Source organism: Leptodactylus fuscus, chromosome 4 (genome assembly GCF_031893055.1).
Source record: "Leptodactylus fuscus isolate aLepFus1 chromosome 4, aLepFus1.hap2, whole genome shotgun sequence".
Lineage (NCBI taxonomy): Eukaryota > Metazoa > Chordata > Amphibia > Anura > Leptodactylidae > Leptodactylus > Leptodactylus fuscus.
This window is the reverse complement of record NC_134268.1, coordinates 84,746,755-85,035,112: the sequence shown is the minus strand read 5'-3', so window position 1 is coordinate 85,035,112 and position 288,358 is coordinate 84,746,755. Positions and strand designations below refer to the sequence as shown.

The following is a 288,358-nucleotide window of genomic DNA, read 5'->3' as shown; positions in this document are numbered from 1 at the left end:
TTATATATGTAAATAAAAATTTTGCAGAGTTTAAGATTTTCTCTAACTTTCTTAGCGGTGACACCCATTTGTCTAGATATAGTGTCAACGGATATGACCATGAATGCAAGAACTTTCTATGGTCGGACACATCAGAAAACAAGGCATAATTACCTTATTGTGACTGGGTTATCTTCTTATGTATGTAGTTTCCCAGCCTGATAACCCAGGCACAATGAAGAAATCAAGTCTGGGTTTTTGATATGTCCTCGACTATAGAAAAATCCTGCATTAATTGTTGTATTCATAGATTCGTATCCATAAATCCTACAATTATAGTCACGTTTACATTTGCAAAAACCTTTAATGTTTTATTATCTGCAAATATGGTTATAATCATGGGAAACCCCTTTAAGCATAACTGGTTGCCGGTGTCCATCAGCCCCTGCACATAACAGTGTTGCCAGTCTTGTGTGCAGAGTGCATGCAGGGGGCATGAAAAGCAGGAAGTCTGTAAGATGAGAATGTGACCAATGAGTGATGTAGGGTATGTTATTTCGGCTCCTGCAGATGCCAGCAACATGCAGCCATTTTGTTGATATAAACTTTATATTTGCAAGCCAATTCATTTCCCCTTCACCACCATCACTGAAGGGTATGGTGCCTTTAGATAGAGACAACTATACCTGATAGGGCAACTTTAAACAAAGTACTTACCGTACTTTCTTTTCTTCTAGACAAGCATCACAACTATAAAACTAATACTCAGATAACCTTAAAATGTCATTTTTTTTTCCCCAAATGTTTGACAATAAAAAGGCATTTTATCAGTGCATTAGTAGTTAACTCATGTTTGGTTCTCCATATCTTTCCATTAATGGATAATCTGTCTTACTTTTATGCACCTGATCTCAACAGTAGATTTGTGAATATGTAACTCTTCATTTAATCTAACTGACAATCGTATAACATTTTATGAAATAGAAGTCTCAGTTTTACTACAGTCAGAGACTATATTTTAAGTCATTTTGCAAATCCGTCTGTTCAAACAATTTGTTGAACTTGAGCTTTTCCCATTTACCTTGAATCTTGATATCTCCTACACAATTATCTCTTGTCAAGTGTCACAAAGACATATTACTTTTTAAAAAATTTACAAAGATATTTTGGAATGAAATGAATACATTTCTTACTGTGTGCTTCTAAAATGCAGGCTTTTATGTAAGTCTTAACTCCTTCCAAGGGGGGGAGCACTGCATTCTTTAGCTTTCAACAGTCTTTTTTATCTTAGACATACTGTACTCCTCTTGGCCATGACTTACCAAAAAGCACAGAAAAAAAAAACTACATATGGTACAGAAAAGTATGGAATGGTTGTAATATTCATGTTTTCTCTTGTTGCCATCCAATCTAACTACATTATGTGATCAGAAGTATTCAGACACCCCCAAAAACATACATTTTTTTATATTAGGTGCATTGTGCTGCCACCTACTGCCAGGTACTCCATATCAGCGACCTCAGTAGACATTAGACATCGTGAGAGAGCAGAATGGGGCTCTCCGCCGAACTCACAGACTTCGAACGTGGTCAGGTGATTGGGTGCCACACATCACACAGGTCAATGCCAAACAACGCCTCGCTTGGTGTAAGGAGCGTAAACATTGGACGATTGAACAGTGGAAAAAACGTTGTGTGGAGTGACGAATCACGGTACACAATGTGGTGATCCGATGGCAGGTTGTGGGTATGGCAAATGACCGGTGAACGTCATCTGCCAGCTTGTGTAGTGCCAACAGTAAAATTCGGAGGCGGTGGTGTTATGGTGTGGTCATGTTTTTCATGGAGGGGGGTTTGCACCCCTTATTGTTTTGCATGGCACAGCACAGGCCTACATTGATGTTTCAAACACCTTTTTGCTTCCCACTGTTGAAGAGCAAGTCGGGGGTGGCGATTGCATCTTTCAACACGATAGAGCACCTGTTCATACTACACGGCCTGTGGCGGAGTGGTTACACAACAATAACATCTCTGTAATGGACTGGCCTGCACAGTCCTGACTTGAATCCTATAGAACACCTTTGGGATGTTTTGGAACGCCGACTTCATGCCAGGCCTCACTGACCTACATCGATACCACTCCTCAGTGCAGCACTCCGTGAAGAATGGGCTGCCATTCCTCAAGAAACCTTCCAGCACCTGAATGAACGTATGCCTGCGAGAGTGGAAGATGTCATCAAGGCTAAGGGTGGGCCAACACCATATTGAATTCCAGCATTACCGATGGAGGGAGCCACGAACTTGTAAGTCATTTTCAGCCAGGTGTCCGGATACTTTTGATCACATAGTGTATATTAGACTCCATATTATATATATTATTCTCATTTAAAGGGATTCTACCACTAAACTAACATTTTTTCTAATGACCACGTCGGAATAGCCTTAAGAAAGGCTATTCGTCTCCCACCTTTAGACGTGGTCTCCGGCCCACCGTTCCGTAGAAATGCCGGTTTTAACCGGTATGCAAATGAGCTCTCTGCAGCAATGAGGGCGGGCCCCAGCGCTGAAACGCCAATGAGCACGTCCCCATTGCTGCCCGACAGCTGTTTCCAGCGCTGCATCCTTCTTGAGCAGCAACTCCGCCTCTTCTGTCTTCTTATGCGGTCCAACTTCCGACGCCTGCGCAGTAGGCTCCTGTATTGAACTACAAGAACTCTTGCTCTTGTAGTTCAATACAGGAGTATTCAGTGGCCATCCAAAAATGGCCGCCGGCCGCTCCTGTATTGAACTGCAAGAGCGGCCACCAAAAAATACAGGAGCCTACTGCGCAGGCATGGGAAGTTGGACCGCATCAGAACACAGAAGAGACGGAGTTGATGCTTAAGAAGGAGGCGGCGCTGGAAACAGCTCTCGTGCAGCAATGGGGACGCGCTCATTAGCGTTTCAGCGCTGGGGCCCGCCCTCATTGCTGCGGAGAGCTCATTTGCATACCGGTTAAAACCAGTATTTCTACGGAGCGGCTGGTCGGAGACCACGTATAAAGGTAGTAGACAAATAGCCTTTCTTAAGGCTATTCCGACGTGGTCATTAGAAAAAATGTTAGTTTAGTGGTAGAATCCCTTTAATGTCCCAGGAATTTACTCAGGCACCTGCTGACCCACTATAGCTCCCAATTATTCATGTACTAACCTTCCAGACACTTTGGAATCAGGACAGGGAGTCATTAGCATGTAATCTTAAATGCACACAACACAAATGAAGGAGTGCTTTAGGCCATACTAGAGCTGGCTGCTCGGGAGGGCATTTTCATGTCAGGCAAGTTAGAATACAGGACTCAGAGTAAGCCATATTGTAAATCTTCAGAAGAAAGGCACGTGACACAATGTATAATATCTTGGCTCATGGAATGGTCTAGGACTTGAAAATGCTGCTGCCAACTTAAAGGGGTTGTCCCATTTCAAGGATCCTTTATACTGTTAACTTATGTAAATTGAGGAGTTTTCCTAAATATATTGCTTTAACAATGCTGCTTTGTTTTCCTGCTATTTGAAATTATTCCTGCCATTGTTATCACATAGTTTCCATGGTGCCAGACCTGAGTGATAAGACAGGACAGATGACATAACTCACTTTTCTCTGGGAATGCTGAGTACTCTCACTGTTATTTACAGCTCTATTAGCAGGACAATCAAGTCTGCTAATTGCAATTTGCTGATAAAGCTATGTCTGTTATCTCTCTAAGCAAACACAATAACACTGAGTCCTTCTCTAGGTGCATGCGCATATTATTTGATTTGCATTTATATTAGATTTCTAGTAGTCATAATAGGTATTGTGATACTTCATAGTATCCTATTCAGAAACCTGGAGGGGGGTGATTTGACTGTTTGATAAGGAACAGAGGAAGTGATAAGAAGACATGGGAAAAGCCATTTTAAGAAGACCAGTCACCAAGCAACAAATGCTAATAAATGACATACATCATTTATCCACTCATTCAAAAGATATGGTCCCTGGAAAGATATATGTAAATTAGCTCGTTCTTCTAATAGACAGTTCAAATGAACCTTCTTTTCCTATTTGAAAATAACAGTTATTTCACACTTGGAGAACACTTGGGAAAAGTCATTTTTAACTAATCATATCCTTGCATAGGCTTTAGAAATGATATTCCACACCTACCTTTAGTATGTAGATTGCCTCAGTGGTTTATGAATAAGTCCGTTTTTATTCATATGCTAATGAGCTTCTAGCCAGCATAGGAAGTTCCCAGCAGCACTCATCTCTGCTATTATCTCCTATATGTGTGTGCAAACAGGAAGCTGAGTCATCAGCAGCAGCCTGTGCATAGGAAACAATAGCAAAGGGGGTGCACGATGCATCGTGCACCAGTCTAATTAGAATATGAATAAAAACGGACTTATTCAGAAACCACTGAGGCAATCTACATACTAAAGGTAAGTGTGGAATAGCATTTCTAAAGCCTATGCAAAGATGTGATTAGTTAAAAATGACTTTTCCCAATGATAGAGTCCCTTTAAGTTACATATTACCTTCCACGGGCTATAACTTTTAAACAGGTAGATGGATTTAAAAAAATGTTCAGGGGGACTGTTCTAGATAAAATAACTTTATTATTGTAACATCTTTGCCCTTTTGGCCCTCTGTGTCATCCTCTGGTCGCACGCTTCAGCACAGGAGAAATATTCATTTTTGATCCTTTGGATTTGTTGCTGTGTGTCAGTCTAGCCAGTGCTTTAGTTCTTTTGGAGTTAACTTTGAAGATTTTGATTGAAATTCCTCCTGTCCAATCAAGTCTAAGGCTGATTCCTTTATATATTTTTCCAGCCCACTGCCTAATGCTTGCTATTGCCTTTCTGTGCGTGCTGGCTCTATACAGTTTGCTGTTTATGTTCCTAATCCATGGCTTTTTCTTGTGACCACTCTCTTGGATTCTGATTCTGTACTTTGCTGCTCAACTGGTTCTTACCCCTTTGGCTCGCCTGACCACCTGTTTGTTGTTGTTTGTCTTGTTTGTGTTCTGTTCTCACTTGCATTATTGGAAGGGACTGTCACCCAGTTGTCCTCTACCGTCTAGGGTAGTTGAAGCAAATAGGCAGGGAATAGGGGTGGGTTTGGTATTAGGACTCTCTGTCTCTATCCTTCCCCATCCTTCCAGGCTCCAGCAGCAGTTACTGGGGAATTGCTCATCTAGCAATTCCCTAACAATTACATTGCACATAGGAGACAACTTTTTGATATAGCATTAAAACATAATACCTAACTACTCTCTTGTAACCACCACCAGAAGCATGCTAGAAAACAAACCATGAGCTCCTGTGAAGATGCATACAGCAAATATATTCTGAAATAGATATTTGCAACTTAGAGGTAACTGATAACTTTTATTTCATTTCTGGATCATTTTCATTTGCACATATCTTCAGCAGCTATTTTTCCACATCCTTTGAGCATAGGGCTTGTAGCTAATATGGATGTTACAGACTTGTGAGGTGGTCAGTCTTCTGGAGATAATTAACTCCTTGCTATTAATCCATTTCATGCTTTTTAAAATATATCCAGTGTATGAAACAGCAACTCATTATGTGAACTTTACATAAAATCTCCATAATTTATCATGGACATTGGCAATCAAATGATGTATGGCACTTAACATTATGTAGTTGGTGACAGGTCCATTTTAATTAGAAGTTTCAAGAAGCTTTACACTTTACTTTGCAACTTGTGGTTTCTGTCCATTCCTATCCTATCTATTCGTACCCATCTGCTGCCAGCCCAGTCATCTCACTACTGATTCCTGTATGCTTCTAATCAATCATCTGTTCTGTAAGCTTTACCATTCTAAGTTTTGTAAGCATTTGCAAGACGGACAATTCTGTGGCCCTTTACCCTATCACAGACCCCCACACAAAGATGGCAAAGTGAATAAGTAGACACATAATAGTAACTTTAAATTTTAAGGTTATCAGTCATAGAAACTGAATAGCCCCTTTAAGTTTACTTTAACTGGTTATATACTGCTTTGTGGTTACAGTGCAAGGCACTTACCGTGGCTATTGCAGTAACATATAAATAAAAGACTTGTCAGTTTGAGCTTCTTGAAGCTGCACCCAATGTTCAAAATGCATAATAAAGAAAAGTCACATGAAATCTCACACATGGATATATTTAAATGTGTATGTATATGTATATATATATATATATATATATATAGAGAGAGAGAGAGAGAGAGAGAGAGAGAGAGAGAGTTAGCTTGGTAGAAGCAGTGTTGCAGACCCAAACAGTCAAGACAGGGACACAAAATATGCAGCAAACTGGTTTATTTACAAAAAAAAAATAAAAAAAATAAAATAAAAACAAATAAACCTTGACTTCAGGCCTAAAAATACAAAACAAAACACAGCTTTAACTTCTGGCAAACAATAAATCAAATCTCTGCTCATCTGAGCGTTAACTACACAGTAACAAAAATAATACCTCACTATACATGTGGCTTACTGTCAGCCACACGAACAAAAACAAGTCAGTCCATCATTGGTCTCACCAGACTCAAAATGTCAGGGCAGTCACCACCTCCTCTCACACCCAGGGTCTGTCCTGGTCTGCAGGATCAGCAGCCTTTTATGGCTCAGTAATGAGCCCAGGATCTACACCTGGGCTGAGGTGTACTCCTGATCCACCCTGGACCGCACATAAGTGGGGAACCTGGGGATAATATAGCGTGATTCTAGTACTGTGCCTATCATCTTCTCATTGTATATAGATTATATATATATATATATATATATATATATATATATATATATATATATATATATAATTAAACACAGGACCTTCAGAATGGACTGGTTACCACATAAGTCAAGCACACGGAAGCATAGGTTCCAGTTCACATCTTCCGTTTTATTGAAAACAGTCAGACAGTCCAACTTAAAACTTACATCAGCAGCAATGAACAACATACAGTAGGTAACATAAACCGTCCTCAATGTCAGGGCACATAAACAGTTCAAAAGAGCTCCACACCCTTTCAATTGGTTGGGTTTGAGTCTGTCCTCCACACAGTGCAATGTGTATAATAGCTGAACAGGTTCTGTATCCAAAGACCTCAGTCTGTTCTCTGGCATCATTTACCTCCTCAATTGCTGTACACCTGAAGCACCAGGTTCACATTAGAAACACCAGGACTGGAGTATAGGAGTGGACCTAAAGCAACTCCCAAATCCCAGTCCTACACTCTAGTCACCTACCTCAATGACATTAGCCACCTCTGCCATCCGCAATTTTACCCTCTACATGTTTACAATATTTATAACAAAAAAAAACCCATACAAACTAGAAGAAAATATTTTTTAAAAAATGTAAACCAGCACTGTGTAATGCAGCGAGTGCATGTGTAATACCCAAACAGCCTACTTGAGATGATACTTCAAAATTGCAATACAGTCTTCTGGAGTGAAGGTTATCTCTCAGTCCAATATACAATATAAGGGAATTAAAAAAGAAAAAGGGTTGTATATGGAGAGCCATCTTCTCTTTCATTTTTGCATCACAAGCATTTAACATTATTGCTTTATGACATTGTAGCGTCATAAGGTATTATATCCAATAGAGGGCATATTATGGGCACATTTTAGAGATCAATGACGCTGTTAGTTTAGGTTAATGGGCACGCAATTAGGCCAGAAAGTATGGCTATAACACAGGCAAAAATGAGACAGCGTTGTGCTAATGTGAAACCAGCCTTAAAGAAATAATTGGAACTATCGTTTATACTTTAATTTTTTTATACTGCAAAGTTATAAATAAAAGCTTTAAAATATGAAACAAAGAACTTTCTGAAAGATAGAAAATTAGTGCAGTGGAATGAGGCAGGAATTAAATGCTAGAACAATGTCATAATCCGACATGCCAGCCAGTGTTATCAACTTGTGTGCTCCTGGAAGGTTTATGAAATATGTATTTATTCTAAATCCTTTATAAACTTGTCATAAAAAAAGAAACGGTATTATTTACTGCCCTATTCATGCTTCGGAGAGCCATTACAATAAATATTACAGGGCTGTAAATTAATATTGTTTCCCACAATGCAATATGGAAACAGCCAGGAGTCTATAAAGAATACTTTATGATATTCAGAATGAAAACATAATGAAAATCCAGAGTCTTTCCCCATAGCCATTACTGCGGCACATGAGCTCTTTGTGAGAGAAGACGCAGTGAAGTGGTCGGTGTTAAGGGGGTTTTTCAATGACCCAGTGTGCAGATAATTTTCTTGGTTACTATAATAAAATGTAAAAATTATATTCCCTCTAAATACAGATCTACATTCAGCTCTCCAGTAAATATATATATCACTATATTGTTTATTTTCTTTCCCTTTCATTTTTTAGAATTACATCTCCTTTCAGCAGCTAACAAAAAGGAAAGCACCGCCTGACTCTGGATAATGGTGAAGAATAACTGAGAGGTAATGTAGAATAATGATGCTAACAATAGTCTAAAAAGGTCAAGCCCTTCATAAAATAATACATTTCTCAGATTATAGTACTACAGTAACTTTAAATGGGTTATTCTAATTTTAAAAATGTATGTCCTATCCAAAGTACCCCTTGCAGGTCATCTTGTTCCCCCATGAAGGTGTGAGCTGCAGTACTCATACACATTAGTATTGTAATACAGTATATGGTATGGATGATCAGAACGCCTAGGAATAGTCTCCTGCAAGGGTCTAAAATATAAATTAAAAAAAGTTAAAAGTTATTTAAAAAATATAAAATTTCTTATCACCCCCTTTTTTATTAGTCACATATAAAAATAGCATACATACATTAGGTACCATGCGTAAAAAAAATGCTGAAACTATAAACACTTAAACAGGTAAAAAAAAAAAAAAATCAAAACAGTCAAACCGGCTGCTGAATAAAATATGAGATGACCATACACTTACCAAGGCCCGGCTCAAGTGACGTCTCTTCCTTAATTGAAGATGGCCAACATTAGCAGGGAGTGTGCCGGAGTCCAGAAGAGGTAAGTAATAGAGATGAGCGAACACTGTTCGGATCAGCCGTTCCGAACAGCACACTCCCATAGAAATGAATGGAAGCACCTGGCACGTACACTTTGCCGGCGGCCGGTCACCGTGCCAGGTGCTTCCATTCATTTCTATGGGAGCGTGCTGTTCGGAACGGCTGATCCGAACAGTGTTCGCTCATCTCTAGTAAGTAAGTGTTTTTTATGCTTGTATAGGCAAGGCAACACATACATACATGTAACAGTAGTCAATGTTGTTCAAATGAGCCCCCAGCCTCCATGCCCAATTATCTTCTGGCTGCAACTTGCCTGAGACAACGTTTCAGTGAGGTTGCAGCTATAAGTAATGGTGTGTAAAGCTTGGGAGGGGCTCATTTTAGTGAGAGATCATTTATTGGAAAACCTCTTTATCCCCCTCCCGCTCTGGTCCATACTATTAAGTTGTTCTTATTGTATAGATAGCGCTTAGTGCCGTAATAGTATGATGCTGTAATGCCGTAGGGACACTACCCCCAGCACTTGGCTATGTTAAACAGCTGACTTATGTTAACCGTGGAACCGCACACTCTTAAAAATTTCTTGGTGGTGCTAAGCAAATAAAGAGTTCTGCTCCCCTTTTAATGCCCCTTCTTTATATGCCCCCAGTTTAGTGTTCCCTTCCATTTCTGCCCCCAGTTTAATGTCCCCCCTCCATCTGCCCCAATTTAATGTTTCCCTTTCATCTCTGCCCCCCAGTTTCATGCCCCCTTTGTCTGCCACCAGTTTAATATCCTCCTCAATCTGTATCCCCCCCTTCATTCTCCCCTAGTTTCATGTGCTCCCATTCAATATGCCATCAGTTTTACATAAAAACACAGATACTCACCTTCCTTCGCTGCCCCGCTGCTCTGTGTGCAGCCTCAGTCATGGAGCTGTAGGAGCAATATGAGTGATGTTATCACATTGCATCTAAAGCAATGGACTGCTGTGAAGCAGGAGCTGTCTGCCAATAGCTCCTCCTTCACTCCCCAATGCTGGGACATACCTCCTGCCAACCAAGATGGTGGGAGGTATACAGATGCATTGGTCAGGAGTCCAGCCCCTGACTATCCCGATCAGGCCCCTGACCAATGCATATAATGAGAATGGGGCTCGGAGCCCACCAGGGTATTCACTGGTTCCCCAGTGGGCCAGTCTGACCCTGGTTATTGTTCACTCCTGCTACCTAGCTGTTAATAATCTAGGCAAACGAAGATCATCTGACCAAAACATTGCAGCATAATTTTGATCTACAGCTTGGTCATACTTTGTCCTGGTACTTTACATGGCGTGTAATTTTTTTGTGCAAAAACTTCCTGTTATGATGTCACAAATTAAAGGATTACTTCTTTTCAGCTCAAGCTAAAATGTGTGTGCAGCTACATTACTACTTTCATGTTAAACAGCTGAGGCCTTGGTCTCATGACATCCTGGAGTCTGGGGGCAAGATAAATAAGATTAGCGATCTGAGGGGTTGCCATGGCAGCCAGGAGGATGAGCAATAACCTCCTGACTGCCGCTCCCTGTTAGGCTGAGTTCACACAGGGAGCGTAATGGTGGATTTTGGCACTGAGAGTGACGCGGGGAGGTGTGTGACTCTTGGGCCAAAACCCGCCTGCCATGACTGTCACAGCTTTCCCCCTCCAGAGTAGGCTTAAATGAATGGGGCGACTCCGGAGGTTGCTGCCACCAGGTGGACGCTGCGTCTGAAGAAAGAGCAGTCTCCATAGACCACTATTGTAAGGGGGCGGATTGTGACATGGATTACGCACCATAATCCGCCCTCTGTGCCCATGTGAACTAGCCCTTACACTTAGAGAACCTATATGCAGTGCACTGGGAATCAGAGATTTCAGGTTCATGTCCCCTTGTGAGAGAGTTTAGAAAATAAATAAAAAGTTTAAAATAAATAAAAAATAAACAAATACTATGTTCAAAAACCCCACTTTTACACTTAAAAAACGTGTGTATAAGCCCCCCACTATCAAAAAATAGCATTATTTATCCAGTACAGTAAATGCCAGAAAAAAATACATACCACAATGAGCAGTATTACGTATTTTGGTAACCTTGCTTTCTCTAAAAATTAGCCCTAAAAAGTGATCAAAAAGTTATACATACTAATAAAAAGTGAAACTTGCCCTTACATATCTTAGAACACAGTCACCCATGGAACATTGTTCATTTTCAAAATGTAACGTTTTATTCATAAAATAGGTAAAACATAAAAGTGCAATATAAACATGATACTTCTATAATCATAAAGACCCATTGGACAAAACTGCCATGTCATTTTTAATGCAGAGTGAATGCCAAAAACAAAATGCAAAAAATTATGATAGAATTGTGGGGTTGGTCTCACATGGACTAGCAAAAAATGTCAATAAAAGCAAATCAAAACATTATACTTACCCCTAAATGGTGTCAAATGAAAGTCCAATTTGACATGTAAAGAATAAGCCCTCACATAGCTATGTTGTCAGAAAATAAAAAAGTTATGAATTTTGGAAGGCACGGAAGTAAAATTTGAAAAAAGTCGCCAAGCATTAACATACAAACTACCATGTGTCCTCATAGGGTTCAAAACTATGGATATTTTTCAATATTTCAGTCCAAACTGTAAAACACAAGTTATTTTAATATAAGACTTTAAAATGTTTTTATATTATTATGTACTTTAAGTCTGTACTGTAAGTCAAAATATCAAAAGGAAATACCACTGTGTTTTGACCTAGAATGCATCTGCATTATATCTATATATAATGCCCGGAATAGAATTTTTATAAAATAACAGAAAAGAGCGGATCTAGTAACAGTCAGAATCATGTTTTTTAGGTTATGGTGCCCTTGTCCTTCTTGACATATTAAACAGGAGCAATTGTGTTACTCTAAGGGTCTTTATTACTGTATTTCCATGTAATCTTCCGTTATAAGTTAAAGTACATGCTGGGGTGGATGATCTACTCCTCTGCCTTAGTGAATTAGGTTTCCTTGGCCTTTACAGTAATTTAGAAATTAGTAAAGTCACTTCCAAGGCAAAAAGTATTAAAGATGAACAAATTTACTCTAAATAATTGTTTGGCTAAAATGTCAGTGAATGAATAATTCTACTCCAAATCCTACAGTAGCTGGGGGAATAAATTAGATAAAATCATTCAAGGACATGGTAATACAATTAACAAAGCATGCAACAATATGCACAATTTCTATTTATTTTTCCACGCATTAACCCTGGTTGAGTTGTCTGTTTTATGCCTCATGGTGTATTGGGAGACATATCAATTTTCTGTCATAAGATGTGTAGTAAGGTATTGCCAGGACCATTTGTAGCCTTGAGTCACACACATTAGTTTATTAAATCTATAAATTCATGCACAGCAGGTGCAATGGGTTTAGTTATGTTTTAATTCAATAAAGGTAGCTTAGCTCACTACAGTTGTTGAACATAGCTCATTGATATAAAGTTCGCTAGCAAATCATTGGATATTTCCTAAAACCTTCCCGGGAAGTCAAATCCACGGACTTAAAATGATAATTACGTTTCGTTAACAATTAGCATAATTTGTTGTTTTACAGTAGAAAAGAGAGCCGTAAAAATAACCGCTAAATAATAGCTAAAAGCTTTAAATTAAGTTCTAAGTACAACTTCTCATTGCATCACAATAGAAACCACAGCTGCTATACAAAGCAATGAAATCATGTTGACGCCTAATCGCCAGTCTGACCTCAAGAAATCCACTGGTATTGTAGTTAGATTGGTGGTCTCACAAGAATACCCTGGAATATAAAGATTGAGAGTCTTCAGTAGTTGATACCTTTTTAATGGCTAACAAAAAAGATGACAGGTTGCAAGCATATTTATACACAAAAAGGGCACAGGAATAAAGTGTTCAGTGCAATAGGTGATGGAAAGCAATGGTTCATATGTCCTATTAGGGTCCCAATGAAATGCTTATATATATTTTTTAAATTTGAGATATACTGCACTATTTCATAGCATGTTGCTGTTATGTACTGGGATTTATACTACTGTACATTTAATCCCTGACTAAACGCAGATGGGAGCACAAATCACCTCAAGCATTGAGCAAATCTTACTTCTCACCACTCAAATGAAAGTAGCACATTAGCCAGGATCTATGGCTCATTATACATAGGTGCCAAGAGCACAGCCAGCAAATCTTACACCTTTGCAAAGCTAATTTTCAGTATTAGCAGTCCTCTATAAACAAAGCTATTCATCAATGATAGCAATCCAAAGAAGTAAAAGAGAAGAAAGAAAAAAAATCTCTAACAATTGAATTGTATACACAGGTTCAGTTTAAGCATAGTTTCAAGTTGGGACTTGGTCTGTCTATAAGCTGCATCCAGAAAGCAAAGACATTGTAATAATAATAATAATAATAATAATAATAATAATAATAATAACGGAAGTGAAACTGCATCATGGCGGCTTCCATAGCTGTATACAAATCAGTCATTGAGTGTTGTCTATATAATAATTGGGAAGGCAGGGATGGTAAGAAACTACCTCTGCCTTATTTCTGGGATGTTCTCTACAAGGACGTACCGTTAAGTCATTGTAGAGATAGGATGTATATAATCAATGGGTGGTCAGCATCTGGTTTTTTGATACACTCCCTTTAAGACAATAAAAAAAACTTTTGTTTTCAACTTTTACGTATTTTCCAGTTATGGCATTGCAAAATGTTTAATGGTTGCATATTCTATACAGTGTATAGCATTAGGCAAATCAACTCTGGTTCTGCAGCAGGCTCGTCCTTGCTAGTCGGGAGAGCTGGCAGCTTGTTGTTACGCAGGAGCTGACTTTTTCTCATAGGAATGCATTGACCAGCGTTGATTGGCCAAATGCAATACAGCATTCAGACAATCAACGCTGGTTCTGCCGGAGGCTCATCTGTGAGGAGGCGGAGTCTAAGATCAGACCACAATGGAGACTGCTGTGGTCCGATAGACTCCGCCTCCTCACAAACGAGCCTCCAGTAGAACCAGCGTTGATTGGCCAAATGTTGTACACTGGCCAATCTACGCTGGTCAATGCATTCCTATGAGAAAAAGTAAGCTCCCACATAAACGCAATCTGCCAGCTCTCCCGACTAGCAATGACAATGTATAGCATTCGGCCAATCAATGCTGGTTCTGCAGGACGAGTAAGGGCCAATTCACATTAGCGCTTGCCTCCTGTCCGGAAGGAGTCCGCAGGAGGAACCCCCCAAATGGAATATCAGTGCAACTGCAAGCGCTGTGCAGTTAAAGCGCAGGGACCCGTTATAGTTTAACTGCACAGCGCTCCTCCTAAACACTCTCCTCCTGCTATTCGTGGACTTGGTGACTCTCCTTTAGTCGAATAGTGGTTTCCCCTGAAACGAGCATTTCTTCCCATAGACTGTAATGGAATTACATCGATCGAGTAGTCGAATATTGAGGCTTTACTCGAAACGAATATCGAATCTCGAATATTTCACTACTCGCTCATCTCTAATGATTTTCATTCCACTTCACAATTATCTACTACTTTGTGTTGATCTATCATTAAAATCTCAATAAAATACATTCAAGTTTGATGTTGTAAAGTGACAATGTGAAAAAGTTTTTAGGGATATGAAAACCTTTGCAAAGCATTGTAGTTAATGTTTGTTAACCTACCCTAGATTTAGAGTTGCTTTTTTTTAGATGAAATTCTGATCTATAGATATTTTAGAATGACCCATATGACAGAATCATAAATGTGTGTAAAACGAAGAACAGGATTCATAATTTTAGATCATTCAAAGATTGACCGTATTGATAAATATGCCCCCAATGTCTTACAAATGTCCCATAAATTCCCCACATTGTGACTTAATGTTTTTGTATTTACTTTGACAAATGCAGCAAAGTTTAATTTGACTTTTTTTTCTGCCTGTATGATAACTTGCTCCTGCACAATATTTCATCACTCAAAACAACAAAAATCATTAAACATCCACTGAAATGACTGAGTTAATGATAAACTTGGCTGAAGCTCTACATGAAGTTGTGCAGATGAGATGAGCGAGTAGTATTTGATCAAGTAGGTATTCGATCCAATAGCCAAATATTGAGGTCTACTCAAATCGAATTTCGAATTTTCGAATATTTCACTACTCCCTCATCTCTACTGTATACGTTTTTTAATGCCTACGTTGTCCTAGGGGAGGGGAGGTAGGAGGGGAATTGAATTTTTACTGCATTTACCACGTGGTATTCGACCGAATACGAGTATTTCGAATACCGTAGTTTTCAATCAAATACCTACTCAATCGAATACTACTCGCTCATCTCTAGTGTCTATTTGTGCAGTCTCACTTATGAAAGGAAATGCATATTTTCCTTTACCAGTCATTTGAATTGAAGAATTAAATTATATCTGACATTTCTGAAGATCATTTGATATTGGGGTCACATTTACATGCTCTGCATTTCTTCTCTACCACTTTCTTATATCTTGATTTGTCCTTACAGTCTTTAATTCAGCAAAAAGTATAAAAAATCAAATAAGATGACTCAGAAATTTCTTAAGAAGTGAAACCTGACTGGTAGACATAGATATTTGCATCATACTACCAAATTGACACTGCAGTGTTATTTACAGGTGATTTAGTTATTATCTTAACCAGGGATGTAAGACCTAGGACAGGGGTCAGCAACCTTCAGCACTACAGCTGCTGTGAAACTACAACTCCCAACATGCTCCATTCACTTCCATGGAAGTTCCAAGAACAGCAGAGCAAGTATGCATGCTGGGAGTTGTAGTTTTACAACAGCTGGAGTGCCAAAGGTTGCCTACCCGTGATCTAGGATTTGCTGGGGGAAAGAGGTCGGCACATCCAGGATCTAGATCTGCAACACCCACAGTAACAAACAGATATTGCAGCAAAATCTACAAATGAACAATCGCCAGGTGGTGTCTTGCAGTAGGGAGGCATTTCAATAAGCAGTTTAGTCTAATTATCTTACAAAAGTATACAGTGCTCCTACCTTACATACTATCAAAGACAGTGGCATAACTAAAGTCTTGTGGGCCCTGTTGCAGTCTTTTGTCCAGGCCCCCTACCTCATCCCTACAGCAAATTCTTGATAGTGATGGTTATGGGAACTAAGGAGTTTAATCAACCTTAGTGTGGTTAGGGTAATCTGGGGGTCTCCTTGGCTTATAGGCCAAATAGAAGCTGCAATATCAATAGTCATGCCAGTGTTTATGGGCCCCCTAAGGCTCCTGGGCCCTGGTGCAAATGCCCTCTGCACCCCCTCAAGTTTCACCCCTGATCAGAGAGTAAAGCATATAACGTGAAAATCTTGATGGAGTGGATGAGGAGTAGTATGGTCAAAACAGAAGGAATATACCAGCAATCCTATTAGGATTATGTCCCTTCTCTATGTTCCTTATATTTCTTATTAGGATATAGAAATGGAGCTAAAAACTTGAGCAAAGGTAAAAGTGTAATTTCATTCAAAGGCTATACAGGCTGCTATATAGTTTAGTGCTGCCCACAAGTAAACATCTTCCCCTGCTATCTAAAAATTATCATTTTTATTTCGTAAAACATCTCATACACATTTAAAGCAAATGCTTCTCCTTAAACATAAAGTTCTCATTACTTTTTGATTTATTTTCCACGATTACAAATTAATGTTATAAGAATATTATGTCATTTAAAAGGCAATTACAATACTATAAACTGTATAGGTTAGTTAAAAAAAAAGTCAAACTAGGGAGAACAAGGAGAAAGGTGAGATGTTTCAAAAAGTTATAATGAATTTTCACATTTCTTTGGGAGCAAGACCCTAGAGTAATGGCACAAAACATACATGAACATTCCCATCATTTCAGTGCCCTTCACATAATTAGAGGTCAAATGATGCTCTGATACATAAGCTGCCCGGCTCGAGATGGATCATACAGCAGACTATTGAAGATTATTATTTCAAGGAATTGAAGCTCCTTAGCAACACACAATTCAGGACTATTGTCCTTGGCGGTACAGATATTAGCCAATCATTCTTTCCTGCTGTCACAGTAGTTCATCTTTCTTAAAAGATTTTGACCTGTCTTAGCTATATCACTGCACAGAATGAATGTATAACATGTGGGACTTGTGCTTCATACTTGGCAATTTAAATTTCTCATAAAATATAAATCTGAAACCTCTTACTGCAATGAAGTAAGACCTGCTATGGTGACAAAACATCTAAAGACAAGGTCTTTGAAAGTGCCTGCATGAGAAATGCCTACATCCTTCTGTCTTTATAGACTTAACTAAAATGTAACCTTTTTGCTTCCATCATAATAACAAATGATATGCTACGACACAACTATAAAGGGTCCGACTTCTGAAAACTGGAGTCATCAGTGCAAATGTTATTTTGCGTGACCAAACATCACCAGGTCGCCCAGTGACTCCTCACTCATGATAATAATATTAATAATACATTTTATTTATATAATGTAGCGCCAACATATTCCGCAACACTTTACAAATTGCATGATTAAAGATAAAATGAGACATTACAGAGTAATAAATCAATTCAGAGAATAGGAGCGAGGGCCCTGCTCGCAAGAGCTAACAATCTACGAGGTAACAGGGGCATGAAGAGAGGGAGGGGGCATTCCTCATCGTTCTCACAGAGCTATCGGTGCCGGTACCATAGCTCTTCATTGTCAGAAGGGCGTTTCTGACAGTCAGTCAGGAACGCCCTTCCTCACAGCAGCATCTATAGCGTTTTACTGTGAGAGGGGGCATTCCTTACCACCCGGCGATGACGCTGAGCAGTGAGGAACGGCCCCCCAGTACTTGTCTATGGACAAGTACCATGAAGAAAGGAAGGGGGCGTTCCTCACCGCTCTCACAATACAGCACAATAGGAGCTACTGTGAGGAAGGGCGTTCCTGACTGACTGTTAGATACACCCTTCACCTGGGGCACAGAACGGGAAAGCCGATAGTGCGCTGAGTTCAGCGCGCTGTCGGCTTTCTAGCAGTGTGTTAAACCGCATGTGCCCCAAATGGTGAAAGGTCCTCTTTAAATGCAGATTCAATATGTATGGCATATTCACAATTTATGCCATATATGCCTGATAAATGTCGCCTGTTCATTCTCTTCTACTGCGAAAAAGCATCCATCATTAGTAACAGAACCCAATCTTCCTAATAGGTGGTCCCAGAGCACTCATCAGGCGTTTACGACATAAACTATGAATATGCTATAAGAGTTGAGAGTGTCAATGTCACTTAAAAAAACAAGCAAGAAATTCTGGATGCCCCCATAGATTCCTAAAGATTTGTCCACCTGGTTGGCCATTGATGAAATGTTCCATTCTTCTAACTGAGGAACACTTTAAATCATTTTAATCAAGCAGTAATTTTTTGTAACTAAACAAGAGAAATGTAATCCATAAATCTCTTAATGAACAGCATTTGTTGGAGACGGTGACATTTAATAAATGCCATTGAAGAATGCTGTACATACACTTAGCGTCACATAAAAGCTGTATAACCTTTGCAACCATTTTGTTTAAATCTCTCAATAAATTTTGCTTTAATAAAAAAAATGTGTTCCAATGACTAAATCCTTTACTATTTTGAGCATACAGATCCTAAGCAGACATATGGTAGTAGAAATCCTTCATCCATACTCCCTTCCTTCTCATACACTTTTTGATTGCCTACTACAAGTACAGTATGTTGCTAAACAGTAGATTGTAGATGGAATGGATTGTGACTTCTATTAATATGAAGATGTATAGGAGCAATAGATACAACTAAACTTTCAAAGAACCCTTTAGTTTCTGGCAGTATTTGTGTCATCAATACATTTTGGAATACACTTTATTAATAGAGATGAGCGAATACTGTTCATTCGAATAGATATTCAATCGAATATCAGGCCGTTCGAGGTATTCGATTCCAATCGAATACCATGAAGCAAACGCACTAAAAATTCATAGCACAGGCTATAATACAGTGACTTGGGCATGTTAGATGCCCCCAGACATGCTTCCCCTGCTGTCCCAGTTGCATTTTAGAGGTGTTGGCATCATTTCTTGGGGTGTCATAGTGGACTTGGTGACTCTCCTGAGTCGAAGAGTGGGATCCCCTGAAACAAGCATTTTTTTCCCCATAGACTATAATGGGGTTCGATATTTGTTTGAATAGTCGAATATTGAGGGGCTATTAGAAACGAATATTGAATATTTTACTCTTCGCTCATCTCCATTTATTAACAAATTTTGTCTCCTTTCTGTGAAATCCTGTGTTCGTTTATTCTTTCTTTTATCTTTTCTATGGAAAGCTGTACACTGCTTTCACTAGGTGGAAGGGGGCTGACTCTAATCCCAACTATGATTTCAACTGGTGATCTTGGAGTCATCGGAAAGATGACAATCTCTTCTGTCAAATTATACTTCTCTAAGTTCTATAATAGTAGCAAAATAACTAGTATCAAACTGAGTCTGGATCTAGGGTGCTGTCAGTATCTGAGTTATTTATAAAATGGTTGAGTGTTTTTGATGTTGTTCACCTGGGGATTTGAGTCGGTGTCCTGGGGTTCTCTGGTCAATTCTCTTTGCCTCTGAGCTGTTGGGATAGTGGTCGGGTATTTGCCTCAGTGTCTACTTGAGCTTGTTTTATGTCTCAGTAGATGCGAGCTTCAGGTGTGTGTAATTGTCGTCAACCTATCAGGTGTTTCCGGGGTCTGTAAAATGCTGACGGCTGGCTTCAGTCCTCGCTGGTTTTTGTGGTTACCACCTAGGATTTTTGGTCCAGAAGGAGAGGTCAGTGGGAGTTGTACGGTTTCTGGAGCTGAATTGGAAGTGGTTTGAGTTTTGTTCTGTGTGAGAGTCTGTTTTACCCTTTAACATTCCTACGCTACCCCTGTCCTGCATTTCTGGCTGCCGGTTTGTTTTGCTCCTGTCCTGTGATACCCCTTCCTCACTACTCCACTCCTCCTCTTCTCAATTCCTGTTGTGTGTTTAGTGGTTGTGTTGCACCTGTTAGTTCTCCAGCATGTCCCATCCTAGTTAGTAGTGTTTGCAGCTGCACTTATCCTATCGCTAGAGGTGACCCCTCTAGTTTCCCAGTCCCTAGCCCCTTTCAGCTCTCATCCTACCTGTCTGTTAGGTCTTCGCATTTAGAGATCGAGTAGTTGTTGGGGCCAAGTTTAGCTCAGGAACAGCTGACCAACACCCTCAGGCAGGGCCTAGTCAGCCGTCGTAGCGCTAGGGACAACTCACCTACTCCGTTTCCCTAGTAGTGCTAGAACCATTCAGTACCATGGTTGGCATTGACACAACCGTGACAGGTCCGCCAATGAAATTGTTTCTATGGGCCATTAAACCTGCAGATTAGGTGTACCAAGACAGGGTGGCCATAGGTAATAACATGTCAGGAGCCATAAAGCAGAAAGCTCCACTGTATAGCAGCCCAGTGCCTTCACTGCAGCTCAATATGTGCTGAGATTCATTGAAGATGCCCAACTAATATACAGTGGACAGAGCTATCGGGTGTTTATGGCCTATCATGTGAAGTGCCTTTCGATACATTTATTTAGTGGTAAGAAGCTGGCTGCATCCTCTTAAAGAGAACCTTTCACCACTTTTGGGCACATGCAGTGTTATATACTGCCGGAAAGCTGACAGTGCGCTGAGTTCAGCACACTGTCGGCTTTCCCGATCTGTGCCCGGTGTGAAGAGCTTACGGTCCGGTACCGTAGCTCTTCTATGGTCAGAAGGGCGTTTCTGACCATTAGCCAGGAACGTCCTTCTGCCTCGCGGCGCCTATCGCGCTGTGCTGTGGAGCGGGGAGGAACGCCCCCTCCCTCTGCTCACACAGCTCGTCCATAGACGAGTATTATCAGGAGAGGGAGGGGGCGTTCCTCCCCGTTCACACAGCACAGCGCGATAGGCGCCGCGAGGCAGAAGGACGTTCCTGGCTAATGGTCAGAAACGCCCTTCTGACCATAGAAGAGCTACGGTACCGGACCGTAAGCTCTTCACACCGGGCACAGATCGGGAAAGCCGACAGTGCGCTGAATTCAGCGCACTGTCAGCTTTCCGGCAGTATATAACACTGCATGTGCCCGGATATGGTGAAAGGTCCTCTTTAAGTTACAACAGTGGCACAAAGGAATAGAGAAATAATAAGTGGCGAAATCACAAACCTGGCTATTGTTACCTTTCTAAGTATCATATAGTGCTGGATTTAAGTATGTAGCTGTGTATGACACTATATCATGGTTTTTGCAAAATTGTACTTTTACTTTGGTTTCCCATTCTATGGTCCCCTGATGAACCCCAAAAAACATATTTAGGGGAAATGCTTTGGGACGTTATATGGTATATCTTGTCTTCTGTTTTTTTGGGGTTTTTTTATTGTGGTGGCTGACTGTATTTGGGGGTGTAATATAGGAATCCTGAACTTGTATGTGATAAGGGGGAGAATAGGATGAGAGTTAGGCTGAGGACCCACATTGTGGAAACAGTTTTTTTTGTTGTTGTTGCAGGACAGATTGTGCAGAGATAAGAGCAGAGATAAGAGCTTCTTATATATTTCACATTCCTTTTGTAGACATTCTAGGCTTTTCTGTCAAAAAAACAGCAGCAAAATCTGAAACAAAAAAAGCTGTGTTTCCGCAACGTGGGGCTTCAGCCTAAGTCACCCTGTAGATTCTGTATTGTACTTTGCCCAAACACATTAAAACCCTTAATGGAACATACCCATCCTGCTGGCATCACAAGTCTGTCTTTGTGATTATTATATGGACCTTGTTTAGGTTTAGTTTTATTAACTAATATTATTATTATTATTATTTTAGATTTGATGAAAAACTGTGCAAAGAGAAAGTTTGCCAACTATTTGGGCCAGTGCTTACTTTATATTTTTGGCTCTCTGACTGTGAAATAGTTTTGGTAAGTCTTAGGGTGCATTCACACAGAGTTTTGTGGCACTGTTTTTGCCACAATAATTCGTCTAAAGAATACACGCTGAAAATAAGACTCCCATTGACTTCAATAAGATTTTTTTACACAAGTAAAAAAGTGTCAAAAAATGTGTTGCGCCAAAAAAAGACACGTTTTTTACTCATGTAAAAATACTCTCATTGAAGTCAATGGGAGTCTTATTTTCAGCGTGTATTCTTTACACGAGCCATTGTGGCAAAAACAGCGCCACAAAACTCCATGTGAATGCACCCTTACTGAACTCAGTTCAACACTGGGTGAGGTAGCGAAAGAATAGAAGTTTGCTTTTTTTCTTTTCTTTCTTCAGTATGATTAATATAAGGCAAAAAAAAAAACTCAGTGACCTAAAGACAATTAGAAATGTCACAAAAGATTCATTTCAGGGAGAAATGCCTCTCAGTATAGAATATTTTTTTTTTTTTTTTTTATTTTATAACCTTTGTGAAAGTTAAAAAACAGAAGCCAAACAATATCAAGTATTCTCTGCAGAGAGGGAGTACAAGCATATTTTACTGGATCTATTTGCATTTACCTTCCCTTGATGAAAATTAGATGTCAACAGCATTGATTTTGGTATATGCAGACTCGGAACGCAAGCTAAAGCAATACTTTCACCAACAAGAACAACTTGTTTACTTGCTTAAAGTGACACAAAGTTTTGAGCAGTTTACAGTGTTTTTCAGTGGTTATTCACTGAAAATTATAAAGAGGTTATCGAGTGGAAAAGAAGAACGGTGTTGGCATGGGCAACAACCAATCATGATTATAATGAAAAAGATTAGAGATGAGCGAGTAGTGAAATATTCAATATTTGTTTCAAGTAGACCCTCAATATTGAACTATTCGACCGAATATCGAATCCCGTGAGGGCCAGTACACACGGAGTTAACGCGCTCGCATTCTGGCACGTATACACGTGTCAGAATGTGAGCGCTCAAAACAGATCACATTCATTTCAATGGGTCGTTACGGGCGTATAACGCGTGTAATTTTGTGCGCGTTATACGCCCATAACGACCCATTGAAATGAATGTGATCTGTTTTGAGTGCTCACATTCTGACACGTGTATACGTGCCAGAATGCGAGCGCGTTAACTCCGTGTGAACTGGCCCTTATAGTGTATGGGGAAAAAAGGATTGTTTCAGGGGAAACCACTATTCGACAATGACACCCCAGGAATGCAACTGGGACAACAGGGAAAGCATGCCTGTTTGCATCTAACACGCCCAAGTCCCAGTATTACCCCACTATCACTGCCTATCAACTAGACACTTTCCACACTCAATAGAACCTACTATGGAAAGTGGAAAGATACTTGGAAACATTCTTCCCTCTACATTAATATGAACAGAAACACAAATCTAAACCTAAAGAAACATTAACATGCGCTCATCACAATCCCTGACTTGATAGCTGCATAAAGCAGGATGCAGGCTACAACGCTGACGAGGCCCGAGCACCAGGAACAGGTGTTACAAGGGCTAGCGGATAATGCTTCCAGCGGCTTTTCCACCATCCAGTCAGCCACTACCTCCAGTCGTGTTTATACCCAAGAGTCTTCCCCTCTTTCCTCCCAACATGCCCAATTTTCCCAGCAGAGTCATTCCACCCTTGCTCCCTCCCAGGAGCTACCAGAATAATTTCTGTGTCCTGATGCTCAAACACTGGAGCATCTGCTCAATATACCTGTCCCATACAGGTGTCAAGCAGGGGGTCTGTTTGCCGATGAAGTAGAGCTGAATGTGTGTGCTAAGCACACACATTCAGCACTGCTTCATCACGCCAATACAATGCATTAGCCAGTGCTGATTGGCCAGAGTACGGAATTCGGCCAATCAGCGCTGGCTCTGCTGGAGGAGGCGGAGTCTAAGGTCGGACCTGAATGGAGACTGGTGTGGAGCGATCTTAGACTCCGCCTCCTCCAGCAGAGCCAGCGCTGATTGGCCGAATTCCGTACTCTGGCCAATCAGCGCTGGCCAATGCATTCTATTAGCCCGATGAAGTAGAGCTGAATGTGTGTGCTTACATCAGAGCCGAGGGTGCGCTTGAACCCTTGTGCAGCCTCAGCTCTGCTACATCAGAGCCGAGGGTGCGCTTGAACCCTTGTGCACACTCTGCTTCATCAAGCTAATAGAGTGCATTGGCCAGCGCTGATTGGCCAGAGTACGGAATTCGGCCAATCAGCGCTGGCCAATGCATCCCTATGGGAAAAAGTTTATCTCACAAAAATCATAATTACACACCCGATAGAGCCCCAAAAAGTTATTTTTAATAACATTCCCCCCTAAATAAAGGTTATCCCTAGCTATCCCTGCCTGTACAGCTATCCCTGTCTCATAGTCACAAAGTTCACATTCTCATATGACCCGGATTTGAAATCCACTATTCGTCTAAAATGGAGGTCACCTGATTTCGGCAGCCAATGACTTTTTCCAATTTTTTTCAATGCCCCCGGTGTCGTAGTTCCTGTCCCACCTCCCCTGCGCTGTTATTGGTGCAAAAAAGGCGCCAGGGAAGGTGGGAGGGGAATCGAATTTTGGCGCACTTTACCACGCGGTGTTCGATTCGATTCGAACATGGCGAACACCCTGATATCCGATCGAACATGTGTTCGATAGAACACTGTTCGCTCATCTCTAATAGTAAACACTACAAAAATACATATACCCCAGGTTATTGCATAGCGGGAGCACTTAGAGACTTGTAAGTGCAAGGTTTTTCAATTCTAAGTGGTACTCATTATTATTGTGCTATTACCCAAAAAAACAAGGAAGCCAGCATGCTTCATCCACTTCATCACTTTCATTTGCATTAATTCTGCTGTCAGAAAATCATTATGCACCAAGGTGCTTATTATCAAGTGGAATATGTCAAATAGTAAGCCCCAAACAAGTAAGGAAATGCACTTAATGTCTTTATCGAAGTGTCCATAACCTGCTCCAAACAAATGAACAAGAAGGTCTTAAAATAACTTGCAAAATTAAATTATAGCTTGTTCAATAATTAATACATAACACAAAATGACTGCCTCCGCTTGTGTGTCCAGAGAACATCGCTGACCTTTTCTTCACTGACAGTTTTCCAACTGCAATTGTTTCATTTTAATGATATAGCAGTATAATTTATTCATTAATTCTTGACCATGACAATAGAACAATATAAAAGGGCGTATTTATATACAGTATTTTGCTTTTGTAGATTTTTTTTGGCATAATTTATATAAAATTGGCCAAAAGGCAACTGTCTTCCAAAACCATGGAACCATGGAGCATTATGTAAGAGTACCCGAATAAATAAGTGAAAAGTGATTTCCCACCTAGCAGATATATGCTGCCTACTTCTTTTCCAGTTCTTATATTTGGATAGCTAGTTAACTGTTTATTACTTTAATACTTTAACATAAAAAGTGCAGTTTATTACGTAAGTGATCAAACAATTCCATGTCAAAGATCCTTTGTGGAACTAAGGCCCGTTTCACACAGGCAGGTTCGATCTATAAGATACAGACCAGATGTCGGCCATATTTCCTGGACACTGAGCCAGGACTTGGACTACCAACATCATAGTGGCTCTACTGTCCAGTACTATGCAGACTGAAACTTAAGCAGAGAGTTAAAGTTAAGTTAGGGTTTTGACAAATAGGAATATAATCTGTATAATCCTGCCAATCTAATACCTTACTTGTTTTCTCCCTCACTTTATGAATAAAGTCTAAGGGTGGGGTATCGTGTTCTCAGGGCCCCCGATCCCCCAGCTTTCAAAGTTTCTAGTAGGTGTCCAGCGCCCAGAATATAACTCACTAAGCCATTGTATCAAGAAGCAAATCCCCCCCCAGTCTCTCAGATGTTGTAATTGAGAGGAAGGATAATACAACCAGGGATTAGTGACAGCTAGGCCACCATCCACCTTGCGGCACAGTAGGATTCATTCATCTATAATTGTAACCTGAATGGAGTGGGTAAATCTGGTGCTCAGCCGTGTACACACAGATGGGCTTTAAGCAACTTCCTAATATGAAGCAGGTAACTGGCAGGAGTAAAAGAAAGCAAGTACAGTAAGATACCCATAATCCAACACTGTTCAATTTCACAGAGTCTAATGCTACCACAAGGTATTGACCACAGCCTGCTGCAAGGCAGGACAGGCTTGGCTGCTCAGGACCAAGATTGCAACTATGGAACAATCTGTAAGATAGCTGGTGCAGTTTGCAGTCTAAGGACCCAAATGGGAAACCTACGAATGACACAGAGAGAAATACACCAAGTGAGCTCAAAAGTAGGAGTACAGAATATTGAAAATGACAGCAGAGGAATACCAGAGTCAAGGCCAGGAGGTCACGGATAAAACCAAATCAGCAAAAGAATAAATAACCAGGAGAGAAAGACAAAAGCACTAAGGAGGGAATCAGCAAGAAACAGGGTAAGTTCTGAAACCACAGTTCCAGAAAAGAAACATAATACAGGTAGAGAAGGAGTGGCAGAACTAGAGTTAAATACCGTGCCTCAGGCCTCCAGGTTTGCCTACAATGTATGCCATTAGGCTTCATACTGACGGCATAAAATTTTTTACTACATAAATAATTTATATTGTAGGGGAATATGATCACTAGGGTCAATATTTGCAGATGTCTCAATTTTGTTGAGATTTCAGCAGGTTGAAGTGGTTAAACCTTCCCCAAGGAGGAGCAATTTTGATCGCAAGGTACTTCAGCAGGAAGTCAACCTCAAAACCACCTCAGGTTCCAATCCAAAAAGCAGGTAGCCACACCTGAAAGCCGGTGCACAGCTCCAGGATCCAGCTGCGCACTCTGCTCCGGCTTAGGCCCAATGAATGGGCCTAGTCCAGAGGAGGGAGTTTCTTCAGGCCGAATTGCGAGGCGACTCGGCCTGAAGAATGAACATCTCGCTTCTTTTTTCCGGGAGCCGGAAGAAACAGCTCCTGGAAAAAAAGACCCGGGCGGCTCCCATTGATTTCAATGGGAGCCATCTTTTTTGTCAGGGTTTTGACGCGGATACAGCCTCAAAACCCTGACCAAAAAACTCTGTGTGAACTTACCCTAAGTAAAAGGGATAAAGTTGCAATATCCAAAGCAGTTACTACGAAGTGTAAAGTGTTGTGGTGTACAGGTCAGTTTACACATACGGGTGGAGGTCTCACCCTATGGTCATTTGTCCTTCCTAAAGCTGATAGACAGATCTCCAATAATCTGATATTGTAGCCTCAGAAAACTCCTGTAGTATTTTGTGTGGATTCATGGTACACTATTTTGCAGTATATAGTGGATTATTTATTATACTGTATTATTTACTTACCAATTTACCAACACACATAGTAGTGACATAATTATAGCTGTTGACCATTAGATAATTTTTTTGCAATGATACATTGTATCTAATAAATGTATAGATTTTGTAAGCAGACTGAAAAAAGCTTCTTAAGGCTTCGAGCAACAACAAAATGGTTAGAACTTTTACTACAAAGGTGAAAACCGTATATATGTACTATTCCAAGTGTACACAAGCTTCTACTTCTAGAGGTCATATGCCTCAGTGTATGAAAACCTTTGTGGGACCCTACAAGAGGCCTTTCATGTCTCATTTTCTCTCATATACACGGAGCAGAATGAAAATGGTAGTGTTGCTATAACAACTTGTCAAGTGGGAGTAAACGGCACCGTGTTGCTACAGCAACACAATTTATAGTACCTCAAAGCAAAACAAGACCATTTGCAAGTAACTAGGACAAACAACATGTTAAGTTGCCCTAGCACTGCCCTTCAACAAATCCTAACCATAAGGAACAAAAATACTTCTCTAATACTGAAACCATTGCATATAAAATCAAATTATCTAGCTAAGAGTGACTTGTTTTTGTGATAGAATTGCAAAATGAAGAATATGTCCTTGAAAAACAGATAGAAATGATGACAATATATTGCAAAGGTTCAGCAGCGAGCCGAGTGATGTGATAGTAAAGGGGTAACAGCGGGAAATCGCTGACACCCGAACACCCCTTTCCTCCTTGCAGGTCACTTAAAGAGGACCTTTCATGTCCTCAGTCACATACGGTTTTATATACCGCTAGAAAGCTGACAGTGCGCTGAACTCAGTGCACTGTTGGCTTTCCCGTTATGTGTCCCGGATCAAGAGATATCGGTGCCATTACCAATATCTGCCCATTGTCAGAAGGGCGTTCCTGACATTCTTGCTGGGCTGTGAGGCACACCCCTCCTGACAGTACTGTATGCTCAATGGGGGCGTTCCTTACTGCCCAGCAATGATGCTAAGCTGTGAAGAATGCCCTGCAGTACTAGTCTATGGATGAATACAGTTGGGGGCCTTCCACACAGCTTAGTGCCTTCACTGGGTGGTAAAGAATGCCCCCACTTACTGTATAGGGTTGAACAAGTATTGTCAGGAGGGGTGTGCCTCACAGCCCGACTAGATTGTCAGGAACACCCTTCTGACAGTAGGCTGAGATCGATGCTATTATAACGGCACAGATATCTCCATCACGGGGGCACATACCAGGAAAGACAACAGTGCGCTGAATTCAGCACACTTTCGGCTTTCTAGCGACACATAAAACCACATGTGCCTGAGGACATGAAAGGTCCTCTTTGAGGTCTTCCACAGAAAGGACATATTTGGAAACTCGCTTTGCGCAGTGGTTTCCTTCTTTACTGCAGCCGATGTTGTAGTACAGCAGGTCTTCACAGGAATATACTCCGTGGGGGTGACAGAGTAACCATGAAGACCTCCAGCAATGAACAACATGCTTCTGCTGTCACAGGAATACATCTAAGCTGCCACTCTCCAAATGAATGCTGATTTGAATGCCACAAGTTCTCCACAGGCTGCATCTTCCTTGCCTAGCCTCACCAGTTTCCCATATTGACCAGCAGTCTCCTCATACCAAAGTGCAGTAACGGGACTTTAAATAAAGAGCTATTTCCCATATTGGGAAGATTGGTCAATACCTGACATAAATCAAATCCCAAAGTAGTAACTAACAATTTCACCCAAGATGCAACTCATTGGTGCTACTTCATTCCACCTCAGATATCATTGTGCAATCCAGCTTCTGTAAAGTACCAGAACACTTACCGAGAAGGGACCTGCACCAGTTAAAGTAACACGAGCATGAGCAAAAAGTATTCAGACCTCTTTTAATTTTTTCACTCTTTGTTTCATTGCAGCCATTTGCTAAAATCAAAACAGTTCATGTTATTTCTCATTAATGTACACTCAGCATCCCACCTTGACAAAAAAAAAACAAAACAGAAATGTAGATATTTTTGCCAATTTATTTAAAAAACTGAAATATCACATGGTCATAAGTATTCGTATCCTTTTGCTCAGTATTGAGTATTTACACTCTTTTGAGCTAGTACAGCCATGAGTCTTCTTGGGAATGATGTAACAAATTTTTCACATCTGGATTTGGGGATCCTCTGCCATTCGTCCTTGCAGATCCAGAGCACTCAGGAAGAGGTTTTTTTTCCAGGATATCTCTGTACTTGGCTGCATTCATCTTTCCTTCAATTACAACCAGTTGTCCTGTCCCTGCAGCTGAAAAACACCCCCATAGCATGATGCTGTCACCACCATGTTTCAATGTTGGGATTGTTTTGGGCAGGTGATGAGCAGTGCCTGGTTTTCTCCACACATACCGCTTAGAATTAACTCCAAAAATGTCACTCTTCACACCAGAAAATCTTATAAGATAAGATAATTCTTTAATAGTCCTACAGTGGGGAAATTTCAGTATGTCACAGCAGCATAGTAATACAGATACAAGATAATACACAGTAATATATTATGGAAGCAGACACACATAAGCTGAGAAGAGAAGATATACTAGGAGTCCATAGCAGCTAAGGAACAGAAGAAGAAAGAAGGAAGACTTCATAATCATAGTCATTAGTTTTCTGTGTGGAGTGATCTTCGCTTGGTCTGATGTAGATTATGTAGCCTGATCGCGGTTGGAAGGAAGGACTTGCGATAGCACTCCTTCTCACACTTGGGGTGAAGCAGACGGTCCCTTACAGTGCTGCCAAGTCCCATCAAGGTCCCATACATGGGATGGGAGTTATTCTCCAGCATGGAGCTCACCACAGACAGTATCCTTCTGTCACCCACCACCTGTACTGGGTCCAAGCACAGAGCTGGCCCTTCTGATCAGCCTGTCAAGTCTATTTCTGTCCCTGGTTGATATACTGCTCCCCCAGCAGGCCACACCAAAAGATGGCTGAAGCAACCACAGAGTTGAAAAAGGCCCTAAGAAGTGGCCTCTGGACTCCGAAGGCCCTCAGCCTCCTGAGCAGGTAGAGCCTGCTGTGACCCTTTCTGTGCAGCGCCTCCAGGTGATCAGCCCAGTCTAATTTATTATTGAGGTGCACACCCAGATACTTATTTCTCATAGTCTGGCAGTACTTCATGTGTTTTTTGGCAAACTCTATGTGGGCTTTCATACTGTATGTCTTGCACTGAGGAGAGGCTTCTTTTGGGCCACTGTACCATAAAGTCCCAACTGGTGGAGGGCTGCAGTGAAGGTTGACTTTGTGGAACTTTCTCCCATCTCCCTACTGCATCTCTGGAGCTCAGTTACAATGTTCTTTGGGTTCCTCTTTACCTCTCTCACCAGGGCTCTTCTCCCATGATTGCTCAGTTTGTCTGGATGGCCAGATCTAAGAAGAGTTCTGGTCTTCCCAAACTTCTTCCATTTAAGGATTATAAATCACTGACGGGCAATTTACTCTCTATATTTGCTCATATCACCGAAAGAGTAAAATAAAACATAACCTTTATATTATTATATTTTTAATTATTATTATTTTATTTTAATTATCTATTATTAAAGGTTATGTTTTATTTTACTCTTTCGGTGATATGATCATTTAAGGATTATGGAGGCCCCTGTGGTTTTAGGAACTTTAAGGGCTGCAGAAATTCTTGTGTAACCTTGGCCAGATCTGTGCCTTGCCACAATTCTGTCTCTGAGCTCCTTGGGAAATTCCTTTGTTGTCATGATTCTCATTTGCTCTGACATGCACTGTGAGGTGTGAGATCTTATATAGACAGGTGTGTGCCTTTTCTAATCAAGTCCAATCAGTTTAAACTCAGCTAGGCTCCAAATGAAGGAGTAGAACCATCTCAAGGAGGAGCAGAAGGAAATGGACAGCATGTGTGTTAAATATGAGTGTCCCAACAAAGGGTCTGAATACTTATGACCATGTGATATTTCAGTATTTGCAAAAATATCTACATTCTGGGGGGGATCTTTCAAGATGGGGTGCTGAGTGTACATTAATGAGAAATAAAATAAACTTTTTTTATTTTAGCAAATGGCTGCTAAACAAAGAATGAAACAAAGAATGAACAATTTAAAGGAATCTGAATACTTTCCATATCCACTGTATATAACACAACATACAACACAGTGCAAGTACACCATAGTACATGATAAAACAACCATTAAACCACACTATAACAAGTTGTGACGTACAAAGTACACTAACATTACAGGGGCAGGATGACTGTTCAAGGTGTGCTTAGTCTCTTAGTACATACTGTGGCGGACTATGTGGCATCATTATGTCCCAGATGTGCTCATAGAAAGTAATCTGCAATTAATGTACTGTGAATAAATAAATAAAGAAAAGTAAATGAAAATATGAATAATCTATTAGAAATGCAGAAACACCTAAGTCAAATCTTCTGCACGTATTTACCAAAATGTCAGTTTTCTATTATTTAAAAATGAGTGTAATCCCAGAATGCCTAATCCATTTCCTATCCATCTAAATGATGCCAAGCTAGCGGATACTGTAGACACTCTAAACACCCAGATCTTTGAGAGAAGAAGGACAACATATAAACAGTGAGGTTACTGCAGTCTTGATATACTGTGCTTTGGAGTGATTCACATCTAAACTGGTGTAGATTTGAACTATAATTTATGCTTGTTCTTGCATAAATTATAGCAACTTTGTCAGTCCAAAGGAGAGCCCCTTCCAACCAATTTTAGAAAAGTGTGCGTGGGGGGGGGGGGGTTCACAAAAGATTTGATAAAATCTCCCTAGAATCTTGATTCTTGGTCTTCAGCATTTCACAAAAATATCTGTGGCTACACAGAAATATATGTACGATACAAAAATAGCACAGAACATAGGCTAAGTTCACATCACTTTCATTTACAGTTTTTCTCATCTCAGTACCTACCTTCCTGCCTCCTCTCTAGTTAGGCCAGCAGCATGTTCCATGCTTGTTCTAATTTGCAGTTGTCTCTGGATTTACATTCACACATAACATAGGCAATTATCATGAAACGATTCTAGTCCTTACCAGAAAATATAGCTGGCCAGGAACAGGGGCTGAGCCATCAGCCTGACCACTGCAGCGAGATAGCAGAAGTGGTCTGAAAACTAGGCATCAATCTGTAAATACTGAAGAGAGCAATATCTAAAGGAACAAGATAGATAAAGCAATGTATAGGGCAAGACATTTCAGTTAGCTTAAGCTACAGGTTTAACTATGATCCTGTAGATGGAAGTACACATTAAAGAACCAGTTTCAACCTGAAGTTTCAGGTTTGACCAGAACACTAAACTCTTGATATTTGTCACCCATGAAACACCATTATACTATAGTTTCTTCAAACCTCAGGGACTTATTCCAGCATCTAACTGACATTGCAAGCTCCGGGGTCATACACATTACAAAGTTTCTTATATCCCTCTGAAATATTCATTTAACAAAACATTAAACAATATCAGTGGTGTAACTAGGAATGTTGGGGCCCTGTGGTGAACTTCTGAAGTCAGTGTCATTTGTTGTATTAAGTGAGATACTTTAATATCGCAAGTGGGTTTTGGTTAGTTAAGGAGTGATATGACAAGCCATTTTTAATCAAGAAAACCTCTGTGACATCTCAAGTGGGATTCACTCTAGTATGATATTGTGACACTACATATGAGTTTCCATCAAGTTAATTGCTGTGACATCACACAGTGTAGTTTCAGCAATTTATCATTTAAAGTACAGTGACAAGCAAAAGAAAAACAATGCTTTGAACTTTTGACTTTCAGGCTCCATATCTGACCATCCACTACAGCTTTGAACAGGAAACTACCATCATGTTATAGACAATCATCTTAGCTATTTTATACATAAATTTGATTTGCAACTATTTAGCATATGATTAGTTATGCAGATTCATGTCATGTTACTGCATTGTCACTGCTTTGTTAATAAAAATCTAAGTTTTTATTATTTTGTAAATCCACCTTTGGCTTTTAACACTACCTGATCATTCTGGGCATGGTCTTGATCAGGTTTAAGCATATCTCAACTGAAATCTGATCCCAGAAATGTATCTCTTCTACACGTTCCCAATGTTTTGTGTGCTGGTCAATTCACTTGGGTACAACTACAGCTTTTTCTTCATCTCTACCCACAACTGTTCAATTGGTTTGAGGTCTGCGGACTGCAGAGACCAATCCCCAACATCTACTTCATTGTCATTGAACCATTTGTTGCCAGTCTCAACATATGATTTGGCTCATTGTCCTGCTGATACACTATGTTGTCATTTTCATTTCTATAGCACTCGAATGTTCGAAGTAACTTGTATTGTATGATATATTTAGATCAGCATTGAGACCACCATTGATCCTGATCATGGATCCAACACCTTTATCTCATCGCTCCAAATCACCAGTTTCCAATTTTCTACTGTCCACTTTTCCACTTATGAAGATATTGAAGTCAAGGCTTCTTCCTTTTTTCAGATCACCATTCCAGACTTGTGTAGCATGCATTGCATGGTGCTTGCATGGACCTCTGTGATCTCACTATTACACAGCATCTGAGACACCTCCACCAGATCTGATAGACCTTGTGATGACCTGACTTGTTGACTCTGATATATTGCCTGGACTTCCACCTCTTGACTTTTTAGTAGATGGACTTCAGTTTGTTTAATTCCAACTGTCATGGCACTCACATGATGCAGTTTGGCAATTTTCTTAGCCAAGAGACTGCTATCAATGAGTGAGATGTCACTGTTTCTCTTTTTTTGGAAAATCTACTTCATGATGATTTTTTTTTTTATTATTTGAACTAGTGAACTTTTGATAGGGAATCAATTTATTAACACACTGAGCTATTAGGGAATGTGAGAACGGGTAGTAATTTGTAGTATACAAGAAGAAAAAGATTTTTCCACCACCAGGAGCAAATCGGTAACAATGCAGTTACTTGACAAGAATTTGCATAACTAATCATACGCTAAATAGTTGCTAGTCAAATTTATGTATGAGGTAGCCAAGATGATTGTCTATAAAATGACAGTAGACTCACATTTTCACATATCACCCTGAAGAAAAAGACTAGAATTGTGGGATGAATTATTAAGTACTTTTCTTTCTGACCATGTCAGGTTGCTGATCACTGGGGGATAACTTTGACTTATGTTTGTAGTAGCCTTAGACACTAAAGAATAAAAGGTCTCAATATTAGAGATGAGTGAACACTAAAATGTTCGAGGTTCGAAATTCGATTCGAACAGCCGCTCACTGTTCGAGTGTTCGAACGGGTTTCGAACCCCATTATAGTCTATGGGGAACATATACTCGTTAAGGGGGAAACCCAAATCCGTGTCTGGAGGGTCACCAAGTCCACTATGACACCCCAGGAAATGATACCAACACCCTGGAATGACACTGGGACAGCAGGGGAAGCATGTCTGGGGGCATATAAGTCACTTTATTTCATGGAAATCCCTGTCAGCTTGCGATTTTCGCAAGCTAACTTTTCCCCATAGGAATGCATTGGACAGCGCTGATTGGCCAGAGTACGGAATTCGACCAATCAGCGCTGGCTCTGCTGGAGGAGGCGGAGTCTAAGATCGCTCCACACCAGTCTCCATTCAGGTCCGACCTTAGACTCCGCCTCCTCCAGCAGAGCCAGCGCTGATTGGCCGAAGGCTGGCCAATGCATTCCTATGGGAATGCAGAGACTTAGCAGTGCTGAGCCAGTTCTGCTCAACTACACCGTGTGCCGGTCAGCCCATCTGATATAGCAGAGCCGAGTGTGCACACTCGGCTCTGCTACATCTGATGTAGCAGAGCCGAGGGTGCACTGGAACCCCTGTGCAAACTCAGCTCACGCTAATAGAATGCATTGGCCAGCGCTGATTGGCCAATGCATTCTATTAGCCCGATGAAGTAGAGCTGAATGTGTGTGCTTAGCTCAACTACTCCACCGGCGTAGTTGAGCTAAGCACACACATTCAGCTCTACTTCATCGGGCTAATAGAATGCATTGGCCAGCGCTGTTTGGCCAGAGTATAGAATTCGACCAATCAGCGCTGGCTCTGCTGGAGGAGGCGGAGTCTAAGATCGCTCCACTCCAGTCTCCATTCACGTCCGACCTTAGACTCCACCTCCTCCAGCAGAGCAAGCGCTGATTGGCCGAAGGCTGGCCAATGCATTCCTATGGGAATGCAGAGACTTAGCAGTGCTGAGCCAGTTCTGCTCAACTACACCGTGTGCTGGTCAGCCCATCAGATGTAGCAGAGTGGATGGAGACTGGTGTGGAGCGATCTTAGACTCCGCCTCCTCCAGCAGAGCCAGCGCTGATTGGTCGAATTCCATATTCTGGCCAATCAGCGCTGTCCAATGCATTCCTATGGGAAAAAGTTTATGTCACAAAAATCACAATTACACACCCGATAGAGCCCCAAAAAGTTATTTTTAATAACATTCCTACCTAAATAAAGGTTATCCCTAGCTATCCCTGCCTGTACAGCTATCCCTGTCTCTTAGTCACAAAGTTCACATTCTCATATGACCCGGATTTGAAATCCACTATTCGTCTAAAATGGAGGTCACCTGATTTCGGCAGCCAATTACTTTTTCCGATTTTTTTCGATGCCTCCGGTGTCGTAGTTCCTGTCCCACCTCCCCTGCACTGTTATTGGTGCAAAAAAAGCGCCAGGGAAGGTGGGAGGGGAATCGAATTTTTTTGGAGTTTGCCACGTGATGTTCAATTCGAATCGAACACATCGAACAGCCTGATATCCGATCGAACATGTGTTCGATACAACACTGTTCGCTCATCTCTACTCAATATAGCTCTCTATGTGGTGTAAGGGTTAAAAAGTGTATTTGGATTTCAAAGATGAGTGTGTTGGTGTTAGGGTATATGAACATTGTTCTTCTGGCATTATTTGTTTAGTAGTGCTTACATTAGTTCCAGACTCCTGAAGGGAAAAATGTAAGTTTTGTAACAAAGTTATTAAGGTCTAATAATAATGTAAATTTATCAAATTTGTCTGTAGGCCAGAAAGACTAGTCTTTTGTTAAAATGTTTGTTCCAACTGAAGATAATATATAGGTTGATAAATTATTTTATTTTTACTGTAGTTGCACCTTGTAGCGTTTGGGATTGCGTCTCTGTTTGGTGACATCTATTTCTTGCACCTCTCTCTTTTTGCTTTTGTTTTTGTGGCTTTTCTTTAAGCGTTTCAAGGTTGAAAGAACTGGGTGATCTTGGTTGAGGATACATTGACTTTTAGGGGCTATAAGGCTGTAACGGGAGTGTGGAGATCTCTTAAATATGATATGTGACTTTGAATATGAGTTCCAAGGTTAAGGCCGGGTTCACATGGGGTTTTTTGGTCCGGAACCTGAGGTGGAGGCCACCTCAGGTTCTGGACCAAAAACGGGTAACCACGACTGAATGCTGGTGCAGTGCACCATCATCCAATCGCGCACTCTGCTCAGGATTAGGCCCAATGAATGGGCCTAGTCGGGAGGAGGGAGTGTCTTCAGGCCGATTCGCCTCGAGGAAGAATGAGCATGTCAGTTCTTTTTTCCCGAAATATGGCCTCAAAATCCTGACCTAAAAACCCAGTGTAAACTCGGTCTAATGCTAAAAAAAGACTCTCTGGCAGCAGGAAAACTGACAGGTCTACTTCAGGCAGGATGTTATAGAGCAGGAGAAGTTGAGCAGATTGATATATGGTTTTATGGAAATAGATTTAGCATAACTTTGTGATTTGTTCATGTATAGCTATCCCGTTTCTAACCTGAGAAGCTGCAGAAGCCATCCTATCAGTGATTGACAGCCTCCATGAATGACTGTGCATACACAGACAGCTGTCAGTCACTGACCTTTCTCTTGACTTCCCAGCATAGAAAGAGCAGGGACACACATGAATAAATTACAAGATATACTGAATATATTCCATCAGAACCATATATCAATCTGCTCAGCTTCTGCTCTATAACATGCTGCCTGCAGATTAGACTACATTTTCCATCTGACAGATCCCCCTTAAATGGAATGTGTCATCAGAAAATTGCCTACTTTTTACACCAAGTTTTTATTAAATTTGTTTTTAAATAATTTTTATGCTTTCTCAGATCCACTATTAATGTACTTTTCCAGTAGTGTAATGTTATGTATTTTCCATTAATTTCCTGCCTATGCTAGATGCGTTTTATCCAAGCATGAATAGAAGCTTTTTTTATATTTATGGTTTAAATGTAAAATATTGCAGCCGGGATTGGTAATTAGTATTCCACATCCTTATGTTTACATAAAAGCAGAAAATATTATGGCGTCTGAAATAATTAGTAATCTTTACCAAAAAAGCATAAAACAATATTAAACAATTACCAAGCTAAATCATGCAAAAGCTAACAGAAAATTAATTGGTTGTAACCATGGGAGCACTCAACCAAATGGAGTAAAAACATTTTATATTAAAATACTGTATCAGAAGCAATTATATCACAAAGACCACTGAAATGAAGAGCTGCATACTCTGACCTACAGGTCATTGGTTTTTTGGGGGAGGCGGGGGTTGTTTATTATAGATTTTACATGTATATCTATAATTTATTTCAGAGATCATTCCACTTGGATGACCTCCACCAATTCTAACACTTTCTGGCCTCCGATAAGTGTTGCTCAATTGAGTCAAGCATATTTAGATTTTTTTTATTTTTTTTTGTCCTTGTCATTTCGGAGCAATTGGGACCGCCCATCTGATAGTAGGGCGTATAATTAGTATATTGGGTGCTGAAACTAACGGCGCATATTGCTCAGGAACATTGGAGGCTAGAAAAGGAATTCCAAGTGCACTAGAATCAGTGAACCAACTCTTACTGAAGGATGGAAAGAGTTGGTAGAGGTGGGGAAAGATGCCTCTCAAACCAATAATAAGGAAATGTAAGTGTAAGGAGAAGGATAACCTCTTTAGTTAAGCAACCCTAGGTGGGGTTGCCATGTGTAGAGTTCCATTCCAGTCATATAACCGCATTGGAGTATGATATTTGGATTATGTTGGGGAAGTCAATGTGGTGACTCCATTCAATCTGTGACACCCAGGGAAGCAGCTACTGCATCAGGAGAGCTAGGATGCTGGTCATCGGTCTGGCAAGGAAGCATCGCCTGTGAGGACTGGAGTGGTGGCTACTGGTTCATGTGTGACTGAGGTTACTGGTTAACGTGTGCTTATTCGCTGTGTACTCATTACTTTTTAACTGATAACAAAGAAATGAAAGTTTCTATATTAAAGAACTTGTGGTGGTTTACAACCTGACTAAGGTCAACAGGATTCCAGAAACTGAAAAGAGTGTAGTTGGAGTTGCGTCCACCGCTGCAGTGAATGACTGCAGTGAATGCCTGGGTTACCACTGTCTGTGAGACCTGCCAAACTGCAATTCATAACATGACCACTTGGTGGCTATTCATGGATACATATGGAAAGACAATTCATGAAAGACAATTCAAAATAATATTAAAAACAAAAACTGGTGACAGTAAGGAAAAGTAAAGAAGAGGCAAGATATGGAAGGACACATCTACACATAAATGTAGTGAAGCTTCAACATGTTTATGTTTTTCTATTAAGCCAATTTTGGATTATAAATTAAGATAAAATAACATAATCCCTTAATAGTCCTGCGATGGGGAAATTCAGTGTGTTACAGCAGCATGATAATACAGTAATAGTACAAGAAAAACACATACAAGCTCCGAATAAAAGATAAAAAGATACTAGGAGTCATAACAAAAAGAAAAAAAACCTTCAAAATCATTTAGTTGTCTGTACGGAGTGATCTCCGCTTAGGGCGCTTTCACACCTGCACTCATTCTCTAGTTTGTGCAATCCGGCCAATTTTCGTCCTCTGCCCAGCGAAACTGGACAGGAGACGGAAACCCAGTGGTCAGTTTTCAAGGTGATCGCCCGTGTGCATCTTCTGCCTGTCCGCGGGGTAATGGAAATCGTCTGGATTGCACAAACTGGATAACAAGCACAGGTGTGAAAGCGCACTTAGTCGATTGAGTTGATTGTACAGCCTGACCTGAGGAAGGACTAAACTATTGTCTTTTCCCCGCAAAAAATAAGCCCTAGTCACCCCTTTTTCTCAGCTTTTCATTACGCCGGATACCCTTTCCAACTGTATAGTATGATGAAGGAAAAAAACATCGAAAACATTTTTAAAAATAGCTAAGGTTTGTTCAACTTGGAATATTTCATGAGTAACTCCTACAACATAGAGACCAGCCAGAGTAAAGTTAACCCTTTGAAGATGTGCATATCGTTTGTACTTAATACATAGTGATTCAGTGATAATAACTCAGGACCCTTAGACTTTGCTCACATGTATAGGATTCTGTTAAGATATAGGGATGGGTGTTTCAGTGATTTTTTTTTTTTAGTTTTATTTTTCAGTGTAGAGTCGTAGCTCTGGTTATTGTTGGTTAATGTGAAAATTATTTCAGACTGAAAATCTTTACAAAGAGATTGTTGGTCTGCAAGAGTCACAGAAAAATATTCCAGCAGCCTCAAATACAAATGATAGCAGAGCATGACGGCATCATTTCAGAGTTTTCCATAGCCTGAAAAAAACACTTAGGATGATGACTCAAACCTTTACAAATATAAGAGTGCTTTTTCTATATATCATTCTCATGCAGTCCTCATACTCTTCCTTAGGTCATCAGGTTTGCACAGTTTAGTCAATACTGCACTTACCATGTCTCATCCAAACAATGAGTATTGAGGATTAAGGTCACTCAAGCAATGGGGTGTAGCTGGGTGGAAGTTAGAGGCAGTTATCTAGATCAGACAGTGAAGCCCTGGAAAGAAAAGAAACTTCCCTAAAGTCCTTCTCAGCTAACTTGCATAAAATAAACCCTGATCACCATGAAAATGGAGCAGTAATGCAGAATAAGAAAGGCATCTTTGGAAAGTCTAGAAGCCACCATACAAGGAATTGTCATTACTGTGATCTGATTTCCCTGTTGACAGACCCCCTTTAAAGTGGTTCATCCACTTTTACACATACAACTTATTTTTTTTCCTTACATAAAACAAGAACCAGATTTCATTCCCATTTTACACTGAACAAAAAGTGAACCTAGATTGTTTCTACTCTTTCATTACAGTAAAGCAGAAACTGGCCTCAGTGTAGCCAGTGTTGTACAGATAACACACAGAAAACATAATTTTATCCCTTGACAATTCAATAGCAAAGTTTAGAACAGTAAATGATTTGACTGATTCTGTAATACTAGAGATATATAGATGAAAAAAAGTAATTATACTTCATACCTGCATAAAAAACCCGGGGGCAAGTATAAAAATATGTTAAAGAAAAGCTAGTGCTAGTGCTGGAGGCTAGCTAGAAAATTAAATAAAATTGATGATCCTTTAGCCCATAACCATTTGCACAGAGAATTAGTATCTAGAGATGAGCGAACAGTAAAATGTTCGAGATTCGATATTCGTTTCGAGTAGCCCCTCAACATTCGACTACTCGAATCGAATATCGAACTCTATTATAGTCTATGGGGAGAAAATGCTCTTTTCAGGGGTAGGCAACGTTCGATCAAATTATACTTACCAAGTCCACGAGTGAGGGTCGGGCTGGATCATCCGAGAAGTCTTCTCCGTGCAGCGTCCCTGCAGCATCTTCCGGCTCTGAATTCACTCTGCTAGGCATCGGGCCTGGGCAGAGCTGACTGCGCATGCCCGCACTACAAGCGGACATGCGCAGTTGGCTCTGCCCAGGCCCGATGCCTGGCAGAGTAAATGAAGAGCCGGAAGATGCTGCAGGGAAGCTGCACGGAGAAGACTTCTAAAGGTAGGAGAAGAACCAGCGTTGATTGCCTGACTGTATAGCATTCGGCCAATCAATGCTGGTTCTGCATCGAACTTTTACATTCGAACAGCGAGTGATATTCGATCGAGTATGAGTATTTTGAATACCATAGTATTCGATCGAATACCTACTCGATCGAGTACTACTCGCTCATCTCTATCAGTATCATTTTTCCTAAATTGTGTTGGACTGGCAACATTGCTATGCAGGCTTCCAACACTGCAATGGAATACCTTTAAATGGTGATAGCTTTCATCTTTGATATGGTAAAAATATTTTTACATATAATATGTGAGCAAAAGTATTGGGACAGTCTTATTGCCACAGGCAGGGGAATAATGATGGCAGGCGCAGGGGTGCTTGGTCTTTGACCAGCTGGAGATGGTCAGGGCACCACAGCACCATGATAGTGATCAAGGAAAGCCTGGTTAAATTGTTAAATTACCACTATACCTCTCACTAATAGAAAGGGGCCCAGCATTATGTGATGTCTGTACATGCCACTGGGCCCCTTTCAAATAGTAGCCTGCATAGGGGAGGTGACTAAATACAGTCCTATGAAAAAGTTTGGGCACCCCTATTAATCTTAATCATTTTTAGTTCTAAATATTTTGGTATTTGCAACAGCCATTTCAGTTTGATATCTCTAATAACTGATGGACACAGTAATATTTCAGGATTGAAATGAGGTTTATTGTACTAACAGAAAATGCGCAATATGCATTAAACCAAAATTTGACCGGTGCAAAAGTATGGGCACCTCAACAGAAAAGTGACATTAATATTTAGTACATCCTCCTTTTGCAAAGATAACAGCCTCTAGTCGCTTCCTGTAGCTTTTAATCAGTTCCTGGATCCTGGATAAAGGTATTTTGGACAAACAATTCAAGTTCAGTTAAGTTAGATGGTCGCCGAGCATGGACAGCCCGCTTCAAATCATCCCACAGATGTTCAATGATATTCAGGTCTGGGGACTGGGATGGCCATTCCAGAACATTGTAATTGTTCCTCTGCATGAATGCCTGAGGATTTGGAGCGGTGTTTTGGATCATTGTCTTGCTGAAATATCCATCCCCGGCGTAACTTCAACTTCGTCACTGATTCTTGAACATTATTCTCAAGAATCTGCTGATACTGAGTGGAATCCATGCGACCCTCAACTTTAACAAGATTCCCGATGCCGGCATTGGCCACACAGCCCCAAAGCATGATGGAACCTCCACCAAATTTTACAGTGGGTAGCATGTGTTTTTCTTGGAATGCTGTTTCTTTTTGGACGCCATGCATAACGCCTTTTTTTATAACCAAACAACTCAATTTTTGTTTCCAAAATGAAGCTGCCTTGTCCAAATGTGCTTTTTCATACCTCAGGCAACTCTATTTGTGGCGTACGTGCAGAAACGGCTTCTTTCTCATTACTCTCCCATACAGCTTCTATTTGTGCAAAGTGCGCTGTATAGTTGACCGATGCACAGTGACACCATCTGCAGCAAGATGATGCTGCAGCTCTTTGGAGGTGGTCTGTGGATTGTCCTTGACTGTTCTCACCATTCTTCTTCTCTGCCTTTCTGATATTTTTCTTGGCCTGCCACTTCTGGGCTTAACAAGAACTGTCCCTGTGGTCTTCCATTTCCTTACTATGTTCCTCACAGTGGAAACTGACAGGTTAAATCTCTGAGACAACTTTTGTATCCTTCCCCTGAACAACTATGTTGAACAATCTTTGTTTTCAGATCATTTGAGAGCGGGCTGTCCATGTTCGGCGACCATCAAACTTAACTGAACTTGAATTGTTTTGTAGAAAGAAATGGTCCAAAATACCTTCATCCAGGATCCAGGAACTGATTAAAAGCTACAGGAAGCGACTAGAGGCTGTTATCTTTGCAAAAGGAGGATGTACTAAATATTAATGTCACTTTTCTGTTGAGGTGCCCATATTTTTGCACCGGTCAAATTTTGGTTTAATGCATATTGCGCATTTTCTGTTAGTACAATAAACCTCATTTCAATCCTGAAATATTACTGTGTCCATCAGTTATTAGATATATCAAACTGAAATGGCTGTTGCAAACACCAAAATATTTAGAACTAAAAATGATTAAGATTAATAGGGGTGCCCAAACTTTTTCATAGGACTGTATAATAAAAATTTATCTCACCTCTCCTGGGATTCTGAAGGTCCCTAGTATCTTCACCTCGCCCTCTCTCTGTAGGTGTCCCCCAGGGCTCCGTCCTAGGACCCCTCCTGTTCTCCATCTACACCCTTGGCCTGGGCCAACTCATTGAATCTCATGGCTTTCAGTACCACTGCTATGCCGATGACACCCAAATCTACATCTCTGGACCAGACATTACCTCCCTGCTGGCCAGAATTCCAGATTATTTAGCGGCCGTAGCCTCCTTCCTCTCCTCCCGCTTTCTCAAACTCAACATGGAGAAAACAGAGTTTATCATCTTCAGCCCATCCTGTATGGCCCCACCACCTGACCCATCTATCAAAGTTAATGGAACCACAATTACCCCTGTCCCACAGGCCCGATGCCTTGGGGTAACCCTGGACTCTGAACTATCCTTCAAGCCACATATTCAAGCCCTCAACACCTCCTGCCACCTCTAGCTCAAGAACATCCACCGAATTCACCCCTTCCTCACCCAGGAAACTACCAAGATGCTCGTCCAGGCCCTCATAATCTCCCGCCTAGACTACTGCAACACCCTTCTCCATGGACTCCCAGCTAACACCCTCGCCCCCCTCCAGTCCACCCTAAACTGCGCTGCTCGCTTAATCCACCTCACCCCCCGATCTTCATCAGCTGCTCCCCTCTGCCAGTCCCTCCACTGGCTACCTATAGCCCAGCGAATTGAGTTCAAGCTACTAACGCTAACATACAAAGCCATCCACAACCTGTCCCCTCCGTATATCTCTGACCTCATCTCTCGCTACCTGCCCACACGTAACCTCAGATCCTCCAATGACCTCCTACTCCGCTCTGCTCTCATCCGCTCCTCACACAACCGTCTCCAAGGTTTCTCTCGTGCATCCCCCATACTCTGGAACTCCTTACCACGACACATAAGACTGACCCCCACAATCACAGGATTCAAGAAGGCGCTGAAGACTCATCTATTCAGGAAGGCCTACAACCTCCAATAACACTGTCACCGCACCACCATCTGTACAGTCTCCCCCTCTCCTTCTGTCTCTACCCCCTTCCCTCATAGATTGTTAGCCCTCGCGGGCAGGGCCCTCTACCTCACTGTGCCAGTCAGTCATTGTTATATTATATCTACCTGTATATTCTGTGTACTGTATGTAACCCCCAAATGTAAAGCACCATGGAATTAATGGTGCTATATAAATAAATAATAATAATAATATCTTCTTCTTCAAGACTCTTCCGGTCTGTGATTGAGGTAACGTGCCCCAGTGGTCCATGCTGTGGTCTGTGATTGGGCCTCAGCGGTTACGTGAGGTGCACCAGTATAATGACATCAGCATGTGACCTCTGAGGCCAAACCACAAGCCCCAGCGGTACATGTAACATCAGTCTCAGGCAGAAGAGGACCAAAGAGGATGCTGGAGTGAGCCAGATGGAGCAAGGATGCCCAGGAGAGGTGAAGCTGATGGAGGTTCTCCAGACTACTTTGTCCATTTTGCTGGTGAGCCAGAAAAGCTGTTCACTGGGTGACCCCATGAATTGGGAAACCCGAGTAAGTTCATGTCTGTTAATATGGTATATGAAAATGGATTTGTAACAAAACAATCCATTAATAACCATTCAGTTTAGGCAAAGAAAAGAAATCCAATACCAATTGACATGTAGTGATTGATTACTGTAGTCCGTGATTAGTTATGTCATGAAGACTATACTTGACTGTAGTGTTGAAGTAAATAGGAAACCAGAAACGGGACAGTTAAGTATAGTACCTTTCCTTGTTTTAAGATATGCACTGATATCAGAATTATTTCTAGGAACAGAAAAATAGAATATTTCCTTAAAGCAGCGAAGGACTGTGGTTGTGATTCATGGAAAAAAAAAATCTAGGAACAGGAAGAGATACAGTACAAGCTATATATATATATATATATATATATATATATATATATATATATATATACATAGATAACTAATAACCTTGGTATATTTTAATAAAATTACTTTTTAGTCTTTATAAGACTATACTGATCTTAGCCTTTATGCTGGATTGTCTATGTATTACATTAAGAATTTTGTAATTTAGATTGAATTGAAGTTTCATCTTTAATGGAAGATTTTTACAATTGATAAAAATATGTTCTTTATCTGTTTTCGTTCAGGTTTGATGTCCTATTGTCAGAATTATTCTCTACTCGGTTCACTGGAATTCTTCAAATATGCAAGTAATGCAGCTCAACAATTAATAGGATTCCACTTTAGCTAGCTCTCAATGCATAAATTTAAAAATAGGAAAAACATTTAGTTCAACAATTTTGTTTGCTATGAAAACTACAATGAAGAATGTATAATTGCTGAGGGTTGACATTTTTTTTTTTTTTTTTTTTTTCTCTTTCCTATTCATAAATTAAAGTGGTATTTTTCCCTCATTTAGATTAGAAATTTGTGCAGGTTGAGTCGGGGTATACTTACTTACATGCACAGTTCTTTGATCAAGGAACAATAATAATTATTGTATGGGGAATGTGAAGGTCTTCTAGAAATGCATTTAAAGATAAAATATAATTCCATGGAATCCAAACTATTGATATTCATAATCATTTCTACACCACTGATATGCTGTTGTAGGGGTTGTATGTGGCATGGCAATCCATATTTGTATCAAAATGTGATCTTGCTGTAAAGAAAATCAACTAATCCTTTGATGTATGGCGGACATGGCTGTGCCTGCAAAAACATGTGTTTCATATGTGGTTGTTTAATGTCAGGATATAAGTGTGTAGATCAGGGTTGCTCACACTTTTTCAGCATGTGAGCTACTTTTTAAACAGACCAAGTCAAAAGATCTACTACCCACTTCTTGTGGGCGGGGCCGGGGTGGGCCTTTGGGCGGACTGGGGGTGGGCCTGTGTGTGGGGTGGGCATGTGTGTGGGGCCGGGCATGTGGGCAGGGCGGGCAGAGCGTGAGTGCAGGAGACAGCGGCATTCTGTGGCCGCCCAGGGATCCCCGGTGTCTGCTTGTTCACAGCGCAGGTTGAGAGTTATCTCTGGAGTCGACTCTTAGCCTGCACTGTGAACAAGCAGACATTGGGGATGCCTGCCTGCATCCCGCGATCGACCCATACGTCCTTTGCGATCGACCGGTAGATCGCGATCGACGTATTGGGCACCCCTGGTGTAGATATAGGGGGTGCAGCAATAGCAGTTGCTACCAAATCCTGTACCCAGAGGGGTCCTCATAGTCCCCTTGCCTCGTAGAATATACTACTATTCTAAATGGGACATGGTAGCTAAGGGGCCCAGTTACAGATTTTGCACTGGGGATCAGGAGTTATATTAGGATCTGTCAATGTTTATGATGGGGTGGTACTTTGTGGTGACCACAAGTGAAAAAAAAAAAAAGTGCTCTGGCAGTTTCTTGAGCCAAAACTTAGAAATAGATAAAGTAGATGCAGTAGACATGAAAAATGCTAATTCTTCCTCCATATGCATATATGGAAAAATAATTCACTACCAACCAATTCTTTAGATGGTTTTTATGTTAATAACATGAGGAGCAGTATAAGCACACAATGAGGTCCCCATATTATCTGCACCTCCCACTCCTCTCAGGTATCATCTTTGTAGTTGGGCCTGTACGTCATTAAAGATGACCAACATCACCGAGGACAGCAGCGGAGGGGTGGACAAAAAAATGGAAACACTTGACTTTTTGGCATCATAATGTTTGAACATGTTCAAATCAATCAAAACTTGACATACTTTAATTATATTTTTTTAATTCTGTTATTTGATTTTTTTTTTTTGAAACTACCTTTTTTTTTTACTGAAATTTAAGGAAATTGGTTATAACCTTCTAGAAATGGTAGACCTCTCAGACTTTCAAAGAGGCCAAATTTTTGGTGCTCGAATGGCAGGCGCTAGTGTAACAGAAAGTGCCCGAATGTTTGGCATTTCAAGAGGTAATGTCTCAAAAGTAATGACTGCTTTTGAAAGAGAAGGGAAAACGTCCTCAGCCAAGTACAGGTCTGATCGAAAGTGGAAGTTGTCTGAGAGAGACCGTCGGACTCTAATGCGAATTGTTAGAGCGTATCGCAAGACCACAGCTCCTGAAATCACTGCAGAGCTCAATAGACACGTACAGAACCCAGTTTCCACAAAACCTGTTCGAAGGGAGCTTCACAAATCTGGATTCCACGGAAGAGCTGCAATTAGAAAACCTATGCTCTCAAAGAGAAATGTTTCAAAGTGTTTAGAGTGGTGTAGAAACCACCAGAAATGGTCCCTCGAGCAGTGGCAAAATGTGATTTTTCTCTGACGACTCATTGTTTACCCTTTTTCCGACCTCTGGCCATATTTACGTTTGTAGACAGCCAAAAGAATCATTTCATCCAGACTGACTTCTCCCATCCGTCAAACATGTCGGGGGTTCAGTAATGATCTGGGGTGCTATTTCTTGGAAATCCGCTAGGCCAATGATTTCCCTTCATGGAAGAATTAACAGCCATCACTATTTAGGACTTTTAGCCGAACAAATTCATCCTATGGTTCAAGAACTGTTTCCAGAGGGGGATGCCATCTTTCAAGATGATAATGCACCAATCCATAGAGCAAGAATTGTTAAAGAATGGCAAAAGGAACATTCTAATGAAGTTCTGCATCTCATCTGGCCACCACAATCACCAGACCTCAACATTATTGAGCATTTATGGTCGATTTTAGAGATTCAAGTAAGAAGTCGATTTCTACCACCACCGTCTCTAAAAGAATGGGAGGGTGCTTTAATTGAAGAATGGGCTAAAATTCCTTTGGAGACAAATTATTTTGATAATTTTTCAAGGTGTTTTCATTTTTTGTCCATCCTCTGTATATATACAGTCACGGCCAAAAAAAATGCACCACCAGTGGATTTTGTCAAATGTACAGTATGTGATGCGTATAAATTGAGTCCCTGCTGATGATATGTCTACCTACTACAAAATCGACTGAAAAATGTCATGTGACATGTACAAAATTACCAAATATTCGGATAGAAAGGATTGAAATGGAAAAAGACAAGAAATCATTTTCGCTACAATCATTACATTTTGTGAAATGGTGCGGGTTTTTGGCTGCCACTGTATTATATAACTTATACAATACTTCAATCTCCTGTCCCAATCTGGCCACCAGTCACTATAATGAAACCCTCAAAAATGCATTGGATGAGGTTGCTCCCCCCTCCACTCGTAAAGTCCCACATAGGAAGCAGCAGCCCTGCACACGCCACAGACACGATTTCTTCAGCGGTGCTCTAGGTGTGCCGAACGTCTCTGGAGAAAATCACGCTCACCTGCAGATTTCCTCCACTTCAAGTTTATGCTTAAAACATATAGCTCTGCCCTTTACCTCGCCAAACAAGACTATTTCACCGCCCTCATCTCTTCTCTCTCCAGCAACCCTAAAAGGCTTTTTGAAACCTTTCACTCCTTACTCACACCCAAGGTGCAGACGCCATTCACAGTCCTTAGTGCTGATGACCTGGCCATGTATTTCCATGATAAAATTGATAAGATCCGTCAGGAAATTACTGCCCAAGCCCCAGGTGGCATTGACTCCCACACCTACGATAGTACTGATCCCCTCACCAGCCGCACTTTAGACTGTCCATTCTCATCTTTTGAACCTGTCACAGAAGAGGAAGTCTCCCAGCTACTTTCTTCATCTCGCCCCACAACCTGCAGTAGTGACCCCTTCCCCTCACACCTTCTCCAATCTCTGTCCCCTGCTGTCACTACTTACCTTACTAAAATATTTAACCTCTCTCTCTCTTCTGGAATCTTCCCATCCTCCTTCAAGCATGCTGTTATAATCCCGCTACTGAAAAAACCCTCCCTGGACCCATCCTGTGCTGCTAACTATCGACCCGTCTCTAACCTCCCCTTCATCTCTAAACTTTTGGAACGCCTGGTTTATTCTCGGTTAATCCGTTATCTCTCTGCTAACTCTCTGCTTGACCCCTTACAATCTGGTTTCCGCGCTCTGCACTCTACTGAAACAGCTCTCACAAAAGTCTCTAATGATCTACTAAAGGCTAAATCCAATGGTGACTTCTCTCTTCTTATTCTTCTGGACCTCTCTGCAGCTTTTGACACTGTTGACCATCAACTTCTCCTCACTATGCTCCGCTCAGTCGGCCTCAATGACACTGCGCTCTCCTGGTTCTCCTCTTATCTCTCAGACCGCACTTTCAGTGTATCATTTGCGGGCTCTGTTTCCTCCCCTCTTTCCCTTGCTGTTGGGGTTCCTCAGGGCTCGGTCCTCGGCCCCCTGCTCTTTTCTCTCTACACAGCCCCCATTGGACAAACAATCGCCAGATTTGGCTTCAGGTACCATCTTTATGCTGATGACACCCAATTATACACATCTTCCCGTGACATCACCCCTGCACTCATACAGAACACCAGTGACTGTCTCTCTGCTGTCTCTAATATCATGTCCTCGCTATATCTGAAACTAAATCTCTCTAAGACTGAACTACTACTGTTTCCACCATCTAACAGATCTGTCCCTGATATATCCATTGCAGTCTCAGGCCTTACTATAACTCCTAGGCAGCATGCCCGCTGCCTTGGGGTCATATTTGACGCAGACCTTTCCTTCACCCCTCATATTGAATCACTCGCACGTTCATGTCACCTCCACCTCAAAAACATCTCCAGAATACGCCCTTTCCTTACCAGAGACACACTAAAGACACTTATTGTCTCTCTGATTCATTCTCGCCTTGACTACTGTAATTCCTTACTAATCGGTCTTCCCCTCACTAAACTCTCTCCTCTACAATCTATTCTGAATGCAACGGCCAGGCTCATCTATCAGGCTAGACGCTACAGCGATGCCTCCGGTCTGTGCCAGTCACTACATTGGCTGCCTATTCATTATAGAATAAAATATAAAGTTATTACTCTCATCCACAAGGCTCTCCATAATGCCGCACCTCCCTACATTTCTTCCCTCATCTCTGTCTACCGCCCAACCCGTGCTCTCCGCTCACTCAATGATCTAACACTTACATCCTCTATTATCAGAACCTCCCACGCTCGTATACAAGACTTCTCCCGAGCTGCACCACTTCTCTGGAATGCTCTACCCCGGACAATCAGATTAACTCCCAACTTCTACAGTTTCAAACGCAAACTGAAGACGCATCTTTTCAGACAAGCCTATCACAATTCCTAATGCACAAAATTGTCTGAACACTGTATAAGCAATGCCGCCCCTGCTACCTCTTGTGTCACCCCCTCTACCTCATAGATTGTAAGCTCTTTTGAGCAGGGCCCTCAGTCCCATTGTGTGAAATGACGTTCTTTGTTATGTATGTCTGTATCTGAACCCTATAAATTGTACAGCGCTGCGGAATATGTTGGCGCTATATAAATAAAATGTATTATTATTATTATTATTATAATACTTTCTTCTGTTCTGTTCAGTTTTACCTTTCCGATCTGATCATAACTTTTTGACCTGAACATGATTTACGGTTTCCAAATGTGAAAATAAAATAATGAAAAAAAAAAGCAAAGGAAAAACTAGCAATGTTATTATTTTACCATCAGCTAGCCTAACAAAATGTTCTCTCCAAAACCATATGGTAAGGGCATGCATGACTGGAGCAGAATTACACAGAGCCTAGTAGTTGGCTGCTATCTCACACTGCACACTAGCACAAGATTAAGCAGCCAAGGATTACAAATGTGTTGTGTATTTATGTGTGAGATTGTTTATTTCTTTTTGTGTATGAAACAATAGGCCGCAGTAATACAAAATCAATTTCAATTTTGTCATGCGTGATATTGCAATTGAGTGAAGCAACTGAAAACATCCATAAAAATTGTTCCAAAGTTGTCTTTCATTGTGATTCTTTAGTAGTCCAGAGCCAAAAATCCAAGGACTTGAAGCATTAAAGGGGTTGTGAAGGACTTGGAAAACATGATTGCTTTCCTCTTCTCAGGAAGTGACCTCATGTCTATGGGTCACATGGCAATGCCACAGCTCCATTTCATTAAAATGAATGGAACATGGCCATGAGACCAATAGACATAATGTCTCTTCCTGAGAAGAAGAAAACAGCCATGTTTTCGAGGTTCTGCACAACCCCTTTAATTTGTAAAAGTGACTGGATGATTGTGATTTGATCTTTGCCAAAGTTATTCGTGGCTGGGTTTCCAAGGATCGGTGACATGTTAGCACTCTGCATTTGCTTGCATACTGTCTTTCTTAGCAGATTTAGCTTACTTACCACTGTATTCTGTTTATGCTTCTATCTCTTTAAATATTAGTGTTTGCAGCTGCTAAACTTCCACCTGCCTATCCCTATCAATGGTGTCCATCAAGTCTCTGTATGTAACCACAATTGTAGCGGACTGCTTGCAATTGTTCTGGTCCCCAGACAGACCAGAACAACAGACAGGCCAATGCAAGTGTAATCTTAGTGTTATCAGGGATCCTGTGATTGCCTGAAAACATTGCAGAGAGAAAAATTGAGCACGTTGGCTCAGTGGTTAGCCTTGCAACACTGAAGTCCTAGGTTCGAATATGATCAATGACAACATCTGCAAGGAGTTTGTATCTTCTCACCGTATTCATGTGGGTTTCCTCCAGGTGCACCAGTTCTCTCCCACACTCCAAAGACCTACTGATAAAGAATTTAGATTGTGAGCCCTATATTGATAAATTATGTAAAGCGCTGCAGAATAGGATGGCGCTATATAAGTAAGCAAAATAAATAATAAATTACCTTATTTACTATCCAAACACAGTCTCCCTGTATCCTCTCTGTGAATGATGCAACAGTGACTTGTATGACCAGTCCTCCATTCAGCTCTATGTGGCATCTGGGACTGCAATCTTCGGCACCCCATAGAAGTGATGTGGACTGAAGCAATATTCACAGGAAGGATTCAGGGGAACTTTTGGACCCCTGTTTTTCAAATTGATACACACATGGAAAAAATTGTTGGTACCCCTCGTTTAATGAAAATAAAACCCACAATGGTCACAGAAATAACTTGAATCTGACAAAAATAACAATAACCAAACTACACGTTGACAAGCCACAATGCCTCTAGGAGAAAGTCCTATGGAAGAATGAGACAGAAATTTAACTTTTTGGCAAGGCACATCAGCTCTATGTTTACAGACTCAAAAATTAAGCATATCTTGAAAAGAACACTGTCCCTACTGTGAAACATGGAGGAGGCTCTGTTATGTTCTGGGGCTACTTTGCTGCATCTGGCACAGGTTGTCTTGAATCTGTGCAGGGTACAATGAAATCTCAAAACTATCAAGGGATTGTAGAGAGAAATGCGCTGCCCAGTGTCAGAAAGCTTAGTCTCAGTCACAGATCATGGGTCTTGCAACAGGATAATGATCCAAAACACACAGCTAAAAACACCCAAGAATGGCTAAGAGGAAAACATTGGACTATTGTGAAGTGGCTTTTGATGACCCCTGACCTAATACCTGTTGAGCATCTTTGGAAGGAGCTAAAATATGCCGTCTGGAAAAGGCACCCTTCAAATCAGAGACAACTGGGGCAGTTTGCTCATGAGGAGTGAGCTAAAATACCTATTGGGAGTTGCAGAAGTCTCATTGGCAGTTAGGGGGCGTTCACACTACCATTGATGTCCAACAGCAGTGTCCGTAGCTACTGTCCATTCAAGATTTTAGCAACAGATACTAGCTGTGCCCATTACAATTTCCATTCATTTCAATGGGATTTTATCTATTGTCCTTAAAGGGGTTGGCCACCCTTAAGCTGAAAAAACCACAGTGCCCCAGGCAACTCAGAAAGATGGTTATAGGACAAATGTGCGGTAAAAATGAAATTTATCTTACCTGTTCCCCATTAAAATGAGATTTTGCAGTGTGAGCTCAGCCGGCCTGTGTGGGCGGGACATCAATAAACTGAAAGTAAAACTCCTGACCTACATTCCAGGCTGAGGCGCATCACAGCGCTGCCCACACATAGGATGTGATCACACAGCTTCTTTCACCTCAGCACCTCCAGCTAGCAGAATGCGCTCACAATAGCTGTCACTGTCACAACACTGGGCTGAATCCTAGGGGTCCTGCACAACTAATAGCCGCTGAGGGCCGCTATGATTCATCCAATATGAATGGAGCCCCAAAACACCTTCTTTAGCGCTAAATTCAAATGGACTAATCAATAAAATGCCACTGGACACCATCGATTACAATAGGGTTGTGACTAAATCCTATACTCAGTAAGGACCTGGTCCTTATCACGTATAGTATTAGCCGCCTCAGTGTCATCTATTTCACATTACTGGTCAGGACCTTTTCCCCCTAGTGGTCAGGATCTGAACTGAAGTAGTATTTAGCCAGCTCACAGTAAAATGGCTAAATCTCCTACTCCAGAAGGACCAGGTCCTCACCAGTGACTGTATATATATATATATATATATATATATATACACACACACACAGCCAGGTCCTCACCAGTCCAAATTCCAGAGAAAAGTTCAAATTCTTATGACCCCCCCCTTGCAAAATTCCCACAGGGGAGGGGATAACTTATTGCAGATAGCCCCTGTAAGTCTACCCCTGCACTGCTAGCAGTTATTTCACCAATAGCTATATATTTCCTGTGCACCCCCAGACAAGCATTCTACATCTCTCTAGTGCACCCCCATAGTGTTAATAAGCACTCCACAGCTCAGAACGCTCCAAACAAGTTTCACACAGCTCCCCATGTGTCTTTTATGGCCGAAGCCCAACGTTTGCCTCTCATGGAAACCTAAGGCTTAGTTCACACGTAAATTACGTGTGGCTTATTTTGGCACCGGAAAAAAACGCTTCCTAATTAGGACCTTGGCCTGTTTTTGTGGAGCTTTTTTTTGTAAAAACTGCTTCCAACAAGGCCAGGCGGTTTTCCCATCCCTTAAAAGAGAACGGGCCGCAAAAACTGTGTTGCATTCTTACCGCGCGGTTTTTTGTAGAAAAAAAAACGTGACGCATTTGTATGCAAAAAAACGCGCGGTAAAAAAAAAGCCTGAAGAAAGATCATGTAGCTTCTTTTTTCGTCTAGGGTAAAAAAACGCTAGTGAAAAAAAAAAGCCTCTACATAGACTATCATTGTATGGAGGCGGATTATGACATGGATTCCGCTGTCAAAATCCGCCTCCATGTCCCCGTGTGAACTAGCCCTAACACAGATATGAAAGATTCCTCCATTCTTCATGAGCCTCTTGTGCATCGCCAAGCCCCCCCCCCCTTCCTGAATGTATCTTCAGTGCAAGGAGCACAACCACCCCCCAGCTCTCCATGTGCCTCTCTACTATGCACCCCACATCTCTCCTCCATAATACACCATGCACCCCACATCTCTCTCCCCACAGTACACACTACACCCCACATTATACAATCTCTCCACCTCCACCATGCACCGGACAACTCTTACCCCATAGTACACCATGCACTCAAGATCTTTACCCCCCCACAGTACACTACACAATGCACCCCAAATCTGCCCCCCACAGTACACCCCATATCTCTCCCCATTAGACAATGCACCCCACATCTCTCCACCTCCACACTACAACATGCAGCTTACAACTCTTACCCCATAGTACACCATGCACCTGAGATCTGCCCCTCCCCCCCACAGAGCACACCATGCACCTACATCTCTCAGCCCCACTACACAATGCAGCCCAGATCTCTCCCCCAGATTTGTCCTCCCCTCCACACCATGCACCCTACATCTCACCCACACTACACAATAAACCCCACATCTTTCACATCCCCACAGTACACCAGGCACCTCACATCTCTGCATGTTCCTCCACTACAATGGTAAAGGCTAAATACTAGACACCGTAGGGACCTTCTGATGTCACAAGGTCACATGACCGGATAGGCGTGTCTTTAATTGTAAGCAGGACCTTCCACTGTATCCTGTGTAGTGGAGCAACATGGAGAGCTGCTGTGAGGTGCAGGGTGTAGTGAGGGGGAAGATATAGTAGGTGGCCTGCTGGGAGTAGTGTGGGGGAGAGATGGTGGGGTGCAGGGGGGGGAGTGATGGTGGGGTGCAGGAGGGGGGAGAGATGGTGGGGTGCAGGGGGGGGGAGAGATGGTGGGGTGCAGGGTGTAGTGAGGGGGAAGATACAGAAGGTGGACTGCAGGGTGTAGTGTGGGGAAGAGATGGTGGGGTGCAGGGTGGGGGAGAGATGGTGGGGTGCAGGGGGGGGAGTGATGGTGGGGTGCAGGAGGGGGGAGAGATGGTGGGGTGCAGGGGGGGGGAGAGATGGTGGGGTGCAGGGTGTAGTGAGGGGGAAGATACAGAAGGTGGACTGCAGGGTGTAGTGTGGGGAAGAGATGGTGGGGTGCAGGGTGGGGGAGAGATGGTGGGGTGCAGGGGGGGGGAGAGATGGTGGGGTGCAGGGGGGGGAGAGATGGTGGGGTGTAGTGTGGGGGGAGAGATGGTGGGGTGCAGGGTGTAGTGTGGGGGGAGAGATGGTGGGGTGCAGGGTGTAGTGTGGGGGGAGAGATGGTGGGGTGCAGGGTGTAGTGTGGGGGGAGAGATGGTGGGGTGCAGGGTGTAGTGTGGGGGGGGAGATGGTGGGGTGCAGGGTGTAGTGTGGGGGGGAGAGATGGTGGGGTGCAGGGTGTAGTGTGGGGGGGAGATGGTGGGGTGCAGGGTGTAGTGTGGGGGGGAGAGATGGTGGGGTGCAGGGTGTAGTGTGGGGGGGAGAGATGGTGGGGTGCAGGGTGTAGTGTGGGGGGAGAGATGGTGGGGTGCAGGGTGTAGTGTGGGGGGAGAGATGGTGGGGTGCAGGGTGTAGTGTGGGGGGGGGAGAGATGGTGGGGTGCAGGGTGTAGTGAGGGGGAAGATACAGAAGGTGGACTGCAGGGTGTAGTGTGGGGGAGAGATGGTGGGGTGCAGGGTGGGGGAGAGATGGTGGGGTGCAGGGTGGGGGAGAGATGGTGGGGTGCAGGGTGGGGGAGAGATGGTGGGGTGCAGGGGGGGGAGAGATGGTGGGGTGCAGGGTGTAGTGTGGGGGGAGAGATGGTGGGGTGCAGGGTGTAGTGTGGGGGGGAGAGATGGTGGGGTGCAGGGGGGGAGAGATGGTGGGGTGCAGGGTGTGGTGGGGAGAGATGGTGGGGTGCAGGGGGGGAGAGATGGTGGGGTGCAGGGGGGGAGAGATGGTGGGGTGCAAGGGGGGGAGAGATGGTGGGGTGCAGGGGGGGAGAGATGGTGGGGTGCAGGGTGTAGTGTGGGGGGGGAGATGGTGGGGTGCCGGGTGTAGTGTGGGGGGGAGAGATGGTGGGGTGTAGTGTGGAGGGGAGAGATGGTGGGGTGCAGGGTGTAGTGTGGGGGAGAGAGATGGTGGGGTGCAGGGTGTAGTGTGGAGGGGAGAGATGGTGGGGTGCAGGGTGTAGTGTGGGGGGAGAGATGGTGGGGTGCAGGGTGTAGTGTGGGGGGGAGAGATGGTGGGGTGCAGGGTGTAGTGTGGGGGGGAGAGATGGTGGGGTGCAGGGTGTAGTGTGGGGGGGAGAGATGGTGGGGTGCAGGGTGTAGTGTGGGGGGGAGAGATGGTGGGGTGCAGGGTGTAGTGTGGGGGGGAGAGATGGTGGGGTGCAGGGTGTAGTGTGGGGGGGGGAGAGATGGTGGGGTGCAGGGTGAATTGGAGGGGGATTTAGAGCTGTGTTACAGTAGGGGATGACAAGCTATGGTTGATGCTTGGTGGATTTAGGGTAAGTTCACACAGGTTTTTTTTGGTCAGGATTTTGAGGCCGTATCCACCTCAAAATCCTGACCAAAATGACAGCTACCATTGAAACGAATAGGAGCCGTTTGTTCCCGCTCCCGGAGAATAGATCGGACCGGCTCATTCTTCAGGCCGAGTCACCTCGCAACATCCGCCTGAAAACACTCCCTCCTCCCGACTAGGCCCATTCATTTGGACCTAATCCGGAGCAGAGTGCGCTGCACCGACATCCAGTCGCGGCTACCCGTATTTTGTACCGAAACCTGAGGCAGCCTCTGCCTCAGGTTCCGGTCCAAAATACTCCATGTGAACCCGGCCTAAGGTTTGCATAAGAGGCACAAAGAAACTCCTCCATTGGCGGTGCTGAGGTAATTGACAATGTGCTTTAGGTTAAAGCCCCACATAGGGGGCCACAGCCAAAAAGTCCTGCAGGAAAAACCTCTATGGAAACATACTGCGATCTTCCCACAGCGCCTTTCACATAAAACGCGCAGTTTTCCTCTGCGGACTTTCCACTTTCGATATACTTCTAGGGAGTCTGCCAGCGTTTCCATAGATATAGTTTCCATGTGCTGCAACGTCCATAAACTCCCCAGGTATTTTCTGATATTTGTGGATGGGATTCGCTAGACTCCACTTTGCAGGGACTGTAAACGCTGCGGTTTTTGCTGTGGTGTTTCTGCTACGTTGGGCTTCAGCCTTAATAGACACATGGGGAGCTGGGGGAAACTTGTTTGGGGGGCTCTGAGCTGTGGAGTGCTTAACACTATGGGGGTGCACTAGAGAGATGTAGAATGCTTGTGAGGGGGTGCACAGGAAATATAGGGCTATTGGTGAAATGCTAGCATTGGGGGGGGTAGGCTTATAGGAGCTATCTGGTCACCACAAGGTAACCCCTCCCCATGGGCATCATGCACAGGGGTGGTAAGAGTTTGGGTGTTTTGCACACCAGTCTTAATGGAATGGCTGCTCTTTAAGGTTCATGGGGGATAGTAACAGTGTGGGGGCAAACTGGAGGGACATGGAGGACAGTGCGGTGCTTGTTAGTAATGTGGGGTACACTGGAGGGACATGGGGGATAGTGAGGTGCTTGTTAGTAATGTGGGGTACACTGGAGGGACATGGGGGATAGTGCGGTGCTTGTTAGTAATGTGGGGTACACTGGAGGGACATGGAGGACAGTGCGGTGCTTGTTAGTAATGTGGGGTACACTGGAGGGACATGGAGGACAGTGCGGTGCTTGTTAGTAATGTGGGGTACACTGGAGGGACATGGAGGACAGTGCGATGCTTGTTAGTAATGTGGGGTACACTGGAGGGACATGGGGGATAGTGTGGTGCTTGTTAGTAATGTGGGGTACACTGGAGGGACATGGGGGGGATAGTAGGATGATCGTTAGTGATGTGGGGTACGCTGGAGGGACATGGGGGATAGTGTGGTGCTTGTTAGTCATGTGGGGGTACACTGGAGGGACTTGGGGGGATAGTAGGATGATCGTTAGTGATGTGGGGTACGCTGGAGGGACATGGGGATAGTGGGGTGATTGTTAGTAATGTGGGGGTACACTGGAGGGACATGGGGGATAGTGAGGTACTTGTTAGTAATGTGGGGTACGCTGGAGGGACATGGGGGATAGTGTGGTGCTTGTTAGTAATGTGGGGGTACACTGGAGGGACATGGAGGACAGTGCGATGCTTGTTAGTAATGTGGGGTACACTGGAGGGACATGGGGGATAGTGTGGTGCTTGTTAGTAATGTGGGGTACACTGGAGGGACATGGGGGGGATAGTAGGATGATCGTTAGTGATGTGGGGTACGCTGGAGGGACATGGGGGATAGTGTGGTGCTTGTTAGTCATGTGGGGGTACACTGGAGGGACTTGGGGGGGATAGTAGGATGATCGTTAGTGATGTGGGGTACGCTGGAGGGACATGGGGATAGTGGGGTGATTGTTAGTAATGTGGGGGTACACTGGAGGGACATGGGGGATAGTGAGGTACTTGTTAGTAATGTGGGGTACGCTGGAGGGACATGGGGGATAGTGTGGTGCTTGTTAGTAATGTGGGGGTACACTGGAGGGACTTGGGGGGATAGTAGGATGATCGTTAGTGATGTGGGGTACGCTGGAGGGACATGGGGATAGTGGGGTGATTGTTAGTAATGTGGGGGTACACTGGAGGGACATGGGGGATAGTGAGGTACTTGTTAGTAATGTGGGGTACACTGGAGGGACATGGGGGATAGTGTGGTGCTTGTTAGTAATGTGGGGTACACTGGAGGGGCATGGGGGATAATGCGGTACTTGTTAGTAATGTGGGGTACACTGGAGGGACATGGGGGATAGTGGGGTGCTTGTTAGTAATGTGGGGTACACTGGAGGGACATGGGGGATAGTAAGGTGCTTGTTAGTAATGTGGGGTACACTGGAGGGGCATGGGGGATAGTGGGGTGCTTGTTAGTAATGTGGGGTACACTGGAGGGACATGGGGGATAGTAAGGTGCTTGTTAGTAATGTGGGGTACACTGGAGGGGCATGGGGGATAGTGGGATATACCTGGATGTAGTTATAGCTGCACTCATTAGTATCGGGTCTCCATTATACAATACTGTGAAGACCCAGTGGCTATGATGGCCGCCATCTTTAAAGGTCCAGCATGTACTATTATGGATGTCGGGAAGGGGTACAATTATTTAAAGGGATCCTATCATTCAAACGCATTTTTTTAATGACTAACACGGAATAGCCTTAAAGGGATCATTTAAACACTTTTTTTTCTAGCTGACACGTCAGAATAGCCTTAAGAAAGGCTATTCATCTCCTACCTTTATCCGTCGTCTCCGGCCCGCCATTCGGCAGAAATACAGGTTTTTACAGGTATGCAAATGAATTCTTTCGCAGCAGCGCTCAGACAGCACTGGGGGCGTCCCCAATGTTGCCAGAGAACTCTCTCTAGCAACGCCTCCATCTTCAGCAGCAACCGCCTCTTCTGCGTCTTCTCTTGGGTCACACTCCGGCGCCTGCAAAGTTGATTCTGCCATTGGGACGCAGGCAAGAGCAGAGTGCACAGACCGGCTGGCAGCTATTATTTTGGAGGCCACTACACACGCATATGCAGTAGGTTCCTGTTCTCCATACAACTACAGGAGCGTACTGTGCATGCGCGCGTAGTGGCCTCCAAAATAATGGCCGCCAGCCAGCCTGTACGCTCGGCTCTTGCCTGCGTCCCAAAGGCAGAGCAGACTGCGCAGGCGCCGGAGTGTGACCCCAGCCGGAAGAAGACGTAGAAGAGGTCGTTGCTGTTGAAGATGGAGGTGTCGCTGGAGAGAGTTCTCTGGCAGCATTGGGGACGCCCCCAGTGCTGCGAAAGAACTCATTTGCACACCAGTAAAAACCTGGTATTTCTACCAAACTGCGGGCCGGAGACGACGGATAAAGGTAGGAGACGAATAGCCTTTCTTAAAGCTATTCCGACGTGTCAACTAGAAAAAAAAGTGTTTAAATGATAGGATCCTTTTAAGAAAGGCTATTCGTCTCCTATGTTTCGTTGTCTTCAACCGCCGTTTGCCTGAAATCCTGGTTTTTGAGTTCTCTTGCAGTACTGGGGGGCGGGCCCCAGCGCTCAGATAGCACTGGGGGTGGCCATAATGCTGTGAGAGAACTCTCTGCAGTGCTGCCTCCATCTTCATCAGCAACGGCCTCTTCATCTTCTTCTTTCGGTGTGCGGTGGGTCAAAATTCAACGCGTGCACAAGTCTGCTCTGCCAGTGGGCCTTGGGCAGAGCCAACTTCACATGCCGGTGGCCCTTTTTTTGTGGCTGCTTACCCGAGCAGGCACAGTAAGAACTCCATAGAACTACAAGAGTGTACTGCGCCTGCTCGCGTAAGCGGCCACAAAAAAAGGCCGCTGGCAAAGCCGACTTGCGCATGCGTTGAATTTTGACCCACCACGCACCGGAAGAAGATGAAGAGGCCGTTGCTGACGAAGATGGAGGCAACACTGGAGAGCTCTCTCGCAGTATTGGGGATGCCCCCAGTGCTGTTTGAGCGCTGGGGCCCGCCCCCAGTGCTGTGAGAGAACTAATTTGCATACAGACAAAAAAACGGGATTTCAGGTGAACGGCGGCGCGAAGAAGACAAGGAAACGTAGAAGAAGAATAGCTTTTCTTAAGGCTATTCCGACGTGTTGGTCATAAAAAAATGCATTTGAATGATAGGATCCCTTTAAAAAGTGACCTCTGAGTTTGTTCATGTTTTGCTGTTATTTTGTTGTTTTTACTTTATGTATTGTTTTGCCCCCAAAATAAAATTTAATAAAAATAAGCGTAAATAGTGTTTTCTGAGTGTCATAACTTTAATAGTAAGCCATAACTTAGTAGCCAATTAGCCATAACGTGTGAGCTTTTGCGCAAAATCACAGCCACAACATCACGCGGCACTTTACTCCGTGTGAACTCACGGGTTACTAATATGAGAGGTGCCTGGAGGCAGTAATTAAGTAACTCCACTATGGAGATCCTTAAGGCTGAGGCCCCACGTTGTGGAAACGCAGCTTTTTTTTGTTGCAGTTTTTTGAGCCAAAGCCAAGAATGGCTACAAGAGGAATGGGAAATATATAGGAAGTTCTTATACTTCTACCTTTTGCACAATCCACTCCTGGCTTTGGCTCAAAATACTGCAGCAAATAAAGCTGCGTTTCCGCAACGTGGGGCCTTAGCCTAAAGAAGTATTCTAGGAATATGCTGTAGAGCTCCACTTCTACTCAGGTAGAATCTGTATGTCACACGGCCATGTTGCAGTTCATTCTAATTGAAATGAATGTGGATGAGCTGCAATGCTCAGCACGGCCTCTATACAGTGTATGGCGCTGTGCTTAGTAAGTAGAGAAGAGACCGCAGCAATCAATATCATAGTCCCAATAATCCCTTTAATTAATACCTTCATGTAACTCTAGGCTGAGGCCACACAAAATAGGACTGATCTAAGGGCGGCTCCACACTTGCGCCCGGTCTCTGCTTTGTGAGTTTCCGTCTTGTGCCCGAGAAACCCTGATGGAAACCCGGAATTCAGTGTCCGCTGGTGAGCATCTTCTGATCTCCACGATGAAAACATTTTTTATTTTTTAAACAGACAAAATGTCCTGCATGTCCGACTTTGTGTTCAGTTAAAAAAAAAAAACGTTTAGCCACGCAGACCAGAAGACGCACACGGGCGGACACTTTGCAAACCCATTCAAATGAAAAGTGACTGCCAGTTTTCGTCTCCTGTCCAGTTTCTCAGGCAGAGGACGGAAACCTGCAAAACGGAGAGCGGGCACAGGTGTGAACCCGTCCTAACATACATTCAGCACAGTTTACTATACAATTGTATAGTGAATACTGAATATTACCGGAAAACAGCGGCTTCACTCACAAACTGCTGCCGATATTACAAGCCATGCGGCTTCTGGGTAATACAGCAGTTATCTACTACATATAAGCAGTATACAGTGCTCATATTATAAGCCTATATTCACACCACACTGAATAATGGCCATGTCATCAGATGGCAGTCTTACATTCAATGAGGGGATTCACATATCCGGGTCGCGGACCGTCAAACAATACAACATGTTCTCTTTCCTCACAGATCTCTTCATACACTGACTATATACCATCTTATACCATCTGACACCTCCTAAGTACAGTATATGATACATGGATACAGTGTGAGACATAAGAAAAGGTTCTTACGGAGTATAGTAAATAGCCAGTTAAGTGTGAGACAGTGAAATACTATCACTGGAAAGGACTGCATCGGTATGAAACCTTGTAAGTATATGATACATAGAAAAGGTCCTTACGGAGTATAGTAAATAGCCAGTTCAGTGTGAGACGGCTAAATACTATCACTGGAAAGGACCTCACCAGTATGAAACCTTGTAAGTATATTATACATAGAAAAGGTCCTTACGGAGTATAGTAAATAGCCAGTTCAGTGTGAGACGGCTAAATACTATCACTGGAAAGGACCTCACCAGTATGAAACCTTGTAAGTATCTGATACATGGAAAAGGTCCTTACAGAGTATAGTAAATAGCCAGTTCACTGTGAGACGGCTAAATACTATCACTGGAAAGGACCTCACTGGTATGAAACCTTGTAAGTATATGAAAGATGGAAAAGGTCCTTACGGAGTATAGTAAATAGCCAGTTCAGTGTGAGACGGCTAAATACTATCACTAGAAAGGACCCCACCAGTATGAAACCTTGTAAGTACATGAAAGGTGGAAAAGGTCCTTACGGAGTATAGTAAATAGCCAGTTCACTGTGAGACGGCTAAATACTATCACTGGAAAGGACCTCACCAGTACGAAACCTTGTAAGTACATGAAAGGTGGAAAAGGTCCTTACGGAGTATAGTAAATAGCCAGTTCAGTGTGAGACGGCTAAATACTATCACTGGAAAGGACCTCACTGGTATGAAACCTTGTAAGTATATGAAAGGTGGAAAAGGTCCTTACGGAGTATAGTAAATAGCCAGTTCAGTGTGAGACGGCTAAATACTATCACTGGAAAGGACCTCACTGGTATGAAACCTTGTAAGTACATGAAAGATGGAAAAGGTCCTTACGGAGTATAGTAAATAGCCAGTTCAGTGTGAGACGGCTAAATACTATCACTGGAAAGGACCTCACCGGTATGAAACCTTGTAAGTACATGAAACATAGAAAAGGTCCTTACGGAGTATAGTAAATAGCCAGTTCAGTGTGAGACGGCTAAATACTATCACTGGAAAGGACCCCACCAGTATGAAACCTTGTAAGTATAGGATACATGGAAAAGGTCCTTGCGGAGTATAGTAAATAGCCAGTTCAGTGTGAGACGGCTAAATACTATCACTAGAAAGGACCTCACCGGTATGAAACCTTGTAAGTATATGAAAGATGGAAAAGGTCCTTACGGATTATAGTAAATAGCCAGTTCAGTGTGAGACGGCTAAATACTATCACTGGAAAGGACCTCACCAGTATGAAACCTTGTAAGTACATGAAAGATGGAAAAGGTCCTTACGGAGTATAGTAAATAGCCAGTTCAGTGTGAGACGGCTAAATACTATCACAGGGAAGGACCTCACCGGTATGAAACCTTGTAAGTACATGAAACATAGAAAAGGTCCTTATGGAGTATAGTAAATAGCCAGTTCAGTGTGAGACGGCTAAATACTATCACTGGAAAGGACCTCACCGGTATGAAACCTTGTAAGTATAGGATACATAGAAAAGGTCCTTACGGAGTATAGTAAATAGTCAGTTCAGTGTGAGACGGCTAAATACTATCACTGGAAAGGACCTCACCGGTATGAAACCTTGTAAGTACATGAAACATAGAAAAGGTCCTTATGGAGTATAGTAAATAGCCAGTTCAGTGTGAGACGGCTAAATACTATCACTGGAAAGGACCTCACCGGTATGAAACCTTGTAAGTATAGGATACATAGAAAAGGTCCTTACGGAGTATAGTAAATAGTCAGTTCAGTGTGAGACGGCTAAATACTATCACTGGAAAGGACCTCACCGGTATGAAACCTTGTAAGTACATGAAAGATGGAAAAGGTCCTTATGGAGTATAGTAAATAGCCAGTTCAGTGTGAGATGGCTAAATACTATATCAGTTAAGGACCCGACCACTAGGGGGCAAAAAGGTCCTTACCAGTAATGGGAAATAGACAACTCACTCTGAGCCGGCTAAATACTAGACACTGTAAGGACCAGGTCCCTCTGGAGTACGGTATTTAGCCAATTCACTGTGAGCTGGCTAAATACTATATCAGTTAAGGACCTGACCACTAGGGGGCAAAAAGGTCCTTACCAGTAATGGGAAATAGACAGCTCACACTGAGCTGGCTAAATACTAGACGCCGTAAGGACCAGGTCCTTACGGCGTCTAGTATTTAGTCACAACCCCACTACAATGGGATACAACTTTTATACAGTACATGTTCAAGGACCTTCTTGCAATCACAGACACGCCTACCCAGTAACAAGACTAGAGAGTCATGTGACTGTGACGTCATAAGGTCCTTGCTGAGTAGTGAAAGACCAGGCAGAAGAGCAGAGCAGGCACAGACACCTGACATGGTCAAGCTGGGTCACATGTCCCTCCATGTCACGAGCTCAGTGGTCAGAGGAGGAGTGTCAGAGAGCAGGCGGAGCCAGGTAAGCGGGGGGCGTGGCTTCAAAAATAAAGAGACAGAAGCATAATTGAAAATGAATGTCTATGAGAAAGTTTATTATTTATCTTTGGGCTACACATTACAGACTGTTAGTTATAAAGTGGCCAACCTCTTTAAGCTTCCCATACAATTAGTCCAGCGCATAAGATTAATGAAACATCTTTTGGAGAGATTGGCTGGTCTTCTAATGTGTATGGCATTACACCCACAAGGAATCAACTGTTTTCTCTGCGCTGCTGATTCTTCTCTCTGGCACGATGCTGCCATTTCTGCTGGAGGGTTACTGTGTGGGAAGTGATTGATATTTTCACAGTTGCTTCCACCATTTTCGACCAATCTGTGAGCTCAAGTGCCATCCGATTGCAGAGCATCACATTTCATATGAACCGGCACTAGCTGTACCAATCTAGCCACTTGCTATTATCTAGCCACCTGGGGTACATCAGTGTCCATATAGGGATGTGAGTAGGGAGTGATCAAAAAGCACATAGTAGATCAAGCGATATATTCATGTTAACCAATGCAATCCTACCCAACCAAGACACCGTCAAGGTATCCCAATGGCATGGGTTGTCATAAAACTGAGGAGAGAAATGACAGAATAGCCTTATAAATGGTGGTCACTGATAGGGTCATATGGATGCCCAAATAGAGTAATCTCGACTGATTCCACTAAAAGTCAACGTTCAGTTTCAAGAGTTTGCCCACCTGTGTAGGTTGAGTAAGAGCTTTAGATTATACAGTATTGAGCTCTAAGACAGATATTGGAGAGCTTTGATATCAGATAGAACAAGTTGGAAAACAAAGTTAAAGGGAACCTCAACAATAAATTGAGCACATTTATGTTTGTTCCTTCCCACTATAAAACCTTTAACATTATGGCTGCTACTAGTGGCTCCATTACCAACATTAGTAAAGCAGAGAACAGTAGGCATCCATGCCTGGTCCCTCTAGCTATGGGAATAGTAAAATGTGGTGCAAAGCCCCATCTTCTTAGAATGTACCTCCATAGCATTGCATAGGGGCCTTCCCAGTTTAATGTCACCCTCCATCTGCCCCCCAGTTTAATGTCCCCCCTTCATCTGCCTTCAGTTTAATTGCTCCCTACATCTGCCCCCAGTTCCATCCTTTTGCTCACACATACTCTCTTCTCTCGTCTTTATCTTCCATCAGTCTCCATTCCCGGCAGCTTGCTCTTTCTGTGTAACACCTACCACACTGTCCTGTACAATCAAGAATAGCTCCGCCCACTAAAGGGTACATCCTAGTGAGCTAAAGGACCTTTGATGACGTCATCAAAGGTCCTTTAGCTGACTTGCCATTCATCATCTACCTTTACCTGCACTATATGTGGGCCGGTCAGAGGCAGTTAGAGGGCTGGATGTGGCCCGTGGGCCGTTCAATGCCCAGGTCTGTTCTAAATTATACAAGATAGTGACCCTAACCAATTAGTATCTCCCTAACCAGGACATTGGAATGGGAAACTTCTTTGTGAACTGATTTATCTGAGGAGGTGCTAGTAACTGTTATAAATAACAGAGATACAAGGAGCAGCAAGTAAAATAAAGCCAAACATAAGCTGAGCAAGGGAACAGTGAGTATTTTGCACTCCTGTGGATGTATTTGCAGATAATTTTTGGAACCTGGATAACCCCTTTAATGCACGGTTTTCAACAAAACCTAAAGCATACTCTGAGAATAATAGCCAAGCCACAATAAGTGACTCCTGTGGTGTAGACCAGGGCCCCACCTCTAATGAGGCAAGGTGAGGCGACAGTATTTTGGAGGGGGCTGCAGCTGGGCCAACTAAATTTTTTATTTTTTTCTAAACTAGCGCAGGAGAGGGCTGCTCTGAAAACAAACCGAGCAGCCGGGCAGCCCTCTCCTGGGCTGGTTTAGACCTCTGTGGTTCTACTGACCGGTCTCTGCCCTCACAGACGGATCCACCGTATTCTCCTCCTTCTGAGGCTCCGGTACCAGATAGATGCAAACATCGCCATGAGTATCACAGCACCAGAACTGGCCACATGCTGCAGTGTGATCCGGACACTGGCTTATGTATATGTATAGATGTGTATATGTGTTTACATTATGTGTTTTATATACTGTGTGAGTCCTGTATGTGTGTAGATAGGTGTGTGTCTATGTTGTATATGAATGTATGTGTGTGAATAAATGGGTATATGTGTAGGTATATACAGCATATCAATGTCTATCTATCTATCTATCTATCTATCTATCTATCTCCTATCTATTTTTCTATCTATCTATCCAGGGGTGAACCTGCTTCTTTAGCCGCCCGAGCGAAGTACAGAAAGCTGCCCCCCCCCCCGCCGGGAGGAGGGGCGGAGCGGGGGCGTGGTTAAGCGGAGGGGGCGGGGCTTCTCCAAAGGGGCGGGGTTTAGCCCCGTTCGCCGGCAGAGAGCAGGCCCGGAGGCTGCCTGCGCTCTGCCTGAGCGTGCGGGGAGGCTGCTGGAGCAGTGCTGCTCCAGTGGCCTCCCCAAACCACCGCTCCGTGCTAAGCCAGTCCAGGACAGCTTGTCCTGGACTGGCTTAGGTTAGCAAAAATGCCGCCCTCCCTGAGGCCCTGGCATAGTGCCGCCTGAAGCGCTCGCTTCAGGTCGCCTCATGGGAGGTGCGGCACTGTATCTATCTATTTATCAATCATCTATCTATCTATCCATCTATCTCTCTCTCTCATATCTATCTATCTATCTATCTCATATCTATCCATCTATCTATCTATCTATCTATCTATCTATCTATCTATCTCATATCTATCTATCTATCCATCCATCCATCCATCCATCCATCTATCTATCTATCCAGTGGCGGATCCAGGCTTTGCGGGGCCCTGGGCAATTGACTTTGGTGGGGCCCTATTTACTGGGGGGTCTGGGGTTCCCCCCCCCCCAGGATTTTTTGTAAAAATTAGCCCTAAAAATGCGGTGCATTCACACTGAGTAAACGCAAAATTCACACTGAGTTTTGCAAAATTACACGTGTAAAAATACACGTGTAAAAATAAGACTCCCATTGACTTCAATGACATTTTACAAGCGTATTTTTACAGGCGTATTCTTACATGTGTAAAAAATATCATTGAAGTCGATGGAATAGCAAAATTTACAAGTGTAATTTTACTCTACAAAATAAGCTAGCGTTTACTCAGTGTGAACTTGAGGCATTTTTTAAATAGTTAGCTGTGTGTGACCAACTTATAAAACTGACCTTTTTGTGTACTATTATAGTAGTTTCTAATGTGCATGCATGTGCATGGCGAGCGCGCACGCAAGGCCAGCGGCATAGAAGCAACGTCATCTTTCTGCTGGCTTTGCATATGAAACCCCGCCCACCAATTGACGCAAGAAAACCAGGGAAAAAGAAGAGTTTACAGGGCCGGCTCCAGGTTTTTATGGGCCCTTGGGCGACAGAGCCTCAGCGGGCCCCCTTGTGGAGCAAATCATGTAGCGTCAGTAAAACAGCAGGTATCACAGAGACCCAAATATTTTACGCTATACACAGATACGCTATATTCAGCCAGGCTGAGTTCTAAGTGTGGGGGAAAAAACCCAGTCCTCAAACTCAGGGAAGGGGCAGACAGACAACCAAAACAGGCTGAATATAGCATATCTGCAGTGCTCCTTCCCGACAGAATAGGAGCACTGCAGATACGCTATATTCAGTAGACTGGGCACTTTCAGACACAGGGATACCTATTGTGTATGTGTTTCACGATAATTTTCTACTTTGAGGGCTGGTTCACACCAGTGCCCGATCTCTGTTATGCAGGTTTCCGTTTCCTGCCCGAGAAACTCGGCAGGAGACGGAAACCGGCAGGCAGCTTTCAAAGCCATTCATGGGTTTGAAAAGTGTCTGCCGATGTGCCTCTTCTACTCTCCGCAGCAAAACCATTTTCTTTTTTAACCAGACACAAAGTCGGACATGCAAAACTTTGTGTCCGGTAAAAAAACCAAAAAAAAAACCCCGGTTTCTCCACGGAGAGTAGAAGACGCTCATTGGCGCTCACCGGCAGACACTGAATGATGGTTTCTGTCTTCTGCAGACAGACCCCCCCCCCAGGTTACTTGAACATGCAATCATTTGATTAGAAGTCCCATTTTGTCCCACTTTGATTAGAAGTGTATTGCCATCTATGGGAGATTCTATACATTACTATTGCGGCTGGTCATAGCCGAAATAGTAATATAGCAGTGACAGGCCTGGGAGCCTTCATTAGGCTCTCGGCTGTCATCGGAACAGGTCGGGTGGGGGGGAAGAGGACATCTCCTGAGGGCATCTCCGGTGTTAACTCTTACAGTGGAGATGCTAGGCCGAAGCTCGTGCCTGCGGCACTTACATTACACTTGCATACCCGGCATCCGGACCCGGCATACAGACACCGGGGCCTGCAGAACGGCAGCCAGGCATCAGCATAGAACGCTGCACCTGCGTTCTGTGCTGGGGCGGACAAGTGCTGGGGGGCCGCCAGAGGCTCTGTGGGCCCCGGCACTTGCCCAACTATGCCATGTGCTGATGCCGGCCCTGGGTCCGGGCCGCACCGTGGGGGCCCTGCTGGGCGCGGGGCCCCAGGCATTTGCCCGGCCCTGGATCAGCCCCTGTATCTATCTATCTATCTATCTATCTATCTATCTATCTATCTATCTCATATCTATCTATCTATCTATCTATCTATGAAGTGGAAACAATGGCAGCACTCCAACATTTAGAAAAAGGGTGGGTTTATTCCAAGCAGCGACGTTTCGTTTTTCATCTGAACCTTTTTCAAGCAAAGAAGTGAGGAAAATCACCAGTTTAAATAACAACCACATCATATTAATTACAATTAATTACTCAGCATGTGGAAACAATGTATCACAACATCAAAACACACTTAGGTGGAGTGAAAGATGCAGTGTAACAAAGTGCTATAAATGTACGATGATCTAGTAACAATTTTTAGATCAATATAAGTACACATATATATAAAAAAAAAAATCACACCATATAAAAATATTTATAAATATGAGGAGGAACATCCACTTACTTTCACTAGTATCATGGACGTTTATTCATACATCGCAGTGTCCACAAGTGACTACTGCGCAAAATCAGAAAAAAACGTGCCTTCCCAGGCTGAATATATCAATCATAGAATATCCCTGCATGCACAGAGTAAACTAAAGTCATGTGCGGCATACCAAATGCTAGCATCCACCCAGACTACCCAGTGCGCATGTGTAAACCTGCATGTTGATAAACAAGCAGCAGACACAGCGCACCTACATAGTCAGGTGTTACTATATCCACTAAATAAATGAAATAAATAAATAAATAAATGAGTAAATCAAAAACATATATAGTTTAATCTAAACCATAAATTATAAATATAAATGATAATAACATTGCCCAAAATCAAAGAAATATTTTTTTAAAAAACATTTTTTTTAGCTATAGTCCAATTAGAGACACAGCCCAAAAGTGACTTAAGGACCAGGCCTCTTTTTTCAAAACTGACATGTGTCACTTTAAATGTCAATAACTTTGAGACGCTTTAACTTATACAAGTGATTCTGAGATTGTTTTTTCGTAACACATTGTACTTCATGTCAGTAGTAAATTTTCGACAATATGTTTTGTCTTTAATTATGAAAAAATAGGAAATTTGGTGAAAATTTTGAAAAAAATGCAGTTTTCAAACTTTGAAATTGCAAGCCTTTCAAATAGAAAGTCATACTACCCAAATTTTTCATAAATATAATTAACCATGTCTCATATTTATGTGGCAATCAAATTTTAAGCACCCTTTCATTTTTTTCAGAAATTATAAGGCTTACAAGTCAAGCAGTAATTTTCCAAATTTTCAAGAAAATTTCCAAAACACATTTTTCAAGGGACTAGTTCAGTTCTGAAGGGAAATTGAAAGGCCTCTCTAATAAAACCCCCCAAAAGTCACCCCATTCTAAAAACTGCACTCCTGAAAGAATCCAAAACAGCAGTTAGAAAGTTTCTTAACCCTTTCAGCATTTCACAGCAATTACAACAAAATGGAGGTCAAATTTACATTTTTCAATTTCTGTCACTAATATATTCATTTAGCCCTAGAATTTACACATTTACTAAGGGTTAAAGGAGAAACTGCACCCCACATTTTGTTACACAATTTCTCCCGAACACGACAATACCCCATATGTGCTGGTACCCTAATGTACGGGCACACAATCGCTCTCAGAACGGATGGAGCGCTAATTGGATTTTGTAGGCCAGATTTTGCTAGAATACTTTTCAGGCACCATGTCCCATTTGCAGAGCCCCCAAGGTGCCAAAACAGGGGAAACCCCCAAAATGTCACCCCATTTTGGAAACTAGACCCCTCAAGGAATTTATCAAGGGGTATAGTGAGCCCTTTGACCCTACAGGTGTTTCACAGATTTTTTTACCGTTGAGATGTGAAAATGAAAAATTACTCTTTTTATAATAAAATGTCACTGTAGCCCCAAATTTTTCATCTTCACAAGGGGTTAAAGGAAAAATTGCTCCCCAAATTTTGTTACACAGTTTCTCCCGAACACGACAATACCACATATGTTCTGTTACCCTAATGTACGGGCACACGGTCGCTCTCAGAGCGGATGGAGCGCTAATTGGATTTTGTAGGCCAGATGTTGCTACAATACTTTTCAGGCGCCATGTCCTGTTTGCAGAGCCCCCAAGGTGCCAAAACAGTGGAAACCCCCAAAATGTCACCCCATTTTGGAAACTATACCCCTCAAAGAATTTACCAAGGGGTATAGTGAGCACTTGGACCCTACAGGAGTGTAACAGAATTGGCCCAACAAAAGGAAAAGTGACATTTTTTGCTATAAAATGTTGCTTTAACCTCAAATTTTGCATTTCCACAAGGGGTTAAAAGAGAAAATGCACCCCAAAAATTGTCAAGCATTTTCTCCCAACTACAGAAATGCCTCATATGTGGATGTAAAGTGATGTATGGGCACACTGTAGGGTCCAGAGCTGAAGGATCTCTATTGGGATTTTGGAGGGCAAATTTAGCTGAAATCTGTTTCAGGCACCATGTTGCATTTGGAGAGCCCCTGAAGTGCTAGAACAGTGGAAACCCCCCCAAAATGACCCCATTTTGAAAACTAGACCCCTCAAGGAATTTATAAAGGGGTTTAGTGAGCACTTGGACCCTACAGGTGTTTCACAGATTTTTTTTACCATTGAGATGTGAAAATGAAAAATTACTTTTTTTCCAATAAATCGTCCATTTAGCGCCATATTTTTAATTTTTACAAGTAGTTAGAGAATTAAAAGCCCCCCCAGTTTGTTACACAATTTCTCCTGAACATGGCAATACCCCATATGTGGCCATAATCTGCTGTATGGGTAAATGGTGGGGCTCAGAATGGAAAGATGGCTATTTGGCTTTTGAGGGCAGTTTTCAGGTGCCATGTCGCATTTGCTGAGCCCCTAAAGTACCAATACAATGGAAACCCCTCAAAAGTTACCCCATTTTAGAAACTACACCCGTCAAGGAATGAATCAAGGGGTATTATCATTTTGAGCCTAAAAAATGCTTCCCAAAAATTAATGTACAAAATGAAAATTTTAATTTTTAAAGAAATATGTCATTTCGGTGCCCAATACGTTGCACCCACTTTGTGTTGTCAGAGACCTGCACTCCTAAAACTATTAAGTGGGCGATCCCGAGGGGCAAAAAATTATATATGTGGGTGTAAACTGCTGCTTGGGCATACAGCAGGGCTCAGAAGGGAAGGAGCACTGAGCTTTTTAGCTTTTGGGGTACAGATTTAGAGGGACTTTCTGGGTGCCATGTTGTTTTTGCAGAGCCCTGGAGGTGCCAGTGAACTGGAATTCCCCAAGAAGTGACCCCATTTTGTAAGGGCAATTTTAGGGTCTCTGCAAAAGTGTCATGGCATCCAAAAAAAAAACCCAAACCGTCTAAGTCTGTGCTACAAAAACCCAACAACCCTTCTTCCCTTCTGTGTCTGGCTGTGCCCTAATATCAGTTTATTCCCACATATGACATTACGTGCATTATCCTGGGTACACCAGTGTCATACATGTGTCATACATGTGGCATAAACTGCAGTTTGGGCACACAGCAGGGCGCAGAAGGGAAGGAGCGCGATGAGGCTTTTGGAGTACAGATTCAGATGTTTGGTATCTGGACGCAATGTCATGTTTGTAGAGTCTGTAAGGTACCGGAAAAGTGGATTCCACAAAGGAGTGACCCCAGTTTGAAAACTGCACCCCTCAAAGAATTTATCAGGGGGTGTAGTGAGTATTAGTATCCCAGACGTGACTGCACAGCGGATGGCGAAGAGGGAATATATAAGCAGTGCGGAGAACATTGCAAACACCAAATTGCCTACTATGTCCCCGTAGCTCCTATGATTGGGGGAGTCACTCTGGGGGGTCACTTTGGGGTCACTTCTGGTGTCTTTTCGTTCATAAGCTGTAAATCTGGGGTGTCCCCTGATATTCGCTCGCACCGCTTATATATTCTCTACCTGATGCAGCCAGTCGTGTTCTAATAATTTGGCGGTTTTTGCGGGCTTTTGTTCTTGCATTACTAGATGCTATATTTTCTTTACTTTTCTGGTGACGCAGCCATATAAGGGCTTGTTGTTTGCGGGATGCGATGCATTTTGTAATGACACCATTTTTGAGTGCCTACAACTTACCAAATACAATTTATTAACTCTTTTTTTGCTGGATTAAAAAAAAAAAATCAATTCCGGTATTGCGTTTTACCTTTTAAATTTTTCGCCATGCAGCGTACAGTATAACTAACATATTATCTTTATACTGCGGGTCAGTACGGTTACGGCGATACCTCATTTATATTATTTTTTTATGCAACACTAATTCTGCAGAATAAAAACACATTTGGAGACATAAATCAATGTTTTTTGCATCGCCATATTTTGAGAGGCGTAACATTTTTATTTTTTCTTTGACAGTGTTGGTTGAGGGCTTATTTTTTGCGGGACAATGTGTGCTTTTTATTGGCACTGTTGTGAGGTGCATTTGACTTTTTGATCACTTTTTATAGCACATTCTGTAAGGTGAGATGACGAAAAATCACTACTTCCGGCGGGTTTTTTCCGGGTTTTTTTTCTGTGGTTCACCGTGTACATTAAATATTGTTTCAGTTTTATTGTACAGATTGTTACGGACGCGGTGATACCAAATATGTATTGTTTTTATTAAATTTTAGGGTTTTTTCTATATAATTCATTTTCTATAGAGAAAAAGGGTTTTTGGGCTTTATAACTTTATTAATTGTTTCAAAACACTTTTATTTTTTTTTTCCACTTTTTTTTTTAACTTTTTCATGTGTCCCTATGGGACACTTAGAGCAGTGATGATTGCATCACTGATTCTCTAGTTTAGAGTGAGACACAGGCTGCAGTGACAGCCTGCGTGTTATCACTCTAGAAACAGGAAGTGAGTCGTACGGACGGCACAGACTCACTTCCAGAAGACGCCGGCCAGGATACAAAGGTGAGTGGGACTCAGGGCTGGCTGGGGTCACTAAACAGACCCCTGGCCACTTAGTAGGGATACCAGCACCCCCCGATCTCGCAGCGGGGGGTGCTGGGGACCCCTACACGATCGGGCAACCCGTTGTTTGCCGTGATCATGTTTGATCACGGCAATCAACGGGTTAAAACCCAAAATCGGCACTCATGTCTGATGGAGGGTGATGGAGCAGGGTGTTAGGTGTCAGATACAACTAACACCCGCACCTAGAACGCCCGCACTGCGCTGCGGGGATTGTTTACATCCATGTGGTACTATTACCACATCGGTCGTGAAGCACTAGACATCCATGTGGTAATAGTACCACATGGGTCGGGAAGGGGTTAAAGGGTATATTATGGCAGACCTACATCAGCGTTGCACAAATGACCCAAATATATTGCTGCCCAAGATTTCATTGTACACCTCGATAGATCATTGTAGAGGTATGGCGGCGGTGTGGAAAAAATTGGGTTCTTCCAATTATCCCCCAGAGATAAGTGACTTGATCTTGAGATTACTTGAATTGGTATTGACGCACAATTATTTTCTTTTTGGAGATGATTATTTTTTGCAGTTAAAAGGGACAGCGATGGGCACCAATATGGCACCCATGTACGCTAACATTGTTATGTCCGTCCTGGAGGAGGATTTGCCTATGTGTCCCACCACTTCACACATGTGCTTGGGTGGTGGCAATACATAGACAACGTCTTCCTCCTTTGGACTGGTACAGTATTACAACTTGATGCATTTCATCAATATCTTAATACTATTGATCCAGACATTAAATTTACGGTGACATATACAAGAGATCAGTTACAATTTTTAGTTGTGTTAATTGGCTATGATAATGGGAGTTTCTCTACCCATGTCAAAAACCTACAGATAGGAATAACTTATTGAGATACAAAAGTGGCCACCCTCGATCAATGGTCAGGAGCCTTCCCCTGTCACAATTTTTACGTGTGAAGAGGATTGATAGTCAGGTTGAACAACTGCAGGGTGATTTGGATAATATGGCAATTAAATTCAAAAATAGAGGATATCCCATTGATGTTATTTCTAGAAACAGATGTAGGGCTGAGCAATACAGTAGGGAACAATTACTAAGGGGATGAGCACTCAGATTTCAGACATTGTATGCAAACATTGGGGAGTCTTACGTATGTGTGCAGTCAATTTGCCAGAATTTCGTGCCCCTCTACTTTTTTCTTATAGGCGAGTGATAGGATTGTGCAGAAGCTGCGGCCATGAGATGGGCGTCGCTTTCTGTTCTTCTGTACAGTCCAGGGTTGCAGGGGTTAACCTGCCTTGCAACAGCCGGGTGTGGTTGAGTCTTTGATGGACTTATGTGTCGACCAATGGACGCTCGGATTGGGCAGCTGGGCTATTTGCTGGTGATCGCCCCTTGTCTATATAAGGGGGTTGGTCTGGACACCCGGCGCTCTATGATCACATTCTGAAACCTGAAATAATGTGTGTGTGAGTGTGTGTGTGTATGTATGGGTTCCAGCCTGTAAACCTTAGTTGCCCTAGCTAGTAATCTTCCCTGAGTCAGCAATGTCACTATTAGTCAGGCAGCATGCTGCCATGTATGTTGTGTGATAGTACTCAGTGGCTTTAGCTAGCATCCCTTCTCAGTCTAGGGCCACTGGAAGTGGGCTTGGCAGTAGTTGCCTTGGTGGTTGGGTGGAATGGCATCACACTGGGTTTAGTTGGTCTCTGGCTAGTCCAGGAGTTCTGGCTAGCCAGTTAGTTTATTTGGGCGGCTGCTCTGACTGCACAGGACTCTGTGAATTGTTAACAGAGCACACCTGGTCCTTTAATTTAGCTGGCAGTGACATCAACTGTCAGACAGTGTTCACACTAGGTGTTGGCAGTTAAGAAGCCCAGAGGGCTCCGCAGGGTTTTCATTTGTTTAGTTTTTTTTAATAAACCCTGCTGACCATAACAGCGAGCTAGAAATCTGAAAGACCAATTGGTCTGTTCAAATGTAGGCAGTTTTAAGAGCAGCAGACAAACAACTTTAACAGGAGTAGTTAGGAAGGGTTGCTACCCTTGCTGTGGGTGTGTGAATTGTTCCCTTATGATTAAGGGGAATAATTTTATACACAATGGAGTAGAGTATAAGATTAAGCATTACTTGACTTGTGATTCAGACCATGTCATATATATGCTTTCCTGCCCATGCGGGTTGGTATATATAGGCGAAACGACTCTTGATGCAAAGACAAGATTGAATCAACACCGATATACTATTCAGAAACGAAAACAAGACCTGCCAGTTTCCAAACATTTCTCAGATCTTAAACATTCTGAATCTCAACTTAGATTTAGGATCATTGATTGTGTCCCCCCTCTCAGGAGTGGAGGTGATAGAGAAAAGATACTCAAAAGAAAAGAGAACGAGTGGATCTTCAAATTATATACTTTAAAACCTCTGTGGAGTTTCTGCAAAAAGCGTTGCAAGAAAAACTGATGTGTTGACGCCAGGGGTTTTCCCACAGTGCTTTTTTGCTGCGGGACGCTGTGTTAGGCCTTATCCTTATAGTGTGATGTACAGTATATTGAGATGTTAAAGAGGACCTTTCACCTCCTGGGACACATGCGGTTTAATACACTGCTAGAGAGCTGACAGTGCGATGATTTCAGCGCACTTTCGCTTTCCCATTCTGTGCCCCCATAAAGAGCTATCTGTGCCGGTACCGTAGCTCTTCACTGTCAGAAAGGCGAGATGCAGCTAAAAAAACATTGTGGGAAAAAAATTGCAGTGAATCTCAATATATTTTTTCCACAGTGTTTTTCATTGAGCTTTTGTCCCCAGCACTTCGTTGTCCCCTGCATGTGTCTGTTAGGTCTCATGGCCTCATTTCTGGAAATCCTTTATCTAATTGGTTTCAGTAGTCCCATGAGGTGCAGGACTCCCAGCAAAAAGGCGCCGGCGCGAGACTGAATAGACACTAACAGGAACAGGTGAAGGCGCTTTTTATTTATTATTGTATTTTACACCTCTCTCCCAGCACATGGGTCGCTCCAATTCCTGGACAAATTTTTAAAGGGTTTATCCATCTTTGTAATATTGATGGTCTGTCCTTGGGATAGACCATCAATATTACATCTGTGATGACACAACAGCCAGGACCTCTGCAGATCAGCTGTTCCAGGACAGCGCGGCTATAGGTAATGGTAACATTTCTAGGAGCTGCTCTGTTCCCTTTCCATACAGTGTGTAGCAATAGGATTAGGTAGTGCATTGTTGCATATCGTATGGCGGGTGAGCAGCATGGCTCCTGATATGTTATTACCTTCAGCCGCCCTGTCTTGGTATCGCTGGTTTGCAGGGATCCTGATGGTGGGCCCCTAGAAATAATTCCACTGGTGGGCCCTAGACACCCCAGTCCGACACTGTCTGTGTTTGTTTCCATACATGTGGACCATTATACATACTATTTTATAATGTGATGTTTCACATCTGCGTTCAGGTTTCCATTCGTGGAGTCTGCTTGGGGACCCTCCCAAACGAAAACCTATACGCATTAAAAAGTGGTAACCTTCAGGAAACCCACGGGCCCCATAGAATATAATGGGGTCTGTGTGGTTTCCGCATAAAAAATGTGGAGAGAAAAGTGTTGCTTGCAGGACTTTTCTCTCCACATTTTTCATGCAGATAGGGGAACGGAATGGCCCAAATGCAGATGTGACCTTTGTATATTGAGATGTTAAAGGGGTTAGCCAGGAATTACAGTTTTCTGCAAGAAGGTCGGGGAAGGTGCAAAATAAGAAAAAGAAAACCCATACTCACCTGTTCCCAATGTCTCCCGCGGCTGTCCGCTCCAGCGGCGGGGTCTTTGTCTGCCACACGTGACTGCTGAGGCCGATCAGCAGTCAAAGGAAAGGACACGTGACATCACAGGTGATTTATGTGAGACATCCCAGTTCCTTTCTTTAGGCTGCTGCGGCCCCTGATTGGCCTCATTGGTTACATATGTCGAGGACTGCCACTGGAACAAGCCCTGGGGCGCCATTGGACCAGACAGGGGTGCAAGGACTAGGGACAGGTGAGTGTGGGTTTTATTTTTCACCTTCCCCGGCCTCCTTGCTGAAACCTGTAGTTCCTGAACAACCTCTTTAAGGCTGGGGCCCCACGGGAAAAAATCTTGGCATTTTACACTCAGGGAAAAGTGGATGGAATTCAGAGTCAAGTCACAGACAGAAGAAGTGGTCATGGCAGTCCAAAGGGAAGAGACGGGAAATGTGGGAAGACATCTCCTGTGAGTATTACTGCACCAAATATTACTGCATTGTATTTACTGTAATGTTACCACTAGCACTCCACCCTCCCCCACTGCCTGAGGTGGATGATCAAAAGATGAACACCCCCCCACACGGTATTCAGTCCCGGGGGGGGGGGGGCGCGTCTTTTGATCGTCCGCCTCAGGCAGCAGAAAGGCTAGGTTCACCACTGGTGTAGACTATAGAACATCTGCTGCTTATTGACGAAGTAATGACCATGACGTGAATGTGAAAATGTGTAAAATGCTGATCAGTGCTGATTATTTTCCCTTCTACGTGTTGATGGCATTTTGAAAGCCCCATCCACATATATTACTATATATGTACTGTATATTGCCACAAGGTACCAATTCCACATATACAGTACATATGGACCAGGCCTAAGATATCACACTATTATAGAAGGAAGAAGCCGTGTAGTGATAAATGTACTGAAGTAAACAAAACATAAAGCAGAGTGACATGTGTAACTGCGCCCAACTATCATGTGCTATTTATAATATACGCTAATCACTTTAGCGTATCAATTTAGTATCACTGCTACCCCTGAATACCCTATAGATAGAAATCTGCCATACAGTGCAGTTTAGTTGTATTGTAGATATGAAAAGTTGTGGCCGACTGTAACTGCTGTATTAACTTTATTTGGGAGTCAGAAAGAACCTTGTGGACTCACGTTACACAACCCTCACTCATATCATCTACAGTCTGGGTTTAGTTTGTAAATTAAATATTTTCCCTCACACATTTTTCACAAACAAAAATAGAATAAATAATGCAGACACAATAAAGAAAGTTAATGTGAAGTTTATTCTATCTATTTTTATATGTGCTGGTTACCTCCCATCACTCACGAAGAGCGTACAGCAACACTCAGGGCAGGAAAAACCCCCAGTGGAGGAAACCTGCAGGGAAACCATGGCCACTGTATTGCCCCTCCTCTGGGCATACTAAGGGAGGCGACCATTAGAGCATGTATCAGTGTATGTATGCATGTGTGTGATGATTGTGTGTATGTGCAGTGACTGTGTATAGTGATGTAACGAGTATGTGTGTGTGACCATGGAGGATACTTCTCTCCTTGGTTTAGGTCTTCATCCATCCCGTGTTGTTCTTCTCTTTTTACGTCTGGTCGTCCATCGTGTCTTCTTAGTTCTTCTTCTTCTTCTTCTTGGTCTGGTTGCTGTACATTTAAGTAGAAATGATAGAAAGAAAACTTTAGTAACACATTTATTATAGAATAGAAGCAGAGCAATGTTACCAAGATCTTCTATATCAACTTCTTATTGAAAAGGCATTTCAGGTCCTACAATATGCCATAACAATCCCATAGATGTGGTTCCCGACCTCCAGTATGAAGAATAAAGGGGTAGGGGTCTCTGCAACATTGCCACAGAACCTCATTCAACTGTTAGGGTTTGGCTTCCATGATTTGTATGTTAGGAGCCATTCACATCACATTTTTTTCTTTCAGTTGTGCAGACACGCTTGAATCCAAAAAAAAAGTAAAAATGTGTTGTTCAACATCCCCATAGACTTCTGTTTGTAAAACAAATGTCGAAAGTGTATACTGTATTTCTGACTCAATTATAGCTCCAGTACGTCATATTCAGTTGCATTTAATGGACAGAGAAGTGCGGCATACCTCACTTTTCATCATCCTTCCAAATGAACAACGGATAGAAATATATACTGTGGGGACCTCTCAGACCCTAGAGTATAATATATGGAGGCCCAGGGGAGGTGAATGAAAATGACAATCAGCTATTTCTCACTTCTCCAGCGGCCTCCTGGCATCTTTTTTGGTCTCTTTTGGTCCCTGGATGATATTATGCACCTCCAGGTCACCACTGAGGCCTGTGATTGGCCCTCATCGGTCACATGGTGTGTGATGTCAGAATGCCCCATGTCACCACTGAGGCCAAAACACAAGTCTCATCTGGGACCCAGGGGCACGTAATGTCATCCAGCGACCGGATGAGGCCTGAATAAAATGCAAATGGACTGTTTGTTATTTTCATTCACCCCCTTGGTCTTATTATATTTTGGGGTCTGAGGTGACCCAAGAGTATAATAATAGCACTTTTGGAAACCATGTGGGGGAGGGGTGACCCTCACGAATATTTGTCAAAAGAAATCTTTTGAGATTTGTCCATGTCTACACACCAGTATTCATGGCTCTGTTCAATCAAACTGATATGTTTTAAATGTAAAAACAGATGAACATTTGTATTTCTATCCATTTTTACTATTTAAAAATCATATTTGTTGAACAGATCTGCTTAACGGACAACAAAAACGTCATGTGAATGGCCCCTTACTTGAAGTTCTCTTTCACACAATGGATACACTTACCTGAGATGATTGTAGCTGATGTTCCGGGTTCCTCCTCTGCGTCTGTCTGATGATGAGTGTCTTCTGCCTCTTCTTCCTTGCTCGAATCTAGAATGGGGTTACAAAGAGAGCAGGTTGGAAGGGTGGTCCATGGGCCTCTTATGCTGAATTCTGTAAAATCCCTCCTGAACCAGCGTATAGCCAGGCTGTGATGGTCTTCTCTCTGTCTCTTCCATGCCCAGTGGTCGGGGTCTTGTGCCATGATCTAGAATTTAACATAATATAGAATTATTATAATCATCACAAGCTTTAGTTCAAAGTTTATATCTTTCTGTTTTATGCTACACACCAGATCGCAGGTTTCCTTTTCTACCCAAGCTCTGAAGTCCATCTTGATGAGCATTAGGTCACGAAGGTGAAGCAGCTGGATCCTCTTCATCTCCAATGTCCGTCCAGGGGTCCAGGCGTAGATCTCCTCTCGAAATTCCAGATCCTCTTCAAACTGGTTGGCTAAAAACCTGGAAGAAATAAAAAGTAGGGCAAAGAAATGATAGAACATGTTAAAAGAAGATAATGAGGAGAAGAAGGTGGTGATATCACTAATGTTAAAGGGGTTCCCAGGCAATTAAAATAATTTTAAAAACAGCTCAGTTTTGTAACAAATAACACAAGACATACTTACCTTATCGATCCCCTCCTGCTCCAGTTGCAATGCTGCTAGGGACCCCACTGGTCTCTGCTGTGCTGCAGCAATGATGTCCTAACACAGGAAGATGTGACCACTGAAGCCAGTCACTGGCCAGAGATAGGGTGTGGTGACATGTTCTGGTGTCAGGATGTTATTGCTAATATACTGCTGTTATGTAGTAGTGTATGAATGGCATGCTATGTTATAGTGCTATGGTGCACTACATTAACAGCACGCCAATCTATGGTTGTACAATTAATGGCTGTTATAAGCCTATAAAGGGAATTTGACAACTGTCTTCTCTGAAACACATACCATAGGTACAGATTGGGCTAATTATAATAGAAACTTACAGAGAAGGAAAGAAATACTGGCGATATTCCTCTACACGTAGTTTGGCTCTTCTGAAGTAGATCAGGACCATCGCCAGGAGATACTAATGGGATAAAAGGAGAGTTAGTAGTTTGTCATAGATTTCCTAATATATAATAGTATGCAGTACAGATATATGAGCTCAGTATATTCTTGTATTTACTGATATCTAGTTACAACCTGACTGCCGCATAGATTAGGATTATATTTCTTTGTATAGCATCTACTACTGATATCAGGTCATAGTTTGCAGAGCTCAGGAATATTTTCTATTCTTTCCCTCTATATAATAATACCTTGTCCGAGATCTTAAGACATCTGTCCCTGTCTAGAAATAACTTGATGTCCTCGTCGTCTATCAAAGTAACAAAAATAAGATAATAGGTTAATGTATTTCATAAATACCTTCTGATATGTTCAGAACACCTTTATATCTACAGCAAAGGAACAAACTGCTTTATCTTTGTGTATACTTTTACTGAAACATTGTATTCTATATACTATACTATATTCTGTATATAAGTATACTAAATCTCCATAATATAACACATTGTAATAATAATAAACTTAATAAATAAACCTAATAAACTCCACAGCAGTTCTGCAGGGTGAACATTAACTTTCCTGAAGAACAGCAGGGGATTTGGCTTCAAATGATATTTATTACATTACGTCAATAAGAGAAATTGTAGAAAAAAGAACAACCTCAATATAATCCTCGGAAATACATGTGCAAAATAAGATTTTTTAAAGAGAACCTTTCATGTCCTCAGAGATGTGCGGTAGTACATACCGCTAAAAAGCCGACAGCTGAATTCAGTGCACTGTTGGCCTTCTCGGTATGTGCCAGGTACTGGAGATATTAGATATTAGTCATGAGTTTTGGCACCAATATCTCTTTACTGTCAGAAAGTTGGGCCTTACAGCCTATCATCATAGCTGGTCAGTGAGGAACGCCCACCCCCACCTCCTCGACAGTCAGGGCCGCCGATAGGCCAGTATTACCACTACTGGCGTCAGGGGCCCGGCCAAATTGAAAAATGGGGGGGGGGCCTGTTTTGGCTGGCCCCCTGGCGCCCGCAGCAGCAATTGTGCCCTGGGCCGGCGTCACTGTAGTATAGTCGGGCAAGTGCCGGGGCCGACAGAGCCTCTTGGGGCCCCCCGGCACTTGCCTGTCAGACGCCGATGAACTGAATACACAGGCGATTAAAGCAGGAGCTCAGCTCCTGCTTTAATGCTGCGTCCAGCTTCGGCGTGTGTAGGCGCGATGTGATGAAGGATTATACTGTGTGGGAGCACATGAAAATGAATGAGAATGGGTGGAGTTAACAGAAAAGTGGGCGGATAATAAAGTAGTGCTAAAATGGCGGGGGGGGGGGGGGGCAGACACTTAGGGTGTATGGGGCCCCAAAATTCCTGGTGGCGGCCCTGTCGACAGTACAAGGCTACAAAAGAATACCTACCCCATGTCATTGTTTAAAAAATATACAAATATTTAATTGAATTAATAATTAATATAAATGACATGGAGGTCCAACCAGTTTTTCAGCCAGATATGACAAGTAGCAGAAGTCTGAAATCATCAGGGTGGGAAAGGTCATGGTTCAGTCCTTCCTAGCCTTATAATAGTAGCCTGCGGCCGTTCCACTATCCAATAGTCTCTTTAGACCAGGGGTTGGCAGCTTTTTTTGTATGGTGTGTCGTTTTAGATTAAAAATACAAAGATAAGGTACTTTGGATGCCGAACAATAATTGTAAGGCTGACAACCTCTATACTAAAGTCATATACCACAATCCATAACACAGAAGTGCTGCCATGAGATGCTTCTGGACGCATGCGCTTACTGCTATTTCCCGGGATGCACCTGTACTTTCCCATTATAAGCAATGAAAGTCCATGTATAGCCCCCAATTGGTGGTAAATGTATGTGTCCAGGAGCACCGTGTGGCAGCATCCTTAGAGTGGTGACATACTATGTATCTGAATGTAGCTATAGCTGCATACAGTCTTAGGCCACTGGTACTTTCACTTCACTGTAAAGTTGCGTTCACATGGTGCGGTTTTGCACAAAAAATGCATGCATTTTTTACTGGAAAACTGTCTGTGTTTTTCTGAGAAAACAAACCGTCATACGGAATAATGTTCCATAGTGGCCCCTCCACACAAAATAATGATCCATAGTGGCCCTTCCACACAGTATAATGTGATATAGCGGCCTCTTCACACAGTATAATTTTCCATAGTGGCCTCCATACACATTGTAATGAACCATAGTGGTTCCTTCACACAGTAGAATGTCCCATAGTGGCCTCCCATATGGTATATTGTCCCATAGTGCTCCCCTATATGTTATAATGTCTTATAGTGGCCTCTCCACTCAGTATAATGTCCCATAGTGACCTCACCACACACTATAATGCCCCATAGTGGCCTCTCCTCACAGTATAATGTCCCATAGTGGCCCTCCCCAACATAGTATAATGTCCCATAGCGGCCTCTCCACACAGTATAATGTCCCATAGTGACCTCACCACACACTATAATGTCCCATAGTGGCCCCCTCATATGGTATAATGTCCCATAGTCGCCTTGCCCACATAGTATAATGTCCCATAGCGGCCCTTCCACGTGGTATAATGTACTGTAGTAGCCCTTCCACACAGTATAATGTTAAGTAGTGGCTCCTTCACATAGTATAATATCGCATATTGGCCCCCTCCACACAGTATAGAACCCCCTTGTGGCCATAACAAATTTTCCAAAAATTTCAGGTTCAACTGAACTGGAAGTTTTTGGGGTTTGCCACAGGCTGGAAGGAGTATCTTACCCAGGAGTTTAAAGAAAGCAGTCTGTTCTCTCTGTACGCTGTCATCCATCTTCTGCTTCTTGGATTCCTCCTCGGGGTCAGGTCGTGAACTGTGAGAGAAGAAACAGATATTAATTCCCATGTGACCTATTACAGTTTATCCAAGTTGCATAATATGGTAAAAACGGACTTGTGTGGGACCATAGTGGGCCACAACATGGCTATGAATTAATATTATGGCATATAGAGGCTTTTACTATTTATTCTTATGATATCTGAGGGACTGTATACAGAGCCATGTGTCATCAGATGCAATATTAAGAAGATTTCTCTCTCTTAAATACACTGCATTCATCTAGGAGAATAATCTTCCACTGTATAAAGGGCCCATTCATAGGTACAAGGAGTGCGTATGGCTCTGTAATTTAGAGCCCTACAAACCCCAAGTGACAAAATAGGTGAACCTGTACATAAGTCTGGTTTTTGCATTATAGTATGTGTAAGGTGCAGACACTTAATAACAAAGGGCAGCATTCACCCTGATCTCCTCATAGGTAAATCTCGTATTAAAGTGGCTGTCCAAGATTAGATATTGATGTGCTATCCTTAGGTTAGGTCATTAATATTAAATCAGTAGCTCCAACATCTGACCGCCCCCCTTCCTACATGGATCAGATGATATGGGTACAGAGTTGGCTCCTTAGATGGCTCCTTAAACTGTGTAAGAAAAAATGCCTTTGTACTGTGTTAGTCAGTGGATATGAAAAATTTCTTTAATAAAGGCATCAACTACTGAGGACTTCTCTCAATGACTAACTTAAAAAGAGATGACAAATAGACAAAGCTCACAATTTGTCATCTTTTTTTAAACTGTGTAGTGTCTGTGCTATAAGTGAATGGGAGCTGAGCTGCCATAGAACTACAAGGCCACTACATAGTGGATGAAGCCATCTTCTACTGGCTCTGTGTGGAAATTAGATGATGGTGGTGGTGTCAGATGGCTGGACTCTTACTGATCTGATATTGATGACCTATTCTAAGGACAGGCCACCATTGACAGATCTTTGTAATACAGTGATAAACACTATTGCACTTACGTCTCCTCTTCATACTGGGCAATACGTTCTCTCTTCCTCTTCCGCTTCATCTTCTCTTCCTCCAAGGAAATGTGAAGAAAAAGAAAATGGTACACAAATACTTGGTAATATGACTTAACAAGACCTTACAGAGAAGTTAAAGCATAAACTTAGGAAAATCTAACACCACAACAGCGGTAAGTTCACCAATATGGAGGTAGTAGCTTGGTGAGGGGGATGTGACCTACAAGGTCCTGTGGTAGCTTAACATTGATTATTCAGATGACAGACTCCCTTTAAAGATGTCTCATAAACAATATAAGCTTGTATTAGTGACAGACATGAAATGTTAACCAAAAGGATCTGCATTTTTGGAAACAATATCAGCTAATGGTTTGTCTGTTATCTCAGCTCAGCTCCATGTACTGGATAGGGAGTAACAGTGTGTCTAATAAAAGAGACTTTTCCTAATTTCATACAATCTCTGTAACAGTTATTATGTCAGGAATGACTGGAATGATCCTCCATGTTTCTCTATATCATCAATAAGCCTCCAATATTCCCCACATTACACTATGAGCACCCAATTCTGTTATGTTTTCCCAATAGTCTCCAAGGAATTATCAATGTACATCCAAGCCATCTACTATATCTCACACTGTGTGAATCATTTCCATTATGTAAGTACAGGGGTCCCCTCACTGTCACATTTCAGGGAACATAAATCTGGATTTCACAATAAAGTGATGCTATCTTACCTCTGGTGACTCGCTATTAGCGGTTCTCTTCTTAATCCTCAGGTGTCGATCAGGAATCTGTAATAAAAAACTGTCGCTTCTGTCGCTTTCTCGCAAGTGGGAGCAATAGGGAGCCGGTCTAATCTCTAAAAGAGCAATCGCTGACTGGCACCAACTGACGTTTATTTTCCAGGTTTGTAGCCGCATGCTGTGATTCTATTGCGGCACATGCCAGGATAAGTCATGCGGCACATGCCAGTGCCAGTTATACTGCAGTAAGATATATTACATGTATTCTGTATCATGAGATCTTGCTAATTAATAGAAATTTAGGAAAAAAACTCAGCATTGAAAGTCACATATAAAAAACAGATCAAAAACATAAACATTAAAGTCATGTCAGGAGAGAGATGTAAAGAGCTTGAAATATAAATATGTTACACATGGCCGATAGTGTGTGCATCTCCATTCTTATTATACAGTAAGGCTTCATGCACACAACCAGGCGCACAGTCAATGTGCTAGCCGTGTTTTTCATGACCCATTAATTTCTATGGCGCCATAGGCACCACAGAGTATTTTCACAGCCTGGTTTATGGGGTCGCAAGTTGTGAGCAAAACTCAAGATAGGGCTTATTCCTGTCCATTTTGTGGACTGTGATCACTGGTCCTAATGAATGGAGCCATTGAAGTATGGGTGGTGTAACATGCACTGTCGTGTTTAAGTTGCCTAAAGCTCTGTTCACATTTGCAGCACATTGGGTGCGCCGACTAATACTGGTTGACGCAACGATGTATAATTGATCCATCAATTTGTTCTTTTGGAGACTTTCATTTAGTATGCAGGCCTGGGAGGCTTGACACACCAAAGTATTTATGACTCTATTTTTTCATTGTTAGATTATATTTATTTTGTTATTGTTCATTTATTTTTTCATTATTATTTTTTTTTTCAATTTTTGTCCGGTCCCTTTATTCATCTAGCCTCCCTATATAGTTTCATTATATAGCTCTATACTAAGTGTTTTCCCTCTAACTAATAAACTATGGAGTTTCTTAATCATATATAATATACCTTGCTATTTTTTTTAGAGATACAACATCAATTTTAATTTAGCGCTAGTAACTGGCAGTCATCTGCCATTAGTTGGTCATCTATAATTAAAGCACTTACTCACTGCTCTGCCGGCAGGACAATCTGCTCAACTAATTGCAGTTTGCTGATAAACCTATCACTCTATGTAAACACACAGATAACAGATTACAGTCAGAAGGGCGTTCCTGACAGTCAGTCAAGTACGTCCTTCTCCACAGCAGCGCCTATCTCGCTGTACAGTGTGAGCGGGGAGTAACGCCCCCTCTCTCTACTCACAGTGCTCATCCATAGACGAGTATTATCAGGAGGGGAGGGCGCATTCCTCCCCGCTCACAGTGTACAGCGCGATAGGCGCTGCTGTGGAGAAGGACGTACCTGACTGACTGTCAAGAGCCCCTTCTGACTGTAAAGAGCTACCGTACCTGGACCGATAGCTCTTTACCTGGGGCACAGATTGGCAAAGCCGACAGTGCGCTGAATTCAGCACACTGTCGGCTTTCCAGGAGTATATAGAACTGCCTGTGCCCCAATCGGTGAAAGGTCCTCTTTAAGGTTTTGGACCTCCGTCTCTGTTCCAAAATTAAAAAAAGAACAGAGAGATGATAATAAAGGGCTTGTACATGGACAAATTATTTAGCTTTATCTATAGTTTTAGTTCTCTTTTGTGGAAAGGTTAGCACCATGTGAATTAGAATATATTGAGTTTGTACCCAAACCAGAAGTCCACCTTAACAATGAGAAAATGTCAGCATTCCAATGACTGTAATAAAAAAAAAAAAAATCTGTTATCATTCAGTGCCGCACGTTGACTATATTATTAAATATATTATCTATATAGTTATGTTGTCAAATGTATAGTCTTAAAGGGGTTGGCAACCGTTAAGCTGAAAAAACCACAGTGCCCCAGGCAACTCAGAAAGATGGTTATAGGACAAATGTGCGGTAAAAATGAAATTTATCTTACCTGTTCCCCATTAAAATGAGATTTTGCAGTGTGAGCTCAGCCGGCCTGTGTGGGCAGGACATCAAGAAACTGAAAGTAAAACTCCTGACCTACATTCCAGGCTGAGGCGCATCACAGCGCTGCCCACACATAGGATGTGATCACACAGCTTCTTTCACCTCAGCACCTCCGGCTAGCAGAATGCGCTCACAATGGCTGTCACAACACTGGGCTGAATCCTAGGGGTCCTGCACAACTAATAGCCGCTGAGGCCCACTATGATTCATCCAATATGAAAGGAGCCCCAAAACACCTTCTTTAGCGCTAAATTCAAATGGACTAATCAATAAAATGCCACTGGACACCATCGATTACAATAGGGTTGTGACTAAATCCTATACTCAGTAAGGATCTGGTCCTTATCACTTACAGTATTAGCCGCCTCAGTATGATCTATTTCACATTACTGGTCAGGACCTTTCTCCCCCCTAGTGGTCAGGATCTGAACTGAAGTAGTATTTAGCCAGCTCACAGTAAAATGGCTAAATCCCCTACTCCAGAAGGACCAGGTCCTCACCAGTGACTCAAAAAAAAAAAAAAAAAAATATTATATATATATATATATATATATATATATATATATATATATATATATATATATATATATATATCTACACACACACAGCCAGGTCCTCACCAGTCCAAATTCCAGAGAAAAGTTCAAATTCTTATGGTCCCCCTTGCAAGATACCCACAGGGGAGGGGATAACTTGTCGCAGATAGCCCCTGTAAGTCTACCCCTGCACTGCTAGCAGTTATGTCACCAATAGCCATATATTTCCTGTGCACCCCCAGACAAGCATTCTACATCTCTCTAGTGCACCCCCATAGTGTTAATAAGCACTCCACAGCTCAGAACGCTCCAAACAAGTTTCACACAGCTCCCCATGTGTCTTTTATGGCCGAAACCCAACGTTTGCCTCTCATGGAAACCTAAGGCTTAGTTCACACGTAAATTACGTGTGGCTTATTTTGGCACCGGAAAAAAACGCTTCCTAATTAGGACCTTGGCCTGTTTTTGTGGAGCTTTTTTTTGTAAAAACTGCTTCCAACAAGGCCAGGCGGTTTTCCCATCCCTTAAAAGAGAACGGGCTGCAAAAACTGCATTGCATTTTTACCGCACGGTTTTTTTGTAGAAAAAAAAACGTGACGCATTTGTATGCAAAAAAACGCGCGGTAAAAAAAGCCTGAAGAAAGATCATGTAGCTTCTTTTTTTGTCTAGGGTAAAAAAAAAACGCTAGCGAAAAAAAAAAGCCTCTACATAGACTATCATTGTATGGAGGCAGATTATGACGTGGATTCCGCTGTCAAAATCCGCCTCCATGTCCCCGTGTGAACTAGCCCTAACACAGATATGAAAGATTCCTCCATTCTTCATGAGCCTCTTGTGCATCGCCAAGCCCCCCCCTTCCTGAATGTATCTTCAGTGCAAGGAGCACACACAACCACCCCCCAGCTTTCCATGTGCCTCTCTACTATGCACCCCACATCTCTCCTCCATAATACACCATGCACCCCACATCTCTCTCCCCACAGTACACACTACACCCCACATTATACAATCTCTCCACCTCCACACTACAACACGCACCCGACAACTCTTACCCCATAATACACCATGCACTCTAGCTCTTTACCCCCCACAGTACACTACACAATGCACCCCAAATCTGCCCCCCCACAGTACACCCCATATTTCTCCCCATTAGACAATGCACCCCACATCTCTCCACCTCCACACTACAAAATACAGCTTACAACTCTTACCCCATAGTACACTATGCACCTGAGATCTGCCCCCCCAGTACACCATGCACCTACATCTCTCAGCCCCACTATACAATGCACCCCACATTATACAATGCACCCCACATCTCTCCACCTCCACACTACAACATGCACCTTACAACTCTTACCCCATAGTACACCATACACCTGAGATCTGCCCCCCCAGTACACCATGCACCTACATCTCTCAGCCCCACTACACAATGCAGCCCAGATCTCTCCCCCAGATTTGTCCTCCCCTCCACACCATGCACCCTACATCTCACCCACACTACACAATAAAGCCCACATCTTTCACATCCCCACAGTACACCAGGCACCTCACATCTATGCATGTTCCTCCACTGCAATGGCATACAACTTTTATACAGTACATGTTCAAGGACCTTCTTGCAAGCACAGACACGCCTACCCAGTAACAAGACTAGAGAGTCATGTGACTGTGACGTCATAAGGTCCTTGCTGAGTAGTGAAAGACCAGGCAGAAGAGCAGAGCAGGCACAGACACGTGACATGGTCAAGCTGGGTCACATGCCCCTCCATGTCACGAGCTCAGTGGTCAGAGGAGGAGTGTCAGGGAGCCGGCAGAGCCAGGTAAGCGGGGGGCGTGGCTTCAAAAATAAAGAGACAGAAGCAGAATTGAAAACGAATGTCTATGAGAAAGTTTATTATTTATCTTTGGGCTACACATTACAGACTGTTAGTTATAAAGTGGCCAACCCCTTTAAGTGTCCATTTACAACCATGTCCATTCTTTCAAGCCCACAAAAAAATCCTACATGCAGGACTTTTCTATCCGTGTTTTTTTAACATTGAGGTCTATGGGCAGTGGACAGTAACTGATAGCCATCGGTTACTGTCTGTTTGAGTTTGAGTCCGTTATGATAGATGTCCGTTTTTCTGGGGGGTTTTAAATGGACACCTTCTGTGCGAACACCACTGGTAGTGTGAATCCTACCTTACGGGAATCATTTGAATGCAGCGATTGCCTCAAAAGGTTGTGCCACAAAATATTAAGTTATTAAGGGAACCAGCATTTCTGTCCAGGCCTGTTTCATCAGTTTTATTTATTTAAAAAAAAAAAAAAATTCTGCTGAAGCGAAAAGCAATGTCTGACTTTCATTTGTTTTTTTCATAGAATTTTTATTTATTATTTCTTTTGTCAGTTTCAAGTTATTTCTGTGACCATCATGGGTTTTTCTTTCATTAAAGACAATTTTGTTCACGTGTGTATATAATTTTGTGGTAAAAGATACAGTATAATCTGTCATTCGTCCTTTAAAATCTGTTCTTTTATGCTAAGGAAATAGAGATTTGAATAGATAAATAACAGGTTACAATGAATTTCTACCACAAAATTATGTATCAATATGTTTGACATGCTGTCTGCAGATTGAACAGCACTTTCATGTGACAGATTCTCTTTAAGGCTGGGCATCCATTTCAAAAGATGACAGTGGTCTATAAGTTGGAACTACATTAAGGTGTGTTCATATGGGACAGAATGATACATCCGAGAGAAAGACCATTACTGCACCACAGCAAATGGTGAAATGTAAATTATCGTATGCCCATATGGATACAACCTTTCTATTGATTCTACAGCCTTTCATTACAGGTAGAAGCATTATTGACACTGCATTTAGGATAAGACTTCATACATAAAAAGTGAAGTCAATTTATCCTTTATACTTTTTTATTATATTTTCAAATTTTTTGCTTAAAACATCAAAAAGTGCCAAAAGAACAGTGCATGTGACTAAAACTAGCAACAAATGGGGTCTTAATAATTAATGTGTGATTCTTTTGGTTTGGCCTGAAATTTACTGTGTAATATTAACAGATGAGAGTAGATCAATAGTTCTACGCTTTCATAAAGCAGAAAATGTATATGTTTTATTAGGAGATGTCACTTTTACTTTGTTCGCCAGTTTATAAATATAGGATATGCTTCACCTATGTAATATCCTCTCCTGGTTGGTAGAGTCTTGATAAGACCAGAGTGTAAGATTTAATGCTCTGCAGCAGATGTAATACGGGAGTAATAAATCACCAATATCGGTGGCTATGTCTCCAACCTAGGAGATAATATATCAAACAGGAACAAACACAAGACACAAAACATTAGTCTTCTGTTTGCATAGCTTTGCGAAGAGCTACAGTACTGTGCAAATGTTTTAGGCTTCAGGTTTTAGCTTTTACAAATAAAAGTATTAATAGTTTATTTTAGTCAATTAACAAAATGAAAAGTGAAGGAGCAAAAAAGGTAAATATACACCAATACTTGGTTTGATCACCCTTTGCCTTCAAAACAACATTAATTATTATAGGTAAACTTGCACACAGGTGAGTAGACAAGGATTAACCTAGCCTCTTTGCTGCCTGAGGCGGACTATAGAAAGACGCCCCCGGGGGGGGGGGGGGGTATTGGAAGAATTCCTCTATTCATAATGTCCCCTGATGAACACTTTTATAAATGTCCCTTGCACACAGAATTATGTCCCACAACGGCCTCTGCAATTGCTATTATGCCCCACAGCGGCTCCTGCAACCTGTATTATGCCCAACAGTGACTCCTGTAACCCCTATTATGTTCCACACAGCAGCCCCAGCAACCTCTATTATGCCCCACAGTCGCCCCAGCAACTTATATTATGACCCACAGTGGCCCCTGCAACCTCTCTTATGTCCCACACTGGTACACCCATGAACTATTATTATACTCTGGGGGCTTTTCTGAGTATAATGATCAGAGATTCCAGGAGGTGACAAACATAAAAACCACATTTCCTTACCTATTCAGGGCTCTGGCAGACTCCCTGCAGCTTTCAGTCATCTTCAATGTCAGGCCTGACATCAGACCAATGTTGTGATGTATAATGACATCGGTCTGGCCCACATGACGTCTGGGACATTAACATAAAGGCCCAGGAGAGGTGAGTAACATTGTTTTTTATGTTCCCTCACCTCCCCTGAGTCTCCGATTATTATACTTCGACCCCGGAGTAAAATAATAGAGGTAGTTGTTGGGGTTCACAGGTCCACTCCTGCTCACAGCCGCTTCTACTCCCCCACTTCTGCATCCTATAGCAGAAGGGAAAGGGGGGGAGGCCATGAGCAGGAGCAGGGATAGGTAGGCAAATAAGCTGTTCCTGCTGGGGATACCCCAGCAGGAAGCCACCTGTTAAAAAAAAAAAAAAGAAGTTATTCGCACCTACTTGAAATCCCTTGGTGGAACTGCTGCCTCCTCTTCCTTCACTAGTGTTTAAGACGCCCGTGTCTTGGTGCAGGAGGCGTGATGACATCTTAGTATCACTGCTTGCACCGAGATGTAGAGGTTTAAGCCAGCCCAGGACAGGTCTGATCAGCTTTGTTTTTAGAGCAGCCAGTCTTGGGCTGGTCTAGAAAAAAAAAGTTGAAAAAAAAAATTGTAAAAATGTCACCCCTCCGATAGTGCCGCCTCACTTCGCCTCATTCTTGGTGCGCCCCTGTGAGTAGAGGAACTCAGCAGGGAGGTTGTTGGAGAACTAACCAAGGTCTTCAGTAGATGTAGGCTTGCTCCAATCCTTCTGTCTCTTCATGTAATCCCAGACAGGCTTGATGATGTTGAGATCACGGACAATAGCATCACTTCCAGAATTCCTCCTGCGAAGGTTGTCCACAGCAAATACTGATTTGTGGTTTTCTATTTTGTTCAGTCACTTTTTATTCATTAACAAGCTTTCTTACTTTGCAGGATTTTTTTTCACCCCTGACTAAAACTTTTGAAAAGTGCTATACATGTTTTAGTTTTGAAGTTTTAATGCTAGACAAGGTTTACATAGGTAATATCGTATATTATTACTATTGTGAAAAATACTTTTACAGTATGTGCAGCTGCCACGGCTGGCAATGTACATTGCATGATAATCCATCACCACTGAATATACATTATTAGTAGCAATTAAACATTTTGGAAAGAGAACTAGACCTTCATATGCCTTTGGCCATGAGAGTGGCATGTCTGACACCCCATTCACGTCTGCTGCAAACACTGATGGACACAGCAGATGATCTTGATCATGAGGCAGTGCTCACGGCTCAGCACAATGCCAATGTCTCCGTGTATCTCTTTGCTCTCTCTATGGCAGCAGGATTGCAGATTGCATCAATCAATAATGGTTGTACAAGTGTTGATAAATCTCCCTTAGAGTCCCAATGAAGAATGATTTTTACTGTCGGTTGAATTTAATGCCTGTAATAAGTAATATGATGGAGCTATTATAGTGATTATTAAGCTATTATATGCAAATTTGCTCTCTATCTGAGCAAGCAAGCCATATAACTACCAGCACCTTTTGGAAGGCAAATATCCTGTAAGTCATTGTCAATGTAACATAAACCCTCATCTGTTTACATCCAAGCCAAAGGGTCCGACATTATAGGATAGCCGCTTTCCTGCAAGTTTCTATCTTGAACAGAGAGCTAATTTGCATTCCATTATCCCAGAGGATCAGTACATGGCCTATAAGACCTCTTACATGGTGCTCTTCCTAAGAGAAACCGTATCCTAAAGCCATTACAGTGATTATTAAGTACTGCAATGGGTAACATTTAATTAAGCTGTGGCTACTGCTTTTAGTTCAGATTCTTGGATAAGAGCTGAGATGAGAGGGTCACCAGTATTAAGGTAATGAAAGACATACAATTCATGCCATTACTATTTGGCTGAGATTCAGTGTAAACATTTGCTATTGATGTTACTTTTCTCCCAGCCTATAATACTTATTATATCATTTGCATCCAATAGCTTATTCCCTCTACACAAATACAGGTATTTTTTTCAGTTTCCTGAATTAAGTAGTAACCTCAAAGATAATACTAAACACTAACCTGGGGCATCTCATTTACAGGCGGCTTAAAGTCCCTGATGGTGATGGAAGATAAGCGGAATTGGGTCTGATTATAACCTAACTGTTTCCAGCTACAGCAGAATTGTCGGCTTGTAAAATCACTCCATTACATAAATCTTGTGAAATTGACACCTGAGGTCTTAGACTTAGGAAAAGTAGCACTAAATCTTTCTGGAGGATGATTTATTTGTATCTCAAACACAAGGAAATGTTTTCAAGTAAGCAAAAACCTGTAACTAAAGTTCTATTTACTGGTATGCAAAAAAAAAACCTGTCTTCATAGATTTGTATAGAAAGTTATACAGTTTATGGCTCTGGCTTAGTAGTAGTCACATCAGTGATGGCAGAACAAAAATGCCAACCTCTACCAGTGACCTTACCAGACTATGAAAAATTGAAGGACCATTTATGAAATTGACAGTCGATTGGTTAACATTTAACAAATACTTTCAAGCTTTCTAAATGATTAACACGTAAACTTCAAGGACTATAAAATCTCCTCTTCATTCTTGGTCGCTACATCGTAGAGTTAATAATGTATAATAGTATATTGTAACCAGCGCCGCACCTCTAATGAGGCGAAGTGAGGCGACAGCCTCAGGAGGCACTCTGGAGGGGGGAAACAGCCGCGGCAACCCAAGCGTCCTTCTCCTGCGCTGGTTTAGATCTCTGTGTCTCAGCGCAGGCGGTGTCATCACGCCTCCTACGCTGAGATGCAGACGTCTTATTGCTGGGTAAAGAGGAGGTGGCAGCGGGAGCAGCGGTATCCCCAGCAGGTAGCGGCCTATTTACCTACTTCCCCAGGCCTGCTCATTGCTACTCCCGCTTTCCCTTCTACTATAGGCCATGGAGGGTAGCAGTGAGCAGGCCCGAGCCCAGGTCACGAGCCCAGTACCGCTATTATTATACTCTGGGGTCTTTTCAGACCCCTGAGTATAATAATCGATGCCCCAGGGGAGGTGAGGGAACATAATAAACAGTGTTACTCACCTCTCCGGGATCCGATGTTAATCCTAGCAGGCTTAAGGCCTGTATGGTAATGTCCCAGACGTCACCTGGTCTGGGATATTACCACACAGGCCCAAAGCCTGTGCTAGCAGTAGCATACAGACCCGAAGCCTGTGCTAGTAGTAATGTCCTGTTACTGCTAGCACAGGCTTTGGGCCTGCATGGTAACAGGCTGTTACTGCCTGCACATGCCCTTTCTTCAGGTGGATTCTGTAGCTGATTCAGCTGTGGATGTCCTCCTCATGACACTCCCTCCTGACTAGGTCCATTCATTTGGGCCTAATCTGGAGAGGAATGCCGCAACTGTATGCCGGTGCAGTCTATGCACTGCACCGGTATCCAGTCACGGCTAATCATTTTTTGGACCGGATTCTGAGGCGGCCTCTGCATCAAAATCCGGTCCAAAAAACTCCCATGTGAACTTATCCTTAGGCAGAATGTGCTTGAACATTGAGCATAAGGGTCAGTGCACACAGAGTTTTTTGGCGCTGATTTTGACGCTGAATCTGCCTTACAATCAGCCTCCCAATAGAACTCTATTGGTAGGCTTTTTTTGGAGGCTGATTTTGAGATGGATTCAGCGTCAAAATCAGCGCCAAAAAACTCTGTGTGCACTGACCCTAATGCTTATTTTCCCTCTTGCAGATAAAAAATCTGCTAGAGGAAAAATCTGCATCTGACTCTCATTGAAATGAATGGAGGCTGGTTTCAGGCAGAATTTGGAGCTGATTTTGAGGCGGAATCCACTTCAAATTCAGTGCCAAAGTCCTCTGCCTGAAAATGCCCTAATAGTTAGGTAATATAATAAACTAAGACAAAGCCATTTTAAAGTGGGGCTGGTGATGATAAATCTAGCGTGTCCTCAAATCCTCAACCATAACCATTTTTCCACTAAGCCATACACTTTTGATTTTCAATTAACTTGAAAAAAGCAATTATTTGCATAAATTTATCTTAATTAATGGTTATGGCTTTCTTTAATAGTTGTGGCTTTGGACAGAATTTCTATTATTTTAGCTCTATGCGTACATCTAGTTTTTCATTAATTACTTTTTAGAAACAGGGTCTACTTTGTCTCATGTACAAACTTATAATAGCACTGACGTAGATCTATTAGTATATTTTTTATTGAAGAGGTTCCCCCATCTCAGTCTTTCAGCCAGGCTCTCCCTCCCCCTTCCTCCTGCTAAACGGGACAAACAACACCTCTACAGGTCAGATAATCTGCAGACTCTTGTACAGAATGGACTCAGTATTATCTGTGTGTTTACATATAGAGATAACAATAGAGATAACAGACTCAGCTTTATCAGCAAACTGAAATTATCTGAAGGGATTGCCGTGCCAGCATTGAGTAAGTGACGTCATTTGTCCTATATCCCAGGTCCATGGTTATAGGAATGAGTGTAAACAATGGGAGGAATGAATTCACATACCAGGCAAACAAAGCAGAATTTCTAAAGCGATATATTTAGTAAAAGGCTTCAATTTACATAAACTACCAGTATAGATAGGATGCTTGAGATGGGACAACCCATTTAAATACTCTTATTTTCATATAACATCCAGTTCCAACATTTCCAGTACTTCACCTTAATAGCATGTCTTATAATACATTTAGAGGTGTTATTCTGGATTTACTGTAAACTGTTAACTTGCCAGATTATCAGCGGTTTAAAATATTAATCGTAATTTCCCTTTAGATTAAGTACTTTCTACATTTCACTTTTGTTTATGATGTGCATAATTTTATACAACTTGCTATCCCAAATATAATACTTGCCCCGCACCTTACAAGCTTAGGTTATGCTCACGTTGTGTTTGAAATCATCTGTCTGACAGATACATTAAAAATGTGAAATATACTATCTGGCTGCACAGAAAAGTATGCAGTTAGATTGCAGGTGTATTTATACTGAGACTAAATTACATATAACTCATTAAGTGACTTCTTAAGGCAATTGTGTGCACTGGATTTTCTTTAGGGGTACCAGAGTACATGGAACTGAATACTTTTGCATGTCAAACTTTTCAGATTTTTTTTAGATTAAAATTTTGAAAACCGTGTATCATTGTCGTTCCACTTCTCAATTATTGGCTACTTTGTATTAGCCTGTCACTTACAGTCTCTATAAAATAAATTTAGGTTTGTGGTTGTAAGGTGACAAAATGAAAACGTTGAAGGGGTATGAATACTTTTGCAAGCCACTGTAGTTATATGAAACATAAGACTGGATAAATCTAGACTAAATGAATATATAAAGCATGCAAATGTGATCTGTTCATTTAGAGCTGATGGATTCACATTATCCATCTTAAAAATCCATCTGGCCTCATGCTTTAAATTCTTTTTATCAGAATCATCTCCCCTAACACTACGTTTGACTACGTAGGGATCTGTGTCTTGCCACAGATGTATCTTCTTTTCTTCCAATATCATTTATATGTTCCCTAAAGCATCTATGAAATTCTCGATTGGTTTTAACCACATACTGAAGGCAACTGGAGCATGTGAGCAACTAGATTACTCCACAGGTACGACAATTGATAAATTTACGATTATTGGCCTGTGGAGATGCTAACAAAGGATTCATTTGAAGGATTTATGTACATGCTCTACAAGAGACAATATGTGCTTCCAAGTAAAGGTAGCAACCAAGTACCCCACGGTTCCATGGATGAAACTTTGCACTACCCAAGACCCAATGTTCTAGTGATGAAGTAATTGCAGGGACCAACTCTACCAAGATCCCCACTTCCTTATGGTCTCTAGAATCTGCATCTGTGTGTTTTCTCTCAGACATGGTCTGGAACTTCAAAGATATCCCTATTTGCAGAGGAGTTGCCAAATTTGTGGCACTTCTATATTTAAAAACAAGCTCACAATGAGCCGCTCAAGTAGTCTGTATGAAGTCCATGGAGGAAATATGATGTAAAACTGTTTTTCACCCTCCACCTCTTTCTCCTGTAAGGAATCGCTACCTCTAGGAATAGTCTTGGTTTAGTGGTGGTGGAGCCAGGTGGGTTGAGAGACGCTGCTGAATGATACAACAGGGACAGGCAGGAGACAGGGTAAGCTGAAGTGAGGGAAGGTACAGTTCATGCATAATGATACACAGGCAGATATCAGGGCTGTTGGCACAGAGTAAGTAAGGTAATCTGGCAGGGTAGCTGACAAAAGTACAGAGTCAGGTACATGATCAGATATCAGGACATGGATAGGCAGAATAAAGAAGCAGATAACATCACAGGAACAAGCAAGCTAGGAACCTTATTGCTCAGGCACCTTCCCATAGGGAAACGATGCCTTATATACTATAGAAACACAGGTCGATGGTAGGTAACAGGAGAAGAGGAGTGTATGGTGACCACCACATGAAAACAGAAAAGCACGATCACTTTAAGTACACCAACAACAATTGCCATGTGAGTAGGGATGCAATACAATGCCCATGAAAGGGGTTGTGCAAGTTTTGCTTTCTTATACTGTGACTGTTCACCAGTGGGAAGTAGTTAATACTATTCTATAAGTTATAGAACAAGTTATAGTAAGTTTTTTCATATATATATATATATATATATATATATATATATATATATATATATGAAAAAACTTCATTGATAATGAAGAGCACCAAATTGTAGGTGGCCACAAGTCTGCTATACTTGTGAAATGATATACTTATTGTGTTGGAAAGTTTTCCAAGGCATTTGAACTGTGCTGAGTATAGATGGGTTGAATTGGTTTCGTAAGAAATTGCTTTCACTAACTACACTGGAGAACAGTTAAGTCTGGAAACATCCATATACAGAAGTAGATAATGAGGCAGTGCATACCTTAAGATACTATGGTCTATATATAAACTACAAGTCTATGATCCATGTGATCAATTCCCAAAACACAGGTCGCCTGCACTAGAAAGTTACAGCTTAATGCATTTGAAGAAAGTGGATGTAAAGGTTATTCCTATAACCATAAAATAAGCTTTTACAAATCCATAATTTAATATTTTAGAGTAACACAATACGGTTATATAGGAGAATCCTGTATCCACTCTAAGACAATTTTTACCGAACACTTCTGAACAAAACAATTAGGAGCTATTGACGCTGTTGCTTTCCCCAGTCTTCTGTCTGGAGAAGTAGTCCTGCAAGAGACACATCGCAGATGAAAAATCATTCTGTTCCATTTTGAGTCGAGATATCAATAGGAGTATCCTGTCTATGCTGGTTTACTGAGAACACTAAATTATGACCGAGTTATAGAGAGAGAGAACTAATTCAATCTATCTGATCTAGCTGATTAAAGTAATTCTTCTGCCCCATAGCCAGACATTCTCATTTTCAAAACAAGTGTCTGGCACAGTAATGTTACATAAATGTACTGTTTCTGTTCAGTGCTTTTGCCATTATTGTTATTCCTTTTCTTTCTGGAAATGTTATTATGCTCATGCATAATTTATATGTAAAGAAAGAAATAATCTCACAAACTCCCCCTAGTGGTGGCTGCAGGAAAATATTATTTTGTCATTTAAAATGAGATTTCCAGCAGGTAAATTGATTTTGCAAAAAGTTGTTTTCAGAAAAGGTGAAAATATGAAAGAATATCAGCAAACCCATCTCACAAATTCTCCAACACTCCCATTTCAACTATATCTGGGTTCCCTGCCATTCCCCACTCCCAGGCTCTTCTTATCACACTGAAAATGTCACTCAGTCAGTGTGGCCACGGAGGAAACCTACCTCACACAGTAAATGGCAACGTGGCTTTTCCTGCGTGTCGAAAAAGATCAAGAGGTAAAGCTCAAAGTTTGCAACACCTGACTGTCTCAGGACTTTAAAGGGAGTCTATCACCTTCCTTAACCCCTTCAAGCAGCCACCATAGCACTGTAGGCGCTGTGACATGTTTCCATATCTTACATTCATTATGTGTCACACTCCCATGAAAAAGAGGTTTTCTTCATTATGCAAATTAGGTGCTTAGAGCACAGAGGGTGTTCCCAGAGGTGTCCAAGCATAGCTTGTTCCTGTGTGCTTTCTTCCATCACCTGGCCAATGGGAAACGATATTTCCATGTGGTGTAATTGCCTGCTCAGTTCCTAATGAGGTTGGAACAAAGCATACAGAGACAAGTTTTCAATGGAGACAACTGTGCTCGGAGATCTTTGGGAATGCCCCCTGTGTTCTGAGCACCTAATTTACTTAAGAAAGAAAACATCTTTTTCTTGGCACCCATGGGACTGTGACACATCACAAAGGTATAATATGGAAGCATGTCACAGCACCTACTGTACTATGGTGGCAGCTTGAAGGGGTTAAGAAAGGTGATAGACTCCCTTTAAAACATTTTATAGCGCTATTTACTCTCATGTAGTCATCTCTTGGACCTAATTCACTTTTACGTCATCATTCCAGTAAATACTACAGTGTTACAGAAAGAAAACACTGAAGTTTCTTTCTCCTAGGGATTATTTAGCACATGCTGTGTCTTTAAACCTTTAAAAACCTAATTTGGCCTTAATGTCCGTGTCTTTGTTTTTTCTTTTTTTAAAACCTTCGTCAACATAGCTGACTGAAGGCTAGTTTTTTGTAGGATGAGTTGTCTTTTTCAGTGGCACTGTTTTTAGTGGCCATTGGGTTTTTTTGCGTTATATATTTTACACCACTGACTGTGGAGCACAAAGAATTTTTAACTTTATTCCTCAGGTCTGTAGAGGTTTTTTAATTAATTTAATACTTTTCCTCAGAAAGAAAAAAGATCTGTTTTGAGATCATCATCTGCTAACAACTATACTATTATCTCTGGCAACCCCATAGCAGTGAATGGAGTGCTGGTCATGTAAGAGCACTGGTGCTCCATTGACAAGGAGGCTTTTGGGGGACTTTGGATTGGGCTGATGGTCCAACCTGGCAGTGGGAGTCTCTGTGATTGTCCTTATTGGCACAACCCCTTGCACTAAGAGATTAAAGGAGTTATCCAATAGTAGATATTGATGATACATCCTTAGGATAGTTATCAATATCCGTTTGGTGGGGTTCAACACCAGACACCTCCACCAAACTGCTGGCTTTATACATTGTGTCGTGAATGCACCAAGCCATTGATGCTCAGCTTCCATTCACTTGAATTTTTCCCTGCTGGAAAACCCCTTTTAATACTATGCCTATCCAGGGGTCCAACAGCTATCTACAGTAGATATACAGGCATGACAAAAAGTTGTAGAAGTAGCTCAATTTAGCCCAACAGACTCTTGATTAAGATTAGCATAGCAAAATCATGTGGGCCTATATATTACTTAAGAATTTCATGTGTTGTGATGTTTTATATCTGAATTCTCTATTGAAATGCATGACCCCAGAGGAAAGGAGCTTACGTGTTATTTACTAGGATGCATTAGATTGTTCCTTTCTCAGAAGAACAGCAAATTACCCTTATGTGGTAATCCATAAAGTTACTGGAGAAACCGTGGAAATACAGTAAATCATAAAGATCAAAAATTAATTTAGTTCTCAATTTGTTACTGTATCTACAAAATGGTCACTTCTTTGGGAATTGCAACTTACTGGCACCTCCAGGGCTCTGCAAAAGCAACATAGCATCCAGGAAATCCCTCTAGATCTGTGCTCCAAAAGCTAAAAAGCACACTGCTCCTTCCCTTCTGAGCTTTGCTGTGTCCAAGCAGCAGTTTACACTCACATTTACTACTTTCTACCTGGGATAGCCCACTTAATAGTTTTAGGAGTTCATGTCTCTGATGACACAAAGTGAGTGCAATGTATTGGGCACCGAAATAGCATATTTCTTTAAAAACTAGAATTTTCACCTTGTACGTTAGTTGTCAGGAAGCACTCTTGGACTCAAAATAATAATACCCCTTGATAAATTCCTCAAGGGTTGCAGTTTCTAAAATGGGATCACTTTTTGGGAGTTTCCATAATATTGTTATGTTAGGGGCTCTGCAAATGCGACATAAGAAATGAAAACTATTCCAGCAAAATCTGCCCACCAAAACCAAATAGTTCTCTTTCCATTCCAAGCCCCACCATGCTCCCATACAGCATATTATAACCACATATGGGGTATTGATGCGTTCAGGAGAAATTGTGTAACAAACTGTCAGGATACGGAGTCGCCGCGGTCTCCTTGCTGCGTGGCGTCTCCCTGGGAGACGTGTTAGGAGTTCTATTGGGTGTGCTTAGGTCATTAAGGGTTAATCTTTTCCTTGCTCTCAGTCTTCATGTCATTAGCCATCAGGTGTGTTTTTCTGCTGCTATTTAAACTCCACCCAGGCATGGATCCTTGCCAGCCATTCACTTTGTGGTTCCTGGTCCCCCTGCTCAGTCTGATTCCCTGTCTGTTAATATTCGGTCTGTTCTCTTGGTTAATCTGCCCGGCTTGTATTTTTGACTATTCCTTGTCTTTTGATTTGGTACCTTTATTATATCTCCTGGCTCGACCTCTTGCTCGTCTGACCTCGCCTTCTCTTCTGTGTCTTGCTGGGACTTGTGGTCCTCCCTGGTTCCATGCTGTTTTAGTCTTTTGTTTTGCTTTGCAGTTACACTGTGCTTTCTGTTTAGGTGTGACCCCCGTGACTCCAGTCCCTAGGACTTTCAGGGCCTCCTCTCCCCTTATCCTAGCCACCGGATAGAAGTGTAGGAGCCTTGGTAGGCGCACTTCAATTAGGAAGTGCATGGGTCTGCCTCATCTCAGATATTACAGCATAGTTATAGCTGCAGGGCCTGCGACCCCTTTTGTCATTAGTTGCACAGTGTTGCTTTCCCATCTGTGTCACTTTGCACTGCCTGCCCCTGACTCCGATCCTTACACAAACTTTGGGGATCTTTTTCTCATTTATCCTCTTGTAAAAATACAAAAATTAAAAAATTGGTACTTCATGCCCAAATTCGGGCATGATGTTTAAGGGCGCTGCCCCTAGAGGGCAGCATGCAGAGGCACTGTTTTCCTATTTACATCATGGAAAACAGATCTGCATATTTTTTCATTTCTGTGAAATGCTTAAAGGTTTAACAAACTTCCCAAATGCTGTTTTGAATTATTTGAGGGGTGTAGTTTTGAAAATGGGGTGATTTATGGAGAGTTTTTAATGTATATGCTTTTATAAACCCCTTCAGAACTGAAGTGATTCCTAAAAAATTATTTTGGAAAATTTTCTTATACTGTAAATCTGGAAAATTGCAGTCACGCTTGTAAGATTTATAATGTCCAAAATACATTAAAGGACAATCAAAAGATGATGCCAATATAAAGCAGACATATGGTAGATATTTGTTAATGTACAGTATTTGTGTGTTATGACCATCTGTTTGAAAAGCAGAGCATTTCACATTTTGAAAGTTGTTTTTTTTCAAAATTTCCATTAAATATCCTATTTTTTTTTAAAATAAATAAGTATAAAAATTTTGATCAATGTTTACCACTAACGTGAAGTACAATGTGTCACGAAAAACCAAAATCGCTTGTGTAAGTTAAAGTATCTTAAAGTTATTGCCCTATAAAGTGACACGTCAGTTATGAAAAATGAGGCCTGGTCATGAAGGTAAATTTTGCCTCTTGAAGAGGTTAATCCATGTGGCACCACTAAATAGTCCATAGCTCAGAACATTTGCTGTATGCATGAATTTGTTGGATGCACTGAAAAATAAAAACTTCTTGTGTTTCCAACTGAGAGATTATTGCAAACTGGTAACACTATGGAAATACAGTCACAACAGGATGTATTGAACATATACACAAATAATTTAATGATTTTTGGCACAAAAAAGAAAAAAGAAAACCATTAGCTTTACACTGTGCACTAAATTGACAAAGATTGCTCTACACCTGTACAATAAAAATACAATAACAGTTTAATCGAAAATAACCCCCACGTCATAACAGTATGTAGCTTTAAGCAGGTCATAGACTTTTTTCATTATTTATATATGCTTTGTAGGGATCAGCTCACACGGTGTGGTTTGGTGATGACACAGTTCACATAGTTAACGGGTTCCAAACTCCAAGAGTGCTTTTCTTCCAATGATTCAGCACAAAACAGCATGCAAACAAAACAAATCTAAGCCTGCCCAGCTCAAACTAAACAGCAGGTTACCTCACGATCCAAGTGCAAGCCTAGTACCTGGCACCAACACAGTAGAAGACTGACCTTACCCACCACAGGGGTGCTCTCTCTCTCAGGCTTCAAACCTGTCAGCCCTTTTCAGACTTCCTTCCCCATTAATGAATTCTGGGAAGCCTCACCTGAGAACAACTGGAACTAGGGAAAAACCCATATTGGAATAGGGTTGTAGGCTGGAAGACCTCCACTGCCAACCTGTCCTCCAATCCAAAAAATCCAGCCCAAGTAGCTTAAATAAAGAGCCCTAGCGGACTACGTTCTGCTAAAGTCACATATTAACTTCTGGATTTCCGCTACCGTGCGTGGCTGAGGAAACCAGGTATTATATATACCCTGTCCACAACTTTATCATACACTTTACCACAGCTTGTAAAAAACATCATGAATTTCGTTTTGTTAATATTCTTTTAGAGTTAAAACGTAATGCAGAGAGTAGTTACAAGGTCAGGGACCAACAAAATAGCAGAGGTTCCAATGATATGGGAATACAAGCAAGTGTATGACATTTCTTGTCTTAGGGGGCGTTCACACTACCGTTGGTGACTGTCAGCAGTGTCCGTAGCTATTGTCTGTTACAGGATTTTAGCAATGGACACTAACTGAAATGTTACAAATCCGTTAAAATTTCCATTCATTTCAATAGGAATTTAACTTGTGTCCATTTGTGTCCTTTTGCACCCAATCCGTCAGAAGTCCGTTTTTTTCCAGTGGACAAAAAAATCCTACATGCGGGACTTTTCTGTCTGTTACAAAAACGGACAGCAAGTGTCTGTTATTTTTTTTAACATTTAAGTCTATGGGCAATGGACTTATAACGAACAGTAACTGATAGGGCCAGTTCACACCTGCACCCGGTCTCCGCTTTGCAAGTTTCTGTCTTCTGCCCAAGAAACACTGACAGGAGACGGAAACCGGCACTCACTTTTCAAACTCATTCATTTGAATGGGTTTGCAAAGTATCCGCCCGTGAGTGTCTTCTGGTCTCCGCGGCGAAACCGTTTTTTTAACCCAATTATACACATCTTCCCGTGACATCACCCCTGTACTCATACAGAACACCAGTGACTGTCTTTCTGGTGTCTCAAATATACTGTCTTCGCTCTATCTGAAACTAAATCTCTCTAAGACTAAACTACTACTGTTTCCGCCATCTAATAGATCTGTCCCTGATATATCCATTGCAGTCTCCGGCCTTACTATAACTTCTAGGCAGCATGCCCGCTGCCTCGGGGTTATGTTTGATGCAGACCTTTCCTTCACCCCTCATATTGAATCACTCGCACGCTCATGTCACCTCCACCTCAAAAACATCTCCAGAATACGCCCTTTCCTCACCAAAGATACACTAAAGACACTTATTGTCTCTCTGATTCATTCTCACCTTGACTACTGTAACTCCTTACTTATCGGTCTTCCCCTTACTAAACTCTCCCCTCTACAATCTATTCTGAATGCAGCAGCCAGGCTCATCTATCAGGCTAGACGCTACAGCGATGCCTCCGGTCTGTGCTAGTCGCTACATTGGCTGCCTATTCATTATAGAATAAAATATAAAGTTATCACCCTCATCCACAAGGCTCTCCATAATGCCGCACCTTCCTACTTTTCCTCCCTCATCTCTGTCTACCGCCCAACCCATGCTCTCCATTCACTCAATGACCTAACACTTACATCCTTTATTATCACAACTTCTTTGATTCGTATACAAGACTTCTCCCGAGTTGCACCACTTCTCTGGAATGCTCTATCCCAGACAATCAGATTAACTCACAATTTCTACAGCTTCAAGCGCAATCTAAAGACGCATCTTTTCAGACAGGCCTATCACAATTCCTAATGTAAACCCTTCCATACCGCAATTAGAATCCCTAAAATTTAACCCTCCTCTGTTCCAGCTCCCACATTACCCCACATGATATGATGACATTTCAGGCTAACTTTATAGGTCCAAGCTCCATACACATGTTAAAGGACACGACTGGTGATGGCTCATAAAATTTTTTGTTGGTGTAATGACCGTAACCTCTATTACAAAATTGACTGACCCCTGTATAAGCAATGCTGCCTCCGATGCCGCCCCTGCTACCTCTTGTGTCACCCCCTCTACCTCATAGATTGTAAGCTCTTGCGAGCAGGGCCCTCAGTCCCATTGTGTTAAATGACTTTTTTTGTAATGTATCTTTTTGTCTGAATTTGAACCCTACAAATTGTACAGTGCTGTGGAATATGTTGGCGCTATATAAATAAAATTTATTATTATTTGAACCGGACACAAAGTTGGACATGTAGGACTTTGTGTCCAGTTAAAAATAAAAAAAGGTTTCGCCATGGAGACCAGAAGGCGCTCACAGGCAGGCACTGACTTCCGAGTTTCCGTCTCCTATCAGGGTTTCTCAGGCAGAAGACAGAAACCCATAAAGCGGAAACCAGGTGCAGGTGTGAACCCGCCCATAGCCATCAGTTACTGTCCATTATTTTGTGTCCGTTTTTTCTGCTCATGCTCAGAATGCAGAATCAAACCAAAAAAAAATGGACAGTGAGAAAAAACAGACACTAACTGACAGTAACAGACACTAATGATGTTAGTGTGTCCGTTTTTTTAATTGATCCATTAAGTGTATTGTCTTCCTGTGTGCCCCATATTGTCTCTGTGCTGTCATGTGTTGTCTTCCTGGGCTCTCCATATTGTTAAATCTGTGAACCCACTGTGTTGTCTGTCTGTTCTCCTCCTGTGTTGTCTCTCTACTCCAGCAAGTAACGGCCAATTATCACTTACCCTACTGTCCATCTCTGCTTCTGCTTTGGCTTCCAGGGGTTGCCGAACAATGTTGGTACATTGCATCATGATGCCATTCAGTGGGACACTGAGAATTACATTGCAACGCTGAATAGCATCATGAAGCGATGTACCAATGTTGTCCAGCACTCCCAAGAGGCCTAAATAAAAGGGGCACTGGACAGAAGCTGGAATGGGTAAGTAAAAATTGCCTGTCACCTGCTGAGTAATTCAGTAGGTAACAAAATAAAGTGGGGGACAGTCTATTATGGGGACCAGTAAAGGGAGGTTCTTACTGTTTGGAAGCCTGTAACTGGGGTTCTTACAAGCCCCTATACTCCAGTTAAAGGCCCACATACAGTGACGGGGACTCGTACTGTAGGGCAACCTATAACAGGGCCTTTAATGTATGAAGGCCTGTTGGGGTTGACATGTTATTAAAGGGGCTTCTTTGCATAGGCTTTAGAAAATCTATTTCACACCTACCTTTAGTATGTAAATTGCTTCAGTGGTTTTTGAATAAGTCCGTTTTTATTCATATGCTAATGAGCTTCCAGCCAGCTCAGGAAGTTCCCAGCAGCATTCATCTCTGCTATTATCTCCTATGTGTGTGCAAACAGGAAGCCGAGTCATCATCAGCAGCAGCAGCCTGTGCTGTATACACCCATGGGAAACAATAGCAAAGAGGGTGCATGATGGTGCACCGAGTCTAATTAGCATATGAATAAAAACAGACATTCAAAAACCACTGAGGCAATTTACATACTAAAGGTAGGTGTGGAATAGCCTTTCTAAAGGCTATGCAAGGATGTGATCAGTTGAAAATTACTTTTCCCAATGATAGAGCCCCTTTAAGACACCTTTTTGTCTACAGTTATATAATTATTATTATCATGAGTGGCTTTTTAGAGAGATCTTTAGGGTGCCCACATTATAGGGATAGGTTTCAGTGAGAGCATTGACTGTCAGAGCGGTGACCCTGAGTTATGCCTACGATATTTGTAGTTCCCTCATCCTGCCTAGTGTATAGGGATCTTCTTAGGGTAATTCCCTCCCTTCTTTCTGTCTTTCCCTATTTGTCTTTGTACCTAGTATCATTGGATATGGATTCTCTTCTTTAAATTGGGCCTGGTATGCAGTACACTTGCTATCGCCAAGAATGCATCATTACCACACGGTGACTTGCCTGCTTTAATTCTCTTGCAGGCCGCCGTGTCTCATTTGTACTATTTGCATTATTGGTTTTACAGTATACGGGTCCTTTTTTAGCCCTATTCTCTATGTGGGAGTTGCGTTATATTTTATTGCATTCTATATAAAAGTTCTAGTTCATGTAATTTTAGTGGTATACATTAAAAGTTATATTTTATTGATTATTACTTTTGGTTTTGTATTTAGTGTTGAATAATCTTTGGTTAACTTGTCTATTTGGAGTTTTCATCTGTAGTTTTCAACATCCAGTAATCATGTCACCACCAGGCTGTGATAGAATGGTAGAATCATGGCAGCTTCCATAGCTGATTCAGATGACTCATTAAGGGCTTGTATATACAGCAATTGGGAAGGCAGAGACAGTAAAAAACCGTCCCTGCCTTTTCTTCGGGAGATCCATCTGTTACTGACACCCATCTCTCCGAGTCTTCACTCTTGCAACTGCACAGTCTCATGCAGCTACAGGCTCTAGACCAGGGGTAGGGAACCTTTGGCTCTCCAGCTGCTGTGAAACTACAACTCCCAGCATGCTCCATTCACTTCCATGGGAGTTCCCAGAACAGCGGAGCCAATATGCATGCTGGGAGTTGTAGTTTTGCAACAGCTGGAGAGCCGTACGTTCCGTACCCCTGCTCTAGACCAATATAACCTTGCACAGTTAAACAGCGACTGCACTGATGTACAGTACAGACCAAACGTTTGGACACACCTTCTCATTCAAAGAGTTTTCAGTATTTTCATGACTATGAAAATTGTAGATTCACACTGAAGGCATCAAAACTACGAATTAACACATGTGGAATTATATACTTAACAAAAAAAAGTGTGAAACAACTGAAAATATGTCTTATATTCTAGGTTCTTCAAAGTTTGCTTTGATTACTGCTTTGCAAACTCTTGGCATTCTCTTGATGAGCTTCAAGAGGTAGTCACCTGAAATGGTTTTCACTTCACAGGTGTGCCCTGTCAGATTTATAAATGGGGTTGGGGCCATCAGTTGTGTTGTGCAGAAGTAAGGTAGATACACAGCTGATAGTCCTACTGAATAGACTGTTAGAATTTGTATTATGGCAAGAAAAAAGAATAAAGCAACTAAGTAAAGAAAAACAAGTGTGTATTCTAATTGGGTAGCTAGCAAGGGGTTAAACAGGCTGCTTATTATTATTCATAGCTATTTCTATTGCTTTCACTTTGACATTAAAACTGCGTTTGCAATACAGAACTACAAAGGTGTGAGATGGAGTCCTAGGAGCCCTCAGAGTATATACGACTTTTTAAGGCAATTTGAATTTCTGGTATAGAACAAACTAAATCAAACTGACTGAATCTACACTGAAAGGAATCTTGAAAGGTTTGCTCAAAGCTAGGGCAAATTCACTAATCCAGTCTAATGTTTCAAGAGTGGAAACTTAGAACAAGCAGTCTAAAGATGTGTCAAGTTTGTCACATTGGCTCACACTTTATGATAAATTTAGTTCACATTGCTAGACATGTTAGACAATTTTAACTAACTTTACACCCCCCTACTGATTTGTTGGCGCACATTATCACATTTTGAGCTGACTTTTTCACACCAAGTCATATCCCCTTGTCTACTGAGACAAGCATTTAGAGCACATGATAAATATGGTGCAAAGGATTTACACTAGTCTTATGCACAAACTGAGACAGAATTCTGGTGCATTTACCTTAATAACTTTCCCCCTATCGGACTAAATCAGGTAACAGAGCAATTTATATACAGTAATAGCTTAGTTGATGTCGGCAACCTAGGGGCAGTCATTGCTTGCAGGACCCAGTCACTGACAAGTAGTTATTGTGCAGTCGAGAGTAAACAGAATATTCTGAATATGAAAGTTCATGTTTTAAATGTATTCATTTTAAATCAGACATTTCCTGACATGAAAATGCTCTGCTGCAAAGCTGAGTGGCTCTAGGATAGAAAAGCTATACTTTAGAGATTTAAAGAATGTTCTGAGGAATATAAATGAATGAGACATTGAACTGTTCCTCATACAACCTCAAATGAATGACCTTGAAAACAAGAAGAGCTTTCATACTTGTAGAAGTTTTCCTAAGTAGACGTCAAAGTAAGTGATTCGGTTTGTCGTTTTTCTAAATGAAAAAGAACAATGAAATAGAGTTAGTAAGGAGCAGTTCATACTTGTGCCCGGTGTCCAGTTTGTGCATTCTGCCGGGTTTCTGTCTTCAGCCCCGGCGAAACTGGACAGGGGACGGAAACCCGGCTGTCAGTTTTAAAACCTATTCACTTGAATGGGTTTGTAAAGGTGACTGTTTTTGTGCGCTTTCTGCCTGTCTGCGGGGAAACTGTGTTTTTTAGCACAAAGTCCTGCATGTCTGGCTGAAAAAAACCTGTTTCCACGCAGACAGGCAAAAGGCAGACACGGGCAGTCACCTTTACAAACATTCAAGTGAATGGGTTTTAAAACTGACCGCCGGGCTTTCGTCCCCTGTCCAGTTTCGCCATTGCTGAAGGCAGAAACCTTGCGTAATGCAGAAACCAGAGAACGAGCGCAAGTGTGAAAGCCACCTAAGCAATTACTTTAAATCTTTTGTCCATGATGTACCACCATCAGTCTACCAGAAAATATAATGACCAGCAGAGCTGTTTTGACAGATCATGCTACCCTAGGCACTGAGCCTAAATATGTCCCCCATGCAAGGTCCATTTACACTCGCCAATTATCATCATGACTAGATAACGCTGCCATACTATTCTTAAATATGCTGTGACTGGATAACAACATCATAGTGTGACTAAATAACACCAACATACCATGGTTAAACAATAGCACCATACTGTGGCTAGACAACAACACCATACCATGATTAAATAATACTACTATACATGATCAATAAGATTATACCATAACTGGACACTATACTGTGAGCAGATAACAACATCATATTATGAATGGATACCATACTGTGACTAAATAATACCACTATACCATAAGTAAATAACACCACCATGCCATGACTGAATAGCATAACCATTCTATGCCTTTATGAAATAAATAACTCATTGAACTAACTTAAATGAGTTAACCTGGCAGAAAACTGGGTCTAAAGGTAGGACCCGAGATTCAAAGAACCCCATAATAAAGTAATCTCTGTATCATGTACAACCCACCTAAGGTCCTGCACTATGAATAACACAAGGATCCAACTTTTCCTGAAGTGTTTCCTTATCATTTATAATGGTGGGTTAAGTTCAATCTCTTAACCATAAGTTTGAAGCGCTACGTTTCATTGCACATGTACTCCTTATTTTAAGATCTACTCAGCATATTTTTGCTGGAAATCTTCCTAGAAATAATATTCTATTATCTACTGAAAAATAAAAATGATCTTCATTGGAAATCGCTATTCCACCGGGAACACCACAAAAGACAAATTAAGTATCTTGCTTTCATGTGACTTGTCATATTAATGCTGCACTTTAGTTAGGGAGGGGGAGCAGATGGTTGTCTCTTCTTCATTAAATAGGAGGAGGAAGTGATTTAGCACTCCCCACATAGGATAAAGCTAGCTCAAAGTCAGCCATTGTGTTGTTCAGGGTAACGTTTTTGGATCTGTAGCCATGCAGCCAGGGTATTGCAGACATTTTTAAGAATTGAAAGACTAACAACACATTGTACATAAGAAGACTGCCACATGGACTGACTGGGAAGTACCACATGAAAACTCAGCTCCACCTTCCATGGATGTCCCTAAGCACTGTGCCTCTATTATATGGACAAAGTTACCTATTTCTTCTGTTCTTCCTCAGTCGACTGTGAGTTTAATTTGAAACATTGTCTCTTAAATATCACTCTTGTATCTACCTACAAGGGGACTCCAACCGTCATCAGGCTCAGGTAGGCTTACCACTAGTACATGCCCTAGGGAATACTACTACCATAATCATACATCATGCAGGCTTCCTCGGCACCACGCTATCCTTAGAGGAGCACAAGAAGATCTGGTAGAAATCCTTGACATTTTAACCAAAGCTACTACTGTACAATTACCAACCTCCTTGCCTTCCTTGCAAAGGGCTACTCATAACTTAAGGGATCATCCAATGACATTTTTGAATCCTGCCCTCAGTAAATGCTGTAAATGGGTCTTAATTTTCAGATTTACTAAAATAGTGGACGCATAGTCAAGCATATAACGTAGTGTTTTGGGTGTTATGTTTTTTTAAATATCAGATCAGTAGTGAACCTAGCCTCTCTGCTGCCCGAGGCGGACGATCAAAAGATGCCCCCCCCCCCACGGACTCAACAAAGGTGTTGTTCAATTTTTGATCCTCCACCTCAGACAGCAAGGGGGGGGGGGGGGGGTGGGGATGATAGCAGTAACATTACAAAAAATACAATGCAGTAATATTTTGTGCAGTAATACTCACAGGAGACGTCTTCCCACATTTCCCGTCTCTTCCCTTTGGACTGCCATGACCACTTCTTGCAGCTGTGACTTGACTCTGTGAAGTTTGAAACACAGACATCTTTGACTCGTCACTTCTCTATGCACCCAAACCCTATATATATATATCCCACAGCGGCCCCTGCATAATAGAGGTTACAGGGGCCACAGTGGACCCGTCAAGCTCTATTATGCCCCACAGTTGCACACCCATGAACTATTATTCTTATTATCTTTTCAGACCCCCAAGTATAATTATCGGAGCACCAGGGAAGATGAGGGAACATAATAAACACTGTTACTCACTAGAGATGAGCAAATACTGTTCAGATCAGCCGATCCGAACAGCACGCTCCATAGAAATGAATGGATGCACCTGGTACTTCCGCTTTGACGGCGGCCAGCCGCTTAACCAGAGGAACCAGAGAAGAGAATTCCAATTGCAGGCCAATATCTGTGCTGTGATTCTGCTCCACACAGAAGCTGCAGATATTTTTGTGTGAACACTTATATGGTTTACATTAAAGAATTAAAAGCAATCAAAAAAGAGTGTAGAAAAATAATTTCCTGCTTTAACCCATTAGAAAGAAAGCCTATTGAAGGTATACTTTTTTCTTTTTTTCATCCAAGACTTCGGAGAATCATAACAATTTTATTTTTGTACTGATGTAACCTTATGTTGGCCTAATTTACCCAGACAAATTGTATCTTTTAGTGGAACCATTTTTAAAGAGGACCTTTCATCAAATCGGGCACATGCAGTGTTATATACTGCTGGAAAGCTGACAGTGCGCTGAATTCAGCGCACTGTCGGCTTTCCCGATCCGTACCCGGTGTAAAGCGCTATCGGTCCCGGGACCGTAGTGCTTTACAGTCAGAAGGGCGTTTCTGACAGCCAGGAACGTCCTTCTGCCTCGCGGCGCCTATCGCGCTGTACTGTGGAGCGGGGAGGAACACCCCCTTCCCGCTCCTGATAATACTCGTCTATGGACGAGCTGTGTAAGCAGAGGGAGGGGGCGTTCCTCCCCGCTCCACAGCACAGCGCGATAGGTGCCGCGAGGCAGAAGGACGTTCCTGGCTAACAGTCAGAAACGCCCTTCTGAAACTAAAGCGCTACGGTCCCGGGACTGATAGCGCTTTACACCGGGCACGGATCGGGAAAGCCGACAGTGCGCTGAATTCAGCGCACTGTCAGCTTTCCAGCAGTATATAACACTGCATGTGCCCGATTTGATGAAAGGTCCTCTTTAAGTTCATATAATGCATTGAAAAGCATTTATTTTTCTTTTATTTGGGGGGGGGGGGGGGATTAGTAATCAGGTTGCAGTTTAGTCCACCGTGTCTACTAACAAATATGCAGGCTCTGTCAAGCTTGCCTGTTTTCGGTAAAATTGGTGAAAAAGTTGTTTGCCAACTAAGTGTTCGGCCAACTGCTTTTGCATGCACATGCTTCAGTACCATATTCAACATTCCATGAGCTTTGAAAGTATCAGGTTCTGAAATGTGCCAATATTTATCTTCAGGGAAAAGAAGGCTGCAAGAACATAGGCTATAGTAATGCCTGTGAATTTAGAATGGGATGTCATAAAAGGGCCTGTAGATATCACATTACTTTTGTCTATACAGTGTAGAGCTGAACTGCTGAGATTCTAGGGAATATAATATAAGGAAAGGAGTGGAATAATGCACGGTTCACACTAGCTTATGTGTTCTGTCCAGAAGGAATCTGCTTGAGGACCCTCCGGACGGAATACAAGCGCAACTGCAAGCGCTGTGCAGTTAAAGCGCACAGACCCCATTGACTATAATGGGGTCCGTGTGCTTGCCGCGCACTGCCTGCACGAATCATTGGACTCCTTCCGGATGGAACACATAGGCTAGTGTGAACCGACTCTAAGAACTGTCTTTCAACACAACTTTATTCCTTTTATCTGGTATATGATCAGGGCCGCCGATAGGGCAGTACTACTGGTACTGGCGTCAGGGGCCCGGCCAAATTGAAAAATGGGTGGTGCCCGGTTTTGGCCCGCTACCGTGTGCCGGCCCCCTGGCGCCCGTAGCAGTCATTGTGTATGTCCTATTTCAACTCAGAGCTGCATCCAGAGGACACAGATCTGAGTTGAAGACATACGCGGCTGAAGCAAGGAGCTGACACAGGTCAGCTCCTCGCTTCGCCGCTGCGCGCCTCTCTCGCTGACACATATGCGGCTGAAGCGAGGAGCTGACTTGTGTCAGCTCCTCGATTCGCTGCCGCCGCTGCTACTGGCTTGTAGACGCGATGTGATCACATCGCGTCTACAAGCCAGTAGCCGGCGAAGCGAGGAGCTGACACAGGTCAGCTCCTCGCTTCGCCGCTGCGTGCCTCTCTCGCTGACACATATGCGGCTGCAGCGAGGAGCTGACCTGTGTCAGCTCCTCGCTTCGCCGCTGCTACTGGCTTGTAGACACGATGTGATCACATCGCGTCTACAAGCCAGTAGCCGGCGAAGCGAGGAGCTGACACAGGTCAGCTCCTCGCTTCAGCCATCGCGTCTACAAGCCAGTAGCAGCGGCGGCAGCGAAGCGAGGAGCTGACCTGTGTCAGCTCCTCACTTCGCCGCCTCCGCTACTGGCTTGTAGACGCGATGTGATGACGTCACATCGCGTCTATAACTGTGCGCCAGTGAGAGAGAGCTGTGAGGGAGCGAAGGAGAAGGTAAGTCAGTCAGTGTAATGTGGAACGTGAAACTGGGGGCAGAGAGAGGACGGCATGACACTGGGGGCAGAGATGGAGAGGACGGCATGATAATGGGGGCAGAGATGGAGGGGACATGAATATGGGGGCAGAGATGGAGAGGACGGCATGACAATGGAGGCAGAGATGGAGGGACATGAATATGGGGGCAGAGATGGAGAGGACATGAATATGGGGGCAGAGATGGAGAGGACGGCATGACAATGGGGGCAGAGATGGAGGGGACATGAATCTGGGGGCAGAGATGGAGGGGACATGAAACTGGGGGCAGAGATGGAGGGGGGGACATGAAACTGGGGGCAGAAATGGATGGGCGGACATGAATCTGGGGGCAGAGATTGGGTGGGAGACATGAAACTGGGGGCAGATGAAGGGTGTATATGAAGCTGGGGGAGAGATAGAGGGGGGACATATCATGTACGGGTGACTGTAGGAGGATTATACTGTGTGCGGGCACATGAAAAATTAATGAGAATGGGTGGAGTCAACATAATGGTGGGTGGGGCTAAATTTGCCGCACATTTTGTCCCTCTTTTGGTTCTTCAAAAGTTGGGAGGTATGGGTACAGGGGGCAGTGGAAAGATGTTAGAAGGTGGACGGGGGGGGGAAGGGGGATTGTTGGGGCATCGGGTGTGTAAAGCTGCTAAATAAAGGTAAATGTAATACAGAATTGGTATGTCGCAAAATAAAGTAGTTTTAAAATGGCGGCAGCGGGGGGGCTGGGGGCAGACACTTAGGCTGTATGGGGCCCCAAAATTCCTGATGGTGGCCCTGTATATGATGATTCACATTGATTCACATTGCAGCGCTTGAGTCCTGGGTTCAAATCCCGCCAAGAACAACATCTGTAAGTAGTTTGTATGTTCTCCCAGTGTTTGTGTGGATTTCCTCCCATTCTACAAAGACATACTTAAATGAAAAAAAAAAAAAGTACATTGTGATCCCAATATGGGGCTCACAATCTACATTTAAAAAAAAAAAAGAAACATAGCTCCCAACCATAGACTGCTGTCCCGAGGTCCCCCATGGCTTACCACATGTCCCCCTCTGCGCCTGAAGTGTTTTGCTTATTAACAAACTTTCCCCCGATCACCATCCGGTCTTATAATAGATAAAAGGTTGTGACTGGGACAAGAGCAAGTGGAGATCGGGGGAAAGTTTGATTACTATACTCAGAAAGACCTGTGTCACATCAGATGGTCACGTGACTAGGTAGGCATGTCTTTGTATCCCATGCAGTCCAGGAAGAGATGGAGAGATGTGTGGTCTAAGGTACTGGGTGGGGATGTGAGATGCAGGGTGGACTATGTGGGGGGGAGAGATATGGGAGAGATATGTCCACATATATATTCTTTCAGGTAGTCTTGGTCCCCCTTGTTTGTTTTGTGTTATATTTTAACAATTTTTGTACTCTTTCAATAAAAATTATATTTTTATTATATTTTGCTGGTTCTGTCATTTTGACACAGTATTTACATTTAGGTTTTGAACTCACCTAGCACATTTGTTTTTTCGTATATATTTCTCCTATTCAGACATGTGTTTAGGTCAAATTGAGTTTTCCCAATGAAAGACTCCCTTTAAAGTCTATTTGATGGCTATTACTATAAACATTCTAAAAGTACTTACATACACTCACCGGCCACTTTATTAGGTACAACTGTCCAACTGCTCGTTAACACTTAATTTCTAATCAGCCAATCACATGGCGGCAACTCAGTGCATTTAGGCATGTAGACATGGTCAAGACAATCTCCTGCAGTTCAAACCGAGCATCAGTATGGGGAAGAAAGGTGATTTGAGTGCCTTTGAATGTGGCATGGTTGTTGGTGCCAGAAGGGCTGGTCTGAGTATTTCAGAAACTGCTGATCTACTGGGATTTTCACACACAACCATCTCTAGAGTTTACAGAGAATGGTCCGAAAAAGAAAAAACATCCAGTGAGCGGCAGTTCTGTGGGCGGAAATGCGTTGTTGATGCCAGAGGTCAGAGGAGAATGGCCAGACTGGTTCGAGCTGATAGAAAGGCAACAGTGACTCAAATAGCCACCCGTTACAACCAAGGTAGCCAGAAGAGCATCTCTGAACGCACAGTACGTCGAACTTTGAGGCAGATGGGCTACAGCAGCAGAAGACCACACCCGGTGCCACTCCTTTCAGCTAAGAACAGGAAACTGAGGCTACAATTTGCACAAGCTCATCGAAATTGGACAATTGAAGATTGGAAAAACGTTGCCTGGTCTGATGAGTCTCGATTTCTGCTGCGACATTCGGATGGTAGGGTCAGAATTTGGCGTCAACAACATGTAAGCATGGATCCATCCTGCCTTGTATCAACGGTTCAGGCTGGTGGTGGTGGTGTCATGGTGTGGGGAATATTTTCTTGGCACTCTTTGGGCCCCTTGGTACCAATTGAGCATCGTTGCAACGCCAAAGCCTACCTGAGTATTGTTGCTGACCATGTCCATCCCTTTATGACCACAATGTACCCAACATCTGATGGCTACTTTCAGCAGGATAATGCAATGCCATGTCATAAAGCTGGAATCATCTCAGACTGGTTTCTTGAACATGACAATGAGTTCACTGTACTCCAATGGCCTCCACAGTCACCAGATCTCAATCCAATAGAGCATCTTTGGGATGTGGTGGAACGGGAGATTCGCATCATGGATGTGCAGCCGACAAATCTGCGGCAACTGTGTGATGCCATCATGTCAATATGGACCAAAATCTCTGAGGAATGCTTCCAGCACCTTGTTGAATCTATGCCACGAAGAATTGAGGCAGTTCTGAAGGCAAAAGGGGGTCCAACCCGTTACTAGCATGGTGTACCTAATAAAGTGGCCGGTGAGTGTACATTTCACTTGCACCAGCAATTCACTTGCACCAGCATTTTGACACAGTATTTACGTACATGTATGAATAGCCATTAAAAAGGCTATTCTACTATCTCAGTTCTCCAGAAAACTACACGAGCATGTAGTTGACTACACCAAAATGGTGCTCGGACATGCGCAGTACTGCTCTGAACGGAGCGGAACTGCACATGCACGAGATTTGAACTGCAAGAGCGCAGTCTGGGTGGCAGAATATCCGAGGAGGAGGTGGGCAGACAGAACACAAGCAGTGGAGGGGCGGGATGAAAGGTATGATGTGGGGTTCATTTGCATAAGCTATTATGAAAATGTAAAGGCAGTAGTAGAATATCCTTTTAAAAGGCTATTCAGACATGAATTTAGGTCAAATTTAGTTTTTTCCAATGACAGACTCCCTTTCAGGCTCACAAATATGATTATTTTATTATTATGGCCCTATAGAAGGCATGCAAACGTTTAGAGGGAGGCCCTCCTGTACCACTATATTACTTGGATTCCATATAGCAGTATACTGAAGGTTCTTAATAAACCACATTATCAATCTATTGAAACATTACAACCTCAATCCCGAAACCACACTTATGTATACAACAACTCAAACATTTAACTTGTACTGCCTGTAAACAACTTGATGCACCAAAGACAGGTGTCCAAGTCTGAACTGATCTTAACTTGACATTACCCAGCATAGCCAGTGACCAATAGTCAATTGTGAGGGTTATTTTTTATATTGCCATGTTTTAACAGCCATCTTTTTTTTTTCAACTGATCAAGCTGTGTAAAGCCATATATTTTACACAATAAGCTATAGTTTTCATCAGTCCTCTATTGGGGTGAATACAATTTTTTTCTCAATACTAATTTTTTGCAATGTTCACTGTGCGGGTTAAATAACATGTTACTGTTTTAGTTGGTTTGTTTTGGATGCAGCGATACTAATTAAGTATAGGAGGAAATGGCGATTTTCTTTTTGTGATGTTTTTGCTATTTTCAACATATTTTTGAACCTTATATTAAACTTCTGGGACTAATAAAAATTTTAAAAAGTCTATAGAATGTTAAAAAAAAAATTTTAAAAAGTAAAAACATCACAAAAAGAAAATTAATAGAGATGAGCGAGTACTGTTCGGATCAGCACGCATTGAAATGAATGGACGTAGCCAGCACGCGGGGGGTTAAGCGGCCGGCTGGTGTCAAAGCGGAAGTACCAGGTGCTTCCATTCATTTCAATGTGTGCGTGCTGTTTGGATCGGCTGATCCGAACAGTACTCGCTCATCTCTAAAAATTAACATTTTCCCCCATATGTAATTTGCATCACTACATCCAAAACAAACTAAAGTAAAACATAAAACTACCTATGCACACGACTAGAGATTATGGGAGCATTAGCTCTTCAGGAATCTTCTTCCAGACAGAATCCATGGAAAACACAAGGAACTCCTCCAAGCTGTTGACTTCTTCCACTGTGTTTTTGTCTACTGTACACAACACCTCCTGATGTAAATAATGGAAGAAGAATAAATAGTATGGGGCATCTACAACTGGTTAAAAAGAATGGTTCCAGTTTTTTTTATACTCACAAACATGTTTTCAGCTCAGACATATTAAAGTTAAAACCATTTATATGAAGCAGGTGCTAATCTGCAGCCCAACTCAAATTTCACCTACCAGCCTCTGAGGGTATTGGGTGACAATGGAGTCAGCCATGGGGTCATGGGGAGATAAAGGGGTCAGCAACGGTGTCAAAAACTATCACCCATTTTTGGGGGCAACACGGTGGCTTAGTGGTTAGCACTGCAGCCTTGCAGCGCTGGGGTCCTGGTTTTGAATCCTGCAAGGAACAACATATGCAACAAGTTTGTATCTTCTCCCCGTGTTTGTGTGGATTTCCTCCATTTCTACAAAGACATACTGATAGAAAAAAAAAACACTATCACTCATTTTTTATTATTAGGGTGAATTCACACTGAGTAAACGCTAGCTTATTCTGAACGTAAAACACGTTCAGAATAAGCGGCGTCTAAAGCAGCTCCATTCATTTCTATGGGAGCGGGGATACGAGCGCTCCCCATAGAAATGAATGGGCTGCTTCTTTCACTCCGTGCAGTCCCATTGAAGTGAATGGGGAGTGCCGGCGTGTACGCTCCGGCATGAGCAGAGCTTGCCGTATACGCCGGCACTCCCCATTCACTTCAATGGGACTGCACGGAGTGAAAGAAGCAGCCCATTCATTTCTATGGGGAGCGCTCGTATCCCCGCTCCCATAGAAATGAATGGAGCTGCTTTAGACGCCGCTTATTCTGAACGTGTTTTACGTTCAGAATAAGCTAGCGTTTACTCAGTGTGAATGCACCCTTAGGGTGCATTCACACGATGTCTTTTGGCTCATAATTTGGCACGTAGACGCTGCGGGAGCTTTTGTGGGCCGTATACGCTCCCATTGATTTCAATGGGAGCCGGGACCATATACACGGCGCTATTTTGTGGCCGCTTCAAAATCACGGCTGCAAAATAGCGCCACATATACAGTCCTGGCTCCCATTGAAATCAATGGGAGCGTATATGGTCCGCAAAAGCTCCCGCAGCGTCTACATGCCAAATTATGAGCCAAAAGAGATCGTGTGAATGCACCCTTAGGGTGCATGCACACTGAGTAACGCCGGGCGTGTATGAGAGCCGTACACGCCGGCATTACAGCAGACTGCCGAACACTTCCCATTCACTTCAATGGGAGCGCTCGTAACAGCGGCGTTTACGAGCGCTCCCATTGAAGTGAATGGGAAATGTTCGGCAGCCCTGCTGTAACGCCAGCGTGTACGGCTCTCATACACGCCCGGCGTTACGTAGTGTGCATGCACCCTTATATAGTAATCACTACAATCAGAGTTAGAGGTTTAGTAATATTAAATGGTTGATAACACCAGGAGAAACAATAGGAGCCAGTCAAAAAGTAAAAGACTGCTCAGCCAATATCAATCTCTCAGTGAATGCCTAAACCTCAAATAGTTCAGTAGGCGTTAGAAGGGAACTCAGTTGTAAGTACCAATATGTTGCTAAAGACCATCCCCCCTCATACACTCAGTACAGACCATTGGGTCAAACCTCTGAGAAATGTCTACATATATCTGAGTCCCAATAGGTGTCTATAGTATTCAGAAGACAAGTATAAGACCGATCATCCATATATACAATAGATGAAACAATAAGCAAATGGATCTGCGCTTACCCTCAAATGTAATTTATTCAGTCCATCAAAGTAAAACCATATACACAACGCGTTTCGGAGCTATATCAGCTCCTTCTTCAAGTGTCCGTTTAGGTCAGTCACCTAAACGGACACTTGAAGAAGGAGCTGATGTAGCTCCGAAACACGTTGTGTATATGGTTTTACTTTGATGGACTGAATAAATTACATTTGAGGGTAAGCGCGGATCCATTTGCTTATTGTTTCATCTATTGTATATATGGATGATCGGTCTTATACTTGTCTACTGCTACGGTGATTCATTGCTGCTCACAAAGACCCTCTTAGAGGTGATATTTGTTTGGCATATAACATTTATCATAAGGTGATTTTCCACTTGGCCTTGTATCTAAGAAAAAATCTTTTGGTATAAAGGATAATGCGCTAGGTACGGCGCGGTGCTGTTTGTTCTTTTATAGTATTCAGAACACCTCCCTAGTGGCAAATAGAGTAACACCTGATGCGTTTCTAGGACAGTACTAACCACTGTCCTGTCATCAGAGGCATAGAGTTATTGTATAGCTCTATTCTCAGAAAGCTAGAGTATCCCCCCCGTCAGTGGCGTAACTAAAGTCTTGTGGGCCCTGGTGTAATCTTTTATCCAGGGCCCCCTATCTCAACCCTACAATTAATTCTTGATAGTTATGGTTATGGGTGCTAAGGAGCTTAATCAACCTTAGTGTGGTTAAGGTAATCTGTGGGTCTCCTTGGCTTATGGGCCAGATGGAAGCTGCAATCTCAATACTGATGCCAGTGCTTATGGGCCCCCTAAGGCTCCTGGGTCCTGGTGTGACTGCCCCCTCTGCATTTCCGGAAGTTACGCCCCTGCTCCCCGCTCCACTTCAGCTCTGATTCAGGGCTGCGACTGGGGGAGGTGAGAAAATAATAAAAAACCTCACCTGTCCCTGGTCAGTCTGATCCTTCTGCTGGGTTGTCTTCACAAAGTGAAACTGCTCACCATGCCTCCCAGTGCGGTCTGATCCTCAAGGTCTATTGTTATCTTCTTTTGAAAGCCCCGCCACACGTGACTGCTGAAGTCAATCAGCACCTTCAGGAAGAGATCCCAGGACATCACAGGTAGTGACTTCACGTGCCCTTCCCTAAGGACATTGACTGGCCTCAGCAATCACGTGTGGCAGAGATTTCTATAGGAAGATAATAATTGATCGGGAGGACCAGACTGCATCGGGTGGCACTGAAGCATCGGAGAAAGGGGAGTATGAATGTTTTTTATTTTTTTCACTGCCCCCTACTTTGAAAAACAACTTATTGGTCCATTTTTGCCTGGACAACACATTTACGGCTAAGACCCCACATTATGGAAATGCTGCTTTTTTTGTTGTAGATATTGTTTGTTTATTTATTTATTTATTTATTTATTTATTTATTTATTTTTAACCAAACCTTATTTTGGATGTAGAAGGAGTGGGAAACATAAAGGAAACATCACATGGCAATGATTCATTATCGTGAGAATAAGCTCTGTCAAAAAGCTGAAATTGAATAACATGGCTGTTTTTTAAGGTTGTCAGGCAAATGTTAGAAAAACAGCACAGTGGTGTGAATAAGACCTTAGGTTATACTCAAACAAAAGTGCTGATTCTAGGCCATGTTTTTGATGCGATCTAATATTGTCATGGACCCATTCAGATCAACAAGACAGATCTTTGAAAAATCAAGCATGACTGAGACACTCGGTGGTGCTGATATAGCCTTACTCTGTCATTCAGAGTGTGTGACTCCCGTCATGGTCGGCTTTCTCTTAGCTTGGCACAGCGCACCATTGTCTAGTGATGACTCTCCTAGAGACATGGCAGGTATATATATTTTGCTACAAGTGGCATTTACATTAGCCAATCTGCCAGAGATAGCGAATAATTCTTATGTATGCTCGAACTATGTAAATTATGGATAATAATAATTAATATTATTTGTATTTAGTGCACCATTGTTTCCATGGTGTTCTACACTTACAGAAGGTTTTCATATAAAACATAAAATACACAAGAACAAGTACAATAGACTAACACTGCAACCTACTGGTACAGTGGGTTAGAAGGCCTGACCACAAAGGACACTTCTGTCACATCATTGATTATTTTTGTGCATTTAAACTAACCAATAATCCTTCCAATAGTCCAGAAACAATTCATAATATTTACTGCCAGTGTAAACAGAGACCTACCACAGGCTGGCACCACATGAGACAGAGAAACAAGGAACACAAACCAACAACCGAACAACCTCCAAGTTTATTTGCATTATTATAAGAAAACATTATATAAGATTCTCGAGCTGTGAGAGTTGTATGTCTATTACAAGTACAGATTGATCCCCTCTGTTGGGCAGAGGAAGTGACTTGTGCTGTAATAATCCTATTGAAACAAGTAACACATTGCTCTGTGGAGCCTTTTACTGTAGGATGGCTGCAGTTCCGAGCAGCTCCAGCAGGTGTCGCACCTAATCCCCTGAACAATAAAACCAATTAGCAGCTCTCCTGTGCAGGAAGGAGCCCTGAGCTCCCTGCACTAACCATCTGGAGGTGAAGCAGCCTGTGCTGGGCCTGTGCTGGGCCTATGCTGGGCCTATGCTGGGCCTATGCTGGGCCTATGCTGGGCCTATGCTGGGCCTATGCTGGGCCTATGCTGGGCCTATGCTGGGCCTATGCTGGGCCTATGCTGGGCCTGACAGATTCCAGGCAGGAAGATATTATCACCTGGCTGGTGTAGGATTTCCTTATCTGCTTTCTTACCTCTGTTCCTCCATATAGTGCTGGCCATTGACAAGCAGTGGACCCCTGAAGGCGCCTGTATGTATACACGGTGAGTGCATCTAGCGGTTATATAGCTCATTTTGAGGAACAGTTTATCTATCCTTACACTAACATGGAAGTGATACGTTTGTGTTCCGCATCTAGGTGGGTCCTCTAACAAAGTTGAAGAAGTTAACACATTAATAGCCTCTGTCCTGAACATTTACTTCACACTCGGTGACTTAATTAGGAATGGCAGGGCCGAAGGCGAACATTTCACATAGGGCCACGTCTGTGATGTCACCAAGTAGGCCCAAAGCCTGCCGAAGACCAGGAGAGGTAAGTAAAACTGTTTTTTTATGTTCCTAGTTTTATGCTCTCCTAGTCCTCGGATCTGAAAAGGGGTATACTGATAGGGTGTTTGTGGAGTTTCCGGGCCCACGGCCTTACTTACCGATTCCAGCTCCTGCTCACAGCCGCCTGCACAGAAGGGTAAGCACAGGCAGCCGTGAGCAGGAGCCAGGATTGGTAAGTAAATAGGGCCTGTTACCTGCTGGAGTTATTCCACCAGGTAATGGCCTAATAAAAAGAATCTGCAGCAGTAGTGGCTGCCGCCAGGCCCCCTATTATTCACTACCACTACTACCCCGGTAGTTACACCCCTGTTTACAATATGACTCCATAACCATCAACTTCCTTCATATACAGATCACTAAAGATACCAATAGCCTCTTGGTGTCTGACATATACAAAAGAGACTGACAAGAACAGTGTGTTTCATTTCACTAGCTGCCACCCACCTATTACAATCAGATACCTCCCTAAATTGCAATTCACTAGGATCTCACGTATAATTGATCAACCTGAGACAAGAGGAATAAAATTTAGGGAAATACGTACAAAGGTTAGGGAAAGGGGGTACTCAAATGAGATATTTGATATATCCTTGGACCATGTGAAATGCAATGTACAGACATAGACAGGATGGGTTAAAAACAATCCCTTTTGTCCACACAATCTATCCCTTCTTGTTTAAAATCCAACAAATAATACGTAGAAATCAAAAAAGAGAGAAGTAAATGGATGGCACTACTGGTTCTCAGTAAAGTCCATAGCTGAATTCATTCAACATTGCATGTAGGTCAACGGAAGAATAAATAGTTTCAGAATGTTTGTGGTGCTCATCATCCAGAAATAAAATAACAGCATGAAGTGGGTACTTGAAACAAGAAAAAAAGCAAGGAGGGCACTCACCAATCGATAATAATAAGTCTTCTAAAACGTCATCCTTTATTAAGGTAAACTTTTAAAAACAGCCTTTGGGAGGGAGAACAGACATTACAGGTGAAATGCGGCAACAGCCGTTTCGCGCTCCTCAGAGTGCTTTTTCAAGCCTTAAATGCAATCTAATGCATTTAAGGCTTGAAAAGACACTGGTCCATATTAGGCATGGCATATTGAAATATAGCTGAATTTCATACCAATGTTTTGCCATGACACCCAAAAAGTCTAAGGGTTAAGCTTGTCAAAGCGGATGTTGGCTCTGACACTAAAATTGCTTGCCTACAATTCCTTTGTACTCCCAGGTCAGGCACATTTTCCTGTCTATCCTGTAACCAATCTTCAAATATCCAGAGAGGTGACAGGATATATCACCCACGATCAGGCCTGAGTCTAACAATTAATGGCTACTTCACTTGCAGCACGAACTACGTGGTGTATATGAATAAGTGCCCGTGTGGTCTTGCATACATTGATGAGACCATCCAACCCAACGTGTACGAGACTGCATAAGCAACATAAATCCAACATATGTTGTAAGAATCTTCTGTTACCTATTCTGGCACATTTTGACAGACATGGTCATGCTGTAACCCAACTACATTTTCAAGTTTTTGAACATGTCCCATTGACCCACAGAGGAGGTAACCATATACTTATGTTAAAGAAGAGGGAAGCATACTGGATACAATAGGTGTAAACTCTCGAGCCACATAGATTGAATAGGGACTCTGACATTGCTGCATTCATCTAAAGTCTGGTGAATCCATTGGTGACCATCTACCCATGGCATCCACTAAATTTATTGTTACCCTGGAATTCCCTGACAGGAGGAATCCCATTGAACCGTTAACCATTTTCTTGTATATTTTATATGGGATTTTTCTCACGATTATTGACACCTTTGATTATGTATTCATGCATATCCTATCATTTATGGTAGACTCTGATGAAGGTCCACTGACCGAAAAACAGTTGACATCGTGACAAAATGGATATTGTTATTTGTATACCTGGATTATTGGATTCTTCTGGATTTATTTGACGCTTAACTGTGTATCTTGGATATACAACTCATGATCACATATACACCGACTCAGTGATTCATAAACATTCATATATGCACATTAGAGTGTGAAGTCTTTTATATAATATAATTACTGGGTTGGGACCCTACTTTATGACTCCATCTCATAGTATGCCAACTGCACCCTTTGAAAACTTAGCCATGCGCTGTTACTCAGGACTCCCTTTTCTTAAAGGGGATCTGTCAGTATGAAAATGTTATCAATCTACCTGCATCATTTTATATGCTACATGACTTGCGAAGATTGAGGTATACAGTTGTGTCTACCCCTAATTTAGTTCAAATTAGCTTAAAGCATAATTCCCATTTTATTTTATTTTGTGTTATAATGTCGGGGTTAAAAATGTTTGTAATATACTTTATTAACCTAGTAAACTTTCTTTTAATATAAAACAGGCTGTAAAGTTCTCATTAGCAATGCACTAACTAAGAAATGCCAGGGAGACGCTCTGTACACCTGTACTCAATGCAGCATGTAGAGCTGAAACATTTACCAAAGGGGTATGGTCACTTCAAACAGCCGTATCTCCAGGTTTTATACCACCTAGAATAATGGTTCTGATATCACAAGAAAGCTGAGATTCTGCCAAGAATGAAGTACTAGCTATAAAAGAATTACAGAACTACAGACAGGAATGTGATTTTTATATGCAACTGCTGTATTTTAACCCCTTCCCACTCAGCACCATACTTTTATGTAGCACAGATCGTATAGTTAATGCTCAGACTCATAATAATACAGCACTGTAAATCCATGGGCACAAGAGCTGTTTTACACAGTCGAGGTCCAGGAATAGCTGCTCCTATTCTAGCGAAGCATTTGGATGCCGTGATCAATAGCTATCATGCCCTCCATGGGGTTCTGGGGCAAGGTCGCTCCCCCTTGCAACCCCTAAGATTCTCCGCTATAAGGGGTTACCATTGGAAGCCAATTGGGGACCGAGGAATAGCCGATGTGCTGCAATACTATGTCTTGCAGTACATTGCATTGAGAATCAAAATGTACAATCTGCCCAGCAAATAAAGAGTCCCTACATGTCTCCATCAACAAAACAGTAATAAAATTGTAGATGTCAGAATGTGATGACTCCAGGAATATCATACATTTTCAAAAAGTGGTAAAAGATAATAAAAGAAATATAAATATGGTATCATCATAATAGTAATGCCCCACCAGACAAAGTTGCCATGTCATTTTTAATGCAGATATAAAGTCATTAAAACAAATTGCTAAATATTATGCTAGAATTGTTAGTTTTTTTACACAGCCCCCCAAAAAACAGTCATAAAATCTAATCAAAACATTATTTGTCCATCAAAATGGTGTGAAATGAAAGTACAACTTGTCATGCAAAGAATAAGCCCTCAAATGGCTATGTTGACATAAAAATAAAAAAATCATGAATTATGGAAGGCGGGGAAGGAAAACATGAAAAAAGTCGCAGAGCATTAATGTACAAGTTACCATGCGTTCTCAAAGAGGACCTTTCATGTCCTCAGGCACATGCGGTTTTATTTATCGGTTTTATTTACAGGCCATAGCCCTTTGCTATCAGAGGGGACTTTCCTTACTACCCAGCAATGATGCTAAGCTGTGACTCTTCCATAGCTCTGTACTGTCAGAGTGGGTGTTTCTTACCACCCAGAGATGAAACTAAACTGTGAAAAACGCCCCCAGTACTAGTTTATGGACGAGTACAGTCGGAAGGGGGGCCTTCCTCACAGCTTAGTGCCATTGCTGGGCGGTAAGGAGCGCCCCCTCAGACAATACAGGGCTATGCATGAGTACTGTCGGGAAAAGCGTACCTCACAGCCCAGCTAAACTGTCAGGAACGCCCTTTTGACAGTGGGCAGAAATCGGTAACAGCACCAATATCTCCAGCCCCGGAGCACATAACGGGAAAGCCAACAGTCCACTGAATTCAGTGCACTGTTGGCCTTTTAGCGGTATATAAAACCGCATGTGCTTCATAACATGAAAGTCCTTCTTTATGGGGTTAAGTTCAAATTCCCGACTGTGCTTATAACTAGGAATAGCTCATTCTGTGATAGCTAGTAGTTCAAATGAAAACAGAGAATGTCATCTTTCTTGTGATGCCATTTTTGTAGGTGGTATACAACTGAAGATACAGTTATTTGAAGTGATCACCCCTTTGGTAAATGCTTATTCACAACACAAATATATAGGATTTCCCTGGTAACAGCTCAGTTAGAGGGCTGCTATGGAGAATGTTACGGCCTGTTTTCTATTAGAAAGGAAGTTAGGGGCAGTTCACACGGAGTAGACTCGCGCCCAATCTGGCACGTATACACGTCTCAAAGTTTGCACGCTCAAAAAAGATCCCATTGATTTCAATGGGGATTACGATCGTATAATGCGCGTTATTTTACGCCCGTAATTTTGCGTCCGCGTATACGTGCCAGATTGCACGCCAGTTTACTCCGTGTGAACTGCCCCTTAGATAGCTTAATACAGTGTATAACAAAAATGGTCACCAAACACCCACCACAGTCAATAGCAAAAAATAATAGGAGTTGCACATGCTAGCAAAACCTTCAAAGGGCTGATCTCTTCTGTTTTTAGGACAGTCAGTCCTACCTATTTCTTAGCGCGAATATTCATCTTTGCCGTTGTTATACTTGAGATGGAGGAATTAATTCCCCGGATTCCTAGAAAATGATTCACATTTTAATGAATCAATGAAAACAGAATTTTTAGATGTGTTTATCTCTGCGCCGCAATTCTTTGCACTGACGCCCAAAAGGTGAATATGGATTATTTAGATTTTTTTTCACCGCCCCAGGCTGACTTAAAAAATAAGTCCTTCTTGTACAGGAGTGTGTTTTATGTATACTGCCTCTTGTTGTTATTGAGTTGCTCCTATATTCCTGAACAACAGTTATTTTTCTATCACTCCTCACACTGAACACTTTTGGTTGACAGATGCAAAAATTGATGGGACAGATGAGATGTAGTAAAAAAGTCGCATGACGGCGATTTAGGAAGCGGCTATCACATGGCAGTGATTCATTTTCATGTAAATAAGCCCCTCAACAAGATTGAACTGACTGACTCGGCTGTTTTTCATGCATGTTACGTGAATGTTAGAAAAACAGCACAGTAGTGAGGATAAGGCCTTAGGTGATACGCACACAAAAGTGCTGACTCTAGGCCAGTCATGGTGAACCTTTTTGAGATCGAGTGGCCGAACTGCAACCCAAAACCCATTAAATTATCGCAAAGTGCCAAGACGGCATTTTAACCTTAATACTGTGCGGATCCACAATTGGGGACAGTTACGGACCCGCAAAATGGGGCTTTACAGGGCTTTCAATAATACAAACATCTTTGTACTGAAAGGTAAAGGTCTCTGTATTTGGTACTTTTGAACAATTAATGCTCACCATTTACATCACACAGGATCTGTTTTATAGTGACCGTGCAATCTTATCACAGCCTGTAACAATATCACATCTGCTATCACGTCAGATACTGTGTGATATCAATAATGAGGGACCCCCCCACACAGTATTATATGCTCCACAGTGGCCTCCAGACAATATTATATGCTTCGCAGTGGCCTCCAGACAGTATTATATGCTCTGCAGTGGCTCCCATATAGTATTATATATTCCACTTTGGGCCTCCAGACAGTATTATATTCTCCACAGTAGCCCCCCCCCACATTAGTATATGCTCCACAGTAGCCCCCCAACAGTATTATATACTCTACAGTACACAGCGGCCTACACTAACATGTTTCAGCTGTATTTTCACATACAACTGAAGGCAGCAATCGCTCAATAACAGGGAATCCTGTCCCGAATTAGCGAGCGATCCGGGCAATAGTGCGCATACCAGCAGAGAGGGCTCTGCGGGCCATAGGTTCGCCATCATGGTTCTAGGCCATATTTTTCATGCAATCCAATATTTTCATGGACCCATTCAGATCAATAGGATAGCTCTTTTAAAAATTGAGCATGGCTAAGCAACCTGAGGGGGTCCAGAGGGTGCAGTCGCATCGGGGCCCAGAAGCCTTAGGTGGCCATAAGCACTGGCATCAGTATTGAGATTGCAGCTTCCATCTGGCCCATAAACCAAGGAGGCGCCAAGTTTATCCTACCCACACTAAGGTTGATTAAACTCCTTAGCACCCATAACCATCACTATCAAGAATTCGCTGTAGGGATAAGGTAGGGGGCCCCGGACAAAAGATTGCAACGGGGCCCACAAGACTTTAGTTACGCCACTGGCTGAGACACTTGGTGATGTGAATATAGCCATATAGACACAGTCATTCGCAGACATTCAGAGTATGTGACTTCCATCCAGTTGTGTAACTAGGAATGGTGGGGCCCCATGGTGAACTTTTAACATGGGCCCCCCTGACCGACGTCGAAGACCCCAACGATTGACCTCCCCCACACACAATCCTGCGCGCTCTATTATGTCCCATAGTGGCCCCTGCACACAGTATTATGTCCCATAGTGGCCCCAGTACACAGTATTATGCCCCACTGTGGACACCCATGAGCAATTATTATACTCTGGGGTCTTTTCAGACCCCAGAGTATAATAATCGGAGACCGAGGAGGATACCAACATAAAAAAACACTGTCACTTACCTATCCCCAGCTCCGCTGCAGTCCTCGGTGGTGTCGGCCATCTTCCTTGATGTTCGGATGTCACATGACCCAGGACGCAGGCCCCGGTCATGTGACATCAGGGACCTCAAAGTAGTAGGCCCGAAGCCTGCCAGGAGCATGGAAAGGTAAGTAACACAGTTTTTTTATGTTTGCTTACCTCTCCCGGGCCTCCAATCATTATACTTGGGGGTCTATAAGTAAATAGGGCCCGTTACCGAGCAGTAGCGGCTGTCGCTGGGCCCCTAATGTCCCGCGCCCTGTGGCAGCTGCTAACCCTGCTACCCCGGTAGTTACGCCACTGCTTCCATCATGATCGGCTTTCTCTTAGCTTGGCAGAGAGCACCATTGTCTATTGATGACTCTCCTAAAGACATGGCAGGAATATATATTGCTAGGAGTGCTGTATACATTAGCTAATACTGCCGGAGATGGCAAATTATTCTTATGTATGCTCGAACTATGGAGATTATGAATTATTATTATTAGTTTACATATAAAGCACAAAATACACAAGAACAAGTACAATAGACTAACACCACAACCAGGGCCTGACCTCAAAGGCTTACAATCTAAGACACTTTGGACACTTCTGTCACATCATTGATCATTTTTGTGCATTTACACTGACAATAGGGGGCGGATTTTGGCACGGAATCCACCTCAAAATCCGCTCCCTCACAATAGAGGTCTATGTAGACCACTAGCGATCTTTTTTTCCGCTAGCGGTTTGTTCCCGCTTGCGGAAATAAGAAGCGAGCTGCCTTTTCTTGAGGCGGACACCCTCCGGAGTAGGCCCATTCATTTGGGCCTACTCCGGAGCGAGAAGCCGCGACTGTTGGAAGCCGGGACAAACGCGGCTAGCCACAGTAGGCGCATTTTGGTCCTGATTCTGACGCGTTTCAAGTGTCAAAATCAGGACTGAAATACTCGGTCTCTAGTCCGTGTGAACTAGGCTTAAATATCCTTCCAGAAACAATTCATATTTAGTGCCAGTGTAAACAGCGCCCTACAACAGGCTGGCACCACATGAGACAGAGAAACAAGGAACACAAACCAACAACTGAGCAACCAAGTTTATTTGCATTATTAAAAGAAATCATGAGGTAAGATTCCCGAGCTGTGAGGGTGGTATGTTTCTTGTAGGTACAGACTGGTCCCCTCTATGGGGCAGAGGAAGTGACTTGTGCTGTAATAATCCTACTGAAACAAGTAACAAATTGCTCTGTGGAGACTTTTACTGTAGGACGGCTGCAGTTCCGAGCAGCTCCAGCAGGTGTCGCATCTAATCCCCTGAACGCTGAGACGGAAGGAAAGCTGCACCTCTGCTGTGCAGGAAGGAGCCCTGAGCGCCCTGCACTAACCTGAGCACATCTGGAGGTGGAGCAGCCTGTGCTGGGGGTGGAGGCGGCTCCTGACAGAGTCCGGGCAGGAAGATATTATCACCTGGCTGGGTAGAATTTCCTTAACCTGTTATCTGCTTGCTTACCTCTGTTCCTCCATATAGTGCTGGCCATTGACAAGCAGTGGACCCCTGGAGGCGCCTATATGTACACACGGTGGGTGCATCTAGCTGTTCGTATGTATGTATATATGTGTGTGTATGAGGCTGGCCACACGTTGGTTTTTGCATTGACCAGGAAATCCAGCCTGGCTGCACTATATACCTTTATCCCACTGTGCTGGAGGAGGGCTGAGCAGGGATAGGTTGGCACTGATGAGATGTGGGTGGCATATGCCCTAGTGTACAGACACCAGCCATCAATCAGTGCAGCCAGTGATCATCTATGTCCATGACGTTTCCCTTATGTAACATGGTATATGTGACTGGTGCCATGCAGACCTAGCATGTGTTACTGCAGTCACAGCCATTAACCCTAGAAGCTCAGAGCTGAGCGCTGTCACTGCTGGCTGGGGATAGACAGCATCTGTTCCCAATGTGCCATTTACTGCTCTGCACACTGTGTACCCTCTGCATGTGAAGTCTGAATGGTTACTGAGGCTTCCGCCTTGACATTCTGGCGTGGCTAGTAGTAGTGAAAAAAAGCTGAAAAAAACAAGTTGTCTGTTTTCCCCCGCCCTCTATACAGGAAGCAAAGCTGCAGTGAAGTGTTCTGCTTATGTGGCTTATTCTCCACATAAACATCTGCTGGATCTGCTATGTTAAGTGACAAGTCTCATAGGACAGAGTCTTAGCATTTATACTGAGGGGATTGTAGTTGCTGATTCCAGGCATATCATGTCCTGCAGGCAGAGCACTAGAACATACCAAGGACATTTACTATTACTGGTCATAACAGAGTTCATTGCTCCCTATTACCCGACATGCCAAACATTGATTGATATATAAATATGGCAGAGCTACTGAACTACATCAATTCTCCGCTTCTGCATGGAAAGAAAACTTTTCTAAGTGAGAGAGGCCATCTGTTTATTTTTAACAGAGGAAAATAAAGGTGGTGTAAAACATGTCAGGAACTTGGTGTAAATGCACTGATAAATGTGCCTAAAGCTGGCTATACGCATTACACTAATATATGTATGGAGGTCCTCCAACTCTACCTTGTAAATACACTGATAAATGTGCCTAAGGCTGAGGCCCCAGGTAACGGAAATGCAGCTTTTTTTGTTGCAGATTTTGCTGCTTTTTATGAGCCAAAGCCAGGAGTGGATTGAGCAGAAGATAGAAGTACAGTATAAGAGCTTCCTATATATTTCCCATTCCTTTTGTAGCCATTATTGGCTTGGCTCAAAAAACTGCAGCAGAATCTGCAACAAAAAAAGCAAAAACCTCCTTTTCCTCTTGTCGGTTTTTGATGGACAAGTTTCATATGTTTTAGATCCGTTTTGAACAGGCCTTTAACGGAAAAAAAAGCATAGTCCACAGCACTGGAGCTTGGATCTGACCAAGGACAACTTGTACATGGAGCTTGTATGTTCTCCCCATGTTTTAGGCTGAGGCCCCACGTTGTGCAAATGCAGCTTTTTTTGTTGCAGATTTTAATGCATTTTTTTTTTTAAACAAAAGTCAGGCGTGGATTTAGCAAAAGGTAGAAATATAAGAGATTCTTATATATTTCACATTTGTTTTGTAGCCTTTCCTAGGTTTGGCTAAAAAAAAAAACCACAGTAAATTCTGCAACCAAAGAAGCTGCATTTCCGCAACGTGGGGCCTCAGCTTTAGGGTCCATTCACATGGAGGAAAATGGTGAGGAATTTGGTGTGGATTTTCAGCGCTGAAAAAAAGCCTCCCATTGACTTCAATGGGTTCCTTTTTGCTAGCAAATACTTATTTGAGTAGGTGTAAACCAGTGCAGGCTGCGGTGGATAACACAGCAGATAACAGCAACAATGAATCAGTTCCTTTCAGTAAGCAACTGCTACTCAAGGCAATGTGGTCATAAGCCGAGGTCAGGCTTAGTCTCTATAGGTTGGGTTTATACAGCTCTTATTTACTAAACAACTGCATGCAGTTTCTAAAGAGGTTCCAGGCCCCTCTACATTGATGGCCTATCCTTTGGTTGGGTCATCGGTGGAAGATCAGCAGGGGTCTGACACATGGGACCCTCATCGATCAGCTATTTGAAAAGACCATGTGATAACCAAGCACAGCACAATGCATTTGTAAAGTGGCTATGCTTAGTTTAGCAGCCAGAGTTTTTCTATTCAATGGCCTTTACCTAGTGGGTGAAATGCATAGTAACATGTGCTACATATAACTACAGTTATAAACTGCATGCAGTTCTTCTGTACAAAGGCACTGTGTAAACCCAGTCTAATGCACAGCCGCATGAATGATTAGGTAGAAGCAGGGGTGAAACCTTTACTTATGACCCGGTTTTAGGGAGTTTAGGAGGAGAAGATTTGCTTGCGTGGTGCCTCTGTACATGGCAGTCAGTGGTTCTGTGGCGCTTACTATATCTTTGGCCGCCATCTTGAGTCATGTCTCTCCTTGGAGGCTTACTGTTCCTGTGGTTCATTCTCTTTCTCTGAGGCATTTGTTGTTCCTCACTGGTGGCAGGAGCCACACCAGCTCTATCTTCCCAGACCTGGACAGTATTATTGTGCCTTTCACAGCTATGGGCCACTCTAACAGATGCCACTGATACTCTGTCAACTGCTTCACCCTTGTTTTGGCACCTGGATCGCCCAGTTTTGTTAACTATGCTTTTCCAAAATGTCTGATGTTATGACTTCTCAGTACAGGTGTTGCTACTTGCATTGCTCTGCCAAGAGTTGGGGCGTCACCTAAGGTAACTTTCCAGATTATTACTAGTCAGAACCTGTTGCCTGACCATAACTATAACTATACAGGTTACTTGCCCTTCACCTGCTAATAAGGACATTCTCGCATCAGGCCTTCTTAGCTACAGTCAAGTTGTCCTTACAAACATTCCCCAGACACTGAAAGTCCAACTTTCTGGCATCTCTCTCTATTCACTGGCTGACCAGCATTATTCTCCATTTTTTTTAAGGAATTTTTAAGCTAGAAATATTGATGACCTATCCTAAGGGGTCAATCCAACTAGATATATATATATATATATATATATATATATATATATATGTTGTTGTCTGTCTTTGCCCACAGAACCTCTGCATCTGAAGTGGCGTCAAGTTAGGGTATATTCACATAGTGTTTTTTGCAGGCGGATTTCGACACGGAATCCGCCTGCAAAAACGTCTCCCATTCATTTCAATGAGAGTCACTAACTTTTTTTTTCCCACTAGCGATTTTTTTCAGCTAGTGGGAAAAAGAAGCAACATGCCCTATCTCCCTGTGGAGACTCCCTCCTGCTTAGTCCCAATCATTCAGGCCTAATCAGGAGCCGGATGCCTTGACAGGATGCCAATGCACTGCATCTGCACCCTGTTGCGGCTAGCCGCATGGAAAAGTCACTTGGCGGAAAAGGTTTCCGCCGTGTGAACTTACCCTTAAGGTCCCACTTGGCATAAACGCTGGCGGTTTCCCTATGGGTATAATGGAAGCAGAAAGTCCGCAGAGGAAAACTCTGCGGACTTTCTTTGAAAACCAATTGGTGACAAACTGCTTTGAGCAGGGCCCTCAGTCCCATTGTGTGAAATGACGTTCTTTGTTATGTATGTCTGTCTGTATCTGAACCCTATAAATTGTACAGTGCTGCAGAATATGTTGGCGCTATATAAATAAAATGTATTATTATTATTTACCACCTTGGTTTTTCCCGCAGCGCTTTGTTTGCTGCAGCCTTAGCCTGCAGATTTTTTTTGCAGGTTAAAAATACTAATTACCTATGCTAAGAATGAGTCCTAAATATCAGATTAGTGGGGTTCTGTCATCATATACTCCCATCAATCATCTGGTCTCAGAAATTAGTAAACAGAGAATGGAGCAGGAAGCAGACAGTTCTGTTCTCTGTGTAGTGGACAAACCAAGTTAGTGCAGCTTATTATCACTTGAAGAAATGAGAGCTGATCTGCACTAACCTGGTTTGGTCACTACACAGAGAGCAATGCTGTCTGCTTCCTGCTCCATTCTCTGCGTATCAACTTCTGAGACCAGCTGTTTGGTGGGGGTGTCTGATGATAGAACTCCACCAATCTGATATTGAGGATCTATCCTTAAGATATGTTATCAGTATTGTTAACCTGTAAAAAACCTTTAACTTGACTTCTTCAGGTGCAGACAACATAAATAAAAAGTGGGATTGACTGTTAAGTTTATGAGATCATGGATTTAGAAAAATCTGAAGACTACAGACTAAGCAATGCTGGGATACTTAGGGCCACATCATTACACTGAGACCATTTTCAGACTGCTTCACAAGTGTACTGTATATTATTTGGGTCATCATTAGTACAGTAGAAATGCTAAATTATTATTAATTTTGCCTTCCCCCCATAGTTCAGAAAATGGAAACAGTAGGCAAGTTGTTTTATATATGTACTGGGTATAAGTGGGTGATGTATGTGGGCATGCCAGAAGGTTATTACAAGATATCACAAGTATTCACATGATGTGGCCATATTGCATTTATTACCTCTATTTTTTGCTAAACCACCATGTTTACTATGATTTTACATGACTGCAATTTATGAATACACCCTAGAAAAATAATAAGATTTTCATCCAAACTTCCTTAAAGTTGTCATTGTCTTGTCAGCTTTTCCTACTGACTCATGCTGTTGACTTGATAAATGTGCAGTGAAGGATAAGAATTTTTCTTGGCTCACACTTTTCAATTTTATGCCATACCTATTGGCCAAAAGTACACACAAGTTTGCTATAGAATAGAATATTTTGGTTTTTCTCTTATTATTTTGTGGATTGTTACTATCATAGGAGTTGTGGCTGTCACTGCTATAAAGGGGTTGTGACTGCCATAGTCCTGAGCTATATAGCTGTTACTGTTAATTGGGGGGGGGCGGTGGTGGTCACTCTTATGGAGGCTGGTAGTGTTATGAGAACACTTTTACTGGCAGCTGTACACAAAGGTGTAACAAATAACAATGGGTCCCTATAACAAAGCCTGGAATGGTACATGTAGTTATTTGATCCAGATTTTGACGCGGAATCCGTGTCAAAATCCGTGTCAAAAAAGCGCCTTCCATTGAATTCAATGGGAGTCGGTCATTTCCTTTTTCCACGAACGGTATTTTACCGCTCGCGGAAAAAAGAAGCGACCTGTCCTATCTTGACGCGGATTCCGCAGTGGAAACCACCACGGCGGCCACATCAAGACAATACCTCTGGACTAGGCCCTTTCATTTGGACCTAGTCCGGAGCGGAAAGCCGCTCGGTCAAAGGTCAAGAGAGAGGGAGTCTGCAACTGCAGGACGATAAGGATTGATCCTAAATGTTTGTGTTTCTAGCGCTGTTAAGGAGAGGTTACAAGACGTATTGATGTGTTTGCCCATTACAGGTGAAAGAAACCATTAGGCTATTGCATCTTAGCAAGCTTAGTGTTAATTACTTAAAGTGGCGGTAATTACTAAAAGTCTTAAGAAAAAAAGACTTCAGGGAATATAATTTTGGCATGTGTTTTGCTTTTGAAGTCTATGGGTTTATTTGATATATACACCACATTAGCACCCTAGTCATGGTGTGAACCAGCCATATATAGCCCTAGGTAAGGAGCACTTACAGAAGACGGTTTGGGATGCTATACTTACGCTGTAGTATAGCGCCTGTGAGTCGCCAGTCCACACAATTTAGTAACAGTTTGTGGTGTTTAGATATCTTTTCTATTTTATGGGTTCAGATATTTCGGCCACAATTGAAGAGCTACATTTATCAAGCAAGCCCTACATTGCAAGGACTATATAGAGAGAATTGTCCCCTCACAGCAGTATGATAGTCTGTCTTGGCTTTACTTATGTCAGACAGTCTGATAGTCTGACAGTCTTTGCATGTTTGGAATATCCTTTTGCCATATAACCTATTCTTTTCTATCAAAAATGACCCTGTAAATTCCTTTATATAAGCGCACTGCTGGTAAGAAGAAGCCACTTCTCGTGCTCCAACTCTTATGGCTGGCCTGCACAATAGCAAGAATCATGTTGTTATCTGTGTACAAGGCAGTCCTGGCAGTGGAGCTAACTGGCCCCTTAGTCCCCGGTGATCTTTGATGCCGGGGGTTCCGACCTCCCTACAGCGGTGCAGTGGTACTGTCCTGTGCTATATACATTTGGGGGGTCCCAAGCAAATTTATGCATGGTACCTCCATTAATCAAACTTTTTAGGTAACACCCCTTCTTTATTGGCTCACACACATTATAATCCCCCTTTTGTAGAGCTCATACTGTATATTGCCCCCTTTATTGGATCCTAAAGAGAATATGTCTCCTCTTTTCACCCACACAGTATATTGCCTCTTTTTTGGCCCCCACACTGTATATTCTCGAACTTTTCTTTGACCCCCATATAGTGACATGGTAGACCTCAACCTATTGGATTATTCCAACATGTACTAGCAGATATTTTACTCACCTATACGTGCTCCTGTCACCTGCCTCCACTTTGATCTCCAGGGGACCTGCACATTACATCCTGGGGAATATTGTTATTTGTTAAGGGGCTACTGAAGGACATTATTAGTAGTTTAGGAGACATGAGACATTATTACTTGTCAGGGGGCCAATGGGGGACATGGTTACTTGTCTGGAGACCACTGAGGGACATTATCACTTCTCGGGGGGCCACTGGGAGACTTTATCAGTTGTCAAGGGGCCACTGGAGCCCATTATAAGTTGTCAGCGGGCCACTGGAGGACATTATTTGTCTGATGGCCACTGGGGGACTTAATCTGTTGTCAGGGGGCTACTGGGGGACATTATTTCTTACCTGGGGGCCAATAGGGATATATTACCACTTACCAGGGGGGTCACTGGGGAGCATTATTAGGTTCTAGGGTCCACTGGGGGACATTTTTACTTATCTGGGGTTCACTGGTGGCCATTATTACTTGCCTAGGGGCCACTGAGTACCTTATTACTTGTCTGAGGGTCGCAAGCGACATTATTTGCCTGGGGGCTACTGAAGAACATTATTACTTGCCTGCGGGCCACTGGGGAGAATTATTAAGTGTCTTGGGGGGGGGAGCAATATTAGGTGTCTGAGGCCACTAGGAAGATTATTAGGTTTCTGGGGATCAGTGAAGAACATTATTAGGTTCTAGGACCACTTTGGAGTATTATTTGGTATCTAGGGGACACTGGAAAACATTATTATGTGTCTGAGGACCACTAGGGATCATGTACAGCATGGTGGGCCACTACGGAGCATGGTAGTCTGTAGGTCCACTAAGGGAGCTTGGTGATGGTAAAGAGTGAAGTTTTGTATGTCCTGGGTGGAAAGTATAGGATGGTGTAGCTTTGAGGATGCATTCACATGGTGCAATTGTGATGCAGTTACAATTGCATCAAAACTGCAACAGAAAAATGCATGGGGTTTTGATGTGGATCCATCTGTAATTTCAAAAACGGCACTAAAAAACACAAATCACAAAAAGTGTCAATTTTTTTTGTCTTTTTGGTAAAAATTATTTGGTAAAAGTGCCCCAAGTCTGAAAAGGTTGGGAAATACTGGTCCAGACAGGATAGGAGCTGGCATGGGTGAGGAAAATAGAGGCCAATTTTTTAAAAGAAAATGCCAAACATCTTCCCTCCACTGCGGGGCCCCCCTGATTTCTGGGGCTCCACACAATTGTGTGGGTTGAGTTATGGCCAAATCTTCCCCTGACTATATATATTATGGGACAGAAGAGCCATGGTGAGGCAGGGGCTCCTACTTTGATGCAGGGTGGCTGTTTCTCTGGACTGAGTCTGGCCTGGCAAATCCAGCTGATATACCATATTCCTCCACATGCATGGGGCCTAAGGCTTCGGTATATGGTTCACCTATTTCAAGGCTACTTTGAGCCAGCTAGCCCAAAACTTTATTGCTATTGTTTTCTACTGATATCTAAGACAATTCTTTTTGCTGGATACTAAAATAATGAAACTGCCCGTTGAAGTTGTCTGTCTCTTACAGTGACTTGTCTACCCCGGGCTATCTACATAATGTTCTTCTGCTTTGAACATACGGCAGGGAAGCGACATATGTTCTTTGCATAGTAAAGTAACCGAGGCATCCAGTTTCTATATCCAGTTGTAAACTATCTGAGTGGAATACGACCTTTAGTTTCTGGTTATTTTTGTATATTGACTCCTATTCCTTAGACACTGGACTTGCTAAGATTTTTTAAAGTTTAGAATTGACCCTTTGGATGAAATGTCCCTGTGTCCCATTTTCGCTTTTCTGTTGAAGGATGATATAGGCCTCAGCTTCCTTTCAGACAACGTCTGTTAATCTGAGGCTCTCACTTATCTTGTTCCTCTGGGGACAGTATAATAAGGAGAGTGGTAGACGCTCGCAAAGTGTCTGAAATTGACTTATATTCACGTACTTGATTCTGAGTACTGAAGTGTTACATATGGCGACATTGTACAGATTATTAAGCTGGTTGTACTTGTTAGCTTGCACTGATGGAGCGTTGTAAGTAGCCTGCTGTTTTATTCTTCTAAGTTAATGAAGAGTTATTCGGCCATGCTGTATGATTCACGAAACCCAAAGACTAGTGCTAGCTGTGTACAAGGGTCTCTTCAGGCTTAATCAAACTGAATATGGAAACTGGTGGCTAATTGCAGATTACGCTCTGTGTAATTGCTTTTTGGTGAAATTATTTTTGATAAAACTTCATAGTTTGTAAGAATGGATTTTCAGTTGAATTACATTATAATGGTGGAGTAGTATATAGCCAGGTCCTGAGATCACAGATGGTAACGCTAGGTTCACACTAGCGCCCGGAGTCCGTTCTGAGCTTTCCGTCTTCTGCATGCAAGTAGACAGAAAGCACAGACCGGGTCCGGCTGTGTGCGCCGGTGAGCGCTTTATGCTCACGCCCGCGAAACCGTTGTTTTTAAACCGGACACAAAGTACTGCATCTCCGACTCTGTGTCCGATTTTAAAAAAACTGGTTTAGTGGCAGAGAGCATAAAACGCTCACTGGCGCTCACGGCCGGACATCTTTCAAACCCATTCAAATGAATAGGTTTGAAAGAGTCCTGCAGGTTTCCGTCTCCTGCTCAGTTTTGTGCAGGAAACGGAAACCTGCAGAACGGAGATCGGGCGCAGGTGTGAACGAGCCACAAGGATTTCGATGGAAGCTTTGTCCTATAGTCAATTGACCTTCCATAGAACTCTCATATAAACACATTCTCTCTGGATTTTGAAGGAAGTTTTCTATATACACACAAAGGTGTACACACAAAGGTGAGCACAAAGGTGAATTCGGACTGTAAACATTGCACTAGGACTCTTCCCCCTTCCCACATGCTTATGAAAAATTGTTGTGAGCTTTGGAAAAATATGTAAAAATGTGAAAATTTTTGGTGCCAAACAATTTCTATAATATGATAACGTTCTCAAATTGAATTGAAGATAACTGGTGTATATGTGAATGCAGCTCCAGTTTTACAAGGGTTGAACCACATTTTTACATTTATGACTGCTGGTTGAGAGTATACAAACAACTCCATGCTAGAGTATATATGGAAGCAGCAGGGTGAAAGCATCATTGCAAGGACCAGACTATTTCTCTATCTCCAGCTAGTTGTTCTGCAGATCAGTCCTATTCAGTTCAGCGCGGCTAAACACTAAATCTCACAACAGTCAGAAACAATTAAACATCATTAAGTAAATCCTTATCACGGCCGTTTGTCCGTTGGATCTGTGTTTGATGGTTTTTGTATGTGTGCAAATATTCTTGGATATTTCTATTCATGCAAAATGTCCAGTTTTTCAGATTCATATTGGGAATTTAGCTTTCAGTTATTCACATATTAGTAATCTTGATTGGATAGCGCACAGGCAGTGACGCATCCTTTAGTCAGTGGCAGCGTGGCACTGGATGGCGTGGATGTAACATCATCAAAATAATCTTGTCCATAACTGAGCTGGCAGATGTTTCAGGAGGTTCTTTGATCCCTTGTCCATCCTTAATAGAAATACAGACAGATGGTCTTTCATTTGTATCCATTTTAAGGAAGACTTTTCTTTACTTTATTTCGATCCTCTCGACTGAGCAGGACAAGGGAAAAGAATACAGTAGTGTGAACATAACCCTAGAGCAGGATACATTGATTTTGCAATTTTGCACCTTGTTTCTTTCTTTAAACATCAGTCTGTAAAAATTTAGAATAATTTCTATAACACTGTGCATAAAGGAAAATGCAAAAAATTCTTGTGTTGTCTGAAGGAAAAGGAAGTTTGTATATGTGATGAGAAGTAATGTTAATGCAGGTGGGTAGATGTATAAAAGTCTGTACAACAGGGAAATTCCCTGTATATTTTTACTATTTCAGCAATAAATTACTCATATATGGAGCAGACAGAATGTGGGTGATTTCTTGTGTTTTATGTTAGGGTTACTTTTCATGTTTGACTCTTTGTTTTAGTACATGTGAAAGTAGCAGATGTTTGAAATGAATGTAAAACTATAACATAGTCATTCTTTAAGACCATCCAATATAATGCTAGTTTTTCACTTGCATTGCTCACAGCTCTATAGTTTGGCCTTTGTATCTGTACAGAGCAATGTGCATGGAGCTTTAAGGTAGTCTATCAGCGCCTAACCTCAATCATTTTGCAGAAAGAAATCTTAATCTCTTGTAGCACTGGCTATGGAGACCCAGCGTTTGAGCATCTATGGTGCTAGGAGTCCCTGCGGCTCTACTATCTGTACTTTATACAGGCTGATTTAGCTGTAAGGGCTGGAGCAGCATGGTGGCTCAGTGGTTAGCAATGCAGCCTTGTAGCGCTGGAGTCCTGGGTTTGCATCTGACCAAATAAAACATCTGCAAGGAGTTTGTAAATTTTCCCTGTGTTTGCAACAGTTTCTCCCAACACTTTCCAAAGACAAGGGTATGTGGATTGTGAGCTGTATATAGGAAAGTGCTTGACAATGTCTGTAAAGTGCTGTAGCATATGATGGTACTATATACGTGATAAAAATAATAAATAGAATTGTAGGTTACTCATACTTAGAATCCAGGTCTGGGTTTGGGCCATAAAGTTCAGCTGATATATAGACCTATATATTTCTCCATATGCTTGATAGCATACACCTAGACTGTTATCACCTGGATTCATCTAATGTCATGGCTTTGTTTCTTAAATCCTGCTCATTTGCAGTACTGTCTTTCTCCCCTAATATGGTGTCCTCTACATTATTGCACATGCACCTATGTTTTCCCAACTGATGTAGAGTAAAGAAAATCAGACCACCAGCAGGAATGGTCATGCCCAGGCTCCAATAAGAACCTAATTTTCTTATGGATTAAAGGGATCCTATAATTTAAAGTCAATTTTTTTCTGCCTATCACATAGGAATAGCCTTAAGAAAGACTATTCTTCTCCTATCTTTAGATGTCTTCTCCGGGCCTCCATTCGGTTAAATGCCTACAATGATGTGTAAGCAGCCATTTTCTTGTGGCCGGCGGGCATGTGCAGTCGGCTTTGCCCTAAACCCGAGGCCTAGAAGTTTGAATCCAACCCCCGGAAGAAGACATGTGAAGACCCTGTTCCTGAAGAAGATTGAGGCGGCGCTGGAGAGTTCTCTCGCAGCTTTGGGGACGCCCCCAGTGCTGTTTGAGTGCTGGGGCCCGCCCCCAGTGCTGCGAGATAACTCATTTGCATACCGGCAAAAAACGGGATTTTAACCGAACGGTGGCCCAGAGAAAACGTCTAAAGGTAGGAGAAGAATAGCCTCTCTTAACGCTATTCCTACGTGATAGGCAGAAAAATTTAGTTTAAATGATAGTATAAAGGATAATAAATGATAGTATAATAAATGATAGGGATAATGATAATAAATAGTGATAATGATAATAAATAAATGATAGTATAAATGATAGTATAATAAATGATAGGGATAATGATAATAAATAGTGATAATGATAATAGATAAATGATAGTATAAAGGATAAAGCCCCATGTTGCGAAAACATAGTGTTTTTGTCATTGCAGAAACAAGGCAAAAACACTCTGTTTTACTGTACCTGCAAAGTGAATGAGATTCTGGCTAATCCCATCCAATCATTGCAGAAAAAAATCCTTAGCGGAAAAGCTGCGTTTTCAAATTATAACTGTAGAAACATAGGTATAATATGGGAGAAAGTCCGCAGAGAATAAGTCAATGAATAATACTACAGAAAAAGTTGTTGTTTTTTCTGAAAAATGGTTTATACACAACAAATGTATATCTGCAAAGGAAGCTGTGCACAAAACTTGGATGGTGAAGTATTTTAAAGCTGTATTCAGACAGAATGTGAGATGCTGCAGATAGCGGTACTAGTAGCTCACCACAGCAAAACAGAATGTCAGTATGTAGCCCTTTTATCTGCCACTTTTGGAGTAATGGTTTGATCAGTAATGGACCAGTAAAGATTGTAGTAATGGTGTGACCATTGCTATGTGTAAATGTACAGACTGAGAAAAGTTTGAAGGGAACCTGACATTTGTTTTTTTCACCCCTGGTCCCAGCATGTGCAGCATTACTTTTCCTATGGTGCCCCTTTCTAGGCTTTCTCATGTTGAAAAGTTATAAGCTTCTGTGCCATCCACCATGAACTCTACTATAGTTTTATACCGATGGTCTTACGCTCCATATGTTTTGTCTAAAATATTCTCCTCCATTTCCTCTCAATGTTGGAGAGGTTATAGACAAATAGGTACCATTTTACACCTTTTCTGGGACTGCCCGTTAATCTAACCACTCTGGAGCTCAATAAACTTTAACAGATCTACTTTCTATCCATATATCTCCCGAATCCCCAGTCCAAACAGAAAAGTATGATGTCATTGAAACATGTCAACCCTCTCTACCATTACCTCAGTCTGGAAATCAAATACTGTCCCCACTCTGACCACCATTATAGAGAAAGTCAATGTGCATTATATGTATATATTTTATATATATATATATATATATATATATATATATATATATATATATTTATTTATATGCCCGCAGCCAATACAAACTCAAAATTCTTTAACGATTGGCAATGCTGGAAAACATCTAACTTTGCGTCCTATCTTCCAGTCTAGATATATTCGCATTTCCTTGTCAATACTCTGGTATATGTTCTACTGATCCAAGATGATCTCTTCTTCCATATTGTTCCCCTGTTGTTACACATGTTGATAAAACATATTGAAACCTGATTTTGACATTTGTAATATACACTGACTATGCTATTGTATATATTGTATGGTCTACAGACTGTATAATTGTAGTATAGTCCCGTACTACAGCAAGTAATGAGGGGATATTGTCACTCCATAGGGAGAGAACCACCATTTAGGTGTGTGGAGTCTTATTAAGCCACGAGCGCTCCACTGTGCAAAGGAACATGGGAAGAATATGCAAATCTGACTTCCATGATGTAATTAGGATGCCAGTGCCTCACGTATGTACACCAATAGAGAGCGCTGACTGAGAATGTGCAAGTCTGTCTTCCATGATGTAATTAGGAAAACAGAGTTTGTCAAGACATCCAATAGAGGGCGCTCCCTTTAACATCATGCCAACCTTCTCAGAGGCCTTTGTTTGCAATGATATTGGGATTTTACCAGATACAGTCTCTCAGCCAAGGACAGCTGTTTCGATGTATTTGCATCTCATCAGCTTGGCACAGAGAGGACTGATCTGGCAGAGGTGAGAGGCTTAGACAGGGTTGAGGGGATATCGTCACTCCATAGGGAGAGACCACCATTTAGGTGTGTGGAGTCTTATTAAGCCATGAGCGCTCCACTGTGCAAAAGAACATGGGAAGAAAATGCAAATCTGACTTCCATGATGTAATTAGGATGCCAGTGCCTCCATCAGCGCCCTCTATTGGTGTGCATACTTTAGACACTGGCATCCTAATTACATCATGGAAGTCAGATTTGCATATTCTTCCCATACAGCAGGTAATGGCATTTATATACTAATGTTATATTTTCCTACACTCCCCTGTTCCTTCCTTTTAATGCAATAAAAACAATCGAAACAGAAAAGTTATCAGCTTCTAAAGCTAAGGCTACAGCTTGCCTACACTTTGGCAAATGTAAATTTCCCTTAACTAGTCACAGGAGACAGGGAGCAGCTTCATCTAGTCTTGCAGTTCCTGTGCTAAGTCACACCTGGTGCAGTGTGACTTACATCTAGAGATGGGCGACCCTCGCAATTTTGTTTTGATGAATATTCTTGAAGTATATTTTGGGCATAAACCAGAAGCGTTATCATTATAGTCTGGGGTATCCCAGCGTCAGGACCACAGGAAGCCAAGGAAAGATGAGGCAAGTTGAGTATAACAGTTTGGTATTTTTACTCACCTCCCCAGGACATTCATGCATTATACTCTGGAACCAAAAATAATTTGCGCCAAATCTGGTTGTATGCCTTGGGTCAATAAACCCTACTTCATTGTTGCCAACCTGGCATCACAGGTGAGGTAAGTTTACTTATGGCAATGTGAGGTTTTCAAAGCTTATAACTTCACTTTTCAGCAAGAGAACTCTTAGTGAGGGGCACCATAGGAAAGGTCATTACTTGATGTGGCACAAGCTTGAACCTGTTTAAAGTGGAAAAACCACCTGACAGGTTCTCTTTAACTTTAATTTCTGCAATGTGGTATCTTATCACATTAAACAACAAAACCCATGAAAACTCACTGAAAGAATCAAGTTAACATTCTGTGCCATTGTGTTCTTAACACCATATGTGTCCATTTAACCTTTACCACCCTAAGGAGACTTGGTAGACTGTGCCCTTGCCTACACTTGTACCATACTGTATCAGACCAGGTGTGTCACAGGAATGAAGGTGTGATCTCTGAGTCAGCAAATGATGAAATCCTAGTCATCTATTTGGCTTCCTTTATTTAGTTAGAAGTTGCTGTTTGCATATGATATCCCACAACATTGACTGATATTCTTGTTTTAGTCTTCAGTTTCCTCATATTCTATTAATAAAATTGCTGCCTAAGGCCAGGGCCCCATGGACCAGAAACGCCGCGATTTGCCCGCAGCGGAGACGCTGCGAGAAAAATCGCGGCGTTGTACAGTGCAGGCAAAATGGATGGATGAAATCCCATCTCCACTTTGCGGAAAAGATCGCAGTGCGGACACGTTGCGATTTGAAAAGCTGTTGCGGCTTTGCAAATCGCAGCATGTCAATTATATTTTAGGAAACGCCGGCGGATTTCCCATAGATATAATGTTAAGAGAAAGTCCCCATAGGAAAACTGTGAACTTTCTCTTAAAAGCGCTGCGGAAAGTACCACAATGCATTCACACAGCAGTTCTTCCCGCAGCGCTTTAGTGCTGCGGATACGGCCCGTAGGGCCTTAGCCTAAAGCTTGTGTTTAGAGGTGAAGATTTTTTTTGTCCTTTTGGCATGTTTTCTTGTAAAAATGTCATAAAACCACATTAAAACATAGCGTAAACTACAGCTAGTGAAAGAGAAAAGCAGAGGTAGTGGAGAACACATACAGTAACTGTAGGATCGGACCATGGACACATATGCAAATAAATGGTACTGTTTATATGATAAAAAGTTGTGCAATATACTTTCTGTATCAATCACTCACAGTTTTAAAGATCTCTGCTTGCTGTCTTTCATACTTACTTCCAGTGGATAAAATTCTGACTATGTTCATGTATTGTACAGCCTACGGTCATGTGATAGACAAGCGGGTGCTCAGCTTGTTACAGTCACAGCACAGGAATCAGACATTTGCTTGGTAAAAAGCTGTGCACCTATGTGTCCAGAATGATCTATTGTCAGCCTTTGGTCAGAATTTTATACACTAGAAATAAGCAGAATGAATGATTGTCTGAATTGGCTCTAAGCCCATGATAGGCTTGTATTCATGCACAAGAGGAATTTCAAAAGGAAGCAAAGAGCCGCAGCGTCACCAATGATGATCTCAGACTACTTTAGGCACCCTCTGGGGGAGAGATTATAGCTCTATGAAACTACCTTAGGCACCCTATAAGGCAGAGATTACAGCCCCTTGAGACTACATTAGGCACCCTGTAGGGCAGAGATTACAGCTCTATGAAACTACCTTAGGCACCTTGTAAGGCAGAGATTACAGCCCTGTGAGACTACCTTAGGCACCCTGTAGGGGAGAGATTACATCTCTATGAAACTACCTTAGGCACCCTGTAGGGCAGAGATTACAGCCCTGTGAGACTACCTTAGGCACCCTGTAGGGGAGAGATTGCAGCTCTATGAAACTACCTTAGGCACCCTGTAAGGCAGAGATTACAGCCCTTTGAGACTATTTTAAGCACCCTGTAAGGCAGAGATTACAGCCCTGTGAGACTACCTTAGGCACCCTGTAATGCAGAGATTACAGCCCTTTGAGACTATTTTAAGCACCCTGTAAGGCAGAGATTACAGCCCTGTGAGACTACCTTAGGCACCCTGTAGGGCAGAGATTACAGCTCTATGAAACTACCTTAGGCACTCTGTAATGCAGAGATTACAGCCCTGTGAGACTACCTTAGGCACCCTGTAGGGCAGAGATTACAGCTCTATGAAACTACCTTAGGCACTCTGTAATGCAGAGATTACAGCCCTGTGAGACTACCTTAGGCACCCTGTAGGGGAGAGATTACAGCCCTGTGAGACTACCTTAGGCACCCCGTAGGAGAGAGATTTCGGCTCTTTCCTAATGAGGATGACATAAAAAGCTACCAAGCTATAAGAAAATGGAAAGCAGGTCAGGAACAGACACTGACTTACATACAATATTTGATCTAACAGCTAGATATTTACTTATCTTTATTTCTTAAGTGTAATATATTAGATACATTACAACAAGAAAAATGTTAATTCAACATTAAAATCTACCTTGGCGATAGCTGTGGTACAAGCTGTAATTGTAACCTTTTCTTCTGTCTTTTTATTTTATACCAGAGAAGAAAGAAACTGATATACATTTAGTATAGATAGAAATGTTACAGTATATTTATTACCCTACATAAGACATCCCATATAATGAGTTGCAGGGACAGATTAAAAACCTTTATATATCTACTTATAATGCTTCCCTAAGGGTACAAACAGATGTGTGCAATAGACCTGCTGTAAAATGTTTTAAGTAAGCATATGTTTTATGTTAGGTGCTAAAATACAGGTTCGTCGAAAATGAAATCTATTATTATGTATATATTATATTTTATATAAATAAAACCCATAGAAATCTTCTGGGCAGTCAGAATTTAAAACCCAGTAGAGCTTTATTTTTTTTATGACCTTACAGCATAAATTCTCCTAAACATGTATTATAAAAGTGTACTCTGAATTGAAGGATTCTGAAATAGAAATGAGGATGGACATACAAAATGGAAATCTTGAATATAGCTCAAGGAAAGCTGGACCATATGGGAACACGATTCAAGCAACCTGTCCAAACTAATCTAAAATTCTTTTTATTACTGTTGATTTGGTGTAATAGAAAATCCTTGTGGTTAGTTTAGAATGAAAATGCAGCGCTGAACTGAAATCAGAGATCTATGGCTATATATTTCCAGAACCCTGAGCTCATATGTATTCTGTCAATGATACCTTGCCTTCAAAGGGGCTCTTTCAGCAAAATTATGCCGTATGAGCCCCACTTATGCCTGAATAGCCTGTGAAAAGGCTATTCAGGCAACGCTAATCTTATTTTAACCCCTTAGTGACCAGCCTATTTTGGACCTTAATGACCAAGCCAAATTTTGGAAATTTGCCCTGTGTCACTTTATCAGTGAATAATTCTGTAACAGTATAGCACATCCAAGCGATTCTGATATTGTTTTTTCGTGACATGTTGTACTTTACTGAGAAGGTAAAATTAGACTGATATAACTTGCGTAAATTTATTTAAAAACTCGCAAATGCTGAAAATTTTGAAAATTTTTCAATGTTTTCCATTTTTAGCTGTGATATCTCACATATACACAATAATACAGGGCAAAAAAGTTAGTAGTTATATACTTCCAAATGTTCCTTTTGTGTTTCAAGCATATTTGAAATAATTTTAGCATATTTGAGTAACTTAGACAATTTACAAGTTTATCAAGTTTATAAGCAAATTTTGGAAATTTTGAGTTTGTCATTTTTTCCTGTACCAAGCTCTGTTTGCAGACAGGAATTGGTGGAATAATGACAGAACCTCCCATTAAATGACCCAATTTGGAAAACTAGACCCCTTCAGGTATTCGTTGAGGGGTATAGTGAGTATTTTGATCAAATAAATATTGTTTTGCAAGAATTATTACAAATGATGAAAAAAATGACATTTTCATTTTCTTCAAATATATGTCATTTTAAAGCCAGTTTTTTTGCACACAACACATCAAAAAGAAGAAACACACCCCAAAATATATCACCCCACTTCTCCCGTGTTAAAATATGTTCATTTTGTGGCCTTAGTCCTATGTACACACATATAGTAGGGCCTAAGAGGTAAGGAGGGCCAATTGGATTTCAAAACACAAATTTTGCTTGCAGATATTTTAGGCCCATTGCACATTCAAACAAGATTTGAGTTACCAAAGCAATTGAAAACCCCCCATAAATGACCCCATTTTATAAACTAGACCCCTTAGGGTATTCATTGAGGGGTATAGAGAGTACTTTGACCCCATAAGTTTTGAGAAAATTTGCGTCAAAAAAAAAAAAATCATATTTTTTACATAAGTGTCATTTTATAGGCAGTTTTTTTGCACATAACACATGAAAATGAAGAAAAACACCCCAAAATAGATGACCCCATTTCTCCTGTGTTCAAAAATGTACACTTTGTGGCCTTAATCCTATGTACGGATGCACGGTAGGGCCCAAAAAGAAGGGAGCACCAACTGGATTTCAAGACACAATTTTTGCTTCTAAATGTTTCAGGCCCATTGCTCATTTAAACAAGATTTGAGTTACCTAAACAATTGAAACCCCCCATAAATGACACCATTTTATAAACTAGACCCCTTGAGGTATTCATTGAGGGGTATAGTGAGTATTTTGACCCCATAGGTTTTAAAAGAATTTGCGTCAAACAAAAAATTCTCATATTTTTTACACAAAAGAGTCATTTTAAAGGCAGTTTTTTTGCACACAAGGCATGAAAATGAAGAAAAACACCCCAAAATAGATGGCCCCATTTCTCCCGTGTTCAAAAATGTACACTTTGTGGCCTTAATTCTATGTACGGACGCACGGCAGGGCCCAAAAAGAAGGGAGCACCAACTGGATTTCAAGACACAAATTTTGCTTGCAGATATTTCAGGCCCATTGCACATTCAAACAAGATTTGAGTTACCAAAACAATTGAAAACCCCCATAAATGACCCCATTTTATAAACTAGACCCCTTAAGATATTCATTGAGGGGTATAGTGAGCATTTTGACCCTATAGCCGTTTCACAGATTTTACTAACCTTAGGATGTGTAGGTTAAAAATTACTAAAATGTCCCTTTATCCCCAAAGTTTTCATTTTCACAAGGGGTTAAAAGAGAAAAAGCCCCCCACAGTTTGTTACACAATTTCTCCTGAACACGGCAATACCCCATATGTGGCCATAATCTGCTGTATGGGAACATGGTGGGGCTTAGAATGAGAAGAGCGCTATTTGGCTTTTGGAGGGCAGATGTTGCTGGAATAGTTTTCAGGTGCCATGTCGTATCTGCAGAGCCCCTAAAGTACCAATACAATGGAAAGTCCTCAGATGTGACCCCATTTTAAAAACTACACCCATCAAGGAATGTATCAAGGGGTATTATCATTTTGAGCCTAAAAATGCTTCCCAAAAATTAATGTACAGAATGAAAATTGAAATTTTTAAAGAAATCTGCCATCTCGGTGCCCAATACGTTGCACCCACTTTGTGTTGTCAGAGACCTGCACTCCTAAAACTATTAAGGGGCCATCCCGAGGGGCAAAAAATTATATATGTGGGTGTAAACTGCTGCTTGGGAACACAGCAGGGCTCAGAAGGGAAGGAGCACTGCGCTTTTTAGCTATTGGGGTACAGAGTTAGAGGGACTTTTGGGGCGCCATGTTGTTTTTGCAGAGCCCTGGAGGTGACAGTAAACTGGAATTCGCCAAGAAGTGACCCCATTTTGTAGGGGAAATTTTAGGGTCTCGGCAAATATGACATGGTGTCCAAACACCAACAATCTAAGGCTGCATTCACACGGAGTAACGCCAGGCGTTTTTTGTGTGTATTTTGTGTGTATTTTTACAGCCGTAAAAAGCAGTCTCCATTGAGTTCTATAGTAAAATGCTGGCGTTTTTTTACGTCCGTAATTTTACGTCCGTAAAATTACGGACGTAAAAATACAGGCGTATTTTACTATAGAACTCAATGGAGACTGCTTTTTACGGCTGTAAAAATACACACAAAAAACGCCTGGCGTTACTCCGTGTGAATGCAGCCTAAATCTGCACTCCAAAAGCACATAGCGCTCCTTCACATCTGCGCCCTGCTGTGTACCCAAATGGCGGTGTATGCCCACATGTATGACACTGGTGTACCCTGGATAATGGACTTAATGCCATGTGTGGGTAGAATCGGCTGTTTGGGTACAGCCGGGCACAGAAGGGAAGGAGCGCTATTTTGGTTTTTGGAGCACAGTTTGGTTTTTGGACGTCACTTTTGCAAAGCCCCTGAATTGCCAATAAAGTGTAATCCGCAGACATGTCACCCCATTTTGGACACTAGCCCACAGATGGGATTTATCAAGTGGTGTAGCGAGCATTTTTAACCCTTGAGTGTTGCATTTATTTGGTTTCCAGAAATGAAATTGCGGCTGATAATGAGAAGTTAAAAATGAAGTTTTCCAGAGATTCGCCATTTCAGTATCTGATATGTTGTGCCCGACTTATGTCAGCAGAGACACTCCAAACACTGGTAAGCGGGTATCCCGGGCACAACAGCTTTCAGAGCGTTCATCTCTGATACAAGGTGGGCACAACATATTAGGCACTGAAATGACGTATTCCTGGAAAAATGGTCATTTTCACCTTTCACAATCATCTGCGTATTCATTTATGGATAATAAGTTATAGCAACATTTGGGGGTTAAAATGCTCTCTGTACCCCTGGAGAAATCCTTCAGGGGTGTAGTTTCCAAAATAAGGTCACATATCAGGGGATTCCACTTTACTGGCGCTTCAGCTCTGCAAAAGTGTCATGGCATCCAAAAACCAAACCGTCTGTGCTCCAAAAACCCAATAACCGTTCTTCCCTTCTGTGTCCGGCTGTGCCCTAATATCAGTTTATACCCACATATGACATTATGTACGTTATCCCGGGTACACCAGTGTCATACATGTGGCATACATGGGGCATAATCTGCAGTTGGGGTACACAGCAGGGCGCAGAAGGGAAGGAGCGCTATGCGGCTTTTGGAGTACAGATTCAGATGTTTGGTATCTAGACGCCATGTCATGTTTGTAGAGCCTGTAAGGTACCAGAAAATTGGATTCCCCAAAGGAGTGACCCCATTTTGAAAACTGCACCCCTCAAAGAATTTCTCAGGGGGTGTAGTGAGTATTAGTATCCCAGACGTGACTGCACAGCGGATGGCGAAGAGGGAATATATAAGCTGTGCGGAGGACATTGGGAACACCAAATTCCCTACTATGTCCCAGTAGCTCCTATGATTGGGGGAGTCACTCTGGGGGTCACTTTGGGGGTCACTTCTGGTGTCTTTTCGCTCATAAGCTCTAAATCTGGGGTGTCCCCTGATATTCGCTCGCACAGCTTATATATTCCCTTCCTGCCGCAGCCAGTTGTGTTCTAATGATTTGGCGATTTTGGGGTTGTTTGTCTTCACATTACTAGATGATATATTTTCTTTATTTTTCTGGTGACGTGGCCATATAAGGGCTTGTTGTTTGCGGGATGAGATGCATTTTGTAATGACACCATTTTTGGGTGCCTACAACTTATTGAATACATTTTATTAACTCTTTTTTGCTGGATTTTCTAAAGAAAAATCAATTCTGGCATTGCATTCTACCTTTTAAATTTTTCGCCATGCAGCGTACAGTATAAGTATCATGTGACCTTTATTCTGCGGGTCGGTACGGTTACAGCGATACCTCATTTATGTTATTTTTTAATGCGATACTAATTCTGTAGAATAAAAACACATTTAGGGACATAAATCAATGTTTTTTGTATCGCCATCTTCTGAGAGGCGTAACATTTTTATTTTTTGGTTGACAGTGTTGGTTGAGGGCTTATTTTTTGCGGGACAATGTGCGCTTTTTATTGGTACTGTTGTGCGGTGATTATGACTTTTTGATCACTTTTTATAGCATATTTTGTAAGGTGAGATGGCGAAAAATCACTACTTCCGGCGGGTTTTTTCCGTTTTTTTTTTTCCGACGATCACCGTATACATTAAATATTGTTGCAGTTTTATTGTTCAGATTGTTACGGACGCGACAATACCAAATATGTATTGTTTTTATTAACTTTTAGGTTTTTTTTTAATACAATTCATTTTCTATAGAAAAAAGGGAATTTTGGGGCTTTATAACTTTATTCATTTTTATCAGACACTTTATTTATTTTTCACTTTTTGTTTTTTTACTTTTTTATGTGTCCCTTTAGGACACTTGGATTAGTGATGCTTTGATAAAAGCATCACTAATTCTCTATCAGACGCTGCAGGACACAGCTGTCAGTGTCTTGCAGCGTCTGGAGGAAGTCAGATGCAGGGGCTGCCTGCGTCTGACTTCCTCTTAAAGCGGCAGGATCAACCAGGTATTGGGGGTCTCTTGGAGCTTGGGGTCACTGGCCAGACCCCAGGCTCCATGTTAGAGACATCGGCACCCCTCGATCTCGCTGCGGGGGGTGCCGATTCAGCCGGCACCGTCACGGAACCGCTTCAGTTCCGTGATCATGTTTGATCACGGAACTGAAGGGGTTAAAACCCTCCGATCGGAGACCCCTCCGATGGGGGGTTATGGAATGGGGTCTTAGCTGTTAGATACAGCTAAAATCCCATCCAATTATGTCGGCACTTACAGGGAATCCTTCCCTGACTGCCCGACGTAGTTTTCCTATAGGGCAGTCAGGAAGGACCTGCAAGTGCCGACGTAGATTCCCTATGGGCCGGTCGTTAAGGGGTTAACACCCCCCCCCAACCCCCCGTTTTAAACTAATACCCTAAAAACCAATATGTAAATTATACTTACCGTGCACAGTAGGCGGTTTATGCACTGGTCGACGTCATCTTCGGTCCTGTCTTCCGCTGATGTCTTCTTCCAGCGACGTCCTCCCGGGCTTGCTCTTCCCCACCTCCATCTTCTTATTTTCCTGCAGGCTGTGTTCAAATCCCGCGCATGCGCAGTAGCGCTCCCTCCAGAGCGCTACTGTGCACGCTCCGACGCCATTTTTGTTAATGGAAGCTCAGAGCGCCCCCATGAAGATAAGAAGATGGAGGCGGGGAAGAGCAAGCCCCGGAGGACGTCGCTTCGAAATCGAAGCATGTCCGCAATGTGGTTTTTACCACTGAGTGGGCATGAGATTCGCTACATTTTCCCGGCGGCGGCATTTCCATTCTATGTGGCCTGGCCTTAGACTAAAGCCCACTGTCACAGCTCTTTTGTTGCAGTTTTTTGAGCCAAAGCCAAGAATGGTTTGAGCAGAAGATAGAAGTATAAGAGCTTCCAATGTATTTCCCATCCATTTTATAGCCATTCTTGGCTTTGGCTAACAAAAAACCGCAGCAAAATCTGCAACAAGAAAAGCTGTGTTTCCGTAACATGGGGCTTCAGCCAAACAGTGGAAAAATAAACTAATATACTTAGCTTTCTCATTCCACTGTGGTCTGATGTATCCCCAATCATTCCTATTCATGTGTTCTAGTTTCTTCTTTATTATTATTATTTTTAGTAGGGATTTTTAGATTGTAACACCTTTAGTTAGAATGTAACACATCCGAATCCGTCACGTTAATGACTACTTTGCACGACCTTCACATGACAGAATATGATTTTGCAGCAACTTTTAAACAATCCAAATTTACCCTTTAAAGTTCTTCTGGAAATCTTCAGTGCAATTCACACTAAGCAGCTGCTATTTTACCGAGCTCAGTGGGTCACATGTACAGCTGTTTTATGTGTTTTTACTTGTTCACCTTCAGCACTTCCTAAATCTCTCTGGCTCTGTGTTCCTTTTATCGTCCTTGCAGTCGAGAAGACCATCCACATGTTCCCTCTGAAGGGCGCCTAAAAGATCTGGCTGTTATTGGAGCATGAGCAAATCAGGCCTGACAAACCATTTGTGGTGCAAAGTGGTTTCTGCCGCCTGCCCTCTGGGGACGTAACCTTAATGTAGTGTCTATAGCAACAGTCAATATAGATTGATCTGACCAGACTGCTATGGAAACAGTCTGCTTTGTCCTAAGACCCTAGGGAGACGTGACACTTGTGCCTTGTGAAATTGGCCATAGATTTTCCATGTATTGTCATAGAGCCAGTGTTCCACCAGCCTCTTAGATAATATGCTAGTTGTTTATTGAATATTTGCCTCTTCTCTCAGTAGATTCTGATTTTTGTGCTTGCAGGGCGTATAAATGGTGTATCTATTTACCTGTCATATCGCATCCTTTGCATAGTTTATTGAGAGCAGTACATCTGAGCTGTGGAGCGGGATGAAAGCTGTATCAGGTTAGCTTTGATGCTCGGTGTTCCAGCTATTTCATACTCCATATTAATGAGTACGAGCACCGCTCCTTTATACTACAGTAAGGCATACAAGCTCAGGAACACATGCTGTTCTGTTGTCACTGACCTTAGAGGTAACTGATCAAAATGATTTGCTTAATTAATACTGTAAATTCCTCATATTTCACAGGAGCTTCAGAAGCCACAAGTCACCCTTTTAATCCTTATAAACATGTTTTTTGACACTTTTCAAATTTATGACTAATTTATGTCTGGCATTTTTGCTGTATCATGGTACATGATGCTGGAACACATTGCGTCTGCCGCCATATATGTAATGTCTGTGCCTTCCCTAAAAGAAATTCACCACAATTTATTGGCTTAAAGGGATCCTATTACTCAGACACAATTTTTTCTAGGCACCACGTCGGAATAGCCTTAAAGAGGACCTTTCACCATTTTGCCACAGGCAGTTCTATATACTGCCGGAAAGCTGACAGTGCGCTGAGTTCAGCGCACTGTCGGCTATCCCGATCTGGGCCCAGTGTGAAGAGCTTGCGGTCCCGGTACTGTAGCTCTTCTATGGTCAGAAGGGCGTTTCTGACACTTAGCCAGAGATGTCCTTCTTCACAGCACAGCCAATCGCGCTGTGCTGTGAGAGCCGGGAGGAACGCCCCCTCCCTCCCTGATAATGCTCGTCTATGGACGAGTACTGTGAGCAGAGGGAGGGGGCGTTCCTCCCCGCTCCACAGTACAGCGCGATTGGCTGTGCTGGGAAGAAGGACGTCTCTGGCTAAGTGTCAGAAACGCCCTTCTGACCATAGAAGAGCTACGGGACTGTAAGCTCTTCACACTGGGCCCAGATCGGGAAAGCCGACATTGCGCTGAACTCAGCGCACTGTCAGCTTTCCGGCAGTATATACAACTGCCTATGGGCAAAATGGTGAAAGGTCCTCTTTAAGAAAAACTATTCGTCTCCTACCTTTCATTGTCTTCTCCGCGCCGCCCTTCACCTAAATCCCGTTTTTTCTTGGTATGCAAATTAGCTCTCTCGCAGCACTGGGGACAGGCCCCAGGGCTCAAACAGCACTGGGGGCGTCCCCAATGCTGTGAGAGAACTCTCTCTAGCGCCACCTCCATCTTCGTCAGCAGCGTCCTCTTCTTCCAGCGGTGGCTTTTAACTTCTAGGCCTTGGGCAGAGCAGACTGCGCATGCCCACAGGCCACGAGAAAATGGCCGCTTACAATACTGCGCAAGCGGCCATTTTCTCGTGGCCTGTGGGCATGCGCAGTCTGCTCTGCCCGAGGCCTAGAAGTTACAAGCCACCACCGGAAGAAGAGGATGAAGAGGACGCTGCTGACGAAGATGGAGGTGGCGCTGGAGAGAGTTCTCTAGCAGGATTGGGGATGCGCCCAGTACTGTTTGAGCACTGGGGCCCGCCCAGAGAGCTAATTTGCATACCGATAAAAACCGGGATTGTAGGCGAACGGTGGCGCAGAGAAGATGACGAAAGGTAGCAGACGAATAGCCTTTCTTAAGGCTATTCCGATGTGGTACCTAGAAAAAATTGTGTCTGAGTGATAGGATCCCTTTAAAGAAATCTATGAGTAATCTCTTTGCCATAACATGTAGAAAATCTGCTTTCTCCCATCTATGGGCCCCTTCACACGGCGTATACGCTCACTGCTTTGGAGCGTGTAAACGTTCCGTAGCAGTGGCGTCTAAAAGCAGATCGCATTGATTTCTATGGGAGCCGGCATACGCGCGTTCGCCATAGAAATGAATGGGCTGCTTTTTCCATTCATTTCTATGGGGAGCGCGCGTCTGCCGGCTCCCATAGAAAACAATGGGAAGTGCTTTAGACGCCGCTGCTACGGAACGTTTACACGCTCCAAAGCAGTGAGCGTATACGCCGTGTGAAGGGGCCCTTAGAGTGCTCAGAATTTTCAGAGGACACAATGAGAAATTTCCTAAAGCAATCTTATTTGTCTATGTTAAGGCATGCTCTTACCCCTGCCCACATTCCCTTTGACATGTCCCTGTCCCTTTGTGCCTCTACACCGTCATAGTACACTTCTTTGTGTACAATAGAGTGGTTTTACCTTCTTAGATTCCCACACACCGTATGACCCCACATAATATAATGTTCTTTTTGTGCTCTTGCACAGTAAATGCTTCCTTTGTGGCCTCAATATCCTATCCTATTAATATTATAAATGTGAAAGTTTGTGGGTTTGTGAGTTTGGATGTTCGGATGTTTGTTCCTCAATCACGGAAAAACCGCTCCACCGATTTGGCTGAAATTTTCCACAAACATAGTTAATACACCCGATTGCGCAATAGGCTACTTTTTGTCACAATAGCGCACATACGTTTGTGCCAGGACCCCCACAAAACCCAAACTCACACCACCATCTCTGCAATCTCACACACTTTGGACCATAGCAAGCCACAAAATTCATACTGCCCTCGCCCCTAACCCCACACAATCACATATACATATACTTTACCACTTTGCCCCTCACCTTAACGACACTCTAGGAGGCGCTCTTTAACGCTCCGGAGCAGCCATGTTTGCCGACCCCCACCGCTCTGACAATCCGCGACACCGCCCAGCCGTGTCAATACCCCTAGGCCGTCTAATAAATGCAAAAAAAAAAGTTTACAAAAAGTAAAAAAAATATAAAAAAAATAAATAAAAAGGATCCCTAGAACACATATAAAAGTAGTTAAATACTGTGAAACACATACATGTTAGGTATCCCCGCGTCCGAAATCGCCCGCTCTACAAAGATATACAAATATGTTTCCTGTTCGGTAAACGCCGTAGCGGGAAAAATGGTCAAAAGTGCCAAACCGCCATTTTTTCACTGTTTTGATTCTGATAAAAAATTGAATAAAAAGTGATCAAAGCAATAACATTTCCCGAAAATGGTAGAACTACAAAGTACACCCGGTCCCGCAAAAAAGACGCCCTTTACATCCCCGTACACCCACGTATAAAAAAGTTACGGCTGTCACAATATGGCACCTTTTCAAAAAATAATTTTTTAACACAGTTTGGGATTTTTTTAAGGGGTCAAAATGTAAATAAAACCATATAAATTTGGTATCCCCAGCATCGTAACGAAACACAGAATACAGGGGACATGTCATTTTGGTTGCACAGTGAACACCGTAAAACCAAAGCCCGTAAGAAAGTCGCAGAACTGCATTTTTCTTCAAATCCACCCCATTCTGAATTTTTTCCCTGCTTCCCAGTACATTATATAGAATAATTAATGGTGGCATCATGAAGAAAAATTTGTCCCAGGAAAAATTAAGACCTCATATGGCTCTGGGAGCGGAGAAATAAAAAAGTTATGGGGTTTAGAAGGAGGGGAGTCAAAAACGAAAATCAAAAAATGCCATCGGTGGGAAACGGTTAACTTCAAATACTTCTGTCCCAAAGTCACTATGTACAGTTTCTCACAACACCGTATAGCAGCTCAAATACAAAGTAACTTCAACACAAAAGTCTCACGTATTCTCTGAATTATAGAAAAAACAAGATACAAAGTTAAATTTCATATCCCATACCTTATACACAGTACGAAAACCTTACCCGCGCCTGTATATACCCACTTCTACAATCACCGCAGACGAAGTCGTGGGTAACAGCTAGTAGTATAATATCTCTTAGTGGCCACCACTCAGTATAATGCTGCCTTAGTGTCCCTATAGATGAGGACTGTCATAAAAAGACATTTTAAAAAAATATTTGAGCCCGGTTCCCATGGAGGTGTCTTCTGGTCTCTTTCAGCTTGTTTTGTCTCCATTTCATCCCAGCAGGAAGGATCATGGCATTGCACCAACAAGCACTGGACACAGGGTGAATAGTAGAGCAAAAAACTTTCTTCATCACTGTATTCAACTCTATCTGTGTCCTGGAGGTGCCAAACTACAAAAGAAGGGCTGTTTGTGTTCAGCTTCTTTTTTTTTTTTTTTTTTTTTAAACTTCCTGCAAAATAGTGTGAACCCAGCCCTACAGTGTCAATCTGTCCATAGTAAAGAGAAGTTAATAAAGTGTAACTTTATCTATAAAAACAATACAAATGAGACAGTAAGATGTGAAAGTAGAGGTCTACCACATACTTGTGTTTTACTAGCGGACTGGTTGTCACTATTATATAGCAAAAACTGTGCAAGTACTCCTAATTCTGCCAGTGTTAAAGGGCCCATTGTTCATTGCCCCATGTAAGAAGTACACACACAAGCAAATACTAGACTATTGGGACAGCTTCAAAAAATTACCCCTTCACAGACACCCCGTGAAATAAAAACAAACACTTTGTTATGGTTAAAGCTGGGATTGGCCACAACGAATTTATTGTGTTAACAGTAAGATCAGCAAAACCTTTAACAAAAAAATGAAACCATGCCCCGCCTCTTCCTCCATAACTTAACCTGGATGTAGACCGCAACTGGACAGCGGACCTGTGGGTTAACTCCTCCTTAATCCAGGGCATGGACCTTACACCACGCTGTGACAACTGAAAGAAAAAGAAAAAACTAACAGAAAAAGGAAAAAAAAACCCACAGGAATGCATTGAAAAACACACCGCCCGGGTAGGGTGTGAGGGAGTTCCCCTCACCACTGATATGGTAGAAGGTACAGGCTTCACCCACATACCTGCGTTTTATTCTCAAAGCACCGCCTCTTCTCCACCTACCCCCACACCCACCCTCCCGCCCGCCTAAAAGGGCACGCAAAAGCAAGGAGGGACCATGATGGGGGAGGTGAATATTTGAATCATAACACCGGTGTCTGATGTTGTTGTTTAACCACCATGACCTTACACCTAATAGTCTCTGCCCTTTTCCCTACACACTTCTAGGGCTACTAATCTGTTGGTTTAGTCGCTGTTACCAGGTCTTCCTGAGTACACTGTAAGGGTATGTTCACACGGTGGAAAGCTTTGTGAACTCTCTGTGCGGCTAGCCGAGACGGAATGCTGATGCAGTGGCATCCCGCTCCTGATTATTCCCGAATGAATGGGCCTAATCGATACGTGGCAAGATAGGGCATGTGGCTTCTTTTTTCCACTAGCGAGCGGTTCCCATTGAAGTCAATAGGAGCCTTTTCTGCAGGCAGATTTTGAGGTGGATTCCGCGTCAAAATCTGCCGGCAAAAAACTGTGTGAATTAGCCATTAGAAAGCCGCCAACTATATTCAATCTGTATTGAGTTTGTAGTAGGATTCATGATTACTCTTCTCTTATAGTTTGCACAGGACAGTGTGAAAAAAAAAAAAACACTTACGCAAATGCTTAGACTGTGACAGTTTTGGTAATTTGCTCTGATAAGGAAATACCTTGAGGTAATACAGTTCCTCTTCAAGATTCCAGAGAAGAAACCACTCTTCTGTGTTAGGGGATGTACAGTATGTAGTCATTTTATCAGTACTTCACATCAACACAGGACTTTCCCTTATGCAATAAGCAAAACTGAACTATGAGAGTTCTGTTTATTCTATAGGTGTTGGATACTTAGCTAGCGTGTGTGATAGTGCGGTAAATGCACACAGCATGGCAGCCGACATCTGCGACAGTAAAATCCAAAACTTTATTACTGCAGACGTGAGAAAGCTGCTGACAAGAAGTGAAATTCATACAGAGAGCTTATGAAACAAAATCCAAAGTAGAATCATGTGAAGAACTGCTGAAGCCAACAAGCGTTTGACCTTGAACAAGTTGACTTCGAATGCCCCAAGCATCTAGATTGTAGAGTGTAACCCACAAGCTCCTCAAGGCAACAGCTTGCTTGTAATATCTTGTACTGTTATACAGGGGTGAAGCATTCAGTTAAGTGCTGACTGTCGCTACCGTATATCCAGGTCGTACAAGCAAGAAATTAAATATCCTGCATTAAACCTCAATATACTCTTAGAAGAAGATGGAAGATTTCACTGCAAGATAGACTAGGAAGAGACTCATAAGCTACTCAGATATATTCAGCATTTTCAAGGAAGTTAAACCAAGCAACAGTACACATGGGCAACTTCACTCTAGTCATACAGGGGACACTATTATAGGGATCAGACACCCTGTACACTTTAGAAGGAGTATAAGTGGTGTTCATTGGAAAACTCCTTTAAGGCAATAAATCTATCTTTGGCCCATAAGAGTTCTACATATGATCAGTTGTAACCGAGACAGCGTTATTGTAGAGATATCCTGCTAAAGACTATGCTGGCCAGTGCAGACAATGGGAAGTTTATGAGCCACTTATGTGTCAGTATATTTGGGTCTCTTGTGTATTGCCTATACAAAAAGCTTATTCATATCATAGGCTTTCATGGACATCTGTTGGCTCCTTTTTATTGGACAGCATTCGAACCTGTAAAAAATGATGGATCTATTCACGCAACCATTTTTTTTTTTTTTTTTTAATGGTCCATGTGACCGATCTATTATATAATACATGTCATTTCTTGGGACGTTTTCATAGATCCTTTAATAGAGTAAAGTCTATGAGAAATCCGTGAAAATGGATTACCCCCAAATGTACACTCATCCGTGAAGAAAGTACTTACTCACAGCTTAGTATATGGCACTGTAGTCTGAATTGACACAAACTCAAAAACTTAGATCCCACTGATGCTGAATAGATGTAATGTTGATGTGGCTAACACAGTCTTCAGCTGTGATGTGTAGAGGGACAACAGGGGAGTTTCTGGAACTAGAAAATTCTGGTGAGTGAAACTTTAGGGATGCCTAGAGCATCTTAAACCTGACTAAATCTGAATTGTAGGATTGTGTCTGGAATCACCCTTAGAGTATGAGAAGCTACTCTACATTTTATATTGTTCTTAATATTACATTTCTTCTTGCCGTTTTAGGATTTGAAGTACTTGGTATTACACCATGGGGAACCAAGTTGGAAGAAGAGAACATACTGGTGATCTTTCAGCAAAAGTATGTTAAGATGAAGATGTTTATCAAAATTGTTTTCCCTAAAGTAACTTAACCATATTTAAATTTGTAGAAAATTAAAATGTAAAGGGTTTGTCCAGGATGTCCTTTAAAAAATAAATAAATAAATTATATATATATATATATATATATATATATATATATATATATATATATTTGATATTAGGCCATGGAAGCTGAAAAAAAACAAAACAAGAATACATATTTACCTGTCCCCAGGCTCCGGTGTCTCACATCGCAGTTTGGTCTTGCTGTTCCAGTGTTCTCTTCCAGCAGAAATCCGCCACCCTTGAATGCTGAGACCAATCAGCAACCTCAGAAAAGGTCGCTACCCATGAATGGCCATTGAGCGGCCAAAGGAAAGGGACATAGGACCTCACAGTGCGGCCAGGACTTCTGACAAGATAGCGGAGCAAAACCGGACTGCACAGGGAGTTTTTTTTTTTTTTTTCACTTTTTCTTCTTTTTCACCTTCTCTGGCCTATATATATTAGTACATATAGACATGAATGAGGGGGATCCTCAGCTTTGGACACCCATCCATGAGCTAGAAAAGACAGTTTAACTCTTTCAGTGGCACTTGTTGTGGTGGACTCCATCTGTCCTAATTTTGCTTGATGTCTTTCATCAACAATACCTGACTGTTTTGCAGTGGTGTCAGGGCAGGACCCAGAGCAGTCAGCCTATCCCCCCTGTAGTCACATTCTCTAAGGGTTTCCAGTTTACGGACAATCCACAATTCTAGATACAATATAAGGTTAAACACAATACAAACAATACAAGGTTTGTGTTTTAGATTGTTAGTTGTTGAGGTTTGACCTTTCACTAACTGCATTTCTGTTTCCATGTCTGTTCTGCCATGGGAACCAAATCCGTGAAATAGCCATATAAATAGTCCTGGCAATTACATGCAGTTCCAGCACATGACCCCTGCAGGCACTCCATATCGAGAGGCAGGCCAGTGCACTACATCACATTGATGTGATAGCTGGGAACATCCCAAGCTATGTGTTATGGTGCCCAAACTGCTGCATGAAGCTGCACACTTGCGATTTAAACACATTCATGCGATTTACACACATTCATGCAATTTGCTGTATTTTAATTTGAATATTTACAATTGCTACCTGCTTGCAGTAATGGTTCACAAGGACGTGCACTCACACACAAGTACAGGGTTATTGTGCCTTAGGGGTCATGTCTTGGCAGCAGTTATTATCATCTCGGCAGGGGTTTGCCAAGTTGAAAATAAAACTTTAAGGTGGTGTATTGTTATCCCTTGGCAAATATGCAGGCAGCCGCTGGTGGGAATGTCAGTACTGTAAAGAGAGTACATGACAACTGAAGCGGGTGACTGGGTGCCATTGCATCATGTCATCATTACGGTAATCTAAACAACGGATTATCGTGAGCATGGGTGCTGGAACATTGCCTCTTATATATTATATTATATTGTTTTACCCAGGTGACAGTGTTGTGATGTGATATATGGTTGCTTAAAGCCAATATTTCGTTCAGTCCTGTCAGATCAGGTCTGATATGGGGGCACAGATTCATTCCACTGCTGCCAAAGAAATACTCTTGTTCTAGAAAAGTTTGTCATGTAGACCTATTTTTTTATTCCGTTGATCTGTTTTATAACTTCAATCATATTAGTATTTTATCTTTGCATGCTATGGTGCCTTCTATACTCCATGAGTCACATATACACAATGTATGGACTCTGATCTCTGCAGAGTGCTCTTTATGTGACTATTCTATGTACAGTAATGTTAGAGACTGCTGCAGACCGCGTGTGGTTCACTTCTGCTTTTTATGCGGTGACACTCCTCTTGTTACACCTTTGTTTACAGAGCATGTGACATTTCCATTTCCTGTATTACTAATTGTTGAGTTAATCTGTCTACTTACAGTATGCGTGTTGTCAGACATTATTAATACTCACTTATACATCGTGGTAAACAATCTGTGAACGTAATAAGCAGTGCAGGGCAGAGAGTTCAGCGACACCTACTGCGATAAACTGCACAGTATCAAAGTAATTCAGTCACTTTGTATTACTACACTATAATATATTTCATAATGAAATTCTAACCTCTTTGTAGATAAGCGGTTTGTGAAGGGCATACATTGATATATAGTTACTAGAGATGAGCGAACACTAAAATGTTCGAGGTTCGAAATTCGATTCGAACAGCCGCTCAATGTTCGTGTGTTCGAACGGGTTTCGAACCCCATTATAGTCTATGGGGAACAGATACTCGTTAAGGGGGAAACCCAAATCCGTGTCTGGAGGGTCACCAAGTCCACTATGACACTCCAGGAAATGATGCCAACACCTCTGGAATGACACTGGGACAGCAGGGGAAGCATGTCTGGGGGCATCTAACACACCAAAGACCCTCTATTACCCCAACATCACTGCCTAACAACTACACACTTTCCACATTCAAAAAAACCTCTATCAAAGTGGGAAAATACCTGGAAACCTTCTTTACTCCCCAAATGGATGGACACAAACCCCAATTTAAGGTCAACAAACAGTAACAACCACCCCTTTAAATCACGTTCCCCATGACAACCACAAATGGAATAGGCAATGGGAATTCCAAAAGCCCTCACCCTTAACTGTCATTTTGAGTGTGTGTGTGTGTGTGTGTGATGTGGTAAGACCTTCCAAAATTCACTTTTCTAGCCCTTAACATGAGCCCTTCCAAACAAAGTTACAGGACCTTAAGCTGAGCTACCAGCAGAGATTGAGGCCCTTGGCATGAGTAGAGCCTTGCACCAGCAGTGTTTTTGGCACTTAGGGTGAGTTGAGCCTTGTACCAGCGTGTGTCCCTTAACATCAGGCGGGCCCTAAGTTCTGCGCTTTGCACAAAAGTTCCACATTAACTAGGCTGAATGGTACAAAGATTAGTAGGCCCGAGAACCAGGAACAGGTCTTGCAATGGCTGTCGGATAACGCTTAAAGCACATTGTCCACCAGCCAGTCAGCCTCTACCTCCTCTTACCCAACAGTCTTGTCCTCCTTCCACCCAAAATTCCCAATCTTCCCAGAACAATAACCCCAACTGTCCCTGCTCCCCAGAGCTGTTCTCCCTTCCTTTGACTGTACCGCAACCTGCCCCTCCATTTCGCGATTCCACGGACCTAACAGACGAGTATCTGTGTCCAGATGCTCAAACACTAGAGTCTCCTCCATTCCATCTCCGGTCGATTTGGTGGCGGATGACCAGCAACCCACCCTCATCGACGACGATGAGACGCAGTTGCTGTCAGGGAAGCCAGTTGACATGCGCATTGTGCAGGAGGAGGAGGCGAGACAGGAGTTGGAAGAGGAGGTGGTGGACGACGAGGACACCGACCCCACCTGGACAAGGCGGATGTCAAGCTGGGAAAGTAGTGTGGATGTTGAGGCAGGTGCAGCACCAAAAAGGGTAGCTAGAGGCAGAGACATGTCCAGAGGCAGAGGTCAGCTGCTTTGCCGAAGCCAGGCCAGACCCGGAATGTCCGAAGATGTTCCCTTTTGTACCCAGCCCAGAAAAACTCCCCCATCGAGGGCACGTTTCTTGAAGGTGTAGAGTTTTTTCAAGGAATGCGCCGAGGACAGATATAGTGTCGTCTACACAATTTGCCTCTCGAAATCGAGTAGGGGCCCTGAGAAGAGCAACCTGTCCACCACTTCAATGCACCGTCATTTGGAATCCAAGCAATGGAATCAGTGGCAGGCAGCAACGGCAGGACAAACGTCGCCCGCCGTTCATGCCACTGCCTCTGCTCACAGTGCTGGCGATGCACTCCAGAGGACGAGCCAGGACATCACTTCATCTGCCTCCGCCACTTTGTTGACTTCTCCCTCATCCTCCCCTGTTTCTGTCTTATCTCCTTCTGCACCATCAAAGGCACCATCAGGCGCTTCTTTACAACAACCCACCATCTCTCAGACATTGGAGCGCCGGCAGAAATACACCGCTAACCACCCACCCACGCAAGCCTAGAACGCCAACATCGCTAAACTGCTGGCCCAGGAGAGGTTGGCGTTCCGGCTTGTTGAAACTCCTGCCTTCCCGGACCTGATGGCAACTGTGGCACCTCACTATGCCGTCCCTAGCCATCTCAACTTCTCCCGGTGTGGCGTCCCCGCCTTGCACCAGCACGTGTCACTCAACATCAGGTGGGCCCTTAGTTCCGCGCTTTGCTGCAAGGTCCACTTGACCACCGACACTTGGACAAGCGCCTGTGGTCAGGGATGCTGCTTATCTTTAAGGACATGCAGGGTGAATGTGGTGGAGTCTGGTCCCGGGGTGCAAACTGAGGTACCCTATCTCCTCTCCCAGGCCAAAATTCATGGCAGGAGTAGACTGAAACCCTACGACGCTGCAACCTCCACCACAGCTACTAGCGGCAAACGCTAAAACACTGGTGTGGGGAGACGTCAGCAGGCGGTGCTGAAGCTCATCAGCTTGGGGGACAGACAGCACAGTGCCTCCGAGGTCAGGGATGCCATCCTGGCTGAGATGGCATTTTTTTTTTCCCTGCTACACCTGGGGCCTGGCATTTTTACGCCTGTGATAATGGCTGGAACCTGGTAGCGGCTCTGGAGCTTGCCAGCCTCCAACACGTTCCATGTTTGGCCCACGTCTAACCTAGTGGTGCAAAGTTTTTTGAAAACATACCCAAATGTACCGAAGCTACTGTTGAAAATGCGGCGCTTGTGCGCCCACTTATGCAAGTGCACAGGAGTCGCTGCTAGCCTAAAAACACTCTAGCAAGGCCTACATCTGTCCAAACACAGGCTGTTGTCCGTCATTCACACACGCTGAAACCCTACAATACCATATCTTGAGCAGGGTGTGTGAGCTGCACAGACCTTTGATGGAGTTCCATCTACAAAACCCAAGGGTTCCTCAAAGTCAGCTCCCAAAGTTTCTGCACCATGAGTTTCCAGGGGTGGCAGAGTTATGGCTAGGGGCAGAGGCATGGATAGGGATGATGTCTAGGGGCAAAAGCAGTGTGGATGTGGAGGCAAGCTAAGCAGGAAAAACTGGGGGTACAAGCTAAGGCATGGACTGGGGTGATGTCTAGGGGCAAAAGCAGTGTGGATGTGGAGGCAAGCTAAGCAGGAAAAACTGGGGGTACAAGCTAAGGCATGGACTGGGGTGATGTCTAGGGGCAAAAGCAGTGTGGATGTGGAGGCAAGCTAAGCAGGAAAAACTGGGGGTACAAGCTAAGGCATGGACTGGGGTGATGTCTAGGGGCAAAAGCAGTGTGGATGTGGAGGCAAGCAAAGCAGGGAAAATGGTGGCTAGAGGCAAAGGGATGTCCATAGGCAGCAAGGGCAAAGATGCAAAACTCTCCCCTGTTTCAAGAATTTTCCTGACTTGTCTCCCCACAAAACATTCCTGGGAGGAGGGCTGAAACACCACCCTCCTCCTCCTCCGCTGTTAGATTGACCCCAGCTACGAGCTGAAAACGCTGCAACACTGGTGTGGGGAGACGTCAGCAGGCTGGGCTGAGGCTCATCAGCTTGGGAGACGGACAGCACACTGCCTCTGAGGTCAGGGATGCCATCCTGGATGAGATGGCAATTTGTTTATCCCCGCTGCCCCCGGGGCCAGGCTTTTTTGTCTTGTTGGAGGGCTCTGGAGCTTGCCAGCCTCCAACACGTTCCATGCCTGGCCCACGTGTTCAATGTAGTGGTGCAATGATTTTTAAAAACATACCCCAAATTAGCTGAGCTAAGGGTGAAAGTGCGGCACTTGGACACCCACTTTCCCAAGTCTACAGTACCTGGAGCTAGCCGCAATACACTCCAGCAAGGCCTACATCTGCCTGAAGCACCTACTGTTGTGCGAGGTCACCACACGCTCTAACCCTAGATACCGTATGTTCAGCAGGGTGTGTGAGCAGCAGAGACCTTTGATGGAGTACCAGCTACAAAACCCAAGGGTTCCTCAGAGTCAGCTCCCTCACTTTCTGCACCATGAGTTTCCATGGGTGGCAGACTTATGGCTAGAGGCACAGGCATGGATAGGGGTGATGTGTAGGGGCAAAAGCAGTGTGGATGTGGAGGCAAGCTAAGCAGCAAAAACTGGGGGTACAAGCAGCCGGTGGCATCATTACTGACAAGCACAGCTGTCTGTCAGCTGACAGGCTGACTTTCACCAAAATGAACAGACAATGGATAGACTCATCATATACATGTCAGTTACATGACAAATTTAGTGCAATTTGCAAGTCCAAGATGGGTTGGAGATCTGCGGAGAGGAATCTCACCACCTCTTGCGGGTGCCATCATTTGGAAGGCAAGCCCTGGGCTCAGTGGGTGAGAGCAAGCGCAGGATAATCGTCGTTTGGCCTGGCGGCCACTGCCTCTCCCACTGTTGACAGGGCTGGCGCTGCAGTCCAGACCAGCAGCCAGGACACCTCCACATCTGCCTCTGACACTTTGGGGAGTTCACCCTTATCCTCTCCTTTTCCTGCCATTTTTCCTTTTGCCTGCGCCATCATGCGCCTCTTCCCAGCAACTCCCCATCTCCCAAGCCTTTCATTTCATGCTAAAGTACAGCGCAACCCACCCACATGCCCAAGGCTTCAACGGCCTCATCTCAAGAAATCTGGCCCAGGAGATGTTGGAATCCCGGCTGGGGGACACTCTGCCCTTTTTGGGCAGAGTGTCTACTGCGCCACCGCACTGTGCCGTCCACACCAGCACTTTCCCCCAAACATGAGGCGGTCCCTAAATTCAGCGCTTAGCCCTAAAGTTCCATGTGACCAGTTACGAATGGACAAGTGCATGCGGACAGGGACGCTACCTTTCAATTTGGGCACAGTGGTTGAATGTAGTTGAGGCGTGGACCGGGTCGCAAAATGTGGTGGCCTGACTTGTCTCCCCACACAACATTCCTGGGAGGAGGGCTGAAACACCACCCTCCTCCGCTGTTAAATTGACCCCAGCTACGAGCTGGAAACGCTGCAACACTGGTGTGGGGAGACGTCAGCGGGCCGTGCTGAAGCTCATCAGCTTGGGGGCCAGACAGCACACTGCCTACAAAGTGAGTCATGCCATCCTCGATGAGACGGCAATGTGGTTTTTGCCACTGCACCTGGGCCCAGGCATGTTGTCATGTGTGATAATGGCCGTAACCTGGGATTGGCTCTGTAGCTTGGCAGCCTGCAACATATTCCATGCCTGGGCCACGTTTTTAACTCATTGCTGCTAATCATTTTAAAAAGGTACCCCAATGTTCCTGAGCTACTGGTGAAAGTGTGGCGCTTGTGCGGATAGTTTTTAAAGTCTATAGTTGCCGCTGCTAGCCTCTATGCACTCCTACAACGCCTGTACCTGCTGGAACAACGGCTGTTGTGCGACGTCTCCACACTGCTGGCACTAAACATATCATGTGTTGAGCAGAGTGTGTGAGCAGCACAAACCTTAGTTCCAACTCCAAAACCCTTGGGTTCGTCAAAGTCAACTCCCTCAGTTGCTCAACCATGAGTGGCCATGGGTGGCAGACTTATGTGAAATCCCATCCCATCCATTGCACTGGACACGAAACATTAGCATGCGCTCAGCACAACTTCGGATATGGCAGCTGCGTTAAGCAGGGTGCAGGGTACAACACAGACCAGGCCCGAGCACCAGGAACAGGTGTTAGAAATACTGCAGCATCCGCCATTTCCTTCCAATTTTGGGGTTTTGGACCCGCCACCGACTTGTCTGGACCTAAGTGGGGATCATGATACACAGTTGCCTTCAGGGCAAGCTGTGGTCATGTGCGGTTTGCAGTAAGGGGCCAGTGCGCAATTGGAAGAGGAGTTGGTGGATGACGAGGCCACCGACCCCACATGGACAGGGGTGATGTCTAGGGGCTAAAGCAGTGTAGATGTAGAGGGAAGCTAAATCAACAAAAAACCTGGGTAGAAGCAAAGGCATAAACTGGGGTGATGTTTAGGGGCTAAAGCAGTGTAGATGTGGAGGGAAGCTAATTCAACAAAAAAAACCGGGTAGAAGCAAAGGCATAAACTGGGGTGATGTTTAGGGGCTAAAGCAGTGTAGATGTGGAGGGAAGCTAATTCAACAAAAAAAACAGGGTAGAAGCAAAGGCATAAGCTGGGGTGATGTTTAGGGGCTAAAGCAGTGTAGATGTGGAGGGAAGCTAATTCAACAAAAAAAAAAACAGGGTAGAAGCAAAGGCATAAACTGGGGTGATGTTTAGGGGCTAAAGCAGTGTAGATGTGGAGGGAAGCTAATTCAACAAAAAAAACAGGGTAGAAACAAAGGCATAAACTGGGGTGATGTTTAGGGGTGAAAGCAGTGTAGATGTGGAGGGAAGCTAAGCAGCAAAAACAGTGGGTAGAAGCAAAGGCATGCAAAACTCTACCCTGTTGGAAGACTTATTCCTAGGTCTGGAACACGTTAATGGCCCCCCTGGACAAATTACTGCCACTCAGGGGCCTAGTGTCACCAGGAGGGACAAGTATAGGCGCATGTTGTGGGAATACCTGGCCGACACCAGCTCTGTCCTCTCCGATCCCTCTGTGCTCTACAGCCTACACTTATTTTCTCATCTTTTTTTCTGCACTGCACATCTCTTGCCTGCTTCCTTTGGGATCTTACAAGTGGTGGTCCACTTCCAAAGATGGTAATTTCACTAGACAGTGTAACGGGAGTAGCTGAGGGATCGCTGTCTTAACCACTTTTTGGCACAAAATTAACTTCCAAAGCCAAATATGGTGCAAGTATATGATGCAAGGACACCTACACACCTATCTCTGACACATTGGGGAGTTCACCCTCATGCGCCCTTTTGGCCTGCACCATCATGCGCCTCTTCCCAGCCACTCCACATTTCCCAAGCTTTTCATTGCAGGCAGAAGTACAACACAACCCACCCCCATGCCCAAGCCTTTAACAGCCTCATCGATAAACTGCTGGCCCTGGAGATGTTGGTGTTTGTTTATGCTTCTGGAGACCCAGGCCTTCCGTCAGCAGATGGCAGCTGGGGCACCTCCCTATGCTGGGCCTAGCCGTTACTACTTCTCTTGGTGTGCTGTCCCTGCCTTGCGCCTGCATGTGTCCCATAACATCAGTCGGGCCCAGAGCTCTGCGCTTTGCTGCAAGGTCCACTTGACCACCGACACATGGACAAGCGCCTGTGGTCAGGGATGCTGCAGTGCTTATCTTTAATGACAGGCAGGGTGAATGTGGTGGAGTCTGTTCCCCGGGTGCAAACTGGGGTGGCCTATCTCCTCTCCCAGGCCAAAATTCATGGCAGGAGTAGACTGAAACCCTACGATGCTGCAACCTCCACCCCAGCTACTAGCGGAAAACACTGTAACACTGGCATGGGGAGATGTCAGCAGGCCGTGCTGAAACTGATCAGCTTGGGGGACAGACAGCACAGTGCCTCCGAGGTCAGGGATGCCATCCTGGCTGAGATGGCATTTTTTTTTCCCTGCTACACCTGGGGCCTGGCATTTTTGCGCCTGTGATAATGGCTGGAACCTGGTAGCAGATCTGGAGCTTGCCAGACTCAAACACGGTCCACGCATGGCCCACGTTTTTCAACTTGTTGGTGCCATGTTTCTTTGAAACCTACACCATTGTGCCTAATATACAGGTCAAAGTGGGGCCATTTTCGTAAGTGAGAACTAGCCTCTGCTAGGCAGAAAACATTCAGAGCACACTCCTCTCATCTTCGCACCGTTGGCTGGTGGAGGAAGATGAGGGGGTTGGAGTGGCATCTGATGTCCCTGTCCCACACGAGGCTAGAGGGTGCACTTCAGTGCATCCCATTGCTTCACCACAAATGGTGTGAAGGGGAGTGGAAAATGGAGGAAATGGAGAGTGACCCTTACAGTTGGGGCCAGCAAAGGCATGCCAAGTAACACACTGGCACACATGGCTGACTTCATCTTGGGTTGCTTTTCAACACATATTTCACATCATGAAGAACAAATAATACTGGATTTTTACAAGCCTCGAACCCCGGTCTAGGTCTAATGTCTGTTCCTTTCTTATATTAGGGGAGAGGGAAAAAAAATTACTTCAGTGATACGTTTAGCGTACATAGACTGACTATTAATGTGCATCCCACTTAGTGTTGTTAGGGTTACACACCGTCACAACCTGGCTAAAGCTTCTATAGCTGTTAATAAAGTCAACATAACTTTACGGTATCCAAAAAGACAGCTGGTACCGACAGAGAGCAAGACAAATGTCAACCAAAGCTGTGAGCTCTGAACACCCACAGTGACTTTGGCGTCATCATCATTATAAGGGAGCGGGTGGTAATAAATAACTTGGCAGTGCCTAAAACCCAAAAAGCTTATACAACTATATTTACATTAAGATACACAAATGACACTTTTCAGTAGCATGTCATGAGACAAGCTGATAAGCTCTTCCTTTGTGCAGTGCTATTTGAAAGTTAAACGCTGCCTTTATTTTAATTCTGGAGAAGGTGCAGACATTAGATTTAGAACATGTTGTCTTCATTGTCCAAATCCTCTATATAGGTAACGTGTTTTTCGGGCCGAGCTGTCTGGGAACGAGCTGGTGCAGCACTGACAACCTGGGTGAATATGGCAAGAGCCTGAGATGTAGGGTGAATGAATCCCCAAATTATTTGTGGAATTCCCAGTGAGACAATGGCACTATCTACCAGTAGCAAAAATTGTGGGTGCACGTAACCCCAATATATTCTTTGAATTCCCAGTGAGACAATGGCACTGTATAGCAGTAGCAAAAATTGTGGGTGCACGTAACCCCAATATATTCTTTGAATTACCGGTCAGAAACTGGCACTATATAGCAGTAGCAAAAATTGTGGGTGCACATAACCCCAATATATTCTTTGAATTCCCAGTCAGACAATGGCACTATATACCAGTAGCAAAAATTGTGGGTGCACGTAACCCCAATATATTCTTTGAATTACCGGTCAGAAACTGGCACTATATAGCAGTAGCAAAAATTGTGGGTGCACATAACCCCAATATATTCTTTGAATTCCCAGTGAGACAATGGCACTATATACCAGTAGCAAAAATTGTGGGTGCACGTAACCCCAATATATTCTTTGAATTCCCAGTCAGACAATGGCACTATATACCAGTAGCAAGAAATGAGGGTATTTGTAACCCCAATATATTCTTTGAATTTGCAGTCAGACATTGGCACTATATACCAGTAGCAAAAATTGTGGGTGCACGTAACCCCAATATATTCTTTGAATTACCAGTCAGAAACTGGCACTATATGGCAGTAGCAAGAAATGAGGGTATTTGTAACCCCAATATATTCTTTGAATTCCCAGTCAGACAATGGTACTATATACCAGTAGCAAAAATTGTGGGTGCACATAACCCCAATATATTCTTTGAATTCCCAGTGAGACAATGGCACTGTATAGCAGTAGCAAAAATTGTGGGTGCACGTAACCCCCATATATTCTTTGAATTCCCAGTGAGACAATGGCACTATATACCAGTAGCAAAAATTGTGGGTGCACGTAACCCCAATATATTCTTTGAATTCCCAGTGAGACAATGGCACTGTATAGCAGTAGCAAAAATTGTGGGTGCTCGTAACCCCCATATATTCTTTGAATTCCCAGTCAGACAATGGCACTATATACCAGTAGCAAAAATTGTGGGTGCACATAACCCCAATATATTCTTTGAATTCCCAGTGAGACAATGGCACTGTATAGCAGTAGCAAAAATTGTGGATGCACATAACCCCCATATATTCTTTGAATTCCCAGTCAGACAATGGCACTATATACCAGTAGCAAAAATTGTGGGTGCACGTAACCCCAATATATTCTTTGAATTCCCAGTGAGACAATGGCACTGTATAGCAGTAGCAAAAATTGTGGGTGCACGTAACCCCCATATATTCTTTGAATTCCCAGTGAGACAATGGCACTATATACCAGTAGCAAAAATTGTGGGTGCACGTAACCCCAATATATTCTTTGAATTCCCAGTCAGACAATGGCACTATATACCAGTAGCAAAAATTGTGGGTGCACGTAACCCCAATATATTCTTTGAATTCCCAGTGAGACAATGGCACTGTATAGCAGTAGCAAAAATTGTGGGTGCACGTAACCCCCATATATTCTTTGAATTCCCAGTGAGACAATGGCACTATATACCAGTAGCAAAAATTGTGGGTGCACGTAACCCCAATATATTCTTTGAATTCCCAGTCAGACAATGGCACTATATACCAGTAGCAAAAATTGTGGGTGCACGTAACCCCAATATATTCTTTGAATTCCCAGTGAGACAATGGCACTGTATAGCAGTAGCAAAAATTGTGGGTGCTCGTAACCCCCATATATTCTTTGAATTCCCAGTCAGACAATGGCACTATATACCAGTAGCAAAAATAGTGGGTGTATATAGCCCCAATTCTATTGCTAGGGGACTTGCAGGGTATTTCTGAGGTGAAGGTGGGGGGGCACACCGTTGGAACGGGGATTTGGGGTGTATATATGGGGTATACGGGAATACACTGTCAGTGTGTTCCATTCAGGATCCTGGGAAAGCTGGGTTGCAGCGATTGAGCCCGTCAGTGCCACGTTACACTGACAAGCTTCTCCCTGGAATTGAAGTTATATGTAAGCCCAATATATTCTTTGAATTCCCAGTGAGACAATGGCACTATATACAAGTAGCAAAAATTGTGGGTGCACGTAACCCCAATATATTCTTTGAATTCCCAGTGAGACAATGGCACTATCTACCAGTAGCAAAAATTGTGGGTGCACGTAACCCCAATATATTCTTTGAATTCCCAGTGAGACAATGGCACTGTATAGCAGTAGCAAAAATTGTGGGTGCACGTAACCCCAATATATTCTTTGAATTCCCAGTCAGACAATGGCACTGTATACCAGTATCAAAAATTGTGGGTGCACATAACCCCCATATATTCTTTGAATTCCCAGTGAGACAATGGCACTATATACCAGTAGCAAAAATTGTGGGTGCACGTAACCCCCATATATTCTTTGAATTCCCAGTGAGACAATGGCACTATATAGCAGTAGCAAAAATTGTGGGTGCACGTAACCCCCATATATTCTTTGAATTCCCAGTCAGAAACTGGCACTATATATCAGTAGCAAAAATTGTGGGTGCACATAACCCCAATATATTCTTTGAATTACCAGTCAGAAACTGGCACTATATAGCAGTAGCAAAAATTGTGGGTGCACATAACCCCAATATATTCTTTGAATTCCCAGTGAGACAATGGCACTATATACCAGTAGCAAAAATTGTGGGTGCACGTAACCCCAATATATTCTTTGAATTCCCAGTCAGACAATGGCACTATATACCAGTAGCAAAAATTGTGGGTGCACGTAACCCCCATATATTCTTTGAATTCCCAGTGAGACAATGGCACTATATAGCAGTAGCAAAAATTGTGGGTGCACGTAACCCCCATATATTCTTTGAATTCCCAGTCAGAAACTGGCACTATATACCAGTAGCAAAAATTGTGGGTGCACGTAACCCCAATATATTCTTTGAATTACCAGTCAGAAACTGGCACTATATAGCAGTAGCAAAAATAGTGGGTGTATATAGCCCCAATTCTATTGCTAGGGGACTTGCAGGGTATTTCTGAGGTGAAGGTGGGGGGGCACACCGTTGGAACGGGGATTTGGGGTGTATATATGGGGTATACGGGAATACACTGTCAGTGTGTTCCATTCAGGATCCTGGGAAAGCTGGGTTGCGGCGATTGAGCCCGTCAGTGCCACGTTACACTGACAAGCTTCTCCCTGGAATTGAAGTTATATGTAAGCCCAATATATTCTTTGAATTCCCAGTGAGACAATGGCACTATATGGCAGTAGCAAAAATAGTGGGTGTATATAGCCCCAATTCTATTGCTAGGGGACTTGCAGGGTATTTCTGGGGTGAAGGTGGGGGGGCACACCGTTGGAACGGGTATCGGGGGTATATATCGGGTATACGGGAATACACTGACAGTGTATTCCATTCAGGATCCTGGGAAAGCTGGGTTGCGGCGATTGAGCCCGTCAGTGCCACGTTACACTGACAAGTTTCTCCCTGGAATTTAGCTCTTACAAGAGCTGTTGTGGTTGTCTTCTCCTTCCTATCCTAGCCTGTCCCTGCCTACCCAGAATCTAACCCCTAGCTAACTGGACGGAAACCTCCGTCCCCGGTGAATTGCAAGCTCAGAATGACGCGAAGCTGGGCGTCGCTGTTCTTTTAAATTAGAGGTCACGTGTTTTCGGCAGCCAATGGGTTTTGCCTACTTTTTTCAACGTCACCGGTGTCGTAGTTCCTGTCCCACCTACCCTGCGCTGTTATTGGAGCAAAAAAGGCGCCAGGGAAGGTGGGAGGGGAATCGAGTAATGGCGCACTTTACCACGCGGTGTTCGATTCGATTCGAACATGCCGAACAGCCTAATATCCGATCGAACATGAGTTCGATAGAACACTGTTCGCTCATCTCTAATAGTTACACTTACCTATCATACCATTGGCGTATATAGTTCTCATTACACCTATGTGACGGTGCTTTCACACCATAACAATCAGGCTAAGGCCCCAAGGAGCAGGCCGCAGCAAAAAAGAGCAGCGCTTTTTACAGAAAGTCCACAGAGGTTTCCTCTGCAGACTTTCTGCTTCCATTATACCTATAGGGAAACTGCCTGCGTTCCATAGGTATAATTGACATGATGTGATTTCCAAAACCACGGCGGTTTTGGAAATCGCACCGTTTCCACTGTATTTTTCCACAATTTGTGGATAAGATTCGTTAGAATTCCATGCCCTATGCAGAGACTGTAAAACACTGCGTGTTTTTTTTTCCCGTGATATTTCTACCATGGGCAAATCGCAGTATTTACTCCACATAGGACCCTGGCCTTTAACAGTTACATTTCTGCCATTATAAAACATAGAAGAGTGATTTTGGTCTAATATGAAAAGTGAGATTGCTGTTTTATCTGCATTATATGACTGTTTATCCTGTAGATCTAATAGGGGAAGAAAAAATGCACAAGAAAATACTGTGAAAACTCAATATAGGTAGGAACACTATATTGATGCAGACAAAAACTGGTGCTGGCAAAACCTCTCTTCCTGGTGACTGCTAATATAGTTAGTATAGTAATAATTTATAGCTGCTGTGCAAAGGAATTTTTTGCAGATCTCTTACTGTTATATCTATTACTTGTGTTATTTCTGATACCAGAGCAGGCACAAGGTCAGATGAGAAGCATCACTATTTGTCTTTGTATTTTTGGAGTATAATCTTAAGGGTACATGCACACATAAGCCTGAGGCCCCATGTTGCGGAAATGCAGCTTTTTTTTTTTTTGCAGATTTTGCTGCGGATTTTTAAGCCAAAGTCAAATATGGCTAAAAAAGGAATAGGAAATATCTAGGAAGTACTTCTACGTCTACCTTCTACTCAATCCACTCCTGGCTTTGGCTCAAAAAATTGCACTAAAATCTGCAACAAAAAAGCTGGGTTTTCACAACGTGTGGCTTCATCCGAAAAGTGTATGCTGCATATTTTCCACAAAAAAATCTGCATGCCGGTTTTGTCTTGGATTTATAGCGGATTGTGTGTCTAATTTCACCCCTCTCAGTGAAATATATGAAACCCAGACTGAAAATCCACACAAAGAATTACCATGCTGCAGATTTCCAGGCTACATTGTGTACATGAGATTGACTTAAATGCTACTGTATTACATTATGGATTTTCCTGACAGAAAGTCCATATTTAATCTGCACTATCTGCCCAAAAACGGTGGACGAATAAGCGGAAAATTACTATAATATGAGAGTTGTTGATCACCCAGACTCCATAACCTTGAGCTAGGTGATCTTCTTATATGCCTGGTATATACTATATTTACCTGTCACAATATTTCACTATTAATATTCTGCCCTTTATTTCACCCTCTATAAAATAGCCATCTGACTGGATTAAATTGATATGACCTCACAAACACTTTACTATACACCACACTTATGGGATATCGTCATTCAGGTGTTTGTCTTCTGCTGGTGGAGAAGATCCTTTAAATGACAGTGACAAACATTTGTAATGAGCTTTCCTCACAGAATAGGGAACGTTGTAGAATAGGAAAATTGCTGCCAACACCAACAAGGGTCAGTTGTTTTTGATGGGAAGCCAATTTCCCTATCAGTATAATTTTGACATGTGGGAGGAAAACCATGCAAATATGGGGAACACATACAAACTCCATGCAGATATTGCCCTTGGTCGGATTCGAGCCCAGGACCCCAGCTCTGCAAAGCAACAGCGCTAACCACTGAGCCTAAAATGGGTATGTGCAGTGTTTCTTCAGACTGGTGTGGGGTTATGTGGGGAGTAAAGTTTTTCTGTAGTATGCTTGATTACTATACGTATTACTCTCTCACACTATTCCGTACATATTCGCAGCACTTCAGGCTCTTCTGACCCTCCAGTACTGGGTCACGTGACCAACCCTACTCTACTCCGTGTACAAACAGCAGGAGTAGAGTGGGGTTGGTCACATGACTCACAGAGCTCCCTTCAGCATTGTAAAAATGTAATAATCTGGTGGGGAACAAAGGTCTATATCACTAAGTACACTGCAGAAAAATCTTACACCCCTCATAGCACCTTCAACAAGAATTGTAATAGATTTACTAACAATGATTATTGTTCTGATCAAGGGAGTAGCCATAGGAAATGTACAGGAATAATCTGTACTGTGTCTCTATAGGGGCCCCTCTACTACACTAATTATATAATAGCACATTGTAGGAGGGGGCCCTATTACTGCTTCTGCTTTTGGGTCTAGAGCAACAAGTGATGTCTCTATACCTGACCACTAATGATATTTGTTAAATGGGTATTCTTAGACCCTTATAGCATTTAAGAAGATTAGAGGGAACAGTGAATAGTAGGACAAAGAATGAGTGGTATTCATCTAGTAAAGCTAAGAAATTGTTTTTATTGTGGATGTGTCATTTCCTTTAGTGTGGTAACTAATCGTGTCTTTATAAGCTGTTATGACCTGCAATAAAATGTACTAAAGTGTTTAAAATGTGATGTACTAAGCTGCTAATAGGAAGACAATTCACACCATGCATGTACACGCTGATCTGTGATGTCAGACTTCTTTCTGCATGCAAATAGCAGCCTGTACCAGCCACTGGGGTTCCATCATTCTCTATCATGTTATCATGATTGTGATCATATTTATTATCATGGCTGCATTCACATGAGGAATATAAATACTTCTATTATTTCAATGGTGGTCTTTAATATTAAAGGTCTGTCACCAGGGTGAACAATATTAAAGTAACAATCGGTCATGGTTACTTAAGTGCAAATCTGTCTTTCCCCATGCAAATGTGTGCCTCTCTAGCACATGAAAACCTGGCACATGAAAATGCAGTACATTCTGGAGAAACTGAGCAGATTTATACATAGTTTTGTGGTGACAGATTCTTTATTCATGTTATATTAGGGTAGGGCTACAGAGCAACTTTGGCTGTAATTCCCATCGTGTGACCAAAGACTGCAGTTCTATCCTGCAAATCCTTCACTGTGATTTCTAGTCGCCAAAAGATTGAGCACTGATGGATTTTTTTGCAACTTGAAAGTACAGTTGTAGCACCCCCGGGGTCATAGTGCATAGTGAAGGAGTTGCAGGGTAACACTTTGGTTATGCAATAGAAGTCACAACCAAAAATGATGTGAAGACCTAGCCTAGTACTATGGGGAGAAAAGTATTGGGACCTCTTAATAACTGAGTGTATGAAATCATGCACCTTCTGTAGCCATGAGGTCTATTCCAACATGGTGGCAGACACATACGGACAATACTCCACTCACATGCGGCAGCCATCATTCACATAATTCTATACATATTTTTTATGTATAATCATTCACTCGATTGCATGCAGATGAGGTTTGTCTGCATGTGGCTGCCACTACATTGGGCTGGCCACTACAAATATTTCTGAAAGAATGGAGAAATAGGGGCACATTTATTAAGCTACTGCACTTTCTTGTGTATTGAGCCTTTTTGGGGTCTTTTTCTGCGCTCCGCTTCATTTATTAAGCTACTTGCACGTTTTTTTCACGTGGTTATGCTGCTCTCACCACTTTTGCTTTTTGGTGAGAAAAGATGGCATGGCCTAACTGGAGACCCTTTCTACGCTATATTTATTACTTGCACCTATTTTAAAAAGGGGCAAAATACGCACAAATGCACTGCAGTCCATGGACAGCTTAAAGAAGCCTTAGATAGTAGGAGAACTAAGCTGAGGTGGAGGAGAAGATGGGATGCTGGGTAAAGGACACTGTAGGGCATACAGTGGGGCAAAAAAGTATTTAGTCAGTCACCAATAGTGCAAGTTCCACCACTTAAAAAGATGAGAGGCGTCTGTAATTTACATCATAGGTAGACCTCAACTATGAGAGACAAAATGAGAAAACAAATCCAGAAAATCACATTGTCTGATTTTGTAAGAATTTATTTGTAAATTATGGTGGAAAATAAGTATTTGGTCACCTACAAACAATCAAGATTTCTGGCTCTCACAGACCTGTAACTTCTTCTTTAAGAGTCTCCTCTTTCCTCCACTCATTACCTGTAGTAATGGCACCTGTTTAAACTTGTTATCAGTATAAAAAGACACCTGTGCACACCCTCAAACAGTCAGACTCCAAACTCCACTATGGTGAAGACCAAAGAGCTGTCAAAGGACACCAGAAACAAAATTGTAGCCCTGCACCAGGCTAGGAAGACTGAATCTGCAATAGGCAACCAACTTGGATTGAAGAAATCAACTGTGGGAGCAATAATTAGAAAATGGAAGACATACAAGACCACTGATAATCTCCCTCGATCTGGGGCTCCACGCAAAATCTCACCCCGTGGGGTCAAAATGATCACAAGAACGGTGAGCAAAAATCCCAGAACCACGCGGGGGGACCTAGTGAATGAACTGCAGAGAGCTGGGACCAATGTAACAAAGCCTACCATCAGTAACACACTACGCCGCCAGGGACTCAGATCCTGCAGTGCCAGACGTGTCCCACTGCTTAAGCCAGTACATGTCCGGGCCCGTCTGAAGTTTGCTAGAGAGCATTTGGATGATCCAGAAGAGTATTGGGAGAATGTCCTATGGTCTGATGAAACCAAACTGGAACTGCTTGGTAGAAACACAACTTTTCGTGTTTGGAGGAAAAAGAATACTGAGTTGCATCCATCAAACACCATACCTACTGTAAAGCATGGGGGTGGAAACATCATGCTTTGGGACTGTTTCTCTGCAAAGGGGCCAGGACGACTGATCCAGGTACATGAAAGAATGAATGGGGCCATGTATCGTGAGATTTTGAGTGCAAACCTCCTTCCATCAGCAAGGGCATTGAAGATGAAACGTGGCTGGGTCTTTCAACATGACAATGATCCAAAGCACACCGCCAGGGCAACGAAGGAGTGGCTTTGTAAGAAGCATTTCAAGGTCCTGGAGTGGCCTAGCCAGTCTCCAGATCTCAACCCTATAGAAAACCTTTGGAGGGAGTTGAAAGTCCGTGTTGCCAAGCGACAGCCCCAAAACATCACTGCTCTAGAGGAAATCTGCATGGAGGAATGGGCCAACATACCAACAACAGTGTGTGCCAACCTTGTGAAGACTTACAGAAAACGTTTGACCTCTGTCATTGCCAACAAAGGATATATAACAAAGTATTGAGATGAAATTTTGTTACTGACCAAATACTTATTTTCCACCATAATTTGCAAATAAATTCTTACAAAATCAGACAATGTGATTTTCTGGATTTGTTTTCTCATTTTGTCTCTCATAGTTGAGGTCTACCTATGATGTAAATTACAGACGCCTCTCATCTTTTTAAGTGGTGGAACTTGCACTATTGGTGACTGACTAAATACTTTTTTGCCCCACTGTATGTTAAGGCCACAGTGAGTGGAGTAGCCGGGGACAGCTGAGAAGCCTCAGCTGCGGTAGTTCGGCACGTGTGGCGCAGCAGCATGCCCACCGGCCATGAGGCACAGTTGGAAGGGACAGAAGAGTCTCCCATGGGAGAGTAGTATCACTCCCCACAGCAATGCTGGCATTGGAGGGAGGCAGGGACTCAGAGGAGGCAGCTGGATGTGGCTGCTTGTGTCAGAAAAGCTCAGGCCGCAAGTCTTTTGTCAGCACTGGCAGAGTGCAAGACCGTGGGAGAGCGCCGACCAGCTCAAAACCGGCATCACTGGTAGAAGACTGTCAGCTGTCTCCCAAGGAGAGGAAGAAATTAGAGGTAGGCACTTTGCGTGCCTGAATTGTAAGTGAGCCCCCGGGGCTTTCCTCAAGCGAGTTTAAGCCATTTTCAAACACTTGCGCCTTTTTGCATATAGTGCAATAAAGATGCACCTAAACTAACTTACACTAAAGATGCGCCTATGTCATCATACAGCACCACAGCAAAACTAGTCTTAAAAATGGCACCACTGTGAAAAGTATGGCCAAAAAAGAGGCAGCTAATAACGAACCCCCAAAGACTAGCAATAATAAAATATCAAATGCTTTATTAATGCCTTTGTTAACTACATGTATACATAATCAGAAGGATGACTAGTATACACTGACTGTGCCTGGAGCAGTTCTCCTGCTCTATCAATAACCTATATGGTGTGTACTACAAAATAGTCAAAACACTGCTTACCCATGGTGAAAATCCAGGGGTACACTCACTATCTATTCTCAGTAAATTGAATTTGGTTTTAGCTGCAAAAAGGCAAGAACTCCATATTAATGCCTTTGGATTTAGAATGTAATGTCATAAAATTTCCTGCTGGTGTAAAATGTTGGTGTCTCAATACTCTTGTCCAGATAGTGCAAGAGTAGGCAACCTTAGGCAATACAACTCAAAACATGCCTATATGCTCTGCTCTTATTGGGGCTACCCATAGAAGTAAGTGGGCTATGGTGGGAGTTGTACTGGAGTGCTAAAGGTTGCATAATGTATCTCTGTAATACCCAATGTCATTCTCTGAGTAGGACTTCCAACTTGACACTTAAGATCAGAAAGTGCAGAGACTTAAATTAATCACTGTCAAGTTATGTTGAGTCTTTTTCCACAAATCTATAAATCAGTCTTTTCAGCTCCTTCCACTCTATAACATGCACTTCAATTTCATGTTACCATCTTTCTTTAATGCCAAACACCACGAAAAAGTCTCCTTAACCCCAAAGGATAATTAGTGGAGGTCCAAGAGAGGTGCATATTCTAAAAAACAGTGTTATTCACCTCCCCTGAGCTCTGGCACTGGGGCTCTTTTTGTTGACTCCTGAATAACGTCAGGGAGTGCTTAGGCCTGTGACCGGGCCTCAGCAGTCAAGTGGTGTCGTCACACAAAGACGCAAGCTTGGTGCAAGTATGACACAAGCACATGTAATTGGGTCTCAGTGGTCCCTGACATGTTTAGAAGGCCTGAAGAGGACCAGAAGCAACCCTGGAGCCCTATTTAGGTGAGTAAGGGGGAGTTCACACTTGCGCCTGTGTCATTCCGCCAGATTTCCTGCATGTCTGACTTTGTGTCCGGCTATCGCGGTTTCCCTGCGGAGAGGCCACCAGCGGTTATCTTTAAAAACCCATTTAAAAGAATGGATTTTAAAGCTGACTGCCGGATAGCTATCCCCTGTACAGTTTCGCTGAGGGTGAGGACAGAAACCAGGCGGAATGACAGAGGGCGGACAGGGGAGCAAGTGTGAAGCCCCCTAATGCTGATTTTTATGTTTGCTCACTTCCCATAGGCCTCTGCTAATTACACTGTCTACCAATAAGTATTTGGACACCTGTGGTCCGAGCGACAAGTCCTTGTATGACGGCTAGTGGTATTTCATTCCATTCAGCTGCTGCCCCCCTTAGTTCGGTGATCCAACTCTTCTCAGAGGTGCGCAATAGGGTTCAAGTCTGGGCAGGTCAGTTAACCTGATTGTCACTGTACCAAGCCATGATAGACCTCTCTACATGTCAGCTGGCGTTGTCATCCTGGAAGTAACATTGTTCCGAGCCATAGAACCACCATAATGTACACTATTATCTAAAATAGTGCAATAGGCGTCGGTGTTGAGTTTACCATGCACTGGGACCAAGGGTCCCAGTCTATACCAGGAAAAACAACCCCAGACCATAACTCCACCTCTGCAGAACTTTACTGGGTGTCCAAATACTTATTGGTAGACAGAGTATGCTCTGAGATCTGAAGAGACTCCAAATTATGTTCGGGATTCTTGAGAGATTCGGCCAACACACATTTGGAAAGGGGCATGTTGTGAAGGGCCTGAATAATTGCCATTAATCATAATCGAGATCAAATTAATCGTTCTGCCCTATTCTTCTACCTATTCTTCTTGGCTATTTGAAAGAAGAGAAATGACACCCTGTAGCTATTTCTACCCAGGGCAGTTGTGCCTCTCTTTGTAACCCCGTCCTGGCTTTGATTCATACTGCAAGATCTGAATCACTTTGTGATTAAGACCACAAAATGATTTTTTATTTCAGGTGAAATCACTTGTAATGCTATTTTAAGAGGCAACTATTCTTTCTTGCCCTTTAAATGTCATATCCGAACTGTGCACATTATTATCTGTATGTAATATATTTTGTACAGAGACTGTAATAACCTCCATGTGCAGAAGTTATATCTTGATTGTTTTCTCTTTATCTGCTTGAAATGACTTTCTATTGAGAGGTGTCATATTTGTTACACAGTGCTAAGGAGCAGAATGTCCTTCCTAGGCATCTTATACTTTGTTTAGATGGCTGAGCAGGTTCTCAAGTGTCCGGATACGTAAACCTAATGATTTCATCTTGACAAAACAATAGTAGGACAGTGAATTCTTCTTTGTTATTTCCAGATAGGAAGGTTGTGTTTTTCATTCCAAATGTACATGGTATGCTGTACAAAGATTTATTAAAGCTGACTAGAGTAGGATGGATACCTAGCATACTTTGGTATTGTTGCCATTGTATTTTATATTCAGGCTATGTTTTAATAAAGTACAGCCTGTTTTGTATGGTCGCAGGTCAAATCGTGAATATTCCCATTAAAGGTTACATTTATTGCACATATTATACATATTTTAATGCTTTCACTCTGAACAAAGCCTTCACGATTTCTATGAAAACAGGTTGAAATGTCGAGCTGGGATTGTTTACAACAGTGGACAAGACTGAATAGAGATACGAATGTTAGTGCTAAAAGGACAGGTCTTCTAGGGAATTGTATTGTACAGCATAAAGTACTTATATACAGTATTTCTTATGAAACCTACATGCTGTGTCATACTGACACTCATCAACATTGAAATTGCAGCACCAAGAAGGAAAAATCTCACAATTATGGAATTCACATGTTATGTAAATGGTGAAAAAATGGGGGAAAAAATATTCAAAATACATTGATCTCTATAGAAGCAAATATGAGGAACATGCACAGAAATACACACACTTATATACCTTGGCATGCTATCGGTCAGGTTGTTAATGGTTGTGTGAGGAGGTTGTGTGAGAATTTGGGCACGCAGTTCAAGATTCCTTCTCAATGATTGTCTGAAGATCCTGCGGGCCATACAGACTGATCAAAGTAACACAAGCATGCAGCCTAGTGTTGTCCTGGTATAAAATGGCTACTGGGACATTGGAGACATGGCTGTACCATTGGTTCCATGACCAAATCAATGTAATGCTGAGCTGTTAGTGTAAATGAAGACAAGAGGGGTTCCCTTGTGATGCCTCTTCCACCTATCGTTTCGTCTAAGACAAAAGCACAGCTGATTCCTGAAGAGAATAGACCTCCATTGACCTCCTGCTTTGCACCGCGATAACATTGGAGAGTGGTGGCATGAGGTCATTGGAGCACCTGGACATCTGGCTGGTAGCCCAGTGCTGTGCAAACATCTTCTGGTGCTTTGTGTCAACACTGCTCTAGGCTTGGGATGTAAAAAAATGGATCACTACATGTTCTTCCAGTTAGAACAGGGGTAGGGAACCTTCGGCTCTCCAGCTGCTGTGAAACTACAACTCCCAACATGCTCCATTCATTTCCATGGGAGTTCCAAGAACAGCAGAGCAAGTATGCATGCTGGGAGTTGTAGTTTTGCAACAGCTGGAGAGCCGTACGTTCCCTACCCCTGAGTTAGAATGTCTGTCCGTGCAGTCATTCCAGTTCATTGTTGTTCTCACAACCACTGGGACATGCAACTTTGAACAGTGCTGATATGTTGGATCCTGTCCCTCTCAGTTTGTAGCAAGTGTCAATAACTGGCATTCCACTTGATCCAGTTTTAGAGTTTTCGCATGGCTAAAAATTTTATGCCCTCCCACATGCCACACATTGGAAGTACAAACGTCCAAAATAGAATAATCCAGCATCAAAATTCCTTCAATAAAACTTAGCTTTTATTTGTGAAGAAACATATCACGTTCCATAAAACTCAATGCAACTTGGACGATGGCAGAGAAAAAATACAAAGAACGTCTGGCGACGCGTTTCGGGGCGTTAACGCTGCCCCTTCCTCATAGCTATTGGGTCGCAAGAGTCATGTCTGGTGTCATTACACATAATGACGCCGGACGAGACCCTTGAGGCCTTATGAGTGTTCTCTTACTTAAAGAGGACCTTTCACCATTTTGCCCATAGGCAGTTCTATATACTGCCGGAAAGCTGACAGTGCGCTGAGTTCAGCGCACTGTCGGCTTTCCCGATCTGGGCCCGGTGTGAAGAGCTTACGGTCCGGTACCGTAGCTCTTCTATGGTCAGAAGGGCGTTTCTGACAGTTAGCCAGAGACGTCCTTCTTCACAGCACAGCCAATCGCGCTGTACTGTGAGAGCCGTACTAATGCATTGACAAGTTTCTATGTTGTATTCTGCCCTCCCCACCCTCATTCACTTCTCTTTATTGCACACAAGCCTGTACACTGTCAGAAATAGTCTATAGCTCTCAATAGTGAATCAGTAGAAAGAAGAAATGCAGGATTACACAGAAATCTATGTTATTGATGTATTCTGAATATATGTAATATTGATAACCTATACTAAGGATAGGCTTTCCATATCTACCTACTGTTATTTTATATCTAGGGTAGTGGTTTACTCACTATATTATTGTAACTCTTAGATACAGTGTTGCAGCTCCCCTACCCTGGATACATTGACAGTTTCATCAGTATTGAATGTATCCTAGAGCCTTCTATAAAACACTTAGAGATTCTGTACCTTAGCTTCTGGCTATGTTGCACAGACTAGCCCTGCATTCTGCTCATTCTTACATTAGCCGCAGGGAATAAAGATGCTTTTACAATTCTTGGGATCATGATCGAGTCTCTTTCACTGCTGAAGTGCTGACATAACATACAGTAACATTTTTATCTTCTTTCAGCTGGGTGTGCAGTTCAATATGAAACCGCCCTCTGAAAAAATAAAGTACATTAAAAAAAATTACATTAAAGTAGGCACATAGACTTAAGATATAGTGTTACAGTTATAGATCTCCATTACACAGCTAGGAATACAATTATCCTTTTCCTTTAATGGAAATAAGACACACATTGGAAGTGCCAGAAAGTTCCAGTGCTTATTGGCTGCCATTTGTATGCAAACCCTTGTACTTGTAGTATTTGATTTTCCTAAGTTCTGATGTGTGCACATAACCTATTGGGCTTGTTCTAGATAGATAATATGTTATAAATAGACTTCTACGCCTTTGCATCTTGCTGCTGGGAATTTATTGAGAATACATGACCCTCCCTTCCCACAGGATAAAAATGACTATCTGATTTTTTTTTTTATAAACTAGATATTTATTTTTAATGTAATGTTTATTAATGTAAAAATAAATTATATTATGAATGATTGGAGTTTTCATTTTGACCATTTTCCTGTACTGTATACTTCGATTTTCAACACTGCAAGTCAATGTTAGCAGCAACGCATTATCAATAGTAGTAGAGGGTTTAATTGGGTTGTCATAGAGCAGTGCTCTTTAAAGTTGGGTATCTTTTCAATGCAAAAGGAGTCCCTTTGGTGAGTTAACATTATGACTTTCTTATTTATACTTATGTGTTATAATGATAACCATATGATCCCTGCTATCCTAGGGGGACATACTGATTAGCAGGGCCAATTTAACACATTGGTGGGCCCTGTTCATAAATGGACCCCCCCCCCCATCAACACCACCTAGAAATACGTGACCTGCACAAATTATAATGCTCCCTCAATGGCCCCCACATAGTATAACACCCTTAGTGTCTCTCACACAGTATAATGGCTCCCTAGTGGTCCCATACAATATGCCCCTTATAATGTCCTGCTCCAGGTTGCCCCCATAGATTCATGACCCCCTCCAGATTGTCCCCACAAATTCATGTCCCCCCAACCCACCTAGTTGCCCCCATTGTGCCCCCCTTCCCCAAGTTGCACTCACTGTGTCATGCCCCCGTCAGGTTGCCCCCACAGTATCATGTCCCCCCACACTGACATGTCCTACTCAGGTTACCCCCACAGTATCATGTAATGTTGACCGATGAGTTGGGGTCGCTTGGACCCACTGTTCTGAACAGTGGGACAGCAAAGGGAGTCCTCGCTACCATAGGGCCCTGTGCACCATTGTCCCTGTGGTTACAGCGGCCCTGCTGATTTGCATATAGTGCACACAGTTTGACAGCTGCCAGTGACTTTTTAGTGGGTGCAGTAGTATTCTTGGGCAGTATTGAAAGTGAGGCATTTGTTAAGTGCCTTACTTTAAGGGAATGTGTTGCCAGGAGATTCACATTTTTTTTTTAAATCAAGTTTTATGTTAAACACATTTTTAAATAATTTTTTGAGCTTTCTAAAAATTTTCCATTTTAAAAATTCCTAAAAATCTTGCAGTTGATTCTGGCCACTAAAATATTCTGCTAATACTTACTTCCTGTTTTCTGTATGAAATTCCTTTGCAGCAGCCACCTCCCTATGAGCACCCTGATGATCACAGCATATGATCACACATATCATTTATTTTCAGATAAGACACAGAATCCACCCATTACCATTGGTGGTTTCACAGCTTATCAATTCCCCCTCTGTGCAGGGACCTCTGTACAGGTCACAGAGTACATCTAGAAAACTCTACCAAAGAAGTCAATACGGTCTGCGCCAGACCATTGTGTTTATAGCCCATGGTCCGTCTTCAGGAGACAGAAAGTCACAAACTACATATTGTATTTATGTACATATTAGCTTTTACCCGCGACTTCGTCTGCGGTGATTTGAGAATTGGGCGGACACAGACGTGTGAAACTGTAAAAGTGCTTTAAAAAGTTTGGTGGGCTAGCAAATGTGATGTGATGTGTTATATTGTGTATGTAGTGATACAGACAATGTGATGTGTTGTATTGTGTATGTCATGGTACAGACAATGTGATGTGTTGTATTGTGTATGTTGTGATACAGACAATGTGATGTGTTGTATTGTGTATGGCGTGATACAGACAATGTGATGTGTTGTATTGTGTATGGCGTGATACAGACAATGTGATGTGTTGTATTGTATATGGCGTGATACAGACAATGTGATGTGTTGTATTGTGTATGTAGTGATACAGACAATGTGATGTGTTGTATTGTGTATGTAGTGATACAGACAATGTGTTGTGTTGTATTGTGTATGTAGTGATACAGACAATGTGATGTGTTGTATTGTGTATGTAGTGATACAGACAATGTGATGTGTTGTATTGTGTATGTAGTGATACAGACAATGTGATCTGTTATATGTGAGTGAGTAGAGTGAGGGCTACTCCTGAGGAGACAGTAAGGAGTGTGCAGGCAGGTTGAGGCAGGAAATGCCAGGCAGTGTGTGAGAGTCTATAGCTGGGGCTAGGAGTCCTGCTTTTGTGAGTCTCCTGCTAGGAAGCCATGTTGTTTAGTGGCACCAAAAGTAGCCTGTGACTCAATCCTAAGGGAAAACTGTTTGTGGAAAATTGCACGCAAATCCGTCCAGGCGTTTTAGCGTGATTGAGGAACAAACATCCAAACCCACAAACATCCAAACACACAAACTTTCACACTTATAATATTAGTAGGATTACATATACTATATATGTATTTTAGGCCGGGTTCACACAGGTTTTTTTTGGTCCAAATTTTGACGCAGAATCCGCGTCAAAATTCAGCTCAGAAAACCGCCTCCCATTCACTTTATTGGGAGCTGATCATTTCCTTTTTCAGCAAGTGTTTTTTTTCCTGCTCGCAGAACAGAGAAGGTGACATGCCCTTTCTTGAGGCGGATGCCGCTTTGCGACACTCCCTCCCGACTAGGCGCATTTATTTAGGCCTAGTCCGGAGTGGAATGCCGCGACTGGATCCCGCTGCACTGTATGCACTACACCGGTATCCAGACATGGCTAGCCATTTTTTGGACCGGATTCTGAGGCGGACTCTGCATCAAAATCCAGTCCAAAAGACTCCCGTGTGAACCCGGCCTTAGGCTTAGGGTCCATTCACACATAAAATTACGGACGTAAAAATACAGGTGTATTTTACTATAAAACTCAATGGAAACGTCTTTTTACGGCCGTAAAAATAAGCACAAAAAACACCTCGCGTTACTCCGTGTGAATGGACCCTAAATTTTTTGAATTTTTTAAATATGGATAAAAACATGGAAATTTAAAAGCAACATCACCAATGATTCTTAAAAAAATGTGTTTAATATAAAAACTTCTTAAACAATAGTCCATTTCCTGCCAACATGTTCCCTTTAATACATAACTAAACTTTCAAACAACTTTTGCTTTTCTTGATGCATTTGTATTATGTATTAAAAATACTAAATCCTGGGTAAGGTAATATTTCTAAAAGATACGCGCTGAATTCAACATAATGTCAGCTTTCTAGCAGTATATAAAACCACATGTGCCTGAGGACCTGAAAGGTCTGCCCCACGTGGATTCACAGAAGCAAAATGTAAAGACGCTGATAATAACTTGACATTTAATCATATAAAGGAAAAGTAAGCAAATCCATGAGGACTCAATAAAAAGATATACACCCCAGTATCAAAGAAGATATATCTGCAGACATTCCAGGAGCTACAGGTGTCCCAAATAATAATGAGGCCTCTAATGCAGACATTAGTGTGTGGGCACCCTGAGATAAATCCTGATAGCTGAATACTACTCCAGAACAACTAATCTCCCTAGTCCAAACGTATCTCATTGGAGTATGCAGCAAATATTTCCAAAAGACACAACAAATGCAGCCAAGCTAGAAAAATTCATCAGATTCTGTCCTGAGGCTATTGGCCTTGTGCCACACCAACAAGAACAGAGACCAACTAGCCGCTGCTGGAATATTAGTGCCGCTACTCCATACTGAATAAATAAAATGCGTAAATCAAATCCTACGCGTTTCATGAAATAAATCACTCATCAGGGGTTAAACTGTAATATCATAATGCGGTGGTGGTATAGCATGACGGCTCTGATACCGGCATAGCGCATCATGGTTTTTCCTACAGCACTTTTAACAGAAAGTTCACAGAGGTTACTTCTACGGACTTTCTGCTTCAACTATACCTATGGGGAAACCGCCATCGTTTCTGTAGGTATAATTGATATGCTGCGATTTTCAAAACCGCAACAGTGGGTATGGGTAGGTGGATGGTTGAAAGGGTAGGTGATTTGGGATATAATAGTCCTTGAGGTCTCATCTTCCCCTCAGTTGGTGGCAGCTGGACACGTATTGGGCAGGGACCTCCACGGTGGACTCCTCTTCTCCTAGTAGGACGTAGAGTTTCCTATTCTCATCTGCAGATGTGAATTCTGGGATGTGGATAGTGAGTCTTTAGAAGTAGGCCTCCTGCACGCCAGAGTATTTGGTGCAGTGTAGCAGGAAGTGGGTCTCGTCTTCTAGGACCCCCTGGGCACAGTGTTGGCACAGTCTGTCCTCCCGTGGCTTGTACGTCTGCCTGTGCCACCCTGTTTCTATCACTAGGCTGTGGGCGCTCTGTATCGGCTCAGGGTCTGTATGTGTTTGGGATGGGGTATTTTCTCCAAGTAGGTGGCCATGTAGTTCCTTTGCAGTGATTGGTACACGGTGAGTTTCTTGGAGTTATTTATCTCATTTCTGCATTATTCGATGTACTGCTCTTTGCTTCTATGGCCCCCTTTATTTAGCCCTTGATCATAGCCTGTTGACTGTAAAACGCTGTGTTTTTTTCACGCTGTTTCTGCAAGTATTTCATCCACATTGCTGTGACTGTAAAACGCTACATTTTTTTCCAGTGGAAAAAAAAAATCAGCATGTGGTTGTGTCTAGATGGCTAGTGACGTCACTCCCAGCTACAAAAATGTAGTGAAAATATTTAATACATTAGGATCACATATTTCTTTTCTATAAACCAGAACATTTAGGACATTGCGTTGTTTTTGAAGAGACTTGATGGCATTGTAGTAATGTTCCTGCTGGTGGAAGTATTAATAGCTAGGGTCAGAGAGAAGTGAATGATCATAGGCTAATTCCTCCTCCTGAATGCTCTGCGGCACGCAATGGCTATAGTGTATTCAAAACTCATTCCAACTGTGCGAATCCAAAAGACACAAAACTGCACATAATGAATTTCAGGCCCATCTTCTTTCTGGCTGTTTTATATTGTTCAGAATTTTTTTTAGGCTTGTTGTGAAGTAGATCAACTACTCAGAATTCCTCAGCATGCCTTATAGTCATGTGTTTTCATAGCTAGGACCCAGACGTTGACATGAACACTACATATTGTTTGTTATTATGGCGTTTCTGTCATTTTTGGTTGATATTTTACCATTTAGTATGTGGTAGATCAGAGAGCATTGTATATGACATTGTTCTTTAAACTTTATGTTCTGCAGCTTGTATTTTATTTTTCCAATATAAACTGGAGGGGAACATCTTTATTGTACATATTCTTGCGAGTGTCATAATCGCTTTATTCTTATGTATTCAATAAAGGTACCCCTTTATGACAGATTTCTTAGATTGTACAATACAATCGAGTATGGACAATCTTTTACTACAGGAACAGGAGGAAAAAGAAGTTGTGCTTTATAGGTTTGTCAGATGTAGTAGAGTGGAATTTGTCATTTAACTTTCGATATATAGAGCCTGTCACATTGATCAAGCAGTCTGATCTGTTATAATGTTATAGATTGGGAGGAGTCGAGCAGATTGATATATAGTTTTCTGGGAAAAGATTAAAGCTATTATTCATTGAGTCACTCTACCTACTGGATTTCTAAGTATAGAAAAAGCAGGGATTTCAAAGAATAAATAACAAGGTAGACCGAATCTATTAATACAGAGCTATATATCAACCTACTTAATTGTTCCTGCTCTATAAGGCCCCATGCAAACAAACCATGTTTCCCGTATACAGACCCCTATGGCCCCATGCACACATCCATAATTTTTACTGATCAGTGTCTGGGCAGTACAGACTACCGGCAAACTATGGAGCAGGTCCTATTCTTGTTCATATTTGTGGCTCAGACTGTCACATGCAAGTGTAGGGGTCTTACAATTTTTTTTTGCAAATCAGTGATTGCAGAAGACATACTGATGCAGTGTGGACATTTTTGCATACAGCAAAAAAAAAACAACTGTTCTCTTTATCTGAAATTGAATCTTTCAAAAACTGAACTTCTTGTATTCCCTACATCCACTAACCGACCTAACCCTGATATCTCCATTTCTGTCTTTGGCCTTACTATTACATCGAGGCAGCATGCCCGCTGTCTGGGGGTTGTATTTGACTCAGGTCTCACTTTTAACTCCACATATTCAGACACTTTCTCGCTCTTGCCACCTGCACCTCAAAAACATCTCTATAATTTGCCCTTTTCTCACCGTGGAAACATCAAAAGCCATTATTATCGCTCTGATTCTCTCTAGTCTTCACTATTTCAATTCTCTTCTAATAGGGCTTCCTCTTACTAAACCCTCCCCTCTATAATCTGTCCTGAATGCAACTGCCAGTTCAGATTTTTCTGTCATAACGTTACACAGATGCATCTACCTTGTGTCAGTCGATGTATTGGTTACCCATCCATCACAGAATACAATATAAAATTATAACACCCACAAATCCATCCATAGCACTGTGCCCCCCCTATATCTCCTCTCTTGTCACGGTCTACCACACTAATCTTCCGGTTAGCCATTGACCTTAGACTTGTATCTTCTGTTATATGAACATCCCACTCTTGTCTCCAAGAGTTTTCTCAAGGTGCACTGGTTCTCTGGAACGCTTTACCGCGGACAATACCATTAATCCCCAACTACAGCAGGCTTATAACATGACCTGATCATAGCATAGATTGCGGAAGTGGAGAACTATAACACTTTTTATCCTTCCTCCGGTGTTCCTCAGATCCTGTCCTCTCTGTCTAGAAGTTACACTGCACTCCTTGCACTTAGTGTCTGTATAGTCACAGATACCGGCTGGTGACGGCTCATACAGCTTCAGTTACACAACCTTTTCTATTAAAATATAGCTGGACCATTGTAGCAAACAAGACTTCTGACCTATTGTGTCCCCCTACCTCCCCACAGAATGTAAGCTCTTGTGAGCAGAGCCGTCACTCCTACTGTTTGATATGTTTATTTCTTTGTCACACTGTAATGTCTCATATTGTCTGTTCATGTGTCCTCTGATTTGTAAAGTGCTACAGAATATATAAAGTTACTATTATTATTATTACAGTAGAAGTCAGATGTTTAAATATGGTGGCTGCTTAAGAGCTGAGCAGCCGCCATAGCCGCTGTATTAACCCTTTCATACTGGTCACTAAAGTAAACAAGAAACTACCTATCTGTGGCCATCCCATCGTCATCACAGCCTGTTGACGTATGAAGGCTCCCAGGGCTGTCTTCACTGTATTCCTTTTGAGTCTTGCCTGTGGCAGTCCTCAATAGGTATTTAGTAATTTAGTCATAGACTGCAATACAACACCATTGCAGTCTATGGGACAAGCGATCACCCAAAGGGGTGCTTAAAAGTTTTAAAAAAATTAGATGTTTTATGCATGGAAATAGAAAAAAGTTACAGGTGTCAGAATATGATAACTCCAAGAATTTGAGTTTTTGAGATTAATGCGTGAAAAATTCTATGTAAATTTGGTATCACCGTAGTCTTACTTAGCCATTGGATAGAGGTGACATTTCATTTTGGTTGCTCAGTGAACGCTGTAAAAAGGGAGTCTGTAATAAAGTTGCGCTAAAACAGTTTTTCTCTAATTTCACCCCATTATGAATTTTCTTTCCAGCATCCCAGTACATTGTATGAAATGTTAAATGGTACCTTTACAAAGTATTTTTAGGCACCATACCTAGGGGTTCAGGGCTGTTTATGACACCTGGTAGTTAAACTGTACTATGGGAACAGGCAGCCTGGAAATTCTAGATATGACACCTAAAAACCCCAAAGGATGTAATTGTATAGAGACTCCCTGGAGAACCCCTTAAGATGTGATACCATGCACCAAAAATGTTTTAGAAACTAATCTAATAGGTTATATAAATTTACACTAGTCAGTTGAAAGATTTGCCAGATTTATTATTCAGCATTGGACACTTTGATGAAGCTGTTGCAGTTTAAGACTGTCTAGTTTACATTTCCACTGTCTTACTTTTTAGACAGTATTAGTAACTCTGCCCTATAGTATATTTAGCATTGCTGCCTAGGTTGTTCTTTGTCTAAGGCTACACCATAGCACAGACATTCACAGTTCATTTGTCACATTTGTATGTTTTGCTATTGAGCTATTCGGCAGCTCGGGAAAGAAGAACAGCTCCTCCTAGTGGTTGTTGTACAACGTTTGACCAGAAATGACAGTATCCAGGCTAATAGCTCAGAAAGGACTGTCAGAATAGATTCATGTAACTGATGGGTGATTTATATATATAATCAAGCATGGAATGTGTTAAAGCCTTTTTCGTGATCTCTTTACCAGTGACATTTTGGTTTTGATAAAGCTATATTTTTCACTGACAGCTGCATTTCTCAAAAAAACTATTGGGAACTTTGAAGGTCAAAAACTAAATGCATAATAGCTCAAACGTATCGGGAAGTGTAAGCTTACACAATGTTCAAGAATTTGGGAATATATGGAGCACCATCATTAACCTTTTCTAATTGAACAAAAAGTGGTCTCAGGGTCTGGGGTTGCTAGGTGGGGTGGCATAGACACAAAAGTCCAGTTTCTTTAGTCCAAACAAAGGTAGAGTTTATTTTCACTCAAAACCAAACGGTGCAGCAACAAAAGGAAACAATACTAAAATAAATACCTGCTCGGCTAGGCTCTAACTAAACATAGAATAGGTTACCTCACCTAGAATAACAGAAATCGAAAGCCAGTTGAATAATTCAGGACACAGCTCCAAAAAAATGACCTCTCTGTTTGGCACTCCAGCCAAGCTCTGCCCCCAGACTTCTTAAGCCTCCTTGACGAGGAGACTCTCTGCAGCTGAGTCGCTGCCGGAACATCCCCAAAGTGTGGACTGGCGGGAGGTGGAATGACAGGTCCCACTACCAACCTACCTTCCATTCCTAAAAATCCAGCCCAGTAACTGGAACTCTGAAATAACCCTCAGCAGACAATAGTTATCTGCTGAGAAATGTTCTTTCTGGAGTTTTCTCATCTCACCCACCTGAGTAGTCTGGGTGAGATGTACAAGCCCTCCATTACCTGACCAGCCATCGGCTTACAGTGGAATGTACTGTTAGGGCTAGTTCACACGTGGGCAAAGGGGCGGATTTTGACAGCGGATTTCGCTTCAAAATCCTCCCCTTTACAATGGTGGTCTATGCAGACCGCCGGGCTTCTTTTTTCCGCTAGCGGCGGGCTGCTGCTAATGGAGAAAATAAGCGACATGCCCTATCTTCAGGCGGAAGCTGCGGCGCGCTGGGCCGCGGCTTCCGCCTAGCGGCAGCACCCTCCTGTGTCGGCTCATTCATTTGAGCCGACATAGGAGGGGAAAACCGCGACCGCGATGGTCGCGGCAGGCGGGTTTAGACCAGAGAGAGACGCGGCTCGCCGCGTCTCTCTCTGTGTCAAAACCCACGCAGATGGTTCACGTTTGAACTGACCCTTAGACTTATTCTATAACTTTGCAATTGAATTGTAGTTCTCTTTGCAATATTGAATTGTAGTTCTCTTTGCAATAGGGCCTGAGGTAATTTTAAAGGGGTTTCCCATCTCAGAGTTTCACCTGCTCTCCGGTCTCCTCTCCACTTCCTCGTTTCACTGACAAGTTGGTGGGTGTAGTCTGTGTGATGTACAGCTCAGGCCAGGGCTCCCCTGTACACTGTTATCCTTGATTTTACATCAGGCACTGTTTTAGCCAGAGGTGAAATAAGGCTACCATGGCCCTGGACTGTATTAAGATAGTGGTCATACCGAAAGGCTAAATTTCTAAGGGCCTTCTTACATTCCAAGTGTTCCGTTTTGGTTTATCCCTTTCTCTTGTACCATACAAAGCATGCATATGGGATGCTGCCAAACCCAGGGATCAGATGAGTGATCTTTAGTGGCCATGGGATACAGAAGAGGGGACCTCAACGTGAAAGAGTACAAGGCTCCCTGGCTATGCTGAAAGCAGGCACACAAGACCCAGACTATGATGCTACCCCCATGCTTATGGGAACACATATGCAGGTACATGTAAAATTCTACTGCCATTGCAGACCACTTCTAGGAGGCATACAATTGTTAAAGTTGGTGAGAATTTGAGGTGGCCATTGGCGCCTCAAGAGCCTCAGCCCCAGGTGGCTGTCCAAAAAAGGCCATATTATAATCTGCTACAGGTTCTAGTTTTATCAAGGTACAAATTTAAACAGTGGCGTAACTAGGAATGGCGAGCTTTTGACATGGGGCCCCCCGACACCGAAGATCTCGACCGAGTCCCTCCTACGCATTCCTGCGTGCTCTATTATGACCAATGGTGGCACCTGCACACAGTATTATGTCCCTTAGAGGCCCCTGCACACAGTATTATGTCCCATAGTGGCCCCTACACACAGTATTATACCCAATAGTGGCCCCTGCTCACAGTATTATGTCCCATAGTGGCCCCTACACACAGTATTATACCCAATAGTGGCCCCTGCACACAGTATGATGTCCCTTAGAGGCCCCTACAGGACTAAATACTGTCACGTCACCCACTGACCGCTATACCAGGACAATTGTGGATAAAAAAAATCTGGTCCTTTTTATTACAATTTAGTAACTCCCTGTGCCTCATATTAATAGCAGTTAACCCCATCATGTCCCTCACATTAACCCCTGTGTGCCTCACCATAAGAGTTACTGATATGTGAGAGGCATGGAGGTAATAATAAAGTATCTTCATTATTATTACCCCCATATGTCTCACATATCAGTAACTCTTATGGTGAGGCACACAGGGGTTAATGTGAGGGACATGATGGGGTTAACTGCTATTAATATGAGGCACATGGAGTTACTAAAACAAAAGTAATCACCCCAAATGCCTGATATTAATAAGTAACCCCAGTATGTACCTGTGTAGCTTTAGTTTCATTTTCCTTCTTCCTTTCTTCCTCTTCTTCTCTTGCAGGATGGCAGGAGCTCGGCAGGGATAAGCCCCGCGCCCTGGGCTCTCCTCAGCCCTCTCATTGGTGGGCAGAGGACAGGCAGAGAAAGGGAGAGAGGGGGAACGTCCTGAAGCGCTGAGAGGAGCCAGACCTGCAGCTCCTGTGTGCCAGCCATTGCTGCAGCTTCGGGACCCCCTGTTGGTGGAAAGTATTCCACCAACAGGGGGCCCCGATCATTATACTCAGGGGTCCGAAAAGACCTCAGAGAATAATGATAGCAGCGGTAGCAGCTGTCACCGGGCCCCTGATGTCCCGGGCCCTGTGGCAGCTGCCTCTGCTGCCTCCGTGGTAGTTACGCCACTGAATTTAAATATGATTCTCGAGATGGGAATACCGCTTTAAAGGGTACCTGAGTTTACTTGAAAAGTTGAAATCTCTGTAGATTCTTGTTGGACCGTCTATACTGTTGACTGTATAAGCCTCCATATATGGTGACCTATAAGGTTTTTTGCGGCTAATAAACACATTATGGCTGCAGCACATTTTTCAGTTTACTCTAAGGTCGTGGCATGTACAATAAGGAGTAGTATGCCCCCTCCCCTATCCCTTATAACTACTGGTTTGTTAACCTGTAATTCTCTCAGGAGTAAAGGTACAAGAGAAAATAAACAGCTAAGAAAAGCCCAAGTGACCATCATATAAGATTTCCAGGAACACTGTACTGCAGATATAGAGCAGATATATGCAGACACCTACTACATTCTACAGTAACAACTACCATGCAAGCATGACACAGAAAAAGAGGAATATCGGAGCAGTCAGTAACACTGCTTACTGTCTGTGAATAATATCCCATCTGTCATTACACAAGTAAATACAAGTACATAGAAGTCTTTTTTTATTACATTATAAGCTGTGAGATGCTGCAGAATCTTAAGTCCTTGAGGTTTGCTGAGAATTATCTCCTCCCATCTACATTCACTGTGTGAAGAGAGAAAACCCTTCCCCCTCACTACACTGTCTTTCCATCTTTCTTCTAGGGACATACTTCCTTTGTAACAAAATAGTCAACTGTGAATTATCTAGAAGGGAGACACCTAGTGGCGGGAACTGCAGAGAGGTTTTTCAGGCAGAAAACAGCAACATTTTTAATTAAAGTGCATTATAAATTGGTTCAGAATCACATGTTCCATGAAATATGACTTATACTAGTTTCACACTAGTGTTTGACAAGTCCTGCAAGGAGAACCTTTCTCTTTGTTGATTTCAGCATAAAATCGTCAGAAACCTGGTGTACCCCATTATAGTCATTAGGGTCTGCAGGTTTCCATGTGTAAACACTTTTTAAGCAGACAGTGTTTCAATCTTTTAAGGTCTCTATGCGGACCCCAAGGACAGTGACCCGATCGCTAGTGTGAACCTAGCATAAGTTGTCTGAAAAGTTAGTGACTATTTTAGCCCTTTATTTTTGGGGTTGGAGAAAATGACTGATGCACCTGTGAGTAGCTCGTTCTTGATAATGTATAAAGGACCCATTGTTTACGTGAAGTTCTTTCTGAGCTGTTAAATCTTTACTGTTACATAAAAACTTAAGGATCAAGGTACCACCTCATGTTAGGGACACTTGGATGAGAGTTTTAGAAATTCATCTCATTGCTTGTTAGAACGTATTTCTAAAAATTTCACCTGTGTGGCCGAACATATAATAACTAGAGATGAGCAAACAGTAAAATGTTCGAGGTTCGATATTCGTTTCGAGTAGCCCCTCAATATTCGACTAGTCGAGTCGAATATCAAACCCTATTATAATCTATGGGGGGAAAATGCTCGTTTCAGGGGTAGGCAACATTCGATCAAATTATACTTACCAAGTCCCCGAGTGAGGGTCGGGCTGGATCCTCCGAGAAGTGTTCTCCGTGCAGCGTCCCTGCGGCATCTTCCGGCTCTAATTCACTCTGCCAGGCATCGGGCCTGGGCAGAGCCAACTGCGCATGCCCGCACTACAAGCAGACATGCGCAGTTGGCTCTGCCCAGGCCCGATGCCTGGCAGAGTGAATGAAGAGCCGGAAGACGCCGCGGGGAAGCTGCACGGAGAAGACTTCTAAAGGTAGGAGAAGAACCAGCATTGATTGGCCAACTGTATAGCATTTGGCCAATTAATGCTGGTTCTGCATCTAACTTTTACATTCGAATAGCGAGTGGTACTCGATCGAGTACGAGTATTTCGAATACCGTAGTATTTGATCGAATACCTACTCGATCGAGTACTACTCGCGCATATCTAGTAATAACTCATGTTTATTCATTATTGAAGAACACTTTTATTAAATGCATGTCCTCTTGGCATCCATGTGATTCTCTCTGTCCTCCTTTGTAGGATTTCTGGAGCATTTTAAAGAGTGTTAGTAGAGATCAGTGTAGGTCAGGAAGTTTGGTTTACTCATCTTAAGAGCCAGCAGAATACAATAAAGGCATCTGCTGCTTCCAAAAAGTAACAATTGCTGGCAAATACACTTTAAAACTGTTATACAACTAGTTGAGAAGCAGATGGTTTTTCTCTGTGGTATTGTCCAGTAACTTTTGGCTTTATGTTTTGTATAAAAGAAAACCTTCATAAAATTGTACAAAATCATACACAAATGCCTGCTGCACTCAATACATCACATGAATGCTGTTCCTGCCTAATAAAATAACATAGAGTAGATAAAATTTGTGTATCAATCATTTATATTTGTAATTTCTTTCTTTTCAAAGCCTGACTCTGACTCCATCATTAATGGCGGACAGCCGTAGTCAGACAGCATCAGAAAGCTCCTCTAATTCACAAAGAAAACTAATGAACAAATTCCTATGAAAAATATATAAAACAAACTGAATATTGCTAATTACATAGTGTAATATACAATTATTAATCCTTTTATTTTGTACTCCTGCTTCTCCCAAAACTGGTACTGACTCCAACTCACAAAGCCCTAGGCAGAACAGTCTGCTTTTCGCTCTGTGCACTGCGTAGTCATAACTGCTTCAGATCAGATGAACAATTTCTGGTGCTGGGTGTCAAACCCTCATCAAACTGATACCGGCGGCCTCTTCTAAGGATGGGTCATCTGTTATTTATGCCAGGAAACCCCAGTGGTCATTCTGTGAAAACTACGGGAAAAAATGCCATTCGATTCTGCCCCAGTTTTTCCCGCAGAGCTTCTTCACTGGGACCCACTACGTAGGGCCTTAGCTATAAGGTATAGTTCGGAAAGGTGATCGTTTGGATACTCTATGTAGTTTTCCATGGTTATACTAAGTATTTCCAAGTGAAAAGTTGTGTGAATGCCATCAGGACTCATAGAGAAATCTCGTGAGTCCTGTGTTCTCACTTGCAGTCATTGACAGCCTGTATATATGGTAATGACAGCTGCCATTTACCCTGTGTGGGAGGCAGAAGAACTGACAGACTTTAAACAAACTTTTACATAGAAGTGTTGAATCATATGATATATCAAATATATCCTGACCTCCACTTCTCACTTTCACGCTGTGCTGGCCTCATGTGGGTGGGAAAGGCAGGCTTTAACTGTTTAACTGCCAAGAGCGTATATATTGTGCTATGACTGTAAAAGTTTGTTGTGGCTAGAATATTAGTTGTATATATTACATGTTAGATGTTTTTTCATAGTAAAGTTGATAATCTTAGTTTTCTAATAATATCGGGGGGGGGGGGGGAGGGGTCAGTTTGTTCCTCCTGGCTCCATGTCTCTATAAAGTAGGGGAAGCTGCAAGTCACATCAAGAAAATTGATTCCTCCCTGTTACTGTCATTCCCCTAACCAGATAGGATATGTGCTCTTCATTTGTCAACTTAAAAAAAAATGAAGAGTGGGGCAGACCTGTAACCTGAGGCCTTACTCTGCGTCTAATTGTTGGTATCCCCCAGATGACTACGACAAATGACAAACCGTTGTAATGCGCTTATCTCACAAAAGGTACTCAAAGTGCAGGGAGTGTTGTGGAGTAGAAGGGTAAGTGGCTACCAAAGGAATAAATATACGAGCAGTTACATATCTAGGCACCCTCGTGGCAATCAGACCATTTTTCAATACATTTGTGACTCACATGTTTACTAGCATCTGGATTGTAATACTTTTATTGTTAGGAGGTGTTGTGCAGACTTTTAGTCACTATCATGACATTTCCAAGAATTATACACCACGTATTAAAGCCAGTAGTCCTTAAAGATACAGTGAAGGAATATCATATGAAAAAGGCTTGTCCAAATAGCACAACCTTAAGATACTCATAATCCATATAATCTAGCAAGTATTTAGCCTTTTGGTTCTTTTAAGGCCTCAATATTCAACTAATGAAAATTTTGGATTTTTGGAGTTTTTATATGGCAAGGCCTACATTGGTATTTGACACATGTACGCCTTTTTATTAAAGTTAACAAACCCTTTATACAGAATCAGACTTATAGTATTGTGCTAAGTGATCATATATGTCTCTGTTTCAGAATACAGAAAACCTGGTGGTAGAAGAACAAAAGCCTGACAGTGATGTGGCAGCTCCAGTCCAGGAATGTGATGATAATGAAGTATTTGGTATGTACATCCCATAAACAAGAAGGAACTTGTAACCTTGGCACAAGTGCAGCAGAGATGTAAACTAATGCAAGAAGCTTGTCTATCTAGTGCTGCAGAGATTTCACATCACGGAAGGGAATTCAATTCATTACAGTAGATGACAAGTGATTTACTGTACAAGTATGCAGTATGTGACTGTGTGTGTGTGCATAGGGTATACAGGTATGTCTTCTTTTATAACAAAAAAAAAAGGAACCTGGGTAAACACTCAGACTCATTGGTAGGGTTTCCAGCAAATTCTGTCATATCAATTTATCTACTACAGGATAGGTTATCATTATGTGATCTCTGGGGGTCAGACACCTGGAGCCTGCACTGACCCGGGGCTGCCTGGAGCTGGTGCAGGCTGCTCTTATTCAAGTAATAGGAGTGGTGTTTCAATTTTCCAGACACACCACTACACACTGAACGGGGCTGCAGCATCACTGCTATTACTTGACTAGGAACAGCCTGCACAAGATCCCTTTCCATTGGCGCTTGGAGGATGCTGGCTCCCGGGTATCAGATCCCCAGAGATTACATAATGATGACTTTTCTGTGAATAAGTCATCTATATGAAAATCCATTTGCAGCCAGAAAACCCCTTTTCAAGACAATCTCCCTGCTTTGTAATTTTTTAACTTGTCTAAAAGTAAAATTGTCTTAGTTGCCCATAGCAATCAGTCACAATGGCCCTGGTTTACTATTGTGGTTCAGACACTGATGTAAACGTGGCACATTTTTGGGGCAGCGTGGCGCATTTCTTGTACAATGACGCACATCCTGGCACATCTAGATTGGGCTAGAATTTTCCGACATGTTCAACATGTGGGCATGTAATCTCATAAAAAGGAGGTGTGGCTTACATGGACCACGATGTGCCAAAATAGTGCTGAAAATTTCTAGCACAAGGTAAGCTAAAAGGTGGAATAAAGGACTAGCCAGTCTGAAGATATACCATACTTATCATCCAGCATCGGTCACTATGATATATCTGGGCTATTTTCAGACTGCCTGTCTAAATTTGCACTGTCTAACCCAATGTATCTTCAGTTTTCAGGAGCAGAATAAGGCTGCCTTCACACGGAGTAACGCCAGGCTTGTTAAAATCCTCATTCATAGCCGTACATGCGAGCGCTGTGGAATTCTCCCGAACACTTCCCATTCACTTCAATGGGAGCACTCGTAACGCCGGCTTTACGAGCGCTCCCATTGAAGTGAATGGGAAGTGTTCGGGAGCCTTCCGCAGCGCTCGCGTGTACGGCTGTGAATGAGGATTTTTACAAACCCGGCGTTACTCTGTGTGAAGGCAGCCTAAGATTGCTTACTGCCTGTAGCCACCACTAGGGAGAGTTTAGGAGCATGTTTTAATAATTTTATCATTTCAATCTAGGTCTACACAGAGGTTTTTCAGCTCTGTGAATCATTTAGTTCCAGCGAGAACTGTCTAAAGAGTTAAACTTTTTACTCGCTCCTGTTTTGAACATTATTGCAAATCGCTTGGACTATTTTTTTTTTTTTTCTGCTGATAAGAGTTAGGGTAAGTTCACACTGGGTTTTTTGGTCAGGATTTTGAGGCTGATACGGCCTCAAAATGCTGACCAAAAAGATGGCTCCCATTGAAATCAATGGGAGCCGGTCAGTTCTTTTTTCCGAGAACCATTTGTTCTGGCTCTGGGAAAAAGAAGCGAGATGCTCATTCTTCAGGCTGAGTCGCCTCGCCACATCCGCCTAAAGACACTCCATCCTGACTAGGCCCATTCATTTGGGCCTAATACAGAGCGGAGTGCGTGACTGGATGCCGGTACAGTGCACTGGCATCCAGTCACAGCTACCGTATTTTGGTTCGGAACCTGAGGCGGCCTCCCCCTCAGGTTCCGGACCAAAAAACCCAGTGTGCACTTACCCTTTAAGGGTTAAGGTGAGGCCATCATTATCTGATTTTGGAAGAACCTTTTAGGCTACAAGCACATGAATGACATCTGTGTGCTGCCTGTTCCTGCACTGAGCCATTGATTTCCTTCAGTAAGCCCGGGCCACAAACCAGGCAGGTATAGGAACTGTTCAGAATTATTCCTCTTCCTGTATTTAACTTACAGCCTCATACACTGGCCCATAATAAAGCATGGGCATCTGTGTATCTGAAAAACACTGGCCAGTACTTCGTCCAGCTGAATAAGTGTTCTTAGCATTCCTTACTACACAGCAGAGCCGCATTCCTATCTGTCAGTAGACTATGACTTATTTCCTATGGCTTAATATTTTTTTTACCCTGTGACTCATTTACCGTACCTTCAGAAAAATGTTTTGCTTTTTTTCTGTACAGGTTTATTATTTTGCTTTCAGAAATATCAGATTCGTCATTTTGTGAACTTTCCATCCAGTGATTTTTTTTTTCTGTTTCCTTGTTTGCTGGTAACCTTGAATTGTGTGCTCAATTTTAGTCATTGGGTAATTGTCATTGTGACGCAGTTTGCTCCTGTGCCACCCAGAGTAAAGCACAGCATTCTATGCTTGTACACGTTGCTCGCAGATGTTTCTAGTAGCTTCCATTCTGCAGTAATCATTTGCTAGCGTGTCATTAAGTCGTATGCAGAAGGGAGACAGGAATTAGAGCAACAAATGGTTTCCAGTGTGTGTGGATGAGGTCTGTTTTGAGCAAATCGGGCAGATTTATTAGGCAGAGTTTTTATTTATAGCTGTATTGCAGCAGCTGTGCGAGTCCTGGAATAAGCACAGGCTCCATGTGATGCAAGGATTTTCAGGCCCCTCCCGAGCTCTTTTTATTTAGAATGTGTTGCTGAGGAGAGAGGATAATTCATGCAGTGATAAAGTGATGTCACTTATCCTAGAACTCCTCTGCACTTGGCTTAATGTGCTCGGATTACACTATGTCCGACTTAATTGCTCTTCACTTAGCAATCTGCAGACTACTTTAACACACTGACAGATATGATTCCCTCAAAGTAATTTGTGAGGTAACCTCTTGTTTCTCCGATCAAGACACCTCATCTATGTAGAAACGTAAGTAACCAGTGAGAATTATCATTGGAATGGCTACTTAAAATAACCGATGACGTCATGACCCCCAAATAAGTACACCAACAAGACAGGGCTTACTGATAGCTTATTGGTCCTTGACTTTGTTAATGTCACTGCCGATTAAGGTCTGGCAGTTTCTATGGGATTCAGTAGGGGGAGTGCAAGTCTAAAGCTAAGCCCATGAACTTGAGTACATGCTACTGAGATTTCAGTTGAAGGGCAATAACCGGTAGATGTTGAAACTGTGGTCTATGGATCGCCATGCTTATGGTTTACAAAATTTACATTTGGCATTGCAAAAAAATGTTCTGTTTTTCATTGTCAAGGAGCTTATACCCTCTTTGTATTGAGACTAGATATGAAATATACCCTAGTCATTTATTTTAGGGGAAACAATGGCCTTCAGTAGAAGTTGTCGATAAATCACATAAGCAGCACCAAACACAAGATAGATGGACGCTATTTAGCTAGGAGACGGGAGTACAGATAGCGGTACTGCTGTTTGATAACGTGTATAAACTAACCAGTTCAGGACCGGGCCACCCTCCGGACACATTTTGGGGGGGGGGGGGGGGGTGTTACATGTGATTTTGAGGCTATAATATTTTTGGGGGGGTTATCCAAATATTTTTAATATTTACCATCTTTTTTCAGTGACACAGGGTTTGGCTTTTATGTTGTTCTATTTTTGCATGTTTTTTTATATCAGGGAAAATCATCATTACTATGGTTTTTTTAGGGGTTTGAGTCTCATTTACAGATAGAGCTGATACATTGCTATTTATGTTGCTGAATTTTATCTGCAGTTCACATTTTTAATAAATATAAGTAAAGGTTAAGTTTTATAAGGAATTTGTTTGCTGTGAATATTTGTGAATGTCTCTTTGTGCTTTTAGTGGGCTTATCATCTGATACTGTGATTTGGATATTGGGTACGGTATTAGAAGGACTTTCTATAACCCCTCGTTCACATCTGCGTTTGGTAATCTGTTCGTGGAGTCCGCATGGGGACCCCCAGAACGGACTACTAAACACATTTGCAAGCGGTGTGCAGTGAAAGCACACGGAGCCCATAGACTATAATGGGGACCATGTGCTTGCCGCGCACTGCCCGCATGGATCATACAGACAGGAAAGTATATTGTGAACTACTTTCCTCTCCACATGTTCCCTGCGGAGATCTAGCTGAAAGCACATGGGCCCCATTATAGTCTATGGGGATTTGTGTGGTTTCACTGCCCACTGCTTGTAAATGCGTTTGGTATTCCATTCGGGGGTCCCCATGCAGACTCCCGCGAATGGAATACAAACGCAGATGTGAACGAGGGGTAAGGCCAAATAGTTATCTGATCAGTGGAGTTCAACTTTTGGGCCCTGCACCGATCAGCTGTTCTGGTTGCTAGAAATTACTACTGTGGATGGGGCCGGAAACATCTCTGCTCCTATTCACGTAACAGTGGTGGTGCCTGGGTGCCACAGCTCTGTGCCTATTACTTTACTAGGAGCAGAGCTGCTTTTGGCCCCATTCACAGCAGTAGTTTGCAGCTCCCAGAAACCAGAAGAGCTGATTTATGCAGGGTCCAGGTATAGGACCCCCACAAATCAGATACTGATGGATTATCTTGTGGATAGGTCCTCAGTATAATAAATGTGGTTTTGGTTTGGAAATCCCTTTCTTTTTAAAAACATTAATCTTTTTTTCCCAAAAAATGTAAATAAAAAAAAAAAATCTAGTTCCATTATGGAATTTTTAATTGGACACTTTAATTGGATCCATCAGAGAGTTACATTTGACTGATACAGTGAGTATTCCAAGTACAAGGCTTTTATATGCACCTGACCGTCCCACTGTTGCCTCATATCCCCACGTTTTCTGTCAATATAATAAGCGTCTTGCCCTGCGGGCACACCTTGCCCCCTTTCTCGTGGCTGCAGAGAATACAAATGCCACTCCGTCCCACTGCTCATCACATAAAGTTTTCAAAATGTCATCTACATTCTCTCGCATTGTGTTCTGTCACCTGCTAAAGAGAACCTTCAGCTTTTATCACTAATTTTAACCAGCAAGAAGCAGTTAACGGTCAATTTACCGAATTCACAAGTGATTTCACATCTCCGCTTTTTTTTCTTTGCAAATTGTTATCTTGGCCATTGGATTGTGGCTGTAAAAGCGGCAATTAAGATGATGACTGTTCCTGACTGCTAATACCTCACATGTTCTGCCACCTCAGAAGTGCAGCTGGAGAATGAAATTCCAGCCCCGTCTACTCCTTGGCTGTGTATAGCATACATAACCCCCAGACATCCTTGTTTGCAGCCGCTGTTGTTCCTATGATTTAACATTGCTGAAAAGAAATTGCTAATAAGAGATTGCATTAGGATCGATTTCATTCCATCATGTATTTAATAACATTAGTTATGTTGCCCTATAAAGTTTTCTTTTTTGGCTGACAGGTTAAAGGCCTTGATTCGTACGCTTCTTTCTTCTTCTACTGTAGAGAGAATAGGATATTTTAGAAAGCAATTTTGTTACTGGCACACAGGAAATAGAAAAGTAAAAGTAAGCTGAAGCATAATGTAAAAATCAATGGCGATACATTACATACAAATATGAGCTTCTTCTCCTGGAATCGTAGCATACTCCACAGCTGAGCTCCAAAACACATGGGACAGACGGGATCAGGGATTCTTTACAGGTTTCTTATTAATCTCTGTATATAAGGATAGTAATGCTAGATGGTAAGCTCCTCAATAAGACCAATAGTGCCTTCTCTTTCTCATAATCCGCTTATATGGCTGGACACAAAGGCAAGGTGTACACAGTAGATAGCTGGCGACAGCGAACAAGCGTTCAGATGACAGCTAAATCTCGTGACAACCCCATAACATGCACACTGGGTTAGGCCGAGGGTTCATGTGTTCTGAATGGGGAGAAGGGGAGAAAGCCTACACATTTTTAAGTGGCTATAGACATCAAATGTAGACCTGTTCTTATATACTGTATGTCCCTTTGTCTTCTCTACAATTTTGTGTATCCATCAAGTGAACCCAAAGAACCCAGTATATGGGACTACAACAATTAAAACTTTATGCCTCCTTTTGTAAGCTGTTCCCTTTTCTGGGCCAGACGTAGATAGATGAAGGTGTATACACTGGGTATATTGAGATGCTGCATCATTCTTTTGCGACAGATTTTTTTCTGAATAGGAAAAGGTGATATCTATAGCCACAGAATGCTCTGCTATATAGATTTATTTTCCAAGCATGAATGTGGTTTTAAAGACCCCAGTCACTTAGTTTTCTGATCCATGCAGACATGCTAACCTAGCCTGGAATGAATAATGCATATTTATTGGTGGCACATATAGTCAGGCTATAAAGACGGTCCTTGAAGGTACTCATACTATGGTAGTCCATGATGGTAGTTATACTATGGTAGTCATACGATGGTAGTCCTTGATGGCAGTCATACTATGGTAGTCATACTATAGTATTCCTTGATGGTAGTCATACTATGGTAGTCTTTCACAGAAGAGGGATTGACTTATCCACCCATAGGAATAAATTCTAAAACATCACTTTTATGAATTTTTTTTTTAAAAACACCCAATAGTGTAAAACAAACCCACCAAAGCTACACAATATCTCAGGTGAGAAAGAATAAGAAAGGGGGCTGTATGCTTCTGCATTGACCCTAGGTCGCATATACTACCTCCCTTACCACAAACTGGTGTCCATCACTTCCACCTGTGTAATAGTGCAAGACCTCTATATTTTAGCTTGACAGAAGGCTCCCCCACCTCTCCGAGGTTACTGGCCTAATGCTACGCCAACAGAGAGTGGAGTTTCTGACAGCTAGGTCACTGCACAGACACTAGCGGGAGTACGATACACCAAATAACTAAATTGCTGATCCTACGCGTTTCATCTTTGCTTAATAAAGACTCATCAGGGGTTCTATCTACAGCAATCTCACAATAGATAGCAGTATTGACTGCTGTTATCTGAATTAGCGGTTGGTGATCTGACCGCCGGCAGGGCCGCCGCTACACTGTCAGCGGTGAGTTGCCCCGCCGCTCTATGGCTTCTTAAGGCAGTTTCCACGCCCACCAAGACTCCATCAGTCCAATCACAGTCGTCCTCGGGCACTCCTCTCCACACATGCACACAGTGGTTTGATTGTTTATATACGTCATCCTCGCCATGTGTCTACTTTCTGACAAGCCAGCACAGCTATTGGCTAAACAGGACCAGCCTTTACAACCCCACGCATGCGCGCGGACTTAGTAATTCCGTCCACTTTCACAACATGAGGTAAGTATCGGCAATATCATCGTTCATAGCGAAACCGCCCTCACCCTCACTACTATGGTAGTCCTTGATGGTAATCATACTATGGTAGTCCTTGATGGCAGTCATACTATGGTAGTCCTTGATGGTAGTCATACTATGGTATTCCTTGATGGTAGTCATACTATGGTAGTCCTTGATGGTAGTCATACTGTAGTAGTTCTTGATGGTAGTCATACCATGGTAGTAGTTGATGGTAATCATACTATGGTAGTCCTTGATGGTAATCATACTATGGTAGTCCCTGAAGGTAGTCATACCATGATAGTCCTTGTTGGTAATCATACTATGGTAGTCCCTGAAGGTAGTCATACTATGGTAGTCCTTGATGTTAATCATACTATGGTAGTCCTTGATGGCAATCCTACTATGGTAGTCCTTGAGTGTAGTCATATTATGGTAGTCCTTGGTGGCAGTCATACTATGGTAGTCCTTGATGGCAGTCATACTATGGTAGTCCTTCATGGTAATCATACTTTGGTAGTCACTGTACTACAGACTCTACTGAATTTGCAATATGTTCATAAGCTCAGCTTGAAGTACGACATCTTTTCGACATGGGGAGTTATCCTGCTGGAAGAGACTATAAGAAAATAGATAGACAATGAACTCAAGAAGATGCAAGTGGTCAGCAATACTCGTAGTACTGCATTCAGCAATATGCATTTAATATTTCTGGGACCTACTCTTACTATTACAGCACCAACTTAATTGATTGTGATAGGGCAAGGTAGAGCCAAGGGTTTAATGCACTGACAAACTCCATTACACACAAGCTGTTCGACATATTTGGACAACTACAGACAGATATGGGTACGTATGACTGCGGAGGTCACTTCGAAAGACTATAGAATTTTTATTACACAAGTCGTGTATAAAAATAATTAATTGCATATTTATTATACAGTCACATAGTTGCATGTTCAGAAATGACCTTTTCCTAGTTATATCTATTAGAAATGTGACTATTATAGTGTCCACTGATGTTTCCTCCCAGCTTTCCTTAGATTCTTAACTACAGATGTACAGCACATGTACAGTATATGAGATCTAGGCATGTATTGAGGAAAATGCTCGGTTATCATTTTGGAGTCTGCTACCGCTGACTGACTATCCTTGTAACAAAACACAACAACCCAATGGCTTACATTTACTGTAATAAAGTATAAAGTACTATAAATATTCAGTATCGGTGATTTTAAGCTCGAAGTGAGTGATTTTGTTTGATGACAGCTTGTTTAGGTTTTGACAAAACCAGTGTAACCCCTTTGGCATACACAGAACCTCTGTCTTAAATCATTAATATTTTATACTCCATATTCAATGCCTTGCAAAGTGTTAGAAAGACTAGTAAGAAGAAGCAGATTTTTAGGCACCATGACAACAAAATCCACAAATTGCAGCAATGTTCTATCCCCTTCTGCCTGCCATTTACTGCTAATAATCCTTTTGAGTCTGAATATTTTCTCATTGCTTATGATGGACATTTTCTCAGTGAGAGGGAGACAGGAGACTGCGTCTGAGCTTGAGGAAAACTTCCAAAATGACGCTTAATAAGGTTATGTTCTTTAGGTAGCGTGACCTACACATGCAAAAGCCTTCAGAGAAAAGGACATAACAGAAGACCTCATTTATCTCTAATACATGGGTGATTGCTATCTAGCCTCCAATACACATATTCGTACATCGATGCATATAGAGCTATAACTGAATTAGTCTTCTATAGTTCAATAAAGGGGATCTCAATTACGTAAAGGAAACCTGCTAAATTGTGACAGATCGGACCTGATTTCCTGGATATTCAGGGTTTAGAAGCCCGGTGAGCAGTGATGGTGGTGACCAGCTATCTGTGTAGGCACACTAACACAAGGACGGAATCCACGGAAAGAACGGGCATGTTGCTTCTTTTGCTAGTGGGAAAAAGAAGCAAGCGGCTCCCATTAAAGTGAATGGGAGCCTTTTTTGCAGGCAGACTTTGAGGCAGATTCCTAATCCTTTGTTCTTGCCTGAGAAAACCAAAGGAGACTGGCAGCAATGTATTCCTCTCACTATTAAAAACGCATTGCACAATTTTAGAAGGAATATCTGTCAACTAAACTTGAATTTAACGGCCACCATTCTACAATGTAAGGTTACCTTTAGTGACATGTTTATTTTAATGTACTAATACAAATAGGTTTACCGAAGGTAAGGTGAGAATTTAGAAATAACAAAGATAACATTAAAGGGGTTGTTCAAGATAATATTATATTTCTACACTAAGCTAAACACTCTTCCCCGTTTAATGTACTTACTTTACGAAAAATCTATATTTGCCTAGATCACCAAAGACTGCCCCAGGCGCACGTTCAGATTTTCTAGTGACATTCCGTTTCCCTGTTCCTGGAAATGGAAATCGCCTATACTACCCCTCCTCCTCTTCTTGACCTCTGCCGGCCATCCACGCCTGTACAATAGAACCAGAGTGCCGGCTACAGCGCATGCCGGCAATCCAGCTATATTGCACAGGCGCCAGCAGATGTCAAGAAGAGAAGGAGCTGGGCCCACAGAAAGAAGTGATCTCCCGTGCCCAGAAGATCCGGACAGGAAGACAGGTAAGTACGATAGGGTGGGGGTGGACTGACTTAGATAGTTGGGAAGGGCTAGTAGTGAGCGGGCTAGCTAGGATAACAGGGAGGAGGTGTGAGGAAATGACAGAGGAGAGAATGATAGGAGGCAGTAGTATGAGTCAGCTCTGAGTAAGGCACAATGCATCATGGTAGTCGTAGGAAAACAGAACAGAAAGATACCCATGTAAACAAATGCAGAAGATGCCAGGAGCTCCCAGAAAAACCCAGATATCAAAAACCAGAAAAGTATTTGGGTGCACAACCTATTAATAGCACTAACTGACTTTTTTGGAAAAAATGTTTTTTTTTGTTTTTTTTTGTTGCCCGGAACACCCCTCTAAGCTTTCTGCAAGTCCGTTGTCAGTCATGGTAGAAAGTAAATTGTAAACCTGTTTAGTATAGTATACTTTTACTGTGCATATTGATCTGCATTATTATAGATTTTTTGTAATCATAATAAATAATCTCTAATGGTAAAAGCAATGTCTGTATTTACTGGGGTGCTTCATAGTGTCCTGTGCATCAAACAGTCAAAGTCCGCCTTAGTGTTCAAGTGATCAGTGTTGCCTCATCACTGAATACAAAGCTTCGCACCGTACATTGTGTAGAGCCTGTTCTTGGTTTTTCAGCTTACCCTTACTCATGTGAATGAGACCCCTTGGAGAATAAGGTCTAATTTCTATATAATCTTCCAGGAGCCATATCGTTCCAACAGAGGCCTTATGGCAAGTGCAATCCTTGTGTTTGACACTTTTGGTGTAGCCTTTTCTCAGTGCCCCTGATTACAGTATTGCACTTACCAAGGACAATACAAGCAAACAGCAAGGAGGGAGGTGTTGCAGTCAAACTTTAAGCGGCAGCAGTTGGGGGCTGTAAACCGCAATGCTGAGAGAAGCTCAAGGTGCAGAGTAAACAACAAGACATAGCATAGGGTCCATTCACACAAAGTTTTTTGGAGAGGATTTTGGTGCTGAATCTGTGTCAGAATCCACATGGAAAAACCACTTCCCCATAGAGTTCTATGGATTCTGCTAGCTTTTTTTTCTCCGCTAGCGGAAAAAAAGCTTTCTTCAGGCGGATTCTGCATGCAAAATCCAACGCAGTCAATGGGAGGCGGAAAATCCACGTGGAATTGGCAAATTTCCTAATTCCTGAAGTGGATTTCTTCCTTGCCAAAATACTCTGTGTGAAGGTTACTAGGCTACTGTTACATGTCTGCACAGCTGTACCCTTGCATCAAGTTTATCAAATGATGTTTGATAAATTCGGTACGTGTTTAAATATAACACTGCTGTCCTGAGGTATTACCCCAGTTTCTACACCAAAATCCACAATATATGTGCCAGAAAGTATGTTTCAGACTGTAGATCCAAATGGCTGTTGAGTAGAATATTTTCACTAACGCAGTGATTTTCTCTGCAATGCAGTTCAACAACTTGGGGCAAATTATTTTACGGAGTCGCCATCTTCTGGGTCAGATGGTTGGCACATGAGAAATTACACTTTGCAACACAGGTGAATAGGTTAAAAACTATCCTCAGCTCGATTTATATAGAAAAACAATGTACATCACAGTGCAGAAAATAAACTCTAAAACATAAGCCTTCAAGATGCGAAACATAACTATGACACCCTGGGCCTAGTACCCAGAATCTCCAAAAACACTTCATACCAACATCATAAACAGTCCAAGCCTCTTATGGGAGAAGCACACTACCCTCCTATTGAGTTCTCATAGGTGACTTCTAAAAGGCAAAGTGAGTGCAGCAGAATGGAGAGGGAGCATGTCTTTCTCTCCCCCAACTCTTACAATTGAGGCCTTTTTCTGGGTTCTACACCAAACCTAGAGTATAAAACTGCATCTATCTATATTGCATACATCCGAGTCCCTGTGACATAGTTGTTACACTCCACCACATTATGTAACCGTTAAAGGCTGAGGCTGTTGCTTTACAAAACTGATGTAGCAAAGCACAGACTAGGCATGGTTAACTTGTAAGATTCTAAATGTGAAGAGGGCTAGTATTTTCTACTTTATGCTAGGTCCTGGTGGTGACAAGGCTGCTGTTCTTGCAATCCTTTGAGCAGAGGCTTAAACAATGCAAGCCATTATATGAGGGGGCTGTTCAGACAGGATGAATCCGGCACTCTTTCATGATTACATGCCCACCTACATCTTATCAGACTCAAGTACATTACAATGCTCGGTCAGAAGTTTGAGCATAAAACTATACTTTTACATTAGTGCATGAATATTTGCCTTCAATCCGTTTTTTCTCATTCTAGTGCTACATGCACTTATAAGAAGTCACCTTTCCATTTACAGATTTGCAAATCTGCAGCCCATAGTCTTTATTTTACTTACATTTGCTATTCTGTTACTTCCAAACTCTCAGTCAGGACAGAATAAGTGTATTATTACGCATATATTTGCTGCTTAACCCACATGACCAATGGCTACTTTTACAAGTTGATTTGGATGAACAGTAATAAGGTTACCATCAACACACCATGACAAACTCTTTGGTATAGGAATTTGTAAATATGTCCTCCTTGGTGCAAAAGGAGAACCTTTTGGAAGGTAACTCCCTAGAGATCAACTACAGGTTTTCCTGATATGTCATAGCATCATTTGCGAATAAAGCCAAGCCAGAATAACTCTTGTAAAAGGAAGAGGAACCCATTAAAAGACAGCAATTTTGATGTTATTGCCTCACATTAGAGTAAAAGCATGATAATGGATGTGTGGGTGAGAGGTCCTAAATGTAGGTCCTTTCACTAAGGTTGTCTCAAACAGCCCGCATTGCAGTGTACATATTTATTAGACCTAAGAATTTTGGGAAATATGCAAATTTATTGGTGGAAAAGGGGAACTTGTTGTAGCTCGCACCACTATGGAAGGTAGCTCCTTGTAGATCAATGCCTGGCTTCCATTGATCTATAGGAAGCTACCTTCCAAAAGCAAGTTACCCTTTTCCACCAAGGAGGACTTATTTGACTTATGTTTTTTACATTTCTGTTACCCAGATGTAGGGACAAATGCAAAGTTCTACATCTGGGTAACAGAAATGTAAAAAACATATATAGTATGGGAGGAATAGAACTAAGTGATAGCATAGGGGAAAAGGACTTGGGCATAATAGTAGATCACAAATTCAACATGAGCCAACAGTGCGGTGCTGCTGCAAAAAAGGCTAATAAAATTCTGGGATGTATTAAGACAAGCATTGAATCTAGATCAAGAGAGGTCATTATTCCGCTGTACTCTTCCCTGGTCAGACCACACCTGGAATACTGTGTACAGTTCTGGGCGCCTCAATTCAAGAAAGACATCGATATATTGGAGCAAGTCCAGAGAAGAGCAACCAAAATGGTGGAAGGTCTGCAAACCATGTCCTATGAGGAGCGGCTAAAAGAATTGGGATTGTTTAGTTTGCAGAAGAGAAGGCTGAGGGGAGATTTAATAGCAGTCTACAAATATCTGAAAGGTAGTCACAGTGCAGAGGGATCTACCCTATTCTCATTAGCACAAGGAAAGTACAAGAAGCAATGGGATGAAACTAAAGGGAAAGAGATACAGATTAGACATTAGGAAAAACTTTCTGACAGTGAGGGTAGTGAGAGAGTGGAATAGGCTGCCACGGGAGGTGGTGGGCGCTCCATCAATGGAAATCTTCAAGCGGAATCTGGATAAACATATAGCTGGGATGATTTAGGAAAACCTGCACTCGCAGGGGGTTGGACCCGATGGCCCTTGAGGTCCCTTCCAACTCTACCATAAGAATGATAAGAATGTTTTTCTTTCACAGAATTCTGAGCAGGACCTGTATGGTCTAATAAGTCTTCCTTGAGGCAACGTCTCCTTAATGAGACGCAGTACCCCTTCAGCCTCTTTGGTCTGACACTTGATAGTATACAATGCTGACTACTCCAGAAGGCTCATTAATAAAGAGGGGGTTTAATAGGCGTTTTTTAATGGGGTTTTTTGTCTCTTTCTTTGTAATTTTTTGTAATTATTATTGATATGGATTAAAGGACTCATTTTACTTACGTCCTCGGAGTGATGCCGATATTTCTTTCCTACTTCTAAAGAGGGGGTTTGCTTGACAGAGAACATCTAATGAGTACTGAATCTGCAACTCCACAGGCAGGCTTATACAGTAAGGACACTTTAAAAACTGTTCCTCAGAAATTGCCCATTAGGTTTTGTTCACATGATTTGTTACACTACATTCTGTGTAGAACATATCCATAAGGTACCATTGACTCATCATATTGTCCATTTGGTGTGCATTGAGGAGGTATGCATACCTTCTATTTTTCAAATGTACGGTATTGTGACAACACTAGGCAATATAGAAGCATCGAGGTAAAACATATGGCACACAGTACAGGTGAGTCCACCCTTAGCTAAGCTAGAATTTGATTATGGACTACAATTTCTCATGAATACAATTCATGTAAAAACATATAGTACCCTGATGGCTAACCTATGTCACACGTGCCACAGATGACACGATGAGACGTTTTTGCTGATATGCAGCAAGCTAACAGCATCCGGAGGCGGGGCAAGTCTCCTGCTTCCTGCTGAGAGAGCGGCAACTCTCCTCCTGAGAGCGCTGCGCGAATGGCAGCCATCTTACCTCCATTAGTGAAGTTAGGGTTAGGCACTAAAGCCAGAACTCCTACTTGCACTAAATGTATTGTAGACTTCCACTCAGACAGCTGAGAACACTAGAACTGTGTCCCATAGTTGCCCTGTCAGCGGCAAACGGCTGGACAAAGGTCCATTCCAGTGACTACAGGTGGGATAGGAGAGTCATCTCAGGTGTGTGTTCCTTACACCCCTGTCATTATCTTAAAGTAGCTACCAAAATTTCACCCTGCTGCCAGTGTACTCAGCATTTCTGGGGTAGAGAACACCCCATCAGAGACATTTAACTCTTCTTAGACCTCATTGGTCTTGAAGTGTACGAAATACCAACCTTCAATTGAAGAATTAGCACATGAAATTCAAAAACAAAAAAGTCACTAAGCTATAAGGTGTAAAAAAAATGTTTTGCTATATTAATAAATACAGTGCATATATTAAAAATATAACTTTTTACTATTAGAGCTACAAATATCACAAAATTATGGATTTTTCACAGAATTGTGGATTTTTTTTTAATGAATTTTGATACACAGCTTAAAATATTGGCCATCATTGATATAGCATAACACTGCGTGACATATAGCATAACACTTTGTGATACTACATCATAAAATTACATTGTTTTAAAAATCTGTTCATCTCATAATACACATTGGGAACCTATGGGTTAGATATGCCATTGTATGCTTATACAGTGGTAAATGTCAAAGGTATATGTTCGGAAATATTCCTGACGTATACCCCCATTAAAATTTGCTTTGTGTTATCTTGCTCATAGAAAAGCTTGTGAATTACACTTCTCATGATGCTTGGCCCAGTATTATAAAAGGATGTGTGGCAAGATCACATCTAGCTAAAGCTGTAGGCCTTTAGATCGTTCCAAAATATGTACAGCATACTGGCAAGCAGATAGAGGTCTAAGGAAGAGGCTGAAAAGATGGGCTAGTGTGCATTGTTGGCAACATTACTTACAAGAAGTATGAAGGAGATTCAATGACAACACCAGAAGACGCACATGTATGCAGGATTCCAGTTGTCATGCAATTCATTCTTGATTTCTGATACCTTTCCAGAGACAGCAATGGTTACAAACATCATCATTACTTGTGTTAATTCACCTGGAAAACTCTGTTTTTGACAGTGAGTTTCCATTTAAACTATATAGGAAATACTACATTTAGGCTGAGGCCCCACATTGCAGAAATGCATCATTTTTTGTTGCAGATTTTGTGGCAGTTTTTTGAGCCAAAGCCAAGAATAGCTACAAAAGGAATGGGAAATAACTAATATGCTCTTATACTACCTTCTGCTCAATCCACTCCTGTCTTTGGCTCAAAAATCTGCAACAAAAAGAGCTGCATTTCCGCAACGTGGGGCTTTAGCCTTAAAAGGGGTATCTTGGTTTTAGAAAACTTGTTTAAAATATCATAGTGGGGTATTACAAGGTAAAAGAGAGTCCCTTTTTGACTTTTCACAAAGCAGACAATGCAGAAGATTTCTACAAAATCTGCTGCGAAGGTCCCACTTGTAATTTATATACATTAATTTCAATTGGAGCCATGTCATGCTTTAGTTCACCTGTGGGGGCACTGTGGATGAACTGGTACAAATGCGACAGTCTGTGATTAAGCTAACTTTTTGAGGAACTCTTCTATCAGGAAATGTGAAAGGTGTGCACCATTAATATATTGCTGGAGAAAGGAATCTCTGTAGATTACAACATGGAACTTTCTATAAGCACTCGTTTAATCTATTTTTGTCTTAAATCTGTTTGCTGGGAACAAAATGTAATGTAATTTGGGATGTGGACGTGACTAAAACTCCTGCATTTATCGCAGAGTGTTATGTGTTTTTATGTTCATTACTAATGATTGCAATTGTTGCTCTGCCTAGAAAAGAACAGTTCTGTTTTGTTCTTTTTTTCCTACAAAGAAAATTGTATTTTCCTCGGAGTCAAGCACACAAAGAACTGGACATATACTGTATTGTCTCTTGTGGATTAGCAAGTATTTTTATACTGTATTATAATTTTTTCATTCACCTTTATAGACCATTAGAATTGTAGAAGACACAAGTGCACCCGTTCAGCAATAGACTGTGTTCACCTATATCCTACATATATGTATTTTGTATAGGTGAGGTCTTGTATAGTGCAAAAATGCATCAGGTATACAGAACACTGCAACATTTTCTTTCCTTAAAGAGGTTGTCCAGGCATACTCTCCTGTCCACTGGTGCTTGGGTGTCCTTCTGCTCTGGCGTCTTCTCAAAATGAAACTGTTCACTGGCTGTGACATCACGGATCCCATATGCAGAAATCACTGATTGGCCTCAGCAGTCACGTAACTGTTGAGTCCAATTAGCTGCCTCAGCAGGCCTTAGGAAGAGACCCATGATGTCACAGGTACTAACATTGCTTGACCTTCACTGAGGTCACCAACAGGCCTCAGTGGCCACGTGTGACTGACACTTCCGCCACATTTCAATACTGGATCGAGAAGACCGGACCTCGCTTTCATTTTTCTCACTGCCCCAGCTGCATTTTTTTTTTTTTTTTTTGTCAATGCCAGGAGTGGATTGAGCAAAATAAAAATTGCTTCCTTTATATTTCCCAATCCTTTTGTATTCACTGCTGGGTTTGGCTAAAAAGAAAAAAAAACTGCAGTGTGTGGCCCCAACAACCCCAAAATGAGCTACAGACAGGAAATGTTATAAAATAGGAGTCTATGAATGCAAGAAAAGAGTTTTGCACACCTATTCTTTGGCCTACTGCTGCAGCACCACTGCTCCTGTACTTGCCACTGGTTACTGCTTCTGGATCGGTGGTAGTAACTAGAAATGGTGAGGCCCCGTGGTGATCTTTTGACAAGAACACAAGCCCGACCCACGTGATATCTGGGACATCACCCAAGTAGGCCTGAAGCCTTCCAGAGCCAAGAGAGGTAAGTAACAGTGCTTTTTATATTCCCTCACCTCCCCTGGGCCTCTGAACATCATATTTTGGGGGAAGGGGGGTCTGAAAAGACCTCCTTGAGTATAATTATAGTGTTTGTGGGGTTCGTGGGCCCATTGCCTCACTTGCTGATCCCTGGTCCTGCCCACCAGTCAGTATTGGTAAGTAAATAGTAAAAAATATATATATAGAGAGAGAGAGAGTGTGTACTGGTACAAAAATTGTGTATAACTTGCCATTTACTTATTTAAATCTCTGTTCATTCTGGGGTTATGAGTTCAGTTCTTCAGTCATCTTTCGGTGCATTAGACGCCACTGTCCCCGAACCTGCACTGGAATAGCGTCTAGTCATCTGTTCGGTAGCAGTCGGCACCAGTTATAATTTCATGGATGATATATCCTTTCCAAGATATAAAGAAATACCTATTTAAAGGGATTCTATCATTAAAAAAAAAAAATTCTGACTAACACGTAGGAATAGCCTTAAAGGCTATTCTTCTCCTACCTTTAGACGTCTTCTCCGTGCCGCCGTTCGCTAGAAATCCAGATTTTCTTCGGTATGCAAATTATTTCTCTCGTAACACTGGGAGCAGTCCCCAGCGCTCAAACAGCACTGGGAGGCGTCCCCAATGCTGCGAGAGAACTCTCCAGCGTCTCCTCTATCTTCTTCTACAACGGCCTTTACCCACGTCTTCTTCCGGCACTGGGATCAAACTTCTACGTCTGCCGTTGGGCCTCGGGCAGGGCCAACTGCGCATGTGCCGCATGCGTAGAAGTTTGACCCCAGCGCCGGAAGAAGACACGGGGAGAGGCCGTTTCAGAAGAAGATAGAGGCGTCGCTGGAGAGTTCTCTCGCAGCATTGGGGACGCCCCCAGTGCTGTTTGAGCGCTGAGGACCGCCCCAAGTGCTGCAGGAGAACTCATTTGCATACAGAACAAAACCTGGATTTCTAGCGAACGGCGGCACGGAGAAGACATCTAAAGGTAGGAGAAGAATAGCCTTTCTTACGGCTATTCCTACGTCTTAGAAAAAAAACAAAAACATTTTAATGATAGGATCCCTTTAGTCAATTAAATCTGTTTATTTCCATTCTTTTTAAATCTCTTATAGGAAAGATTAAATTTCCACCCAGGCTTCACATTTTTCATCAGTTGTAAATTGTTAGAGCTGAAAACTACTAATTAATTTAATAAGAGCTTTTTATTAATAATCATATTTTAGCAGTTACAAGTTGTCACCTGGTAATTATTACTGTATTGTTTAAAATAAACAATTACCCTTTTTGTAAGGCTACAAAATTCATTTATTTTCTAATTTCAGCCTTCATGAACATAGTGTCATTCAGGTTAAATACCATTCCTGAAATTAGATTTATGAATGTTTTTGCAGGTTCTTCTGGTTGCTTAGCAATCAAATGACTTCTTCTTTTTATCAGTGACCACCTCTTGAATATACATGTCGTTTCTGTCATTCTATACTTTATGAGACTCTTTTGCAACGCTATTTATCTGTTTTACCATTTGGATTAGTTTCATATTTAAGACAGTTGTCTAAAATATATCAAAAATTGTGTAAAATAAAAACACTTAGGGTCCATTCACTCTAGTAGAAAAAGGAACCCATTGAAGTCAGTGGGTGGCTTTTTTTTCAGCGCTGAAATTCCACACCAAATTCCTCACCATTTTCCTCTGTGTGAATGGAGCCTTAGGGCTTACAATGGTGGTCTATGGAGACTGCTACTGTTCTTTTTTCCGCTAGCGGCATGTGCGTGTCTGCCTCGCGACAGCAACCTCCGCATTCGGCCCATTCATTTGAGCCTACTCCGGAGGGGAAGCCGCAACTGTCCCGAGCCGTGATAGTTGTGGCAGGCGTATTTTAGCTCGAGAGTCACGGTGCCAAAATCCGCCCTTCCACTCCCCGTGTGAACGGGGCCTTACTCTGTAAAGGTACCCCCTGTTCCAGCACTGCAGCACTCCACCCCATGATTTCTGGTCCCCATTGGACTGGCAGTTGTGAAGTTGTCATCTGTAGCCAATTACTGGCCTCAACAGTTATGCACCATTGATGTACATAAATGATCAACTGGCCTTAATGGTTCTGTACCATTTATATAAATGTGATACACCGGTCTCAACAAATGTGACCATTAACACCATAAATTGGCTATAGTGGTCACTTGATGGTGAATATAATGTTGACACAACACATCCATTTAATGAGCACTCTCCCAACGTGTTCATGTTATACTATTACTAGGAAGCAAAATGTATGAACATAGTCCTAGTAGTGCTGTGTTATTTAAGTAAAGGTTAGTGTACTTCACTTAAGTACATGGAGACATAGAGAAACAGTTCTATATATACCAGTATTTTATATGCCATATTACAAAAAGAGTAATATGAAATATTAAGAACATGCCCCTTGGCCAGTAGTGATAGGAAAGTCTACATTTGTTGGCTACTTGAAAATCCTATTCTTCTCCCTTGGTGGACTAACATGACTGCACTGTAGCTTTTCTGGCCCAGGGTAACTTTGTAGCGTTAACGTAGTGTGATCATTTTTTGTCCACTGCTGTAGCAAACACTGGCTGGTACAATGACTGGTGCTGCTCAGAAGAATAGCTTTTTCTGAAAAGCAGATATTGTGTGGCGAGCCATCGATCACTGCTGCTTTTATATACAGTTTGTCACCATTGTTCTTCGTGTAGGATTGGACCACATTCACAGCTAAACATTGCAAGTATTCATGGAAAAGACAACAGCTTAAAATAAAGCATTGTTCAATAAGAATGTACTTATATACTATGCTGATATCACTTTGTGTTGAGTTTTGTTCTCTGCAGTATAGTACAATGCATAGGCTGAAGCTCTGCAGTGTGCACTTCTTTTAGGGTTTGAGTTAAAATCTGTTACTTTATTATCCCTATGTAAGAGGAAATGTGAAAATATTCTATTTTTATCGAATTCTGTAACATCTGATTGTAACCATAAAGGAAATATAGTGCTGCCGCTGGGTGAATGTCCTGAACTTCTCATCAGAAACTAAGGCTGGGTTCACCTCTGCATTGTCATTTCCTTTTTTTCTGAAAATGACAAAGTCAGATTAGTTACATGATGGAGACCAGCACTGACTTAATGGACCGTATTGATTTACAACGTGGTGATCCAAGAGTGGCGCCATATTGTCCTGCATGCTACACTATTTTATATCTGACAAATACAATGAAATCTGCTGCGAGGTCTTCCAATGGAGCATCCAACATGGATATGAACACTGCCTGTGTCCCGATGTTTGATAAAAGTTGACCCTATTACGGTATTACATATGTAGAACCAGTAATATTACTTGTAAATATTTCTGATACATGGAGTTGTAACATGTACTATTTCCCAGCATTGACTAGTCTACTTCCCATGCTAGACGCACTGAAATTCTTCATTATGTCATTGTTTAGTTGGTTGAATTAGTTGTGATAGTGCTTCAGTTCTCACTGCCGAAAGTAAGGACTCTTCACATCTCATCAGCCATGACTGACATCATGCACTTCAGATCCTTTTCTTCTTATTTTCTGATTTATAGTAGCAGCTCTCACAGCGGCTAACACTGCTTGTTATACAGGAAAGCAACCATGAAGATCAAAAAATAATTTCCATTCCCGGTGCAGAATTCACACCATGCTCTGCTTACCAGAAGTATACATTGTTGGAAACATAGAGTTCACAAACAGTTATAGTATTTTTCCTCAGCTTTCTTTAATTTATAAAGGAAATAAAAGTCTTGCATACACAACTTTTTCTTGCATCAGAAAAGCCCTTCATGTTTTTAGATTAGAGTGAATGCAGACGAATGGGGCTTAATCTGCATTAGTCACTCTATTGCTGTTAAAGTCCGTTGCTCTGATCCTATGATGATGAGAGAAGCAGACATTAACTGTGATGTGAAATTACCCTTCTAAACATAGTACAATAGTACAATACAATTTTCTACATAGTACAAAAATACAATAAACATGAAATATTGACAGGTAATTTGGTAGAGAGTAACCTACCCTAAGGGCTTAAAATCTGCAAGGGAGTGGGGAAAGACGCAGTACAGTAAGAGAATGTAGAAGCTGCTCATATGGTACTGTCAGCAAGGTTCTAGACGTTTATATGCTTTCCTGGGGAGCAGATGAGTTGAAGCTGGGACATACCTCCCGTCAACCAGGACATAGGGACAGGACTTGGAATCTGGGAATATCCCACTGAATCTGAGAGGTATACAGTATGTAACACTGTTTTTTGCTGACAGACTATAGAGATTATTTTTATACTTACTAATTCACATCTGCTTACATCTTTATGTATTGTGTTCTAAACAATCATACAAATTATTTCCTTATCCATTTAAACAAGAATAAATCAATTTATACCGAGAGTTTATCAGCCTGTCATCCAAGACTAACAAAAGAAATACATTTAAAAAAAAATAAATTATATATATATATATATATATATATATATAACCGATTTACCATCTGTTAGCAAATAACACAAAATGCTACACCTTGGAAATTGCTACACCATTTATCAATGCTAGCTATGATGTTAATAAAAGAAAATCTATACTGATTATATGCAGAAGTTTTGGAGCAATTTGTATAGGGTGAAAGTTGTCATGTTGAAGTGCCTACAAAAGGCTGGTGGAAAAAAACAGATATTAGTTTAGCCAAAATGATGGCAATTTTAGCAATTTAGACAGCCCCTACTTGCCAGTAGATAAACTTCTCATGATGTACTGTGCTTATAGTAGAGTATTTCACAGCAGAGAAATATGGGCCCCAAGGGACAATTATAAGAGCCCTTTCTTGCCAAATGATTCCTTTTTATTAAAAAATATTGATGAAAAGTGTATGTAATTTATTTTTAACAAGCTAATTTAACCCTATGTTAGCCAGTAACTGTGTAAAGACTCTTCAAGATTTAATGGAGACCATTGCGGGCCCTTACAATTTCCCATCACATTATCCATAGGCTTTGTCAGTATGCGTATTGTCCATGGAAGTAGCTGATGACCTGTTTCCAGTGATACTTTAAGAATCCAGGCAATGACTTATTTTTTCAGTGTGAAATCTATGTGAAACCTGTTATTGTAATAGAGCGATTTTTGATGGAAAATATAACTTATAACCTGTATTACATCAGGGTACAGTATTAGTAACGTGGGTGATTGTCACTAGAAATAGTCCACAAGCTTGTTGAAAGACTTCCCTAACTGGTTCGCTAAAATCCTAAAGTAGGTGATATAGTTTATAGTTGCTTATCATCCCCACTCCCACATTACCCCATAGGATATGATGCCATTTCAGGCTAACTTTATCTGTCCAAGCTCCATCCACATATTAAAGGACACGACTGTTGACGGCTCATAAAGTTTTATGTTTGTGTAATGATAGTCGCCTCTATTACAAAAGTGTCTGACCTCTGTATAAGCAATGCTGCCCCTGCTACCTCTTGTGTCACCCACTCTACCTCATAGATTGTAAGCTCTTGTGAACAGGGCCCTCAGTCCCATTATGTGAAATGACTTTGTAATGCATCTTTCTGTCTGTATTTGAACCCTAAAAATTGTACAGCGCTGTGGATTATGTTGCCACTATATAAATAAAATGTATTATTATTATTATTATTATTATATGCAGAGTCCTTCCTCTCTCTCAAGGATATTGAAATTAAAGGGAGGTATCAGCTTCTAATACTTATGGCCTGTTTTTTAAGATAGGCCCTGAATAATAGATATGTAAGGGTCTGATAACCAAGACACCCACAAACCTACTGTTTGGGAACAGCGCGTCTCCCCCGCACTGCTTACTCACCGTATGACTTCTAACTGCAGTTTTGGTACTGTCCCATTGAAGTCCATGGGGTAGAAGTACAAAACATGTCACTACAAATTATTCAGCTAGCAATACAATGTCTCCAAGTAATGTTTACAAGCTGAGAATCAGATCAGCAGGGGTCTCTGCTGTTGGACCCTCGCAGATAGAATAATTATGACCTGCCCTAATATTAGAAACTGGATAACGTCTTTAAGCACCAGGGATGTAGCCATTAAACTTTTCTCTACCCTAGACCACCAGGGTTGATGTAATTAACCTTTCCACTAGCCTAGGCCATCAAAAATTCAAACAGTAATAACTTTATGCCGTGAACAACCAGAAATACTGGAAATTACACCAATTAGAATAAAATGTACGTATTTTGTGGTCTAGATGACTAGACAGTCCAGGTAAAGAATGAGCAATAATAAGGTTTTGGGTAATTATGTTGCACTATGTAGCAGTATTCATTATTAGAGATGAGCAAACAGTGAAATATTCGAGATTCGTTTCAAGTAGAGCCTCAATATTCGACTACTCGATTGAATATCGAATCCCATTATAGTCTATGGGAAAAAATGCTCGTTTCAGGGGAAACCACTATTCGACTAAAGGAGAGTCACCAAGTCCATGAGAAGCAGGAGGAGAGTATTTAAGAGGAGCACTGTGCAGTTAAAGCGCACGGATCTCATTATAGTCTATGTGGTCCGTGCGCTTTAACTGCACAGCGCTTGCAGTTGCGCTGATAAAAAGTGAGCTCCCTTGTAACAGCAAGCTGTCAGCTCTCCCGACTAGCAAAGACGAGCCTGCGGCAAATCAACACTGGTTCTGCAGCAGGCTCGTCCTTGCTAGTCAGGAGATAGCAGCTTGCTGTTACGAGGGAGCTTACTTTTTTGTCATAGGAATGCATTGACCAGCGTTGATTGGCCAGTGTACAGCATTCGGCCAATCAACGCTGGTTCTGCCGCAGGCTCGTCTGTGAGGAGGCAGAGTCTAAGATCGGACCACAATGGAGACTGCTGTGGTCCGATCTTAGACTCCGCCTCCTCACAGACGATCCTCCGGCAGAACCAGCGTTGATTGGTCAGTGTACAGCATTCGGCCAATCAACGCTGGTCAATTCATTCCTATGAGAAAAAGTCATCTCCCTCGTAACAGCAAGCTACCAGCTCTCCCGACTAGCAAGGACGAGCCTGCTGCAGAACCAGCATTGATTTGCTGAATGCTATACACTGTATAGCATTCGCCCAATCAACGCTGGTTCTGAATCGAATATTTACTGCGAATAGCTAGTAGTATTCAATCGAGTACGAATATTTCGAATACTGTAGTGTTCGATCGAATACCTACTCAATTGAATACTACTCGCTCATCTCTATTCATTAACTATTACTTTTAGCATTGGTACAAGTATAAACAACAAGCATACTGTATAGTTCTGATATTGCAGGACCTTTGTCACCAGCAGGGCTACAGAGGTACTATGAAGCCCTAACCTAAATGCTACTACTGCGCCATAAAACCATCTCCGTTTAGTTTGACCAGCTGGCACCATGTTATTATGTTATTAATCTACAGCCAGCCAGTGATTGTCTCATTGCAGCAAGATAAGTTAGACAAATACAATTCAAAATTCGGAAATTCTAGTTGCTGTTGTCAGCTGCTCCCTTTTTACCATGTGTAATATTTTAGAATAGAATTAAGGGTGAATACACTATGCATTCGTGCCTCTACCAAAATAGAGATATTTTAAAGCACGTAATTGTTTTTATTAGTTAGGTGAGATGTGTTTTAAAGAAAACCTTGTTTTATTATAACATAGTAACATTTAATCTCCACGCTTCATTTTACAGCCACAGGAGCATAAAACTTTTCTCATTTTATTGTTTTTTTTTTAAAAAAAAATAGTCTCATTTCCTCAAACAGATTATTTGACACTGTTATCGGGTGGCAGCAGCAATTCTTTGAAAAAGGACTTACGGCTCTCACCGGCCATTTGTGCTTTTCAACTGATTGAGGTTTTTGTTTTGTTATATTTTTTCTGTTTTATTTCTTTATTTTGTAGAGATTTTGTATTGAAATAATTGGGTTATATCGCTCATACGGCATGTATCCAGGAGAATGAAGGAGCACAGATATAAGTAAAATGGATTTTGTTATGGCTGATTTGATCAAGACCTCTGTTCTCATTGTACTTGGGCATCACTCTGAATTGCAATTGTTTGTCCAGATGGCTTCTACAGAGTACCGAATGAAAACTTAAACATGTACATGACGTTGGTGTTATGGAATACATTAACTTTGAAATACTTGTTTGTGGCATTTAAAGGATGGCCTGACTTTTGGATAAGTCATCAATATATGATCAATGGGGGTCCAAAAAAAGGCCTCTGATGTTGTTGTGGCTGCGCATGGTACTACAACTCAATCTAATCAAATAAATGGGACTAAGCAACAGACACATTTGTATGTGTGACTCAGTGTCTGGAAAAACAATTCATTCTGCTGAACTTGGAGTCCCAGTTATTATAGATAGTGTATCCAAAGATAAGTCATCATAAACTTCCATCCAAGCCAATTCAATACTTTCTTGAAGCTGTTGACAAGCACAATAACATGTAATCTTTCCTGACCTGTCTATATAAACTTCTGATTGCATGTCCTCAGTTTTCAAGTTTTCTCATACTTGGAATGGAATAACGATTGACAGAAATAGGTATATTATGTCAAAATCAAATATAAGGCAGTATAGGTGCTAGTGGCAAAAGGCATAATCCTGCAAATATAACCGCAAACGCACTGTGAGAAGATGACAGGCAGAGTCCTGGAGTCTCGCTATATCAGCCCCAGGTTTCTGTCATACGTGTGATCCAGTGTGGGTCTGGAATAGGCCTCAGCTCCAGCTGTGGGTCCTGGGCTCATTACTGGGGCAGGCTAAAGAGCCTATACTTCAGGGCAGATCCAGGGAGCGAGAGGAAGCGTCTGTGTCTGTCCTGATACTCTGAGTCTGGTGAGACTACATCGTGCTCATTTGTTTGTTGGTGTGGCTGGTAGTAAGCCACACATATAGTTAGTTTATTGTGTCTGTTTTAGTTAAGAGCTCAGGCGAGCAGGATTGTTTCACATCTTTTTTTTTGGCTGTCGTTAAGGCTGTATTTCATTTTGCTAATTTGGTGCCTGAAGTGAAGGTTTATTTATTTTCCTATTTTTTTCTAAATAAACCTGATTGCTGCATATTTTGTGTCCTGTCTTTGACTGACTAAGTCCGCACCATTGCTGCTACCAAGCTACCTCACCCACAACACCTATGGGGGATGTAGTGGCATCCTTTTTTTTCTCAAAGAAGATATGCCCTTAGTGTTAACAGAAACATACCTGCTTGGCATCAAACCAATGAAGCAATGCAGAGAAACTCTAGATCTGGATATCTTTTTATGGATATACAAATCAGCCTGCAAGTGCACCAAGGGCAGGCCTGTCCTAACAGATTTACCTACAAATGTACCTATCTTCAGCTCTGGAATTGCATCCCAATAACTGGTGAATTACATGTTTAGCCTCTGCCTGCATCACAGCTTTCAGGCCAGGGCCCCACTGGCCGGAAACGCTGCGATTTGGCTAAGGTGGAAACGCCGTGGTAAAAATCACGGAGTTTGACAGTATTTGCAAAGTGTATGGGGTTCATACAAATCCTATGCCCACTTTGCGGAAAAAATCGCAGTGCGGACACGCTGCGATTTCCAACACCTTTGCGGTTTTGAAAATCACAGCATGTCAATTATATCTATGGAAACGCCAACGGCTTTCCTATAGATATAATTGTAACAGAAAGTCCGCGGAAGAAAACTCCATGAACTTTCTGTTGAAAGCGCTGTGGGAAGAACCGCAATTTCCCCATGGAGAGGCCACAGGCGGACACCGGCGGTCACCTTTAAAAACCCATTCAAATGAAAGCTGACCGCCAGGAAGCCGTCCGCTCTCCAGTTTCTCAGGCCTAATGATGGAAACCCAGCAGAGAGGCACGCGGCAGACATCGGGCGCAAGTGTGAACACCCCCTAAGTGATATATTTAAGGCCATGTGCCCATACAGCAAAGCTGTAGACTTTTGGTGCCATTAAAGTGTAGTATGTTGCAGGTAAAGAGATATAACAAAGATGTAGGGCGGTGAAAATGTGTCAAATCCGTTTGCAGCTTGTTCTGTCTGTCGTGGATTTTTTCTGAGTTTGCCAAGGATTAGCCTCAGATTTCCCCCATTGCTAGATAACTGTCCCAACTGTAACGGTAGTTTTGGGGAAGTTAAATCCTAGTATAATATAAATGGCTCCTTCCATTGGTATACAGAGTGTAGCATTTGCACTGCAAGTATGAAAACAGAAGAGTGTGCATATTCTTCCTTTGCATTCGTGTCCCAGAGATATGTATGGTTTAGGAAAACAAAGAAACATTTTGATTTCGTATGGGTGGGCTGACAGAATCCATTTACTTAACAATTGGAAAAAGAAAATCTGCAGGCTGCTTGGAGGGCAGCCACATTCCTCTCATAGTTTGAGAATTTCTGTCATAGCAAATCCCACCACTGGTAAACCATGGACCTTTTTGTTTTCTGCTAGATCCTCTCTCGTTCTAGGCATCGCCAGGCATAGCCTTAACTCTCTATAACAATAAGGAGGGTTTGCTATAGGATTTGACCCACACTGTTTCAATCTGTAGGCGGCACCCTGTTACAATAGCTTAGACAGCTGATCCATTCATTACTGTGAGCAAAGCCATTTACAACCTTCATGCAACTATCTTAATGAAGATGATCACATACTATTTGTAAAAAAAAAGACACGCACCTTATACAGATTATTGTACTTTTAGCCATTTTGGTTTATAGTTTAATGTATATAAGCTTCTGTTGCACAAAGCTGCCTTGGCCCGCACATGCTTATTCCAGATTTTCCAAGGGTCACCATGTAAAGATTCATAGTAAGCTTAATCCAGTTCAGCCAAGAAAAGTTAAAAGATGTGCATAAAGGCTTGGGGAAGAGGTCCATGTTACAATTTGTTCTCCCTGTTTTCCAGAGCAAGTCTAAAAACCCTTGTAAGATGTTGGCCAGTCTGCTCAAAGCTAATGCCCAACATAACGGCCTGCAGCAAAAAAGCAATGCGCGTAAAACCACATTGGTAACGCATCATGGTTTTTTCCCACAGAAGTTTCCTCTGTGGACTTTCTGCTTCAGTTATACCTATAGGGAACCCACCGTCATTTCCGTAGTTATAATTGACTTGCTGTGATTTCCAAAACCGCAACGATATTTTACTACACTGTGGAGATGGGATTCATTAGAATCGTATCCACTACACAGTGACTGTAAAACGCTGCGTTTTTTTCCACAGCATTTCCACCACGGTGAAACCACGCATTTTACGCCACGTGGAGCTCCAGCCTAAAAGAGGAAAAATTCCTTTCTAACTGGTGATCAGTCTGCATCAGGATTCAAAACAAGAATTCTGCAAATGTCAGTATCCTTTTGTTCTAACCAAAATACCTAAAATCAATATGATTGGGGGAATTTCTGGTATATACTGATGGCCTTCAGTGTGATCAGTGGAGACCCAAATCCAGATACCCCTACCGATCAGCAAATGAAGGGCCTGTGGGATTCCAACAAGGACAACAGTCTCTTTATTCTGCTGACTGGGGGTTAGACACCCTCAGATTGCACATTGATGACCTATCATAGAAGATCCGTTCTATTGTAATGCAGGACTTTACACACACTCGATCATTGTGTTTGATTGGTGTCTCATCAGAATTACAAATAAATGTCACAGTTTCTCTGTTCTGATCAATAACATTTTTGAAACATGTCTCATAAATTTTCTTAACTATTTTTCTATAGTAAACTGATCAGCTGCAATGTTTTTGATGCCATGAACGCGGCGATTTTTCATTCCATAGGTTAAACTGAGACCATATCATAAATGTTAAGTCTTTGTTCTTGAGAATAACCCAAAGAGGCATTCCTCCCTTTCTTTTCTAAGTATTTGATCTTGATTGTCCTTTATGGAAGGTCTATATTCTGGCTGAATGTGTAGGTGTTCAGAGACCTAATGTGAAAACTGAAAAAGCTGTAATGCACTAGGTGGCAAAAGCACTTTTACTTGAATTTTTCATAAGTTTCTAAGATGTGTGCATTAAAATATAGCAACCTTTTAGAAATGACATTCACATTTCACGTGTAGTAACCTTGTTCTGCTCGCGAAGAAGGGAAGATCTGGACAGATAGCATGCCGTAACTTCTCCTATCCATTATTTATAATGTTTTTATATTTATGTTGCTTTTTGCATATGTCATCACTTCATGTGTGACTTCTCCGGTTTTGCATGGCCTTGTACTGGTGAAGCACTGTTGCTTCTGCATTATACCTTGAATGATGAATAACAATGTCTAACGTTACAAGTGAACTTACTAAACTTTTTCTTTAGTTTTCATTATTTTTATTTTTTTTTCTCTTAGGGAATGTCCACATTTCTTTAAAAAACGTCCATTGTTCTCATCTGTCATTTAGTGACAATAGAGTGATAGAGGCAGATTAAGCCTCCGTTTCCATAGGTTCCAACTTCCGTCATGTTTTTTACATTAGAGTCAATGCAGACAGACAGTTCTTCTATTACGGTTAATGTTATTAATAGAGATGAGCAAGTACTGTTCGGATCAGCCGATCCGAACAGCACGCTCCATAGAAATGAATGGATGCACCTGGTACTTCCGCATTGACGGCGGCCGGCCGCTTAACCCCCCGCGTTCCGGCTACGTCCATTCATTTCTATGCGAGCGTGCTGTTCGGATCGGCTGATCCGAACAGTACTCGCTCATCTCTAGTTATTAATAATGGAAGTGTGAACTTACCTTGACCAGTGTGGCTATTCACCATGTGGTCACCCACTGAAATCATGGCCACAATAGGGCAGGCCACTGAATAGAGGCCAGGCCAGTCAGTGACTTTTATTGAAGTCGAAGATGGAAGGTGACATCTTACATTTTGCCTCATGTATAAATGGTGGAGTATTATCCGCTACAGTATTCCTGGCATATAATGGAGCAATGGACAATAACATTTACTGCTTAGAAAGGGTTACAGCTCAGCTCTTAATCCACCATTTAAGAGATGATATTTACACAAGCAGTACATGTGCACTATAGCGTGACTTTATGCACAGAAATGACATACCTGTCTCTAGTAAACCTTCATTTTCATTTACTTAATTGAAAGCTAAACCATAAAATATTCCATCATGCCGTCCCTAAAGCAATTACACCCATTTAGATCTCATTGTATTTAATTATATAGATCCAGTGTAACATTTTCCTACCCCGCTATATTGCATCATAAACTTCTGCCTGGTATAATCTTACATTTCAGAAATGTGGCTATTTATACGGTACGTGGACGGTTTTGCTTCTCCCTAATCTCATTAGCTCTAATGAATATGTTTGGAATTACATTCATTTTTTATAAAGGTGATGTGTAATATCATTTATACCACTGAGAGAAATGCCGTGTACACATATCAATCATAACCCTTTAATACACTCTAGTGGGGAAATGCATTTCCCTGGTTCAGTGGTCAAGTGTCTCCTCTGCTTGATATCTGATTCATCTTTCCACATTAATCTGTAAGTATGGCTTGCAGCTTGAATGACACATTAGGCAGTCACCAGCTGCTTATCGTCATGTTACTTATTAGAACTGTCACTGGTAACAACATAGTAAAAGGGCACAGTATGATGGAGACATACCGTAAAATGTCTTTGTACTTTCTGAGCCATGGGGAGCTGCGCAGTCCTCCAAAGGGTAGTGGAAGATGAATGACATTAATGTGAACACACCACACATGGCACTGACTCCAGCCGAGTGACTGAGCTCCAATAATGTGCTCATTACTTTAAGGGGTCTAACCTTTATTGTAATAAAATAAAGCTGTTTAGCTGAGAAATAAAAAACTGGAAACTTTGCATTCTAAACTCTTTTTCTATTTCTTTCAAATTCTGTGAATGCAGGTCAGAAGTATATGGACGCAGGTTTACATTGTGGTTGCCATAGCTGCGTCCTTTGGCAAACAGTATGTATCTCTGCATATTGTAACCTGTTCACTTTATATACATTGAGATATACAAGTTAGATATACTAGTGAGATATAGTAGTTAGTGCCAATGTTATTTCACATCCACAGGCCTCGAGACCTTTGAATATCAAACTGTGCTATATAACTATTTTTCATTTGTTGCATCCATTTGTACATATTGGACTTAGCATTTATTGCATCTGAGCCCAATATTTAATATATTCACTGGGAAAAGCTTCCACTGTAAATGTCACCAAATGGTCTGTCTTCACCAGATTCCCTGAAACTGGCCCCTCAGTAGCAACACAGTCTACTGTATTGGTGTCCCGTGGATGCAGATACAGTTGAGTTTGTGTAACAAGGACACCTCTAATTTTTACAAAACACTCATCTGCCTTTCACCAGACTTGCTAGTAAGAACGTAAGAAAAGTAGAAAAGAGAGGGAGACAGCAATTCTTCTACCTCTCCTCTATGGGTGTTGTACCATGACCATATCTGTCAGGTCCTGGAGCCAGAGGAGTGAATTGTGAGAGGCTGGAGCTGCCATGTAAGGTTCGGGAGGTTTGTATTTAGGAGGTCCTGTCTGGGGGTCCATTAGTTAGAAGGACTGGTATGGGGGGGGTTCTGTAATTCGATGGGTTTGTCTCGGAGTCTGTACATAGCAGATCTGGTCTAAGGGTCTGTTTTTATTTACAGAGTCTGGTCCGGGGTCTGAATTTGTTTAGAGAGTTTTATCTGGGGTTTGTATTTATTCTAAGGTACGTGCTTCTTCAGTGTTCAGAGGGCCCACTCATGAAATCTTTGCTATAGGTAGTTCTGAAACCAAAATATTGGTATATTGATTCCTTTATAGCTTTTAAGGCATATAACGTATCTTATTCTATAAGACTATAAAAACATCCGTAGCGTTACAAGTAATAGGTAATTCTTTATTTCTTATAGTACATGGCTTATATGTGTATGCGTGTGTTTCTCTAAGATGAAATCTAATTTTAGGAGTAATCCCAGCAGTCAAATGGTTTGTGTTCCTTGGAGAATAAAAATGCTCTTGTGGCATAAATATTCTTTGTATTAAGGCATGCAGCTATTTTTAGCTGACAATGAGAGTCTGTTATACAGTATTAATATGCAAGAGGCAGTGTTCCGATTTGTAATACACTAGTTGTCATTCCATATTGCTCCAAGGCACTGTATAGAATTAGATTTGGATCAGCTTTATCACAAACATTTCCATAGTCTGTTTCTGCTATGTTAATGCTACTCTGGTTTGGAAGCACTAAACATATAATAATTTGTAATGTATTAACAGTGGTAAAGCTGAGAAGTTGGTTAGTGTTAGTGTTACATCCATAGATGCTTGTGAGTCAGTATTGTAGGACCTCAATCACATACTTTTTTGGATCTTTTATGTGCTTTTTTGGTGATATTTTTTACTTGGTATCATTTTGTATTAACTGTTTTTTTGACCCAGGTCAGTTTTCACACACACAGCATATTTACACACCACTTTTACACCAAACTTTTAGATGGTCTTGAACCTTTAGGCTAAGGCCCCATGTTATAGATTTTTTTGCTGCAAATTTTGCTGAAGTTTTTAATGCAAAGGCTGCTGCAGATCAGTACTGAGCTATAGGTAATCAGGCCGACCTGGTCATTGGAGACCTCTGTGGGCAAATAGGTAGTGGCTGATTCTCCTATGCTGCGTGTAATACACCTGGTAAGTGTCCACAGGACCACTTACCGGTACTTTATTACTGATGCAGATCCCGGGGTTACTTCTGATACACAGGACGTGTGCACTGTCTATTCTGCTCCCTGAATCCTACACTATGGTGCCACTGAGAGCAGAATAGAAGATGAACACATCCAGTGTGTCAGAAGAGATCCCAGGATCTGCATTAGTAAGAAGGTAAGTATAATGGAATTATAATTCTAGTAACAGTATTGGGGTGGGGGCACTAAAAGGCCGCTATTACATGTTACATTACAATGTTATTAACTAAGAGAGCACTATTACTGTAATAGAGCCCTAGTAATGCCCCCCCCCCCCCACACACAGGTAATAGTCTCCCACAAGCACACATAAACAGGTAATATAACCTGTAGGGGGCACTACTAGGACATTATTACAGAAATAGTTCCCCACAGTTAATAGCATTGCCTGTGAGGTGAGACTATTACCTGTGTGGGGGCACTATTACTGTAATCGTGCCCTAGTAGTGCCCCCCACAGGTAATAGTCTCCCATACACACACATGCACAGGTAATGTTACCTGTAGGGGGCACTACTAGGACATTATTACAGAAATAGTTCCCCACAGTTAATAGCATTGCCTGTGAAGGGAGACTATTACCTGTGTAGGGGCACTATTACTGTAATAGTGCCCTAGTACTGCCCTCCACAGGTAATAGTCTCCCATACACACATACACAGGTAATATTACCTGTAGGGGGGCACTACTAGGGCTCTATTACAGAAATAGTTTCCGACAATGAATAACATTGCCTGTGAGGTGAGACTATTACCTGTGGAGGGGTACTATTACTGTAATATTGCTCTAGTACTGCCCTCTGCAGGTAATAGTCTCCCCCACACACAGAAGTAATAGTGCCCCCTGAGTGATGGTCCTCCAGCCATACCTTTAAGGGAGTTCTCCATATCTCCCCTCAATATCCCCCCATATCTCAATACTGATGCCAGTGATAATGGGCCCTTAATGCTCCCGGGCCCCAGTGCTTCCTCTGCACCCCCTCAAATCACACCCCTGTTTGTTACACAAAATTGCATGGAGCCATGTGACTTCAGACATTTGAGGTGGGGCTTGGAGGCTTTGGGGTGGTTTGTAGCTTTATTAAATGTTGGTGTGAAGGGATGGGGATACGGCTACCTAACTGTTTTACACTTGTAAGCTCCAATCTATCAGCAGCAGCTTATTGACAGTGTTCAGGGAGTAACAGAAAATTAGTCTTTCTTCACTACACAAAGATAAAAAGTTATATATTCACTTAGTACAGAGTCCGCATACAGTAAATGATGGAAAAGCCTTCTATTGAAAGAAATAGTTACCTGGTACTATAGCACTGAAGTCGCCACAGTATCCTGCTGCGGTAACAAATGGCTATTATATCACATTGAGTTATCTCTTCCCCGAAACAATGCTGAAGCTGTTAACAAAGCTTTCCCTTACAAGCAAGGGTGTAACTACAACTGAAAGAAGAGGCCTGCTGTTATACTGATCTACCCTACAGGCCCTGGCCATGTACTGTGTGATACAGATGGAGCAGAGCTACGTATATTATTTCACAGGTTTTATTCCTCATTCTTAAGTTATGGAGTTAAAGCATCAAGTTGGTTTTACTGGCAGTGCCATGGAAGGAAACACATAATACGTGATATTGCCATATGACAAACCCAGCCTTGGTGCATTGGTAAACTCAAGCTAGTGACTTCGGAAGTACACCAATAATAATAACAGTAAAGTCATATCTATAAATCTTTTGTTATACTGTTTGCCTGTTTTGTATCAATTCTTAAATGGCCATATAAATTATCCTTGAATATACCATACTAGTATAACAATGAAAGTATCTGTACCTCAGGCCATTGCGGCAATCCATAGCTACAGACTAGAAATAATAGTAAATGGCAGTGCACCTGACAGGACTGCAAATGGCTTGAGGAAAATCTCAGCAAGATTAAAGTTGCAGTTTATTAATTTCTGTGGAAAAATGCTTATTCCTTGCACAATGAAATATGACACAGATTTATCATGTACTTTGGATCAGTTTGTCACCATTTTTAATATCTTTGCCTGCTGTTATTGAGTCTAAGCATTGCTGTCTACATCCAGGGTCTGACAACCTGGTTCCCCTTCTGCCAGTCTTGTGTATATTTCATTTTGTTAGCTATCTAAGAGATACGATTCAGCAGATCTTAACATATTGCCCTAAAGAACGGCAGCATACAGTATTATAACAACATGTCCTCCCCGCTAGAAGCCAAAATGACTCCAATAAATGTTTGTAGTTTCTCAAAGAATACACCTTTCTCAAGTTAAAGAGAACCTTTTACCATCTCCTCTAACTCATGTTTTTCGCATCAATTAATAGGCGCTGCTCCTCTCATTCTGACACAGTTGGAATTTTTTCTATTACCCCCACCATTCCCAAGCAATCAGTGCTGTTAGCTTTGGTGCCTGATTGCTATTTAGACTGTGCAGTGTAATAGACGCGGTGTCAGGCAGGAACAGAGAAGGACTGTGATTCTGAGCCCTGACACTGGCTGTCTCTGATTGGAGCTATGACACTGGCCTTCGGACATTATGGAGCTTAGATAGCATTTCAGACACCAAAACTAACTGCACTAACTTGTTGCTCGGGAACAGTGAGGGCTAAAGAGAAAATTCCAACTGTGCTGTAATCATTGGAGTGGAGTCTATTCACCAATGCTCAGAGTTAGAACTGGTGAAAGTAGTGAGAGGTCCTCTTTAAGGCTATTGCCCCATGTTGCAGAAATGCAATGGGGTATTTTTGTTGCAGATTTTTCTCAGCTTTTGGGGGGGGATGTTAGCCAAAGTCAGGAGTGGCTTTAAAAGGAATGGAAAATATAAAAAAAAGCTCTTAGATGTTTCACTTCTGTTAAATCCACTCCTGACATTGGCTCAAAAAACGCTGAAAAATCTGCAAGGCAAAAAATGCACCATTCCCACAACGTGAGGCCTAAGTCTAGCCATATTCATGAGCAGAGCGCTAACCCTGCACCACCCTAGAGGCCCTAAAGATTCTGAGTATACATATGCACAACAGCCTGGGATGGAAGAGTTAACACAATGATCTTGAATACAGGTAGACTCAACATATTAAATGATCTTGTATAACCAAATGGAAAATTACCCTAAAATATTGTTACTAGGAATGAGTAGTTTTCATTTGGTAATCTCTATTTGCGTGTTAAATGTCTTTACTCAGGAGCTGGTGCTCAGTTTCATCATAACTGATTTCTAATATTATATTTGACAGTTCTTTGATACCAACACACCTCGATTTACATGAGTGATCCTGATTCCTGATATATGTTTTCGCCATATAAGCTGCATTTGCTATCAGCATCCCTTGGGACAGTTTATATGCAGGGGGATTATTTTATTGTTGTAGTCCCTATTGGGAGGTTACACCGAACAAGTTCTGATTAAGTTTGTAATGTATCAGCTACATCTATTGAGTAGATTGGAAAGTTCAGACATTTCTTTAAAATAAACGTTACATCTTGAGAAGTATTCTCCCCAGGGTCACTTGTAATTCCTCCCTCTGAAATGCCATGAACATATTCTTAGAGCTTTGCATGAAATGGCTAAATCAGGATAGTGAGAAGAAGGAATCATTGTTTTCTTTTCACAGCCCTGCATTCACATCTCCCTCTTATTATTTGCAGCAGATGTGAACCAGAACAATGGCACCTCATCCAAGGGCACGGCGGTGACTGACTCCACAAGCACAGAAGACCCCAAGAATGATTGGAAGGGTGCCAACCCAGCAGACGCTGCCTCTCGCCCACATTTGGTCCGCCTCTTTTCCCGAGATGCTCCTGGAAGGGAGGACAACACCTTCAAAGATCGGCCCTCTGAGTCAGATGAGCTTCAAACCATTCCAGAAGACAGTGGAACAACTTCACCAGAAACGGATTTGATGGCATCACAGAAACTGTCTCGTGCTCACGGATCAAAACAAATGGCATCAGCAAGCACTTCTGACCACCACCACTCTAGACATGGCCATGGAGCCCACGGGCGGTACAGGGACTCAGGTCTTCTTGACTCACTGGGCAGGCTCTTTGGAGGTGACAGGCATGTTCCTAGGAAGGGAAAGGTGAGCACTGAGGAATAGAGAAAATTGTTAGCGAAAGTGAAATGAACTGGGGGTACAGTGGATATCTTGTGTTATGTAATACCTAAGTTGTTGTTCTAAAAGATTAGTGAATCATTAGCACCTCGTTCACTAATCTCAGCAGCCACATTGTGCTATGTCTATTGGTACTAACCGGTATTGAATGAGGTACTAGCTACTGGATTGGGCACTGGTAATTGAGTTCCTCAGTGTACCTAACCCTGACTATATCCGCAATGATGCTGACATTACTGCGTGAATGTGATTTACTGACAATATGCTTTCTATGTATTTTATGAATTGTAGAAATCATTGAGCCATGCTTTAATAAGTAGAGCATCTTGGAGAAAATATTGCTTTTAACCATCCAGTTTGGTGCAGTGCCTTATACTACGAGAGATGTCCAAACACTTTCCCATTATGCTAATAACAGTAATAATAAAAAATCTCTTCATTTCTTGGCACTAGTCGTGTTAAACCAGTATTTTCTCACTCTATGCTGGATAGCAAAAAATAGTGGCAAGGAACCTTACCATAGAAAGATATCCGAGAATCATCTGATGTATGACAATGTATCCACTTTATGTATCTTATTAGCATAGGTATGCTGGAATATAAGTTATCTTTTAAGTGCTGTCCAATGACTGATTCTGAAATCTCTTGTGTTTTTAGTTTATTGTCAATGTATTTTACTTACAACATTTATAGATCTCCACTATTGTATTACCTTCTGTGTTAACATTTCACGAGTTAAAGAAATAGAAGTGTAAGTTACATATAGATATTATGGTTTATAGCGAATTATGGACAGAATTTTTCACCAGCGAAAGATCTAAGGAAAGATTTAGCAAAACTGGTACAAAGGAAAACCGGAGCTTGTCAGAGCCAATCATACAGTTTTATCCATTCCAACCAATTATCTGAAAAATCAGATCTGAAATCTGATTGGTTACGATTGGTCTACATTTGCTTTGCACCAGATTTTATAGATCTTCTAGAATCTGTCATTTAACAAAACCAGCATTGATCCTTCAGTCTAGTGATTTTTTATACAATGCTATTGCATATTTGCAGCATTTTAATGTTCTCAGTCTTGTAAATCCTGGAAAAAAGAACATGTGGTGTCATCTGTAATCTACAAGAGTCTATTGTATTTCTTGTGCTATTTAATATCATTATAATATTCAATGCAGATTAGAGAGTGAAAAATGGTTGCTACAATTTATACCATTGTAAGCGAGCTTCTTGAATGGGATAATAACATATGTCATTGGAAGCATGCAAATCCATAGTCAGAAACTATGTGATGAGGGTAAAAGCTATATGCATTTTCTACAATATTTCTATGTGATGCCAAATATATAAAGCTCCATAAATGAATGCCTGTATTATTTGACTATTGAAAGTCTTGATAGATCTTTCTGTTATGCGAATGCATGTGAATTCATATAAATACTTACCCTGGCATGTGTTTTAAATAACACAATAGTATAATTCCTATTAAAAAATAAATTTATGAAAAGTTCAGAACCCCTTCCTAGGAATAGGGATAAAGCAATGAATGCCATTACCAAAAGAAATGACCTTTAACAGAATAAAGTGATTTTCTTTCAGCCTTTACTGAATATAAAGTTTTTGTGCAAGAGCAATTTTGGATTTTTATATAAGAAAGAATGAAATCTATGTAGTGTCAGGTAATGACAAGATGTACAAGGACAAAGGGCTGTGATATAAGATGACACAAGCAATTGTGGACAAAGAAAGTTGCAGGTTACAATGTGATTATTAGGCTAGAAATAAAATGATATTCAATGCATTCTCAGCCAAGGTCACCACAAGGACGTAAATCTGCTATACAGCCTCTTAGCCCAAAAACATTTTATTGTAGTGTCAAGACTAAGTTAAGAATTTAGTACCAGAATAGCGAAAATATATAGGATTGTGAAGACAGAACACTCCAGTATGATATATTTTATAGGGCTATTCTACTTAATACCTATCCACTGGGACCTCTAATGAGTGGGGGTCCCATGTCACCTGCCTTCCCCAGCACTAAGGCTACAACCAGCAGGAATCTTGCAAAAAGTGACTGTATTGCATAGAATTAAATGGCACGGCACACTCCTGACTGTGGTCTTGCTGTTGGGGAAAATTGAACACGGGACCCCTATTAGTGAGTATCCCAGAGGTCAGATCCCCACAAATCTAGTAGTTATCACGTATGCATTGATACAACATGACTTGATATTCCTGGAATCTCTTTTACTAGACTGAGAATAAGGGACTTGGACCTCATTCACACTTTGGATTTTGATCAGTATTTGTCATCTGAATGGATCTAAAATGCAGAATTAATATAATAGAAACATTTATATTTATTCTGTTTCTAAAATTCTTTCATGATCGTGGCTTAAAAATGACTGACAACTAATGAAGTGTGAATGAGACCTTAAAGTGAATCATTTCTAAATATATCTTTTTAGTAGTCAGAACTTTCTGATATAAAGTTATAAGTTCCCTGTTTAGTCATGTAGTTAAGTTGTAAACTTCTGTCTGCCTGTAGCCACCACTAGAGGGAGCTGAAAAGTTTACTTTATACAGTGTAATGTGTATTAATTCTATGTATAGACTATGTGCAGTAAACGCCTAGGCTCCCTCTAGTGGCGGCTGAAGGTAGTCAGAATTTTATTTGAAGCTGTGTATCACAGCATAAAAGTTCTGACAACCATAAATAAATATTAGGAAATTGCTAAACACAAATTGTTGGATTTAAAAATGTCATGTTAAAATGTGCATATTGTCCATAAAAATACCAATCTAAAATATAAATATTTAGGCCTTAGTAACAATTTCTTAAGTACATCTCCTACCAAGGATTAGGAATCCAGTCCTGGTTTTGCAGGTAACTAATATTTTGCCAATGGAAAAGTTCACTTGGCGACCTTGTATATATAGTAAAGTTGCACATAGTAGGTTATTTGTCTTTCTCTCTCTGCTTTGTACAGTTTAGAGGATGATGTAAATTCCACTAGAGAGTTCTAGTTTTAGGGTACATTTATATATACGGGTACACGCATTTACAAGCTGCCTATTTGTCATATACTAAAGTGTTTGGTTAGTGTTCCAATGTAATGTATTAAGCGGTTCTCCTATGTAGAGCTAGCAATTGGTGTGTAGGTAAATAGCTCTGCATATGAATGAGGTGTGCTTGTTTTTACGTATGCGCATTGTTTACGCCATATCTACAGTCCCTTTGTGCTAGAGATGACCTTACGTGAGCGGTACATGTCATTTCTTGCTGTACATTCTGTAAAGCTTGTTCTTGCCAATAAGTGTTCTATAGCCAAGATCAAATTAATGAAAAACTGGAAATGATATTGTGACTTTAGTGTTCTCATTTCAGCAGTAAGTGATGGAAGAAAGCAATGCATTAATGCTATGTAATTATTACTTGTTTGGTGAGCAGACAGCTAACATTATTGTGGACATGCACCGCACAAGCCGCTTGTTTATGCAAGTGGTCAATCTTACTTGAGCGCGCTGACAGCTAATATAAGATGTGCTTTCTTCTAAAAGCTCCTATTTGTAATTCTGAGCTCCTGAAAAGCAAATCTGCAGGCACAAGTGTACTATGCTATGCCCGAGCGTACTAATCGAGTTATCCATTATGTATTATAAAGCTTTTATGCTGTTCTGTTCCAAAAGGAATAAACATTCGACACAATCGTTGCCAAATAATGAAATCTTTTCCATTTCCATTGTCGTGTTCTCTTCCACTTTAGCTTGCATGCGGACAGTTCTAATGTATAATATTGCCCATGGGTCCACCAGAACCCATGCTGGTTCCTATAGGCTTGTCACGATGCTTGGAATTGGTTAGTACTCAGGTAGTTTTATTCCTCTTCAGATCGAAATATCTTCATTTGTATAAACTCAGGGCACAAAGTAAAGTTGGCTAACCATTTATAAGTACACAAAGCTTACACAAGTGCCTGCTTGGGATAAGATCCCAAATCTGCCTCAAGCCTTTACTAGCACGGTTCACAGTCAAAGTTATCCTGGACCGCATAGACTGGGTACTTTAGCATTCAGTATAATACAATACAATTTTCTTAAAAGTAAGGTTTACTTACTATGACTGCAATATGTTTTAAGCTGCACTTTAAGCAAGCTATATATATATATATATATATATATATATATATATTTGATAAATGTCTGCCATCTATTGTGTATGGGGAGGGGTCCAGACACTCCCTGAACAGCAGATATTGGGGGAAAGAAGGGTTGGGCATGTTGAATTTCAGTCTGATCCCTTTGTTCTCAGTGGAGATAAGTGGCCGCCAGTAGTGTCTGACAGCAGTTTACCCCAGTTTTGCTATTAGGAACCAATGCACACTGAGATGAACCATGTATGCATGTGTAGAGTGGAGTCAGGAGAAATAGCGGTCAGACAAATGAGTATTTGGGTAACCGATATTAAAGTTATATGGACGACTATACACAGCATTGAGCATGGAGATGGAGACAGCTACTTAAATCGTATGGCCAGCTTTAAAGTGTTACAGGGCATTTACTGATCTAGCGATAAGGTAGAACTCTCCATCCATGGACATTGCTTAAGTGAGAAAATTTTAATAGGGTTTTCATTTTTCGATAAAACCTGTTAAATCTTTTGATATACAACATGCTTAAACCTGATATATATATATGTATTGGCTAGAATTTTTCTATATTGTAAGCGGTTGCATGTAAGCCAGATATACCCATAAATGCGGACCCAGCATTTACTCTTATAAAATAAATCATTTCAATTATAAGTCAATATTAAAGGGAATCTACTAGAGATGAGCGAGTAGTATTCAATCAAGTAGGTATTCCATTGAATACTACAGTGTTCGAAATGTTCCTGCTCAGTCAAATACCACGCGGTAAACGCCTTTACGTTTACCGCGGCGTGGTATTCGACCGAGTATGAGTATTTCGAATACCGTAGTATTCGATTGAATACTACTCGCTCATCTCTAGAGTCTACCCCCTCCCCCTGGTATACCAGACTGCCACCAACCTGTTATACGGCACATTACACTGATAAGTAACATACCTCTGTTATATATGTCACTTTTGTAGATTTGGTGAAAATAATCTCAAAGTTTTATGCAAATGGGGCAGTTTGTGCATTGGGGGTGGAGTATGTTTATCATTGTAATGTGCTCTATAATGTGGTAGTAGCAGTTGGGAGAGGACATAGACATCCTTTAAGGGTATTGAAACTGTCTAATATAAGATTGCAGGTTCACCATGTGGTCGTGATGACACCATGTGCTAAATGATACCTCCGTCCTTGCGGTGCCAAGCAGTAACATCCCTATTACGTACGGAAAACCATTGTCCTACTGTACTTGTTATGTCCTGCAAAATTCTTTGTGGTATCCGGTAGCCTGATACTATCTGCAGCAGCTGTTGGGTGGGACTCACTAACTTGCTATATGTTACAGCTATTACTATGCCTATATGCATTATAATAAAAGGTTTATATTAACTGTAGACTATGATTTTTTTTTTTCCATTATGTTACCTAAAACTAACGGTACAGTGTTTTCCAGATCAAAAATGCAGATAAGTATATAATCGGTATATAGTATAAATGAAGTGTTTGTGCGTATCTACATTTGCAATAGACATGAATAAGGACATTGTGCTAATCTCTGGTTCTGAATCATAGCATTGTGTATGTATATTGTATTGTGTCTTATGATTCATTACAATTACGTCTTGGCTTTGAATGTTAAACTATAATAAAAGATTTATTAGAAAATCATTTCTACTAATTGTCTCTTTATTTTTGTTTTCTAATTTACTCACATTTTTCTTCAGCATTAATGGACTAATATGTGAAACTAGAATGAAATTACACGCATCGTATTAGACGTAGGCTGGCAGGGAGCCTTCACATCTGCTTTCTACACCAGGGGGATAGAATACATTTCTCAACTTTTCAGATTTACAGTCAGCAAAACTTTACCTCATCTTTTAGGTATGGCAATATGGGGACAATGCCGACGGTTTCTATAGCTCTAGATGGCATCAATCTATTCCACCATGTCACTTTAAAGGGTATTTGTCAGGTGGTTGCCCTATCAAACCTCAGCTCTATGATAGAGGGAGACACGTTGAGTCCTGTAATAAATAGGTTTATAGAATAGAGGAAGAAAAGCTGAGCTCGGTGGTATATAAATGATTTGGTATAGGATGACTGACTAAAAAGCAGAAGGTGAGAGCCCTGCCTACCTTGCCTACACAGGCTGATTGACAGCCTTCTCTTTATACACAATGATGCAGGTAAAGCTGTCAATCACCCTGTGTGGGCTGCATTCAGCTTGTACAGTAGCTCTCTGACATAAAGTATTCTAATTTACAGTACAGCAGTGTCATCTATTTACTTTCTGATAGAAATGTCTGACTGGATATGATAAGACTGTTACATGAAATACAATTCATACGAATGAACTAGATGTAAAGACCAAAGAAACCTAGAATACAAAATAAAATGGTCAAAGGTAATCTTCAGTGTAATATAAAATATTTCCCAGGGCACCTTAGAGACAGACCCTGCAATAATTGAGGAGCAATGCGACCTGTCCAGAGATCCTGTTCCACAGATATTGTCATATTAGCAAAAAAAAAAAGAATGGAACTGGCCTGAGGTTAGTGAAGGGTTTATTGAAGTGCAAGCAAGTGTGGAGATCTTGTGTGCCAGGATAGGGGCGCCCAGCCAGTACTGGCCTATGCTATAAACTGTGGGCTGTCATCTCAAAACATACAAACTATTAACTACATTACAAAATAGGAAACAAATTCAGAAAGACGTTACAGTCTAGAAAGCTGAACTGACAAATAACTAACACGTTTTACAGGTTTATTTTATATTTACAATTCAGGTAACCAGCAGACATAATGTGAGCTAATACACATCATTTACCTGCTCTTATATATGCACATATATCACATTTGTCATCATCCGATGGAGCTAAAACTGCCACATATCTCACCCTAATGGTGTTTTCAGGATGGTCGTGAGAATAAATTACAGTAAGTATCTTCTGATATATTACCAGATATGCTGCATATTCCATAATATACCTTATTATGTCAATTTTATTATTCATAGATTTGCAAAACATAGTAATAGTTTAAATATTCTGTTTCGCTTGTGTAAAATGCTGACAATCAGAAAAAAATGGCTTGGTGTATCTGCAACCTCTATTGCAATGTAAAGATGTAGCAAAGCTTAACTTCACACTTGCAATAGCTCACAACAAAAGCCATGGAAATAGTCAAGTAAAAGTTTCCAGCAACTGTTTATGTAACTTGGTAAAGTGAGTCTGTCACCCAGAAACTCGATGTCAAATCAGCAACAGTGCATTGTGGGTGATATTATACTAAGCACTGGGGCATGCCAAAACCTTCAGGGACTCGATGTATACCTGAGGCTGTGGCATGCCTTCTGTGGGCTTGAGATTTTCAAGAAAATGGCAACGCTGCTTGAAACTTTGTGAACCCATTGAAAACCATAACTTTATTTTTCTTTAACCATTCTTTGGTAAAATTACTTGTGTCCTTGGGGTTGTTGTCTTCTGCTGCATGAGCCACATTCTCTGGAGAATCAGATCACAGACAGATGTCCTGACATTTATCGTTAGAATGTGCTGGAATTCATTCTTGTTCAGTCCTGAAGAAGGACTCATAAACGTTAACATTAGCTCATATGTGAAAGGACTTTAGTTACTTAGAGGTTACCTTCGATTCCTTTGTGACCTTGTGGACTACTATACCCCATGCCCTTGGCTTAATCTTTGTTTACGTAGCTTTTTTGGGGAGGGTAAAAATTGTCTTGAATTTCCTCCATGTGTATACAATCTGTCTGACTACCCAGTAGCACCCAATCGCATCCTTATAGGATGTATGGCAAGACATTCTTTAACCAGTAAACATTTTAATGAGATTGTAAAAGAGTAAAGTAATACGGTATATAAAGATGGAATACTCATAACGTTATTGCTCCATTAGAAGCAAAATTCAGCTGTGCTCCTCAATTGAGAAGTCATTTCTAACTTCTTGCAGCTGCTGAATTCTTGAGTATAGTATATGAAAGCCTGATTTAATGTAGCGGCATGGAACACATTAACTGTTTGGTGTTAGAGTGAGGCAGAAAGAGCTACTGTATGCAGCCTTTAGTCACAGAGCAGTGAGTTAACCCTATATGACTGAAAGTAATTCCCATCCAGTGTGATATTCTTTCTTTATGGGGTTGGACATTTGCTCAATGACTCTTGTTCCAAGGACCACCCAGGTAACCAAGGGGAACTTGAAGTGATTATTGTACACACGTTAAATTGCCTTGGAAATACATTTCACTTTGCATTACTGATCATGCAATGTCCTATTGGATATTCTAAGGTTCCTCCACAAGTTACATTGTGCATTTATTGATAAGTTGCAATACATTGTGTTTTCCAATTTTTTGCTTCATCTGCCCTCCTTTCAAAAGTGTGCGTAATGTTTTGGATCAGATTTTTCCCGAATGACCTTGTCCCTGTTGCAGTAACAGAAAGCAATGAAACATGGAGCCTCTTAACCTCACTATAATGAGATGTATAAAGTAAAGTGTTATTACTTTATCATCCTTGATAAAGGTTAAGTAACTCATTGCAAGGCAACATAAATCTTTTTCTATAGCACCTATCAAAATATAGGATTGTTGTGATTTATTGTAAGGATTTTACATTTTCAATGTACCAGGTTATGTACATGAATGTCTAAATAACTATGGATATATGTAGAATGCAGGAAATGGATAAATTATTAGTTGTTTATTGCTACTATTAGCTAAAATAGTAGATAGATAGATAGATAGATAGATAGATAGATAGATAGATAGATAGATGTACAATTAGTACAATTCACTGTAAACAAAGATGGCGCTACCGAGCTACTGTACCTCTAGTTTGCAGACATAAAGGGAACCTATGAAGTGGCTTTTACACCCTAAACTGACTCAGCATCAAATAATAAGCTTTATATTGATGAAAAGTTAAGTTATGCGCTTTTAAAACATTAGATCAGAATATGCAAATTTACCTTAACTAGTCACAAGGAGTGGAGAGCAGCTTCATCTAGTCATTCAGTCATCATGCTAAATCACTTCATATGCAGTGGAATTGACATGTCGGACATCAGCCTTACCCATGTCTCAAAAAATACAGTTAGAAAAGTTATTAATATATTTGATAGATCCTCATTATTAAAAAAATAAAGTAAAATATCTCGCCTATTATCCCATATCCCATAGGGTGAAGTACTTCCTCTATCTGGTCGCCATAACAATGACCACCAGCAGCCGTGCGGTGGAGGACACCCTTGTCCACCTCTTGGCTTGCGTCTCCTGCAGGCCCCTTCTAAATGTTGTCTGGATTTACTTACATGTATCTCTGCTCTCTTCTACTGGGCATGTGCAAGGGCAGTGCCCAGAACTCACACAACTGGGGGTTGAGCTAGCAAGAGCCAGACTGGGTCCTGGGAGATGCAGTCGCTTGATACTCATGTGGTACAAGAAAATGAAAGGACCAGCACTGTAGAAGGTGATAAAGGAGGGGAAAGGGTGTAAACTAAACTGCAAAGTTATACTTGCATTGATAGTGTTACATAATGATGTGCATCGCTCCAGAGAGGTTCATTGTTTGTGGGATAAACCTCTGAATATTGTACTGTTCACAAAGTGGGAACAATAGAAATGGAATAACCTCAAAAAGTGTATTAGAATTTATAAATTTGATCCAAATAAAAATATTAAAGATAATTTGTCAGAAGAATTTAACCTACCAAATGACTAACATGACTTGGTAGGTGACTAAAATACAAGTTTAAACATACCTATGTTGGCATTCATAGTGACCACTTCTCATGCCATGCTGGCAAGTGTACTGGGCATTGCCAAGCCAAAAATATGTCCTGTTCTGGTATCAATAATTCCACCCCAACCTCTTCTCTTACCGCTTGACAGACAAGTCTGGCATTACCTTATGTCATCCTTTGTCATAATGCTGGACCCTTTTATTGGGCTTGGTAACACACACCAGACCCCTGCCAGTATGGTATGAGAATAGATTATGTTTTAATTTCTCTGCGATGGTACCGCAACACTTCAACTTGTTTTAAGTCACCTATCTAGTTGTACTGTATTAGACAAAATTCTTCAGACAGGGCTCGTGTCAGAGTATATACAGTATATTTACGACCAATGTATTTTCTGAATACAAAGTTTCCTGCCAATGTCTTGTTGCTTTAAATCTACTGCCTGTTACAGAAACTTTGTAGTGTGGAAAAGCTGTAATTATAATAGTAAAAAGTACATTGGCCCATTACTCATTGTCAGAATCATGAATAAATAAAATGTGTTTTATGGCCACATCTGTAATATGGTGTGCCTACTGTTTCCAGATAAGCTGTATTGGCAGTAATGACTTTTCAGCCTCCTGTATTTCTCCTTCTTTGGAGGGGGTTATACAATGGATTGTGCTTCAGTTTTCAAGTCGCAAAAGAAAATCTGACAAAACTTGAGAATTCTGATCCCTGTATAAGATAAAGAGAAGGTGCAGTCAGTGAAGATGAAATATGTTTGATCTTTAATATAACCACATAAAAGAGCTTACAGGGCTGATTTGCTTTTAAGCTTTTTGGATCTCTGCCCTACTGGCCTGCTATTATAGCTGGGGACGGAGCAATGTATATACATGGGCAGTCATCATCTGTTTTATGGCACTTCAGAGGGGTCACTGCTAGTTTGTGATTCAATCCATTTCTCTCTCTCTGATATTTATTACGTTTTCTTAGGTAAAAATGGATGTATAAAGTAAAAGCATTGACCTCCTATCATCTAGTGGCAGATATGGTCTTAACATAGTTGCAAGTGAATAACATAATAATGGCTAATAATGAACAAGGATAATAATGGTATTATTATTATTCATAATCGTGGCGCACAATGTGACATCATAAATGACAGCTGTCCAGTCAGCAGGTACTTGGCCTTTACTTACAGCAATCACATATGGAGTCCTGTTGTAATTACAACATTCCCATAGTAAAACCCATCTAGTTCAGTGTAAAGTGGATGGGCCATCACTAAAGTAATTTTTTTCCTGACATGGAAGAAGTACTAGACCATAAATGGGAGTTGACAGCATGTCCTAGGTTTGTTCTGGGGAACCCCTTGATCAGGGCTAAAGAACCCCCAGGATTTCTGATAATGCTGTTTGGGATACACCGTTCTTGTCATGTCTTTACTATTATGGCTTCAGTTTCATGTAGCATCTGTTACTACTTGGGAATCCTCTGGTGGCATTCTCAATGGCTTTAACATGGCTGTTTTTAGACAAAGTGTTTCCCTGAGCAAATTAAAAGTGAGACCCCAAATACTAACATACCAACAAGACCATCATATTCAGTAGGAAGTGCAGCCCCTTCAGTGTCATTACTAGGGTCTTAAAAGATTACGGAACCAAAAAAGATTTATAAACACATATATAGTTATAAAATAATACTGCTGTACCATAGAGAATTAGAGCCACTATACAGACAATTACTGAACAAAACACATAAGAAAGACCATTAGTGCCAATAATACACAATATAGAAGGCCAATATAGCACACTTCTTCCACAATGTGAGTACGCCATTACCCCTATATAGTGACACAAAGACAATAGTAGTAGTATACTACATAGCAAACGGGCTAATGTTTGTTCCCCATAGAGTAAAAGTGTCCACATAGTGCTATCCTAATAAAAACTGAATTACTAAAAATAGAGATTTAATAATACCGCTTTGGCCTCAAAAAATAGTCCACACAATACACACAATATTAATAATATTCCTCCTGTTACATAATAGTTCCTCCCTATAAATAATAATTTTCTCTTAAAATAGCCCCCATTATAAATAATAGTTCCCCCTTTAAATAATAGGCCTCCATTATAAATAATATTGCCTCCCCTATAAATAATAGTCCTCTTTAGAGATGAACCAGATTGTCCGAACTTTTCAAATGTTTCGGGTTCAACCCAAAGAAAAAACCTTGGCGGTTCATCACCCGCCACCTCATATGGGTCTTTTGCCCATCTTGCTTTAATAACCCTGAAATACCCGTTCTAAAGCCTGTGTCCTGCGGTTAGTGGGAGGACGTGGGCGCATGAGGTATGATTGGAAAGTATGGGGGAGAGCTGTGGACCTGCTATGGGGTTAGATTGGCTTATTTATCTAAAATATGTGCAGCTTTTAATGACTTTATAATTTAAGAATTATTTTGGGGGGTGTAGCTGTTTATTCAATAAGTAAGATGATAGATCCTGTTAAAATAACCATACATCGACAGAAACAGCAACAATGACACTAAGAACTTAGAACTAGATGTTGCTTATAACCAGATACATGTATGACTACTAATAAAACTAGTATAAAGTAAATTGGGGAAAAATGTAAAAATATCCAGTATACTGTATGTATCCAATGTACTATGCACAGAGACCTTATGTAAAATACAGCATTCTAGTGGCAGGATCTTGAGACTTCTTTTTTCTTTACAAGATAATTAAAATATTCAGTATAATTACCATCCTGAACAATTTTTTGCCATAGGCTACAAATAATTAAACTAATCTAATTATATTAATATATTGCGCACATATATTATTTTATTATGATATTACATTACGTTAAAATATTATAGTAAATTATATTATGGAGAATTCTGAATTCTCATTTTTTACAGATTTCACTCCGTTACTACATTGTAATTAAAGTGAACTACTATATTCCTCAGATGCACTAGTTGAATGTGTGTCTTTTCTTATTAGCATTTGCTGGATTTATCGTGGTAATTTTAGGCTTGTGCGTATGCATTAAAAAAAAGAAAACTATGAGAAAATATTTTTCTGTGTATAGTACTTGCCAGCCGGATTCCTGAATGGCTCTCTTTTATGATAGGGGCCTATTAGAGCAGGCCTATGAGCATCACTGTCATATATAGTAATAATTATACACATTGATATACTAGTATTAACATATAAAAGAGACATTTTCTGGCCATAGATATTGTATTTCTCAGGATAAGGGGTAATGCCACTTTACATGCTGATTGTCTTGTCAGTGAAATTGCATTCCCGCTATCGCCATATATTTGGCACAAGTTTAATTAATTGCATATTCCTGATATGTATCTCCCGAGGAAGTTCAACCTTCAGGTCAACCTTCTAAGTAGATAATGGTGCTTATTAACACCAGCCTTGGTCTCTATGAAACGCTTCGTGCATTTAATCTCTGCAACTCGGATCATAATCCCAAAAGGTGTCATTATAACATTGCAAAAAGGACAGATCTGTCACTGATACGTAATTCAACCTTACTGGCTGTAATATCATATGACACTTGGCAAATGCCAATACACTCCTAGTATTTCACTCTAAGTTACAAAAAACACATATACAACCTAGAATTTAGATAAAAGTCTTGTTTTTCTGCTAAAGGTCCCAGCAACATTTTACTCTGATGCCATTGCGAGACAAAAAGCTGTAGATAAGCAAATAAGGAGGCAATGTCACTAATGTCACATAAAGGTTAAAGGAATTCAGAAGATTGCTCAATTATTTTCTTACAATAAAGTCCCTTCAGCAATGACCTTGTCCTTCAATCCCCAGATAACCTAGTCAGACGTGTAGCATTAAAGTGGTATGTATAATTGTACTGTATTATATCTGCCTTGGACTTACTTGGTATTACCTTTATTTACTACATTTAGGTTCTGCATTAGTGATTTATGCTCTGGCCTTCCCTCATGCTTTACACTGCCAGGATACATTGATACTCATTTACTAATATTGTCATCATAATCTTGTTTTTGTAGGCAGTAATATCTATTAGCCATGTTGTGTATGAATTATAAATCATGAAGGACATGTTCACACGGCATATTTCTTGTAAGACGTTGGCTGTGATATAGCTCAATATAACTATAAAATGATCTCAGGCATGTTGAAGAGCTTCAACTATTGCATTGTGGGTGAACTTAGCCTATATCAAACAAGGGCATACATACAGGTTTGTATATAGGTTTCTAACATGGGCACTAGGTGCACCTATGGGAAACCGTCTTACACCTCTGGATTCCGATATGTGGGCAACTAAAGGTACTCATACATATAAGAGTAAAGTCCAGCTTGAGCAGATCAGTCAGTGTATAGGGGTGTGCTGACTCTCCTTACAGATAATAATAGGCGAAGGAAGGATCTGGTATAATGAATTTCAATGTGCTCAATCCTATGGCCAAAGGTGTCTGTCAGAGGCTGTTTCCCTCTCCTCATTGAGGACATATACATACCTGGCCTCCAACAATTCCAACACAGCTTGAATTTTGTCTGTATCCTGCACCATTTCTGAGCAGTCTCTGCACATAATATGTTATTTTAGCTCTCTTCTGTCAGGTGGGATGGAGTAGTCTGGAACGACCCAAACAGTAGAGAGAATAAATGGCATATTAGGTACTGAAACTACCAGAACTGATTGCTCAGGAATGGTGGGGGCTAGAGGAAACTGCACTAGAATCCAATACTGGAGTTGGTGGAAGTGGTGAAAGGTCCTCTTTGCTACTACTAGATTTTTTCAGGAGATCTGCAACAAACTTCTAAAGCACAAGCAGCTGGGAAACGATATATTATTCCCTGGCCTTTGTATTCAAGTTATTATAACTAAACTTTTCTGAAAAATGACAAAACCATGCAGTTTCCATGAAGTTATACACCGCAAATAACGAAAAAATCTACCATGCTCCAGTTCTTTTGCTGCTCTGTCTCTAAAATGCCAGCCTTGATCCTCACCGCTATCACATTTACATCTTACATTATAGCGTGTTGTTGTACGATGGCTGGAGAAGCCAAAGGCTATATACAGCATTCACTTTCAATACAGCGCACATTTCCCTGGATTCATTTAGACCGGCTAGTGTAATTATATGGACGTTGTTATCATTTGGAGACGGCTTTCATCTGAAACTACACAATCCTTTTAAATTGTCCTGGTTACCAGGAATTGAAGACTGTGAATACGCCATTACCTGGTCACATACTACAGATCCTCTAACCTTCAGTTACATTATACAGAATGGTGTGCTGACATGGTATTGAAAGAAGACATGATTGCAGAGACAGATCCATTGTTCACTATTTCTAATTATATCTATTATTATACTGTCAGAGTGTGGAACTCCCATCAACATAAAGTACCTGAACAAAGTATACTTTATACTAACCTATAAAGCCTTGGCATTGTGACTTATCAACGTTTTAGGAAGGTCTTTCTTTTTTGCATATATATTTAACTCTTAGTCAATGGATCCAACTTTAGCCACTTCGGCTTCCTGCGGAACTGCCTATAGTATATGTATATCGGCAGATAAAACTAGATCATCCAGAACAAACCATTGAAAGAACAAATACATGGAATATATATATATATATATATATATATATATATACAAATGCTCATTGACAAATTTATTTTACGTGTTGACTTCTTTATCCGAATAATCCAATACAGAGCAAGAGTACATTAATTCTCACTAACATATAATGTATGGAGTGAGTATGATATCTTACATTTTGGGATATAAACTGGTTACAAACTTGCTGAATTTAAAGAATGGGCAAACCTAAAGGGGTTGTCAGCCCTCTATGTCAGCCAGGTTCGCCTACTCCAATTAAGACATTTTTATCAATGTAAACCATCTTTGATAGGATTTGTTCAAAGGATAAAAGATGTGAATGGCTGTATACTGGTACATATCAAGGAACCTTCTGTGCGTTGAATTATCAATCATTATGGATATCTGCAAATCTCAGAAATCTGATTTATTCCTTTGCATATATCTTTTTCTTTACTTCAGGATGTCCACCTTTCCAGATCAGGCTACCTCTCTTCTTCTCCTCAGAGATCTTACTACGCCCATGGCAGGCACGTTGATGATAACCCTGTTGTCCACTTCTTCAGGAACATTGTAAGTGTTCACATGAAAACCAAGTATTACTGGGGTGTAGACACAGCATCTAATAGTAATTGCCAAAATTCTACCATATGGACAGGCTATTTATCCACGTCAGAGAGATGTGCTAGAAACTTGCTAGATATCATTTACTAATATAGTCCTTAAGCTCGGGTCAAGTGTGTGTAATGATTTTTCTTCTGGTAGATTTCATTATCTTCGCTTTTCTCTAGGTGACTCCCAGGACACCTCCCCCTTCTCAACCAAAGGTAAATATCTTAAAATATTAATATCTGGTCATTGAGAGGAAATCTACAGTGGTTTTGTTTTTTTTTGTGGTGGTCACCTGAAAGAGTTAAAAAATAATATGTGAATTCCAATTCAGGGGGATAAAGATAACAAATAACCACCATGATGTATTAAACAAGAGGGGTCACTTTTGACATTTTTCACACTTAGCAGCAACATTTTAACAACCTGGTTGTCACTGGCCTTTCCAGTCTTACAATTTAATGTCTTTTCTGTGTGTTTTTCCAGTTTATACGTTTTCCAGGTTTCCATGGCACATCATGTTACCAGCTAGGCTATGTCCTTTTATTTATGTTATGGAATTATCTTTCTTCAAGCTTTCTTCAGAGAATTACAGCCATATATTTTTTTTAGGTGGTATTAATTCCAAGGCACGGTGCTGATATACGGCCTTACTATAACAGTCTATCCAAATAATAAATTACTGTTGTAGCCACAACATGAAATGAAAAAATAGAAATGAGAATGATAAAATGAGGTTAAAAAACAGAAAATAAATAAGCCAAGGAATCAGAACTAACAATGGATACAAACAGCTCCTACTTCATGTACATTGGGGCAGATTTACCAATAATTTGTTACAATTCCAGGACTTATTAATTGATGACCTGTGCTTAGGAAAGGTCACCAAATAAAAATTAGCTGGGTCTTACAGCATGGTCCCTGACTGATCAGCTGTTTGAAGAAGCTGCAGCATTGGCGGGAGAGCATGCGGCCACTTCTGTACTTACTGAGCAAAGCACCATACATTTGTGCAGGCCATGTGATTGATGTACGTGATGTCACGAAGCCTGTGAAACAGAATCGGTCCACAAGGACTTATCCTGAGGATAGCTAAGTCCTGGAAAACCCCCTTAAAAACAGTCAAAAATATTACAGATGTATTACAGTGGCTCTGACCTGATGCATCTCTAGGCTGAGGCCACATGTTGCTGAAAAGCTGCTTTTTTTGTTCCATATTTTGCGGCAGTTTTTTTTTTTTAGCCAAAGCCAAGAGTGGCTATAGCATAAGGGACTAGTGCTTTATTTATATTTCCCATTCCTATTGAAGCCCCTCTTGACTATGGTTCGAAAAACTGCAGCAACATTTTCTATTAAAAGCTACATGTGGCCTCAGCCTTATAGACAACTTTCTCTAACTTTAAAACATCTATTTATTTGTTTATCCAAAAGAAGTACCAAAGTCTTGCAAATTTTTGGTGCACAATTGCCCCCTCCCATTGCCCACTCCATTTTTCCTCCTACATCATGTCCCTATTCTTCTAAGTCTAAGTCACACCACCTTGTCTGGCAAAATGCAGACAGTATCTAAATAAATGTGTCGCAGTAATTTTTTCATCAGTAAATCCACTCCATGGTCTTTGGATTTTGGTATCTGAATGGACTGAAAAGATGTGATATTATATTTGATTGACTGTAGCATGTAATTCTTGGTTATCATGTTACCATTTCTGTTTCTTCCATGTGCAGAGAGGATTGTTCCCCGCCAGATTTAGCTGGGTAGGTGATCCATACATTTTCCATCTACAGCTCCTTTTGGTCACTTTGGCCAACACTGGTTTTTTTTCAGAATTCTTTTCTTCTTCACAGCAGTTTTACTTACAGCAGTAATATTTCCGCTTGCAGCCTCTCACACTCTTGCTTTCAGGCCTTGCTTTTGTTAAAAAATATATATTTTGCTTTAACCCAAATGATCTTCATTGACTGGATGACAGGAGATGTGTCTTGTGATGTGTCTTGTATGGCAAAGCTGGCTATGCTGTTCTGCTTGTCATTATAATATTATTTGTGCATTTGGTAAGGACAATTGACATTGCTTCACTTTTGTTGATTTTTCTCTTTTCGGGTCAGATTAACCACCATTCTTTACAGGTTTGGTCATTTATTCATCAGTTTTAGGTTCAACAATTCTATTCTGCAATAACAGGATTTCTCACTTTGGAAAACTCCTTTCACAGCAGAAGTTGATATCAATGGTAACTAAGTTTCTACACCACAGAATGGTGAAGAGTTCTTCACAAAGGATTGCCCCTATACAGTATTTATGAATAGTTAGAACATATAGAAGAAGCTGCTGACCTTCTAGCACATTTTCTAAGGTCAGGCTGGACACTTCAGAAATGTTTTTCAGATTTCTTTCTCTCCATCCTTCTGGACTTATTCCCACTTTGGTGTTTGGTGAGCTTGTATGGTGACACCTAGAGTTCCTACACTGCCATCATATAGTGCTTCTAAATGGCAGGGTATTGTCAGCCTTATTATTGCATGGAATGGAAAATGTTGTACCCTTGTAACCTTTTGTATGAACTGAGAGAACTTATTGAGGTATAGCATTGGCCCCATTGATCCAAATAAGCTCAGGTGCCATATATGGAGCCATGCAACTTGGATCTGTTGCAAGATTTTGTTCATGAGCCCTGATTAGCTTGACTTTGTTGGACAGGACAAAAGGCTAGGAGACATTGTAATTTGGCGGTTTGTGTCGGCCATTAATCTGATACAGATTAAATAAAAAATACATGGGCTTCATGCTGGCGATGGAATTGTTTGCCCTTCCACCTAGTGACCACAATCATCGTCTATCAGCCATTCCATTACTAGAAGGATGCACCAAGCTGAAATGTAAATTCCCCATGTAAAAGAAAAAAAATGTACAATTAACCAGAATTGATATGAATAATAAATAAATAGCATTACCAATGAAAGGTCAGGACTAGTATAGGAACTACAATGCTGTAATACCATGTAACTCTGTGCTACCAGTTTACTCTTTAGGCGGGTTAGACCGTATATTCATGAAGCTAATGCACTAACTCTTTATATCCATCTAAAGTCAAGGACACATACTTGTCAGGCTGGCACTATATCTATGCATTTGCCATCCCTACGCTGACTATGCAGATTTATATTTGTTTTTGTAGTTTTTTTTCTGTTCCCATGAAAGGTGATTTTTCTACTTTAAAAACTAAATATAAGATTGGAACATCACGTTTCTCATCTTATGTACGCTTTCCTGAAGAGGCTGAACATGCACTGCATTCTGAAAGCCACATTTCTCAGCGGTGAACTAGTCAGAACAGCTTGACATTTAATGGCAACGATAAATCCCATACAAGTAAGTGCCAAATGCATAAGGAAAACACATACACACCACAACAGCCTTAGAGTCATGGTTTACACATATCAGGATTCATGTAAAGCTTCAGACATCTGGAAGATGAAATTAAAAATTATTTTCATTTGAATGACTCAAAATGACTAAAACCTCTTTTTTTGGTAAATATATGAAAAGATATTTCACTTATTGACTCTGCCTCAATATTCTCCAGATTTTCTGAATCATATAAATGGGAAAAAAAGAGCTCTTTATATTCCATCATTAAAAAGGGCCCTGCAAGGTTTTTCCATACTGATGACCAATCCACAGTGCGGATCTGATCTCCAGACCCTACACTGATCAGCTGATCCTCCAGGCACCAGACGCTAAAGGATGGCGTTGGAAGAAGAGATACATTTTATAATAATGCAGAACTAAAACCATTACAGAATGAATTCAGGGGTCTCCATTCATTTATCACCTTTTATTTACCACAGTAAAGAGCAACTTTCTGTCTGGATGAAGATTGCAGCCCCCCTCCCCCCACAAAAAAAGTGTTAACGTCATCTGACATTTACAAAAGGAAAAAAAAACAAAGTCAAAAGAAGGATCTTTCTATTTTTACTTTAACATATAAATCACTGGTGATAGAAACAAATGGAAAGTCTTCTTTTTGTATCCATTCATCTTGCATTAGTATGTCCATAGTCCTGATACTCTGAAGGTTGAGAAGAACAAACTTGAAAATGTTATAAAACTAACCTAGAAGAAATAGTACTTTGAAGGATAAGTGGGGTTGTGTGCAGTGCATATATACTGTACAGTATATGCAGGAGAGGTATTGTATATTGGGCATATATGCAGGACTAGAGACGTGGTACTGCGCAGTGCCCATTTATAAGGGTAGTGGTACTATGCAATGACATATACATAGAGTAAGAGTAGTACTGTTCAATGGCTATTTGTGCAGGGTAAAACAAGTGGTACTACACAGGGGTTATCTATGCAGGGTAAAAGCAGTTGCACTGTGCAGTGGCTATTTATGCAGGGTAAAAGAAGTGATACTGTGGAGTGGCTATTTATGCAGGGTAAATTAAGTGGTACTACACAGGGGTTATCTATGCAGGGTAAAAGAAGTGATACTGTGCAGTGGCTATTTAAGCATGGTAAAAGAAGTGATACTGTAAGAGTAACGCAGTGGCTACTTATATTGTTAATATGATTGACATTATGCAGTGGCTTTTTAAGTTGGGTAAAAGAAGTGTCACTGTGCGGGGGTTATTTATGCAGGATAAAATAAGTTGTACTATGCAGGGGTTATCTATGCAGGGTAAAAGAAGTCTTACTGTGCAGTTGCTATTAATGCAGGGTACAATAAGTGATTCTATGCAGTGGCTATTTATGCAGAGAAAATAAATTCTACTGTGCATGAGATATTTATGAACAGTTAAAAATGTGTCTCAGAGATAAACATAACCTCTAATGACATTGAAAGGTTTCTGTGCTGGATGTCTAGGCTTTTGAGACCTATCACTATTATACTCAGCTTGCGGAGTGTATTTGTGCATCCCATTTTCTCATTGACCACTTGCTCTTGGCATACGGCACAATGTCTGAATATACCATTCAGCATATATTGCCTCCACTTGTAGGTCAAATGGGACAGTCTGAATTTGTAGGGATTTTCCTGAATTTTCAGAAACTAATTTGGAAAACTCAACTGGAAAAAATATAGGGTTTTTGCACACCGCACCCAAAAGTATGTTGGTGGGACAAGATTTTACTAACTGAAACACTGGTAGTTATGATGCAGTAGTCACACATTCTGTTTACAATGGATTCAGCAATGGATAGCAAAATATATGTAGATGTTCAAAGCTTCTCATTACAGTGGCTAGGCCCGAGACTGAGATTTTACAGGGATATGGCAGCAAGTGAATGGATTAAGAGAGGGCGCTCTGGTGTTTCTATTAATTTTTGCACTCCCTCCTGTGGCTGCCTGGGAAATACAAAATTCTGATATAAAAGGCTACAAATAAGAGATTAAAAAAGTCTATTTTCTTGAATCCTAAAGGCCTCTTCTATACACAATGGATCCTGTTTGATGTCCATGGTTTGTCTGCTGAACACATACTGCATCAGTTACCATCTAATCTTCTTACAATAAAACTCTTCCTTTAGGAAAGCCTGTCATGGTCCATTTATCCGAGGCTGTAGTTGTAAATCAGTATTCTGCATGCAGATATTTCTAATAAATATGGAAGGTATTTCCATGAGTATTTACATTTCAGTGACGGTCTACGTATTACGGAGATAATCTAGTCTACTGAGTATTGCTTAGATTTCGTCCACAGGATTACGTTTTCTCTCACGGTCTGTGAAAAGTTATCTAGTTATGTATTTCTTTGTATTAAGATCATGTATTAACTATTTGCTTGACTATAGGGCGGTGAAGGGCACAAGAGCTGCTATGGAGGATCCAGTCCCAGATTCTTTGAGCACCACAAATCATCCCACAAGGGATACAAGGATGCACACAGAGATGGCCAAGGAACCCTGTCCAGGATCTTTAAACTGGTAATATACCGTATATACTCGAGTATAAGCCGACCCGAATATAAGCCGACCCCCCTAATTTTACCACAAAAAACTGGGAAAACTTATTGACTCAAGTATAAGCTGAGGGGGGGGGGAATGCAGCAGCTGCTGGAAAATTTAAAAAATTAAAATGGCCGAGTTCTTGGGTGCAGTAGATACTGGGGAAGGGGAGGGGGTGTTTTGGTTGTCTGTCTGCCCCTTCCCTGAGCTTGAGGACTGGGTTTTTTACCCCCAGTTGGAATTCAGCCTGGCTGAATATAGGGTATCTGCAGTGCTCCTATTAACCCCTTCCCGACGGAATAGGAGCACTGCAGATACCCTATATTCAGTAGACCGGGCACTTTCAGACACAGGGATATCTAATGTGTATGTGTGTCACAGTCATTTTCTACTTTGAGGGCAGGTTCACACTAGCGCCCAATCTCCGTTATGCATAACGGTTTCGCCATGGGCAGCAGAAGACGCTCACCAACAGACACTGAATGTCGGTTTCTGTCCTCTCCCGACAGAAAACGGAAACCTGCATAACTGAGATCAGGTGCTGGTGTGAACCCGTCTTTATATGAATTATAGGGAAAGGAGTGATTTAGAACTTTTGTTTATTTAATTTTTTATTATATATATTTTTTTTAAACTTTTTTTTTTTTACAATTTTTTTTAGCCCCTCCTGGGGGATTTGAACCTGCAGTCATTTGATTGCAAGTCCCATAGACGGCAATAAAAGTGTATTGCCGTCTATGGGAGATTCTCTACATTACTATTATGGCTGATCATAGACCAGCCGTAATAGTAATATAGCGATGACAGGCCTGGGAGCCTTCACTAGGCTCCCGGCTGTCGTCGGAACAGGTCGGCTACTGCGAGCTCGCTGCGCAGGAGCCGGCCTGCATCTTTAAAGGTATGGGGCAGGCCTAAGGGGGGAGGACATCTCCGGAGGGCACCTCCGCTGTAACGCTTACAGCGGAGATGCCAAAGCTTATGCCTACAATCAGAGATCGCAGGCATAAGCTTCAGCATCTCTGTTGTAAGCATTACAGTGGAGGTGTCGGTTTCTATGGCGACCGCTCTGCAGAGCGGCGCCATTACACTTACATACCCGGCATCCGGACCCGGCATCCAGACGGGGCGGGTGCCGGGGCCCAAAGCATCGCCGCGCTCCTGCAGCGCGGCGATGCTGTACATTAAGAGCTGCAGAAGTACTTACGGTACTTCTGCTAGCAGGCCAGGAAGCAGCCACACGCCGGGTGCGGCCCTGAGCTTACGTGGCCACGTCACCCGGCGTGTGATGGAGTGGGGGGGAGGGGGAGGCGGAGTCTGCTATCCTGGCCTGCTAGCAGAAAATTACCGTAATGACCCGAATATAAGCCGAGGAGCACATTTTCAGCACAAAAACTGTGCTGAAAAACTCGGCTTATACTCGAGTATATAAGGTAGATGTTCTGCAGATCTCCTTATACATTGTATAGTAAATCTAGGCTTTCATTGTAGCTATTAAAGGGGTTACGTTACCACTGAAGCCAATGGCGATTTAACCTGCCAGTAATAATTATTACCTACTTTAATAACATTTCATGCGACTGGTGTTAAATCATTGACTCTCAGACAACTGTCTTAAGTATGGTTTGGCTCCATACACTTAGGGTTAGTACAAGAAAAGCGTGGTCTTGAATAAAAAAACATACTTAATGTCGACTGCTTATGACTAATTCAGAGTCACAGCGAGACATCAGGGAAATCACCATCATTGTTCCCCAAAGCCTTGCTGATAGGAGTGTGACTTATCTTTAGGTAATACTTAAAGCTGTAATATTACGGCTTTATTACTCTAGATCCTCTTTGTAGCAAAGGGGTTTTTTTTTATAATGCTTGTAATGTCTACTTTGCTTCGGCATTGGGTACATGCAGCGATGATGATGGCTTTTATATTTTTATCTTGATATTCAATACCTGTTCAGGTGGATATTTATACCTGCTGATATTCTGTAGGTCTGTCATGTTACCTCACTCTATCTGAGACTCCCTGCTGGAGAATAATAGCCACACTAGATTTTTAGAACCAGACTACCATAAGTGAAGAAAACTGCTAATTCAGTTGCTACCAATTTGATAAGGCAAAAAACTATGTCTTATTATTGAAACGGTTCAGAATAGAAAATTGTCTACTGATACAGTAGACATGTAAGACACATGTTATTAGACCTCAATCTCATCTCATGATTGTATTCTGAAGTCACTGTTAAAGGGAGTTTATCAGAGAAAAAAAATGCCTTTAAGGCCAGGGCCCCATGTGGCGTACACGCTGCAGTTTGCCCGGATTCTAGCAAATCCCTTCCACACTCTATAGAAAAATATGCATAGCGGTCATGCCGCAATTTCCAAAAGCATTGCGGTTTGGGGAATCGCAGCATGTTAATTATATCTATGGAAACACCAGTGGTTTTCCTATAGATATAATTGAAGCAGAAAGTCGGCAGAGTAAACCTCTATGGACTTTCTGTGGGAAAAACCGTGATTAGTTTCCACCATTTGCTGTGGCCCACTATATGGGGTCGGGGTCTATAGGAGCATTAACATAACTTTGTGACCATATGAGAGATATGATCTGTTTATGGATATGCAAATCATCCTACAAGTGCATGGGAATGGACTTGACTTGCTAGATTTGCATAAGGCGGCCATGACACAAGCAGGGGCTGAACATTTAGTCTGAAATTAAAGAGGTGTAAATTCTAGAGAAGGGCTGGAGCAGATCGGGAGCACCCATGGTAAATACCTCTAGGATTGAAAGAAGAACTGAATCAGTTACCATCCAAATCACCTTGTTAAATATGGAAGGCACAATAATAATAATAATTGAGATATGGACATGATACATCAAAGCCGTAACTTAGTAGGGAGGGCTGAAGTGCAAGCCCTGAATCCTGAAGATGTCCAAAAGAATCTTCTGCCATATAATAATAGAGGAGTATTCTAAATGATATGTGGTAGGTGAGAGGCCTTGTTATAGATTTTGCATTGGGGTTGAGACACCTCCATAATTTACCTAAAGGATCTTAATTTCTAAGCATAATGAAATATTATTATAAACCAACACAAGTTATGTTCTTCGCACTTCAATTCATCCTTAGTTTACAAAGATCCATATGTGATAATGAAATACCAATATTGTCCGACTTAATTGCCATCAATTTGCTAAATATTGCTCGTGTTTTTCTTTGTATCTATATAGAAGAATTTTGTTTTTAACTGAAATGTGTACAGATGGTGTTCAATCACTATCCAGATCTGCCAAGCTGTGTTTGGCACTGTCCTTGAAGGATGCTTAGCCAATGTAATCTGTTGTTCCTAAGGTCCTTTGTATGGTTTGGATCTAGCACAGGCACCTCTGCTCTGGGAATATCTATTCTCGAAAATAATATTTGGAGAGCACATTCAAGGAATATTTTCCACTCCATAGTAATTATATGGCAGTAAAAAATAAAAATGTATACTAAGATGTTAACTGTTATTACAGAGAATGTATAAGAGATATGCCCTTACCTTGTATGATATCACAGAGCAACAGGCATAAATTATTAAATCATCAAATTGTCCCAAAAAAACTAAAATTGTCAAACCTATAACGCAAACATCCTCACACCCTTCAGGGGCTATGTTATGTACTTAAAGTATATAACCTAGAATATTTAGTCCGTAGTGTACTAGTATTAGGATTCTCATCATAGAGGTTTATCAGATCTAGTGTTACAGTGCTTTACTATACAGAAAGTCTCTCTTGTGATGCTTCTTAATAAAGTACACTTTATATTTAGTAAAAGTAAATGTTCTCGATATCACAAATTAGTGAAAATATCATCCATTAGTTGTAAGATGAAGCATGAAAAGGCTCATTATTCACATGTAACATTCGCAGCACTTGGACAAATTGCTATACTATCTATGGCTCAGTAGGAGCTCAGCTGAAAGAATGGAAAAGTGAAATAAATAAGTTTTGTAAAGTAACAGATATTATGATAATTATTCATTAGAACGTGTAATTGACTCTTCTCAGCCCTGAAGTGTAATGATGTATTCAATGCCAAATGAGTATCTGCAACATAAATGCGGCAAAATGCTCAATTTATCACATGCATATTTACAAAGCCTGAGCAACACAACATAACACTTGAGGAAAATGTACAAATTAAAAATGTGTTCGTTCATCTCTTCTGTATGGAGTCGAGGCTACTTTACTAGAATCCATTTTGTGGTATTACATGGGTATATGATCATGGAAATACAATCACAGCCAATATATATATGTGGTTGTTGCATAAAGAATTTTCACATTTCTTTTCTATGGGATATCCTGATATTTAGATCCAGTCCCCTGAAAGGATGGAACAATGTAATACATGGATATAAATACAGCGTCAGTTCACCTACTTCTGTGGGATAGGTAGCTAGGGGGTCTTCTCAAAGAACATGGCAATTACATATATTTTGTGGTGGAACTTGTCATATGAAATCTGGCCTGGATAAGATGGTGGTCTTCTTATAGATGAGGTCTTTTGAGACGATTTCACTATATTTCCATTTGGGCAACACATCTTGTTCTCACCTGGTATTATGTTTCGATATCTTGCAGGGAGGAAGAGACAGCCGATCATCTTCTCCCATGGCTAGGCGCTGAAGCCTTAAAGAAGTCTGCTCCAAGAGATACACCCGCCACTGTAACCTGAAGTGCCTTAGACATAACATTACTACTCCTTATAACTCATAGAGATATAAACAATCTGTCCGGTAGAGACCGAGAGCTGTGACTGCAGTTAGTTTGTGTCGCCAGTACCTGAATAAACATACAAATGGTTCACAGGATGAAGGAAACACAGTGATGGACTCTGCTGTCTATGTGCTAACATTAATAAGGTCACAGGGCCACGTATGGCTTAGGAGACCCCAGATTTATTTTTTCGTAGATTTCTTTTAGCATTTTACCCTTCATTGGTATGAGATGCAATGTGTTGCCTGGCCAGACAACATCAAAGTTAATGCAAAGTTAACAACCAAAACATATTTTAGGAGGATTTGTTCTGCATCTTGCTGCTTTTGGGTTGATCTAGTGGTGCTTTTTATTATTTTACTTTCAATAACATCCATTCTCTCTCACATGCATGTTTTTCTTTCGTACTAGGTAGAGACAGCAGTTCTTGAGGGTGGTTGGGTGATGGGCAATTTTAGCATGTGAGAAGGGTGCCTGGTACAGCTCAATGACTTGAGGTGGAGGACAAGGGATACACAATGGGGAGTCTAGCTTTAAAGCTCTGTCCCTGCCATATTATGGGAGGAGAGAAATAGTGAGAGAGACTGGGTATTTCAGAAAGTCTCGAAATATCCTGGGTACTGTGCACACATACAGGTTAAACTGCTTCCTCTTGTCACAACTCTGGCTTATATCCTTAGCTATAGTCTAGAAACTTTATGCAAGCATGGCAGAAATGAGCAATTGATTCGTAACCTTCTGCAAATGTTACTCTGGTGTATTAGCGCTGCCTTGCAGAATTATATTTAGACTAACTACTGTACTTAACATTAGACAATTAACAGATTGTCATTAATGACCTTCCTATACCGAGGGCACTGGAAACCACAGATGCACCAAACAGCTCTTCTGAATTGCACTGTTTGATCTTCTCTTAATGAAGTAAAATGTACATTATATTGACCTTTATTTAATGGACTTTCTCTTTATTTTCCAGCATACAGTTAATAGGGGAAGTTACGCTATACCCACCATGCTATTTAAATGTAGCTTGTTCATTGGTGTCACAACTTAATATGTTTCAGTACTGTGTACTAATGTACTGCACCGGGTCTTGGGGGTTTCAGTATACCATAATCTGTCTGGCAGAATCTATGAATCACACTAGGATCATAGTCAGGACCTGTCTCTTTTTATAGGTTTACACAGCAAAAACAAAAAGTGAACATTATCCTTTTATGGTGTCATTAAAGTTATTGAAATAAAATAATCGTATTACAAATGAATGGACGTCTTTGGTTATTATTACAAGCAGTGGGGTCATTTGTCAAAATTAATATCAGGGGTGTGGAAAAAAAAACCCCTCAAAATCTGCTCCAAAAAACTCCTCCACACATTGTTTTCAATGGAAAACAATAATGGAGGGGGGGGGGGGGGGGGAAGGAAAAATAGAAGTATCGTGCTCGATTTTGCAGCAGTTTCCACATTTCTCTACTGAAAACATAGTACAATGCATCAAGCTGATTATCCCCATTGTATGAGGCCGACATGCACACCTGCATTAGCAACCTTGGGCTCAGCATTGGCTTTCTGCCATGGGTTATTTGGAAGTCTCCTTCAAAATCCTCCATGTGGACATACCCTAAGTGCCCAGGTTTAGGTGTCACATATATTAAAGGGTTAAGGTCCTGGGTTAACATTTTTATGGCCTATCCCCAGGATAGATTGTAATTCTTGATTGATCCCAGATATATCCATTTGGAACCATTTCCGGCTTTTAGCCCTTGAATGTATATGATGTACTCAGCCCTGCACAGTTGAGCAGTCCACTTGTCCATGGTCTTTCCTATTGATAGGCCATAAAAAGCTTAACCCCGAACAACCCCTTCAAATTCTTTTTCAATTTCATGAATTGTATGTAATGTTTCCCAGTACGAGGTTATCAGAAATGTTCTATGAGATCACAATTACAAATAAGAATTGCAAGGAGCCCTTTCTTGCAAAGTGGCCAAGTGTGCATGTGTTGTCATGGAATGGAAAGTAAGACCTTTGGTGATGGCTCACCTCCCCCGAGTACAAAAGATTTGTGGGGGCTGAAATACCATCTTTATACATCATTTTGATGTTGACCTTAAAGATATACCATAAAAAAGCCAATATAACTTTGTCCCCTTCTCAACCCCAAATTATAGTGTGAAACTGTGGCATGCTGATTTGGGTCCAACCTCTTGAGTACCCACTTTAACCTGAAAATAAAAGGGTCAGGGTTAATAGGGCTATCTTGCCATTATCAAAACATGCAGAATGGGCAATATATAAGTAAGAATCCACTTTCATAAAATTTAAGATAAGATAATCCTTTAATATTCCCACCATGGGGAAATTTAGTGTGTTACAGAAGCATGGATAATACAGTAATATATTTCAATAAAGCACACATACAAGCTCATAGCAGATAGAAAAAGATACTAGGAGTCATAGCAACTAAAAAGAAAAAGAAGGACTCAGGACCATTTAGTTCTCTGTGCAGAGTGATCTTCACTTATCCTGATGTTGATTATACAGCCTGACCGTGGTTGGGAGGAAGGACTTCCAATAGCACTCCTTCTCACACTTGGGGTGGTCTTCCTTGGTCTTCCCAGCATTAATCCTGAGCTGGTTCTGCTGGCACCATTCCACAAAGTCCCGGTTTAAGTCTCTGTACTCCCTGTCATCACCATCAGTGATAAGGCCTACTATTGCAGAGTCATCGGAGTACTTTTGCAAGTAACAGCTAGATGAGTTGCACCTAAAGTCAGCAGTGTACAGTGTGAAGAGGAAAGGCAAAAGACTGTACCTTGTGGTGTCCCTGTATTACAGATCACGGGTGTCTGACACACAGTCCTGGGCTCTCAGATACTGGGGTCAGTTTGTGAGGTAGTCTAGGAGCCGGTTGGTGGTGGTCCACTCCAGCAAGATCCAGTTTATCCCTCAGCAGCCCTGGCTGAATGGTGTTAACCCCTTCCCGACATCCGCCATAATAGTACGGCGCTGACGGGAAGGACTTCCCGCAAACCGCCGTAGGACTATGGCGGCTGCATGGTGCACACACAGAACCTGTGTGTACACCATGCCCTCGAGTGTCAGCCGTATGTTACAACCGACAATGCCCTATAACACCCGTGGTTGGAACCGGGTCCGATCGCTGGTGTTAACCCCTGAGATGCCGGCGGTCAAACATGACCGCCGGCATCTCAGGGGTTTCGGTATATAATAGTACCGATCGGCACCCCCCACGACGGTTTCGGGGGGGTGCCGGTGTTGGTAGTGGGCAGCCTGGGGTCTGATTCTAATGTCCGTAAAAAATAAAAGGGTGAATAAAGTTTGATGCCGACATAAAGCAGAGATCTGGGACATGAGATTTATAATATAATTTTGGCGGTCTGGCTATCTGTATGCAATGCACATCATTTCAAACTTTATAAAATGCATATTTTTCAAAATTTCCACCAAATTCCCTATTTTTTCATAATTAAACACAAAACATATCAACCAAAATTTACCACTAACATGAAGTACAATGTGTTACGAAAAAACAGTCTCAAAATCACTTTGGTAAGTTAAAGCATTTTAAAGTTATTGCCACATAAAGTGACACATGTCAGTTCTGAAAAATCGAGCTTGGTCAGGAAGTCAAAAAGTGCCATCGGCGGGAAGGGGTTAAAAGTACTGGAGAAATCAAAGAACATTCTCACATTGTTCCCTGGATTCTCCAGGTGAGAAAGAGCTCTATGAAGAAAGTGGATGATGGTAACATCCACCCCAATGCCTGGCCGATAAGAAAACTGGAGGGGATCCATGGTTGAGCTCACCAGAGGTCAAAGGTGTGCCAGGCCAAGTCTCTCTCGTACCTTCATCAAGTCGGATGTCAGTGCTACAGGTCTGTAACCATTGAGGTCCATTGGGTGAGGTGTCTTTGGAACTTGTACCACACAAGGTGTTTTCCACAGTTGTAGCACCCAGCTTCAGCCTCATATATGTGTGTAATAATACGATACAGCTCGTCTTTGCACATTCTAAGGACTTTCGCTTATCCCATTGGGTCCTCCAGGCTTATACGCTTTAATCACCCTGATTTCACTCCTTAAGATAGGCCATCAGTTTTAGATTGGTGGGGGACTCCCTCAGATCTGCAGTTTTACCTAACTGCTCTCCCAACAGTTCGGTACATGCTAGGAACCAATTATATGAACGTGGATAAGCTCTTTAAAGGGTTGTAAATGGTTAGAAAAACATGGATAGTTATACCCGTGTCTACAGATTGTGTGTGATCAGAATGTTTCACTATATCGAAAGCCAAAAAAAAAAAAGAATACAGATACAAAAACAGTATGTGGTAGAAATAAACCAAATAAAAATGTACCTGTAGAAAGTAAACACAAGGGCTCATAGTATTTAAAGTAATAGTTGCTGAATCCGTACATGTAGCAGCACATATAGTATTAGTCATGAGGGAACAAATGAATCACTGTGAGTACAAACAAACAGAAGCAATCCAATATCCAGTCACCACTAGCAAAACAGATCACGCAGTGCATGAAAAAACACAGCAAATGAGAAATGACAGCACTATATGTAAAAGACAAAGGTAGGAAAAGCAGCGGTATAATGATACATCAAATGCTAACAAGAAGTGAATGTCCTTTGTGCGCCATCTTTGAAATAAGATGATATCAGAGTGAAATTTCATTTGTGCCAATGGGAAAGGCTGATGGATAAATGGATTTCATCAGCAAAAGTATGCCTAGAATAGCCTTTCTAAAGGCTATAGAATGATGTAATTATTTAAAAATTTAAAATACCAATGACAGACTCCCTTTAAGATGTTACATTCACAGAAATCAAAAGCTATCAAGTTACATATTAACATAGGACCCCTTTCTTTGATATCACTTTCACAATTCTTTCCTCCAAATGCTTTTTTTTTTTTAAACAGGCTGTTACCGCAGCAGGTAATGGGTCCTATTTACTTACCAATCCCCGTTCCTGCTCATGAGCACCTTCGCTTCCCCTTCTGCTCTCTAGAGGCCCCTGGCCTTCTCAAATCACACTGCTGACACTAAACAACGTCAGAACATGGGGCCACACGGTGGCTCAGTGGTTAGCACTGCAGCCTTGCAGCACTGGAGTCCTGGTGTTCAAATCCCACCAAGGGCATAAAACCATCTGCAAGGAGTTTGTATGTTCTCCCCGTGTTTGCATGGATTTCCATCCCATATTCCAAAAAAGACATAATGATAGGGAAAAATGTACATTGTGAGCTCTATGTGGGGCTCACAATCTACATTTAAGAGAAAAAAAACAAAAAAAAAAACATCAGAACATAGCTGATAGTGAAATGATAAGGAAATGTGTCCATACTGAAACTGTTATTATTATACTCTGGGGTCTCCTGAGACCCCGGAGTATAATAATTGGAGGCCCAGGAGATGTAACAAACATAAAAAAGTGTTACTCACATCTCCTGGGCTGCGACGTGACTCAGTCAAGTGGCTCCACACTATATAATATGCTCCCCAAAGGGAGCATATTAAGATTTGTCTTAGAGGGGTTTTCCTATAAACATAATTATATTTAGATTTATTGACAATTAAAAGTGAAACAATTTTACAAATATAAATATTTAAAAAAATTTGCAGAATTTTAAATATTGTCTCTAACCATCTTAGAAATCATGGTTGGGTTTCGGAGTATATGGTCATTTGGCAACCAGTCAAGACAACAGACTGTCACCACTAAGATGGTTAGAGAAAACCTTTAAAATTTAGCAAAATTTTTAATTATTTATATTTGTAAAAATATATAACTTTTAAGTCTCTACAAAATAGCTACATTCATGGGAAAAATGTTGAAAGTGGATGTAGATTAGTAGAAAGTGTAGGCAAGTACAAAGAATTATTAAAGACTATCAAATAAACCTATAGTTACCTGACCTTTCCATCAGATTTTAGGTACTTTCCTTCAACACAGGTGGTTTACAGTAATGGCTGGATAACAAAACACAACTTTTATTAGGTACTGCCTACTTTTTAGATTTCATTTACTACTGTAACATCTAAATTAACTAATGGCACTAAAGAAATTGACAATTAATAGTGGAGATACAGATACCTGAGTTTGAGTGCTATCATAATATTATAGATACCAAGCCTTGTACTCCCGAATTCAGGCATCAAAAAGTGACAAATTAGGGATTGGCAATTTTTATGATTTTATTTACACGAAGATTTAACAAAATTTAGCATTTTTACCCCACTCAGTCTTGAAATGTGAAGGAAAGTTGGTGTGGTTAGCCTGATAGATTTAGAAAAGTTTTAAAGAGTCAACTGAGGTAAGAAAGAAAACTAGATATAATTGGGAAGTAGTAAGAAACGAAATCGAGATACTACCAGGGTCGGACTGGGGTGCCTAGGGCCCACCAGTGGGATTATTTCCAGGGGCCCACCCTACTGCCATATGTAATATCGCCTGTCCAGTTTTTGCCATTATGCACGTTTAAAGTGCATTTTCACGCACAATACAGTGTGCAAAACAGCTATGGCTACACTACTACTTCCTTCATGCAACCAAAGATCACAGTGTCCCTTTGGGACTCTTTCACATTAGTGAATGGAGCCGCATTGGGTCCCTCAGGTTGCAATGTGACTCCATTCACTAACATGAGTGAAAGAATCACAGGGCGACATCTTTGGTTGTATGACAGAAGTTATAGTGTAGAGATAGCCTTATGCTAGGTTCACAACAGCGGCAAGCTCTCCGTCATACAGGTCCACAATGGGACCAAAATGACGGAGAGGTGGACTATTAAAATGGCGGTTACACACAGACAGTGGCAGACCTCATTAACATAATTCAAACGGACGGATGGCATACTGATGTGTGAACATACCCTAAGTCCTCAGCGTTTCTGAAACTTGGATATTGTTATGCTGGAGCTCTAGAAAAGGGCACCAGCATAACAATAGAGTGGGACATCATCTATGGGGTGGGTGGACTACAACTCTCAACAGTTCCAGGGCATCTGGAGCTGCTGGGAGTTGTAGTAATTGAAAGATTTGGGGGCATCTTTCGATTGTCCACCTCAGACAGCGGGGGGATTGGGGGTGCTAGCAGTACCATTACAATAAATCACAACATTACAATAAATACAATGCAGTAATATTTTGTGCAGTAATACTCACAGGAGACGTCTTCCCATATTTCCCATCTCTTCCCTTTGGACCGCCATGACCACTTCTTCCAGCTGTGACTTGACTCTGTAAAGTTTGAAACACAGACATCTTTGACTCCTCACTTCTCCACACATCTAGACCATATATATATATATATATATATATATATATATATATATATATATATATATATATCACAGCAGCCCCTGCAGCCTATATTATGCCCCACAGTGGCACAATAGACTGTGGGGCATAATAGAGGTTACAGGGGCCACAGTGGACCTTTCAAGCTCTATTATGCCCCACAGTTGCACACCCATGAACTATTATTATACTCGGGGGTCTTTTCAGACTCTGAGTATAATAATCGGAGCCCCAGGGGAGGTGAGAGAACATAATAAACACTGTTACTCACCTCGCCGGGATCTGATTTTACTCCTAGCAGGCTTTGGGCCTATATGGTAATGTGTCAGACGTCACGTGGTCTGGGATATTACCATATAGGCCCAAAGCCTGAGCTAGCAGTAACATATAGGCCCAAAGCCTGTGGTAGCAGTAACAGCCTGTTACCATACAGGCCCAAAGCCTGTGCTCGCAGTAACAGGTTATTACTACTACCACAGGCTTCAGGCCTATATGTTACTGCTAGAACAGGCTTTGGGCCTATATGGTAATATCCCAGACCACGTGACGTCTGGGCATTACCATATAGCCCCGAAGCCAGCTAGGAGTAACACTGGATCCCGGAGAGGTGAGTAACACTGTTTATTATGTTCCCTCACCTCCCCTGGGGCTCCGATTATTATACTCGGGGGTCTGAAAAGACCCCTGAGTATAATATTAGCGGCAGTGGGATCGCGGCCTGGCCCGGGCCTATTCACTACCGCCCGCCGCGGCCTAAAGTACAAGGGGAAGCAGGGGCGGCAGTGAGCAGGTCCGGGTTGGTAAATAGGCCGCTGCCTGCTGGTAGATACTCCAGCAGGCAGCGGCCTATTATAAAACAAAAAAAAAAGTTATTATACTTACCGTCCGACCGCGCGCTGCTGCTGCTCCCGCTGCTGCCGCATCCTCTTCTGTCAGACGTCTGTGTATCAGCGTAGGCGGCGTGATGACGCCGCCTACGCTGATACGTAGATGGCTGAACAAGCGCAAGGAGAGCGGTAGCTCTCCTTGCGCTGGTTCTTAGGATTAGGGGAGGGGCCCTAAGCGCCTCCCCTAATCCTCCTCTGACATGGGCAGGGGCCCGATTGAAATCATTTTAGCATAGGCAGGGGCCCGATCATCAATGGAGTGGTTAGGGGCCCGATCGGGCCCCTGCCTATGCTAAAATGATTAGTAGTATAGTCCGGGCCCGGGGGCCCACCGGGGGATCCCCCGGTGCTCCGGCGGGCCAGTCCGACCCTGGATACTACTAATGGGAAGTTGTAGTTTGGTACAGAATCAACTTGTTTCTGGCCCACAATGCTTCAAATGTCATGGGGAAAGTCCAACAGTCCATAGCATAGAGCAAGTAAAGGCGTGGGAGGTGCACACACACTAGAAACAATAGCCATAAGTCTTGCCCCCTTTATCTATTTTTTTTTTTGTCTTAAATTCATTCTTTTTTCCCCCTACAAAGTTGTCTAGTAAAATTATCGAATTTTGAAAAAAATGTATATAAGCAAATTATGGATGATGTCTTAAACAAAAGAATAAATAAATAACCAGTGTCGCACTTAAAACAGTTGTCCAGTATAAAATAAAAAAATAACCGTAAACTAAACACCCTCCCCCACCTAACTTCTAATTTACTTACTATACAAAAAAATCTATGATTGCTGAGATTGCCAGAGCTGTTGCAGCATCCTGGAGTAGCTGTCATTTCTTGTATTTGTCTGTTGTGCCTCCAGGCTATGTTGGTATGTCCCGTCTTATATGTTTGAGTGCTAAATGTAATTTGTTATATTGTTTTCCTGTTAATTTTCCCCCTTTCCAGTTCAAACCAATTCCTTGGTTCAGCCCTGGCCAATCACAGGCCACTGGGTGGGGTTGTGAGGAGACTCTAGTCTCCTGGTTGAATTTGGGATGCTCAGTCTAGTGTTAGCAGCCACCCTGCACAGTTGGTGCGGAACTGTGCAGAGGCAAGTTTTGTGCCCTCCAGGGTGGCCTCCTGGAGAGATTCCCTGAACTCATTTGCTTGTACATAGACACCAGGTTCTTGCCCCCTTATTGGTGCCAAAGTTTTGGGACACTACCCCAGTTACCCCAGTGCGAACTTGTGGACACTGCCCCAGTTCAACCTATTGCTTCCTATCCCTTTGCTCCAGGATTTGACACTACCTTATGCCATGGGGTCCCTCATGTGTTTTATGGAGCCCTTGACAAAGATGCTGAAAGGCTGCAGCACCTCAAGGAGCTCGTGTGTTTTTGTCAAATACCCCTTTCCTTTTGTTTGCTGCCCCTGAGTTGGACACTCATATATCTGTGCCCAGTGGCGTAACTAGGAATGGCGGGGCCCCGTGGCGAACTTTTGACATGGGGCCCCCCCCATCCCAACTGACGCCGAAGACCTCGACCGACCCCCTCCTCCGCACTCTATTATGTCCCTTACTGGCCCCTGCACACAGTATTAACCCCAATAGTGGCCCCTGCACACCGTATTAACCCCAATAGTGGCCCCTGCACACAGTATTAACCCCAATAGTGGCCCCTGCACACAGTATTAACCCCAATAGTGGCCCCTGCACACAGTATTAACCCCAATAGTGGCCCCTGCACACAGTATTAACCCCAATAGTGTCCCCTGCACACAGTATTAACCCCAATAGTGTCCCCTGCACACAGTATTAACCCCAATAGTGTCCCCTGCACACAGTATTAACCCCAATAGTGTCTCCTGCACACAGTATTAACCCCAATAGTGGCCCCTGCACACAGTATTAACCCCAATAGTGTCACCTGCACACAGTATTAACCCCAATAGTGTCCCCTGCACACAGTATTAACCCCAATAGTGTCTCCTGCACACAGTATTAACCCCAATAGTGTCCCCTGCACACAGTATTAACCCCAATAGTGGCCCCTGCACACAGTATTAACCCCAATAGTGGCCCCTGCACACAGTATTAACCCCAATAGTGTCCATCTGTGGACATCCATAAACAATTATTATACTCTGGGGTCTTTTCAGACCTCAGAGTATAATAATCAGAGACTCGGGGAATAAAAACATTAAAAAAAAACCCACTGTTGCTTCTTACCTGTTCCCCGGCTCCTGTGCTGTGCTGTCCTCCTGTGCTGACCATCGCTTGCGTCCTTCGTTAATGACGTCGGACGTCACATGACCCGGGAAGCATGCCAGGTTCATGTGACGTCAGAGACGTCAGACAACAGTAGGACGGAGGCCTGGCAGGATCGCGGAGAGGTAAGTAACAGTTTTTTATGTTTATTACCTCTCCCGATCCGCCGGTCATTATACTCGGGGGTCTGCAAAGACCCCCGAGTATAATGATAGCCTTTGTGGGGACCGCGGTGTCACTTGCCGATCCCGGCCCAGCCAGGATCGGCAAGTGAATAGGGCCCGTAACAGCCTGTTTAAAAAAAAACGCAGCGGTAGCGGCTGTCACCGGGCCCCCTAATGGCCCGGGCCCTGTGGCAGCTGCTACTGCTGCTACCGCAGTAGTTACGCCACTGCCTGTGCCTCAGGTAGCAGGTCTTAGACTATCCTACTTGGGTCTAGATCGAGAAAACATGGGGACAAGAAATAAGAGCCGAAGATGTCACTGTTATGTTTCATTTGTTTTGCCTTGTCAGTCTTGACTTGTCTGCTGTAACACCTTCCCTAGCCTGGGCTATGTTTCGTCGAGGGTGGCTCAGGTTAAATAAGGGGATGTGCAGCATCCTGGAGTAGATGTCATTTCTTGTGTTTGTCTATTGTGCCTCCAGGCTATGTTGGTATGTTCCATCCTATATGTTCTATGTTAAATGTAATTTATTATACTGTTTTGCCTGTTATTTTTCCCCCTCTGCAGATCAAACCAATGCCTTGGTTCAGCCCTGGCCAATCACAGGCCACTGGGTGGGGTTGTGAGGAGACTCTCTGCTCGTCTACTTCCAGAGCTGGGTTCAAAATTCTAGGCCTCGGGCAGAGCCAACTGCGCATGCCTACAAGCCAAAAGAAAATGGCCACTTACACCCGCTTACTGTGTAAGCGGTAATTTTTATTGTGGCTGCAGGCATGTGCAGTCTGCTCTGCCTGAGGCCTAGAAGTTTGAACCAAGCTCCGGAAGAAGACGCGCAGAGAGGCCGTTCCTGAAGAAGATGGAAGTGGCGCTGGAGATTTCTCTTGCAGCATTGGGGACGCCCGCAGTGCTATTTGAGCGCTGAGGACTGCCCCCAGTGCTGCGAGAGAACTCATTTGCATACAGACGAAAACTGGGATTTCTACCAAATGGCGGCGCTGAGAAGACATCTAAAGGTTGGAGAAGAATAGCCTTTCTTAAGGCTATTCCTACGTATTATCGAGAAAAAAATGTGATTTTAACGATAGAATCCCTTTAACCAAGGGTCTGATCTTTTCCCATTTTCCCTGAAAAGATAAAACATGTCATATGTTTGTCATCAGGAGTCTGCCAGTAGCACCATTCAGCTCCACATACTACTATAGACATCGGTGTAGTTGAGTTGTTGAAGGCAATAGGAGGAAAGAGCGAAATTGAAAAACCACAATGGAACATAAAGGAAAACAGATCACAAACTAATTGTAAATTTCCCAGAAGACTATGTGATAAAAAAAACAATAGGAAATCTAAGGTTGTGGATTAACCGTGAGCTCACAGCGGTTCTCTTGGACTCTCAGCACAGAAAATAATTGTCAGGAGATCAGAAAAACAAATAATCCCTGGTGTGCCACACATACATTTTATTTCCCAAGAATGCAACAAGGATATTGAAAGATTGAGCCAAATCCTCAAAGGAAACAAACTAAAAGAGAGAAATATTAGTTATCATGCACCTTAACCATTTAGACACTGCTCAACATTGTCTTAAAACTTAATTCACGATCACTAGATAAAATATAGAAAACTATGGACTGGCAGAGTGATTGTAAATCATGTAATACAATATCTGGTCACAATATCCCAAGCATATTAATATAAAAGGTAAATTCACCCATAACGTAACTGCAGCTTTCTAGAGGCTATGGGATCTGTGCATTGTCTTAAAGGGATCCCATCATTTAAACTCAATTTTTTTCTGCCTATCATGAAGGAATAGCCTTAAAGGGGCTCTATCAGCAAAATCATGCTGATAGAGCCCTACATATGCGTGAATAGCCTTTAAAAAGGCTATTCAGGCACCATAAAAGTTATATTAAACTACCCCCCCGTTTTAAAATAATAAAAAAGAATGTGCTCTACTTACGGATCGTGCACGCTAGGCGGGCATTCAGGGTGTGTCTTCATCTTCCTCCACGCCTCTTCTTCCTCCAATGTCTTCCGGTCCCGTCCTCCTCCAGCGCTCGCGAGCGGACACTGATATAAAAAAATAGCCTGGGCGCATGCGCAGTAGCATGCGGCTTCTACTACGGCTACTGCACATGTGCCCAGGCTATTTTTTTTATCAATGTCCGTTCGCAAGCGCCGGAGGAAGACGGGACAGGAGGACATCGGAGGAAGAAGAGGCGTGGAGGAAGATGAAGACACACCCTGAATGCCTGCCCAGCGTGCACGCTCGGTAAGTAGAGCACATTCTTTTCTAGGTTATTATTTTAAAACGGGAGGGGGGGGGGGGTGTAGTTTAATATAACATTTACGGTGCCTGAATAGCCTTATGTGGGGCTCTAGCAGCATGATTTTGCTGATAGAGCCCCTTTAAGAAAGGCTATTCTTCTCCTACCTTTAGATGTTTTCTCCAGGCTGCCGTTCAGTTAAAATCCCTTTTTTCGCTGGTATGCAAATGAGTTCTCTCACAGCACTGGAGGCGGGCCCCAGCGCTCAAACAGCACTGGGGGCGTCCTCAATGCTGCGAGAGAACTCTCCAGCGCAGGCTCCATCTTCTTCAGGAATGGGGTCTTCTTCTTGGGGTAACAAGAGAATGGCCACTTACACAGTATATTACATCTAGTTTTAAGTCTTTTTTTTTATGATTAACTTAGCTAGGAGACTTTGCTTAGGTGAAAATGGGATATAGTGTATGTGACACTATGTGACACAAATGCACCAATATTGACAAAGTTCTAGTGCAAAATAGTCAAGTAAGTCAATTAATAGATGGTATAAACTTGGCTAGACTATTTTAAGATGCAATAAATTTATGCAGTATGAACCACTGAGATCAACCTGGCACTTTGTCCATTAGTAAACTTGGTCCATTGAACACAGAAAATGGCAAAAGAAAGCCACAAATTAAAATGCTATGTTGGGAAATTACTAGGATTCCTGCAGATTCTTGCTTAAAATAGGGGCATATTAGGTGCAATTCAGGTACATCCAGTTTAATACCATTTTTCCAACATGCCAGACAAGGGAATGTGACTTAGCTGAACAGGAGCGGGACTTAAGATGCGACAAAATTCTCCCAAGTTGTGCCAACATTTTAAAATAAAATGCTGGCTCCATACCCTATACCAACTTCTTTCCTCTCCAGCACATGGTACACCCTTGGTTCATCGATACATGATCAAATGGGAGGAGGCCCTGGGCCGATCGATTACCCCAGGTCAATGGCAGGTGGTCTGGTCCCAAGTGGCGAAGTCTTCTATGTGCATAACTCTTAGGGAGACCCAATACAAGCTACTTATACATTGGTATCATACCCCCACTCTCTCAATCCTGCCATATCATCGGTATACTGGCGGTGCCACTCGAGTCATGGTTCTCTCTATCATATATTTTGTACTTGCTCGCTCATATTGGGTTTCTGGAGGGAGGTTAAGGCGATGACAAATACCCTCTTCATTCAAAGGGGTTCCATTAGATCCGCTGACTTATCTCTTTGGCCTCCCCCCTAGACACCTTGGTACAGCATCCTCCTGACTTTTCCTATATCTCTGTACAGCTGCAAAGACCCTTATAGCACATAACTGGAGGTCGGTGTCTCCGCCATCGGGGCCAGACTAACTTGGGAGGGTGAAGGATATCCACACTCTTGAATACTTGACGGCAAACCTCAATAACACTACGGAGGTGTTCCAGACTATCTGGTCGCAATGGGATGCATATTGAATTCTCCATGGCCTTTAGGTCACTGACGGGTCGATCTCCCACACACACACACATCTCCCCCCACCACACACACATCTTCCTTCTCCCCCCCCCCCCCCTTTCCCTGGCTTTTCTTTTCTTTTTTGTATTCTGTGTGTTTTTGATGCATTATTGTTATTGTACACTTTTGGTTACTGGTCCCTGCCATCTGCTGGGATGTTTACAACTGATTTTCCTTTTTTGTTTATCTCCCGATTGCTGTCCCGCTATTTACTTTTTTTGTTGACAAAACTTTAAAAAAAATTAAAGTCATTAAAAAAAAAATTCTGGCTCAACGTAATCTAACTAAACCTAAACTAGAATAACAGACTAACATTCCAATAGACAAACATTTTGAGGTTTGAAACCTTAAAGAGAAAGCAAAAACTGTTGAAAAACATCCCTAAGTGCTGTGTGTAAATAAGTATGAAAAATGTCAACTGTCTTGGCTGCAAAAATATCACCAGAGGTTCTCTGAGCAGAGGGAATTACTGAATTACATTAACATACTTTGCTGAAAACATGGCCTGGAGTCAATGACTGTATACATATATTTATGTAAAAATCACAAATGCCAACGTCTAGAACATGGTCCCCGGGAGACCTGCCATGCAAAGGGGGCTGTGAAAATGATCCGATCACCACATCCCCTTTACTAAAGAACCAACTCTTTGGAGGCTCCTTTTTGATCTGAGTACGAAATTTGCTGTCATGATCCATTTGTGTTAGGTGTGATAGTTCAGATATTTACTTTAGTCACAGGAACATCTTTCGTCCATGACCTGACCCTGTTTTACCTGCATTTAGCTAGACATGTTACCCGTGTCAAGTGGCCAATGTCAAAATGGCAAAATTATTTACATATAATGGAAAAATTAGAAAAAAACCCAGCAAAAATTAGACAAAAATATGGCCAAACCAGAAGTATGATTTTCTGACAATATATTCCATTTAATAACATTGCCATTAAATCGAAAAAAAACAAAGCCAACCCAAAGCGTCCATTGAACACAATATTAAATCCACATGCAGAAAGCTCTTAAGGTTCCCGTAGTGTTCGCCCTTGATATACTTTTTACTTACAGTATATAACATGACTATATAATTAGAGATACTGTATAACCCTACATTTTCCCCTACGTTGACACTTTTTACTACATTGTACCAATATAATTACACATACACGTAATAATATGACATGAATAATGTAAGAGTGGGTGATGCGAATAAGGAATCAGACTGAAAACAAAGAGTTTTGCTATGTTTATGCAGAAAGAAGCCCTCTGGTCAATGAGCAGTAACAAAAAGGATTAAAGAAACGTAAAACCTAGCAGGTAGACTAACAATGAAAGGGTTTTTTTGTTGTTTCTACTGCGGTCTACATGATAAAAAGCAATGAAGCCATGATTAGGCGAGATAATAAATATGGGAATAATCTCCTACATTTATGGTATTATTATGTCTTGAGGTACCTGGCATTGTGTTACACAGTAGTAGTCTACAGGGAAGAAACTGTGTGTTTAAGAACTTCTGGGCTTTACAGCTAATCTTTCACAATGAGTTACTTTAATATGACCTTAGACTCAGAAACCCTGAGAATCAAAGATCAAATGTGCTCTCTTGCTAGAAATACTGAGCTGCTTTTCAAAGCATAGGGCTTAAGTCCAATTATTTTACATCATAAACTTCCAATCTAGGGAAATGTCAAAGCTTGAAAGCATAGCCGCATAGGACTGCGCTGTCCAATTGGCAAGTCATGAAGAAAGCTTCAATGACTACAGTGCTTGTTCTGTCCAAATCCGGGATACTTAATAAAGTCCATTAAACATTAGATATATCATACATTATCTTATCCCTAAATAAAGGACAATCGGAAGGCATCTGCCCCCATTTAGACATCATTAGTAATATATCAAACAAAGATA

The 288,358-nt window shown here is 41.9% G+C and overlaps 1 protein-coding gene and 1 long non-coding RNA gene across 3 annotated transcripts; one reads left to right on the top strand and one right to left on the bottom strand.

The window, feature by feature from the left end:
* Window positions 1–81,605: 81,605 nt before the first annotated feature.
* LOC142201334 (uncharacterized) lies at window positions 81,606–82,316 on the bottom strand. The gene is made up of 3 exons (XR_012715495.1): window positions 82,238–82,316; window positions 81,905–82,073; window positions 81,606–81,820 (listed from the first exon to the last, which is right to left on the bottom strand). It is a non-coding gene; the product is annotated as an uncharacterized LOC142201334 (long non-coding RNA).
* Window positions 82,317–134,592: 52,276 nt separating this feature from the next.
* On the top strand, window positions 134,593–273,285 carry MBP (myelin basic protein). 2 transcript variants are annotated; one of them, XM_075270773.1, is made up of 9 exons: window positions 134,593–134,760; window positions 166,323–166,398; window positions 207,589–207,676; window positions 244,716–245,146; window positions 261,159–261,269; window positions 261,488–261,523; window positions 263,034–263,063; window positions 267,106–267,237; window positions 271,886–273,285. In XM_075270773.1, exons 2-9 carry the CDS (start codon window positions 166,348–166,350, stop codon window positions 271,928–271,930), a joined length of 924 nt encoding a protein of 307 aa, XP_075126874.1. In that variant the 5' UTR covers window positions 134,593–134,760; window positions 166,323–166,347; the 3' UTR covers window positions 271,931–273,285. The 2 variants fall into 2 exon arrangements, with proteins under 2 accessions (XP_075126874.1, XP_075126873.1); XM_075270772.1 differs by having other exon boundaries at window positions 134,594–134,760; window positions 244,713–245,146.
* The last annotated feature ends 15,073 nt before the right edge of the window (window positions 273,286–288,358 follow it).

Bases quoted from the DNA above. Each gene is read 5' to 3' on its own strand.
- MBP (XM_075270772.1), top strand. From the start codon at position 166,348: ATGGGGAACCAAGTTGGAAGAAGAGAACATACTGGTGATCTTTCAGCA. The intron at 166,399-207,588 runs GTATGTTAAGAT...TCTCTGTTTCAG, and splicing joins CTGGTGATCTTTCAGCAAAA to AATACAGAAAACCTGGTGGT. The intron at 261,524-263,033 runs GTAAATATCTTA...TTCCATGTGCAG, and splicing joins CTCCCCCTTCTCAACCAAAG to AGAGGATTGTTCCCCGCCAG.